Below are 283,378 nucleotides of genomic sequence, written 5' to 3'. Positions count from 1 at the left end.
CCTTACTGTGAAAATCCCCAGAAGGCCCATTCCACAAATCAGCTTTTTTACCAGGACACTTACACTACCAGGACATTTATAACCATCCAGATGCAGAGATTGCTTTGTACTTCTATCCTTTTTTACTTTGATATCATCTTATAAGCTCTAGCATGAAGATAGCTATAAAGCAGCTGGAGAATGGAAAATATCTGTTAAAAATCAAATGTGACATGTTCATCCTGGATAGGAATGTGCTTCTCAGTTATACAACTATCGTTCTGTATTTTAACTGCATTTACAAGACTTGTCTTGTTACCTTCTTGGGAGTTCACACTCCCAAGGTTATTCGACACTCCCTCAGGCTATAAATTATGGGCATTTGCCTACTGAAGTGTGATTTATTATTTTCATAAAATGCCCAACCCTTACATCCCGTGTTTAGCTGGAAAGAAGCTTCTTTGTGCACCAAGACTTTAAATTGTGAGCAGCCATTTACTCACTGCTTTTACTTCTTTGGATCGTGTTGTTCAAGGATCTCGGCTCCCTCCTCTCACCATGAAGAGTTTTGCTCTCCTTTTCCTTGTTGTGATCTGTGGCATGGGAGCGCTGGGACAGAAGCTGAAGCCAAAGAAAAGAAGCAATGGTGAAGAAATCAAATTTCGGACTAAAACCAAAGATGTTTGCACAATAACCACGAGCGGCGATGACGAGGAGATGAAACTTAGAATTGAATGCAAAAGCCAAGGGATGTCCTACTGGTGTGAATTCACTGGCAAGCCATCAGTCTGTCGTGCTTTCAGAAATAATCCAAAGATTTACTGGAATCAGATCGCTGCAGAACTCAGAAAAGTCCCGCATGCTTGCGAATCCATGGAAGTCTTGAAGACCACCATGTGCCAAAAGGCTCCCCCAGAGGCTCTCATGAGGCAAATAGCTGCTGGTATGGAGCCAGAAGATCTAGCAAACCAAGAAAAATCAGTCCAGAAAGCTGCCATTCCTATGAGAGAAGCAGGGCAAAACTCTGACCCAGGCCAGCATGGTCAAGGGTCTGAAAATGAAACTGAAGCAATGAAACTGGCACGGGAACACTGCTGGGAATCTCTGCATGGTGTCTGCTCCTACATCATTGGCATCCTTAGGGGTTAAGGATTTGCTTCAGGTAAAACTAATCTGGAAACATGGCAGAATATACCTAAGAGTAATTGTGTTCTACATTTTTTTTTTTTTTTTGGGGGTCTCCAGGATGCAGACAGGGAGGTGCTAAGCTTTCTTGCTAAAATCTAGTATTACAAGGCTTTTGAGGGGCTGGGCAGCTTAAATTTCCGGTGATCCATGTTAGTTCAGGACTCCTGTGAGGTCTTCAGTACGTACTGAGATGTTTGCCCTATCTGTTGTTAATCTATGGTACTTCAGTTCTAACTGTTTGAATTGAGCTAATTTTTACCTTCTGTCACTCCTTTCCTCTTGTGCTGCCTTCTGGATTTACACCAGGGAAGTACAATAAATAACAAATGCATCAGATCCAGCCAAATGCATCGGTTAGAACAAACTGCATTCAGAGACTGAGGGAATAAAGCTTATTCATCAAAACTGCTGGTTAATAATGAAATATTTTAATCTAAAAAACTAGTTCATAAATCCCTTGCGGAAAACTCAAGTGGACTGTCTTGGTTTGCGAGTCTGTTACTGTAGAGCAGTAGGGGATCACATGCAGGCACTTGTTTGGTAAGTCTCAGGTTTTCAGTCAGCATTTTAAAAGGCAAAGCCCTTTATTGCAGAAGTGATTGGTTTTATATCCACTTCTGTTCCAGCTCAGAGAGAAAGCCAGGAGCTGATAAGTGGACTTGGCAAACTTGAAAGAAATGGGAATATATGCAGTGTGAGCTGGCAAGTGTTTAGGCTGCTAATGATAATTTATGTCTAATACAGCAAAGTGACTAATTTTCTTCTTTTTTGTTTTGTTTTGTTTTGCAGAGCAGTGGTATTACAACTGAAGAAGGGTCCTTGCTGCATTGTAATAATATAGACATAAGAATTTTGGTCAAAAATCAGTAATTTCTATAAATCTTCTAGCTGTTTCCTTTTTAAAGAAAAAATGAAGCTTTTTAACAGCTCTGAAAAATTCACAAAACTGGAGTGACTGTGCTTAAAGTGTTAGGATGAACTAACTGCCCTTAGGCTTGTTACACACCTAGGTGATCTGCATTTATGTAACCTAGGATCTGCTTGACCTTGCATAGGTTTTTGTGTGTACTGACTTGCTTCAGTTTGTTAGAGATGAAAGCTGTTAATGATTATACAGTTAGTGCAAACAATAAAAATAAGATTTTTTGAAAAGGTACTTGGTGTGCTTTCTTGAAATTTTAACTGGTGCTGTTTGTATAAAGTCACAGTATTTGACACTTGTTTCTTAAGAGATTGTTGGTAGAATGTGTAAGAGCAATTAGAGGTCTGAGTCATTGCTTTCCCACTGTGAACAAGTTTGCATGAATATTAGTACTTTCAATGTTGCAAGGTTTATGTTACAATAATGAGTTTCAGTCAGCAGGAAAAAAAAACTGTAGAAATGAGAGAGTAATGTAAGAATATATTTCTGAACATAGCAGATGAAAAGTGTTCACCAGTGATGCATCTGCAGAGTTTGGTGTTACCAGGACCTGTTAGTGGTACTATTAATGTTTGGTTTCAGTAGATATTCTGAAAAGTAACTTACTTGTCAACTTGGGCGCTTGGCTAAATCTCCTCAAAAAACAAAACAAGATCTAATGGCTTGTTGTCATATTACAACACAGTCATGTTCAGATTATTATTTAACAATGATCCCTTTTGTTCCCAAGAGAGTTTCACAGCAGGGATGTAACTGGAAATTCTTCATACTGTAGAATTTAATAGTGCTCTGTGTTTGCCTTCCCATGTTTCTGCAAGGTATTGTTGTCTGAAGTACTTCTGCAGCTTTACTCACAGATTTGTAATTTTCACTACACAATTCCAGACCATGATTGTCCAATCATTAAACTTTATGCCTTGTACCAAAAAACTTGAAATCAATTTCTTTCACCTAACCTCTTGATATATATGGAGAAGAATAGCAAGTCATGAACACAGGATCAGAGCAGGAGGTTGTGTGTACAAGGCAGAAATACCATTTGAATGCAGATAAAATGTGTAAGCTGTATTTTTCTCTGCCATGAACACAATATGGTTAATTTTCACTTGTGATCTCAGTTACCATTGCCAGGCTGTTGTGCTGTGAGTAAAAAATGTAGTAGTACACCTACTCACCTAATTCTGTCATAAAAATTAAATAATTGTCTGATTTGCAAACATGCACAATGCATCAAAGTGATATTAGGAAACTTGGCAATGTTAAGGGGAGGAGAGGGTTTTTCTTGAGGTGTGCTTTAAAATGTTTTTAAACTCCTGTTACATATGATGCAAAATTCACTTTGCAGAGTGAGAATTTCGCAGTAGTATCCACAGTACTAATGACCTCACAAATGAGACAGTAACTTGCATTGGGAGAAATCTGGTACAATCAGTCACCCACCATAGTTTTTGGTGGGAGAAAAGAAGAGGTTTCATCTGTACTCCAAAAGAACATCTTCCCCTTCATGCCATCTTCTCTTTGTGTACACAGTGAGCTCAGGAGGCAGCAGAGTTGTCTGTCACTTTGAAGAACTGTTGATATAGTCTAAAATTTGTGGCCATCACTAATTGTGCTCAGCAGAGGACAAATGTCACACACCAGCATGCTGTTTCCCAGGGAGCTTGTGTCTCATTTCAGTAGAGCAGGGCTCTGCTGCAAAGGGCTCCTGTACTGTGCTGCCTGGAATGACCACCTGAAGTTTCACTGTTGAAAGCAGAAATCCAAGTGTTGCACCAAAGGCCCCCCTTTAACAAAATGCTTTTTGTAACATACTCAGGACCATAGTTAAGCACCACATTTTAGAAAGAGGTGAAGGTGATGCATGCCATGGATTGCATTTCATTGACAATGCTATGTAACCCTCAGCAAGTCACTTAAATATAATGATCTTGCTTTCAAAATGTTTAAAAATTGGATGTTAACTGAAATGCCCCACTTCAGTGTAACAGCACTGTGATTGTATTGTCTACATTACCATTTAATTGTGTTTAGCACCAGAAATGTACAGTCATGACATTTCAGTTTCCTTCTGAGTATGAATGTGCTATTCATTGATGAAAGGATGAATTGAGAAGTGTTTGTGGTGAGTTTAGTGCAATCTTTGGGTACCTCATGAAAGAATGAATGAAACTTGCTGTTTCCTTCCTTTTAGGTGAGCTAGTTAGTCCTGTATATGTAAGTACCTCAGGAAATCCATCCAAGTGGAGGTGGAATTTGTCTTTATATTCCTGACAGAGGAGCAGCAGGTAAAAAAGCTTGTCTGGATTCCTGCAAGTGGGGAGACCATTGATACCCAGGCCTGCTACTTCTGCTGATAATTCAGTGCAGTGTGAGGTATCCACCTGCCTCAGAATCCTCATGTTTAGGTTTCCAGGGAAGCATCCCAAGTACTTGCTACTTTGATAATGGAAGCCTCCAAAAAAAAAAAAAAAGGAAAATCAAGTATTTGGAGAACCTGTGTATGCAAGGATGTGTATTTGGCACACAGTTAAGATCCAAAAAAAGACTGGAGTGAGTCTAATGGAGAGCTATCAAGATGGTCAGGACTGGAGCACCCTCCTGTGAGAAAAGGCCAAGGGAATGGGTTTTGTTCAGCCTGAAGACTTGGTGGGGGGGAACTTAATAGCCAGCCCTCAATCCGTATGAGAAAGCTACAGAGAATACAGAGCCAGGCTCCTCACTGATGTGTGTGATAGGAGAAGAGATGCTGGTCAAAAATTCATAGAGGTGAGGTTCTGATTAAGTGAAAGGGATGACATAAGGAGGAGAAATGCAGGAATGGATTCCTCAGAGCTGCTCTGGAATCTCCATCTGTGGAGCTTTTCAAGACCAACTGGACAAAGTTTAAAGCAGCCTACTCTGAGTTGATGACTGCTATGCAGTAGTGCACTCTGGTGTTTTCTGAGAGAATTGTTTAGGTCTGTTCTCTGGTCATTCCTGCATTGTATGCAGCATTAGGTTTTGCATTCTTGATTCTTCAGTAGATGTCATGGTTGATATGGCATAGATTTAAGGCACAGATACCTCTCACAAAAGGACAAAGGAAAAGCTAAAATTTCCCCAAAGTTTCCCACTGCTGTTCCTACTTCTGTAGAAGCTTTATGCTCGTCTCTTTTTTTCTTTTGTTTCTCTTGCTGTTGCCTTTCCCAGTCTCTGTTTTCTTCTTGGAAGAGGAGTCAGTCACATCACAGGAGATTTTTGTTGGAGTTCCCTGCTTTTCCTCTTAAAATGAGAATTGTTCTAATCAGACTTCACAGATCATTTTACGGTGACAAAAAGTATGTGGTGCATACATAGAAGTGGTATATACAAGAGCAGGAGTAGGAACACAGAGTGGAGGAGGTGCAGTCAGTAGATGACAGGACATTGATTTTATCTCACAGACATGTTGTTTACTTTCCCTTCTTGAATACAAATTAGACTGCTTGAATGACAGGCAGGAGGCCAGGTCTGGATTTCCAGAGCAGCTATGCTGCTGTATGTACAGAGCAAGAATAAATTAGGCAGATGTGTGATGTGGAGCAGAAGTTGGTGCTCCCCTCCCTGCCCTCCTCAGCAGGTTATGGAACTGTTTGTGTAACCCCTGCTCAGCACAGGCCCCCTCCCATGGTGGCTCCTGCTGCCTCAGGGCCCACAATGCTTGTAGTCAGGAAGGGAAACAGAGCTGTCCTTTTAGATTCTGCTGGCTGCAGATGTAAAAAACCCTGCATTGCTCTGGCACTGCTGCTGGGGCCTGTGAAAATTAATGTGCTGGTGGTGACATTGGTTGCCCCTTTATTTGTCTTACTGGTGTAACATGAGGGCACTCCAACAAATGCAGCTGTAATGAAGTGAAGAATGTGCCTAGGCACTAGGCTAGAAGCTCCACAACGAAGGAAATGGTGAGCAAAATTCAAGCTCTGACCTCTCAATTTCCCCTGCCAAACAGGCCAGCAGGAGGGCAGGAATGCTGCCCCCATCCTCCCCTCTCACCCCACTCCAACATGGGTGCTCTCAGAGAGGTACTGAGAGGACCCCCTGTTTCTTACACTCCAGAAATTTACTATGGGTTTAATATAAATCTCCCATCTGAATGCAGCCGTGTGTCTCTGGTTTAGTTAAGTTGATACTTAATTAAAACCATTACTCTTCACTTTTTTCTGTTCATCGCCTTAAATACAATGATTTGGAGAAGGGACAAAAAGCTGATAAGGAGAGAAACAAAAATAATATTTAAAACCTAGTGGTTTTATATTTTAAAAAAGCTTTGTACAAATACTAAGCAGCTAGTCTTGAGTAGCTGGCTCAACAGAGGACACATTGATGGGTTAACAGGAAAGGGCTTTTGATGATGCCAAGGTTTCACTGATTATTCCAAAACTAAAACTTACAAGTGTCTATATGGCAAGAAGACAGCAATGACTAAATTGGCTTTTACCCTTTATGTAATGCTTAAATAAATTATGGTCTAAATTATTTTGTGAGATAATTTCATGAGTTTTGTTGACCTTCAAAAAAATCTCTTTTTGTCTTTTCAGAAGCTGTCCAAATGTTGTAGTTTTTATTCTTGATCCTGTCTGGTGTACCCTGTCTCACCCCAGCAGTGGGTCAGCCATTGAGCCCTGTTCTGGTGTAGACCATAGTCATACAGAACACTTTAGTCCTAGTTCAGAGCAGTTTTAGACTTGTAGTGGTGCTGAAATGAGGCAGGTCTAAGAGTACTTTGCTCAACTCAACTACACTGTAAAATACTGTTGTCAAAACGAATTGGGTAGCTCCATTTATTTTCAGATCTGAGGTCAAATCCTGACCCAGCACCACTGTGTTCACCACTAAACCATATCCCCCAAGTGCCACATCCACATGGCTTTTGAACACTTCCAGGGATGGTGATTCCATCACTTCCCTGGGCAGTCTGTACCTGTCAGTACCTGTCTGTACCTGACCAACATTTCAGTGAAGAAATTTTTCCTAATATCTGATCTAAACCTCTGGCAGAACTTGTGGCTACGACCTCCTGTTCATTTGTTACCTGGAAGCAGAGGCCACCCCCCCCCCCCCCCCAGCTACCACCTCCTTTCAGGTAGTTCTAAAGAGTGATTAGGTCTCCCCTGAGCCTCCTTTCCTCCAGACTAAACACCCCCACCTTCCTCAGCTGCTCCTCATGGAACTTCTGCTCCAGACCCTTCCCCAGCTCTGTTGCCCTTCTCTGGACAGGCTCCAGCCCCTCAGTGCCTTCCTTGCAGTCAGGGGCCCAAAACTGAACACAGGATTTGAGGTGTGGCCTCACCAGTGCCCAGGACAGGGGGACAATCCCTGCCCTGGTCCCACTGGCCACACTATTGCTGGTGCAGGCCAGGTGCCTTGGCCTTCTTGGCCACCTGGGCACAGCTGGCTTGTGTTCAGTCACTGTCAAACAGCATCCCCAGGTCCTTTTCCACCAGGCAGCTTTCCAACCATTCTGCTCCCCGCCTGTGGCACTGCCTGGGATTGTTGTGACCCAAGTGCAGGACCTGGCATTTGGCCCTACTGAACCCCATAAAATTGAGCTCAGCCCCCTGATCCAGCCTGCCCAGATCCCTCGGCAGAACCTGAAGTCATTTGGACTGTGTCATCAATAATACACATATAATACTATCTAGTAATTAAAGATTGTTTTAAACAGTCTAGGACTCAGATTCTGAAGGCTGTGGATGAGCAAAGTGGGAAGTGGTTATGGGAAGGCTGTTCTTTAACACATGCAGCTTTCAGCCCTGTTCCCAACCAGCAGGTTTGTTAACAAGGACTTAGGACCTCTTTACCCACATACAGGAGAAATGTCCCTGAATTCCCTGATGGCATGAAGTAGGACATAGATGTGAGATTCCTCTACACAGAAGAACAAATAGAATTAAAAAATTGGTAAAAGGTTTCTTGGTGCATTCATGTGACATCAGAGGGGAAAGTGGTAATTTGAACTGGAATTGGAATTGCAATGCTGCACTTTTAGCAGTGATATTCTGATGCACTGCTTTTCACCCATTTTCAAAAAAGTTCTGGCTGAAAAGAACTAAATTATTCTAAAAGAAGTCCTAAATATTTAGAATATTGCTAGTTCTCTGCAAAACCATTAAAATGTATTAATACCTAATGTTTAGGATTATTTATTTCTTGTCTGTTGATGGTCTCCACATGGAGGAGCTGTAGAGTTAGAAATGATCCAAGAAAAAACACTTCAGAGATGTCACGTCTTCTCTAAGTTAACTGAGCAACCCCCAAATCTATCATAAATGTTGAGTTATGTGCATCCTTTCAGCTTTTGCTGACCATGACAAGTTGCACTGAAACTCAGAAAGATGGATCAGGAAACTTATTTACTTTTTTCTTTGGCTTCTATTCACTACATACCTGAACCTGCTGAGATCACTAAAATGAGAATGGCAAATAAGATTTTTCCATTTCCTTTGTGCTTTCTCTGCGCCTTCAGAGAAATGTGTCAGATGTGGAAATGCTGGGAGCTGCCAGCCCACAGAGCAGCTGTGAAATGCAGACTCTATGGTCTTTATTCTGCCTTGCTGAGCTTCCAGCAGGAGTTTTCAGAGCCCCTTCCAGATGTGAGCTCTGGAGCCTTACAGCTTATCCTGTGTTTCAAGGATAACCCAAGGATCATGGAGGATAAACTTTATGGCCAATCCCGCCCGTGGTCAGGTCACATTTTGGGGCTGCCATGCCTTGTGGAGGCATAGTTTGTGTTAGTTCACTTTTAGCTGAAATAACTTCTTCAAAAGAAGAATAATCTAACTCAGCCAAATAGTTGTCACAACTGCGACTGCACCTTCTTGTCTTTGCTGGGATAATGCTGGGGTTTAGGAGCCAAGGCAGTGTCAATCAGCTTGGACATCAGCACTTTTAGTGACAGAAAAGCTCTGGGACAGAACCCTGTGTTGGTTCCTTTTCACCTGGAATCCACTGAAATTAAATTTCCTATTATTTATTTGCAGGATTTAGGTCTCTGTGATGGCTGACCCCAGGCACCTGTGAAGCCTCCCACAGCCACTAACTGTCCTTCTCCAGCGGGATGGGAGAGACAACTGGGAGAGAAATAGAGAGGGAGGAATGTGGGTGGAGATAAATACATTATAATAAGTGAAAGGAAAAGGGGAGAAACAACAGCAAGTGATGGAAAGACATTTTCTTTACACCTCCCCCAAGCAGGCTGGTGCCCGCTGAGTCTCCAAGTTGGGTTGCTGTAGAAGGACAAGCCCCAGTTTGACTGCTGTGGGCAGTGTCACACAGCATGGAATATCCCTGGGGTCAGCTCTCCTGGCCCTGCTCCTCCCCTGTCCCTGGCACACCCCCTTGCTGGAAGGGGGCACAGTGGGACACAGAGAAGGCCTTTGTGCTGCTCAGTGACAGCTAAAACATGGGCATGCTGTTAGCACTCTTCTAGTCACTAATTGAATCACAGCACCATATGGGCTGCTATAAAAAGCTACATCCATCCCAGCCAGACCCAGCACAGTCTCCTACACCACAAAGTCCCTGCTTTTCCTTTCCTCTTTCCTGGTTTCCTTTTCTTGGAACAATTTCTTGGTTCCTGTTTCCATTTTCCCACTGTACTTAAAAAGTGTGCATGAAATGAATGTTTATTCCATAGCAAGTGCTACAAACATCTTGCTGTGCTTGGAACCAGTCCTAAAATTATAAAGCCGTGATGAACTCAAGAGAGTTTATGCAGTATAGTTTCTTAGTCAAGGTGGAACCATCCATTCTTCTCTCTCCACACAGAATATGCACCCCAGTCTCTTCAACAAATACACAAATAAAACCACTAATATTAATGACCACAACAGAAAGAAATTATTCAATGCTTATTATGTTTGTTATGTTATGTGCTGTGTATATATGCACATATATATATTTATTGGTACAGCTTAATTTATTTACAGAGCTAAGCTTTGTGGAAAGGGTCATGAGAGTAGATGAAGACCAGAGTTATCACTGATATAATTACCAGACTTTTGAAAGTCCATGTATTGTGACCAGGACTGCATTAGAGAAAAACTAGAAAGGAATCCAAGTGTCTTTGATTTCTGAAAGTAAAATGTTCAGATCACATGTGGTTTACAGATCAGACACAACCTCAGAAGAAGTTGTCAGCAGCTAGGGAAAAATGTCTCTCTATTTTACCACATCTTGGCCTGTACACACTCTGTCTTCAACTCCATTTATGTTGATCCTTGTGTCACTTTGCAACAACTTCACAATGTGGAAGAATTTCATCATTGATCTAGTCAGTATTTGAAATGTTCCATACGTCCTTTGCTGACCTTGGTTCCCTTCACCTAGGCAGGATCAATTAGTATTCCTGCTGTGTCTACACAAAGTAATTCAGTACTGACCAGTGCATACATCAGAAAAAATCCTAAAACAAATACCTAGGTAATTTCAAATTCCCACTAAGAAATATTGATCTCACCTTTATGAGAAGCTGGATTATAACTAGAAGAGGGCTGAATCTCATTTCTTACCTTCATCCTCCTGAAGTAGTTCTGCAAGTATTGCCTTAATGCAAAAATGTTTTTCTGCTTTTCAGCAGGAAGCATATGGGTACCCTTTCACTGCAGTGCTTTACAGAGAGCTCAGGCACTCAAGACAGCTGAAAGAGGTTGCAGCACCAGGCTCAGGGCTTAGGGGGAGCAGGACAATCCCTTGTGTTCTAGTGATACTGCCTGATGATTTCATGCAATGTGTCCATTTCTGCCTTCTCATAATTGCATGACTTGCAATTACCCTGAGCAGACTAAAGGCAGTCAGTAATTTACATTGGCATCTTTTTCTCATTTTACTCAATTTATCTCTCTATAAGAGACCCATCCTTTGTCTGATTGAATTTCTGAAGCTTTTCTGGTCAGACAGAGAGGCTCTTGCATGGCTCTAAGTTGTGGAAGGCTTAGCAGACCAAGACAGCAATCAGTCAATACTTCTTCCCCTGGCTGCCAAACCTGAGCCTGTCCTGAGTATCATGAGTCTTTGCTAATATATCTAGCAGCCAGCCTGCTCAAATAAAACCACAGGACTTGGAAATTACTGTTCTTGGATAATCTTTAGCTGTGCTTAAGGTAGAGAAGTGATTAACTTGTATTAGAGCCAAAAGTAAATGAAAATATACAAATTCAGGTTTTGAGGATAAGTTCTTCCAGATATTGGAAAGATCACTATGAAACACATTTCAGTCTAGTAGCCCTTTATTTCATGTTATTTTTATTCTGAGATTTCTTTCTTTCTATAAAAAATGTATCCCCTGTATTCTGTGAAAGATAAATCCTGCAGAAGAAGAAAAAACAGTTCTGGGTTTTTATCTATCAAATACCATCTCTTATTTGGTTATCCTGCAGCATTACCAGAAACAATCAAATTCTTAGGGTCTGCTTAGATTTGGATATATTTACCACCAACTCTTGTGTCTTGTATACCAACAATCATTCTTATCATGGCGTCAGCATTTAAGGTCCTGTATAGAACAGGATAATCATGTTTATTTAATGGCAAATATTTATACCTCTTTGAATTGTTTCAACGTCAAGACAAACTTTCTTTAAGGTCGGTCTGACATACTTCCACAATAAAATTAATGGAGAGGAGACATCTCAAATTTCCCTTGTTTGAATTCAGAAGGCCTCCTCCTGCCAAGGTGAAACCCATTGTAAACTCCATTTAGCATCAAAATTTTGGGTGTTCTCTTTAATATGCAGGGTTTTTTGCTCTGTATTATCTCATTAAACAAGAGGAATTTCCTCATTATTTCAGAAACATTCCTAATGACCATGCTCCATCACAGGCTTGGATCTGCTTGAATTAGTCAAAACCTGTTGTGTTTTTGTGGAAACCCTGCTGTCCTTGCCTACAGAGACAGAGCAAGGCTCTGCAGGTCTGGAGGTGAGCTCTGCCTGCTCCAGCTGCCCGTGACAGCGTGGGCACAGAGCAGCTCAGTGACAGATCAACCACTGCTGACTGCCGCACAGGAGCTGGAGCCAGGAGGGCTCTGCTGAGCAGAGCCTTGGTGGTAAATTAATGTCAGGATCTTTTAATCAGAATGTTGCCAGGAAAATCCATCACATAAAAAAAGAAACACTATATGTAAAAACTACTCACTTCATAGATGAAGAAGGTAAACAGTAATACTAGACTTAAAAATGATGGATAAAATTATTAAGCTGTTAGTTTCACATAGAGATAACTACCATATGAAGCAGCAGTTTTCCCTCAATTTACTAATGTCTGAGGAATTTAGTTCTGAAATGCAAATGTGAACCTCTGCATGAACTGGAGTTTGCTATAAAATAACCTTACTATTTAATCTTGTAAATTGCTCTTTTTTATTAGCTTAAAATGTAAAGCAGTCAGTCATTTGATTTCTGTTGTTCTTTGATTAAGTCACAGTTAATACTTGTTTGAATTAACTAGTGTTTGTTTCTTTTATTTAGGTTTCATGATATTAGTTTTCATTTGGATGCTGTTCTGCCAAATTCGGTTGTCAGTTTTGGCCAGCTTGTGAAATAATTGGATAGTGTTAAAGTCTCAATGAAGAGAGGCATCTCGATGCCTTTTTTTCATATTTATTTAACTAATATGAATTTAATCCCAGGTCAGAAGTAACTGAAAATTGTTAACTGATGAATTTGCTTCCATTTCTTTCAAATAATTGTGCCTCCATGTAGAATAATTAATTAGCAGAGCTCAGCGCACTGAAACCATCACTACATTTTAAATTAAGCAGCCACTTCCAGAGAAAGGCCAGTAGGCTGTGGAATAATTTTCTGAAGTGTTGGGCACAGGCAGCGAGATGCAGAAGAGCTGGTGAAGGTGTCACTGCCAGTGAGACAGGAATTTTATTGCTGTGTAAAAGGGCTGCAGCACTCAGGGCTGTTACCTTACTGCCTTTTGTCAATCCTCAACTCACACAATCAAGCAGGAAATCAAGTTACAGGTCCTTGCCTGAAGCTTGTTTACCCAGGGACGGGAATGCTGTGCCAGAGAACAGCCCACAGTCCCTGGTACACAGTGATTGTACTGGGAGGCAGAGGTGTGGCTGCCACTTCTGTTCATTGACACACTTGGTCCTTCAGCAGGTGTTCCTGGAGAAATGATGGCACCTACAGCCTGGGCCTCCTTGTATTTTGTTGGTGAACAGCACTGGAACAGGCTACTTGGTTTTAATTACAGCAAGAATTCCATATTGATGATGTGTGTGCCTATACACCACAAATTGCTTGAATGCTGCAGGACAGTACTGATGGACCTTAATTTGAAATGTAGTAAGCAGCTCTTCACACCACTGATGCTGGGTCTGTTTTAATTCACTCTGCCTGAGCGTTTGCACAGAGTAAAACATCTTGTTGCCACGCTTATGACTGACAAATGGCTGATATTCTATGGAACCTTATTTTTAGGTGGTCGAAGGAGTTCAATCAACCATTTTCTATTCATAAATTAAATTAAAGTTTTACTGTTTGCATATAAAACTTAGTTTTTATTCTGTGAGGAAAAAGCTATGAATGAACAGGAGCCTCTTGATGTCACAGAGACAACACCACAAGAAATTGCAGTTTGCAAATAATGCACCACTGCAACCAATAGTACAAATGATAATAATTTCCTATATAAAAATATATATGTGAATAATATTTAAGCAGCAATAAGAACTAACTGAGAAAATACTATGCTTCTTCACACCAATGAATCATAGCTAGGAATAAGCATAAAGCCTCTTCTTCTCTTTGCTTAAACAGCAGAATTGAATTATTTATATAGTTCTGATGAAAAACTAAAGATGCTAATCACCTGTCTGAAGTTTCAGTCAAAAGGCACAGGAGTATTTCTGGACTGAGATTTTCCATACAGAATTTACACTGGGATTTGGGTATCTATGTTTGTTATTCTCAATTTTTACCTTTATTTGCTAGTGTTGACAATTTTTTCCTATGCCTTTTTATTTCAATAACTAAACAGCTCTCCATAAGTTTTACCTTGCCAAATTAGCTGTTCAGGTTTGCCATTTGTTGCATAGATCACATTGTCTGTTGATGAATTGTCTGCACTGTTTGTTCTGGGGCAAATCTGTGCATGCAGTTTACAAGCAAACAGCATTTCAGCTCAGCAAAGGGCACAACTAAGGTGTATTTTAAAATGTGCATGACAGAAAGGAAAAAATGCTTTTTTGGAAATGATATTATAAATAGGTTTTTGCATCAATTTTTTGTTGGCAATTAGGTACTAATTAAGCACCTAAGAAATTGAGCTCATGCTTTAATTTTGTGTACTTTCCTTTAAAGATGAAAATTGAAGGAAGTGGCTGTTCTGATCACCAGATAGCACAGCTCCCAGAAGGATTTCTGAGGTACAGGATGAATATGTACTATATGCCCAGGTAGGTAGGAGACACCCACAAAACATCTGTTCATATCTAATAATAACCAACCAAACAAAACTCTGAGGGCATAGCAATAAAATTCCCTGATGTCCAGACCAACCTCCATAGGCTGAGGCTGGTTTTTATGCACCTGAATATGTAAATCTTGGTTTACTGAGATTTTGAAATCATCTAAGCAGGTCAGGCAAGAGCTCCAGCTGGCTCAAGACAGATTATGTCAAAGATGATAGAGCCCATGTCAGCAAACACCTGACTGCAGAACTCTCTACAGAAGATTCTGCACACTACAGACAGGAGGAGCTGACATGTCCAGCTTCCCACAACCTTGGGGAGGGAGAACCAAAGGAGCAGAAAGCAGATTTTCACTTTTGCAGCCTTTTCTCTGCCTGTCCTCCCCCATTTCTGTGAAGTAGGCTCATATGTCCTCTTGACAATGGAGCAGCTGAACTGGCATTGACATTGAAACTTATTTTGCTTGTCAAGCCATCAAAACAGGGAATTTTGGAAGTGATGAATGGTGGAGTGCTTAAATATTTTCGATATCTTGTGGCTAGTTTCACCAAGAAATGCCATTTTGTAAACGCAGACAAAAAAATCATTGCAACATCATCTACAAGAAAATTTCCCTTTCCAGGTGAAGAACATCTGGCATCTCCTAGTGAATATCTCTGAGAAAGTCTGTGACAGAGCTGGAACAGGCACCCATAACTCCTTCCTGTAAATCAGTGCTTGGTCACATTTCCCATGGCTCTTCAATACTTGTAACCTTCCTCTCTTACCTGTCTGGAGACACAGTTCAGCTGCAGTAGGAAGGTGGTTTGGTGAAGTTTTTGGCTTGGTGAGGTTTTTGGCTTTGGCAGTTCCTTGCCAAAAGAGCAGCTTGCTCAAAGCTTTTATAGCTGAACCTATACCCTCATCTGCCAAAATATTTCAATTTATAGTATGTTTACCCAAGCAATCAGGCACGTTAAAACTGTATCTAAATTAGTACCAGAACATGAGGTTAGCATGGCCCTTTGATTTTATGCTGTCCCCAGGGTAATTAGCCCTGATGAGAGGCTCATTAGCTACAGCACACAGCCACACTAATGAGGCTGCGCAGTTTTGAGGATCCCAGCTAAATACTAAATGCTTCAGATGGTGCTGTGCCTACTGTGTGGTATTAGTTTAGGATTCCTGGGCATGACAATGTCTGCCTTACTTACCTCTTGCATTGTCCTACTTCTCTGATTCCATTCCACACACATTATTATTTATTTCTGATCCCTGAGTCATCCCTGCCCCTAATTCATCATCCCTTGCCAGTGTTAACTACAAATCTTTCACATTTAGTGGACTCTTGCAAATAGTTTCATACATACTCATGCCAATCAAAAGTGCACAGGGCACATCTGATGGCTGAACTCAATCAAAAAGCAGACATATCTTGGGAGAAAATCCTGATATACAAACCAAACCCTTTGGATTTCAAGTAAATGCATCCCATTCTCTGCATTTGTGTCCTTCACACGTTGCAGAATTGCACTCTCTCTTCCTAATTTTTGTTTGTTTTTTTTAACGAAAGTTAACAGCCTCCTCATTGCCAAATCAGCGTAGACAATGCCTTGCCTATGGGCTATGTCTAGCCTTGCTCTGTCCCTTCATATCATTCCATTTACACTGGATGGGAAAGAACCAAAGAGGAATGCCTGTCTATATCTTACACTAGTTTCTGCTTTTCTCTCTTCTTGCATCCTTCTTTTATTCTGTTATTCCCCAAGCATATACAACAAATGCCTCACATTTCTTCAGTAAAACCCCCTGAAGCAATGAAGCAATGAAGCTACAGAGAGCGATGCCTATTCCAGCTCTGAATGTGTTTTTAGATTTATCTAATGCTTTTTCTTTCAATCTGGTCCCATAAAGATGTAACCCACACCTTTACACACACAAAAGTTGGCAGAGAGGGCGGAACATAGATCATTGCTGTGCAGCTGAACCTTAGACCTCTCTGTCACTAATTCTGCAGGAGCTTGAATTTGTTTCTGAGTTTCATGCTTGTGAACACTGTCCTAAATGCAGTCATATAATCAGAGAATCCTAGAATGGTTTGGATTGGAAGGGACCTTTAAATACCATCTGCCTCCAACCCCCTGCCATGGACAGGGAACCATCCCCAGACCAGTTTGCTCAGAGCCCCATCCAGCGTGACCTTGAACATTCCCAGGGATGGGAAGTCCACAACCTCCCAGATTAACCTCTCCAGTGTCTTGCCACCCTTATCATAAAAAACTTCCTTCCTCATATTTTATCTAATCCTAATCTCTTTCAGTTTAAAGCCATCACCCCTTGTCCTATTATCACATGCTCTGTACAAAGTCCCTCTCTGGCTCTCTTGTAGGCCCCCTCTAGGTACTGAAGGGCTGCTGGACAATCCCACTGGAGCCTTCTCTTCCCCAGGCTGACTCTCCTGCCTCAGCCTGTGTTCACAGGAGAGGGGCCCTCTGATAAACTTAGTGGCCCTCCTCTGGACTGGTGTTCCTTACTGCTCAAATAGTTCCTTATTTTGGGTGTTTGAAGTTCTTCAATACCAGTTTTTGTGACACAGGGTAACAAAAAGTTCAAAAGGTTACTTTGAAATGCTTTGTGGAATTGTTTTCACTATCATTATCAAATTCTGCTAAACACAATGATAGTGCAACATGTTGAGGGCATTGCAGGATGCTTCCCTCAATAGTTGGTAAAAGACACTTCACAGAAGCTCGTGATCTGATAAAGTTCTTATCATTGTTCAAGAGCAGGGAAGGACTGGGCTAAAGGAACACCCAAATTACGCAAGCTCACCTTGCCACTCCCATAGCCTGGCACTTTTTCTGTGCTGGGAGTGAGAACTGGCACTTTTCCAGGGAGGTGTGTCAGAGGTAGGTGAACATGGCCCTGGAGTATCCTATTGTGTTGTAACAATCTTTCTGGAGCCCCGAAGGTGTGTCCCTGCCTTTATAAACACCGCGCTGCTCTCGCTGCCAGCTCCGGCTCTTCTGGAGGAGGGAATTGCAGCGGGAGCTGTGTTGGGGTGTCCCCAGCCCTCTGCGAGGTATGCACTTCACTTATCTTCCTTTTGCACTGTCCCACTTGCAGCAGAAGGTTACTGTGAAATCCTTATCCATTTTAATGTTGTTGTTTGCTGTGCTTGCAACAGAACTGTGAGTGCCACATGGGGTTCTCTAAAGAGGGGCTCATGGAAGGAAGATTTGTCTATAGTACAAGGCATGAAGCAAGTCGAGTAAGAACTAAGTGCAGCCTGCTCATAGAAGCTGCTGCCTGTGTATCCTACTTTCTAAATTCACTTACATGAATTTAGATTATTTAGATATTTAGATTATTTCTATATTTGCAGATAACTGAATGTTGAGATAGATTCTTTATTAGCCTGGCTGCACATTAACTTCTGCTTTCTAACACAAAAACTTGGTTAAGAGATAACCGTGATGGTAACATCTAAAAAATACATTTAGGGTTTTGATCATCAAAATGCCAGGTTTAAATCCCTCTTTGATCCTGAAAGCTGCTTTATAAAGGCAAACACCTACAGAAATAAGCATGCTCTGTGCAGATGTAGGGATCACCTTGATAATAATTTGCTAACTAGCTACATTTCAGAACTGAAGTTGCACATTTATCCCTGGAATTTGGTGACTTGAAACACAGCCCAGTACACTGCAGGTTATCTTCAACAGCAAAAAGGTAGTTCTGTTTGTTTAGCGGTCAAGGTGGAAAAAAATACATCTATAGTTACTTTTTGGTGTCTGGAAAGACAACCATAACCAAAAAAGACAACCATTTTTTTCAGAGCAAATTTGAAATACTGGCATAACCAGTGAATTACAAGGATTTTCAGGATACCTACAAAATTGTTTTCCTCAACTTGAACCAAACAGTTTCCTTTGTGTCTGGCATATTTTTGAAGAATAGCCAGAGGTTGGAGTCGAAAATGTTTATGAGTCATTTTACAAAATGGGAGATTGTGGGAACAACTGCTTTATTGTTATAATTTAAGATATCCATCTGAGACTGACAAATCCAAAGTCAAATTTCTTCTCTGACTGCAGAAAAGATTTTAATTAAGCTACCTCAGTCACTGGGCAGTAGCACATCCTGGCAGTGATTCTTCTGCTCCCCATTGCATAGATAACAAAGTAACTGAAAGTTACTCCACAACCTCTTACAAGGGTAATTCATAATGGTATTTAAACCAGGTATTACTTACACAAAGGACAGATCATTTTGCTGATAACATCACTTTAACAGGTACCAAAGTGCAGTGCAATGCCATGTCTGAAAAACTTCAACTGTCAAATGTAATACAGCATTAAGTGAAAAGGTTTTTTATAATTTTGTTTGTTTGTTTGTTTGCTTTGAAGGCAGATACCAAGCAGGACAGAGACCATGAGGATCAAAAGCTTTGGACTCCTTTGTGTGTTGATGCTGGTCACCCAAATGTTCCTAGCCAACTGTGAAAGACAGAAGGAAAGAAAAAAGGGGAGACAAGGCATAGAACATGGTGGAAAAAAACAAAAGGAATCTAAACAAGGAAATGAAAAGGGGCAGAAGTCAAAAGGAGGAAAATCATCTCCTAAAGGCAAGTTTGAAACCAAGGAAAATGCTGAGTGCACCTGGTCAGTGCTGGACACAAATGCTGTTACTGTGCGCGTGCGGTGCAAGCAGGGTGACAGCGAGTTCTGGTGTGAGTTCTCTGGAGACCCTTCCAGCTGTGCACAGTATGCAGCAAACCAGAAATCCTACTGGAAACAAGTCTCCAGATCTCTAAAGAAGCAGAAGCAGATTTGTCAAGACCCCAAAAGTGTATTAAAATCTAAATTATGCAGGAAAGGCCCACGAAGTGCTCACCTCAGGTTGACTCACTCAAGCCTACTAACAGCAGTGGGTCCTGCCAGAGAGAACACAATGCATCACACCAAAGAAGTTGTTCAGACTCCAGCAGATGCTTCTGTGACTGAAAAAAGGCTAGAACAAAGTCCTCAAGACTGTGTGGAAGATGTAGATTACATTGACCAGAAAAAGGTGGCTGAGGAATATTGTCCAGAAGGTTTGCTTTCCTTCTGCAACTTTTTTATCACAATGGTCCAAGACAAACGGTGCTGAGGAGGTGTTTCTAAAGCTCTGAATCATGAAAGTCTGGTCTCTTTTAAGCTACTGCAAACCATTCCAGATTTTATTCTCATGTTTCATAGTGTATATAAGCAAGAAGGAATATATTTTTCTGATTTTGTATATACACAATAGACTACTCTAACACATTTGAAGATGTTATTGATGCTGTGTGCCCACAGATTGCTACCAGTGGATGTGTTACCAGTGGGTGTCACACACTCTGTGCAGAAGTGTATCAGTCATCTCCTTGGCCCTCTTTGAGCTGTGCTAGCCAAAGTCATGAATTCAGTGCCATGCACTTCTTGGTTATGTACCATGCTTTCGACCTAAAAATTATTAAGAAAAATAAACTTCAAAATACATCAAAAGTATTTCCTCTCTCTCTCTGTGTTTACTAGATTTCACTATAAGTGCTAAACCTTTGTCAAAGAATGATCTTTCACAATATCTAGGTGAAATGCTGTTTACAAAGTAGTTTTAAAAATACTTCTGCAGCTTTGCAGAGTTCAGCTTTTGATAGCAAGGTACATTATCATCACATTTGCATCATTGTAGTAATGAAGGGCAACAAAATTTTCCGACTTGTCAATAAGTGTGCAAATCTTCAGTTTTTAGTCTCACCAAAGGATGTCAAAACACTTTGACAACACCAATTCCCTCTTTTCTCCTACAGTCTGAAGCACATTGTAAAAACTTTCTGGTAGGTAAACAGAGGCACAGGCCTAGAATGAGTTATACAGGTTTGTACACAGGCCCAGGACTGCATCCCTTACTCAACAAATAAAGAGCTCATACTCAACACTGCCTGCAGGCTTTTTTGAAATTCCATATTCTTTTATTTTTCTGTATGGAGGACACTAATATTTTTCTGTTCATTAAACTTCATCTGTGTTAAAAAACCCAAACAAACAAACAAAAACCCACAACATAAAAACCCCCCACAAAATTCCAAGAACAAAAGATTTTAGAAAATGTAAAGCTGAATCATGACAACTGATCTTTGCTGATTTTTGAAAATTCAGCTGGAAGAACTGTAAAATACAACTTACACTTTTCTTAAATACAGCTTATATTTTTCTTGTGGATCTGATCACAGAAGTACGGTCTTCTGCTAGTGATTACTTGAGGAAACTTGAAATTTCAAGAAAAACAATTTCCTTGATAATTTTGAGCAAATTAGCATTTCTGTCTCTTGAGAAAATATAGCCTTTTTCCTTCTGTTAATATGTCATTGCTAGAATATTTTTAAGATGGGTAGCTATGAGCTGAATGTGGGATGCTGCTATTAGTCAGACAAACTGTGAGAAGAATTCAGATGTATTTCACCAAGTAAAAATGGCAAAAAAAATGAGATTCTTCTTACTAAACTTGTTGTCTCTGCATGCCCCGTGGAAACACTGGCTGTTGCCAGGCCATGCAGGATAAATTTGGTTGGACTGGTGCCCACAGCAAAGCAAAATTCCAGTAAAAAGGGACATCAACACTAACACCTGTGAGGCTGGAAGACAAAGCCATTTCAGTGCCAAGTAGGGTGGGAAAACAGCTACCAGTTCTTTATTACTAAGGGAGATACATAAATGCTGAAAGGGCAGGCAAATTGCAGCTGCTAGACACACTTTGTGTGCTGGCCTACCCCCCTTCACATTGAGATGATTGAGATAAGAAAGTCAAAAATGCAGAGGAAGTATCAGGAGCTTTATTTGGCTCAAGCAATCACACACTACAGTAATTAATTATTAATGTCTACTCTGGTATCCAGACACCTTTCTATTAGTTCCAGATCATAACCAGAGCACTGGGCAGGCCTGACTTAAGAGACTTACTTGCTCCGGATATTTTGGAAAACATCCAATCCTATCTCCCCTGTAGCTGCTGTTGCTCTGGGCAGCACTGAGGCGAGGACTTTGTTGCCTGAAGCTTGATCTCTCTGCCCTGGGTTGCCAGAAGGCATAGCTCTCCCCGTGGCTGCCAGCCAGCCAGGCACACTGGGCCCCTGACATATCCCAGAGCAAATTCCAGCCAGGGATTCCAGAGCTGTGAGCTCCATCTCCATGCACAGGACTGACAGCACCTGGAGCCACGTGCTGGAGGTGCACATTCCTCTCCAGGGATGCATTACATTTCTTCTGCCTCATCTTCTCGTTTCCATTCAGGGCTGACTTTTATCTCCGTGTGTGGCCCTTTGCAGGAGGAAAACATGCTCATTCTCAGCAGTTCATGGGTGCATTTCACCTTCAATGCAAGCAGTTGTGCAAGGACAGTGTGGAGCACCAGCAGAAAAAGGAGACCTCTGTGCAGCCTTTGTCCTCAGAAGGTGGGCTGTGGTGAGAGTGAACATCTCCAAACTGTCCCAGCCAAAGTATGGAATTGTTTACCTCCACGAGAGTGTGGTTTTGAATGTTTTTCAGAAGGGTGCGTTTCAGAATAGCAGTGTCTGAGGCAAATATATCTGGAGTCTAACTTCATTACAGCCTGTTCTATAACTGTACTGACCACAGCTCTGAGGCTAAGGGGTCTAAGGTCTCATTGCAGCCACCAAGCCCTGTATTTTTTCAGGCAACATCCACAAAGCAATTGCTTGACAGTAATCATATATGAGTCTTTCTTTGGGGCATTTAGAGAGTCACTGAAGTCAGTATGACTTTGGAGATTGTGGAGTCAAGCTAGTTAACATCAATAAAACATTTCCTGGTATTGTTCACCTTAGGACCTCTACTCGTTATGAAAAAGTTCACAGCTGAGCTCAATTCTCTGCCTCTTTGTCCCAGGTGCACCAGTGGTCCTTGTGTCAGAACTTCACGTTTGAAGGACTCGATGGTGGTGACTTTTGTAACACGTTTTCTAGCAGGGCAGGCAGGACTGCAGGGAAGGGGAGCAATGAATGGGCTTGAATTCTGAGAGCGTGGGCCAAGTCCTCATTCTGACCATATTGAAAACCTACAGTCTCAGCCTTCTTATATTAATGTGAGTTATGGAAAAACCATGCCTATTTCACACCTGGGGAAACAAAGTACAGGAAGGCTGGCTGACCTTGACAGTCATGGGAGGAATATCAGAGGCTGGATCAGCTACCAGACAGAGGTCTGGAGTTCCTGTGGTTTCCTTCTCCCACACCTCATGATTAGACCTTTCTGCACAAGAACTGCATGGATTTGTTCTTGAAGAGATCCAGCTAACTTCTACATACTTTAAAATTATTAGGAGTATCTTGGTGAAAAATTAGATTACTTTCTCTGCAATATAGTTTGTTTTCCAGACAACCCTGGGTGTTATAATTTGATTATTTACTTGGGAAGAAAGATAGAGCTTTTGAAGAAAGGAAATTTATTTTAGCTTCATAAATAAAGCTTCAGGGAGTTTCTCTTCTAGATGATGCACGATCTTTTTAGATAGACTCAACCGCCACATACTCCTGCAAATTCTTAAACTCTCCTCAAACGTAGGAGAGTCAAAAGATCAATTTTATTTTAAAAAGAGAAGAGGCAAATTTGGGATTTTTCCAACAGTTATCTCCTATAGTTACCAACCTATATGATGGTTTTATCTGGAAAAATTACATATTTCTTTGTATTCACTAGGAAATGGGAAGACATTGTTAATGCCAAGCAAATAGCTCTGGAAGTGCAGCACTAAAAAATCTGTAAAATTGCAGCTCATTCAAAGTTTTATTCATTACTATTTACTGCAGTGTATTTTATGCCCACTTTCATACACAATTTCATTTGAATGAATTTCTGATCCTTTAGCAACCTCCTTTGTTCATTTACCGCTTAGGCAAGAGGACAGATTGTGTATCTAATCTCCCAAGCTGCCTGACTGCTTGAAGGAGTAGAACTGAGTGACTCATCCTTCCTGCTTCAGGAGTTCCCCACCCTTCTCTTCCCCCAGGGGCCCAATGGGTATTTCCACCTGATCTCACCTCACCTGGAACTGGCCAACCCTAGTGGAGACTGTGCTCAGACAAGACACATTTCACACTGCCATGCTCCCTGTGTAGACAGAGCTGAACCTGGATAATAAATTCCCCTCCCTTTTCCACTTTTGCCTTGTTTTTTTCAGATGCTGCCTTGAGCAAGGCAGCTCAACACTTGTTGGTTGCTGCTGCACCTCCCTTGTACCTTTGCTGGGTTTGCATTCCAATTCAATATTTTATATAGTTTGTTCCTCCAGGCTATTCCAACAATGATACCATAACAGGAATTGATCAAAAGGTAAAATCCAGCTTCAAGGATGGGAAATTCAGCAAGTTCTAGCCTGCAGGGGTTCCTTGCAGTCTTGTCACTTGGATGATGCTCCTGACAAGAGCATGCGTGTCCTCTGCCTGTTATCACATAAATGCTGCAAATCCTAGGGCATTTCTGTGTTCTAAAATCCTGGAACTTTCTGCTCCTTCCTTGACCGAGCAGGGGAACTCTGAACCCTGGCTGCAGTCATCACCTCTCTTCAAAGAGCCAGAGAGGAGAAGGCAGAATGCAAGGCTCCTAGGAGGGTTAGGGTTATCAGGCACTGGACACCTGGAGGGCTCAGGCTGTACCTGTGTGTCTCTCCTGCTCCTTCCATTGCTGTTACTACAGATACACAATATATGGTCAGAGATAAAGAGAGGGGACTGGCCATGCCCTGCAGCTTTTACCTGTTTGCAGAGCTTTGGAGCAGGAAAGCACGCATTAGGGCCCAGCTTATCTCTTAAACAGGGATTCACACATAAGGGATTTCTTTGGAAGCATACTGTTATCCATGTAAAGTATGTGCTTTATTTAGCCACCAGAGTTTCTTCCAAACTTGCTCATCAACCCCGCTGGAAACACCTAGTTTTTAAAGAGGTGATAGTGAGTAAGTGGAAGAACAGTGAAATGCTCCCATCAAGCCAAAGTTACCTGCCTGCCTTGGCCCCAGATCATACCAGGCCCCATGTGGAAATGATAAACTTAAACTTAATTAACCCAAAGCTCCCAGTGGAACTTGTAGGTCTCACACTGATTTCCAGGCAACAAACAGACACATCAAAGGGACTTTGTTATATAATGAGAGCCTGTGACATGTTCAAACCATCCACCAGTGTGCACACACAAGTACTCTGTGCTGTTTTGTGTATGCCAAGGGAGAGAGTTGTTCCAGCCAGCCAGGGCCTTTGATGTTAAAATTAGTCTTAAAATGAAGGAATTACAGTATTATCTGTAACAGGAATGTGTTCTGTACATCCATAATACGTGCACTAATTACATGTAATAGGTGTGCTTAGATAATAGAATGTTATTTAAATAATTTAAGTTACCTTTACATCTTTTGCCTGAGGGTGCTGTGGTCTCTAGAGTCACTCTAGAGGTGGTGTGGTTCCTCAAAGATCTTGCACTGCTTTTGGGCTATTCCACAGCAGCTGAATTCCTACAGATGCACATGCCATGGCAGCTCTGATCCCACTGCTTGCTCAGAGCCTGCACTCCTCAGAGTGTGGCAGGGAGGCCTCCAGGCAAGTGTTAAACTCAGAAATGCAGGATATTCCTCACTTACACGTGCAAATGGCGCAGAAGAGAGCTGAGGAGTAAGCTCAGGGACAGACAGCAGTTGGAACACCAGGGATGCTGGATATTGTGCAGTTCCAGAGGAAATATTGTCTCCAAAGAAACAGTGACACTTGGGCTGCCCGAGGTGGTGCAGATGGGGTGTTGGGGTACACAGCCCCCAGCTGGGCTAGGGATCAGTTTGCTGCCTTTGCAGGGTCTCCAGAGCCCCAAGGCCACTCTCACTGCAGGGGAGGACTCTAGCTGATGATGCCTGGCCAGTGTCCAGAGAGGAATTGCACTCTGCTGCCCAAGCTCTTCTCGGAATTTCAGTCAGATGCAGCTTCCTTCTCTGTCCTAAACTGCTTTGTGCTCTGACTGTTAATGCTCTGGTGTGGCTGATCTCACACAGGCAGGGACTGGAAGAATATTTACAAGTTCCCCAGGTCTGAAGGAGGATCAGTAATTAAGGCAATTTTCAACAGTTATTTACAGAGAAGATATTAAAAAAAATTAAAAGTGATGGTTTAAAAACAAGAGCAGAAAAATTGTTGTTTTCAGGGAGGCAGATTAAATATTAACAATTAGAAACAGTTTTCTTATCCAGTGGTTTTATCTTGAGCATTCTTTCATATAAATGTTTCATTCATGCTACAATCCACAGAATCCTATGAAAATGTGAATATTTTACCCTCACAGTGTGAGTAAGGCTTAAAAACATAAATTAAGTCTGCACCAGCAGTTCAAAAGCCAAATTCCAAATACAAAGAGCTTCCTATTTATTATTACCTTAAAAATTGCTTTCTAATCTAATCTCATGAGGGTGATCCACCACTTCTGAGTGCTTTACAGTGTGAAGAGAGACATACCAGGCAATCAAATGTGAACAGTATTAGAAATTACAGAATTAGCAGACATTTGTAAAATTTACTTTTTCAAAATATAGGAGCAAAAATGTACCTGCAAGAGAAATGTTAAGAAATGATCACATGAGATTCTGTGGGAGTGATTCTTAGTGGAATAAAAGTGTAATTCACAGAAAGCAGAGATTGCTAATGTAGGAAATGTAGGAGTTTGTGATTCCCATCTGCATGGCTCATCTGAATTTGCCCCATACCTGCTCTTGTAGACAGGTCTGGAATACAGCTGACATTTCCATTGTGTGTTGGCTTCACCCTCTGAAAGCATAGAAAGGTATCTGGAGATTAAAGCTCACTTACTTTCCTTATAGCACTGGTCTGCATATCACCCCTCCTATCTCCTGAATGCTGAGTTTGACTTTGTGTTTGTATTCCTTGAGTGGCCTTGTGTTCTCCTGCTGAGCTCCACCAGTGCTTTACCAGAGCACTCTTCTCAAGGACATTTGTATACTCAGTGCTGATGAAGCTCCTCTGGACTTGCATAAGCACAGCTCAGAAGTAACTTTGGCTATCATTAGGATTAATTTTATCTTTTGAAATAGTACTGTAATTTACTATGGATGAGTAAGTCAGAGGAGGCCAAATAATTTGGTGCTTGCAAATAGAATTAATTGAAAAATTGAAAATAGGATCAAAGGAGAAACTAGCAGAGGCACAATCAGTGTCTATCTCTCAACAGCTCTCTTTTCACACTCTCATATGTCATGTATTTTAGGCCATGTCTTTTAGGCTGTTTCATGAATACAAGACACAGCTGCTGCAGGAGCTCAGCACACACTCCAGCCCATATGACCCCACTGGCACCTAGAGGAAATGTACCTGACCTGATGGACAGGGAACCATTGTCTGCCTAAAAGGATCCAGAAGTGCTCATTCTGGCTGCTTTTGTGACTGGGACACCCAGTTATCAGGGAGTGTTATTCCCACTCTTAGGCTGGGGGCTCATGATGTTTCCTGATGATGGGACATTATTGATGCAGGGTGAACCCCAGCTGGGGAATAAAGGGCTTTGACTCTATGATTTCAGAAGGCTGAACAAAAGTTTTATTAAGCTATACTATATTATAATACATCCTATACTATACTAATACTAATACTAAAACTAAAGAAAAACCTGTGACCTCTTCAGACAGTCACGACACAGTTCTGACTTAATTGGTCAATCAATCTAAAATACCTGTCACCAGTGTCTAATTAAGAAACTACTTTTTGGTAAACTATTTTCATAACACATTCCACATGTGCCAAACAACAGATGCAGTAAGTGAAGACAGGAATTGTTTTTCTTCTTCTCTGAGCTTTCTCACTGCTTTCCCCAGGAAAAATCCTGGGGAAGTTGTGCCTGCTGCTCTCTGTGAAGAGAGCTGCAGCCACAGGATGTTCTTAAGGTTTTACTCTCCTGCAGCCCAAAGTTCAATTAATCATTGGTAGTGAGCAGTAGTTTAATCCAGTGGCTGCTGTCACAGTATTCCTCCTAATTTAAATACAGGAGGAAACAAACTTCACTGTTTGCAGCAACACTTGAAATATTTGCTTTCTTTAGGCATGTTCTCACTAGTTTAAATGTTCTTGTTACTGCAACCAACTATGACAAGTTACTGCTCATCAGTCACCTCAGATTTCTTCCACCAATCACAGATGTGCAAGAGACCACAACATATCTGATGTTTGTAAGAAACATCTTTGAGACTAGCCAATGTCATGGTCCTATTTTCTCTCCTTTGTTTGGAGTGCCTCTGGTTCTCAGAAGTCTATCAACATGCCCTAAAACTTGACCTCTGAACTCTTAATGCCATAAGAAAAGATATTTTGATGGAGTCTGGGAGTCTCTGGGTTTGACCCATCAGATGATGAGCTGGAGGGAGCTGTATTATGCTTCAGAGCTCTGATGGAGGCTGTTTAGTTCTCTTTCTGTTTAGTTATATGGTACTAAATCACCAAAGAGACATACTGCTGGTGCACAGCAAACAACAAATAACAGGCACAATGTGGGCAGTGCATCACAGGGCAGACCTTTCAGGAGCTTCAGGGGCTCCTGACTGGAGTTATAAAAGAAATCTCTTTTGAAAATCATTGTAGAAAAACCATTACCAATGCTCCTTTTGTACCCAGTTGATTTATTGTACATTGGATATGCGTCTGTCTAGCAACAAGAGCAATGCTTTCTTTGCTCTTTCCAGAATCCAGTTTGCTTTACTGAGATTTAAGGAGATGTCTCACTGTGAGGCTAATAGGAAGTGAAGTCTGATGAAGATGCCACTACTGATAGGCAAAGTTCTGTTTGGAAAAAGAGTTTGAAAATACCCTTTTTCACCCACTGGGAAATTCATGTGCCTCTTTTGTGGTCAGCATCTCAAAATCCATGACCAGTGGATGCAACAAATGAAATAAGCCAACGATCCCAGTCACTGTGTGCTGACTTCTAAAATGCTCGTGCAAAAACTACAATTTTCTACACAATTAAAAATGTTTCATATCTTCTACATCCACATTTAAATTACTGAAATCTGTATCTTGCAAGGAGTAATGTTCTTGACCTCACTGTTCCTTTGGATTTCTAGACTACACTGATAGCTCTGAAGTATTCATCCTGCCTTGGAGGCAAAACCCCACATTCCAAAGAAGATCCCAGAGATGGAGGTTGATGCCTTTCATACACCTTAGAGCTGAATTTTGCTTGTGCTTCCACTGCACAGAAGACAAGAATTCAAGTTAAATGCTGTTGGAGTACACCACAGTTATCACAATGCTGTACATACAAAATATCGTCCTTCACCCAAATTTTTGAAAATTCAAAGAGCAGTAATAACATAACAATAGAATCAAGCAGTGGTACCTGGTGCTACACATTTCATTTAATGGCCATTCATAGGAAGAGGTGGATCAAATGTGTAATCAAACAGTCACACCTAAGTGTTCAGTTTAGTCAAAAGCCTATAGTTATTCACTGCTCTTTCATTCTTTATCATCTGTTAATGAAGAAAGTTCCTCAGGACATGAGGGACGTGTTTGACTGCGTGTAACCAAATATTTGCTGTGCTTAGTTACCAGCAGCAGTACAGAGTACCCTAAAAGGGCAAGGTGTTGGTGCTTTGGATCAGCAGGAGCAAGACCTGGGAGAGGAATGAGATGGGAAATAATGAGCAGCAGCAGAACAACAGCAATGGTTATGCTGAGCAGTGTTGCAGAAGGCAATGGACAGGTTGCATGGGCTCAGCTCCCCAGCAGCCCTGCACAGGCACTCTCACCCTATCTGAGGATGTCGAATACCTTGTTTGCTAGTAAGAGTAGAAACCTGTTACAATAAAACCCATAAAGATAGGGGGAAAGAGAAACGTGTTGCAGCACGATTTTCCTTTGGGGAAATAAACCATAAGACCAATGTGCAGGGCCTTGCCTGAACTTCACCTGTTTTTCCATCAAGAAAGGTAGTCCTGGATTTCTCCAAGGACTGCAGCATTCACCCAGGGTTCTGGACACCTCATAGCTTAAACATAGCTGAGGGAAACTGCAATGCAAAGTATATGAATGTATTTTGGACAGACTTGTGTCACTTCACATGCAGCCTCCAACCACAGCTGTCACCTTTTCTTAGAGGAAACAGAGAGAGCAGAGACAAACTGCAGCATTTCTAGGAGTGTGTGACACCAGTGCTAATCTTATCTGTGCTTCCTGCAGCTTAGACATGTGCCTTTGATGTGTGCCATTGTCCAAGGTCCTATAGGTCACAGATTGAGTTTCTGTTATTGCTGTGTTATTTCATTGAAAGACTTACCCTAAGTAACCCTATGGCTTGTAAGCAGCATACTCTCCACAGAACCTGCTGATTGCAGAAAATTTAAAAAAATTAAAACTGAACCTGACACGTCAAATCCAATGTTAATCAGCTTTTGCTTGCTTAATTCTATAGCCAGGAAAAGAGCCTTTACCTGAGGCTATCTTACAAATTTTTTAGGCAGGAACATCCCATGAAACAATATTTCTACAGGGAACAGTTTGTTCTGTTTCAGTAGGTAACAAAAGCTGTGGTTTTGTTGAGATCTGTGTTAAGATACTGATACATGACAGGGAAATACATCATCACAAAATAACAAGTTCTTTATGGACTAGCATAAGCTAGTCCACCATCATTATTAGCAATGTGTGTAAGTTACCAATTAATATTCATTCAAGCAATGATTTTTTATTTAAATTTGCTGCATTTTCTGAGCATCACAAAAAATGTGGGTGTTTGGAAGGCTTTGCTGACTGCTGAGTGTGAAAGTGGTCAGAGAAGCTGGCTAATCCCCCTCTCCTCTGGCTGCACTTTCAGCTGCAGGGTGCATGGTGAAACCTCTCAGAGATTACAACATTTTTACCAAGTGCTGACTTTTCTGGGCAATCAAAAATCCTGGCAATCACACAGGGAATGAAAATTCACCACTGCCAATGATGCATCATATTTCTTCCCTTGTCCTACAGCTCTTTTTTCTGGGAAATGCTGGGTCTCCAGTGGCAGGGTCTCCTATCCAACCACTGGGAGCTTTTGCCTGCAGTGGTTCTTGTTTCCTCTTTCCCAGGTTTGAGCTGCTTGAGCAGGCCCAGGGAATGGCTGATGTCCTCCTTCCCTGGCAAGTCTCCCACTGTCAGCACTGCCCTTTGCAGTGGCGTCCATCAGGAATCCTGGCATGCCATGGATTGGGCTGCTGGAGGACAGTCAGGGTGTTCAAGGCTCTGCTCCATCCACGTGCGTGGGGCTGGGCTCTTTCCTGGCTGGACTCAGAACTGGGGACAAAGCAGCACAAAGGGCTGGGTTCTGGCTCAGTAATGATTAACTGGAATACCCCTGTCAACGCTAACCAGGGTTGTAACTGAATGCAGGTAACCACAACATTCTTATCTCTGCGTAGGGATGTTTTGCAACAGACTCTGCCATGGGTTCATTGACCTGCAGGTGCCTGTGAGCTCAGGGGACAGCCCAGGGTTTAATATTCAGTACAACTCACTCCCTGCTGAAAATCACACAGGCAGTGATATGTGAATAATTTCCTATTCATTTTTAATTTACTACATCAGGCTTTATCATGTCAAGTTGCGACCACAGTAACCTTCCCTGAACTAATTGAAGATTATGTCAGTGAAAAAAGTAAAAGGCAATTTTAGAGAAGCACACTGGTATGTTTCTGCCGTGGGACTGTATAATTTTTGACATTGTAATTAAAAAGCAATTACTTTTAAATTGGCATGATTTGTCATGCTGCACATCCCGAGATCAAAATCAGTCATCTCCCAGTAAATTATCTCTGCTCCTTTGAGACAGTATTGGGAGACTGTGACCACAAACAGTCCAAACCAAAAGGACGTCAAATATTAAGTGATTTTGCCCCTTTTCTTTGAAATGTAGATTATCTCTTTTTGGCTTCAAAGTTTGATCATATCCCACAGTCCATGTGCTGTGCTTTCCATTTAGCTTACTCATGGACATCTCTGTTTTACTGGAGAACTAAGTGAAAATGGCATAAACAGGAAAAATGTGTAGAGTTATGGCCAAATGGAACATTTACAAAACACAAGTGTGGCACTTGAGCCGGGTTGGGAAGTTAAAGGTGACTGTAGATCATCATCAGGTCTACAGCTATGTTTCCATGATTTTCTGTGCTTCAACTTAGAATTCAAACCAGGAAATAACTCAGACATTGGTAAAGAGGTCTTTAATTTCCCAGCATTACTGGTTTTCTCCTGGTAAATTGAGACAGAGAAATCTTGATGCTGGTGAAATCTTCTAGGCTCTAAGGAAAACTAATAAGTAAAGCTTGATACATATACTTTGTACTTGCAGGTATATTTCTGTGTAGAATTCTTTTTCTCAAGGAAGATGGAGCAACAAAAGGTCTGGATTAGGAAAAAATATCAACTTGTTATAGATCTCTTAAACTAGAATGTTTGGGCTAATAATTAAAGAGAAAGGTTATTTAGTAATCAATTAACCATGGTCAAATGATAAGAGGGTGCTCTGGTGTAAGTTTGAAAAAAAGAAATCTTGCCTCCTATAATGTGTTCATTGATGCCATGATGTTACATTATGAGCAATAATGTGTGAAAGAGATCAAATGAAAGACATACTTGAAAGAGAGGTTCCCTGAAACATCCCTGCAGCCAAGTATTTTAACTTCAATGTCCACCCACTTCTGCTGGTTATTGTAGCAACGGGTTGGTTTTGCACGGCAGAGAGCCACATAAACTGGGTTGGTTTTACATGGCCTCTCAACTTTGCCCCAGAAAACTTGTGAATACTTTCTGTAATCATTTTATTATAACCCACTACTGATAAACACAGTAAAAGTAGGGAGTGCATTTCAATCCAGCCGTGTCAGTCAACAGGCCACAGGAAATACAAGATAAATCTTTGCACTAAAAGAATAATAAAGAATGGAAGAGGGTGAAGAAAAAAGACACAAATTCTAGCAAATGTATCATCCTGAAATGTTTACAAAGGTTGATCTCTCTAATTCACCAGGAAAAGAGCAGAAGAGGTGCCCGGATTAAGGATTCCTGTCAGGAGGAAAAGCTGCCCTTCCCCACAGAAGAAATTATCTTTAACACAGGATACAAGAGGAAGTTGTTAACACCTGAGTATAATCACAGAATGAATCATGGAATGGCCTGAACTGGAAATGACCTCAATGATCATCAAATTCCAGCTGCCTTGCTATGCACAGGGACACCTTCCACTAGGCCAGAGCTGTGTCCAACCAGGCCAATACAGCAAACTATAAATTAATTTCAGTAATGGTGGAACAGCCTGTGATGAAAAGTGCTCCAATACCTCATGTTATCAGAGAGCATGAGAGCAGAGCTGCTCTGCACAAGTTGTGTTGCCTAGAGCACAATCTGAGGATGAAATAGAGGCGTGACACAGGATGAAACTAAAAAGCTGTAATATTCATAAGAACAGTTTAGACATTATGATAACCCTTAGGATCTTAAAATACTGCAAAATATCAGTTTATCATGCCACCCATTCAGGCAGGAAATCTCAAATTTGAAGATTAAATTGTTTGCCCAGTGTCCCATAATAAGTCCCTAGTAGCCATAGAAATTAATCCCTGGCTACACAGTACATTCAGCACAGCTACAGCTCAAACAAAAATATAGTTGATTAATGAAAAAATATTTAAACATACCAGGACCTGCTTAAACTTCTCAAGACATGTATTATTATTTTACTTCTTCACATGAAGCAGCCCCACATATCACCTATTAACAGTGTCTGACATTACTCAAGAAAATTTGGAACATAAAAAAAATGTGGAGACTGTAACTGTCTTCCTGCTTCCCATTTTTAGTAGCATTTTAACACAGGGAATGAGTAATCTGAATTACAACTGTGTTTATTTCTATAATTTACCTCTGTCTAGACCATTTCTGTATGTTTCCCTGCTGTAACCCAAGCACATAACCACAAACTGATGTTGTTGAAAGGCTGCTGTAGGGAAGAAAAGCTGGCTCCTTCTGGTCACCTGGGGCTGGATGTAGCCTATTAGAGCACCAAGTTCTGCTCTGTGTAGGGTGTCATTAGCAGGAAGTTTATCATCCATCCCAGTGTGGCTCCAAATGAGTCTATCATCCATCCCAGCGCGGCTCCTGTTCAGTGAGTTACACACCCCTGTGTCTGACCCACAGAGATCATAACTTTGCTGATGTCTTCACACAAGAGGCCTCTTGTCCATTCCCTGGAAGTTCAGAACTCAGCTGCAGAGGTCCCAGGTCCAATTGCAATGGAGAGCTGTTGATTTGACTATTATTCCTAGAGGAGTAGGAATGGAAAAATGTTTTCCCCCAGAGTTTCCCAGTCCTCTGCAAACCATTAGTGTCACTGTCTTGTATTGACTAATTTATAGATTCATCAAGAAACACCCCCCATCCCCCATTTTTAAGCTACCCTTTAAGATATTTAAGGTGCAAATATAATTTACACCTGTTGCATTTTTACTCCACTAGGCCATAGGAAAGAAATTTTAAGATTTTTTTCCATGGCAGTTCCATCAGTCAATTTTGGCTGTGCTCCTGTAGCTAAAATGAGAAAAAAAAAAGGCAAAAAATCTAAGCAAGTATGGCATATGCAGAAAAAGAAAACCCTAAAGCAAGCAAATGTGATCTCAGTCTTGGAAATTCAGGCAACAGAAACAAACAGAAAACAAGCTATGACCTGGAGTGAACAGATTAATAACAATTTATTTTTCTCTAGCAGAATGCAGATTTTCTAATTGACTGCATATGATATGCTCAAAAGACTTCACTATCACACAGTCAGTTCCTGAAATCATCAGCAAATTTTACGGCTGTGGCTTTAGATACTCAGAAAATGGATTGTGAAATTATAATTTTTAAATATTTTGCAAAAGCCTTTTATCTGCTGCATTTGAGAGGATCCTTAGATGTCCTTTCCTGCTTTATAATATTTCTCACAGGGAAATACATTTGAGGCAAATTTTATGCAACTTTAACTACCTGGAAGCTAATTCTATGAATTTGAGCTGATAATCTAGGAAACTTTCACAGGGAGTGGAGAGAGATAAGGAACCTGTGTTGGAGTGCACATCATCCCTTCTGTGCTGCCCTCACTGCTGCAGAGCAGGATGAGTGCTCTCAGGCAGTGCCTGGTTTGTCCTTTTGTTTATAGAGGGAGTCTGTGCAATCAGGTGACTAACCTTTAGTGACAGAAATCCTATCTAAAATATTTAGCATGGATTTCAACCCTCTCTGCTCTATTCTCCCTCCATGCACACCCAAATCCCAGTAATTAATTGAACTGGGGGTAAAGCAGCTGTATTGCTGTGGAATATGCTGGTGTGGAGCACATGCTGCTCCATGTTCTCCTGGGTGTTCTGATTTGGGCAATCACTGCCCCACAGGAGAGGAGGAACAGCAAGCAGGCAGCTGCTCTCTACTGCTCCTCAGTGCAGTGCTCAAAATAAACATGCTCTTCAAATTAAACAGCTTTTTTTCCATTAGATAGAAGATGGTTTTTTCTTTTCTAAGCAAGGAAAAGTGTATTATCCCAGACTGTTTGTCTTTCTTGGTTCATCAGGAATTTAATGACATTTCTACTGGCAAAGCAGAGGGATAACCACTCAAACATACTACTTGTTTTCAGTCTTTTCACCAGCCTCCATATTTTACATGCAAAAATTTTTCTTTGGGTCAGCCATTGCTCCTCTCAAGCTAGTGGGAAGGATCAGTTATTTAATAGGAAGGATCACTTAGTCCATTCAAGTGTCATTTTAAGCCTGTAAATGATATTGCTGCTAAGAGAAAGTTTCTGAAATTCAGCCTGTTCACCAGGTTTCCTACCTGAACACTTGCTGATCTCATTTTTCTCTTCTTTCTACCGAGCTCTTTTATGCAAGACAATGCCTGAGGGTCACTGTTTTGAGTATCAGGGAGTCTTCCCAGGTACCTGCATGAAGGGTAGCCCAAAAAACCCCAAAATTTCAGCCTCATACTGATGGACGCTGCAGCGCTGCCACAACATCAGGTTCCATCCAAAACCACTGCCCTGTTGCCAGAGCCCAGGGGGACCCAGACCCACTGCACAATGTGCTGCCAGTACACAGATAAACAAATCAAACCCTTCTCAAAGATATTTCCCCACATTACAGTGCCCAGGCCAGGCTGAATGGGGCTTTGAGCAAGCTGGTCTGGTGGAAGGTGTTCCTGCCCATGGCAGGGGGGTGGAACTATGTGAACTTTAGGGCCCCTCCCAACCAAAACAATTCCATATTATGTGAAATCAAACATAAGGCCAAGTGCTGGTTGCAAAGCAGAACAGATCTTTCTGTATTTCATTTGTTTCCTAGTAAGTTTATTGATTGCTCTGGTCAGGCGAAGTGGATCAAAGACCAGGGAGCAGCAATGCTGTTGTGACAGGGTCACAGAAGTGGCTTTTCCAGCTCTGTGTGGTTCTGGGAGTGATAACATTTGATATCACCCTGTCACACAGTAACTCAGATTCCTCTCATGTTTCTGGGCAGCATCTAGCAGTGTTTGATGTGGGCCTGAGGCACAAGCCAGCCTATTTACCTTGAGCAAATTATGAGAGTTAGCTTTTTCAGACTAAAAACATATTTTCAAAACCCAACCTTTTTCAAACTATATTAAGAAACATTTATTCCAAAGAGTGGGAAAAATGCATGGTTCTTTTTCCTTTTATTATTTTCTGTGGATTTGGAATACTTTGTATTTGTTTGGAAGGGTTTTTTGCTTGATAATTCTTTAGCAAAGCAATAGGATTTGTAAGTATACTTTTCTGGTAGGGCATGTCTGCACAGCATTTCAGATGTGTGATCATGCATGATAAAAGTGTTTGTTGGAGATGAGCTGGCTCATGTTCTGCCATGTATGTGATCCAGGCAGCCCAGACTTGCCAGCCACCTGCATTTCAAAGCCATCACTTACTCCAGCACAGTTGCCCATATTAATTGTGCACCTCAGCTTCCAAAAGCACAGTTGGCTTCTTAGCATCTTACTACATCACCACTGACAAGAACAATCATCTTTATTCACTGTTACGGCCAAGAACAATCTATGCTCAAGATAAGGACTCAGGATGCTTCACTTCCAGCCACCTACAAAGCCAATGACTTCTCTGTATCACATGGAGAACACAGGCTGGGGAGGATGTGCTCTGTTTCTCTGCTCTCCTGGGTGGATGCATATAGTGTTTCGTACCTTGAACAGATTTCTGAGTTGTTTTTAGGAAGTGGCCTGTTTTGGTCTTCTGGGAATCTTTCTTTCTGAACTTTCTGAGGTTCCATACAATGTGAAACTGAATTAAGAACATTTCTCATCAGCAATTTTATTATAGATCTTGATTTTACAGTCAATATATTGCAACAGAAGTACAAAAGTGAGCATGAAGAAAAACTTTTAACTGATAGTCAGAAATAACCTATTTGAAAGTATTGGTTTGTGTCTATGTTGATTCATCTAAGTAGTTACACAACATCTTGCAAATAAAAATACACTTCACTTAATGTAAACATTATGGGTGAGCTCTTGGGTTGGTCCAGCCAGGCTCAGTGCAGGCTTCTATTGCTATTGAAGAGATGAGGTTTATCTAGAGATGCTCAGCATTACACCAGCTTGTGCAGTTCCACAATGAAGCTTTGCACTCTGGGCAGTCACTAAAACTTGTGGCAGTACAACCCTCTCCCTGTGGGACCATGGAAACCCCAGTGTGCCTGAAGGTTTGGCAGCTGCTGCTCACACTGCCACCTCGGCACTAGGAGTGTGTCTGTAGCAAAGGCTGCTCTGCTCTCTTGCTGGCAATGGCACTGACAGAGGCACTGCAGCCGTGGCCACAGGCTGGCCTCAGACACTTGTTTTCCTATAAACACTGCACTTGAGACTGGTAAAATAGTAATCAAAGGAAATCAGTGAAAGCTGCTGTTTCAGTGCACCACAGCACGTCGGTGCTTGTGAATTCTACACCCCAAGGCATCACCTTTCACTGCAGAAACTGAGGTCAGGAGACTCCTTATTGTGGCAACTGTTTGATGTTTGTTTCTATTCCAGTGCATGGCCAAGTTGTGGCCTGAGGGACCTTTTATGAAGGTTGGAAGGCTGCTGTTTACTGCTATATTAAGAACAAAATGTAATCTGACCAGCAATGGTGTATCCAGCAGGATTTTAATGGAGCTATCTGAGTCAGCCTCACTATTTTCCCTCCCAGCTGCATACTAAGCAGTTTTTACAGGTGCAGGCAACCCTCTGAGCAGGTTCTGGTTTTTTCTTAGCTCAGCTCAGCTGTCTTACCTCCAGCTGCTTACTGTGATACCCACTAAAAGGCAAGAACTGCTCTGCCTATTCCTTTGCTTGCTTTACCTGGTCAGAGGTGTCACAGTTCCTGGGAAAGCCATGATTTATACTGGGAAAGCCATGACTTATACTGTGTGCCAAAGGGCAACATCCCCTTCTGGGGAAGTTTGCACTGGGATGCAGGGAAAATGTAGCATGCCCTGCTCAATTCCTGCTTAACCTCTCAGCAGGAAGGAAGATGAGCACTGATCTAGGCAAGTTGTGCCTATCCTGGAAAGTTTCTTCTCTGTGCATGCCCCAGGGAATCCCCGCTCTGCGCCAGTGGCAAGCTGTATAGGAGGGAGCAAACCAGGGCAGAGCATCTGCCTTCAACTGCTGACCACAGCCCCAGTCCCTGTGAAACAGTGTGTGTGTGTGTGTGTGTGTGTGTGTGTGTGTGTGTACAGCATCACAGCTCAGGTATCAGCTCCTGCTATTTGGCTGTTAGTATCACAGCAAGGATTTCTGGTTATGCACTCAGCACACACCAGGCTACTGTTATCACTCTCAGCTATGCAGCCACATCTTCTCCAGCTTTGCATACAAGTCAGGGAATTCTTCAGTGGCACAGAGAACTCTGTTTCATGGAATTGCTGAGCTGTTGGTGCAAAGCCTGCAGTCTGTGTGGTCTGGGTTATGCACACACTGAAGGAGCTGAACAGGCCTGAAATAAGACACAAAAGAAACAAACATTTAATAATTTGCAAGTACAACAGAATGACTTCACAATTACTGAATGCAATGTGAAAATCAAAGTGCATGTCACATCCATGCTTATTAAGCAGATGGGTTTTCTTAGGGTAATTCTTTTTGATCTTGCTGCAGAAAGGTAACTTTGGTGTTTTTAGGGACAAGGGCAAATCAGTACAAACCAAAGTAGCTGACCTCACAGCATGTCAGCTATGCTGCAATATAAAAATAATTACAAAAAAGAAGAAAGAACTCTTGCACAGACTGTGGAATTCCTGCCATGCTGGAAGTTCACCATCTGTCTTACTCACTGGTAAACCCTACTGCTACAACAGAAAGCTGTTGCTGTGAATGTCAGATATGATGAAATTTTTTTTCTAATGCATCCAGTGAATCCAGTTTTAAAGTTACTGTCTGGAAGATACTGTTGAGATGGACAAAAGCCAGAGAAAATGACCAGCAGCAGTTGCTACATGGCATGCAAAGGCAGATGCTCAGCTGATACAGACCCATACAGTTCTGTTTGTGATGACTACAGGGGAGTGAAGCCAACTTACACAGTCTGTCCTGAAGTTTGGCTTTACCTGTAAATTTGTTATTTTATTATTATTCTGCATATAAAATAGCAAAATTAATTGTGTGTGTACTCAACCCAGTTATTTATATATGTGTTAGTTGAACTTTGACAAAAAGCCCTACTTTCACTTCACCTTCAGCCCTGACTTGTGAGACACAGCAATGAGAGTCAGGTTCCTCCCTGTGCTAAGCCACAAGGGGTCTAAGCTGTGCTGTATTTCCCCTTCCTGCCTCTTCCCATAGCTTAATTCATCCTAGGCTGAAATAATCTGAACCTACTACAGGTCCTGGGAGTATTGCTTAAAGGTTCCATCTACCCAAAGAGAAAGTAAGCACATGATTTGGCAGATTTATGCTCCACACCAGTGCTAATTTTTTCACAAAGTGCAGAGCACCCATTAATCAGGTTCAACAATACCCAGACAGAAATATATTGCTCTGCCTTCAGATTTAAAGATCTATCATTTGTCTCCTTTGCAGACCAATTTTTCCATACTTAAACCACTGTCACAAACTCAGAAGTTCATAAAAATCTTTGTTTACTTTGGAAATGTTCTTATCCAAGTATGAGTCCTTGACACTGAAAAGCTGTTCCTGACAGATAAGATATGAGCAATATTGAATGTTTGCCACTTTTCTAATGTCTCTAAAGAAAAATTTTGCTCTGTGTGAAGGTCTCTGAACCCACACATAGGGATAAAGTGTCTCTGGCTTTTGTATTTCCTCAGCAGGAAGATGGAGATTTCAGGCAAGTCAGGACTTGGGCTGCTGTTTCACAGACTCCTGGTTTTTGCTCCTGACAATGGTAAATTACAGTAATTAGTAATGCTTATCATGTCTCATGCCTCACTCTCTGACAAAGCAGCAGGACAGAAAGCATGCTCAAACCATGGTGAGGGAAGTAAGGACCACCCTTGGCACCCTGTGCTATCTGGATGCAGCAGGGAGGAAAGCTGCCTGTTTGGTTCAGAGTGTTTTAGGTAAAAGCCCAGTCAGAAGAAAATCTGGTGGCTGGGTTGCTGGATTGGTCCCTTCCTGAAAGCAACTGAACCTGCTCAATGGCAGGTGTAGGGCAGAGAGCAAGCCCCAGCCCCAGCCAGCCCCAGGGCTGCAGCCTGGCTGGAGCCCCTGAGAAAGACCCAGCCACACTGGAGGGATGTCATGGCAGTGAGAGGAAGTCTGCTCTAGCTTGCTGTAAACCTGCAATATTAGCTTTATATTAGCAAACTCATCACCAATTACAGTGGATAATTACCTGTAATTGTCTTGACAGATGATCTTAAACTTTCGTTCTTCTAAAATGCTTATTAACCTCTGAATGGACTGACCTGAGCAGGATTCACTGTGGAGAGAAGACTTCAGTTACTTGTGTTCCTTGTGTGTTCAAACTGCTCACCTAAATTCCACGCTATGGCACTGCTTTATTATAGGTAAGACTCTTGAAAAGCTTGTTTGCTAATGTGCTGGGAAGCCCATTGGGGCTGTGGAGCTTTGGCTGCCACTGGGCCCTTGCTGGTAGAAGCTCTGTGATGTCCATGTGATGTCCAGCTGCGCATCGTGCATGAGAGCTTTGTGCAGCAGGACATCTGTGGGACATCCGTGGGACATCCCTCAGTCCCATTCCCAGTTCAGGGTGCTCCAGAACTGCTCCACTGCTGCTGGTGCTTCCACCCACAGCAGCACAATGCAAGGCTTGCTGAAATCTGTCCAAGGGCAGAAGGGTCAAGTCCTCTGTGTGATGAGAAAAGGCCAACCATGAAAGCCAGCAGTGAAGTCCCAGGTAGGAAGTGAGATAGGAAGACACTGGCAGAAAGCAGGGGATGAAGCAGGTTCTAAACACCTCCTGTGTGTCTGGGTCAGTTTACAGCTGCTGCTGCTCCTCTGTTTTGGAAAGGGGATGTTTCAACCACTTTTGCATTGGCAGGAGCCCTAACTTGTGTATTTCTTTCCCATCCAGATAAAGGTTTCAAGAAGCATGTAGCACTCTCATACCTTCAAGATCTTTATGTTTAACTTCATTAATTAAACAGCCCAAGGGCCCCAAAGCTGTAGCAAGAGGTTTGACAAATGCCATAAGCACAGACAGAGACACAGCAAAAGCCTGGTTACCTTAAGGTAAAAATCATCTCTTCGTCCATGGTATGGGACTCACTTCTACTACTGGGGACAAATCCAGTTCCCAACATTTGAGATTAGCAGAGAGCACTGCCAGCTCTTTTTTGTTCACTAGACTTGACAAGTTATCAGTGATTCAACATGGAATACAAATCAGAAGATACAAGGAATGCACACTATTTGGTCTACCTGCCACTCACTCCTTAGAAGCAAGTAGAACATAAAAAGGAAATTGCTATGAACTTGTCACAGGAGGAGGAGGATGTGTCCAGCAACAGGGCTGGCAGAGCACTGCCTTGTGTGAGCTGCAGAGGGGGAGCACAGCAAAAATGTCTGATGTTGGGAAATCTCGGGCCAAAGGATCCAGTGCCATGTCAGGGGACACTGATGTGCAGATTACTCAATGTCCTTTTCTCCAGCAAACCTTTATGCAAAGGACCACAAGACTAAGGCTGGCGTGCTGGCCCCAGCACAGAGGCACACCATGAACCATGGCAGGGGTGTCAGCTCCTGTGGACAGGGGACACCTCTGGATGTCTGGGATGAGGGAGGATCTGCAATGCTGGAGCTGGAGCTGTGTCAGAGAGTGAGGCTGGCTGAGCAAGGTCCTCACTCCTTCCTGAGCTGCACTGCACCATCACAGCCTCCCTCCTGATCCATGGCACCAAAGCTGCTGTTTCTGTTGTGGAGATCATTAAGAAAGGGAAAAACTGTGGCAGGGCATTATGGCCACAGAACTGGCTGTGAAAGGAAGGGTTAAAGGCACAGAGCCTCATGTTTAGTGTTTCAAATGTGGTAGATCTGCAAATGAATCTGATTGTGATGAAAAAGATCACTCAGAAAGGCTCAGATGTGATTTGAAGTTGCTGTTCTGGTATCAGTAATTCCATGGTAAACAATTCAACTATAGATTTGTTATTAAAAATCACAGAATTATTTAGGTTAGAGGAGACTGCTTGATATCAAACCAATATGAGCTGGAAAAGGTTGCCCGGGTCCCAGTTAGGTTTTGAGATGCCCTGCCAGAGATGAAGACTCCACAATCTGTTCTGTCATTCAGAAGTGGCTGTGCTCAGCATAATTATATTACTCCTGTGGACAAACATATCCATGTTTGGATGGATACCTGGACATGTTTATCCCTGCAGACATAGCCTGGTCTCTGACTTCAGTGTTGCAACCATAGCAAAGGTCTGCAGACCTCAGTGGAGCTGAAGGAACTTAAAGGTCATGGCACCTCTTGAAAGCCAGGAAAATGTCATTGTGTTTTACCTGTAACTGTTCAGCAGTACTTACAAAAATATTAGAGGAGACAACAATACAAATATTATTTTTTCCTGCAAAGTAAGCACCTAGAAGGTGAGTGTAAAGCAGGTTTCATGAGTTTAAGGCAGTGTTGCTGCCAGACCTGAGCTGTGTCCTGTGCCTTCCCCACAGTGCTCATCACTGGGACATACCTTTGAGGGCCACCAATGTTCTGCATGAGCCAAATGTGCACTTCAGTGACTTTATCTGGATCCAGGTTAAAGATCTCAATACTCCCAAAGATGCTGTAAGAATGGAACATGAAACAGCAAAACACTCTTAGTTATCTCAGAAAGGTGTAGAGAGTATGCTCCCCAAACACCAGTGCTTATTAGTGCTGAGTTACACCCTGTGAGAGAACATTGTCTTGCCAATGGATTGTCACAGACTATTTAATTGCCTTATGGTTAAATGTTGTCTCCCCATTCATATTTCACTTTCAGGGTAACTTTTGAAAGTGCCTGCAAACAGAAACAAGCTGAAGTTTTGGCATCTTTAGTGCCTGTTCAGTTTCCTGGCTGTTGGTGTGGTTTGGTGCCAGGGGAATAACCATGGCTGTTCCCCCAGAAAGAATATTCTTCATCTTTTGATATTATTCAAGACTGCACTTCAGCCAGGTAGCCAAGTCTAGTGAAGTAAAATCAAAGAAACTGCAATAATCAATTGAGCAGTAAGAGCCCCCTGCATACCCCCCACACCCTCTGAAGGATTTCAGGTACAACCTCTGAATAGAAGGAGTGAAAAGAATCAGCTTTACAACATCCAGGGGTGAGTTCACCAAAATCCCTTCTGCACTGGGACTCATAGGCAGACAGGCACATGCAGCCCCACAGGAACATGAATGGTTTTGTGTTGAGTGAGTACCTGCTGCTCCTGAAAGCTCCAGCTTCTACTGATCCATTGAGCATCACTTGAACCACACCACATGCTGCTTCTGCAAACTGAACCAGACCAAGGGACATTACACTCTGACACTACAGGCAGTGCCATGGTTGGCTTGGGGCTGGGAGAATTCATTGATGTCCTCAGAACTGCCTAACACAAGCAGAGGGTCTGGGCAATATTTTTGCAGAATGTTTCAGTGCAAAAAAAAAAAAAGTCTCTAAAGGCTATGGCAAAACTGTGACAAAGCCCCATTAAACAGCTATGAACTGGCAGTCTAAGGCTGCATGGGGCTGGTACAGCAGCTTGTTTGGTTTCAGTTTTTATAGGGCTCTCCAGAGCCCTTGCAGCTGCAGCTGTCTGCAGGAACTCACAGTAATCCTCAGACTGCTTTAGCTCAGAAAGTAAGGACAAGCCAGAGCAGAGGTATCCCCAGTTTAAGGACACACAGACCACCACATACTTGTTTCCTTGTGACTCATGCTCTGTGCTCTTTTGTGGCTTGGGATTTTTCTCTCTTGATATTTTAGTAAAATTATCACTGAGGTTTTTTAGATTTGATTTTTAATATACTGTATCACGTAATCACTGTTTTTTTATTCTTTAAAACCCATGTCCAAATATTTAAAGACTAATAAGGTCTATAAAATACCTGCTCTAGATATATAAGCCATTGTTAAGGCAGAGTTTTTAAGAAGCTTAATGCAGGTGACTGTACTTATCAAATCTTTCATGTCCTCATAAACAATGTGGCTCAAATTCAAATCTTGAGAGCTGCAAAGTTTCAGGAAGTTTCATTATGTGTAACTTTCAAATGTGTTTAGCATAAGTTTAAGTAGATCTTGAATTTATACGGCAAGGAAGCCTGCAGCTGAGCAAACCTGGGTCTGTATGTGGTTCTATCTCACGCACTCTGGAACTGAACCTTTTTCACTCCTAGTTTACTCACAAAACTTTTTTTCTTTTTAAGGTGAGTAGACTTTTTCTTACATATAAGAGAACTGGAGCATACAGGAATGCTTGTTTTCCACCTGGGTAGTCATCTGCTAATAGTGATACCAAGGGTGAAATCTTGAGAGACAGGTAAAATCAAAGTAACACAGGACATCAGGTTTTTCTCTGGCAGTTTGTTCCTGTAAAGTGCTGATTCAACAAAGGCAGGCTAATTGCTTAACTGGGACCAGCAGGATCTCATTCCTGTGATGGGAGTTGGATGTGTCTGTGGGTGGGGACATCACAGGAACCTTGCCAGGCACTGATGTGGGAGGATGTGCTCTTCAGGTTTGTGCTGGGAAGTGCAAGGGGATTCTCAGCCTCTTGGAAAATGTCTGTGCCAATCTGGGTGCTGTTTTCCACACTGGCATGCTAAAATAGACTTTACTGTAGCAATTTATGTTCTGTGATTTAATTAAGGTGATTGCTATAATTATGAGTATTACTTGCAGAGCTCCAGGTCTCTGCCAAGGGTTGTTCCAGACACTGACACTCAGCCTCTGTCCACAAAAAGAATGCCTGAACTACAAGGGCACCAAATGTTGTATATAAAATATGGGACCTTGGATTCCAACACACGATTTTTAACACCTGGACCTAAAGCTTCTGTCAACTTCTACTATTCCATCTTTTAAGTTCAATCTGCAAAATCATATTTTTGACAATGTCAGGAACTTAGTGCCTTTCCTCACTTTTGGATTCAGGGAAATTTAGTCCAGATCTTACCATCTTGGATGCCATTTTCCAGAACACAGAGCCAGGGTTGCTCTCACATTCATTTCGTTTTGGACAAGATTCATAGTTGATTCCTGAGAAAAAATACATTTATAGAAGAGCTAAGGTTAGAGTGAATATTTTTGCAAGGCTTATGTGGCTTTGTGAGCAAAAAGATTTGCCCTCTATCAAAGCAAGAAGGCTAAAAAAGGAGAGGGCTCTAAAAGGAAAAGGAATTTGCATCTGCTCAAAGATCTTCCTGTTTGCTCACAGTATTTTCAGCAAGGCAGTTACAGATCCCATATCTCAAATAATTCTCAGAAAACTGAGAAGGGAAAACACAGAATCCCAAATGTGAGAAACAGGCTGGCTCTTGACAAGTGCTGTCTGATTGCATTGAAAAATTAACCTTTGCCCAACATTTTCAGTAATTCCAGCCGAGTTTAAAGGTTCCTAGCATTAAGCCCCAACCCAGGAGTCACGAGGGCAGTGGTATCCCCAAGGCACCTGCACACTGCCCCAGGACTCTGGTGTGGCCAGGTCCTTCCTGAATGACATTCCTGCTTTGCAGTCTGTCCCATAGGAACCACAGGGTAGAAGCAAGCAAACAAAGCACAGGGGCTGGATGTGGCCATTAGGTCAAGCAACAACTTGGTGTTAAAATAACATCCAAAGCTGTGGTTTTTAATTTAACCTGAGACATAGGTGTTATTTTTAGAATCCCAAAATATTGGACAGTTAAGATTTTAAAGTAAACCACTAGAAAATTATGTGAAAAGGATTGTGTTTAGGTGTAGGTTACCTGGGGCAGAGGGGTCTCCACACCATGAAACTCTGTCAGCCATATAACCCAGCAAGGTGTCCTCCAGGGTAAGGAAATTCTGATTGGATTTTGTATAACGATGAACAAGGTCGTTTGTCTTGCTCCAAAACAGTGACTGTGAAATAAGGTACAATGTCTGGTGAGTGATAGTTGTACTACAGCTGGTTAGAAAATTTTTCTGGAGAAACCCAGAAAGTTAATGATAATGAAGGAGTTTTATTGAAATGCAGCAAGTCCACCTTAGTGGGTCAGTTCTTACTTGAACACTGTCGTTTGCAGAATATTTTGGGGGGTCTTTGGTTTTTTTTGGTGTAAAGGGACATGGTTAGCTTTTAAGGGATTTTGAAAGAAAGGTTTGGCTAGTTTTCATAGGATATTCCCCAAATTTGTTGTTTGCTTTTGAGCTGCACATGGAAGAACAGCTTTCTGGAAGCAGTGTCCCTCTAACAGCATGATGGAATGCTCCTTACAGAGAGCCACATGCTCAGGGAATGGGGACATCCCTGTCACTTCCCTGGCATGACCCTGCTTGAGGCAAGCCTTACACAGGGATGATTCCCAGTGATAGATGGGCAGGGTTACTGGGGCCCAAAGGTGCAGCTGCAGCACTGTTGCAGTAAGTGCAAAAGCGAAATGCCATCCTCCTCAACCTCCAGACCCTCCCAGCTGTTATGGGTGAGATCCCCTTGCCCAGACCTGGCTTCCCACCACAGCCCACCCTGCACTGTGCTGTTACCTTGTTGCAGGGTATAGGGTGACTTGCCAGCTCCATCAAAGGCTGATAATCTTCTGGTGTGATATTACAGGGGTTCTTATATATGAAGGCATCTTTTAATGATTCCCATATTTTTAGACAATCCTTATCTCTGCCAAAAGATTAAAACATAGTTAATAAATATTTATGAGTATTTGTGCCTGTGAAAGGCTCTCCCTCTGTTGCGGTCAAACACTCTGGATCAAATGTTAGAAGAATTCCAGCTATGCTCAGGCACAAAATACATGATCCATTACCAAAGCAGAGTAGCTTCAGCAGATTAAGTATATACCGAGGAAAGAACAGTTCAAAATCATCTCTCTTTCCTGCATTTCAAATTAATTTACTGCAATATCTGAATGTCATCTAGGTTTTTACCCCTTAAAATAGTCAGTTCTGATTTTACATAACCAAAGCATCAAATTTCTTGATTATTCACACCAAATCATAAGAAGCAAATAGTTTCTCAGACTGTAGGTTGTACATTTTAAAATTATGGTCAGAGGACACTGTCCCCTCAGACACAGCAAGCCAAAAATATGGCTTGTCCCTGCAGAGAGTTTGATCCTAGAGAAAAAAATCTGTAATATTATCTAAAACAAAAGCAGAGATTTAACTTTTTGGGACCTGAGATTGTTTTTATTTATGCACTAATCTTCAGCTGTTGACTTGGGTGTATTAAATTTCCTCCTGGAGGACATTTCTCTGTCTGCAAATTGTAAATAACCCAGAGACTGTTCTCCAAACTTTGGTACTTTATTTAGAAGTTAGGAAGTTGTAAATACTCTTGCTGCCACTAAGGATTACAACATGGACACACTGAATCATGCCAGAGAGAGGCTCCTGCTGATAGAGGAGTGACACCAGAGAACAGGCAGCCGTCCCCTTTGCTCTGCACAGTCAATGGTATCATAAAGGCAATTTGTGCAGCTTGGCTGTAAACACAGGCACATCTCATAAACATTTATATGGCTCACACTTCCTAATTTGTTAAATTACTCCAGACAGGCCTTTATTTTTCTTTCTTTTTTTTTTTTTTAAGCTACTTCTGAGATCTGCTTTCTATAAGAGCATAACAGCCCCAGGCGACAGCTGGGTACCCGGTGATCTATCCTTTCACATGAAAAATTTTTTATGCTTGGTCTCAGAAGACAAAATATTTTTCAAGAAACTATTGAAAAAACCCCATGCTTTTTTATTTCCAAAGCAGAGAGGTAGGAGATAGACACAAAATAAAACATTTCTGTTGCTAGACTCAAGCCATGGCCATGAGAGGCACAAAGAAAACATCCAGGTGATTCATGATCATGCCAAGAGAGATTGCTGAGTCACTAACCCAAAGAATCAGTGTTCCATCCTTTGCAGCGCATGATGTGTGTCAACATCTCAGTACCTGAGAGAAGAGTCTGTATCTATAGTCCTGGAGCTGAGCAAAATTTTGCATCTTTAATGCCATAAAAGCTGGTAGGTCTTAGCCTGCAAGAGGGGGAGGCTCTTCTACAGCTGCTGATCACTGTGGAACTGCCAGGTGTGTCACAGGGAGGAATGTAAGTAATGAAGATGGGCTTTTGTGGAAACTAGGCAATTTCAAGCATTGTTTTAGAAATAAAAATACAGATCATCAATGTAAAAAAAGATACATAAAAAGCTAAACAACCTTTTCTTTTTGCTGTCCTCACTTACTAACATGTTTGGTTTTTTTTCTTTTTACAAATGAATAATAATAAATCATTGGTTTGCCACTGGAAAGCTATTTCTTGGATATGAAGCACAAATTTTGTCTCATACCCCAAAGAGATTATCAAGCACATAGAACTGTGATTTGGGTTTACATTTGATAAGCAGTGAGAAGGCTTGAGGAGCTGCAAACCCAGCTCCAGGAAGATGTGCCATTCTTTCCAGTCTCACTGTTGAGGTAGATTCTGTTAATAAACTTTCACCTGACCTTTTTCCAGCACAGAAAGAAAATGCTTGTCTGGTGTGCAGCACTTAACTCACACTGAGCAGAGGTGAGACTTTCTGTAGCTCTGGGCCTTCTGAAACAATATGAGAAGCTTTCTGGCATGTGGTATGCTAAAAATTCCAGCAAGAACAGCTTCAGGTTGAAACAAGAACATAAGCCTTGCCAAAAGAACCCAAAAAACAAATGCCTGAGAAAGAAACTTTTCCCTTAAAGCTGCTACTAAGTCATAGAATGTGTTGATTTAGCATTCCTTCTGGATTTACAGAAGAAAGAAAGGCACAAAAGAGATCCTCACTCTTAAACTCTTTAATTAACTCTTAGTTAATTAAATTTATCTAATTCAGGTAATTCTGAAGTCCATGTGGAATACTCTTATGTCCCACACTGCTGTGGGCCTTGGGCTCTCTCTTTGTGTATTTTGAGTTGCATACAAACTAATTCTGCATCCTATCTGCAAACACCATATAATCTCTTCAGGCATAATGGACTTCTTCCTTTGAGGCTAGCTTTGTTTATGCTGAAATATCTGAAGCATTTTATTCTACTATAGACTCTGAAATATTGAATCCAAATTCAGTGATATGTAACATAAATATATTCTAAATTGTGTTTAATTTTTTCAAGTTTTATTTTTATGAATAGAGTTTGGGCAATACAGGTAAATGTGAAATTATAGCTAACAGAAAACACAGGAAATCTTCTGTGAACTTGAAAACTGCAACATTTCTCTGGAAAACAAGGACTGAAGAACTTGTCTTAAGATCTTTTTGAGCCAGAGATTCTACCCTGAACTCAGTATAGCATGCAATAGGGATTGAGATACAAATAAACTTCTCCTTATTAAATTCAAATGTTATAAATGCTGCAAAGCATATCCTCCATTTGTCCTTACATTGGGGTAGAAGTTGCATTTTCCAATAAATTTGAGCATTTCTATCCATTTGCCTTGTATATGAATATCACATTAATCTGTCAAGTGAATGTTGGGGCCAAGAATATTTCCATTAGCATCTATCCCAGCAGCCAAATTTTAATGTGCATATTAGAAAAATGGAACAGCTTCTGCATCATTATTTCTTGCATATCCATACACTGGTCTGGCTAACCTTGAAAGAGTATCCTTACTCTGAAAGGAATGGGATAGCACTGAATTATCTGGTAAATAACTGTTGCTATAGATTTTTTTTTTTTTTTTTTTTACAATTTTTTTTTTTAATTGGACATGACAGAGCAAATTCATCCCCATTTGAAACTGATTTAATTGGTATAATATCAAGGATAGGTTTCATCTCCTCTGATTTCAGTTACACCATGAACAAAGTCTTGCTTTCAGCTCAGCACTGGATTGACACTGAATGCTGAAAACATCTTAAGAAGGGCAGTGTTCCCTTGGGCTGTGTTGTCTCCAGTATTCTACTCAAAATTCGAGACTGATGCTTAAAGTATGGGAGCCATTTCAAATTTACAAGTAAAGAATTACTTCCAGGTTTTGCTCTGGAGAACTCAATCAACTCTGCCCATGTTTTCAAATCACCCTGCCAGGCAGAGACACTTTGCTGGTGAGACCTGTTCTCCCCTGCAATCAATATCAGGTTTTCTAAGGCCCAGAATTTTATTTCTAAAACATTGCAATGTTTTCAGGCCACCCTGAGTTTTTAATTGTGGCCCTGTGGTGAAGCTCTGAAGTTACAGCTGGGAACAGTCCCCTGAGCCCATGTTCCAAACCTGTGCAGAGATCAAATCTCTGCATTTTGTGTAAGAAAATCCTTCTCATTTGCTGCCATCACCAGCCAGAGCTGTGATGAACCTAAGCACTCAGAAATCTGACTCTTTAAAAAGTCAGCAAGATGTTTGTGGTTGTAACATAGCTCCTTAAAGACATAAAGCCAGTTTTCACTCTTCTGGGGATCTAAGGCATGGGTTTCAGGTGTAAAATCCCAGATATCTCAGAAGGGGAATGTGTATCAAATGAACTAAATGGTGTAGCAACATTTCTGCATCTAACAGACCCATCTTTGCCTGTGTCAATTTATCTGCTGCATTTTGATAAACTGTGATGGCTGCAGACAGCAGGGAAATTTATACATCCACAGTCAATCTATAGTCATGTGTAGCTATGCCTTTATGTCAGAAATTATACAAGGACCAATTATACAAGTGGTATACAATTATATATGTATAAAGTATATATTTATGCCTGTGTTGAGAGGAAGCCCTCTGTAACTCAGAATCCTTTTGCCACCTTTTCTGCCTTAAATATTCCTGGGGATTTATTTCTTCAGCTTTCCCCTCCCTAATTCCAGCCTTGCCGTGTTGTCTTGCTGCTCCTTTGGAGCAGGTTTTTTTGGAGCTGCTGCCAAGGACAGCCCAGGCAGCTGAGGTTCCTGGAGTGAAGCTGCCCTGGGAGTTAAAGCAAGGAGAACAGTGCCATCAGGTGGGAGAAGGAGCTCCTCGGGAGCAGCAACCCCACACACGTGGGGGCTCTTGCAGCACGGCCCATCTGCAGGGCACAGAGCTGGGAATGGAGACGTGCACACAACGGATCAGCTCCCTTCTTGTTATTGCAGCACCCAAACCTAACATCAGGTATCTTTGCCCTAAAAATCAGACAGATATGAATTAAGAGAGGTCAGCCACTGCCTTTGCTGAGGATTTGAGGACACTAACCTGCTAGTTTCAGCATTAGGATAATGGAAAGGGGGAAAATTAGCAAGGAAAAAGATGAAAGAAGAAAATCAGATCTGTCAAGCTCAGTGTCTTCAATAAGCACAAGCCTCTCATTTCCCATTTAGTTTAATTACTGCAAAGTGTCTGCCGCCATACACTTAGGGTAACAGATTTTTTGTCAACATGAAAACGACATGCTTGATTTTTTTGGCAGCCTGATTTGGTAACTATTGCTTTCTGCTAATTACATAGTTCAAAAGTCAGTACACAAAGCACTGGAGGAACTGACTGGGCAGAGAGAGGGAGATCCAGAGCCCTGGCTCATAGGAAGATCACTTCTGGAAAATTTGCCTGTAGGCAGAACAATTAAATTCTGCATGTCAAAGATGGAAAAAATGGAGTCCTGAGTGAGATTGCTGCTGGGTGCACCCCAGGGCTTTGTGTGTTCCTGGACAGTGAACGGCCTGGAGCAAGTGACAGCTCTTCAGCACACCAGTCCTTCACCTTTGGCAGCAACAAGAAGGTTTTAAGGGCAGGAGTATTTGTGGCTTTGGTTTACGGCTCCTGGGGTATTTTATTTATGAGAGGGAAATTGCTGCTGCAGGACAGCACTGAGCCTTGTCCCCCTTCTGGGAAGGGCTGAGCCAGGAGGTGGAAGCTGTAACCAGTGAAGGGCTCATCCACACAAGCAGACTGTTTTGCTGCCTGGATTTCAGCCTCTCTGGGTGAAAAACAAGCTGCTAAAGCAGGTGGTGTTTGCAGAGGTGCCCTGTAAGTGGAACAGAGCCCCCAGAAGGGCAGAAGTCTCACCTGGACTACATTTGGACAGAGGGTCACAGTAGCTCTATAGTTTAAGCCTCTGAGTGAGGCCATGTCATCAACAGATACAGAGGGAATAAATTTTAGCTGGCACGTTACCCTTTGATCAGAAACGGTATTTGTAGTAGAGTTTCAATGTTAATATTAAACTTCTAAGAACACTTCTGTAACAGTGACCTAAATTAAGGTACATACAGGGAAATATTCAATGGCTCAATGCACTTTCACTTTTTCCCACCCATAACATGAACTTGCACTACATTGTTGTGTTTTGTTTTGCTTGTTTGTTTGTTTTTAATAGAACTAAAGCTGCTGGAATGTGGCATAAATGCAATAATTTGGGAGAAGTCCCTGTTTCAAGGGTGGGTGCTATCAGCAGGACACAGACAAGGGAACAGCTTGGAGCTTTAGTACATCTATGAGTGAGCTGCTTGATAATTCCTTATTTTGTGGTCATCCTGGGAAGACAGAATGCATCTTTAGCATTTTTTTCCCTTGGACACTTGAGACTTTCATCTGACCCTAGAGGGAAAAAGGATCTATTGCTCCTACCCCTATGGACAACCAGAGATCATTTCTTCATGGGGCTCTGAGGTGTTAAACTGCTCTTGAGTTTTAACCATACCTTAGCAATGACAGCTGAATTATATCACCTCTGAGTGTGGGGTTTTCTCACTGACATCTCTATAGATGTTACAGAAGAACAGAAGCAGGGAAAAGTGGGATAGAACAGTATTCCCCTTTACAGCAATCAGCTCATAAAAACATTTAATAATTTCAGTCCTAGGGTGGTGCTATAATTTAGGCAGCCACCAGACATTGCCCTGTAGAGTCAATTCTATAAAATCAATAAACAAGAGAAAATGTAAAGAGCAGGCAGATAACTGACTGTGCACAACTAAATAGAGGCAAAGAGTTACAGTGGAAAACTAAGTTGAAAAGTTTTTCATCAGCAAATACTTCTGATTAACATGTAGAAGATCAGCACAGACAGAATAATATTCTCTCTAGCATCTGGGATTAAAACCAAAGGAGATTTTGACTGCAAGGATATTTTAATATAGTGATGCAATATGTGTAAACTAACCTAAACATGAAAAATTATTTGAAATCCTATGGAATCTCACAGTAAGAACCATTAAATATCTATACACTGTCAAATGAATGTAAAAAAATTCTGTGTATGAGAAATATAAAGTAATTTAATAACAATTTTTATATGATAAAAACTCAATATAGAAAACTGCTAGGTGAGTTGACATATGACTGTCAAGTGAGAGATAAATTCAGATCTCAACAACATTTCTGCCCCCTAGCAGTACATTGATGTTGGCCAGGGACAAAAGGCAGAGTAACTTTTGACATCTCCCCATTACCCCTGCTGGACACTCAGACCTTGGGTTTTCTGTGGAGTTACAGCCTGGGAGGGAAGATTTTCAGCACAGAACTGAGCCTGAGCTTTGCACAGAACTGGATGGCTTTCCACAGCCTAGCAGTGGCATTTATACTCCAGAAGAGCAGAAATAAATATGCTGGTGATTAATGATCTCAAGAACAAATACATGATAGCTACCCACTGCCCTATGAACTTGTCTCTTGCTAAAAGAAAGTTAATTCTTTCTAATGAACTTCCTTTAGAAAAAGATGACAACAAACCCAAATAGAGTCCTACCTTATAGCCCAGAGTAGTTATGGAACTAGCTTTAAGCAGCATGAGGACTCTTTAGAAGGATAAACTCCAGAGGCAGTGGCCCCACCTCTATATTCTCAAGTACTAATCACTGTCTATTTGTGCCCACTAAACATTATATTCCAGTTCCCCACTAAAGCTCAGTACAGCCTATTTCAATAGAAGTTCACTTTTAAGTAGAACTCAAACAGCTGTTAATATTTATAGTGATATCTTTGCTACCAATAAACTACAAGAACAGTCAAAGCCACTTATATACAACTTAGGGAAAAACAGTTGTAAAAGAAAACCTTGTTATAAATATTGAAAGCTAGAATAAATAAAAAGCAGAGCAATGCAGGTGTCATATAATAAAGAGAATAATAAAAACACAGAGAAGGTATTAAAATCAGCACACAAGCACATGAAATAGGGAGGGGAACTTTAATGGCATACACAAATGCTGGGACTTGAGTATTTTAAAAAGCAGTGTACTATTATGATGATACAGTGTCCATCTTAATGCTGAGAGACAAACCAGATGTAGGAACAAAATATTAAAACAATTTCCATTAGACATGAGCCAAACCATTTCTTCATTGCTGTTTGTCCTAGTTTGCCAGTGGACTTCTTACATGTCTAAAAACAATTCCTAAGAAATGAAGCAGCATGAGGAAGGAAGGCACTTCTGGTGATCATCTAGTCCAACTGCTGTCTCAGAGAAGGTTTCTCAGGACCAGGATCTGTCTAGTTTTGAATATCTCCAAGGATGGAGCCTCCACAAAGTCTCCAGTCAACCTTTCAAGTTGCAGTCCAGTCAAGTTCTGGTCTTTGATCACCCTCATAGTAAAAAACCTGTTTTTTTCCCCTATGTTTAAATAGGATTTTCTGTACTGTAATTAATGCCCATTGCCTCTTGTCCCGCAACTGAATACCACTGAGAAAAGCTTGACTCTCTCTTTGTTCCCCTCATCTGGTATTTACCACCTTGAGCCTTCCCTTCCCCAGGCTGGGCAGTCTCAGGGCTCTGAACCCCTCTCTGTGTCTCAGACACTTCAATCACCTTCATGGTCCTTCCCCAGATGTGCTCCAGGTGTGTCCCTGTCTCCCTGGTAGTGACAAGAGCAGAACTGGCCCCAGCACTGCAGCCACATCTCCCCAGGGCTGAGCAGAGGGGAAGGTCCCCTCTGTCCCCCTCTGTCCCCATCTGCCAATGCTCCTTCTCAGGCACCCAAGGCACTGCTGGCCCTCGTCACCAGGGCACACTGATGGCTCACATCAGCTTGTCACCAGGCCCCTGTGTCCTGCTCCACAGACAGTGCAAATAAAGCCTTTTGTTTGCTCTGGGACAAAAAAGATGGCACAGCAATGACAACAGATTTTTTTTAGAAAGCTCATTCTTACAAACAAACACTGAGTCCTTTGATGGATATCAAACTAGGGAGCTCTAGAAATCTGCTGAGCCCTCTAAGAGGGTCTAATGCTTTACAACTGGGTAGTAATTTGTACTTTTCAGAAGACTGGTTCAGTAATGGTTTCTCTCATGCAAGGCACATTTTCTCAATGAAAAAACAAACCTTAGGTAAGTTTCACTATATCATGGCTGTAAAATAAAGCTAGGATTTTTGTGACACTGAATCAAATCATGGTTATTTAGTACCATGCTTGATGTGAAAGCATTAACAATCAGTGAACAAACACAAAGAAATTAGATTTAAAATGCCTAGTAAAGCATGAAGGCAAAATACCAAAGTAAGCAAACAACAAACCCCAGATTCCTTTCAGGAGGGAATTATGCTGTGAATGCAATAGTATCTCACACAAAATCATTGTCCATATGTTCTTTTTGACAAAATGTATCTCCATCTCCACAGGCTGCAAAGGAATGGGAAGGCAAAATGCTTTCATGATTATGCAGTCAGGAGACAGAGCTCTTCTGGACATGCACCAATTCTTACTAAACTTAATGGGATTATAGACTGTTAAAATTTGTTACAACAGAACTTGCCACTAACAATAAAAACAATATTGGTTGATCTAATTATATTTAAGGGGGAAACATATTCTGTGTCCATACAAGATTGCATGAAAACTGTATTGAAGTTTTACACTTTAAGCTTCATCATCAGGTTTTTGTGTTGCTTAGTCAAGCACAGTGGCATTTTTTGGCCTGCCATTTGCATGTGTTATTGAAACTGCTCCCTATCTGTGTCCTTGGTTCCCTCTTCTTGTCAGAAGTTGGACAAAAAATAAGCTGGTTTGACTTCAAACAATTTTAAAATTTTCAAATAGTAGGTCCTTGCCAGCTTCCCTGGACACAGCCCTGTAATGTGCTCTAGGGTGTTCCTGCTTGGGCATGGAGGCTGGACCAGCTGACCCTTTATAGTCCCTTCAAATCTGGCCCATCCTGTGATTCTGGGGTTCTGTAGATTAAAGACCAAGAAGTGACTGCAGCTGTCAGGGGGGAGCAGTCACTAGCTGAGAATGAAAATTCTCTCAAGCTGCAAATGTAAAATCAGTTATTTCTAGACGCAAAAAAAGCATCTTTTATGCTTTGGGCATTAGTGACTATGACCTTTTAGATAGCATGGCTTCTCCACTCCTTCCCCAGGTCACCAAGTGCTGCTGGTTCCTGACCTCAGCCTGCAATTCAAATGTGGTGAAGAGGAAACCCAAACCAGCTAACCTAGGGTACAGCTGTTGCTACTTTTTCTGCCCCAACAGGGACAGAGGTGCCAAAGCAGCATCAGAAGCAGCATCTTCGAGCAATGGGTGAGTTATGGTGTCACCATACCCAGCAGGGATCTGCCGAACTCCCTGAGCTGTGCAGGTGAGCCCGCAGCGCTGAGCCCCTGCTGCGCTCCCCGCTCTGCCTGAGCCAGGGATAAATTCTCGGAACCCTGGCGGTGTGTGAGAACGGAGGTGAGACTTGCGAGCGGCTCGCAGCCACAAGAGGGAGTCCCTGTTACTGGGAACGAGAGGAAGAAGTCATTGGAGGTCAAATTGTTGCTTCAGACCAAACTGCTTTTGGCTTATTTCAGCCCAAACTACCATACAGACTGATGGCCACGCGGGATTTTTACAAGACTAGTGAAATCAGAACTTTTAGCTTCGGTTAATGTCGAAAAAAAGGTAAGACTACCAAGCTGTGACAAACTATTGCTTTGGAGCCAGTATTTTCCAGGGAAGTCAAAAGAGAAATACTATTCTTTACTGGCAGTGTGTAGGTGTGTGACTCTGTGTGCAGGGAACAAACCCCCTAAAGCCTGCTGCTATACCATCCACATTTCTTCCTAAAAAAAGGGCTAATACTGAAAGTGCTTTATTGAAATGTTTGGTATTCTTTTTCTCTTCCTCTTCCTCATGAACTTTGCCATGACAAAGTTTATGCAGGAAGACTGAGGAAATTGCATGTGTACAAATATTGAGAGTCAGCCAGCAGCAGAAATAAATCTGAGGATTGTATGGCATGCAAGCAGCTGAACAAAATTATTACCAGCAGATGCTGTAACACAGAATCAGGGAAATGTCTTTTTGCGAGCAATATCAACAGAGAGTTTTGATGAATTTGAAGAATAAACAAACAAACAGGATAAAATCTGAGGTGTTTACAAAACTCAGCTGCAGACAGCAAAAGCCTTCCAGTGGCCTCTGTGGGCTTGGGTTCAGCCCAAAGATTCTGTTGGAAAAGAGAAGAGCACAACAAGAGTGAGCTGGCTGGGCAGGGTACAAGGGCTCCAGTAAGATGAGGGAGAATGCAAAGAGGTATCCTCTAGAATTAAAGAGTTCTGATAGTGAAGGTGTACACTAGCATGTCAGAGGCCTTCTTAAATGATTTACAGCACACAGATGCAAAAGCAGAGCTAAATGGAGGCTGTAGAGCTCTGTTAAAGCCATCTGTGATAGCCAGAAACAGTACAATATCCACAGTCATGTCAACCACCCCCCCCCCTTTTCTTCAAAACCTGCCACATACTCCAAATTGAAATATGGCACTCCAAAATGTAGTAAATGTCACTAACTCCAACAGTGAATAGATTTTATGTTCAGAAAATATCATCAAAGGTGGAACTTAGTGACTCTGACATAAAAAAGTGTAAAAATACATGGAAGTGTCCACGAGTTTACTAAAGGCAGATCTTTCAAAAAATATACACATCAGTGTAAGATTAAAAGGGAAAGAACAAAATATGGACAAATTTATGAGAAAATGAAAAGATTTCTAACCAAGACACTGAAATTCCCATGATGAGAAGTAGTGGCAGCAGAAGTCCTGGCAGAGCACAGGGCACAGCTTGCCCAGCTCAAAAGACTGCCCATGTTTCTGCAGTTCCCTGTTCCACTCTTCTCTATGATTAAGTGCACCACAGATCCCATACAACAGAGGACCCAAGGCCCACATTAATGATGAAAGAGAGAGGGATGAAAGATCCCACTCTCTGATGTGTCCTAAAGGCACCCAGGTCATTATCAGGAAGTGCCAGTGACAGAAGGGGCTGGTTACACAAACTGCACAGAGCTCAGAAATGAACAATCTTGGCTTTGATTTCCAGAAAAGCATCTTCATTTAATTCCCCATTCAGGAAACCTCTGAACATTTCAGATGTACATAAACAAGCATATTTGTCCTTCTTCTTTGCTCTATGCTTCAGAAAAAATTGTCTCTAAAATAAAATAAAATAAAATAAAATAAAACAAAAAAGAGTCCTATTATATGGAAGTAATTTAATCTGAAAGAAAGTGAGCTCACAGCCACAAAGGTATTAAGCACTGTTAGATTATGAATGTGCCAAAATATTGTGCTTTGTACTGACAAACATTTTAGAAAACTTGTGATCATGGATTTGTGATTTTTTTAAAACTGTCCTTAAATTAATTGCCTAAACAAATCATTCCTAGAGATATTTGTGGTCCAGACTCAGACTGTGTTGTCAGTGAAAACAAATGTGACCGCGGCTGAAAGCACATTCACACAAAAGTGGTTTTCACATCTTCAGCGCCCCAATTTGAATGAAACAAGCTCATATAACAAAGGCTGTTAGGCCTGAAGACAATTTCAGATTTAAATATTGAGTGTATAAATATTTAATAAATTAATTTATGCTTTTAGAAACATGTATATGATTTTGCAAGTTTCGGGAGCTTTTTAATTTCATTAACAAAAGAATCCTCCTTTCCCTCACTAAAGCCACTCAAATATTTAACTAAAGAGTGAACAAGTCTCTGTGTGCTCAGGCCATGGTTTTCCACATGACCCTTCAAATACTGCAGATCAGCTTTTTCATACAGTGCAGGATATCCAAAGCCAAAAGAAACCCAAATGCAAGCAAACTATACACAGCTTTGTTCTCATCAGCTCAATGTCATGAAAACAAGAGGTTGCCTTTTTTCGGACAAAGACCAGGATGGTTCTGTCACCTGGCCAAGGTGTGGGGCAGCCCCACAGCACTCAGCCCAGGGTGACGGAAAATTCTGCCAGAGGCTCGCTGCAGAGACAAAGCAGGGCAGCTTTGTGGTGCCATGTGGGAATCTATAAAATTAGAGGCTTTCGGGAAAGCTGCAAAAGGCAGGCCTCAGATACAGCAGAATTGTGAACAATGCTTAAGCAACAGTCATGAAATAGATCAGTAGAAAAATTATTTTAACTGTAGAAAAAGCAAGGGCAGATAGAACAATAGCCAATGTATTAATGCTTGTCTGAATAGCTTTCTAAGCTGCAGAAAGTTTATCTAGCAAGATATTAGGAAGGTTAAAGCTTAATAATGGAGCTCTGTGCGTCGTGTCTTACAAATGGGTATTGTATTCGAAATAAGCAAGCATTGTTTTAACCAAAGGTACGTGTCCTTATAGTGATTGAGTAGAACTACTGTCAATATGCTTTTGCTCTGTGTGATTGGTCAAGAAAGTTATAAAGTATGTTGTAACATTAGCTTTTCTGGCTTGCTGCTTAGATTGTGAGCTGTTTCTATAATCATAATCATGTAATGTATAGCATGTTTCTATTATCATAATCATGTAATGAGACTGATGCTGAAAAAATAAACAGCTCGAGACATTTTCCATAGCAGCCCCGTCTCGTTCGCATCTGTAAATAAACCGCCAGCCGGCGTCAGTGCCACAGAAGGGATGGATGGTTCCCTGCAGAGAGACCCTGGCTGCTCTGGAGCCCATCCTGGGTGTCCCCAGTACCTGCTGGGGGGCCCAGGGCACACCTTATTTCATACTTTGCCTTTCTCTGCACCCAAGGGGATCAGAAAATCAGTTCTCAGCTCTAATACACTGTTGCAGACCTGGGCCCATGGAATTTCTTCTGCAGGAGAGGAGGGATGGGATGCCAGGGGTGTTGCACTACCTGCTGTGATGAGATGAGCAAGGCCACCTCTGGGGGAAGTTGTTTCCAGGGACTGATGAGCTGGTATTGTGATCCACCTCTATTTCTCCATGCAAGCTCTCTGAGCTCATCAAAAAGTCATATCCACATGCTAAAATGAGTTTTGGATAACCCCAAGGTACTTCTGCATGTTTTTCTAACATTTTTGCCTGCTGTATAAGTCTCTGTTGAACCTTGTCCTCTCCCTCCCTCCTGTGTAGTCTCGTTTACAGGACTACAGTGTCACATTACAGACTTTGGCAGATCAGCTTTACAGCAAATTGCTTCACCTCTATGGACTCAAACCTGTTAGAATTCAGCTTTTAGTTCAGCTGGCTTTAGGGAAGTTGTAAAATCCATTTATAATTATGTTTTGATTAGTGTTTTATTTTTTTTGCTTTTATTGCTCCTGCAGGTAGTTTCCTTAAAAAGCCACCACAGGGGCACCGAGTTTGTCTGTACATTTTTCTACAAAACAGGGTTCTGATTTCTCCCTGCCCCTGCAAACCCAGCCAGGTGGAGCCGAGACAGTTCTGCTCACCTGACACCTGACCCAGACCTCTACTCACCCCAGCTCCGGGTGCTGCGCCGTGATGTAGTTGTAGCATCTTCCCAGAATAACTTCTTGCAAGTTCTTCGTGGTCCCCCTGTCCTTCCACTTCAGCATTTGGGGACTGACCTCGTGCCTTCCGTGGGTCAGCAGAGAGGCCAGCACGACGGCGAGGACGAGGGCGGCCAGCAGCACGGCGATGCCCACCAGGAGCACGGTGCGCTGCCGGGCCCGGGCAGAGCCCTGCGGCAGCGGCATCGCGCTGAGCGGCGGCGGCAGCTGCGGGACAGCGGGGACAGAGACACAGCGGGACACAGGGACAGCAGGACAGGGGACAGCGGGACAGCGGGACAGAGGGACAGCTGGACAGCGGGGACAGCGGGACAGAGGGACAGCGGGGACAGCGCTGCAGCCAGCCCGCGCCGCCCCCGCCCCGGCGGATGCCCGGGAGGCCGGGCTGACCCCCGCCCGCCCCGGGTCAGCGGCCGCCCGCAGAGCGCCGGGCTGAACGGGCAGCGCTGCGCCCTCCGGGGATCGCCGGGCTGTGCCGGGATCTCTGGGCTGTGCTGGAATTCCTGTGCTGTGCCGGAATCCCCGGGCTGTGCCGGGATCCTCCCCGAGCTGTGCCGGGATCCCCGGGCTTTGCCGGGACCCCTGGGCTGTCCCTGGATCCCGAGCTGTGCCGGGATCCCCGGAATGTGCCGGGATCCCCGGGCTGACCCTGGATCCCTGCGCTGCGTCGGGATTCCCGGGCTGTCCCTGGATCCCCCGGCTGCTCCTGGATCCCCGGGCTGTCCCGGGACCCCCCGGGCTGACCCAGGGGCCTGGGGCTCTCCAGGAGCCTGGGGCTGCCGCGGAGGGGCAGCTCCGGAGGGGCAGCTCCGGACCTCGGGGCCGCTCGCACCGCCCCCGCCCCGCCGGTCCCGTCCGCTCCGCCGGTTCTGGAGCCGAACGGGAGCTTTTCGGGGCTGCGGCGGGAAGGTGAGAGCCTGGGTGCTGTTTGTGCTCTGTGCCTCACTTTGCCGTGACCTCCTGGAGTTAAACTTCAGGAAGTTATCGGCGGTAACGCACTCAAGTGAACCCCAGGAAATAACTTGTACAATTCTTGGAGTCCTCGTTCAAATAATTGCAGCGACATGCTCCATCTAACGTGTGAGTAAAAGATGAATTCAAACCACCACATGTCTGTTTGCTCTAAATTAATCGTTTTGGGCAGGACAGGTGTTGAATCTGACTTCACCTAAGGCAACTTTGCAGAATAGACTTTGCAGTGGTCATACAAACATAGTTTATCAGCACACAATAGGTTATTTTACTTCTCTCCCTTGCCCATAGGCTTGGATTAGTTGTCACATGAATTTCTAAGACAAGTGTGTAAATTATGGGTGTTTGAGGGTGTGTGAAATCATCTAAGGAAGTATTAAGTGTTCTCTGCAAGAAGGTTAGTTCTTTGCTGTAATCTCCAAAGAGAGCAATTCTGCTTCCTTAATCAAAAAGTCAAAACCAAATAGGACTCAAATCTCTAAATCGTAACAAAAGAAGCGATGCAATTCGGAATGTTAACTATAAATTGTTCATAGATTTTTAATAATTGCTTACCAAGCATCTGTCTGTAACAGATTGAATTTGAAAAAGGGAATTTGTGACAAATCTCAGACAGCCCTAAGCAGTTCTGAAAGACTTGAGAAATGCCTTGCTCTGACCAAAGCCTGCAAGTGGTATTGCTAAGCATATTTTTCTGATTATATTTTCCCAGAAATCATGGGAATTTTGCAGAAGTGAAACCTCAGTTTTTAAGTGACATATCAGGCTTCCAGACCTGAAGTGGTTACAAGGCAGTTACAACAATATCATCTCCTCATAAGAGGGACAGTGGTGTTCTCTCTATGGCACTGGTTGTGGCCCCTGTGGTCCCCACTGCTGAAAGCGCACAAAGTGCAGGAAGGTCTGTAGGAGACAGGTCAGTAAGAATTAACTCATAGAGTAAGGTCTTCCCCATATCCCTTTCAATAAGCATGTGGGTTTTCCTTGGCTGGCTCCATTGATTGTTCTTTATTTTCACTATCCTGTAAATGTGAATGCTAGGTATTCACAGCTGAACTGTGAACTATTTTATTACATACAAATACAAGAAAATTCTTGAATTTAATATTTTTGCTGTGTTGTTTTTTCTTTTTCCTGTGTTTTCTGCTTGTGATTTTAGTTTCTTTAACTAAGAAAATATGTTGGGAAAACCAGCTAGTTATCTTAAGCAGTTTATGCAGTAACATTGCAACATTTGCTCGCTCTGGATATTGAAAATTCATAGCTTCAGTAATGTAAGAGTCATTTTAAGAGTGGAATGATGGAATAGTTAATTTAAAGGCTTAAAATTTTAAAAAATGCTATTTTTCAGTAGCCTGATTTGTGTAAACTTTTCTTCTTTTCAGATATGACAATGATTCACCAAGAATGAATAATTAAATAAGGTGAGTGCAGACTCAGAGGCTCTGGAAGGTGTCCTTGCTGCTGATTTTCTAACACCTCAAACTACATAAGGAGTGTCAAAGACAAGTAAATGTCAAGCCTCTTTTCAGCAAGCCTTGGCAGCCTAATCAGGGTGAATAAATAGGACAAGCAGAGCTGAGCAGGCAGCACTAAAAACCAGTAAAAGCTCATACTCCCAGTGTTTCAGAAGGCGGCAGATTCTTTCCCAGCATGAATGGAAGCATGAACTCACTCCTTGCAAGCTTTCTGGCCCTAGAGTATTTCCATGAGAGGTGTGATTAACATAATAAAAGTGCCTCAGCAAAGAAGAGATGAAATTGTGTCCTGAGTGGGATGGGAAGGAAGAACAGAAGATAAAGTGAAATGAGGAGGGATGAAGGGAGGGGAAAAGCAGTGCAAGGGCCTGGCACTCCCTTAGCTCTGTGGAGTGAGCTGGATTTCACTTCTTCCCTGAGAAGTTTTCCCAATGCCAATGACCTCAAGCTGAATGACTTTATTCCACTGGAATTCAGTTCTGTAAACAGGACCCTACTGTAATCCAAATTTAGGATTTCCCCCATGATTGCAGTTAAGGGCTCATGGATCTCTATTCCTCTTGAACTGTTTTCCTAGTGCTCATTTTTCCATTCTATAAGGAAAATCACAGTTTTTGAAAGCCCTGTATCTCATTAACTGATAGCCAGCTTCTGGAGTCCTCTGAGCTGCGTGAATTCCCAAGATATCAAATCTAAACAGATCTTTTCAAGGTGTATGTATTTTTTGAAAGCCTTTACACTAAATCTTCAGGTGGGATGATTAGAAAGTGTAAAAGATCAGAATACAGAAACACTTCAGGAAACTAATTGCCAGCCTCTGTCTTGACACCATGTATTGCAGCAGGGAACTTAATAAAAATGATTCTGTATTAAATACAATTTATCCAACTGCATAGGAGCATTGTAAGACAAAAGCAGCAGGTTCCCACTGCTACCTGAGAGTTCTGTGGATGATATTTTTGAGGCAACTAGGGATAAAAGACTATCCTCCAGCTATTCCTAAGGCCCAATCACTCAATCTGTTGATTATGCTTTTCTTTTTTTAGATATCAATGTCATATGTAGATAGTTCAGGTACCCAAAGCATGGCTGAGGAGAGAAACCATCCTTCATGGAGGAAATTGCTGATAAAAGGTGGTGTGCAGCAGGTGTGACTGAATCTTTGCAAAACAACCACAATATCCACAGTGCCACTAAACAGTCCCAGTACTGGGGACACCTGTAATTTCTGGATGTCACTTCTCAGCAGAACTTACAAATGAGAGATCTTGTTCTAAAAAGAGCAGAAGCTGTTATAATAAAGAAATTATATCTTTCCTGGATTTTGTTGGAATAGCAGTGACTGTAATCTCAGTGTTTCCCAATTTCACAGTGCTGTCAGAACATTTAGAGAATATTTGAGAGGTACACTGAAAATTAAGTGATAACAGGGCTGGGACAAGAAAACCAGCTAGCAGAAAGAGACAGCTGTGAAAAAATATGTGCCATCTAATCACACACATGTGCTGCAAAAAGAGCCTTTGTAACTTGGTGTCTGGGCATCCAGTTTACTCTTCTTTCTTTCACCTCCTCTGCAGATGCTGCTAAAATGTAAGTTTTCCTGGTGAGCTGTGCTGTGGGCCCAGTGCATGACCTGCAGCATATAGGAGTTATTTAATCTGTAAGTTGCTCTCTGTTTTCCTGGTGGCAGCCCCCACTGGCAGAGAGACAATGGTGCCTTATCTCTGTACCTGTGCTGGTGGCCATCTAAAGCACATGAAAAACACTCCATTTGTGTCTTCTGCAAAGCCACATCTGCTGCTGGGAACACGGGACATGTCATACTCCTGTTCACCAGATGAGCTGCCTGGAGTTGGTCTGAGCACCAGCATTCCCTTCCCAACCCCAAATCCTTTTTGTTCACCTGGTTGATGTTACATGGTTTTCTTCTTCAGTATTGTCACATTGTCTTGATCACTTTATGTTACTCCACACAGATTTTGACTTTATTTACACTTACTTCTCCTGTAAATTCTTTAAGATTACTTCTGATGACAAAATGCTTCATTATATGTTCAACCCTAAGTATCAGATATGGGGGGTTACTCTCTTCAGAACAGGATACTGTGGCTTCCATTCACAGAAATAACAAAAAGAAGGCTTCTGCAGCTCAGTACATAAGATTCTGGTTGAAATTGGCTAATTAGTGCACAAGAATTTGGGAGGAACGAGGCTGACAGAGAGAGGAACAGAGAAACAAACCAAGTGATTGTGTAGGACTCCTTTCTTGTGTAAACCAGGCTCAAGGGAAATTCTCTTCCCACTTGCAAGGCTGCAAACAGCAGTGACAAAAGTTCTGTGCTGTGCTAAATAAGTGACACCACCTGCTGCAGGTGCAATATAAAACCTACCTGATGGATGAGGTAACTGGCTGTCAGACCTTTGCCAGCTAATCTAATACTACAATGTTCCATAGTACAGTGAAAAGTTTTTTAACTTCTTCAGCATTTTCTCAGTTCTTTGAAAGGATATTGCCTCCTTTTATCTCTGTGCCTTGCTGCATAAAGAAGCTGTTTGAAAGTTCATAAGCCTTTTTGTGTTTCCTGTGTGGTTTGTACACAAAGTCCAGGGCTCTGCTAGCACACAACAACTGCCCTGCATCAAATTGTGTGGCAAGGGTAGACATAGACACAGCTTCCTCCAAGCAACTAAAGTGGAGGAAGCTTTGGACTTTATAGCTTTGGACTACTACATTGAATCCCTGTTTCCTTCAAATGGAGATTTAATTTGTACCTGACCTGTGTCTAAGTAGCTCACTGGAGCAATCAGTAATGTAGATATAAAATTGACCATTAAGTTTAAAGACACATAACTGTATTTTTGCTGTTTTATTTTAGACACTGGCAGCTTTTCAAATCTCTAAGATTTCAGTTCTGAACTCTTCTTCTAAGTATCCTGAAAAATTGTAAATAAATTAGTTGTGCACCAGTTCTCAAAAGTAGAAATGCTTTCTGTGTGTGTGAGGGCAGGTACATTGTCTCGCTGCTACTGAATTTTTGTAAGGAGGTGCTCCTGAACTAATTTGTTGGGAAAATTAGTAATTTCTTAATTGCTATCTGCCTCTGAGTGGACACTTGTGGACTTGTTAATGTACTTGTGTTTAGGCACCCAGGACTTTTCAGTGCAAACAGAAACACTATTAGATCTTAGTCATCCTTGTATTTAAGAATTGCTGGGTAGAAAGTGGTGTGAAACTACTTTCCCAAGTCCTCATACCTATGTTAGTCACATATGTGACCAGGCACTCTCTGAGCATTCTCAATATGGCCACTTTATTCTCATTTTTGCTGCAAGTAAGGTCATCCTGATGAGTATTACCCTTCCTTAGGAAGAAGGAGAGGTATGGGGCAGATGATTGCCATTACCTGCAGCTGTACACTACCGCTTGGGCAGGAGAACACCAGCTCTCATCTCTGTTATTGCTGCATCTAGCTGTGGATGCACACACATTGCTCCGTGCTGAGGGTACATTTTGGGGCTGGGACTGAGGGTATGTTCCTGGGTTTGGAGCTGGGAATTCATCCAGGTTGCTCATGCACAAGTTCTCCAAGGAGTGCTGCAGGCAAGAGTAGACCCACCTGAGCTGTTAGGTTAATGGTTGGGCTCAATAAGCTTAGAAGCCTTTCCAACCCAAGTGACTCTGTGATTCCATGACCACAGAGCAACAGGCTCGAGCTGCTGAACCCAGGGCACAGAAATTCATTCTGGAAACTGGTGAGTCATTATTTGTCATTTTCCCACTACAGGCTGCTGGGGCTTTCCATGTCCTTCACCTGCATCCCTTATAAGCAGCCTGTTTCCATGTGGAAGTTGATTTGTTTCATTTTGTGTGCTGCAGAGGGGTTTGGGTGGGGAAATAAGAGTGCTGGATCAGCCTGTGCTGATGAGCACAATGTCTGTGTCCTCTCAATAATGCACTCTGCTGTCCTCTCAATAATGCACTCTGCTGTCTCAACTGGAACCAACTGCTTTTTCCTATGCCTTCTCACACAAAGACAGTGTGGGAGGACCAAATGTCACCACTGTGCCTCGTAGCTTTTGTTGGTGACCTTTTTACTACCCCACATGCAAGCCTGGCTAAACAGGATGTAGTTGCTTATTGAAACTTGGGCAGGAAGTTGAGGGTAAAAGGAAAGAAAGAAGTAGCAATCTAACAAATCAAATCTAACAAATATGATAGTGCTTCTGCTTTCTGTTTTACTAATGTGGAAAAGTACATGCACAAAGAGCTTAATGCTGGACTGCACCCCAAGGCTGATGCACCAGCTTTGAATTGGAGAACCAGAAAGAGCCAGCACAAGAACACGTGACAAAGCAACATCTAAAATGAGAACTCTTGATTTAAGACAAAACCAAACCCTCCTGTATTTGCACAGGCTCACATCAGACTCCTTCCCCCATCCCTTTTCCCTCCTCTTTCTCAAATACAGTACCTGTGCACTGCTGAGGGGTGTGGTGGGGGATGACACAGGGCCACCAGCACAAAGGTGTTTTATTCTTGTGTCAGTCGCTGGATGAGCTGGTCCATCTGCCAATCTGTCAGATCTGCAAATGGGGAAAAGCTTACACAGGGCCCAGTGGACCTGCTTGGGCTGCTCATGAAGGTCCCCCCTCCATGCTTGCAGCTTCTTTTGCCATCTTCTGCATCTCTCTGCCTCAGCCCCACTTCTGCAGTTGCTCTGTGCAAAACCAACCTCTCAGGGCAGATCAGTGCTCTGGTGCTGGCACCAGCTGAGACTGGGTTGTCTTTCAGTGACCTGGTACAGTAGATAAGTTGTGTATGGGGATGAAATGATCTAGTAGTAGTTTTCTCAAAACTGACGGAGTCAGTGACCCATTTCTAGATGTCAATCAGCAGGATGGAAAATTTTGTCATCAGAACAGACTATCAGTCAAAAATTACTGCTTAGGGAATGTTGAAAAGTGGTTTTATGAAGGAGAACAGATACAGAACTGTAAATGCACTGTTTGGTGTGAAACATTTGTGACTGAATGACTGTGGTTTCTCCAGAGACCTGGTGGGTGTGACCCAGGATGTGATGTTCAGGAGCCACTGAACATCAAAGGAGGCCAAGAGAACAAGTTGATTCAAGGACAATCTCAAAGCATGAGAATCACCTATTCCAAAGGGCAGGAAGTCAAACCTGTGGCAGGAGTCCAGCTTGGCCAAATCAGGAATTCCTGACCAAGCTTAAATGCTGGAAAAAAGAATAAGGGGAGAGAAGAAGCAGGGATGGACTATCTGGGAGGAATGTAGAGCATTTCCCAGACTGTTAAATTATGTAGCAAAGCTTATCTGCACACCCACAAGGGACCTTGGGGAAACAATGGCAGAGTGGGGAAACCAAGTAATATTCTTCCTGGGATATATTGTGGGGTGCAGGAGAAAAGCAGTTCATGATCACAGAAGACTTATGCTGAGATGTTTAGGAGGGGAAGCAAAGGCAAGACAAGAGGGATTTGGGTAGATTGTGAGGAACAAGAGTGGTAAAATAGACAAATAAGGGACTTAAAAGGACAACTGCATATGAATAGTTGGCTGGTCAGTTCACTTGGCTGTGCTCTGTGTCTGACTGGGCCAGTCTGTCCTGGCTTCTCCAGCTCCTTCCCAGCTCTTCCCTGGGCGATGGTTTTCCAGTCTGTGTGCCCAGGTGTGTACTGGGGTGTGAGTACAGCAGGAGGTTTGTGTCCCTGGTGCTGGTGGCTGCAGTGAATGTGGGTGTGGGAGTGATGGTGTGAGCTGGTGAGCAGATGGCATGACCTGGGAGAAGGGGCTGAATGTGTCTCTAAGGGTCCATTCTGGATGAAGCAACACTTGGATGTCTCTAAAGTCAGGAGCTATGGGACCAGGGGAGTCCTAGCTGGTCCTGTGTGTGTGACAGACAAGCAGGGAAGAAATTAAGAAAGGTGAACCTAAACCAAAGTTAAAATTGGTGAGGTGTGGGAGAGCACCAGGAATGGCTTCCACAGACAAAGCTGAACAAACACCAAGATGGAGCCACTGCTGAACAGGGTAGGTGGCCCAGTCTCAAAGAACGCTGATAAAGCAGAGGTGACTCAGAAACTTCACAGTTTCTTCACTGGCAAGGTCTGTTCTCATGTCTCATGGGATCTTTGTGTCTACAACACTCACACAGGAGATTGGGGCAGAAAATGACCCCCCATAGCAAAGACTGATTTAAGCACACATGTTGAATCCAAGTCCCATCCAATCCAATCCAAGAGGAGACACATCTGAGGGTCATAAGGATAAGTGGGCTTATGTCATTGCAAAGCTGCTCTTGTCCTTGAGAGGTGCCTCAAGCTGTGACTCTCTGAAGCTATCATTTCCTGATAATGATTTGCAGAATGTTTTCTAATGACTAACTAGTGTAACTAAAGAACTTTATCATCCCAAAAATACTGGGATTTAGGGAATTGAAGACAGATGGAAAACTAGCTAATGTTTCCTTGAAGAAAATAGCTGAAGCCAATTACATGTAAGAGAAACCTCCAGGTAGCTTAAGGTTGACTGTGAATGCAACATGCTGTGGATTATTACTTGTGCTGCCTAAATTAGAATTTTAAGTGTTCTTGATAAAACATGTTAGGCATCAGGTTTTAAAATAAATGCATCCATTATTATTGCTAAAATTCCATGGATGGCTAAGGATGTTATAAAAATAAAGCTGTCTTTCCAGTTAGGCAGTAGTGTCATGAAATAAAAAAGAGGACAATACTATGTGTGACAGGCCGTTCCAGAAAGAAGACATTTAGTCATTGCCATTCTTGGCAAACTTAAAATGATGTAGGGACGTCTGCAGGTTATCTGGCCCCAGCAATCGCTCAAATCATGGCTAACTATAAGGTTAAATTTGGTTACTCAGGATGTTCTTCAGTTCTTCAGGTTTTTTCTTCCACCTCTATGGTTGAAGAGTCAAGAATCTCTTTGGGAAGCCCCTTTCATGTTTAATCAGAATTTCCCTTGCTGCACAGTTTGACCATTGTCCTTTGTCTTTTCACTGTGCACACCTGAAGTATAGCTTCATCCTGAAAATGCTCTCTAGATAGTAGAAGAAATTATCCTTTCTGGATAACTTTCTGATATTCTTTTGGAAGATTTGTTGCTATAGCATACAGAAGTGCCTCATGGAGAGCTGTGGTGTTCAGGCTTTCACAAGGTTCTGACTCCCACCCACATGATTTTGTAAAGATTTTAAAGAAATGCTTCCTCTTAGATCAGTATTTTTGGAAGAAATTGATAAGATTAAGGGAGGCTGGGTAAAGAGTTTCAACATGGCTGTATCAGGAGCAATTAGGGTTTTTTTTCCCCAAAAATTATTTCCATTAGGGATTTGGTAAAGCAGAAGTTGTGGACTCTGAGTCCTTGAGTCCTAAAATACAATCTCCATCCCACCTAATTTGTGTCCTTCCAAATGTGTTTACTTTCATACGGGAGATCACAACTAAAAGAAGATAGGAAGAAAACTATCTTTTCCTCTCTTCAAACACTGTGTTATGGCATTGAGAAGAAAGATTTTATCAGTAAGTGCTAACTTTTCCTGTGGTCAGTAAATTAACTTACAAAATCTTTCTGACTGCCTGGTAAGGTATGTTTATCTTCATATAGATGGTTACTCCTGTTTGCCTGTCTTCCTATGAAGTTCTTCTTCAATTAATGGTTCAGGGATGTTTTGAAAAGCTTTTTAAATTTTGTGTTTATATATATTAATTTCTCTATAAATCTTCCCAATCAGGAAAGTTCTACCAGACATATCATAGAAAACTACCTCCAATTTTTTATATGACATTGTTTCACACCAGGCTATGGAAACAGTATAAGAAATAAGAGCTTTTCAAGGCCAGTAACAGAGCTTAAGATTCCTGAATTAATTGCCTGCTTTTTCCATTGGTGTTGTGCTCTGCTGAAATGGCACTGGAATTACACATTTTAAATTGTTTCCTTCTAGGATGTGATGTATGAACAGTCATATTATTTCAGCAGAATCAAGCAACTGGTGGGATGCACTGACATGAACAGAGACATACCCTGAGCAGTCTCAGAAGTGGTGACATCTGTCCTTCAGCTGTGATGTTTCAAATTGCACTCCAGCTTTGACTGCCCTGAAAATTAATACAATATGACTGGATGTGCATTCAAAGCTCATGTCCAGGGCAGGGCTGTTTGGAAACAGCTAGTCCTTGATCATTCTCCATGCAGACATGCAGAGCCTGGTTCCTGTCCCCTGTCTGTCTGAGCAGCTCTGCCTCTCTGTGTGTTGGCTGTGTGAGCTCCCTTGCTGCCAGCTGGAGCCCTGACAGCACTGATGGTGCTGGTCTCTGTCAGACAGGGTAACACACACCAATTACTGGTTTTTTTTCTTTGTTCATTGTAAAGAAAGATCCCAAAAGGTCCAAAAAATTCTCCCTCTTTGGACTAAGTGCCTTCCTCCCATTTCTGTGCTTGTTTCCTCTGCTGGCTCTCTTCAGAGTCATCCCATCTGCTCCTTCCCCTTCTCTGGGAGAGCCTGGCAATTCTATAGGTGCATCCTGAGCTTTGCTGTTCCTGAAGAATTTCCTGCTGCCACCAGTGATGCTTCTTGTATTTTGCAATTCCCAATTCCTTTTTTCTTTAGCCAAAGTGCTGGGTTTGTAACAAAACAAAGCCATAGCTGGGGTTTGCACATTGATTTTGTCAAGGAACGAGGCAACGTGCCAAGAGATCTCCTACACACCAACACTGCTCTGGTGGGGAGGGATGTGGAGTAGCTCCAGAACAGTTTGGGGAAACAGGTTGCTTCATTCTTTTGTATCACCTTCACCACTTTTTGTTATGCCTTTCTATTATATATGGCAGAAAACTATGCCCTTGGCAAGCTAGAAAAACACATTCCAAAGTATTGTTTAAAGCCCAGCTCTGAAGAGTGGGAGGCCTATGTTTAATGACTCATTAATTCTACTTGAATCAGGATATGAAAAAAGCATTTTTTACTCAAGACATATTTCATTTATAAAAAAAAAATTAAACAGCTATGATAGTTGAGTTTGCAAGTGAGAGCTGTACCAAAGCTACATCCTTTCACTGAGGGATTTAACCATGATTTCTGATGAGGTTGCTGAACTTTTCTTGGGCAAAGCATTTTTCAAGGTTTAATTTAGTGCAGGGGAGAAGCACATGCAGTAATCCTACCAACTTTCATGAAACTGAGTGCTTGTTTTCTAGCCAGTACTAATTGTTAGGCTGCTCACACATTCTGAAGAGAAATACCCATAAGGCTCCCATCCCACTGAGGCAGCCAAGGAAACAAAGTTGATACAGAATTAGGCTCTTCAACTCCAGGAGGGCATAAATGGCACAATTACTCCTAAAAGAACTTTACAGGGTAGGTAGGCCACTTGTAAAGGCTTTGTGTGATGGCTCAAAGGTCAAAACCCAAAAAACTTGACAAAGATCTTGTCTAGTTGACAGCTATGTAAAATATGCATTTTGTACATGTGTAGCAATATTTGTCTGGGATTTGATGCTGCATTTTACAAGACTATTGGTTATGCTTACTGTCCTTAACTGCTTTTGAAGTGATATATGTCAAGTGATATATGTCATCTAACCCCATGCTAATGTGCAGTGGTGACAGAAAGTTCTGGGTGAAAGCCCAGAGCATACATTCTAAGCTGTGGAAATACCAGCTCTGGATCTTCTGGTACCTTTCATCAAAGCAAAGGGATAAGTAAAAATGAACTCAGGCCAGCATTTCCTACAGTGGGAACTTGGTATCAGAAGATCAAAATTTCCATGGGATACTTATTTCTACTCATTTCCTTCTTTGCTTGCTGCTATTCAGAACGGCACAAAGTGACCTAGGATCTTTTCCACATCTGTACCTTGACACAGTGTAGCAGACAGAATGCCTGTCATTTCTTTAGCACTCTTGACTTTACCAGCTGCAAATAGGAAAAAATAAAAAATCTTCCTGCAGAATTCACCACAGTCTTGACTTATAATTCTGGTTTCTGCCTGTGGTACTTAGATTCTTTGTTAATTATTTATTAAGTAACTAAGGGCATAAGACACTCCAAGCATACTGGAGGAATTCTGGAGGATCTTTGTCTGCACTTATGGAATTTACCACATTTACTGCCTCCACAGCCCACAGGAATTTCTAGTCAAATGGCCACAAGTGAGAGACCACTTACATCACTTCCACAGCACTGCCTGCTGCTAGGAGGAAATGTACACTATAATTCCCACCTCTGTTTTCCTCTTACAGGAACAGCATCATTTTCTGCTCACATATTCTGCTAAAAATACAAAGTAGCTCATCTGAATGGAGATCAGGTTCACCTTAGCTGCAGAGACAGGGAGAAGGTAGGAGGAGGGGGGCTGCCAGCAGCACGGGCCCTCTGGCACAGGGTGAGGGGACATTCGTGCCACCCTCCCAGGCTCCAATTTCCTGCACCAGCCTCCCTGCCAGCCTGACTGGAACTGTGCTGCTGCTGTAAGGGAGTGAGGATCTCTGAGCTTGCCTTCATAATTCTCAGGAAGCTAGGAAATCAAATGGCTGCAGATTGTAAACAAAATCTGACAGATTATATTTTTGCCTCTTACATAAAATTGCATGTAAATTTAGACTGGGCAGAAGCTGGAATTAGGAAAAACCTGAAAATCAAAAAGAACTTGTGAAGTGTTTGAGCCACCCTGACATTTGGCTAAATTTAGATACTGTGCCTCCCCATACTGAGCTATTTTAAACCAAACTTCTTGGCTCTGCTAAAAGCCCTCTTCTTCCACTTCACACTATTGTTGAAGCAAAATACATCAGAATTATTTCTAGGTAAATCAGTTGAGAAGAACACTATAAAAAGAGTTAGCTTTCATGGAACAAAAAGTATTATTCAAATTCTTGAGGTTTCAGGTCACATTTCACTATACTTAAGATTGTTGATTGAAAACATAGTCATGTCAGCTGAATATCACATCGAGACCAATATGACAAAAATAAACACCGGCAGTATAAAAAGGGCAGAGAGGTGATCAAGTTGTCCTCGCTTTATTCTCATAACTTTTTACTCCAGAGCACTCAGGACTTTGCATTTAAAAACAGGCAGAGCAGGTGTGAGCAGATGTATATGTGTGCATGCATATACATGCTGGAAAAAGGAACTACTCTGAATTAGAGTTCAGCTTCTGTCAGATACAATGACTGAAATGCATGTAGCAAAAAGAAAAAGTAGGTTAGTAGGAGGGGAGAGTATATTAACTTCTATACAGGAATGAAGAATGCAAGATAATAGAGTTCTTATGTAGTCCACAAAATGGGCACAGCAGGAAATACTGCCTTAGTCTCAGTAGCTTCCACAGGTCTGTCTGCAGAAATGCAGAAAACCTTGTAATGCTCCTGTACCTGATGTTTTAAAATTTGCCACAAGTAGTTGGATATTAATAGATTTACACAGGATTTCGGCATCCAACAGGACTCAAAATTAAGTGATATACATATTGTTTTCATCTGAAACATTTTCTCCCTCAAATTCACATCTGGAGACAGCTGTTTTTGTTGTACTGCTAGTACAAATATGAATGGTTGAAACTTTTTGAATTTATATTTGTGAACTTCCCCAGGCTTGAATGAGTTTAAGGAAAAGGGCAGATGCCTTTTGGGCAGTATGATTTCTCCAGATTTGGCACAGCTCTTACATTAGACATTGCTAATCAGAGCATTTTCTGAATGTTCAAGACATAGCACAGGCTCACCTGGCTGACAGTCACCACTTCAGTGTAACATGTATCTGTAAATAGTGCTATTCACACCCTTATAGACATAGAAATAAAAGTCATGTTCACGTCTCTCTCTCTCTCTGGGAGTAACAAATGACCTTATTGTTTCTGGCTTTGCTGACACTCCTGCCCCTCAGCCTCTGAGACACCAGTCACACTGCTCTTTGCAGAGATTAAAACCATTATGTTAAACTCAGAACAAAGGATTCACACTCACCTTGAAATTTGCTGCCTCTAAAAGTCTCAGGAAACCTGTGTCTAGAAGTTCTCCTTGTTGCTTTTTTTTTACTAGCTATATTAGTTGGTTAGCTAAAAATCTTAACACATATTCCAAAAATTTTTAAGCAAGTTTGAGACACTTTATTGAACAGGTAGTAGAAAAGAAATTGCTGTCATTGCTACTGAGTTGAAGTAATGGGGAAAGAGGAAAGAACACTAGAAATAAGAAAACACTGCAAGAGGTTCGGAGTGTGTTGTTTTTGACATAAGGCTATGCATTAAATAATTGTTTAAACTTCAGTGATCCTACTTAATATTTTAATTTTTTTTCCAAAACGGAATTATTTCGCACTTTCTACCAGTGTTTGGTACCATGTGCAAATGCCAGCACTGACTGTGCTGCTGGAGTCAATTACATGCAGAGGCTGGAAAGCTTTCATAAGCTGGAAAGCCAAAGTTGGCCAGCTAGGATGCTTGGCTTGTGCTGGAAGTTGCCTAAGAGGCACATGGCTGGTTAATGGGATTAAGCTGTTCTCTGGATCTCACACACAGGTCAGCAGGTAGCACATACCAGCCCTGATGATGGCTGGGACACCTGGGAGCCCCAAACACACAATCTCTACAGCCTGTGGCCCAATATGTGTCTGATATGATCTGCTGTGGGCAAACAGAACTGATTTTATCTGCTGTGGGCAAATAGAAGATTGATCAGAATTGTTTGGCTTTAGCTATCTGAGGTGTGACTCAGATACTTTAGCTATATGAGGTGTTACAGATACCTTTCTTACTACTCTGGTGGCTGCTGTAAACAACAAAACATGAAACAAATAAATAAAAAATGAACAGGATGTTCAAAAAACTAATCAAAGAACTAAAGTTACAGCACAGACAGGGAACAATTTTGAGGCATAATACAGCCCAGATTATAAAGGTCTGTAACTTCTGATTTCAATACTACTTTCAGTACTTTTTTGTGTCTGAAACAGATACAAAAATCCTTCAGGCTGGAGCCTAAACCCACCTGTGACGTAGGCAAACCCAAATATGTGTGCAATGTAAAGAGATTTGCATTAAAACCAAATTAAAGATTATTACAGTCAGGGAAGCAAGACAAATAAGCAACTACAACATATTTTAAATACTTTATCTTTCAAACATACAACATGATACAATTGCATCAGGGATTGAAAGGATGTAAATCTACTATGGACCCTTAAATCAGATTCACTGAGATAAGAGGAACATCTTCTCCAAGTTTCCTGGCAACCAGTCAATACAAACACAAATAAATAATACAGAAGCTAACACAAAATCTGCAAAAAATAGCTACATACAATTATTCTCTGTAGAATGACTATTTTTTTTCTGAAGATTTATGGGTCATCTTGGTAGCTGGATGTCCTGGTGGTTTAGAGGAGCCTCTAGCTGAAGCATTGGAATTCACACAAGTAACCCAAGAAACCTCCAGGATGGCATCTGCTCCTTCCTGAGTGTGTTCTGAATCCTGTATCCGAGTTCACTGCAAGCAGGCCAATGTCTGACTTGGCAGGTTCTTACCTGAATTTGATATACCATAAATCACATTGTGCTGGAAAAACTGTGGAACTTTCTAGATCTGGTATTTCTGACTATTTGCTATCCAGGGGCCAGGAAACAGCCAGCTGAGGAACAGCTGTGCAGATGATGAAGCAATTGACATTATGTGGTAAATTACTGCATGCAAGTATGCACCCAGAATCTTGCTGTACCCCCGTTTTTAAGTTTGGTCCAATGAAAATGAGTTTTTGCATTGTCTTACCTATTGCATCTTTATCAAGTGAGCAATCTAAGATCTCTCCCACTTGAACTTTTCACCTTTCATGCTCTCCCACTTTGAATGTTTCACCTTCCCAAAACATGATAATAGTCACTTAGTTTCCAAGGTCGGATGCTAGGATGGTTTTACAAACAAGCAATCTCTGTGGGTGATGCATGCATAGTATAATTTTTCTTTCTGAAATATGTGAACAGGAAGTATTAGTCTTGGTTTAATTCTGGAGAATAAAGATAAGAGGAAATAGCAATGAACTTCTTCTAGAAAAAGAAATTGAAGGGTGAGGCTTTTTAGTAGCAGTGGGATAATTTTTGATATGGAAACAAGCCAGTATCTAGTATGCAAGGTTTTAATATGCAGGTTTTGCAGTCCCAAAAGTAGGATGAAACTGCAGTTAGAAATCAGCTGAAGCAAAATTTATAGCCAAGGCAAAGCTAAGGCAAACAGAGGATATGGGTTCAGTTGATTAACTCAATACACTAAAGCAAATCTGAACAAAAAGCCTGCAAAGGAAACAAACATGAGCTTGTTCCAGCTGCCTCCTCTGTCTGAAGATACAGGTCCTCTTTGTGCTGCTGGTGCAGATCTGAAGAAGAGAAAACAAACAGGATGTTCACAGCACAGAGCTGAGTTAGGATTCTTTTAAATATCAGGGGTTTGTTGCCAAGGGTGAAGTTTGTGGCCCAAGTGCTAAGCTAGAAGTTTCTTTATATGAGCCTGCCAACAGATTCCCTTTGGCTGTCATGATTCTATAAACAGAATATCTTTGCAAAACCCTGGGAACTCTTCTTTCTACCTTCACACAAGTGCCTCCTTCTCTCTCCACATCCATTTGCTGTCTCTGGCCTTATGCTTGTGATTTTATAGTGCTCTTCTAGACAGCAGTGCTCCTGGAGGACTGCATTTTCAGAGCACTTGGTGCAGTAGTACCCAGATCCACTTCTATGTCTCCCTGACATTGCAATAATGCAAGTAATCCCTGCCACCACTAACAGCTTGCATCTGGCTTCCCTCCTGCTTGCATTTGTAAGCCATCTCTGCCATCTAGTGGGTGTTTTTTACTCACAAGTTTTTTTCTAACGTCAGGGTGTCACCTTAACAAGCCAAATGTGACTCAGCAGGAACATCGTTCAAGTCTGGAGAGGAGGTAAGGGGCACCACCACCAGGCAAGAAGCCCCAGGTACATTACAGCACCTCCTGGGCCATCCCTCTGCTACCCTGACCCAGCTCTCTCCTTTGCTATGCCCATGTAACAGGAGTTGTGGTGACATAAAAAGTCACTTGTCCAACTCTGAAGTTTTTTGCCTCAGGACATTATTCTCTGGAGGTTGAGAGGGAAGCTATCAGCCTTGTAACAGCAACCAGCCCTGGTGAAAGGGGATGCATGAGCCCCTGCCTGCCTGTCCCACTGTTTACTGTGGAAGTATGAACAGAGAGCACCTGCTCTGCAAAGGAAACTTTCCCTAACAGACACCCTCTCCAATTAGTGACACACCCACTGACCAGCCCCCAGCCAGTGAACGGACCATCAGAGAGCGCAGCAAACGTGCCTAAGAAGGTAATCAATCATCAAATCATTTATATGCGTCTGCTTAAGGCTCGTTCTGAAAAGGCAGCTAGTTTCTATAGAGGTGGTGTTATTTACTGCAGAGAATTGAGTGATTCTGGGAAGAATGTAAGTATTAATTGGCTTGTAGCATTTAAATTACTTAAACTTCAGGGAGAGGAAATGATAGTTTTGCATTCAGATTGGGAAGCTCTGTTGTGATTTGGGATAGATAAGAAATTAATCAAATTTATTACAGTGTCATGCATAGAGGATGGAATACAGTGCTCATGAAGGAAACAAGCAAGGAAACTTTCCCTAACGAGGATGAGAACAGCTGAGTTGCTCAGGAGTTACCCCAGGAGAGGGTGAGCTGGTGTTTTAAGTTCACCAGGGATTATGTGAGTACCGACAAGGGTGGGAGGGAAGGGGCGGCTGCTCCCCTGCTTGCACACTGCAAACGCCATGTGGCAATACTGCAGAACTGCATGCTCACCCTTAGCTGAAAGGAAAAACACGTTAATGGTTTCCAAAAACCTTCTCATCCAGGCTTCCTCAGCTGAGTAGCACACACACATCACAAAACTTTGAAGAAAATTATTTAAAACCTGGGCGAGGAGAAAAATCTTCTGTCAAGACTTCAATAAAATATTGTATTTTTCAAAGTCCTGTGCTCTTTCTTCCAGTTTGTTAATATTGTCACTTATTATTTTGAAGGGGAGAACTGTATTTTCATTTGACATGTTGTCCTGGGGTGACCATTCAGTTGCAGAACAAGGAAACCCTATTTTAATCTAAAAATGGCATTTTGTAACCAATCAAAGCCCTAACATGAATTCTGTTCTATGATCTACTGCCTATAGAGGTCTGGAGCTATCAGTGGGATTCATAAACCCACCATTTTCATACCATTTATATGCTGGTGCTAAGATATAAATTGCATGCAGGAATACATGTTGCATTGCAAGGTGAGTAAACGTTTTCAGTGACCAGCAAGAACAGGGAATACTCACTTTCTCTGTGTGTACCAAGAACTGGGCATATGTTACAGAAGGTGCTGTCCACCTCTTTTTCTGTACTGCATGAAGCACTACAGCCCCTCTCAGAGGCAGGCAAGCTGGAGTTGCACCTCTGCTGCCATAACCAGGGACAGTAAATCAGGACTTTCACAGCAGAAGTTGTCATTGCAACATCACACAGGTATTAACCAACAAAAATTTGCATGTGCTTGAATAGGGAAGAAAGGACACTAAGAAATAAAGCATGGATTATCCATAAAAAATTTAATCACAAATCAGTGTTACAACATTCCAAACAGTGAGGAAGTTCTCATTCAGATGTTCAAATATCTCATGTGTACCATATAGATCTCATGCCATAGCATATAGATTATGAAATATAGTCAGAATTGAAAACAGTAATCTTTACTGTAAATTCACTGAAATTCATAATAAATTAATTTAATGCTCCTCATATAATATAGATAAGTAGGGAGTTTGGGAGCAATGCTTGCTAATTAAGAAGTTATATCTTGGATGTAATCTGCATTCTTTGTAGATAACTCACTGGCCCAAGGTAAATACATCAAAATATAGAGATTAAGTCTCACACAAAATGGAAGATAAAAAGAAAACTTCCTCAAAATTTAGAACTGAAAATTCCAGTAGTTGGAGAAATGTATTTTAGACCTGTTGCCATTTGATCTATACTTTGATTATTCAAGAAATTATATTAATGAAAACAACTTCAAATTTGTAATAGATTTTATATCAGAAGAGTAATATGTATAAACTTCACATCATCAATGATATACAGTGTTACTGTGTGATCAATGAGAACCCATTAACACCTAATTTTGAACAGCAGGTGCTCACAGACAGCTGTGCACAATTTGTGAATAGAAACTGCTAATTCAATCCACAGCAACTAACACATTCAAGACCACTGTATATTGCATATGGAGAATATATAACAGGTGGTAGAAGTGGGATCTGTTGACTTCTGCCTAATTTATTCAGTTGTAATGACACTGAGATAGGCTGAACTTCTTTTACTTACGATGCAAGGGCACACTTAGAATGATCAGGATTATCCAGGCAGAGTAAGAACATTACAGACCTGTGAAAATACCATTTTATTTAGCACCTTCCAGGCAGACAACTGAGAAAAAAAAAATGAAAAAATGAAACAAATTCACAGTACTATCATGTTTAAATCTTCTCTTCTTTAAATTTATCTTACAATCAATGGGAATGACTAGAGCTGTGAAATCTATTGTGAGTAACTGGTAATTCTGGAGACATTCAATAGTGTTTTTAATTATTGTTTAGATTTTAAATCCAAGTACATGAGGCCATTTTCTGTGTCTGACATTGAGTAAGTACAGTGTTCCACTCAATCATACAGTAAGATGTAATGTTTTGCTCAATTAACAACCAAAAAATGCTAAGTCTGAAAAATGTGACATCATCCCTCCAACATATCAGTCCTTCCTGAAGACATGACATGAATGGCACTTCAGTATTGCACAGTAAGAATCAAAATAGATAAGGTGCTTCTGCAAATACAGCATAATAATAAAAGGTTTTCACTTACTTGTAATTGTCAGTGCAAGTGACATTAAATCCAAGAGTTTTCAGCCTGGTTTCTAATGTCTTTACACTATTAGTTCCACAGGAATCTCTGTGAGGAAGGATTTCAATATTATTGCAAATCTTTTGTTATATAATTTTTTTCACTGAACTTGATGGAATTAGTAAAGTAAATTCCCATTACTTTGCCTCTTCTGTATTCCATAACACCAGTAGAAGAATGGTGTACATTGCTCTTTATGCTTCATTTTCTTACATTACTTTTGTTTCACAATTTATCCTTTTCACAGTTTACAGAGTCTGGAAGATTAGCTTCAGCCAGTGTAGCATTTTCACATTCTATTCACTAATAATCCCATGTTTAATATTTGACTAGACAGAAAAAGACCTAAATAATTTTGTAAAATAGTGTTTTGTTTATAATATTGTTTGGCAACTATTTAGGTAGTGATAAAGTTGATGCTATCTGTCTTTACAGAATAAGTTTGTTATAATAAATGAGAATTATACTTTTTGTTAGAAGCTTGTTCTCTCTCTTGAATACTGAATAATAGAAAAATACAGAGAGAAAAAAACCCAGAAACAATCCTAAACACAGCTCCTGTTTCTTGCACTGACTTTTTAATTTGTAGTCCAATTAGTATAAGAAAGTTTACAGAACCTACTGAGACCTCTAAACTTGCACCAACATAAAGTATTAAGGCCAGTGCTACTTATCTGCTGGTCCGTAAATACCCATGACTAAAGAAAGCATATGGAGACCAACAAAGTAATTGTAGAAAACAATTAATAAAAATATACAATTACTCCCATGCATCCATTTACTCAAATATAAACTAAATTCAGTGCTTGTCTTAGCTTTTCTTTGTAAAAAGGGCAATTTTTGCAAAGATTAGCTGTATGTTGTTTCCCTCACAGAGGGTGTGATTCTTTGATTTAGAGATGGGCTGAAAAATGCTAATCTGAACTATGTTATGTAGACCCCACAGCACTGTGGTAAAATACACAACAGACCGCACAAACTGTTAGGACTGATCAGTTTTGTTATAGTTGTTTCTTACTTGTTTACTTTATTTAAATTACCAAAATTAGCAAAATTAGACACTTTTAAAGCCTACATTTTATTACTGCATTAATTATTGAGAGAAAAAGAGCCAGAGTTGGTATTCGCCTGCTTCTACAGATTTTCAAACCATTGAGATAGGTGAAAATGGAAAGAATGCATATGGCAAGGTGAAAGAAATATCACTAATCAGCACTTAATCTGAAATTCAGATTGACAGTAAAACTGTTCATGCTCTGTCTTCATTCAGGGTCTGAGATCCACACACACATCTAACCAAGAGTTGTCTCCAGATCTAATATTAGACTTTATTTTTATTTTTTCTAATTCTGGTATTTCTCTACTTTCTGAGAATGGCAGGTTGTGTCTCCTGTGTTCATGAAAGCATCTAAAATACTTTAAGTAGTATGCAAATACAACCAAACAGAAAGATAAGGTGAAATTTTAAAGACAGGTCCAAAAAGGAAAAACTAATTTTAATTTTGAAGACATAACTTACCTATCTGGTCCTTCAATATCATCCACAACCCAAATGACAACTTGTGAGATTTTGTCTTTCTGGAAATTAGGTATTTCATAATCTGCAAAAAAACTGATTCAAGAAAAAAAATTGAACTATAAAGACCATGAAAATTAAACAGCCCTTTTCCTCCTCTGTATTAATGAATTCACCTAAAAGTGAACAAGAATGAACTTTTAAAAATGCAAAAACAAATCAAAAAGCCTTTGATGCTTCCTCATAATATCTAATCTAAGAAGATATGAAATCCAAAGGTTGATTTAAATGTCTCTAGATTGATTTTTTTTTGTGAGATGCTGGCATTTCAAAGCCATAGATTTCTAACCCTTTTAGCAAGATACAGTGTAATGATTTCCTATCTTTTAGGGTTTTTTTTTCACTCAGAAAGTTTGTAAGGGCTGAATGCCTGGTCCAAGTCTGGGCCTAGGTCTCTCCTCTAATTTGCTATTTGCCTACCATGTGTCTTCTTAAATGTCTATATCAGCACCACAGTGTCTCTGAGCCCATTTCAATGTTCTGAGACCTCCACAGAGAAGAAGGGACCATCAGCTGCCACTTCCTGGGTGGGACCAGCAGTGACAATGTGGGTCTGTCCTCCCAGGCCTTCAGGCTCTGCCATGCAAGCACAGGACATGTGCTGCTTGCCAGTGGCTGGTGGCTCATGAAGTCAGCAAATTATTTCAAATTTCTGGAGAAGTGGAACAGGAGGACAGATAGCAAGAGCTGCTTTCTCTGGTCCAGTCTGGCATGGTGGTAGCTGACCAGAGACCAGCAGCAGCAACAGCACGTTTGCCTTTCTGTCCAAGGTGTCTAAGCCTGTCCAACACATAGTGAAAATATAACAAAAAATATAAAGGCTCCAACTCATTTACTCAGTCATGCATAGGCTATTACCAGAAAAAAAGAAGCTTGCTCCCAAATTTGGAGAAATCTTTAACTAGAGGTGTCAGAAACCATGGAGGAACAATGTACAACTGACTTCAGCAGAACCAATTTTTGAACTGGCTTCTATTATTAAAGAAATATGCCAACTAAATTCATACTGTGTGAATGAGCGAAGTTATTTTGCTATGAAATGAAAAATAAGTCTTTACTGAAATGATCTCAGGTGACTTAATGGTGATTTAAGTGTGCAAACTTTAAAACTGAATAAACTTTGAAAGGGGCTTTGAAATACTTGAAAACAGACCAGAGAGATGGTCAGGAAGACAGGCAGATCTTTCAGATTAATTTCTGCTATTAATATTCAACTTCCAGCTTTTTTTAAACATGATCTCTTAAACAAATTCAGTCCTAAATGGACCAGAAGATACAGAGCAAAGAAAACAGATGGAGTGACTGGCTTTGTTTTCTCCTTGGCAGGCTGAGTTCCAGGGGTGATTTCACTGGCTAAAATATCACCAGGCTGGCAACCCAGGGAGCTGGTGGAATTAATGTGTGTGAGAGATGTTTTTTGAAATAAGGAATTTGTAAATTAACAGAAATAAGGAATCAATTTCTAAAATATTAATCTAGAATAGATTCTGGGTATTGGCCTGCAGGCAGGTACTACCATCTGCAGAAGATTTGACCCCAGCTGCTCATCTGACCAACCCAAGAAAACTGTTTAAATCTTTGTGATTAGCTGAAAGTTGTGTACAGAGATGGATGTTTTGGGGGACAGAGGTAAGTAGTTAGGAGGTGTTTTGGAAAAGATGGTTCTTCTTTCTCTCCTATCCAGAGATAAAATTGTCTTTTCAATGGTTATCTTTAGTCCTCATGAATACACAGGAGGAGACTCTCTCCTATGGGTTTTTAAAAGATGTAATTTTTTGATCTGCTTTGGACAGGACGGTAGCTGAGGTAATGAAGGATGCATTTCTTACCACAGGTAAGCAGTCACTACAGACACATAGTAAAAGTTCTAAAGGGTGTACTTTTAAAAAAATTCTGAATACAAGTTTAGATAAGCTTCTGCGTGGTGGTACACCTCTGAATCAGGAAAAATACACCTGTCCTTAACATAAAAGGAACTAAGAAGAAGAAAAAGAAGCTCATCTTTGCTATTCTCCTCCTCTACAAATTTTTTTTGTTTTCTCAAACAATAATAGACTTCAAACTACATCCATTCTTGGTCATGGGGAAATAAACACTTTCCCTTTGGAATTTACCAAGTTTGCTGGTAGGCCTGACAAAAGCTACATGCCTTGTAACAATATCCTCTATTTGGACATGTCTCTGAAGAGAAATTTCATTAACACTCACCTTTTTGAAGACATACACATTTTGCCACAGTATATTGGCTGACTCTAGGGCAGCCTTTAGAGCATTCACCATGATTGCCACAGCAGTTTGTAAAATGCAGGAGTTGAAAGGATTGCTCCCATCCAGTATGTATTAATCCTTCAGCTAGGGACAATTAACAGCTGTCCCCACAACTCAGCAGCCTTTGATGCAACAGGTTCTTTCAGCTGCACTTCCCATGCTTTGTGCAGCAGAAGACCCAAATAATTGGTTGACTTTTCTTTTTTGTAGTCATCCAAACTCTACACAGAAAATCACACTACACAGACTCCAGACAGAATCAGTCAGTTCTCTTACCCTGGCTGTGGATAAGCTCCTCCCTCTGCAGAACCATTCAGCAAGACCTGTATCACTCCAGAGCTGTGCTTTGCATACTGCAATAGATAACAATGCTTTTCAGACCTCACAGATTTGTCACGTAACGTTATTACAAACAACAGTAACCAAGGAAAGAATTTTACCATGAAGACTATCAGAACTGCAAAAATAATACTAGACTAGCTAGCAGGTCACTGAAGCGAAAAGGATAGGAACCAAACAGGCCATGGTTTAAGTCAATGATTTTTCTCAAGCTATTTTCTCACATTTATAAGTATTCTTCAGCACAAGAAGAAAGCATTTTGGCATTCTCTGTTGAGTTTGATATGTAAGTAAATGGTTTCAGCAAGGCTGTCAAATTAGGACCTGTAATCAGTAGACAGTCAGTGTGCTTACTGTGCTTAGTATATGGTTTTTATTAACAAAGCTAACAGAATTTTAACACATTATCTAGCTAAGGTGAATGTTAAGTTCTCCTTGCTAAAACGCTTGCAGCTAGTTGTTGAAGATTGCATGCAAGATGTTTTCCATTACCATCTGTATGGCTGATTACCTTGTCAAGTGAGCAGTTTGCCTTCTCTCTCTCTTTGAGTGACCACATTCACACCTTCCTCGGGAGGGGACCTCTGCTGATAACAGACTATTGAATATCAGTGCATGACTGATAAGAACTGTAACATCCCATTGGGAGATGCTCTGCCCAGAGGGAGGAGCCAAGCATTGCTACCCCGATGTATTCTGAGATTCTGAAACTCCACCAGAGCTTCTCTCCACGGGATTCCCCAGAGGAACAGCTGCCTTTTCCTCCACTGGATCTCCAGAGGAAGACTACATCCTTCTCTACAGATCCTCCTTGCTCCAACAGAACCACATCTGATACTTCAGAGGACTGCAGCCACATCTTCAATCGGACTACCACCAACACCCTGACCAACAGGGTGTCAGGTTGGGTTCTGACTCTGTCAGTGTTGTTCTAGTGGACTGCATTGTTTATTTTATTCTTTGTTTTCTTCCCTATTAAAGAACTGTTATTTCCTGCTCCCATATTTTTGCCTGAGAGCCCCTTAATTTAAAATTATAGCAATTCGGAGGGGTGGGGAGGGTTTACATTCTCCATTTCACGGGAGGCTCCTGCCTTCCTTAGCAGACTCCTGTCTTCCCAAACCAAGACACTAGTCTAAAACAGTGTATTTGTATCAGGGGGAATAATCCAGTAGAGTTACAGGTTTAAATCTGCTGTGAACTAGCAATGTTTTCCTGAACCACCCTGGACACACTCACAGATGTATGAAGTCAGCACTAATAAAATATTTACAGTGACTGAGGCAATCCTCCAGAAAGAATCCACCGCGTTGTTTTCACATTCCGCCATGGTAGGGCAGGATTCATAGTCCAGGCCTGTAGGAAGGCATGTGATTTGTACTATTAGAGTAATATATAGATAATCTATAGATAATGACTATAAAATTGACTTTAGCAAGCAACTAAATATATTTGTGCATTACTCACTGAACCCACAAACTATGTTTGACATAGCACTGAAAGCTGTTGTATTTTTTCAGTAATTATCCATTCTTTGTAGTTTACACAAACAGTGACATTCTGAGGATTCAGTAATTTGGCTGAAATGGCTCTAACTCTGTTCCTGGGATGCAGGGAGCTCCAGGTTCAGAAGACTGAAGAGAGCTTTATCCCCACTGCAGGACCATTTAGATTTCGCTGTGTGCTCCCCTGACTGCAGTGTTAAATATTCACATGATACAAGAGAGAACAAGACAGTGAAGCTATCCCTGATTTTTCATGGGGTAAGAGCAAATTTAGTTTCTCCAGGATACAGCAGTTGGTCTCCATTATGGTTTTACAGATAAACGTTTAACATAGCCCTCATTGTCTTACCAGGGCTGTCTGCCTGCCCACACCAGTTCAGAAAATCTCCAAGGAAGCCAAAGAGAGTATCACCCACAGACATGTAGCGACGTCCTCTGGCAGCAAAGCTAAGGACTAGTAGCTGATTATTTTCCCAGAAAAGAGACTAGAAAAAAAAAAACCATAGAGAAGAAATGTACCAACACTTGGGTGCAGACACAGTGAGATTAGGGGGTATTGAAAACAGTTGAAAACATGTTTTTGATATTTCTTTCAAAATCAAGGTAATAACCAGAAATGTTAGCTATCTCTTTAAAGGAATGAAGTTTTTTAATTTTCCAGAGGTGTAAATTCTGATCACAAGTGACTTGAGGAACAGTAGTAGTTTGATGAGAAGGGACATAGTCCCATTTTAAATATAGTTAGGCCCAGCTTTGCCTGCCTCAGCAGACAGATTTAGGGGAAGAAGAAAAAAGGAAGATATTTATAAACCAGATATATGTCACCAGAAATCTCTCAACATTGCTATGTTGGCTTATGGTGTGAAAAAAACCCCATATGTCTAGATGTTACTTCTGTGTTTGCAGAACTCCTCATGAATTAAGCCATGTTGACAGTAGTATTTGTTGGTTTAGCTTGTATCATTTAGAAATGAGGAATAATTGTGCCAGAGGCACAACACATCTTTTGCACCTCCACGGTTTTTGCAACTGCCAGCACATCAAACCTTTACTGTTCTCTGGCACAGAACAACGTCCTCTCTCATTTCTGCTTTTGCTTGTTCAGTGTGTCAGTGTTTAACATGGCACTGTCATGAGACTTAGCTGTGAGGAGTAAAAGCAAAAGGTGATAGCAGGCACAGCATTTGCAGCCAGAGCACCTAACTTAAGGAAAAGCAGAAGTTCAGGGACTATGGCAGAGCTCCCAGCCCAACAGGGCAAAAGGGGGGATCTCTGTAGTATGAAAAGAGAGACATTGCTGAGAAGCTACTGCACAAAATAAATGGAGCCAAACACACTGAAACATGGTATCAAGTCTGAGTCTAGTTTATAAACTACAGAGTCTGGTTTATAAACTACAGACTGGTCAAAAAGAGTGACTCACAAATCAGTTACAGAATGACTTGTCAATCTTGAACTGTGTCACGTAAAATCTGTTGTATAAACATAAAAAACATAAAAAATTATTATAAACATAAACATTTATTATAAACATAAAAAATTATTACCTTGTTAGGTGGAATTGTGTGGAATGTGAGGTTGATAAATAATTCATAATCCTTAGGTAGAATGCTGCAAGGATCCTTGTTAACAAATGCATTTTTAAATGCTTCCCATATCTGTGAACAATTCTTCTCACTGTAATCATTAAAAAAAAAAACAAATAGCAAAATTGTTTTTTCAAAGCTGAGCAAGAAAGATACTTGTTCTCAACTCTTTCAAATACCCCAATTCAAATTTGTATAAGGTTAAGGCAGAAAACTGAAGTCAGGGTGGTAAAAAACTTGTAGCTCAGGAAGAGCATAGAGATCTTGTCTTCTGAGTCATAACTGCAGCAGATAAGGAAGAAGTAGCAAGGAAAATATTAGCATTTACAGTGTGGAATATGAAACACATTATGATTCAACAAAAACCTTAGTAGGTATGGTATACACAGCGAGTTTGCTGTCTAACACTGTAGAAATACTGAAGGAATAGCTTTCTTTGAATTTTCCAGATTCAAAAAGCCATTTCAAATAAACCATAGCTAAATATGCAATGCTGCTGGAATGCAATACTACTCTTAAAATGTCAGATTCAAATGGAGGACAAGTTGCTAAAAAGCTTTGATGGTAATGATGGTAATGATGGTGACAGATGCCTTCAGCTTCTAGGCCCTGGGACTGTGCAGTTTTCTCTTGCTGGAATGAGAACAGTGACCAGGGACTGTGTGACAGGGACACACACTGTCACTATGCAGTAGCTACAAGAAGTACAAGTATGTTGTCAGCATTCAACACTTCGAGTGCTGAAATAAGATGCTAGGCTGTGCACTCCAACATTTCCCTTCTGCCAGCTCTGTCTTGGGGACAATAACCTCCATGGAGGGACAAGACAGGCTGTCTACAGATGAAAGTGTCCTATCTCTTTGGACTTTCAGGATCTCACCTGTCACAGCTCTGAGCCTGCCTGGAGTAATTAGGAAGGGAATTTCTGTTTTCACCACTTTTCCACAGTACCTTCCCCACATAATGCTGTGACAATGTCTATGCCAGAACACTGCACAACAGAATAATTACATTATGTGCATACAGCCTTCCTAACATGAATAGCTGTCACTGCAAAGCTCTAGCTTGAACAACAATAGTCCTGATAAGTAAACCAAACTTTGCCATTACAGTGTTTTGCTCATTTAGTATTATCCATATACAGCAAGGTTTCTGCTGGTGCAGGTTCTTTAGGGTGCTGCTTTGTGACACTGAAAGTCACAGACACTTTAATGAAGCCCTTGTGATGAGCTATGCAGGAAACAGATCACAGATTTTCTTACAGAAATCTCTTGTCATGCTTCCAACAACTATATAAAAATTCCCTATATACTGCAAGCAGATAAGGATTTTGACCTGAAAATTTTCAGTGATGCAATATGATCCTTGATCACTAGTTTCAAGGTTTAAACAGATTTACTTAATAAAAGAATTTGGACCCTATTTCTGATTTCAAGCTATTATACTTTGGCTTCTGACAATTGTATATACTTAGGTCTCATTTTGCTAAAGAGCTTTCTACTCAAAGCACTTACGTTAATCCTTGTGGGTTATGATCAACTGAACTTTTAAGATCTTTCTTGACAGGTGCATCCATCAGTAATTTGCTGGTTAACTCACGTATTGCTTTTTTTTTCATGACTTCTCACCCAGTTTTGAACAGCTTGCAAATCAAAAGGATTATACTGCTCTGATACTCAAAACTTCTTAGCTGGCAAAAACACTTCGAAACTACTGGGTTGGGGAGGCCTGCTGTTCAGGACTGCAGGACAATTCCCACTAATCTTACTAGACACTAATAAGTCAGATTAATTTCACATTATTTCGTTAAAACATTGTTTTCAAAGCTTTCATGGTATACTATAAATGAACAAATATGGACGAAAAGCATTATAGGAACCTTTGTGTTATTTAGCGTACTCCTAACTCCTAGCATTAGGAAATGTCAAATATGATCTTAATTCAAATTCCTCACTTCTGCATGGCCACAGCACTTTGTAAAATGCCTCTTTTGATTGCCATTTTGCACATTCTGTTTTAACATGTGGGAAAATTTTTCTTTCTTTCTTCCTATAAACATTTTTGTGTTTTAACAATCTTGCAGTGTAAAGACATGTTTTGCTAGCTTCCTTTAAGTTAGCAAAGAATTTTTAGAAAATTTGCACATAAATTCAGAAGCAAAACCTATCCAGGTGGTCATGTCTCTGTAAAACCTAGCTGAGGGCAACTAAGAAACAGACAATGAACAGAAAGGGCTATTAATAATCATAATATCTATTTTGCACCTGTTCAATATGAAATTTCCATTTTGTTTGGATTACATTATTTGCTCGTAGACCTAAGGGAAAGAGAAAAATCCCCACATTATAAGAAATCAGTTGCATAGCTCTTCTTTTAATGCCATTTTTGGTCTAAATTCAGGAAAGTAGTCCTAATGTCCTGCCTGGCTTTATGTTATCCTGAGCAAGAATACTTTGATGAACATGTTCAAACTTCTCAATTTTAAAATCATGTTGTTAAAATGTAACCAGAATTCAGTAAATCACAAAACTATCATAAACATGAGACACACACAGAAATGTTCTCCAGAATATTGCATTTATATCTCTAAAAGTCCAAATCAATTAACAATACGGTTCAAATTTCTACAGCAACTATTCTTTATGTTGCTTGTGTTAGCATATTCTGTATTATTATTCATGCCCTGCTTCAGATATAAATGAAGTGGCATCTGTTAAGTCCCGCAGAAGCTCTACCTATCTAGAGCCCACTGCATGACCAGATTACCTACACAATTGTAAACTAAGTTCACATATTTTGTAGTATGTAATATATTGTAGGAATGTAGAAATCTACAATTAAAGTTTACTTCCACTTTCCATTGTGACATGTTTATAAATCTGGCAAGCTTGAACTGTTCCACTGAAATTCATGCACTGTATTATTTGCATTAGGATGATCTTTTTCCTGCATAAAAAACTTGAAAGAAAACACTTCTGATAGGTTAAGAGTAGTATTGTGCAGAAGTATATTGTTTTGCCTTTGTTAAAAGCAAAAAATTGTTTGAAGTCCTTTATCTTCCTCTTTTGCAACAGGAACCGAAAATGGGAGGTTAGGGAGTGGAGGTGATATTTGCAATATCATCTAATCCTGTTTTAAGACAGCAATTCAATGCCACTGGAACCCAGATAGGGCCCCTCTGCAAATACTTATTCCCACTTTTAGGTCAACGTTTGAGTGGCAGAATAAAGGGCTGAACTCCAGGAGATTGTCCTGCTTATTTTCTTCCTTTTTACCGAAGCCCTTACAATGCAAGGAAGACAGGAAAGTGCTCATTTCAGCAAAGAGTGTGATTTACCTCCAGTTCTGTATAATTAGTACAACCAATAGAAGCTCACAGATAATCCCAACTGGAGCAGTTGATTAGTACTTGATTTTTCAGGTGGATGGGCTAAACAGGTTCCTTCAGTACCACAGGACAGCTGTAAAGTGAAGTGCTCCCCTTTGTACATGACCTGACACACAGACATGCAAAGCAAAGCTGGTCTTCCCAGGACTGCTGTCAGATTTGGTACTTCCAAAACACCATCCCTGTCATTTCTGTGTGTTGTTCTCCTTACAGAAAGAAAGGTGGGGTGCAGTGGGCAAAAAAAGTGAAATAAAGAATTGAAGAATTAAAAGTCTTGCCTCAATTACTCTACTTAAAATATGACATCCATCAAAGTAATTTTGTTGTTTCCAGACAGCTACAAGCATGTTGGCTTCAAAAGGATCGCTAGCATGGCTAGAAGCATAACATCAAGCTTCTGATTAACAACCATTTTGTACAGAACATAAAAAACTAATCCAGAAACAAGCAAAACTTACCCAACAGCAGGGTTCACAATTCTAATATACTCATAGCATCTTCCAATGATAATACTTTCCAGGTTTTGAGTAGTACCTTCACCTTTCCATTTCTTTCCCTGCACTCCTGAGAAGCTGTTCATACACAGAACAGAGACAAATAAAAGAGGGGGAAAAAGGCTCATCATAATGAATTCTTGGCAATCCAAATTCTTAACAGAAAAAAAAAAAGAAATAAAAAAGGAGAGTTCAATGATACAATTTAAATGGAAACCTGCAGTCTGAACGTTTAATATTTTCAGTACTAACTACAGCTCAGTACACAAGACAAAGGCAGAAAAAAAACCCTTGCTGGAAACTATAACCTAACTATTTCCTGGAACGATTGCAGCATAGGGATACATCACTTCCTCGTGTCTAAACTATTCCCCACTTCTGAAAAACGAGAAACTTTGAAGGCCACCTGGTGATAACTGAAGAGAATTGCAGTACATCTCTGTAAAGGGAGGAAAAATCCCCTTACCGCTTGAATACTTAGGATGCCTTTGGGTTGCTTAATATTCGTTGCTGTGCTACACTTTCCTAAACCATCAAAAAACGCTTGCAAGCAAAACAAACAAACAAGCAAACAAACAAATCCCACAAAAAACCCCAAACTAGAATATGCAGTTACAGCAAGGACAGTGTAAATATCCAAGTCCTTGAGTTATCTTGTATCACACCCAGGGGTAACATTAGTCAGCTCATTTTCCATCTCTCCCCTGGGCAGTGACAGTGGCATTTTGGTGTGATGATATGTGCATCATGTGTTCGTGAAAAAAACCTGCCTTGCAGTCATGAATCAATCCAAACAAGAAACATAAGGGTTACAACTTATATCCTGTGCACTGAACAAATGTCTTCAGCTTCTGTTGTCATTCTCCTCCAGGTTCTTTCCCCTAAGTACTTTGTCAGAACATCAAAAGGCACATCAATCTAATCTCCAGAATATTCTCTGGTACACACTACTGCAAATACCCAATACATTGGGTTTTTTTCCTTTAAAAAATAAATTCAATCTCCAAGTATTTTTGCACTCACATTTCTGAGGACCATGCTCTTTCTTTCTTTTTTCTTTCTTTCTTTCTTTCTTTCTTTCTTTCTTTCTTTCTTTCTTTCTTTCTTTCTTTCTTTCTTTCTTTCTTTCTTTCTTTCTTTCTTTCTTTCTTTCTTTCTTTCTTTCTTTCTTTCTTTCTTTCTTTCTTTCTTTCTTTCTTTCTTTCTTTCTTTCTTTCTTTTCTTTCTTTCTTTCTTTCTTTCTTTCTTTCTTTCTTTTCTTTTCTTTCTTTCTTTCTTTCTTTCTTTCTTTCTTTCTTTCTTTCTTTCTCTCTCTCTTTCTTTCTCTCTCTCTCTTTCTTTCTTTCTTTCTTTCTCTCTCTCTCTTTCTTTCTTTCTTTCTCTCTCTCTTTCTTTCTTTCTCTCTCTCTTTCTCTCTCTCTCTTTCTTTCTTTCTTTCTCTCTTTCTTTCTTTCTCTCTCTCTCTCTTTCTTTCTTTCTTTCTTTCTTTCTCTCTCTCTCTCTCTCTCTCTTTCTTTCTTTTTCTTCTTCCTTTCTTCCTTTCTCTCTGTGCCTCAGTGAATACATACCTTTATTTTTTGTGTACTTATTTATGTAATGTCACACTTCTGTTGATGCACTGGTACTCAGCTGGTGGATTTTGCTGAGGGAAAAATCTTCCTAATCATTGAGTAAATTCCTGATGATGGATTTCTGCTATAAAAGTGATAAAAGATAGCCAATTGGTTGCTACCTGCAGCAGTCTTCAGGAAAGCCAGATTTACTCAGAAATGGATGTGCAATGTTTTGCTTAATATGGTGGAGACACAGGAAATTATGTACTTTACTCCTGTTGCTTCTCTAATGCTTTTTCTTCCTATTTCCCTTTCCTAACCTCTCTATGTCCATGCTGATAGGGCACCAGAGCAATAATCAAATGGTTTCAAGCCAACAGTCTGGATTCAGGATTAGAGAGTGTAATAGTCATGGAAGTCACTGAATATTTTCTTTTATTATTGACTTTGCTGCAATCAAATTTTGCTCAGTAATTTCAGAATCTAACAGAAAGCAGAGTGTGATGTGATCTCCTATACAGAAATGTGCAGAAATTGTCACTGATTTTTGCATCAAGGCTAGAACTTTTGCTTAAAGTATGCAGTGTAAGTTAAGAAGTCACACAGACGGATACTGAACATTTCTCCAAGTACACACTAGGTTAGGACACAGCACCTTGGGGAAGAAGATGTGGGTTCCCTAACATATCAACAACCTGCCAAAACATCCCAGAGGAACTGGACCCAAGAGTTGTTGGAATCCCCATTTCAACCCCTGTCAAGCTTCCTTTCCTCACTGGCAACGTCTAGAACCACATCATCAGGCCAGGAGGGCCTCTGATCTGACTCAGCACAGCCATTTTAAATTTGTGTTCCTAGTTTTATTCTAAATACTTCACATGAGGGCTAAATTAACAACATCCAGGGTTACAGGGTTACAGTTTGATAGCCTTGAGAGTAAAACCTTAGCTCTGGCTTGAACTTGTCTACTTCTAGCTTCCAGTCACCGAATCTCATGATATCTTTTTCTATTACATTAATGGAGAATCCCTCCTCAGAATCATCTCTCCATGTAAATTCTTGTAAAAAATTAACAAGTCTACCCTTGAACTAGTCCATGAAAATTCAGTATTTTAATAACTTTATCAGGTAATTTTTCTTGTAGTATTGTAATTCACTGCCATGAACTGGCTGCCCATCTTGCCTCCTGAGGTCTGGCAATTCATGGTGGATGCAGATCACTGTTCCTTCCTCTCTGTCCCTCTCTCCTAGAAGATGTTATTGCTCATGAAGAAAACTCAGAAAATTGGCAGCATATCTGTTTTGGAGATACTGTAGTTCACAAACCGAATATTAACCCAAACAACCATGAAATTCAGCATATATTTACATTCTGAACCCCAGAAGATAGGAACCAACATGTTCTCTCCTGTTATTTCTATCAGGTGGGAGTGGTAAGTTCCAGCAATGGGAAGGTGTAACAGATGGTAACGTTAATCCTCTGCTACTACTCAAGCATGAATTTCTGAACAGCCTCAATTCTGTATGGCCACATGCTCTAGGCCTGGAAATAGGACCTCATATTCACAAGCTCCTCCATAAGCGATGAACTTCAAACATTTTTTCTTAAGGGTTTGTGTCTTCAGTGCATCAGCCACCTACAGCAGTAACACAAGGTCCCACCGACTCCTTTGTATGCCAGGGCACACTCTCTGTGAAAGACATGCTCAAGCCCAAACCCAGAGCTCTGCTCACTTGCCAAGCAGTAAACACAGCTGTGTGCTGGCCAGCCAGCTGTGTAACACCTGTGCTTTGCCTTCCTTTCTTCCCTCCTGTGTAACTGCTTCTTTTCCCACTCCGAAGTTGTAAGAATTTAACCTTCTGAGGTTTGCACGTATTTGCAAATATGGCTAAGTATGCCAGTGTGTTCAAAAGTTCTTCGAGGAGGAAAAGATTCATGGAAAAGGAAATGCTTAGCACTGCAATTGCTTAAGACTAATTTCCTTAGATAAAGAGATAAAAAGATTATTGTGCACAGTGTCAGCTAAGTAACACTCATGAGCTCTTCTGCTTAGTTCGCTATTTACTGCTTTTACCAGCATTTTATTCCCAGCATTAGTATGTTGAGAAATGCCAGACTAAAAACTCACGTGACTTTGCTGAAAATATTTCAACATATTTACAATGAATTGCTTACACCTATGACCTCGCTAGCTCTAATACATTTAATATCTGCAACATAGAGCTTGTACAGTTTTCAGTCAGAAGGGCCTGCTGCATCTATTGTGTGTTTGACAAAGTATTTTGGTGACATTTACTGAACATTGCAATGCTGCTCAACAGTTTTACAACACTGCATGTTGGTTGACAGTTACAGCTTTTGTCAAACTGATGTTCAATCTCAACTTGGCCCAGTGTTCCTGTTTACTTTGAAACGTTGCACAAGCAGATCAGTATGACAGGCAGGTGTTTCTGGTCCATTTGCCTCGGATGTTAAGCAAACACACTTAACTTTACTTGTTTGGCACAAATGCTGCAAAGGGTTGGGTGCAGATTCCGTGCTACAGCATGCACAAATAGCTTTCCTAGGACCTTTCTTGGTGAGGTCACACAACAAATCCTGCATCCAGTTCTGTGCCCCTCAGTTCAGGAAGGACACTGAGGTGCTGGAGCCTGTCCAGAGCAGGGCAACACAGCACAAGGGCTGTGAGGAGCAGCTGGGGGTGTTCAGCCTGGAGGAGACCAAGGGGAACCCCACTGCTCTCTAAAACACCTGGGAGGAGGCTGTAGCAGGTGAGGGTCGATCGTTTCCCCCAGGGAAATAGCAATAGGACAGGACAGTCTAAACAGCTCCGGGGAAGGCTCTAGTTTGGACATTAGGAAGATTTCTTCACAGGAAGGGTGGTTAGACATCGGAACGGGCTGCCCAGGCAGGTGACTGAGTCATCGTCCCCGGAGGTGTTTAAGGAAAGACGACGTGGCGCTCAGTGCCGTGGTCTAGCAGACAAGGTCCTCAGTCACGGGCTGGTGTCCATGACCTCAGAGCTCTTTTCCAGCCTAACTGATTCTGTACATGTTTTTTACATCCGCAAGCTGCTACCTTGGCGTTGCCAAGGCATGGGATCACCAGTCGTGCAGTACTGCAGCTCACTTGGACGGGCCTAGGGCTGTGCGGCCGACCAAGAGCGCAACCCGCACCGGGAGCCGCCCGGGCCGACGCAGGCCCGGCTCGGCCGCTCCCGGCGGGAAGGGGCGGGGCCAGCCGCGCACGCGCGGGGCGGCGGGCGCGGTCACGCGGGGCGGGCGCACGCGCGGTGCGGATGCTCGCGCCGCCGTTCGCGCCGCCGTTCGCGGCGCGGCTCCATGGGGAGAACATGGCTCCGTTCCCCGAGGAGGTGGACGTGTTCTCCGCCCCGCACTGGCGCATGAAGCAGCTCGTGGGGCTCTACTGCGACAAGGTAGCGGGCCGGGGCGGCCCCCGCGGCGCTGCCCCGGGGCGGGCGGGAGGGTTTGGGGAGTGCGCAGCTGTCAGCGCCCCGGCCCCGCCGGTAACTTCTGCCCTGCGCTGCCGCGGGGCTCCTGAGCCCCTCACGGGCTGCCGGTGCCGCTCCCCCGGCCGCGCACGGCTGGGGCTGCCCTCGCTGCCCTGCCGGGAGCCGTGTCCCGCTGGGCCCGGCGCGGAGGGGCGGCGGTGCCGCGCAGGGGCGCCCCCCCGCCCGGGCAGCCCGGCAGAGCCCCGCGGGCCTGGCGCTCCCTGCGCGGGCAGCGCGGCCCGGCCGTGCTTGCCGTGCTTGCACTCAGGAAGGGCACGGGATTGGGGTCTGTACACAGCGTTCTGCTGGTCAGTGGCGTAAAGGTACCCTAGGTATGTGCTTTTATTTTAAATAGATGTAATTTTGCTCGTGGACAAAGATGATTTTTATTCTTGCATCAGGGTAGTTAAGTAATCAAGGCTGGTGTGTCACCTGAAAGGCAAACTTCCCTGCAGCAGCTTTGAGTCTTGTGGGAGGGTTTTGGGCGAATACCTCACAGCCAGCACTCCTACTGCAAGAAGTTTTGCCTCCCATCTCCGGGCATAAATGGCTGTTTGGGAGAACCAGATTGGCTAGAGAGATTTAAAAGAACGGTGAAGTTATATGAGAGGCAGTTACAATAGCTTACTGCTGCCAGCAGCATGGGGGAGTTCATGCTTCCCGATTTCCTCATGGCACCTTGCTCTGGGATTCACCAGATCCTTTCGTGTGCCTCTTCCATTTGCTAACAGGTTAAAGAAAACCTGCAGCTGTTTTTTTGCAGGATTTGCTAAATGGACAGGCTGACCACAGGGTCTGGGGGGAGGAGAAGGGGAGACCTTGTGTAGTTTCTTTCACTTTGTTTTTTTATTTGAGAGTACATTTGCAATTAACTTAATCTGTGGCGGCAGAAAAATTTGTGCTATCATAACAGAGTGGATTTTATTGGAATGGAAACAAACACCCCCACTGACTCCTGGTAGCTGTTTCAGTTGTTGACGGAAGCTGAACAGGTTTCATTTAAGCATCCTGATCTTGTAATCATTTGGGTTTTGTTCCTAGAGAGGCATTTTTGTCACTTTTATTGAGCCTCCTACAAAGTTTTGACCAAATTTACCATGCCTGATAAAGCTTCCTGGGGAGCAATTACTGGTTTTCCTGAGTATTGAAAATTTTTATTAAAGCTATCCAGTTTGTAATGTTCATAACCTTTCATTTTCTAACAGTTTTTATACAAGAATTTTCTTGCTCCCCTTTTCTTTTGAATAAGGGCAAGCATGAAGGAATGGCACTTTTTAGAAAAAGTGTTCCATTTTATGTCCTTTAACCCTGTTGCAGAACTTGGGGTGTGTGACTTGCCTGTGACTTTTTATAATCAGCTTTGCCCCAGAAAAGCTCCCAGTATTTGAATTTCTTTCTTGTGTGATTGAGATGCTGCAATTAGGTAAGTCTGTAGTTGTGCTTACATGGCAAGTGTAATCTCCAAAGCCATGCTCTTGATAAGTTTAGTTTGACCTTGAGGGTTCTTTAATTTTGTGAATTACATGTTTCCTGTGTTCATCGGGTTCCCTGTACACTGTAATATAGTTGCTGCTAGTGTCTGAATTTAGTAAATTCCACCAGATGTTAGTGAGGGTGAAATGGGCCTGTCCATTTTTGCTTCCCAGGAGAACAATTACATTGTTTCTGATGGATAAAGTATGTAGGCACTTAAATAATCCTTTGGGACAGAGATACACAGTTCATTTTGTTCTCCCTGGACTTCATGTGAGACAGAACAGTAAATTGGACATTTAAGCTGTTTAGTGCTTTAGGAAAGTTATCCTACTTTTTTTATCTGTTGATAGTGAAGATCTCCCTGTACCTTTGCTGCATTCCTGAATGACATTTTTACCTGTGCTGTATACACTGCCCTGGACTTGGATAATATGAGTAATTAGAATTATGTTTAATAAGGAGATCCACACTGTTGCTAAACCTATCTCCTACTCTAATGATGAGAAAATTTGTTAAGTGCTCTGAGCATGTCCCCCCTGTAGGCAGTGGAGTGCTACAGCAGACAGTCTTTATAACTGAAATGCTTGTCCTAATGCCTGACGTCATCTTTGCTACAAATAGAGCACATTCTGTTTTCCCATCTCTAGTGAACCGTTCTCCGTTTTCAGAAGGATCTTGTGTTGATCTGCAGTTGTAACCCTGTCCTCCATCTTAGCTATGTGTTCTCTGGCTTAAGCAAACGGATTCATTCTCCTCCATCACGTGGATCATGCTTGCTGTACCTCAGTGTACTTGTTGCTTTTGTCAGAACTAAGCTGCCATTCTCTAACAGTTTAAGCTATTTGACTGCTGCTGTTATGATTGCCTGCCTCTCTGGCTCCCATCAGTGCTTGAGGTGACTCAGGCTCCAAACTAGCAGAAAACATTTTTTTTCTGAAGCGGGGTAGGTTTTCTGTTGATGTAGTGCTGCCAGCAAGCCCTGGTCAGATCGGTACTGAAGCCAGTGGGAGGCAGGGAGTGGGACTGTGACAGCCAGCAGCTAGATTGACTGAAGCTACTGTGAAACCTCAGCCTAATTATGTCTGTGTTTTCCTGAAATCTTGTGCAGAACGGGACAGCACTGGTGTCAAGTAGAGCAGATTTGTTGTTCTGCAGTTCTTTTTTTAACAGCAGCATACTTGCTTTGTGCTCCTCTAATCTCATGCTTCTCTAAGGATTGATACTCAAATTCCCTTTCATTTTTGTCATTAGGCTCCTGTCCTGTATGGAGCACTATGCACTCGTCCAAGTCAGCAGTGCTGATGTCCAGTGAGGCAGTCTCTGTTGTCGCATTATGGTCTTGTGTTTTCTGCACTTGAGAGTGTGCCACTTGTGTAATACCAGCTTTCATAGCTGTGTCTGAAAGCATTGTATCTGTCACAAATGAAGCAACATAGATTTCAGCTGATAATGAAAGTCCCATTTTGGTTTGGATGGAGACTGGTAGGTTGGGCTTGAGAGCACTCTTTGCAAGTGTTTGAGCTGCCGTGTGATTTCCTGCCGGCTCAGTTACTTTGCTGTAAGGCAAAACAATACCGAAAACCTTAGAGAGATCATGATCTGTAACATGTATAATTTTCCTTTTAGGTGGTTTGGTTATCTTATCAAAAGGAAGTCAGATTCTTTTTTCTAAACAAATCTGTGCTGGCCAATTGTTACTTCTTATAGCTTCAAGATTGGGACTACTAAAGTAGCAGACTCTGGTCTGTGTACAGACTGCAATTAAATTTTGGGTAGGCCTTCCCCAGAAACAAGACACCATGTCTTCCAGGATGGGATTTCAAACTTCCTGCTCGCTTGTGGAGTTACTGCAGCCAGAGCATGTTTTCAAATCTTTGTGATACAGAATTGCCCCGCAAGTTTAGGGTGCTTTAGGAGTAGGAAAAATGGTTGCACTCTTAAATGCTGTAATGAAGATCCCAGTGTTTGCTTGTTCTCATGTCCTTGTGTCTGCCTCTCAAAACTGGTGTGGGACTATACTGTGACTGAGTGGCTGTAATAACTGGCTGCTGCTGGAAGGGTTAATTGCTGATGATATCCTTTATGCTTGTCTGGCTGCTTGATGAGCAGCTAGTTCATCTGGGGAACTGAAGCGAAAGGTGATTCAGTAAAACTGGCTCAGTAAGAGGTCAAACAAGCTCCAGAACCAGGTTGTCAGTATGGGAGGGAAGGGGATGAAGCATGGCAGGAAGGAACAGCTGCTTTAATAGCTCAGCTTTATTGTAAAACCTTTGGGTGCTCGAGCAAAAGCATCTAAGGACCTTCTTTTGTTTGCCTGACTTCAGTCTCCCATGATCTCATCTTTGTACAAAAGACCTCTGCAGTTATTTCTCATGGTTCAGTAATTGCTTTGGTTAGTTCTTCCTGGAAATTTAGATCAATTTTGTCATATTCTGGTGACTTGAATGCATTGAACTTGCATAAATATTTAACTATATTTTTCTTTTCTAGTCTACACTTCTGACTCTTTGCTAAAAATTAATTGCTGTAAATATTTTTCCTAGTTAATTTTTTCATGCAGATTTGAGCAAAGAAGACATTAATTTTTTTCTGTTGTCATCTGTTTTTGCTGTTAAATAGTTGACTTAAAGTATTGCTTTTCTTATAATCTGTGTTCTCTGTCCTCCTAATTTGAAGTCTAAATGCTGTTCTGTTCAAGTTACCTGCACTTACCTTTGGCTTCTGCTGAAGAGAGTGAAAAGTTTTCATATGTTAAATTCGTGATTTTTTTGTGTCATCTGTAGTATGATGAACCATTTAGAAGTGAAAAATACTCTGAATTGGGTGGATTTGGCATCGTAAAGCATTGGGCAGGGCATTATATGAGTACATCAAGATCATACTTTTTCTGACAGCCAGAGGGACTGAAATCTGAAAAACTGGACCAATTAACATAGGACTTACTGTTTCAAAGTGAAATGTTTTTCCCTTGATGGCCTTGAGAGTAGAAAATGCATGTTCCAAGAAGATAAGTGTATCTGTGTTTCTAATAAAAAAAGTTGGCAAAGCTTTCTTCTTTTGAAATCCCCTTTCAATATTTCAGTACACTGCCATTCATTTTCCACTATTGCTTCAAATAAGTGTGTGTTGGTTTAGAAATTCATAGTTTTTGGTTATTCTCAGTTAATGTGCTGTAGCACTGAGCATCTGCCTTCACCTATTTTTAGGAAGAAAGAGCTGCTTGAGATGTTTAGTCCTAGTAAGTCTGCAAACTTAGGTGGGCTATGCTTTCACTGCAGGCAAAAGATGGAAGGAAATTCCTTCGCTGATAGAAGGAAATCAAATCTCCTCATTAGCATCCAGTAATCGAGGGGCAATTTGTTGTCTGTCTATTCCATCAGGAGCTGTACCAGTTATCTTTCTTGAGGTTTTTCAGAGCTGTATAGCAATTTCACTTTTTTTCAGGACACTTCCAGCACTTGTTGCTACCTTCTCATAGTTTCTTTAATTTTATCTATCAAAACACCTATTTTTCCTTACTTACCAGATTCTTTTGTATCTTTTTTTGCCTGCCAGACATGGTAGCAGGTTTTTCTCTCAAGTAATTGCTTATTAACTATTTTTGCTGCAGCATTATATGAAAAAGGTTTTCTGGTCACCTTTCACACACTGCTCTGATTTTTCATCCTCTCTCCCAGTCTGCTCTGGAGAGCAGTAACAACCCACCTTTGTCCTTTTTGCAACAAATTATTCTCTCGTATTCTGTGTTACAAAAAAGAAATGCTCTAGCTGATTAAATGCTGCAAGTTGTAATTCTTGAGACTTACTTGGCTTTTTGCTTTTGCAGTTAGTGCCCAAGATGGATTAACCTGGAGTGGAGAATTTTTCCAGTGTCCACCTTTGTGTTAGGAACTTATAGTCAGACTGATGCAGAGGTGCAAAGACATTTTTGCTCTGGTTCTGTGAGTTACTGCAGTGGGAGATTTCACTCCTGGGACTTCAGGTATGACCTTGCAGAGGGCCAGAAGACCAGGTCTTAGTAGGAACCTGTATCCTTGAGGGTATAAACCAGGAAAGAAATCTTCCATGGCATGTAGAATAGTGTGACACAGGTAGATAAATAACAGCATAGTTGCAAGTGTTCATCATGTTTTCATTCAAGATCCTTGTAGCTCATATGTTTAGTAGCTTTTTAATTGGTTTTAAATTTTTTTATTCTTTTTGGTTCTTCTCTACAGATGTGGTGATATCCTTTTTTCTTCCAGCCTTGGTAAGCTTCTGCCTGTGGAAATCACATGGTGAAAGAGGCTTAGCTGATTTTATCAGTGCATCTTGAGCTGTGCTTTCTACTGTGAACCCCAAGAGGATCTGACATTTGTAGTAATTGCATCACTGAAAATCTTGGTTGAGTTAGTCCCATGTTGTTATTCATATCTCATTGTGAAATGCTCTTCATGATTCAAAACCTGATCTATAGGTGTTCATTAGACAAAACTGATTGTGGATATCGTACAGGACACTGGTATGGAGGACACCAATGAAAATGGAAATACAGGAGGTTTTTTCACTGTTCTCTTATGTTTGGCATTTATCAGCTTGATCTTAGCCTTTGAAAATAGAATATGAGGTTTCACCTTCCCTGTTGTCAGTGTTCTTCGAAAACAAAATAATTCTGTAATTTTGTGTGCCTGAATCTTCTGTGCTGTTTGTTGGTTGGTTTTGGTTTGTGGGGCTTTTTGTCTGTTTTGTTTGGTTTGGGTTTTTTTTTATTTGAGTAGTTGGGTTTTTTAAAAAGCAGTTTCAAGACTTTCGTGATGCTGCAAAACAACTAGAAGATTACACAGAGGATGGGGTTGCATTGAGAAGACAACATCAGAAAAAAGGGCTTTTGAAAGCTTTGGATTTCTTGTTGGCTTCTGCCACATTCTGTCCTTCTTGCTTAAATAATTGCTATTATTTGGGTTGACCCATTGCCAAGAAGAGTGCCCAGGCTGGAAAACTGATTTCTCCCCTGATTTAATGCTTCATACACATAAACAGGTGGGAGTGTGAAGCAGTTTAGCTAATTCTCTTACTGTTCACCTCAAATACTTTTACATAAAGAGCAAGCCAAGGAGAGAAGGAGAGGTAACACTGAGGACAGTCATTCTCTTGGCTTGGCTGCCTCAGCACCTGAGTTCTTCCTTGGGGGCAGTATCAGCTGAACTTCTTGGGGATTCCTAAGTAAGTCATGACTTGTAACTGGGTGTTACTAGTGCTCCAGCCAGGTGAAAAATGAACCCAGTAAAAGGCAGAGCTCCTCCCTGGATTAGTACACCAGAGGGATTAATCTTGCAGCTGCATGGTTGCCAGCGCATCTTGCAGGAAGCAGCAGGAATGTGCAGTTAGAGGCAGGGCTACTCCCTCGGTGTGTTTCCTCCTCCATGCCCGCGCCCTCATTTCCAGCAGATTAAGTATAACATGAAACCACATGCTCTTGCTGTTGACACAGGCACACCTTGTTATGGATTTTGTTCCTCCATTTTCTTGTGCGTGAAATTGAGATAAATGCCTTTACAGAGTCCAGGGTTGTCCTTTGAATTTTAGTGCTACTGCATATGCAGAGTGCTAATACCTAGGAATGTAACAGTGAAAAGATACAGCTGACTAGTAATGCCTGCTCCTTTTTTCTTCTGGTGCTATTCTATTATAAAAATCAGTTGGTTTTTTTCATAGAATCGTAGAATAGGATAATAGAATATTCTGAGTTGGAAGGGACCCATCAGGATCATTGAGCCTAATTCTTGGCCTTGTGCAAGAATCCCAACCCCAAGAGTCACACCATGTGCCTGACAGCGTTGTCCAAAAGCTTCTTGAATTCTGTCAGGTTTGGTGTTGTGACCACTTCCTTGTGGAGCCTGTTTCAGTTCCCAGCCACCTTGTGGGTGAAAAACTTCCCTGATATTTATCCTGATATCTTTTTTCTTTTAATCAGAATGGTCTACCAGCTCCATAATGAAAAATATTTTACTATTTCTTAAATTAGGTTTAAATCTAATGAGTTAACTAGTGGTAGAAGTCTAGTCTGCATTGATTGTCAGGAATATTATGTCTTTTATTTCATATCCTATGGCTATCAGCTGATTGTCTTGATGTGGTTATACATAGAAAACAGAATATAGAGGAATGACCTCTCAAAAATGTAACTTGGGATGACACATGACAAAGAACAACAATTGATCAGAAGACCAGGAAGAAAAAAAAGTCTTCAATTTTTTTAGCTTCCAGACTGAATTTTTAAGGTTAGTGGTTGTTCAGAATTCACATGCTTATAGGGAAAACTTTCATTTGAAATAAAGCGGCTTGTGAATTTGTACCCACATTAAACTTCTTAACCTTGAGAAATTATTCCATTTTAAATTTGTGAAATCTGTAGGGAGAGTGAAAAAATAATTTTTTCTGCTCCTATTCTCCTTCCGCAAATATTTGTTGTTTTCCAGCTTGTAGTTGGGAATAGAGATACTTGTAACTGGGAACGTTAGCGTGCAGCATAGACTTTGCTTATGGCTGTGCTAGTCTGCTAAGAGTAGTGTACTTTTTCTTTATTCCTCTTTGCTGCTTTCTTCTTGTTGGTTCATAGTATGCTTGGGAGGAAGAAGCAAACATATTTCACTCCTTAAATGTATTTTTGGCATAGTTAGTAGGAAAAAACTGTTTCAGTTTACTCTCTGTAAACTAACATTGCTGGAAAATTAATTTGTTTCTTCTAAGAAGACATTTTTCCATACTGGCACATGTATAAAACACTTCCAGAAACCAAGTTAAATACTGTGTTTTGTTTGGTTATTTAATTAGCAGTTTTGAGCTTCCTTATTTATTCACAACAATTTGGATAGAAATGTCTATGTCTTCATCAGATGGAAAGTTTCATTTTTTTTTTTATGAAAGCTCTAAAGCCATGAGGGAGCTGCAAGAGTTGAGGGTAGAGTTATTTCAGTTGAGTGTTGTGAGCGTGAAGCACTGTCTAAAGAGCAATTGCTGTTAATATTGCCAGGATTGGTATCTTGTTCTTTAAGCACAAAGATTAAACAGTGTGTTTTAGTAAGGAAAGATGTGTGTTTGCTACAAGTCTGTACATTCATCTTGACTGTGTTGATTGCTCTGTTATAGTCCAATAAGGGGGACACTCACCTAAAGCTGGCATATACTTGTCTGAGCTACAAAGATTTTACAAGTATGGCTATGCTTTAATTGCATCATTCTTTTTCTTTCTCCTGGCTACTTCTAAACGATGCCTGCATCAGCCATAAGTCTCTGAAATGTTTCAAACAGACATTGCAATCCAAAGGACTGACTGTTGTTTAGACAGTTGCTGAGGCTGTTTGGATTATGAATAATTCTTAAATTTCAGGAGCCACTGAAACTGTTGCTCTTGTGGTACTGCTCCTCAATTAGAATTTGCTTTCCAAACACAAAACCAGTTGTGCTGCAATGTACAGCTGTTTAAATGTAATGTCTTCAGAAGCCCAGAAAGCTCCCAAGTTTCTTGAGCACTGATGGCTGTGGTTTAGTGCAGTGTGTTTTAAGCCTGTTCAGGGTTCTCACATGTACCGTGCTTTATATTTTTGATGAGTCAAAAAAAATCCATTATACAGTCCATTTCCTCTTCCTTGCCATTCTCTCTTTGAATTTGGCGGTGTGTGATTTTTCTCCTTGCCCTACTAAACTCCTGCACTAGTTTTCCTTGTTAGAGCTGGTGAAAAGTGGACCTTGGAATGGAGTAGCTGCTGTCTGTTAATAGTCTTGGTCCCCTATCATGAGACTTCATCAATCCTGGTAACGAAATTACAGGTCTGACCGAGTGACTTTGTTGCTAGGCTACATGTCCTCTGAAAAGCCAGTTGTTCTCCACTTTAGCTGACCTTTTTAATACAGTGATTTCTGATTCAAGTATAGTTACTGAACTTCAATATCCTCTCCATAGGTCCTAATCTGTTGGATATCTGCTGGAAGCCTCAGTAGCAGAGGTGAATATACAAGTGCTTCATGCTACAGTGGTTTCTATAACAATCCATTTCTAACGGATGTTCTTAAATTGCATGCACATCGATTATTTATTTATTCCTGATTTGTGGGTGATCATCAGTAGATGCAACAGAACATTTTGAGTCTTGAAAAGGCTTTGAGTCAAGATGATGAGAAGATGCTAGTTTTTTATCAGAACCGTTTTCATGATTTGTTTTTAAAGCCAACAGCAGAATACAGTAGATTTGTGGAACCTTCCTGTTACTCGCTTCAGCAGTGTTGTTTACATTTTTTAAGTCAATCAAAATGCTAAGCATTTGGGAGCATGTGGGATTCTTGGAGGGAAACGGGTCTTTGGAGACTGCCTTCAGTCACTTTGTGGATCCTTGTGGGTAGGATGAAGTGTATCAACACTGTCCTTAATTAATCAAAGGAAATGCCACCTGAGAAACCCCAGTTAGTTATTGAGATGTGACTCAGAGGTGCTGGGAGGTGAGGAGGCTGTCCTGAGGAGTTGCTTCTGTGCCCTTTGACTGTGCTGGCTCAGCCTTCTTCTTTTCAGTGCAGAAAGTCAAGCCCTCAGTTTCATGTAGTGCCACTGCTTCTGGTGCTGCATTCTCTGGGTGTAGTGGGAGATTGAAATGGCCTTTGAAGCCAAAATCTTTCCCCATTAGGAATACAGGACAATATATGCTTCAAATCCTAGCAGTGTGTTACAGACATCAAGTTTTTCTGACTTCTGTCAGTACTTGGTCTAAAGCATATTGGAAAAAAAAGAGAAAAACCAAAAACCCTTCTTAGACCTCAGTGTGTTTTCTCTGACTTCTGGGGCTAAGTAACTTTCTCTTTCCATAGTGAGAGTCATTTTGCTCATATGTACAGCATGTAATGTACAGTATGCACAGCTGACTTGGAGTTGCATAAGGATTTGGCAGGTGTCCAGCGTGTTTCAGTTGCATTTTGCTGGTGCCTGCCAGGAAGTGGCAATGCAATGTCACAATGAGTAAGTACATTTGGGGGTTTTTAATGAAAAAAAGTTTTGCGTATCTCAGTTTGTAGTTGTTTTTGATGTAAGTATGTCTCAGATTCCCATTTCTTGTAAAACTCATAGATTCCAGAGTCTTCGTAGGTAAGCTACTTTTGAATATTGTGGTAGCATGTTTTCTGAATTGGAGTCTACTTTTAGAGTGCTTGGTCTTGTAGCCTACTCCTGCTGTAGGCTATGATTCTTGAAGCTGCACTTGAAATAAAACATAAGAATGGAAAAGTCTCTGGTTTTCTACACTCATTGAAGGAAAATGCAGTTTTAAAATATATTGTTGCTGATGATAACTGTACACATGTAAAAATGGCACTGCTGAATTACCTAGAATTTTGATCTGTTTTGATTTGTTGGATTTTGCTCCATTGGAAACCTTCTCCAACAGCTAATGTAGTTTATATTCACTGGTAGGACTCAATATTCCTTATGGGTAATAAATCCCTAAGGATGGGCTCAGGGGCCTATATTCATGGCTTTTTGGTATGGACAAAAATGTGGATTGGGAAAGGTCCTGTCAGTAATCTGCTGGGCTGGGGAGATTGCATTGACTTCCACCAGGAAATCTTTCTACATTTGTTTACCTCAGTGTTTCACAAGATCTGGTTTATGTTGCTTAAACGCAACTTTGATTTTAATGGCTTTGTTTTGTGTTAAAAACTGAAAGTGTTTACCTTTTATAAGTAAGGGGAGCAATGAATTCCTTGGATCTGATGTCTATTCTAAGGATTTAACTTGAGTTTGACATGATTTTCATTGTTTTTTTTTTTTTAACTTTTCTTTTTCCTAGCTTTCCAAGACCAACTTCTCCAACAACAATGATTTTCGGGCTCTGCTGCAATCTCTTTATGCTACATTCAAGGAATTTAAGATGCACGAACAGATCGAAAATGAGTGTATCATTGGTTTGCTTCAGCAGCGTAGCCGGACAGTGTACAATGTGCACTCGGACAACAAACTCTCCGAGATGCTTAGCCTTTTTGAGAAAGGGCTAAAGAATGTCAAGGTAAGTAGACTGTGAGAGATTTGTGACCTGAGGAAAACATGCTGTGATTACATATTAGTTTGCCTTGGCTCTTCATATTCTTTATGAATGAAACTAACAAAGAAGAGGAAACTTTTATTTCTAGTCCAAAACACAAATTCTTTTGCCATTCGCCACAAGTACTAAGTTTCTAGTAAAAAGTCGTTTCAGAGATGTGTTTTGTGACAGAAGTCTTCACTGTATAATTTGAGGTGTTTTGGAGAGATAGCAGGAAAGTTTTAAATACAAAGACTGTTTGGCTAACTGTTCAGAAGTTCCTGGCTATAGAAGTAATGGGGTTTTATTAATTAGTTAGGAAACCTTGAGGATCTTTTTTCTTGTGATTGTTGTCACAAATGGAGGCGATTCCCACACTTACCAAAAAAAGCAGCATTATTTTATTCTGTGGCTCATGTACTCCTCCAGTAATCTGTGGCTCAGCAGTCCTGTTAGTAATCCACTCGTCAAAGAACTCTAAATATTATTTCTGCATCTGGCTTTTTTGACAGCGACTTATCTCTAAGTTCTTCTCCAGTAGAATTCTTCTTGAATTCTGCCATGTCTTTCTCTTGGGGTACCCAACTCAGTTTCTCCTTCCTGCCCTGTAAGAACTATAGTCTCCAGTTTGACATCCCATATTACATTTCTAGTATGTGTGGTACAGATTTTCAGTAAGAAAATACTAAATATGCAGTTGATTGACTCAGTTTTACCATCTAAGCCTCATTTTGACTTGGGAACCCTGCAATGATTTTTCCCTATGCATAATAAACCTTAAATTTTGTTTTGTGTCCATTAACAAATCAGGAAATGAAGGAAAGAAGGAAATTTAACACTTGGCTTTGTGTTACACCTTCTCTGATAGGATGCTAGTGTTATTCTGTTACTTGATTTCCTAAGTGTGCAAAACCAGATTTCTTTAGTGGTTAGTTTAATTTAAACTGATGACTTAATCTTGTCTCTGTAATAGTCAGGGTTTCTTGATGTTGTAGAAGATTGAAAAGAAAAACAACATTCACAGTAAGAGTTAGGATGAACTTCGGTATGTTGCAATTACTGGGGAGATTTCAGAACCGGCTTCTTACTAGTGACTCAGAGAGTAATCCTAACTAATTTATACATGAGATTGGATGAACTTGAACGTTTACAAGTCAGTTACATCTTTATTTAAGAATTCTTTCCATTTCCAAGGTAAAAATCTATACAGCAAGCCTGACTGTAAATTTTGATTATAATTTGGAAGTTCGAATTTTAGAATAACTAAGGTAAAATGTATTCAGTTAAAAGATCAAGTAGAGCTGTTTTATCATAGAACACTTTTTATACAAACCATGCAAATACTTAAATTACTCTGCTACTACTTTGAACTTTGAGATTATAGATTGGCAGATTTCAGTCTTTGCTCCAAAGTAAAAATAGGATTAGAGAAATGAATTCATATATGCTAAGACAATAAATGGGACCTTCGCTCTGCCTGTTAAAGGCCCGTATGCAGTGTCAGTGTCATTGAGTAAACACATTCTCACCATGACATAGAGCAAACCTGCTGCATGCATGGGAAGGGCATAATGGGCTTTCCTTTGAACCACTGCTTTATTGGACAGTTCAATCCTTGGATGACTGGATGAGATTGGGTAACCATTAAGTCTTTGCTTTCTTCTCAGAATGAATATGAACAGCTCAACTATGCGAAACAGCTGAAGGAGAGATTGGAAGCCTTTACCAGAGATTTCCTTCCTCATATGAAAGAGGAAGAGGAGGTAGGTAAAGATTTTCTTCAAATGTGATGAAGATCTTTCTTGGTGTTTGGAATAACTGAATAGGGACAACTGGCTCAGAGGTTCATTGTTTTTTCAGTTCTCTGTTTTTATTGCTATGCTAATTCACATTCAAGACTGTGGTGTCATTGTTCAGTACTCTGACTGGAAAGTGACATGTTCTGAAACTGAGAATATAGCAAGTTTATGCTGAAATTCTGATTCTTAAAAAAATTGATAACAGAAGTCCATTTGGGCTAGGATTGTTTGCAGCAAGTAGTTTAAATGGATATGTAGCAAAACTTAAATGAGAAAAGAGATGTCCTGTAAACCAGTGCTTCATGACTCAAACTGACACTCCCAAACAGCTTCTGACCTATATTTGAAACAGAGACTAGTACTGCCAGTCTGATGATTTATGGGTATCCAAAAACTGGGAAGCATCTTCTCAAGTCTGTCCATGGGAAGTCTTCTCATGTTTTTCTTCTTTACTACTTTGCCTTCCATGTGAGTACCTTGATAAGTTATATAGGTTAAGCAGCTTTAATCCCTTCCTTATTCTGGTGGGGAAAACAATTAAAACAGCTTGCCTGATACTGTGCTATGTTCTGTCAGAAAGCAGGGAGTTAGAATTTAAAACTTCCACGGTCCTGTCCTTAGGTTCATTTAATGCATTCCATGTTTTACTTTGAGAGAATTGAAACAGGAAATTCTGTAGATCTGTGTAGTGTTACTGACTATTTCTATCAGCACCAGATTTTTCCCCCCTTTTTCCTTTGTGTTAGGTTTTTCAGCCAATGTTGATGGAATACTTCACTTACGAAGAGCTGAAAGATATTAAGAAGAAAGTAATTGCACAGCACTGCTCACAGAAAGAGGCTGCAGAATTCAGAGGTCTCAGTAAGTGGAATCAAGCAGAAGAGCTTCAGAAGGTCTTTAAGTATTCTGTGGATGAGAAGACAGATCAAGGTGAAGTATCTAATTAAAGGAACTTTCAAACTGCAGTTTTTATCTAAAAAACACGCCTAGTGAGGTACCTAGTTATGTACAGGCAGAAAGAGTAGTCCTTATAAAATGAGCACATCTGCAAACCAGTTTTGAAACTTCAGAAACTTAATTGTTTGATATGGGCATCTTGGCAGTTTGCAATGCAGATAGTACTTCACTATTTACCTGTTCTCAGCAGTCTTTTCTCTTCCCTCCCATGTTAATATTTGATACAATAAACAGATGGAAAATGTAATTAACTTCTAATTTCATGCTTCCATTGAAATTATATTTTCTATTTCCAGACTCTGCATTTCATTCTTGGTTTTTAGGACAGCTTTGTAAGCTTTTTCTGTTGAAGTTTTAATAACACAGAATAGTTATCCAAGTGACAATATTTCAGATTAAAAGCATTCACCTTCCCAACTCCTCTACCTAACTTTCCTGGGCCTCTCAGGAATGAGAAAGGATCTGTGAGTAATGCAAGTGAATGAAACTCTGCAGCATGTGAATAAGTCAGAGGAAATGTGTGTTCTGAAAGTGGGTACTTAGTTTGCATTTATCTCCAATTACCTTTTCTGGTGAAACTTAGAATAAATAACTACTAAAGTAGACTTCAGGCTTGTTTTATGATTGCTGAATCAGCCTAAATTGTCCGTATTTACAGTTTTCTCTCTTAACAAAAAAGAATTGATGCCCCAAGGAAGGGGAGTTAATGTACCAAAAGTGTAAGGCTGGTGTGAGTCTGATATGTGGAATGAGCTCTCAAGGACTGAGTTTGTGATGTTGATAAGATGTGCTCCTCTCATTAGAAAAACTTGACTAATTACTCTGTATCAGATTTTTTTGATAAAACTTGACTTCTCTGAACTACTCAACTGGTCGTTTTCTGCCCTCCAGGTGAAGCCTTCAGAAAAGATCATGGTCCATTCTGTGAAATACTATTGAGTCTTAACAGATGAATGTGACAGACGTAGCTTTGTGGCATTACTTGCTCTTAAATCTAGCTGGAATAGCAGTTTTTGGGACAAGAGTAATTCTGCAATCATTGCGTTTCAGGCTTTGGAAGAGGAGAATATGTGGTTTTTGTTAATTTTTAAGAAAGAGAAGAAAGTAAAATAGCTTGCAGTCCTGTGCAGGCTTAAGTGCATTTTCCTGCAAAATTCTCTGTAATTCATGCAGCAACATGCTAGTTGTACAAATAAATAAATTGATTCATAAGTGAAACTGTATTTAATTATATTTTTGAAGTAGCAATAGCTTATGACGTGGTAAAGTTTACATTATGCTCACTTTTGAAGCTTCTTTGCAAAACAAAAATCTAATGCTTCTCTCTCTGTAAAAGTTCTAGGCACTTTAGAAGTAAAACCCCACTATTAGTAAAGCCTGCTGTTTCGAAGGACTCCTGAAAACTCCTTTAGAAATACTTTTTTCAAGCAAATTTTTCTGAAAAAAGCCATTAAAAAATCTCTTAAAACAGTGAAAGGCCTCACTAGCCAAAGCTCTGAATTTGTTATTTTATATAATTTGCAGCTCTCTTTGCAGTATGGTGATCAGGGAGAGCTGTTGGAAATAGTTCCTACTGCTGTCCATTGAAGTATTAATTACAGTGGTCAAATTTTAGTCTCTCACCTAGTACTTAGTATTATCTCATCTTAGTACTTAGCATTTATTACTTTACAGCCTGAATGGCTCATCACCATTCAGAAGTTAAAATTGTCAATGCTAGCAGCTAAAGCTAGAAATAAAATTCAAGACAGGTGCCAAGAGTTGAGCATGAACTTTTCTGTGTCCCAGTCAAGAGGCTGAGTGCTTCCATCGAGAGTGGTCCCAGCTGGTAGGTTCTGCGTGCTAGTACTGTTTCCTGGGAATGTGGCAGACCAGGTACAGATACCATCTGCAACAGAAGGCATTTTTCTTAAAGCATTTCATTTATAGCAGGTATGGCTTTCATCTTTCTGTGGTTGAGTACATTAATTTACTTTTTTTTTTGAGTGAATGAGCCAGATGAGAAAGTGGCAAACAGAAAACTGAGCTGGTTTGTTGTTGTTGTTCAAGGTGTTTTCATTACAGTGAAAGCTTTTTAAAGCCAAACCAATACCTATCTTTAACAGTTGTTAAAATTTTTTCAGACATATTTTTTGATATTTCAAGTCAAAATGTGAGTTGCACTGCTGTTGTTAAAGCTATGAGGCTGTGCTTCACTTAACACGTGCTTTCTGTATTTCAGAAACCGAAGTAACAGGGCACACCACAAATATTACTAATCTCCCTCCTGAAGTAATGGTGACCATTTTCAGTTACCTTAATCCCCAAGAGTTATGTCAGTGTAGTCAAGTAAGCGCTGAATGGTCACAGTTGGCTAAAACTGGATCTCTGTGGAAACATCTTTACCCTGTTCGCTGGGCCAGAGGTAAGTTCCATTTAGCTCCTTTGAAAGCACATCAATTATCAGAATTTTTGGGCTTGTAAAAAAGAGTGTTTTAGTATAGCCTGAGCCTGACAGCTGAGCATGTGAGGTGTACCTTTCTGACAGGGATAGTGTCCTGAAACTTGATTGTTAAAAATCCCCAGAACATACATCAATCTTGTAGAACTAAGAAACTAGAAGTTGTCTTGATTGAAACTCCTGAGCACATTTTGTATCCAGCTAACCTAGTTTTACTGAGATAAACCCCCCCCTTTTTTTGCTTGTATGAATGCTGATAATATGTTCACTAATACAACTGCTGGATTATTAAATAATCTAAGGAGTTTTGAATTATAAATGCTGCTGTTACACTTACATCAGTAAAATTATTTTCTTAGGTTACTAGTCAAAAATGAAATGCATAACCGCAGAAAGGAAGTTCAAAATAAGTGGAGTTCTAGTGTTTCTTCACAATCTAGTTAAGCTTCAAAGAAAACGGAATGAATGTTTAGTTTTGTATTGATTCCTTAGGTATATTACTTCAGTAATTTCTACTGCAGTAAGTGGTTTTTTTAAAACTTTTTTTCCCTCAAACTCTTCTGTTAATTAGAATTTCCTATTGAGAAGTGTGACCTTTGCAAAAGTACCTGTTCAAATAGACAAAAAACTCTGTATTGCAGTGAGGCCACTTACAAGTCATGAGAATGTATTTGTAGCCTTATATCCATATTTATGTGAGTATTAAAGAATCACTGGAATATGGAACTGCAGGCTTCACAGTGCTGTCACGGCAGTGTAGTTCAGGAAAAGGAGAAAGTCTGCACTGTTTAATAAGTCTTTCATATGCTTTTAATATTTTAAGAGAAAAAGCTGTGTTTATAAAACCTAACATAAAAAGTAAATTCTTTATGGCTTCTAAAATTTGTACAAGGCAGAGAGGAATTAAATAACTTCTTGGTCTGAATTTTTTTTTTTATTTGGGTAAATCTTCCTGAAAGCAATACTTTGCTTCCTGAGCTTCCAAAGACTGAGTAGAGAGGCTCCAAAATTCAAATTCTTAAATTTGCATTTGCAGCACAGTTGTCTTGATAATTCAGTGCTGCACACACACACGACAAAAAAAAGATAATAGGCAACTGCTTAAAATGAGTGCTTCTAAACCTGGCTGTCATGGCATACTGTTTGTACTACTACAGTTGTTTGTACAGAAGTGCTCTAACTGGCAGGAAGCTTCTCAGATGGGATTTACTGCCACAGAGAGGGGAAAAGAATTGTGGTTTTATGTAGACTTAGTTAAATTTTTTACTTTTTTCCCCTCCTAGTACACAGAAGGCCTCTGAGGTTTATTATGCAATATGAAGATGGATTAAAGATGATGAGAAATGTTACCAAGATTCATGGTTGACAGTCAATTAGGATTTCATTGTCACTGTGTTATTCGTAGAAGAAACATTGTTCTTTTGGCTATGACTCAACAGGAGTTGCTCTTGCTTTAGGAAGAGTAGGGTTCCCCGTCCCCCCCATCGTGAGACAGTTCAATAAGGTGGTTTGTTTTTCAGTATGTGCACATCAAGGCAGGCAGCAGAGCTGCTTATCCTGAGCCCAGTGCTGCCATATATCCAAACTAGAAGTAAATTAATGCCTGTGGAGTAACCTCAGGGGGGAAGGGGTGCTCTGCCAGCTAAAACAGCAGAGCTGTTGCTGATCTTCATGTTCATCCAGATGTTCTAAAAAAATGATTGTGTATTGATTTGAGTCATATGTATGTGACAAGTATTCTGTAGCTGTTTTAAGTAGGATACTTTCAGAATTTGTTTTTTTGTGATCTTCAAGTTCTTGCGTACGGGGACTAAAACCAGACTGGTTAACTGTATATTTGTGATATTTCAGAGGAAAAGATCTCTTCAACCAAGTGGTAAACTAAAAGCTGATTAATAATTTATTTACCAGAAGGAACTTGAGCACCTAGACAGTCCACATATTCCATGATTGTTTTTGTTATTTTTGTGATCATATTGGTCCCTACTAAGCAAGTGAGGACAGCAGGAGTGTCTCAGACAGGCCGAATAAGCTGTGAGTTCTGGGATGGTACTGAAACTGTTCTAAGACTCTTTTGAAGCTTAAGGATAAAGATCAAACATAGAATTATTTTAAGGTTTAGTCCAGTCTTAGTTGAGATGAATTTGAAATTAATTTGTCTCTTAAATCAGGTCACAGTATACTGAAAAGCTTTCAGTGAGGATTTCTGCTGCAGTGATAAATTATTATTTACTTTTTTTTCCTTCTTCTTTTTGGGGGGTGGGGCTGAGTAGGGGATTGGTACAGTGGTCCTGCAGCAGATACTGAGACTGAACCTGATGAGGAATGGGTGAAAAACAGAAAAGATGAAAGTCGTGCTTTCCAGGAATGGGATGAAGATGCTGACATAGATGAATCTGGTAGGTAAAATTGATTTTGGTGAAAACGACATAGCTGTAAGAAACAAGCTGAGTGGAAAAAAAGGGAGATGGAGTTGGTAGGAGACAAGCAGGCATCTGATTTTAATGACTGGAATTAATTTGTCTAGGAAGGAGCAAACATGAGAAGAGGTAGAAGAGTTATGGAGATGTGTCTGAAGGTACAGGCTAGGCTTCATCTCTTCAGAAAGTTTTGATGAATCATCTTGCATCCTGATGCACTCTAGGCTTGATTTAAAATTTGTCCTAAGCTGTTAAATTACAGCTATAGATATATATACATAGATAGATAGATGAAATGCCCTGTGAGATAGAATTTTGATATCTAAGCAAGTTGTTGGAAACAGCTGCCCCGGGCTGCCCTGAGCAGTACATAACCTTAGTAAATATTTCCCCAAGTCCTTTAATGATTTTAATTCTTTCTCTCTGGGTTTATTTTGCAGAAGAAGCAGCTGAAGAGTCACTTGCCATTAATATAGCACAAATGGAAAAACGTTTACTTCATGGCCTAATTCATCATGTCCTCCCGCTTGTAGGCTCCTCAGTGAAGACACTGGTATTGGCCTACAGTTCTGCAGTGTCCAGCAAAATGGTGTGTGATTTGAAACTTTTAATTGTGCAATAATAATAATTGTGGCTATGCAGTCTTTTAATTAATAACTGACGTGTTTGGGGAGTGTAAGTGGGTTGCAGTCCAAAACAATGCTAATTTGTAAGCTGTCTCTAGACACTGTGTGCAGCCTTAGTGGCTTGTATCTTTACTGATTATTTTCCTTTCTTTTTTCAGGTTAGACAGATCTTGGAGCTTTGCCCCAACTTGGAATATTTGGATCTCACTCAAACCGATATTTCAGACTCTGTATTTGAAAGGTTAGATAATTGTTGTTTCCTTTAAAAAAAACTTACAGTCCAGGTTTTTGAGTGTGGGGCAGAAACATTCGAACATTTCTTAGTCCATTGCCAAGAATGAAAGAAATAAAGAGAAATCAAATTAGTAACTCCCATGTGACTTTTGACTAAGAACTAAACCAGGGTAGCAAATCACTAAAATATCAAGTAAAACATGTAACTTTGTAGTGGCCATTTAAAATTCTCTGTCTTCACTATTGGATGCTTTTTACCTATCAGTGTGTACCTACCCATAACAATAGTTGTGGTTTTGCTCTAGTATTAAGAACTTGTCCATAGATTTTTATGGAGTTGCTCAGTTAAGGAAATTCTCTTGGCCTGCTACAGCTGCTAGGGTGTGGAATACTGCTATTTCAGACACTCCAATCAAATGATAGGCAAAGCTCTAAGGCTTAGGTGTGTTGTCTGTGGATTCCTGAGTGTTACTGAGGCCTGCAGAAATGTCATTGATGTCAGTGGGATGGTGTATGGATGCAGAACCTTGCACCAGTGGGTCTTACTGTGGTATTGAAACTCAGCAGGTATTTCAGTGTTCTGCATTTACATCATATAGTGCTCTCAGGTAGTGTGAACACCACACAAAATCTTACCAGCATGGTAGCAACACCCTGCAGCTTGTGTAAGAAGTTTTATTTGAAATAAAAGCTTCATAGAATTTTCAGGGCTCAGAAGTCAATATTTAGTGAAATTTACCTTATTTGCCACTCATCATATATCTGTATTTACAACACTCCACTTTGTAACTCAGAAAATGAGTTTGGGCTTGCTCTAAATATAAATAATCACTTGTAGAAATAAATTTAGAGTAAAATCAGATAAAATATTTATATAAATTAAAATTGAATATAAATTTATCTATACTTATATATACTTAAAGAAGTAAATGATAGTAACATTAACTATGGATAGGTAAAGGTCAGTTAAATCACATACTTTTATAGCTAATAGTGTAAAAATATTACTGTAGATAAAATTTCTATTCCACTTGAAAAAGGTAAGACTAAGGGAGTAAGCTTTTGTTAAAATGAAAAAGTCTGATTTTTAATTAATGATGGAATAATTAGAAACACAGGTTCTGTTTCAGGAATCCACCTAGTATTCCTAGGAGAAATGGGAAAGGACAGGAGTATGTATGATCTAGGTATGCTGGCATTTCAGCCAAGCTTGAGAAACTCAAAGTTCTAGAAATTGCAACTGTTACAATACTTCAGACTGAGTTTGGAATCTCAGATGTATTTTTGAGGGGTGAAATTTTGGGGGTGAAATTTGCTAGTTCAGTATTATCAGCCTTTTGAGAAGTAACTTTGCTGTTTAGTAACTCAGATGTCTCTTGGTAGCTTCTGGTGAGTATAATGCAGTTTTTTTTTAAATTGTTGTGTGTGTATTTGGTGCTTGCAGTCTGATCTATTATTCAAACATTTATTCAGTATATAGCAACTTTGGACTTCTTTTAAGTCTCAGTACATGGAGAAATATAAGTTGTTACTGATTCATGAATGATTTCATGTTTCTCTAGACATAATTTTTCTGGGCATATACAGAGCACTTGGAGTATCAAATCTAATCTGTCTGGGATAGCTTCTTTGTGTATTATAATGTGAATATATATATATATATATATATATATATATATATATATATATAATGTGAATTAATAAAAGTACTTTACTTGTGAAGGGTTTTTTCAACTTTTAGCCTTAACAGCTATTTCTGAGCAAAACTTCAAAAAACTCAACCATCACCTCTCTTTTTCCCCCCCGCCCCGATTTCAGTTGGTCTTCAGTTGGGTATTGTCAAAATCTACGCCACCTTGATCTGTCTGGATGTGAAAAAATTACAGATGTGGCTATAGAGAGGATTTCCAGAGCACTGGGTATCATATCAACTCATCATACCAGAGGTGTTCTGAAAAGCTGCAGAAACAGGAACTCTAAGACTTTGTGGAAAAACAGAGAGATTACACTGCAGTCCAACGAGAAATATAATGGTTTGCATGAAATCAGCAATGAAAATCTCATTCAGGGAGGAAATGGTGAGCAGCACTGGACTAAACCTGACGGCTCAGAAAACTTCAGTTCTGCTTATGTGTGGATGCTAGATGCAGATGATTTAGCTGACATTGAAGATGCTGCAGAGTGGAGACACAGGAACGTTGAAGGATTTTGTCTTATGGAACCAACATCCCATATTAATTGTTCTGCATTGTGCTACAATAGAGACATTTATGGGTTAAGGACTAGAGGGTGGCAGCAGCACTGTGCTTCTACTGACTTGATTTACTGCGGTCACTCGTTTTGTTGTGCTGGGACAGCACTAAGAACTATTCGAGCACTTCCAGAGTCCTCTGCACTGTGTAGAAAACCAATAAGGACTAAGCAGTCAGAGAAAAAAGACTCTGCATACTCTGGGAGTGAAAAAACAGAGGAAGAGACTGCACGAGTTCTTCAGTTCCTCAGTCTGTCAGGCTGTTACCAGATAACAGACCGTGCTCTCAGGTGAGGAGATGTTTTCAAACTATTTTGCTGCAGGATATTTTTTCTGATTTTATTTGTTGGGCCATTCTGGGATGAATCTGCATCATTTCAGTAGAAACATTTTTACTGGAGAAACTGCTAAGTTTTAAGTGGTCTTTCCCTCTTAAATAGTTACAGTGTTAGACTTGAAAACTTTTTCCAGCTTTTCTTTTGGAGATAACAGTAAAATCTTCTATATCTGTCTTCTGAAGTCAAGTATTTTTGTGAATTTGTTTTTCTAGACAGTATTAATGCTTTTAGATTTGTTAGTGATTTATTATTAAGAAATTGTGTTGATTCACTAATTTTTTTCATTATGCCTGCAGTATGCTTGAAATTCTGTAAAACTGGAGTAACATCCTGATTAACCTGTCTGGATAACAATATAATTTAGGGACAGGCTGAATCAATGGGCTGAGGCCAGTTGTTTGTTCAATGAGATGAAGTACCAGGTCCTCCCCTTGGTCACAACAACTCCAGGCAGTGCTACAGGCTGGGGCAGAGTGGCTGGAGAGCAGCCTGGTAGGAAAGGACCTGGGGGTGCTGTTTGACAGTGAGTGAACAGGAGCCAGCTGTGCCCAGATGGTAACTGGCCTGTGTCAGCAATAGTGTGCCCAGGACAGTGACTGTCCCTTTGTTCTTGGCACTGGTGAGGCCACACCTCAAATCCTGTGCTCACTTTTGGGCCCCTCAGCGCAAGGAAGGCATTGAGGGGCTGGACTATACCCAGAGAAAGGCAGTGGAGCTGGGGAAGAGTCTGGAACACAGGTATGCTAAAGAGTGGCTGGGCTCAGCCTGGAGAAAAGGAGGCTCGGGGTGATCTTCCTGCTCTTCACAATCACCTGAAAGGAGGCTGTAGCCAGGTGGGGTCTCTTCTCTCAAGTAACAAGAGAAAATGGCCTCAGGTTGCACTGGAGGATGTTTAGATTGGTCATTAGGAAAAAATTCTTCACTGAGAGGGTTTTCAAGCATTCGAAGAGGCTGCTGTGGGAAGTGGCATACCTGGAGGTATTCAAAGGATGTGACACTTGGTACTGTTAGTGGTGGATTGGCAGTACTGGGTTAACAGTTGGATGTGATTATCCCAAGAGTCTTTTCCAACCCAAATGATTCTTTGATAATTCTGTATGTGCAGAACAACATGTTCAATACAGCCTCATATAACAGTTAAAGGAGGAGAAAAAGTGTTTGACTTGAACATAAGATGGCTTCATGAGTTACAGAATTTTGTTTGCTATTTGCCAGTGATACTTTGTATTGTCAGAAAAATGTAGTTACTGCTTTGTATGAAAATGGGATGAGGCTGGGGTACTTGCAGCCTCCTGCTCAGGTGTGGTGCAGCACTTAGGGCTAATTAAAGCTTCTTGGAGTGGGAAGACTTCGTGCATTTCTGTGCTGTTTGCTCTAGTAAACTGAGGAGTAGTGTGAGGTGCTGCTGGCACCAATTTGTCTCTCCTGAGATTTTGTCCCCATTTGATGTTCACAAGTACCAGCTATTCAGATGTCTCTTGTGATTCTTCTGACACTCACTCACCAGTGTTACCCTTACCCAGAGTATGTTTCAGATATCTGGGCTTTGTGTTGTAGCTTGTTTCCCTTCAAGTGTTACAGCGGACTTGTCCTGACAGATTTTGTTAGGTGCTGATTAGGTTGTGCTGTGTGTATTTTACGGGTTACTTGTCTGGTTTTTCATGACTCAGTAGTGTGGGAGCAAAGGGAGATTTGGTCACTGAGTCACAGCAAGGGTTTAATTGCATTGCTGGTTTCCCATTGGTGCTTTTTGGGTAAAAGTATTTAGGAGCTGAGAGTGTGTTGCAACAAGTGCTTCTTGTAGTCTCAAGAGTACTTGGAGTCCCTGGGGGAAGAGAGTGAAACCCCCTAATACAAACACATGCTAGTCCAATTACTTCATGTAAGTTGTTGCCTCATAGCTGATTTTGTGGCCTGCAGTTCTGCTTCTCCCTGCTGACAGGAGAAGCTTGTACAGTGATGCTCTGAAGGCATCTTCAGTTTTAAATCCTGGCTTGAATCTGCAGTTTGGTGATTCAAGCCTGGTGGGTTGAGTGAGCTTGTTTCTGCTTGAGCTTGGGCGGGCTGCTCTGTGGGCTCAGAGGGAAGAGAGCAGGTTCAATGGAGTAATTGCTCGGGTGTGGTACATCTGTGTGCCTGTTGCATCAGCAGCCAAATTCTCTTGCACTCAGAGAAAGCTAGAGAGCTACATTTGAACAATAAGATGGTGTGTTGGCAGAGAGAAGCTTTGCTGTCAGCCCTAGGAAAACACAAATTTGGATTCCAAAATAAGTCTTAACAAAAAAAAAGGTCAAACTTCAGGAAGCATAATGCACCAAACTTGGGAGTATCATGTTTTAGTGTGAGATGAGGAGTATACATCACCTTGGAAGAGCTGACAAAATAATTGGTATTTTGAAGAGGAATGGCTTTGTAGTTCTTTGAAATAATGGGTCATCTCTGGCGTCATCCATAAAAAAGTGGTTTCCCACTAGTCTTGCTTCTGTAGAAATCTGTTCAGGTCTGTTGTGTGGCTCAGGAGTGATCCCCGTTTAAAAGAGAGTACAGAAGTGCCAGGTTTAAAGCTCAGTGGTTCCTTGGGGCTGTGTCTGTAGCAGGAGGTGCAGCAGCTCTGTGATGGGGTGGTGCAGGGGGCCCTTGTCAGTGCTTGCAGTGCGGGCTCCTAACGCTCTCTTGTGTGTGTCCACAGGGCACTGACTCTGGGAGGAGGACTGCCGCATCTGGAGCACCTGAACCTCTCGGGCTGTCTCACTGTAACTGGGGCAGGCCTGCAGGAGCTGGTTTCTGCATGCCCCTCTCTAAAAGATGAACACTTTTACTACTGTGACAACATTAACGGTAATGTCTTTCTAGGAAGATGTGATGCTTTTCTGGGGGAGTCATGCTTGGTGTAGGGACTTTTTAAAAGAAAAAGAACCACCAAAACTCACCTGTTTTTAATGTCTGTGTAGCTCCGGGTTTCACAGATTATTACAAAATTTTGACTGTTAAATCAGTTTTGCCCTTTTTTTTGTTTGATTGGGTTTTTTTGTAACACTAGTACAGTTCTGTATTATATAGGAAATAAATTTTAGTGCCTGTATCTCTTAACATAACTAATAGCAGTAGAAAGTAAGTCTCCATATAGCTACTATTACACACTTGCCCTGTCCATATTTCCACTGTAAACCATGCAGTTATATGTTTTCTGTATGGTCATAACCTCAGACAGAGGCTTCATTAGGTTGGTCCCAAAGCAGGGATTTTTAGGAAACCAATGATCTGTGTTTTGCCATGCAAACCTCCCATATTGCACTAGTTTTGGTATAGGATATTTTTGATTCTACCATCACATTTCACGTATGGAAAATGTATTTCAGTTTTTTTTTCTGGTTTTGCATGAGTCACTTACTTAGGGATGGATCTGGAGAAGGATCTGTATAAATGCAGAAAGTCTGTTCATGGTGCAAGTCTTTTCAGTGTTTACCACACTGGAATTCAGTCTATTAAGTCCAGTAAGCATTCCTAGCATTAGAGATTGGAGCCATGGTGTGACTGGTATTCCATGTGTGAATTTAAAACAGGTAAGTGCAACAGAAGGCAAGGGAAAAAAAAGATGATAACCAAGTTCACAGGCCTGTATGTCTAATTGTGTGGAAACCAAAATTGTATTACCTGGTAGTTCATGGTGTCCAGCTCAATAATTTGCATCTGTATTGAGATGCAGCCCCAGCCTAGGTACCAGATGTCAAAACTTTGGTATTGCAAGTAAATCTGTACTGATATTTGGATATTCAATCCATTGAAATCGATAGAAGATGATGCCCTTGGATTGGATCAAAATATTAGAAATGAAAGTATTAAAGGTTATCTTGTTTCCATAATTTTTGTTTCCATAATTTTTGCACTTTATGCACTTTTTTGACACTGCTTTTTTTTTGAGACACTTGCTTTTTGCTACTTCCTTGCATTCTGTCTAGACTACAGCATTTAAAAATCTATTTTCTGTTGTCTTTCATTTCCACCTTAAAATTTTAAGGTTCTTTTTTTAAAAAAAATCCTTCACTGACTCTCTTTCCTGCATTATGTTGAGTTTAAAGATGTCTTCAAAGACCAGTTAGAATCCTGTCCCTTTTACATCTGATTGCTTGCTACTTTTCCTCTCTTTATACTTCTGTCAGTAAGACCAGACATAATTTGTCCTCAGACATTTCTGTTTTTCATTTTGTCGCTATAAAATACACCATAACATCTTTGTATTAGTTCACAATGCCAAAATCTGTGTGTGAGTCCACCACTTTAAAGCTTGGCTGTTTCATAGTATCCTCAAGAAATTATTTAAATTTAAACAATATTTTTGAATCATTCTGTAAAGTTGTCTGATCCTCTTCCTGTTTATTTCCTTCCTTTTACTGCCTGATGGAATCTGTGAGCCTATAAGCTCTGTTTAGTTCTCTAAAGCATCATGCATGCCTTTGGGTCAACAGTTATTCCTGTAGAGAGGAGTGCACAGGACAGTGAGGCTGTAAGGGTCTGACTTCTTACATCTGTTGAGGAATAATGTCCTCTCAGAAGTTTATGGCTTTATGGAAAGTAGCCTTTATAAATGAATTCCCTGCAGTTTTGTCTGGGTTTTGTTCCTTGCATTTTCAATCAAACTTCATTGTGATAGGGCTGTTCAGTGTGAAACTGATGGATTGTTCCATTCTGTGGGCAGCAGGATTCCTACAGCAGCTGTTTCTGTATCATTTGGCATTTCTAAAGTAACTAGGGAAAGCAGTAGCTGTTTCATTTAAATCAATCCATACCTGAAGCTGTTTGTCTGCACATTTTCAGATTGTATTACTAACTGCTGCATAAAGTTTATTGATCTGTAAGCATGTACAGAATAATTTCATAATTTTCTTTGCCCACCAGCCTATCAGTGATTGTTTTTGGGGATGGAGGTGTACCCTGGGATCAGAGATTGGAAAACCTGTCGATCTTGCAGAAAAAAAAAGTGGAGCCAACAGCATGGAATTTAGCGATCTATGAATAATAAAGATACAACTTTGTCATCTGCTGATGAATAAGGGCTTTACCTTTACCTGGAGCTTATTTTCAGATTTTTTTTTCCTATCAACACTAAGCCTAATGGGACCCCTTAGAAACAACCCCCCTTCATTGGAATGTCTTTGTGGAGGGCTTGTTTGGTAGGCACATTGGTAGCAATTTTTGTATTTTCAGCAGGTGCTGTTCTACCTTTTTAGTAGAGCAAGACTAGAAAAGTAGAGCAGCTATGGTGAAGTAGTTGGGTTTAAGTCTGACTGCTGTTGCACACCAGTAACATGGTACAGTTTTTATGACTAGAAACCATGAATTTGCATATACTTCCAGATCTATTTTGTGTTTGTTTACTGTTAGCTTCACTTCAGTTTTTGGTTTGCATACTAATATTTAGGATCTCTTATGTTTTTCACAGTGCTGGAACCCTCAGCTGCAGCTGAAAACAAATCTGTCAATGTACATCTCTTCTAATGGCTGATTTCATTTGTCTAAAACAAATTTGGTTGTGGATCACACTGAACTCAGCAAGAAGAGTTTAGTGTTTGAGTTACATCTTGCCACTGAGTTCATATGGTCCTAAGGCTGTTTTGTCCAGCTGTGTCTATTCTTCTGACTCGTTTGTCCATTTCAAAGCCTGGAGTGCTTTCAGCTTGGCATTAGAAAAATGGGGCTCCCTAATTTCTAAAGCAGTAGCTCTTTGCAGCATTTAAGCATGATTCAGTTTCTAGAGGTTTTTTTTTTAATTATGTAGTCCTCAGGTTCTGTAATTAAAGAAATAGGGCATTAATGAAATAAAGTTTGATTCTAATTATTCACTCTTCCAGCATTTAAAAGTCACTGGTCATAGTTGCTCTGTCTTTCAGCAGTCAAGCCAAGACTTTGCAAGTTCTTTTAAGGACCGTGGACCACTGTGTGCAGACTTCTGTGGGAACACAGTGTTCCAAGTGTAGGTCTCAATCTAAATTCTACAGATTACCAGTGTACTCACAAATCTCTGAAAGGATATTATATGCTGGTGGCAGCCAGTTGCCCTGGCAGGAGAGGTTCTTTTACTATGGTATTGATCCATGTTGTCATGTGTTCTTGGTGGAATGGCAAACTTCATTCTAGGGAATTCTGACTAATTTTTGTTCTACTAGTACATGTAACAAAATGGAGTAATCAAATAGATCTGCTCCTCTCTTGCATTACCAAATGTGTTTATTATGTTCACCACAAGTAAACAGCCCTCACCTCTATTCTGAGTCCCCTAAGCATCTGAGTAATCAGATGTGCATGTAAAGAGCATTACAGTAATCCAGTTTAGAAGTAACTAAACCAGTAATGTAGATTGTGGCAGGTTAGATGCGAATCTGATTAACTTTGCTTTCCCAGGTGAACCCAAAACACATTTAATTTAGCACTTCACTGCTAGCACTTATTAAGCTTTCACAGAGGGACCCTTCACAGAGGGAAATACGCTTCTCCTTATGATCCACTGGATGTACTGTTCCTTCCCTACACCTCCATCACATGTTTTAAAAGACTACATTTAGGGCTCCTTGTTAAGTCCAGCAGTGATGGTATCTGGCTCATCCCTGTCAAGATGTTCTATTACATGAGCCAGAACCTGACACTGCAGACACCCAGTGGTTGCTTGCTATACCTGCCCATCAAAACTGTCAAAGTTCATTCAAATCATCAGCTGGTCCTCAAAGTATGCAGTGTGTGAAATTGCTGTATGGAGCAGTGTCCTCCTAGATACCCAGTGCATTGCTAACTGGGCTGTGCTGAAAGCAATAATGGGCAAATGAAGATGGGAGATAGTGGAACAGGTGCCCAGAAAGGTGGTGCAAGACTCATCCCTGGACACATTTGGGTTTAGGCTGAAAGGGCTTTCTGAGCAACCTTATCTAGTTGAAGATGTGCCTGATTATTTCAAGGCGGTTGGAACTAGATGGCTTTTAAAGGTCCCTTCCAACCCAGATTATCCTGTGATTCTATGGAAGTGATTCATCTCCACTGTTAGGTTGAAATGACCATCACACTGGACAATATGAAAGGAATATACACAGTTACCATATTGCTTAACCTAATGCATCCCTGAGGTGAGAGGAGTTGGAGACCTCATATACAGAGTCCAGAGCAAACAGAAGACTGTTCTTTTGGCGAGATTAAAGAGGCCATTTGAATTTAAACAGAGAGAATTCTAAAAGTCTAGTCCAAATGAGGTCAGTAGCAAAGACTGGGGAAGTCAGAGGTTACGAAGCCAAAGAGATGTAGCCAAAGGTCAGTGGTGGTAAATAAAGCCAGGGAAACAAACCCAATGTCTGTAGCTATCAAAAGTAAAGGCATTTGAATTTTGCTGTCTGTACCAAATGTAAAAGAGAGCAAACTAAGCACTAGGGATTTTATAGAGGAGGTAAATGACTTATGATGGAGGAAATCAATTGACATGTCAAACCATAAATAACTCAAACCCAGATAGTCTTACTGTTAAAACAACCATTAATGATACTTACTGCCTTGTTATAACAAGAACATAGAATACCCTCCAAGTGATGGGAATTGCCCATATATGATAAGAAAGAGTAGAGGGAGGGCAGATTCCAGAAGATGTGGTTGGACCCTGAGTGTTTCATTTTATCTAAATTCTTTGTTACAGGCTATAAAGGAAAGTTAGTGGTGGTATTAGACATGGGGCAAGAAATGCAGTGTGGGAAGAAGGGTGAAATTTCACTGTGATATGCTTAATGTAATTTGTAAGTCAGTGCCTAATAAATTGGGAAATGAACATAAAAGCATTTCAGGTGGTCCAATTTACTTAGAAGGATCAAAGTTTTTCAGATCTTAAGTTGCTGTTAGAGTGGCTTAAATTTGAAAACTGAAAGCTAACTAAAGGCTAGGAAGAAAGAACCTGGGAGATGACAACTTTCTCCCTGTTCCCTTCCCAAGAGTTCTGTGCTGAGATCAGTCTTACCCAGCATTCCCTTGTGTTGTGGTGTGAGAAATGCACACAGTAATTTCCACATTTTGAGTGGTGCTCTGTGGTCTTCAGGTAATGATACTGATGCTGATGATTTCTAGAAGCTTCACTGTAGCTGTATGTGTGGCTGAAGGTCTGGGTGGCTGGGAGTAATCAAACTGTAACTGCATGAAACAGAATTCAGAGCTGGCAGGTGCAGTGTGCAGATAATGATTTCAGAGAGCTGTTGGTGCTAATTCTGAGATCTTTCCTATTTGCAGCAGCAGCCAAAAAGCCACCAATGTTACCATCATCAGGGTGGTGAGAACAAGATAGAGGGTTCTGTGCATGGTCCTGGAAGCCTTGAGGCACTCACATGTGGAGCACTGCATGATGGGCTTGGTCTCCCCATCCTGAGGAGAGAGAGTATACACTGGAGTTACAGAAGATACAGAAGATGCCTTCTAAAAAGTTAGGGAACTGAACACTCAAAAGGCTGGATGTTTCAATCTGGGAATAAGGTGGCTGAAAAGGGAGCATGACTGTTACAGAACTGGGAAAGCAGTAGATGAGGTGAATGTGCAGTAGTAATTCTCCAAATTTTGCAGTGTTAGAGCTCAGGGGCACTAGGTGAATTTTACACAGATGCACAGTGTAGTGAACTTTTGGAACTTGGTCCTGTGGAGAATTTTGGAAGGAGGTTTAAAAAGAGGTTAAAAACCCGCATGCACAACTGAGCCATAAACAAGTACTGAAGGAAATGGACTTCAGTGTCCCTGATGCAACAGTTAGGGTTGCTGGGAAAGCACAAAAGGTGTGCATGATAGGCTTATATCACGTCCCTACCATTTGCTCTTGCCAGTGGTGGAGGTAGTGTTAGATGGAGCATTGGTCACACCTAGAAGTTGGTATGTTCCAGTTAGGAGCATGAGGAATAACAAAATGAGTAAGAAAGGGATGGAAAACAATATTAAATTATACTTAGAATTCCCTTTCTTGGGATGTTGTGGGTCTGTACGTTTTATCAACAAGCATTTTGCTAGCAGTGTGACAGTTGCTCCAGAATCACTGCTGTGCTGTGTAGCTGTGGCAGTGCTGGGAAGGTCAGCCACGGCTTGGAAAATGCTGCTGCACAGAACATGCTCTGCCAAAGCGGCTGCTCAGGAGCACCGAGTCTTCTTTCTAAAGGACTTACGAAGACGCTTTCAAACTCTAGCTCGTAAGTGACGTGGAGAATCAAAATTTAGTTCAGGTGAATAAAAAGATTTGAAAAGGAAAATGAGTTTATTGACCAATGAAAAGTTCAGTATACTGCAACTGTAGTCTTTCATTACAGTTTCAGGTTTTATTCAGTCTCATGTATCTTAACTTATTTACAGTGTAGAGTATTGCTTATTGGTCTGTGGCATGAAGTAGGAAACTGTTTTCAAGACCCCAGATTCTTGGAAATTAATTGAATTATGGCTTTGCTGTTGAAGGAGGTAAAAAAAAAGCCAGATATGGCATGGTGCCTTAGTTCATTAAAATATTTTGTTAGAATTTCTAAATACATTAAAAACAGCTGAAATATTTGTTGATTTGTTTCTCATACAAATGGAGAAAATTTGTGTTGTCCTGGTTAGGTCTTCACCAGCTTGTTTGAGTTGGCTCAGCAACCCACTTCTGTGTTTGTTGGGTGCCAGAGTTCAGGCAGCCTGAGTGTAAATGCGTCTCAAAGCAGACATATGGCTGCAGGAAACAAAATCCTGTTTGAATAAATACAATAATTTCTTATCTCATGGTCACTTTAACATTTTACATGAAAGGAGTAAGTGAAGGTAAGTGGAGGTGGGTAGAGTTACAGTGTTGGTTTGTGCTTTCTGTGCTTGCAACTCATTCTTTTTTCTGAATGGCTCATTTTTAGCCTTATGGCTTCTGATGACTGCAGCGATGCTAAGGTGATTCTGTTTATAGTTTTTGAATTTCCAGTCAAGAGTATTTGAGAGTCTGGCCAACCATGAAGTTTCATGGAACAAAAAAAAAAAAAATTCCAGGCTAAAAAACTATTTTTTGGTTTCCATTACCAGAGACATAGTTTTGGAGATTATGGTTTCTTTGGTGATGATCATCTGAATCTGAAAAATGGGAATTAAAAGTACTTTGTCAAAACTACTCCGTTCTGAAGCTCTGGCATCTTGCATAAAGTTGCTCATTTAGTGTTGCTTATGGTACTTCTGTGTAATTTGGGATGTGTTATCTTCATGGGACTAAGCTATGGAGCAAAAATCTCTTGAAAAATACGTGTTCCAGGTGAGGATTTTTACATTGTGATAGTACCAGCAGCATTTCGGACTTCACGGTACTGAATGAAGTGTAGTGCATTGTAAAAAATGAGATGTTTTCTGAATCACCAGTTCATCAGATTTATGAATCTAAATGAGTGGCCTTTCCTTCTTTTCACGTTGCTGTTGTTTTTGTGCAGGTCCTCATGCTGAAACCGCCAGTGGATGCCAGAATTTGCAGTGTGGTTTTCGGGCCTGCTGCCGCTCTGGCGAGTGACCGCTGACGTCTGATCCTCTACTCCATTTAGCTGAGCAGGCTTCCTCTCATGCACTTTACTTACAGCTTGCATCTTGTGTTAACAATCCTTGGAGTGAGACTTGTTATACTAGCCTGACCCTGCCCACAACTTCAGAATCTTAATTATGAGTGTACTGTACAGTGTTGTAACAATTTCACAACCTCATTTGGCTTGAAGGGTGTTGGGTTTCATTTTACATAATTTGGGAAAGATGGGAAACTCTTCAGTTCTTTTTTTTTAATGCCACTTTCTTCCAATTTTGGCACTTAACTGTACTTTACTGAATTATTTTGTGTTAGGTGATTTTCTTTTTTTAATTTTGAATCCGTAAGTACCATATAAAGCTCCGCAGAGAATTTGAATTTTACTGTTTTCATTTGGGTAACAATTATACATCTTTAGGAGCCTGGTTTCTTCCCCTTTCCTCTCATCCTGAAGTTGTTCTTTTTATTGCAAAATTAGGGAAATTGCCATCTTCCTTTTGCATTTGGTTTTGTATTTGGGCTTGAAAGACATAAATAAAACATTCCCACCAATAAAAAAATGTGTGCAGCAGTTGAATATCTGTGCTTTTAGAGTGCCATGCCAGAAGGCTGCAGAGGTTGGGCAGGTGAGTGGGTGTTGTCATGGTTGCAGAGCTGTCAACTGTACCGTATGTAGGGGGGTTTTGGTTTGCTTTTATGGTTCCCATGACTCTGCTAAGTTGCATTTTTGAAATAGCTTCCAAGGAAGTCAGTTTTCATTAATCCGAACTCTGTGAAAGACAGCAATGCATTTTTCCCCTTGCTTTGATAGCTAAAAAGATTCCTCTCTGGACAGTAGAGACTAGCAGGGAGCAGAAATTCTGCTGTGATTAGTGAAATATGTGCTAGGAAGAGATGAGTAGTGCATGAGTGTGTGTGTGTGTGGTGGTATGAGGGAGAGCCCACTGTGTGAGGGATGAGTACTGTTGCCCATGGCAAGCTGTAAGCTTCAATGGCTACCTGCTCATGGTTGGCACAGTTGCAGGCTGGTTTTTTCTACAGCAGAGGAGGGGCAGGTGCCTGCTTTTGTAGAAGGCAAACAGGGCGTTTTCTTTCTCCTATCCTGCCTAATTTTTAGGACTGACAATACAAGCTAGTAATTTTTACCTGTTTTCCTAATTGGATAAATTCTTTTGAGTAGTATTTATTTAGAACACCAGTCATGGTGACGTAGTAGCTTTCAAGATTCTAAGGAAAAATGTCTGGGAAGTTGGTGTGCAGGCAGAGCTGGAGGTTACTGGAGGAAACTGCAAGTTTCCATCTTGGTCATGCTAAACTGAAGAATAAGGTAAGAAAAACACTAGTAAGTGTAAAGCACAGCTGAGGACAGAATGAGCTGCAGATACACCGTGGAATAAAGCCGGGAGATGCCGTCAGTGTTCAGCACAGCATCATGTGATGACATTGTACTTTCTAGTGGGGCCTGTAGAAGGGTGGCAACAGCCCCTGAATCTGAGCTAGTCTATGAGTGCTGAGAGAGCTGGCAGACACTGAAGTAACACCACTCATGATCATCTTTGAAAGGTCATGGAGATCAGGAGAGGTGGCTGAGGATTGCAAGAAAGCAAATTCACCCTGGCCTTCACAAAGGACAAGAAGGAGGACCCAAGGACCAACTGTCCAGTCAGCATGACCTCTGTCCCTGGAAAGGTAATGGAGTGTCTCATTCTGGAGGCCATCTCTTTGCATAGATGACAGGAAGGTGATCAGCAATAGTCAGCATGGATTCACTGTCTGACCAACCCACTTTCTCTCTATGATGAAACAACTCTCAGGCTGGATGAAGGGAAAGCAGTGGACTGAGAAGAACCCTGACTTCAGCAAGGCTTTTAATACTGTCTCCCACAACCTCCTCACAGGGTCAGGAACTGGACTGGATGAGTGGACAGTGAGCTGAACTGGGACCTGGCTGAACAGAAGATCCCAGAGGTTTGTAATCAGTGGCACAGGATGTAGTTGGAGGCCTGCCACTGGTGGTGTCCCCCAAGGCTGAATACTGGGCTAACTTACTCATCATTGACTGGAATGAAGGTCCAGCTGCCTCCTCAGCAAGTTCATAGACAACACAAAGCTGGAGGAGCTTTGGGCTGGTCCCCCTGAGTGCTGTGCAGCCCTTCAGAAGGCCCTGGGCAGGTTGGAGAGATGGGCAGAAAGGAATCATCTGGAATTCAACAAAGGCAAGTTCAGGGTCCTGCTGACCTCTCTTCCTAAGCTCAGCCCACTGTCATTTTTACTTGAAGGGCTTGATTAGCAAGACAACAGCAGGAAAAGGATATCAGTGTTAACAGCACAACTACTTACATAGTAGTAAGTGAATTTGGTTTTTGATTAACTAATCTTTTGATAATCTACTTGCAGGTTTGCTAACTTGCAGACAAGGAATTCATACTCATAAGTAATTTAATCAAATTCTTGTATAAGAGGAATCAGCTTCTGCTTAAGGTTTAGTAAAAATATTTATTAAATCCTTCATCTTTAACTTCTTAAGAAAATGTCTTCCACCTTTAAATGATGCTGGCATTATACAGATATAAAATACAGAGTAGGATATAAAGCAGCCTCAAAAATTGAAGTATGGTCTCTTCACTGATGGCTCTTAGGTATATGAAATTTAGTCATAGCTAAAAATTCAAGAACTGTTTTTTATTTACAAGTGTCTTTTGAAGAGGAAGAACATCTATAGATAAACTGACTAGCTACAGGGATACCAAGGAAACATTTTACTCTGTACTCTCACTTATGTGGAGACGTATAATGCTTAAAGAGTGTGAGGTTCCACAGGGAGCTATAAAAGACTATACAAAAATCACCTATTAGTACTGGAAATTTATGCTGTCAGTCTCTTCCTTAGCAGGAATTAGTATTTTAAGGGCAAATAACACTACTAAAAATCATGTTCTCATTTGATTTTTAAAATACTTGGAATAGTTCAGCAGTGAGAGAAATCATATATTTACACCTATATAAGCAAATTTCTTGCAGTATTCAGACTGGTCTATACTACCTATTTCGCACAAGTGAAGCAACATAAATCCATATAGAGAGAACATTTTGGGGATAAGCATGAATATACACAGCCAGAGCAAATTCAACATTGGAAACATCAATGGTGTGAACTCTTGTGCTGTGTACAGCTTCTATTAAAGGTCTTACTTCAGAATATGGCATATGAATAGGAAATCCAGAGACCTGGAAAAAGAAAGAAAAGAAAACATGTAAGAAGAAAAGATGAATAAATACATAGTTAAAAAAAATTACATGCTGAATAAAACAAATTATCTTCTTTATTGCCAGCCTGAGATGACACAGGTGATGCATAGAAGAACGTATGTTTGCATTTTGGTAACACCTCCCTTTTTCACATACTCCAGGCAAGCTTCTGCCATTTTTCCTCTCTAATTTCATTTAAATTCAAAGTGAAGTTCTTTAGAATCCACTAGAATAAAGTTATATTAATGAACACGTATATAAGAGCTTCATTGCTTTTTAGCCTTGTGGCTGGTTTTATATCACTCTGTTCTCCTGGCTTGGGATTTGAGTGCAAATGTCTCCTGTTCAACAGGAACTGAAACCTTAACTCATTTTGGAGCTGGCCAGAGCTGCCAGCTGTCACAGGTGTTCCATGTGGAAAGCAGAAGGCCTTTCCAACAGCCTGGAGGAATAATGCATAGGCACACCAGTGGCTGCAGTGAACACATCAGTCAGTTTTCTTCTGTCTTTAGAGAGTGAAGCAAAGACTAGAAAACTGAAGAAAAGCATGTTGTGTGGGCTCCTGCATCTGAGTAGACTGTGTGTAGCACTACTGAGCACCAGCAAGCAGGTTTCTACTGACCCTGAGAGCAGCTGCACCCATCAGCCCCAGAGCAGCACTGGTGTTGATGTACTGGCTGTAGTGGCTGTTGTGCAGCAACACGTTTCTGCTGAACGTAAGAATATAAAGTTAATTGGGTGCACTGTTGTTTTAGCTTCAACATTGCAAATGAAATAAACCAGATCATCACTCCTTCACTCTCTGAATATTATAATGGTTTCTCTTTGGTGTAAAATCTCTTGTGAATTTTGGCAGGAGAAGAAATAACTAGCCTAGAACACTCTTCTATACCATAGAATGGTGATACTAAAACCTAGGGATTTAACTTCTTCCTTCTATGCACAGGGCATTTATGTTCACAGCGTACCCTGTAATCTCCCAGCTGTTTTTGCAGCTCTGCCTGGTGGTCATCTTCTACATCTTTGCCTTGATTTTGTTCCAGCAGCGGCAAAAAGTTGCGGAGGGTGGAGGTGCAGTATCTGTTCCAACGTGTTGGGCGCGTTGGTCTCCATTCCATAATCTTATCCTTTAATATTTTTTCAATCCTGCAGTAAGATAGACTGATTATTACAATTCTAGTATTGGACATTTGAACTGATCTCCCTTGGACAGATTCTGAGAACCACACATGACGTCAGTTAAACTTACTGCTCACTAAAAGTGCAGAAAAGCCAACGCAGCTGTGTAGTAATGTCTGCACTGTCAGTGTCTGCATGGAAAGCCATGGAATTACAACCCCTTTTAGTTTACACCCTTTCCTCTTACCCCCCCACAGCATTTTGTTCTTTGTGAAATGGTAGAGCAATGACCAATTAGTTCTTTCTACCTGGCAATCTCTACTGAAGAAAGAAAATTTTAAAAAGCCTTGAAACAATAGCTTCTGATTTTTTAAGCCATTCTCCTGGCACTGATTTTTAGGAGCTAGGCATGACTACCTAGGAATGCTCTGGTACTAGCACTGATGGCACTTGTTCTGGAGGTAGCATTACCTGCTCTGCAGTTCCCGTGCAGCAGCCTTATCCGATTGCTCATAAGTTAGCTCTTCAGGCTAGCGAAAAATAAATAAATATTAAAACATGCAACCTCTTCTAAACATAAAACAATGTAACTTCAGGAGCTTCTGCCTTGATGATGCTCACAGAAGTTTACAATTATGCAAAAAGAATCTATCCTTTAACAGAGACATGATAAAAATTTAACTAGATATTTGTGTGTAATTCTAGGGTAATTTCAGTAAATTTCAACTGCTTACACCTTTCATAACTGTACAGAAATTTCTGGCTTTTTACTAGTGATGGTCATACAGCTTGAAAAAAAATGCCTTCTTAGTCATGAGACAAAAGTTGACTTTTTCTTCATAATACTGAGCTACTACTTTAGATATGTTTGTGTTAAAGATTTATTCCATTTACTTCACTGTTGCCCTGAGATCTTACATAGAGGGCAAAACCATTAATTCTGTATAAAATCAACTTTTTTCAATATTCCTGCTTTCATTTTTTAAAGGAGTAACTAGGAAATCCTTTTAAAAACCAATGCTATTACACAGATATACTTAACCAAAGAAGTCCAAAGAATTTAGTATGTGCTTCTTTATACCAAGTCTGTGATGTCTCAACCCCTCTTTTGGAGCTGGCAATAGATCCATCAATACCTGAATGCTGCGGAGACCAGGGAATGGCAAACTTCTTGAAAAGAAAGGCTTCCAAAGTTTTGGTTTGCTGATATCAAAATATATCCTTCCTGGGGAATCATATTCCTGCATATTAAACCAAATCTGTAGGAAAGCAATTTTGGTTTAGATTTTAGCATATAATCAACACTTATGGAACACATTTCACTTGCATAGCAATAAAATACTATATAATGTTGACCTCGTGTAGCAATTTTTTCTGCTGTTCTGAGCTGCATTTTCACCCCTCTGGACTGCTGCACAATTTTTTTCTGAATTCTGATTAAATTCCTCCAAGAGCCCACCCCAGTGCTGCTGTGGCTGTGATGCCTGGTAGCTGCTGCACCCCAACAGTACTGCTTTTTTAAGTGTACCTTACAGAATACAAGCATAGACTGCAGACACACAAGTCACAGCTTCTGTGCACATTTTGTCAGCAAGTGGAACCCATATCTTGCACTCCCTTTCTTTACAGACATTTATTTTGGCCTCTGTGCCTGGTCTGGAGCATGCAGGCACTGTAGGATTCTTGTTCTAACGACCTTGAAATAAGTGTTTCATGTATAGAAATGTGACAAGACTGGCCACACTTACATTATCACAGCTGATCAGACAGTACACATTTTGTAATGGGCAGAAAGTATCATACTGCCCATAAAAACATCCAGTACTGGGGTTCCAAATTACATACTGACTTTGTTCCAAAGTTAATACATATGCAGTTGGTCCCTAAGAAGGAAAAAAAAAAGTATGAGAAAGATGTTTGAAAACTGGCTACAAGGACAGTATGCTTTGTATTCTTTGTAATACTAAATTTTTACTATTGAGGTTGATAGTGCTTTTTAGGGCAAACTGGAAGAATTTACAGGTACATTACAATTCAACACTTATATAATAATGTGGGAGAGAAATGTCAGACATGCAGAGCTCCAAGCCATTTTTTATGTATAGAATCTGAAAGCTCTTGTCTCAGCTACAAACAGATGTGAAATTCCACATACAGGAATGATTATCAGATGCCACTTCAGTAACAACACATCCTGCTTGGCTACTGCCCCAGCTCCCATCCATGGGCAACTTCTGAGCTGAAGGACTCCCATCCAGGCAGCACACTCTGTGTCTCAGCCATCAGCCTCCCTCTCAGGCATGTAAGGAATTTCCCAGCTCTCTCTATATTCTGTATCAGGAATCCCTAAACTGCTTCCTGTGTTCTTGTCATCCCTTATATTTTCCAGGTATCTTGAAATACCTGGAGTAAATTCCATCCTTACAAAATGCTTTATTAGTGACTAGTGTCTCCATCAGATTTTGTGGGGGAGGAATGTATCTGAGTACCTGTTCCTGTCACTGCAGTATCTCAGAATGTACTTAAGAAAGGAGCTTAGACAGAAATTTTTACCAAACAAACCTTTCATATGTATGTTAAATTTGCAATATAAACAGTTATCACCTTTTTGAAAAGAGCAATATTGGTTAGTTGAAATCTGAGTGCTTCCCTGAGAACAAAGGCATCGCCCAAGCAGCAAAACAAGCTCAGTGTTTCAGTTCTGGGCCAGTCTGAGCCCAGCTGCTGCCAGTGGCTCCCAGCCTAAGGCAGAGCAGACACCTCACCTGCCTGATTACAGTGGGCAGAGGGAGAGGCCCTTGTCCAGCCTGAACCAATCTATCTGTACCATTGCTGCAGCTCTGCCATCAGCCTGAGAGAGAACCAGCAGATGTGTGTGACCACTAAGAATCCCTGGCATGCCCCTAGCCCTCTCCTGTCACCTCTGAACCTGTACCAAATCCCACACTAACTCAGACTCTGTGTATCCATGACTGAGAGGCTGTCAAGGGACTGTCTCCAGCAATTTGCCTGGATACACCATTTATACAAGCTAAAGTCAAATCAAGGGTTACAGATGCTTGGTGCTGTATTGTGATGACAACTACTACCAGTTTAAGCATGGGAACCAAGGTCCAGGAAAAGAACCCCAGACATATACTAACATATATTTTCAATTTTTTATTTACTTCTCTGAAAAGAATCAGTGCCCAGCACCAATCTTTAGATAATATCCTGGAAAAACATCCCAGCAAGAAACAATTATCTATTGTTGGGGGCCAAAGACTTCACAAAATAAAAGTTAATACTTAGGCCAAATGAAAGAATGCTCTTACCTCAGGAATGGCATTTCCAATGATAAGCCAGGCTTTTTTCCCCATACCAAGAAAATAATTACACAAGAGCACGGCGTGTTCTTCCTCATCTCCCGCCAGAAGATAAAGAAATTGCTAATTGAGGTGTTAAAAAAAAAAAAAGGTTTTTCTAAGTAGTTTTCAACTTACAATATTTGATAATGTTTCTTAACACATCTGAAGCAAGGAGTCCTCTCAGATCTTTGCCACTGATCCTTACTGTTTATTGGTCACTGCTTCAACACACAGGATGAAGAGTGAATGGTGTGAGAATACATGAGATCTGAGATCCTATCACAACAACCAGGGTGTTTGTCTTTTTTAGAAAGACCCTTTTTCAGAAAAGCTCTGAGGTGATAAAAACTTCATCTATGATAAACAATGTCTGCTGTTATTCTCTAAATTACAGGATTTGTGTGGCAGAACACTAAATACCCCATTATTGCTTACACTACATGCAATGTCTTTTCTGTAGTTCCTTGAAATGACAGTGATCCGTTTTAAGTCTAGCAGTAAAGTCTCCATCAGTCAGCATCCCTTCACAGTGTTTGTGACATTATGGACTGGTTTGTAACTGAGAAAAAATGGGAGATGCTTTGAAGCCCTAACATATTCTTATCTTATTGCAACGTATTAAAGATAAAACTTTTGGCTCAGATCAGAATAAGCAACTTCTTTCAAGCTTTGGTCCTTATCCTTTAAAATAAATGGCTTAAATAAAAAATATTCCTTACAATAACAGAATCACAGAATAATTCAGGTCTGAAGGGACCACAAGAGCTAATCTAGCACAACCTCCCTCCACAAACATGGCCACTAGGATGTTCTATCACACTCAAGAGGATAAAGAACTTTTTAATACATTGCTTACATCTGATGTGCTCCATAAATCACAAATTCCAGCAAATGACACACTATCTGGCAAAAAAGGAATCAAAGCAACATATCGAGCCACCAGTTCCTGCAAGAAAACAGAACAGAGCAGGTCACCCCTTTAATTCAAAATGCTCTAGTGTTATTATACCAGATGTGAAGAATATTGCTGCTTCCACTCAATGATGAAACACTGAGTAACCTCAGTACAGTAGCAGCTAGCTCATATTACAATTTGTATCAAAGACTGATATGATTTACTGCCATTGAGGTTTGACATAATTCTTTGTCTTTTAAAGGACAATACTCGTTAATACACTTATTTTTTTCCCCAGAAAAAACAAATATTATTTTACAGTATCATTATAGTTGGATTTACTGTGTATTACACATAGTCATTACTCCTTTTATTTTGTATCTGTAGTTTTTCCTTTGCAAAAGGTGCAGCTGTACAGCAGAGACACAAAAGCTTATGTACATCTGCATGTGCATATGCATCTTGACATCTGTATCAAACATCTCGCAATCTGTATCCCAGAGACTTCACCATCTTTTCTAAGTACTTACTGCGGCTGTTTGAGATCTATTTGGGACAGTATCAAGAAGCTCCTGTGGTGGATTCAGAGGTTTGATATATCTGGTAATAAAAACTGTTTTTCCATCAAGGTCAATTACAGTTGTTAGGCACTGGCGGCTTGGAAACTTTGATGTACATTCAGCTTCATATTTTTCTGCTGCCTGGAGCAGTTTCTCATCTTCTTGGGTATCAAACTTCAAAAGACAGTAGAATTTATACAAAATCAGTTTTATTTGTGGTTTGGACTTAAGTCTTTACTATATTTGGCCATATTTCACCATTTGGAGGACAATAAAAAGACTGTTAAATTCTTTTCTAATAGCACTTTGAACTTGCCTTGTAGTACAAAGTTTTACTTACAGACATAAAAGGAAGGTCAAGGCAACGGAAGATCAGGTAATTTGCACTTACTTATGAATGCCCATAATGACCTATACATACAAGCTGGCTTTACTGAAGCACTGAAAAATGTAGTGAAATTTATGGCCAAGTAACACTGGGGGCATGAGAATGTAACACCACATATTAAGTAAAAAATAAACAATTGTAGTTAGGTACTAATCCTATGTGCTATTCCCACAGCACTCCATTAAAACTACAACTGACATTAAGCATAAAATCTCAATAATTTTTATATAAAGAATACTGCAACAACACTGCTCAATGCCAAAATATTTGCAGAGAAGGTTCAAGTGATTTTTAGATGGATCCTTATAATTCAGAGGTGTTTAGAATTTCCACATTTTTAAATGAGGTTTTTCAGAAGAAAATGTAGAACTCAAAAGCGCATAATAATTATATAACAATGACAATTATTTCATGATGATACCTAAGATGTCATCTTTTAAAGGTATTAAGATTGGTCAAAATGATCTATTTAGAATTCCATAAATACTTCTAGTGGTGCTGAGTATTAAAGTTTATCCTTTATTTTTGTTTAAAATGAGCCACTTTTGTAATTTGTTACTCTTAAACTAACCTGAGGTGGAACAGCTGGGCACTGCCCTGCAGCTAGAACTCCAAGTTAGAAGAGAAGGCACACAGTGGTGATTCTTCTCAACCATAATTAAGAGCAGAAAAGTAGAGCCTCTGGCATGTTGTAAATGTAAATGTAGCAATTTATTGCAAATATTACTGGCAAATAAACAATTATTATGTCACAGTCAAGTAACACAAACTGCAAAAAGGTTGCTGAATGGCACAAACTCAAGCTAAATCTTAAACTGGGAACAACAGGAGTATCTCAGCTGATTTATTAACGTTGTACCTTCTTAAGCATTTCATTCATCTAATAGATGTTCAGGAAGGACAGCAGGAAAGAGAGGAAAAATAAGTAAAGAAACAAAAAAGGTATCATAAAATTAAACTAAAATTATGCTCAGCATCCTAAAGCACTACACAGGCATTTCAAATTAACTGCAGGTCAGGAAGAGGAAGAAAGTATGGCAAATTATTTAGGTTTTTTTTCCATAATATGCCAAATTCTTTCTATAATAGGTGTATGTGTTGCAGCTGGAGAGTTGCAGCAAAGAATTGTAATGACTATTGTTAGTCTAAGACACTTCTGGTTTACTAATGAAACTGAAAAAAACAGCAGCTGCTGTTTAGGAATTATTATCTTCAAGATCTCAAGGCATGCATGAAGCCATAAATAATAAATGCTCATTTGAACAGCATAAAAACAGAAGCAAGAAAATACTCTTTGCACCTGCCACCTCCTTTTTGTCCGCTAAATCCTTTTGTTCACAAATACTCACACGAATGCTTTATTGTTTACACAAGTACATGGAAAAACTACAGGCTCACAGACAGGAATGCCAATTTGCTTTCCCTGAGGACTAAAATTAGATACCTGGGCCAAGTTATTTCTCATGCATCAAGCGCACACCTCACTTAATGGTGCATCTAATTAAACTGAACTGAGATAAAAAAATTGAAATAAACCACTCCAAATTTGTATGAATGTCCTTCTGCACTCACATTCATGTCCTTTGGTACACTAAGGAGAGCTATTAATATGCATCTCAAGAACTGCACCACTGGAAACAAAGAGCAAGAGAATGATGAATTAGTGATTAGTTACCTTCTCTCTGACAGACTCTCCAGGGATGAGCTGTGGTTCAATGGTAATGAACAGAGTTATATATGAGCCCTCACTCAGATTTCGCACAGAATCAAAACCTCTCTCCATGCCCATGTTCTTTTCTTTGCTGTAGCCAAGGAGGACTGGAGGAATATTGACCTTAAATGTACCATCAATCTACAAGAGATACAGAGAAATACTTCTCATTAAAAGCAAAAAAGCAAAAGTTCCCTCTCACATAAATTTGCTACTTGTGTCTGCATATTTTCTTCTTTTGGTTATTAAAGTTACAAAATAACAAAATAAGAGAATATGACATTTATGTTGATTAACTGTGGGGAAAACACAAAGTATCTCATTGTTAAATATATTAATCATAACTCGATTTCAGCCTCTCTTGCATATTATGAACACTAATATTTAATGAAATGGAAATCATACACACTAGTTCACAAAGAAAGAAAGAGTGCTGGCCTTTCACTGCTTTTCTTTCAAACAGCAAACTCTACATGGCTCTGTTTATCTGGAAAAATGAAAAAATGGCAAAATACAGGTTGCATGACTATTCTTCTCAAGGCAGCAGCAGACCAATAGGCCTTTGCCTATGAGTGTTGTGGGAAGGATGCTCCAGCATCTCAGATGGACCCTCTTCATGCACAACCTACTGATGCTTCTTGGGTGGAACTGGGCCCTTTTATCCAGCTTCTGTATGGAAGTGCTCTGCCAGACCCAGCAGCCCTTGCAGCTCCCCCTGCTACTCCAAACAGAGAATGAAGTCTTTCTGAAGGGCTGGCTGAGACAAGAGATGGCAGGCTGACTTGTCTGGGCAGGTTTCGGTAGTGGAAGTACCCAGCTTTAAAAGAAAAGCAAAACCAGTAAGCTCCTGATTTGGAACAATTGAGGTGACTGTCACCAGGAGAGTATCTTCAGTGGATGAGGGAAATGAACAGATGACTCACTGGCATGGCTCATCAAACATTTAAGAAGAAAATTAAGTTTTGATGAGGAGAAAACTAAATATATCACTCAAAATTTCTGCTCCAGTGTATTAGAACAGGATGATGAAATGCTGCATTTGCTACTGAAATTTAGTTGCTAGATGCACCTTGATATAACCACTGTGCTGATCAGGTTTTTTAAAATTCCTCATGAAATCCTATTCAAATGCAAAGAATTTCTACTGCTGGGAAGATCAATACAAGCACACACTCTGCTTAGGCAATCAGAAACTCCAACACCTCATCAAAGAGACTCAGAAGTGTATCTGACAGGAATTCTGGAGCTACTCTGCTTCTACAGCAGAAAGACCAAGAAGGTGAAGAACAGAAGTTGACATCAGTATGGGAAATCCTTAAAGATGGATTGGGGATGGTGGCTGCATTGGTAAGCAGTCTGTTAAAATGTCAAGTCTGCCCATTAGGTCTCTCTGTGAGTAGACACACTTCTCAGGTGGATTTCCTCCATTCAGCATGGAACAATTCCCTAAATGAGCACTGAGTCATGTTGTTTCTTGTTTGTTGACCTACAGCAATGGTGATCACATTATGTGACATTTTCTGCACAGGATGGCCAAAGACTCATGAAAAGAAAGTCAGATCTTCTTACTACTTACATCTTCTTTAAAATCAATGAAAGCTTCATGGTACAGGGCACCACGGCTCTCAAAGAGAAAAATTAACTGATTAACCTCTGAAGTTGAAGAGCACATATTATTAATGATCTAGCAGAAACAAGAGGACTAAGCCTGGTTAGACATATACTGTCCAAGATTTCTCAGCAATGAAAAGGGCTTTCATGCTTTCCTGAATCCCACGACAATCACATTCTGTTATGCTTTGCAGATAGCCCAGGAAAACCACTTTGATCATCAAGCACTGCACTCAAATCAAATGAGACTCCTATAGACTTTCCCTCCACCCAAAGAATCTGGGAGGCTCAGAGTATGCCTTGAAGTCCTTAAGGTTCTGAGAAGTCCCCCACATGGCCACAGAATAGCAAATGAACGTTTCATTAGGAATTTAACTGATGTCTCAGTTTATTACTTCATGAAGATTCTTTTGTGATCAGATGACTTGATCTACACCAAAAAGCAACTGCCATGCAGAAGAAGTCCTACAGCTGTGTTACAATATGACAGGACTATCAATGAAATAAATAGTTTCCTTAAACTAAGTCCAGGATGAATGGCTGGACAAAAAAAGTATTTCCTCTGAAGAAGTGTTTTATTTCCTCTGAAGAAGTGTTTTACTACTACTCCCATGACTAAGTGTGGCTATTTCTTGAAGAAAGCCTCTCTTGAAAAGTTCTAGAAATGGAAGAAAGAAGGGATTGGGAGAGGCAAAGATCAAAATCTTGTGATTCATGGAAAGTGCAAAAAAAAGTTCAAATTTCCTCTCGTATCTGGGTGATTCTATTCCTAGTTCATCTATCCAGGCTGTGCAACACCACAGCCCTCAAATGCCACTGAGAAAACCACCTAAAAAAATCTGTGCTTCTAATGTTGCTGCTGAAGGAAGTCAGGCTGCATTGTCACTATTGAGTATATTTTATCTCTTCTCCCTTCAAAACCTTGAACTTACTGGGAAAATACTCACCAAATCTGTCAAAAAAATCCCAGTGGTTTCAAAGACATCTTCAAACAATTCCATAAAAATAAACTAACAATTACAATGAATATAATTAAATCTGACATTCCATTTCCAGCCCTTTTGCATTCTCAGTTCTGTATTTTACTTCAAATAAAATCACTTACCCTTGCTTGAAAATATATGGTAGTAAATGGAATCTTAACACATCCCAGCCAGTGTCTCTCAATACGAGTGTGGATTCCACTTCCTCTCTCACGATCATCCTATTAAAAAGTTGCCCAACATAACATTTTGTAAGACAGCTTCATTTCCTTTGATTCAGTCAACAACTGAATCCAGGCATTAATAAAAATTCTGTATTAATTTCCTGTAAGTATCAGCTCCATTACTTGTGCAGCAGTAATTATTCTGCACAGCCTTCTAGCACACCAGATACTGAAAACATTAAGAACATCACAGTCCATGATACAATGTGCTTGCACTTTAGGGTTTAAGTCCTGTATAACCTGTGATGGAGAACTTAAAGCTCTGACAAGGAGTCCACAACACTCTTCTCAGACAAAGTAAATGAAACTCTGGTTTAGAAAAGCTTTTTGAAGTTACAGTTGTAGGAAAATCTAAGTAAATCCTGTGAAATGGAAAAACTGTTTTCATGTGTACTGCCTATCAGATTTCCCAATCTTTTATGATCAGCCTCGAATTATTAAAAAAAAAAACTCTGGCATGACATCCAAGTTTCAAGTGTGTAGCTTTCTTCCTTCTGCTTCATCGAGTATCATTTTAGTTTTGAGGAGAGAATTCTGTTCCCAGTGAAGTGTGTGCATTATTTATTTCTGGGCTATGTTTTCAAGAATGTTGAGTGCTGCTATTTTTGTGTCTGCTGAATTGACTAGGAAAGCTTTCACTGGATTCAACAGGGGAAGGAGTTTTGCCAACACTGAGAGCTTACAAAAATTTCTTGTTACTAGTACTTGCAATTCTTGTCTCATTCAAAAAAATTAATACAAACAACAAATAGGTGGTTTGGGCTTTTTTTTACTGTTTCACCAAAGAGCTTGTAAAATAAGATGCAATAAAGCATAATAAGATAGTTAGCAAAAAATACAAGAACTGGGATCACTCATCTGGAATGAAGTAAAAAGCTCTGATTGAGGTTAAGAACAGAATTCAGATTACAATTCATGATGCCTCTCAATTTTAGGATCTTCAGCTTCATTAAGTATCAGTAAAACATATTACACACATGTGTTCAACTCTAGCAGCATTTTATGTAGCACAAGCTGAATCTGTAGAAAGGTTAACACTGTAAAGATTGTCCTCTCTGATAACCTTGCAGTATTGACTAGATATAAAATCATAAGGAATGACAAAATAGAGAAAAGAGAGGCACAGGATGGTGGAAATTGTTACATGGAAAAGTCTTTCTGACAACTTCAAAAAGCTCACTATGTTCTCTACTGTACAATGTCCTTCAATTTTGAACTCACCTCTACAGCATCATGAAGTACTTCATCAAAAACATTAATGAAGACTTCATCTTTTACTGACTGCAAACTGTGGGTGCTGTAGTCACCATTAGGAGCTCTGAAGAGGTTAAATAAATCAAAAAAGTGATTTGAACAATACAGGAAAAAAAGGATAAATTTGCATGCTCTAATTAAACTATTATAATGCAGAAATAATTTAGTTTTGTTTTGCCATACCTAAATGGAAGCTCAAGTTCCTCATTCCAGCAGGGGCTTGGACCTTCTGCTGTTGTTGTCCTGCAGACTGTTCGCTGAAAAGAAACTTCTACAAAAGGACGGACCAAAACCTATAAATAGAAATCAAAACAAAGGAAACACACCTCTGTGGAAATTCATCAGAGCACATTAAATTACACATTTCATGCATTTAGAAAAACATATGTTGTGGCAATCAGGATGGTTCAGCCCAGATATAACTTTAATACACCTTAAATATTGCACTTCATGGGTTTCTAAGCATTTATGAAGAATTCATAAATTCAAGAATTCATATTCTTTTAATAATATTTTATACACTAGCATTTCCAAAAATTTATGTGTATTCAAAATACTTGATGTATTTATATACACTGGAAAACCACATTTTCTCCTGAGAATGGAAAAGGTACAGGCTATCTAATCAAGGAAAGTAACTGAAACAGAATATGTGATCCAGACACCAGTGGAAAAAAGTGCACTTGTATCCTCTTATCTGTAATCCAAGAAGCCTACAGCTACAATCCCAGCTGCCACTGAAACTGGCTCCTATGACAGATAAGCAACTTCATCTAGACAAAACAAACCCCTAATGTGATTAAAAATGCCTTATTTAACATTCAAATGCATATGGCAGAAGCTTTTCTACATTTCAAAAAGCTGTAATTTTGAAGGAAAATCACAAGGAAATCAGTAAAAACCCTGAAGGTCTTTCATCTTCATTCGGAAGGATGCTGAATTTAGTTTTAAATAGCAAGAAATTGTAATTTCAATGTCAGCCATAAGAATGGCTGTGCTGGTTTAGACTAGGAGTGTACTGGACCCAAAGTGCAGCCTGTGAAAAAAGCCAGCAGCCAACACACACAGAAAAGTAAGAACTGAGCAGGCATAGATGGTATTTTCTCCTATTACTCTTCCAGACTTCAAACATTTTCAGATGAAAGACTTTCCTAAGTCTATAATGATTTTTCTATTAAGTAACTCCCAATGGATCACTCTTCACATACTTGTCCAATACCCAGTTCAGCACAAACCAACCTCTTTCATCCACTATGCAAGCAACTTCTCTGGGCACTGGCCAACTGCTGAATGCAGAATCACAACTTTCTTTTGAACCTAACTCCTACCAGCTTCATTTGCCCATCACTCACATTTGTACTTACAGTGCCAGGAAACAGTCAATCCTTATCCAGTGTCTATGACTCGTGAATTTGTGCCTTTCTACCATACTTCTCCTCCTCTACTTGCAGTTATGGCTGTTCTGGCTCAAAGTCCCACCATTTTTCACTGGGCAGGAGCCATTCTGTATATTGTTCTCTGAACCTTTTGCAGACTTACTCTCAGAGATAGAGGAGTGGGCAAGGAAACCTTGCCAATAAAGTATGTTTCTGAGGGTGAATGCTACTGTCTGTGGAAAATGCTCACAGCTTCCCTGAAGATGTCAGTTTTGTACCATACCTGGTTGAATGCCCAGTCTGGGCTGTTGGGTGGGTTCTGAGCTGATGGAGAGGCTGCAAACATCTCGTTAAAGGACCTTGAAGATTTCGATGGCTGCTGAAGTTTGCTACAAGAGGAAACAGACAACAACAACCAGGGAAGACAGAGAATTCATTACAAAATATAAATCCCTCACAGTCTGTTAGCCATACAGAATTCTGGAAATACTGATGGTTTTGGTTACAATTTTAAACTTGGGAACATATTTATTAGATCAAAGAACACAAATAAAATGCCAGAAAAGGCTATTGAGTGTATGCTTCCTACAAGCCTCATTGCAAAAGAGTACTTTGCGCCTGGAGGCTCTCTTGTCTGAAGAGTTTATTAACTGCAGACTTTTTTGTTGCCTACCCCACACAATCTCTTTGAGCTACAAGCTTTCAAGTTCAAGTAATTGAATCCCTGCAGAATTCATGAACAGCGTAGATCTCGTGGTATTCAGGCAAGGCCTCTATGGCACAAAATAATTCATATGAATATTACAGATTTGTGTGTGAAGTAAAAGACAATATATGTTATATATGTTAAAACATTTATTTTTACAGCACTTCCATATAACTTTTTTTTTTGTGGTAAGACCACATTATAGACCATAAAAGAGTAACTGTTCACATATAAACAGCTCAAAATAAGATATCATATAATGCAAAACGACTGGATGGGTTTTAATTATTTTTGTAATTCTTGTAATGAACTGAATTTTCCATCTTTTTCCTGTCAATGAATTGCTTTTCTCAGTATCAATTTATTTACAGAGTACAGCAGAACCTCTAATACAGCAAGAGAAAGCACAGCTGACAATGTTGAATTCTGTAACTGGTCAGCTTGGAAATACCTCTGAGTTAAAAGCAAGGTATATTAATTTTGGGGGGGAGAGAGTGAACAGTACATTAATACACTGCTTCTGGAGCTGAAGCAGACTGCTCAGTGTCTCTACATGACACACCATCATGCAGGGCAGGCATTGTCTTAATGTGCCTGAGTGTAAAGGTCACCTTTAGAATTAGAGCCACATTAGGCTCAGTCTATTAACTTAAATGGTTCATCAAGGAGAAGATCAACATGCTGCACTCAGGAGACAAATATAGTATCCCACAGCGAAGAACTGGGGTTTTTAATATTTGGTTTTGGTATTTAATTAAGATATTGTGAATTAAAATTTCCCTGAGTATTATCAACAGACTTCCTTAAGAGATAATTCATCTGGTATTACCAGAGCTATAATGCTGTCAAAGCTGTAACTGATCTTTCTGACAGTTTCTGGTAAAACATGTCTTGAATTTCACAGCTACTAAAAAATTATTATATTAATCTACAAACTTACAAAGTATCAGTCCTTTATCATCCTTTGTAAAAAGATAAATGTATATACGTATGTTTTTATCATAAGAATCAAAACAACACACATGGCTGAATTGTAACATCTGTTGCTTCATCTGTCCTCAAAACAGAAGAAGCCAGAAAATGAATCTGTACTGGAAACAAGCTTTTAAACATACCTCATCACTGGTTTTCTCACTGGAATATCATAGGCTCTGATGATGTTCACTAACAGTTTTATGTCTCCATCTGATAAATTCTGTGCTGTGACCTTCTTCCTCTCTTTTCTTCTTGGCCTTAATGGTCGTTTTGGCTCTGCCAGTTTAAAGAGGCCGAGTCCCAAAATGCTAATAATCATAAACCAGGTATTTAGTCAGTTTTGCACAGAATCCAGCATTCCAGTGTTACCATGACACACATGAAAATTATGCACTAACACAAAAAGGAAATATTTGCTCCTGCCAGTGCCAAGAAAAACTCTCTGAATTGTCAAAATGTTGCAATTGTTAGTGCTGCGCTAATCCAGTTCTAATATATTTCAGGAATTATAACTTCAATGTGCAAAAAAGTTTGGTTGTTTGGTTTTTTTTTTCCCAAAACTATATAAGGTGCAAAAAAGACAATTACACAGCTTCAAGACAGATCTAAACTACAGTGCTATAAACAAGGGATCTAGCAGATGATGATAAGCACTGTACAGAAAAGGGAAAGCACCTATCTACACAGCTATGTACACTGAATAACAGGCTACAGAGAGGAAGCAGAATCAATACACCACAACATACCCTGGACCCTCAGAACTTATAACCCAAGGCAAAGCAGAACCAAAGGAAAAAAGAAAAACAGGAAAACAATAAAATGAAAATGTGTGTTTCATTTATGCAGATGTATGTAATGTTTACATCATTGATATCAACTGCAGACATTCAAAAACACATTTAAAACTGATAGCTAATGGCATTTCTTCCTTATATGTAATCAAGTCCCCACAGTAATTACTGTTAAAATAACACAAAATCATGAGTTACTGAAATATCTCACTAAGTGAATATTAAACAAGCCACAGTGTATTTTAAATTCAGTAACCATAAATCTTTGCAAATAGAATACAATATGAACAGGATGCATGATGGGAAAACATAAATGAAGCATTTGATTCTAAACAAAAAGCTAACTGTAGTCTTGTTCAGATTTTTGTCTATTGTGATGTGAAAACATCACCTAAAACCAAACTCGAAGTCTTTTGTAAGAGAGCAAGTCTCTGTGTCTCCAGCAGATGGGACTGTTTAGATTTATACAGCTGGTTGAAAAACACTTAGACTGTATAAGGGTGTTTAGAGTGAATAGAAGCAACTCCTAGATGAAAGAAAAAAATAAGTTTTGCAACTTGTTTACTTACACAGATTTTAAGTGAACAACACTAAGAGCCATCTATGCTGAGATGACTGATATATGTTAAAATTGATAGGTATGGGATTTGAAAGAAAAATTCAAAAAAAGTGCTCAAGTAATAAAAGAAACAATTATCTTAGAAGAGAAAAGCAGTAATTTCCAAACTCAGTATATTTTTTGAACATAAACCGCATATGACAACATTCAGCATCAGAAGTATATGGGAAGTAAAACAAAGAAAATTACAGTTAAAAATCTATTGCACATTATTTACAGGGCATAGGCCCTGACTGTAAGGAGGCATCACCTACAGAACCAGTCAGTAATAGTGTTACAAACTCTGATACTTGCCTGAAAATTGGAAATATTCAGTCTGGCACCAGCTGGACTATGCTCAGCTCATCAGAAATGCATCATATCCTGTTATATCTTATTTATATGCAGTCATTTTATTTCTGTCAAAACCAGGCTTTTTCTTAAAAAAAGCTTTTACTACACTTTGTTTATCAATACATTGTACTGGCAGAGGTGTACACAGAGGTGTTTATCAATAAACTGTACTGGCAGAGGTGTACACAGTGATTGTGAGTTATCTATTATACTAAACACAACGTCACATCAGTTAGTCACATCAACACACTTTGTAAAATAGAAATAAGAAAAGCAGGTGGTTTTACAATACTTTTTTTATTTGAAACAAATAAAGGTAGGTCTCTCACCCCAGGCCTGGAATCTCCTCTTCATTGACAAGGTCAGAGAGAATGAAATGGTGTTTTGCTATGAGGAAACGTTTGATTACTGATTCTCGAACCTGTGAACAGGGAGGGAGAAGGGACAGAAGTGCATTTCTAATCCAAATCCATTGCCAATATTTGCATTCTAATTGTTAAACACAAACAAAATATGCACATACATATTCTTCATTTTTTCAGAATTTTATGACGGTCACAGTTGAAAGAAAAATTTCTTTCCTCCAGCTATTTCTTTAGAATGTAAGAGCAGCTCATTTTACCAATACAATGCTTCTCTAGAAACAGACTGGCTAGACTGACAGAAGAATATATGAAAACATATATTCATGTATATTGAAAAATTATGCCTTTATCTGCTTACAGCTCACCATGAGAAACAATTACAAAAACAAATGACACCAACAGACATCTAATTTCCACATCTAAATGAAGTTGCAAAAAAGGCTGTAGAGAAATCTTTATAGTACCAGTTATGTGGATCAAAAGAAATACTTTGGACTACAGAACTGGTGAAACCTGTATTAAATTCCTGTGATTTCAAATAAATGTTTAAAATTCTTAGTTCCTTACATATCTTTGCTGAGGTCATAGAGTGAAGCACAGAGATAAAAGTCTTCCCTCATCTCCTAACAACTATGTGGAAGCAGTCTGAAAGGATATTGCCTTTGTCCTTTTATCTTAGCACTAATGCTAGTAGTGGCTTTATACTCTGTGCCAGTACAACATCAGAAGTGATACACGTATAAAGATCACATTTTGGAGTGAATTGAATTTCAGTTCTGATACAAGAAATATAATTTTCTGCCCATCTGACAATTTACAGAAGTGTAAAGTATCCAACTATTGTTTTAAAAAAGGCTACTTGTATTTAATCTAAGAAAGAGGCAAACAAAAGTACTATAATGAATGCTATTCTGTACTACTCCATTACTATTCAGTGTGCTGCAAAACCCATATGTTCAATGCCATGCAAAACATATGGGGCTGACACAGACATGACAGCTTTGTCAAAAATAATTTTTATACTCATATTGAATCTGGACTTTGGCACTTGCCTGGAAGATTTAAACACTTTTTTCCCTACGCTTCTTTCATGAAGCATTCTTCCTAACCAATAATTTGTTTTGTCCTACTTTAATTCAACCTTATCATCATATTTCATGTTTTGCTGGAAGGCTAGGATTTGATACACTTTTTGATATTTACACAACTGGTAAGAAACTGGTAGCCATGATTCACACTTGCTTTTTTGCCAGTCTGAAATTGTAAACTTTTCTTGGTTAGATGATCAATGTTTTCCTTCTTTTTCCCTAAGGATTAAAGGGAATGTCATCTTAATATAATGAAAACTAGAAAAATTAATTAAATCAATATAAGAGGAAGAAGTTACTGTAATACCACAATGAAGGTAAATGTGATGGAAGATATGCCCTCTGCCTTAGGCTGCAGAACAAGACATTGTGTATTATATTAAATGATTTTTAGAAGTGATTAGGGCCACTTTCATGAGCTAATTAAGTTCTCAGCATCACAGCCTACAACAAGAAAACAGGGAGGAGGGAAATCACTGAATTCCTGGGACTCAACAGTACAAAACTCTGGGGCACTAGAGCAAAGAAGAATTTACAGAACTGACAGAAATATCCAGAATGGCTTGTCATTTTGTATATTGCATCATTCTCAACTGCATTATATAACACAGACCTCCATTTGTTCAATTACACCAGTGTCAGGCCTAACTTGGAATTTTAAAGATGTCTGTAGGTCACATTTAGAGATGAATCAGGTTTTAGTATTCATGGAAATAAAGTACCCAAGTACAGAAGCAACATACGGCCTACAGGAATTTGGTGAAGGACATATTTAGCATCTTACCTTCTGTAGATAGTTGGCAACAACTGCTCTGTGTGCATCTAGGTAGTTTTTGCTGTCAATCACATCCCTCTCTTGCATTCTCTTCTCATAGTCCTAAAGATATTTATTACAGTTTGTGCTTCAATATATATTCAGTACTTTGTCAAATATAAGAAAAAATGCTAAGTATTTCATTAATAATAATGTATGGACCACAGTAAACCACAGCAGATGTGAGAAGTTTGTAAAGCTATTTTTAATGCTAGTGTAGACAATATATGCTGAATTTTCATGAACAGAGACAAGAATACCATTCAGTTACAAGATTCATGTGGTTTAAATTACAATGAATAACTTGACAATTTCCCTCTCTTCTTCGAAAGCTGAACTTTGACCTGCTGTTATAAACTGAAATTCCATTTGAACTGGAAGTGGCTTCACTTATTGCAGCTTTAACAGGAAGAGTCCTTCTCAAGCAGAAATGATGCAGGATTCTTGGAAGATGGTCAAAAATCTGAACTGTGTTTTAATACTAGTAAGTACCTTTCCAAATAATTAGTAATTACTTTTCATAGAGTGTAAAACTCACTTGGTGAGTAGAACTGCACTTGGTTCTTAGGGAGAAGTATGCTGATGGGATATCTCTCAGGGCTGTGAGAGATAGATGGACTACAGTGAAAGCTCTACTGAGAGATGCAGCTTCTATTCACAAGTTTAGGAAAATGTCTCATAAATTAAGAAAAGGCTAGAGGCAACACTCAACTTTCAAGCAAAAACCAGAGCTTACAAGTCAAGAGGCTCTCCCAGGATCTGAGAATCACAGTGGCTTCAGAACCACAGCTCGTTATGTAAAAGTACTCAGCAAAATTAAGCTTCAGGTCTGAGCTCTAACAGTAAGGACAAACAGCTCAACATCTAATTAGTGTCCTCTAAAAAGCAAATGGCCCCTGGGATTGATTATATTCAGTTTCTTCACAAGTGACCTGGATGAGGAAACTCAATGCATTAACAGCAATTTAGCCAAGGATACTTGATTAGGAAGAGGGGTTAATATGAGTGACTGAACCATAGTTCAGAGGGCTCTTTATGACTTAAAACGATGACAACTGAAGCCTCAATTATAAAAAGGGAAAATTCTGTATTGAGGGTCAAAAAATTTCATGCACTGACACAGACTGGAAATCAACCAGAAGAATAACAGCCATACTGAAATAAGCGTGGGTTTAATGCCAACCAGTGACATGTTCTTTTGGCAAAAGGCAAACCACAGGATACATAAGGATCAGCACGTCCTACAGACAAAGGGAAACTACCACCCTCTCCAGCCTGACACTGCAGGGGGCATGCCTGAAATACTGCAGCCAGTTTGCAGCTGCCAATTCAAGAGGCATGTGGAGACACTGGATGGAATTCACTGAAGGGCTGCTAAGACAGCAAGAGGCCTACAGGCCATGACCTACAAGCAGAGGTCAGAATCTCAGATTAATGTAGATTTGAAGAGACTTCTGGCGGCCATCTGATCCAAACTCTCAGAATCAGAACAACTTGAATCAGAATGCTCAGGGCCTTGGACAGTCAGATTTTCAGTATCTCTGGAGATGGCAGATTTACAAACTTGATGGACAATGAGCTCAAGAACTTGAACATGTTCTTTGTGAAAAATATTTTCATTATATTTAACTGCAACATCTCTGGGAGTAACTTGTGTCTATCACCATCTCACCTCAAAGATAAGTCTCTGTTTTCCCTGCATCACTGGGTACCTGAAGGATGCAGTAAGAAACCCCCTCAAGCTTTGCCCCCTCAGGCAAAACAACCTCAGTCCTTTCTGCCTCTCCTTGTAGGACATGACTTCAGCACTGCACATATTCTGGTAGCTCTCTACTGGACTTACTCCAGTGTTTCAGAGTCTTTCTTGCACTGGGCGAGGTGATCAAATTCATCAGTCCGGTGAGGAAGAGATTAATGAGCAATGCAGTATCTGCCCACAACTCTTTGAGGGGCACAAGGACAGGGTGCCAAAATCATCTCTCTAGTTCCAGACAGTACAACATTAAACACAACCTGGAAGGCTCAGGTTGGATGTGACTTTTTCTCTTTTTTGAACAGTCTCTGGAAGGATAGTGAAGCACTGGAACAGGTTACCCAAAAAGGCAGTGGAGTCTCCCATTTAGAGGTTTTCAAGACTTGGCTAGACAAATAAACAGCTGACCTCATCTAGTGCTGGCAACAGTACCACCACTTCAGTGGAAAGCAGGACCAGATGATCTCCAGAGAATATTTTACAAATAGTATTTCCATGATTCTACGAACTTCCAGACCTTTTTGCCAAATAGCTAGTAAATCAACTGGGAACAAATCACTTGAAACTTAGTTTTGAAGATCACAGCATATAAAATAAACTTGGAATGGGCAATCGTGGGTTTATCCAATTTATCCTTAATGGAAAAAACCAACAACCCTCCATCAAAATAATTCTTAAACTATGGTTTTCAAATTTTAAATGATAACATAAAATGAATGAAAACAGCCCATAAAATGAACTGGATCAGAAATGTGCAGCAAACATGTGGTACATCTTTAAATAAAAGCTACAAGACTAACCTAAAATTTAAAAAATAATAATATTTATTGCAAAGTAAAGAGACAGATATGTCTGAATTAATAAATATCTTTTAGAAAAATTTAACATTCAATAGAAAGGAAAAAAAAAGAATTTTTCAAATAAATCTATGTCAGAAGAAGTAGGGATGAAACAGCATTTGCCAGAATCTGAGATGACTCTGACCCTCCTAAGCCAATGAACACACTAAAATGCTCCATAGCTACATGAATTGCTAAGAACAAAAAAAAAATGCATGACTTAACACTAATAAAAGAGTTGAGATAAAAATAATTGAAGTGTAACCCAAATAAAAAAAAATTGCACACATTGCATTTCAATAAGGAAATTAACAGACAGGCAAGAGCAAGGTAAGCTAATCGGAGCAATGTACTAAAACAGAACTATCTGTAACACAGGCTCTAATAAAACAAAAAAAGGTTTTAATTCTTGTTAGAGTCATTGCTTCTAACAGTCCCCCTCAAAAAAGGGCCCAAAAGCTAATAGGCCTAAACCTGAATTACCTCTTTATATCTAAAATCACTTTTTCAAAAATTATCTCAACTTTAACCAAAACTAATAACTTATAACATTTTTGCCTACAGCAGTTTTTCTGTTTTATTTAACTCTGAATAAAGTATGGCTGTGGAAATGTTGCCTTGGAAGGAAGCTATTTTAATTAGATGAAAATACAACTAGAAAAGACGGAAGGAATAAAATTCTTATTTTTTCATGTCAGCATAGCTTTACATTCTTTAACAACCACTTGACTTAACTGCAAGTCAAACATTATAAGCACTTAAACTAGAAAAGAAGTATTTCAGAAAACATCCTACCTGGAAGATTTTCTCACTGATTTCTCGTTCATGTAAAGGGACTTGCTTGTAATTTCTGAACTCTGCCACCTCCTCATTTCTGAGCTGCAACAGTCGGAATCTCTTTGATCTACTAAACTCCTCATCAGAAACAAAATTAAATTCTTGCTGCAACTGCTCCAATCTGAAGAAATCAGGAACGTGTGCCTCTCCACTTGTAGTAATCTAAATTAGTAACAAAAAATATGAACTTTTTCATAAAACGTGACAAAAATCTATAAAATAGCTTTTATAAGTTTTACATGCATATTGCAAGGATGTTCATTTTAAGCAAAAGCAATAAAGATGGATCACACAGACTGAAACACCAAGTAGTTTATAGCAGTGTTTTGCTGAGCAAAGCATATGAGATCATACATTACAGAATAGAATAAAATTCTATTTCCTTGTATCATAAACATAAGATCAGAGAGCATGAAAACTATAACATGTCAGAGTAACCTAGGAAACTGTACAGTAAAGGAGATCCATTTACAGAACTTCAGCTTTGTAAATAGCTATGTAAATTAAACAGCTATGTAAATAAACAGCCATGTAAATTAAACAGCTATATAAACAGCTCCTCAATTTGTTGTGTAGAAAAGCTGAAGCCTCTACAAAACCCGAGATCTCTGTGCAACCCTCATTAACGAGCAGCTTCTTATTCAGTACCACACAAGTACATTGGAAATTCCCTTGTACTTTAAGGAAACAACAAACTCAAAATCCATATTTTGTTTTTAATTTATTAACTGATCTGTATGCACATTCCCTTACATCTATTTTTTGCCACTACTGAATGGATTAATAAATCATATTCATTACTATGTAAACAACCCACTACTAAATGCATTAATCATATTTTTAGTAGATATTTTGCTTCTTAACATTCACACAAATATGTGTGAATCACAAATTCAAATGCTGCTACCTCCCTGGATGCATGCAGATTGCCTGGGGAGGGTCTGGTGACTAGGAGTTCCACAGCTCCAGCAGCCCTTCAGCTCTGAAAACATTACTTACCATGATCAGCTGCATCAGAGCTGCATTGTTTGGGTCATTTGGATCAAGCTTTGCTTCAGCTGCCCACTTAGCTAGCTTCTTCATATCAGTCAGGCCTGATGTGCCGATGGATGCAATAGCATCAATATTTTTCAAAGCACTAAAAAGACAGAATTGACACAACTTACACCTAAAGCACATTTGATTTAGCAACATAAAAAAAGCATTTAAAACAATCTTAGAAAAACCCAAAAAGCTCCCCACAACCAGAATAGTAAATTCCAGTTCACAGTTCTTAGTTGTAGCTATGGAACTGAGGGAATGATCAATTGCAAAGCAAAATAAATGGGAAATATGAAGGAAAAGATGGAAGACAACTTTTATACAGCTAATAAGGTGCTTTTTGATATATTCCTGATATACCTATGCTATTCCATGTTGCTGCAAGTAAGAAGATAAATTGCCTCACACTGTGAAAGGTAACGTGGAAGTTTTGACAACTTCTCAGACATACAGTCCTTGCTTGTGTTGTATCTTAGCTCCTGCCTCTGACCTCTCCTCCTGGATGGTGCTTTCAGCTCTGCATTTCAGCCCTCATCTCTGCCCCCTCCTTGCTGTTTCTGCATAGACCCTGGGGCCTGAATCATTCCCAAGTCTTTATCCTCCTACTCACTTTCTTGTATCCACAGTAGGCAGGGAAGTGTGGTAGGTAGTCTGGAGGCCATTTGTACACTGCCCTGCTTGCCATCTGAATCTTCTCACAGGAGCCACCTCTGAAGGCCCACTGCTACTCAAACCTTGACACATAAGGCCAAGACACCAGGATATGTGTGTTATTTATTAGCCAAATACCACTGAAGTGGTATTAGCCAAATACCACTGGATGTTGCCCCTTCTCATGTTAGGGGTGCTAGTTCAGTTTTTGATCTCTACTTACTTGAGTATTTTCAGGAAAACTTTAAAACTTACAGGTCTGTCTTGTGTTTGGTTAGAATCAGCCAAATATCCAGCAGTTACTGGAGCAGCAGATAAAGCAGGAACATAAAGTTTATCTTTAGGCATCAGTCTTGAACAAATGCCAGCTGAATCACAATTGTGCTAAAAAGCTCATGGGCAGCAAAAGCTAACGTTAGTCATGAAAATCTTGTCTCTGACTTTCCCAACAGACAATGCAAAGTCACAGAGAGCTGTTCATCTCCACAAGGTGTTTCGAAAAAGAGTGTTTCACAGTAAACTTCCTTCTGAAATTCTTCGGTTTTCCGTTTAATACAGTGATTAGTCTCCAGAGTTAAAGTTAGCTGTTGGGAATCCATCTTTACATTTTAATCTCATCTACTCTGCTCTCACTGAAGTCAGCAGATGCTGATGTACTGATCAGGAAAGTACTTGAATGGCTGTAGCTTGGTTAACAATAGTAACAGGATGATTTGTAAGTCAATGTCTAGCCTCTAAGTAAATAAAAACCTGACAACTGAATCAGCTGGAAGAAGTATTCATACTTGCTCAGTATTAATAACTATGGGAAAAGTTTTAAGGGTTTATAGTGAAGGTGCCTAAGGATGTTACAAAAGCAGCCTTTATGTATAATCTCTTTGACTTTATGGAATTAAATAAAAGCAACAGAATGGACAAATAACCTAAAATAACCAACTTGCAGCCTCAGGGCAAATTAGACATAGCCTCTCCAAATGCACTTCAGATAAGAAAGATCTGGAGTTTCTGCTCTTAGCAAAGTAATTACAGGAAAGTTCCTTGACAATATATTCACTCTCTATTAGAAAAATCATAAAATTTAATTAATTAGCTTGAATTTTCTAGAAATCATATGCTAAAAGGGAAAATTTCTAACTAAAATACATTTACCAAATACATGTACCCTAAGATATCTGCAGAGGGTTACAGCACAAAGTAAAATATCTAAATATGAGGAAAAAGATTATGAGAAGTCTTGATCATGAATTTTTTTTAAATACTAGTACAATCAGTTTCCCGTGAATCAGTGAAACTTTGTGTCTTATTACCTTGGAATGCCTGTGTTTTGCTGAGATACTGGAGGAATTAAGGGGATTCCTTTTTCTCCAACTGCCCAAGAGACACTACTGGATATTTTTCCAGAGGTCATGAAAGTCATTTTGTTGCTACCATCAGCTTCAAATGAAAAGGATACACCTATCAAAGGGGAAAAATCCAAAGTAGTGTATTTATGCATTTAAACACAATATCTTAACATTTTTAAAAGTACTTCCAGAAAATGAGTAGTCAAATAACCCGTGCCTTTATCTAAAAAGGTTAATGTGAAACAATGATTCTGCTGTGTGCTGTGGGGAAGAACTCTGTTCTACAATAATGAGTGAAAGATTCCATTACACCTACAGAAAGGCCTTCCATTTGAGCTGGAAGGAAAGGCTATGCCAAAGGCTCATTGTTTTCCTCCACAGATGCACACCATTTAATATTTCTGGTACTTTTCAGATTCAGCATACTGATATCAACAAAACAGAAATTCAGAGTCAAAAGAATTATGTATGATTGAAGTCAGTCCTAAAGCTTTTGACACACAATTGTACATATGGTCATCATAGTCAGTGACATTTACTGTAATGATTTTTTTTTACCCTATTTTTTCCCTCCTCATTTTTTAATCTATTCTGCTCTAACTTTATCTGTATTTATATATGGCAAATTTATGCAAGTCAGTCATCTCACAATGCTGTTCAAATTCATTATACACACTTGCAAGTTCCATATGCTGCTATGTATTCTTTGTTTCCCCTTTTCTTATCTCTCCCTTGTTTTATCTTTAGCCTAAAGCCCCAGGGAAAAGGGGAAAAGGTGTGTGCAGGTTGCCAACAAAGCAAATGGGGGGACAAAAAAATTACTCTGCATATACACTTCTACAGACAGTTTTTCAGTGGTTTAAAACATTAAAATCACTGGAGCTATAATGATTGATGTCTGCTTGCTCTGCAGTGTCAAAGGCCTGATTACTCAAATGCTCAAAAAATTCCAAACATCTTCTACAGCTTGTAAAGCTCCACTAATACAATACAACAAATAAGAAACAGACACATTTTTATTATGCAGAGTTAAAATTAGTAAGAGACAAAAATTCTGCAGCGAGCTTCAGTAATAAGAATTATGACAATTATGGAAGACTCAGTTACAGAAGCTGTGAAGGCTCTTAGCAGGATTTATTCTGAAACCCACTCCAGCCTCTTACTGCTACATGGCTCCAGCAAAACAAGAAGCAGTGAGCTAAGGAAAACAAGAGTCCTCACCACTCCCAACTCCTTCATGATCCAACATCACACGCTGATCACTGCTGAACTCTATTTCTTCCAGAGGAGCACTGCCTGTCAGAACTGCAGTCTCAGGAACAGGTAAGAACACTTCAGCTAACAGGGTGGTACTGCTGATACCTGTAGTTTCATATATCTAGGAAAAATATATGATAGGGGACAGAAGAAAAAATTTACATGTGCATTCTTGAGAAGCTGAAAATATATTTCAACTTAGAGAAAAGGTTTCACCTTAGAGAAAAGATTTCACTATGGCTTAAGCATGAAATAAAAAATTTAGGGCAACTGTATTAATTCACTTCCTAAAATATCCAATTAGAAGACATTTCAGCAGCTATCAGCAGCTTACTTGATGTGAATTCTTCCTACAAGTCCATCTTCTTCACTTTTCTAATGCACCTGAGACAAGTATGACAAATCCAGGCTTTTAAGAGCATCACTGTACAATATGCAACTGCTTGTGACATTCCCTTGGATCAGCTGAAGATTTTGGAGGGATTCTGCCTGGCTCATTCTCCCTTGACATGAAGGCAGAGTGTGGCACACAGTCCCCATTCTGGCAGCACTGCAGGTTGCTTCTCTCTTTCCTAGGCAGCTGCAGGCTCAAAGTGATCTCAGTGGTTTCTCCATTCAATTGTTTTGAATCCAGAAAAATGGTCTTCCTTCTCCTTTTCAATTTATGTGTTAAATAAATAAGCAGACAAGGGGTTTTTACATCATTCCCTGAACTACCTGTTTTACCTAACCAGAGGAGTCTTCTAAAGGGAGAAGTAGGATCCTGATCTTGTCTCATATTAACTCTGATTTATGTGAACTACTTATTAATTCATACTTGGAATTCGGGGTGGCAGTACGTTGATTTAACTACCCTGCTGCACTCAAGTCAAGTGCAGTTATGGACATTACTAGAAATTATTTTTCTTATTCCCATCCAATAAACATTATGAGGGTTTTACTGTGTGGAAAATAACATTTTAAGATGACCATGTTAGCAATTTGATCTGCAACACAAATCAGTTTTTCCAAAATCAAGAGGCTGATCCACGAACATATTTAATCACAAATCCCAATTATTTAATTTCTCCCATCCAAACTATAGCTTTTTCTATATATTTCTAGAAAGCATAAGCATCAAAAAGATAACAGCAAAGTTAAAAGTTAAAGACTGGAGAAGCAAGAAAGGAGTGTAAGATTGATGATTTACAAAAGGTCTTTCATAGGTTTTTCAGCCTTTATGACACTATCATATAGTGAAACACAAGCATTGCAGGAGTAATTACATTTTATATCATCTTTTAAAAGTTATTGCAATAAATCAACATCTACCTGTAGTTTCAAACTCTCTGGCCAATTGATTATTTGTAAATTGAAAATCTGTCCAAAGTGAACTCTAAAATCGGAACTTATCGGTCGGGTAACAGTCCTTGACACTTCCTTGGAGTTGAAAAGGACTTTAATAAATGCTGAGCGTTTCTTCACATCCTCTCGTCGCAAAACTTCTGCTCTGTAAATATGTGAAACAAGCTATCATATAATTTTTAATAACATTTTTATTATCTATTTTTAATGAAAATCTGATTTCTCATGGGGAGACAGAAACCACCTAAAAATAGACGGTATTCCTCCAAAAAAGTCACTATACAGGAATGACTTTAGAACACTTACTTAACAAGTGGTTTATCTTCTTGTCAATATAAATGATTTTAAAATGGTCAAGTTAAATTTTGGATCCACAAAAGCTAACTCCATATAAAAGAAGTTATCTAGGAAAAAAAATTTTCTTCCACCCTCTTCCTTCAAAGCACAAAAATGATATTGAGCTAATGATATTTCAGTCATTGGGAGTACAACAGCCAAGCAGCATTCCCTGATGAGGCTATTTGTGAACCAAGCACAAAACAAAGCAGTATTTAAATTACTGAAATACAGCAGATGTATGTTAAATTGTGTGTGCAAATATGGAAAGTAACAGAAAACAAGTGCATTTATTTCTTTTATCCACAGTGCAATCTCTGGTTTAGTACACAATTCCTTTATTTTCGCTTTGTTGAGTACAGCACAGACCCTGTGCAAAAAACTAGCTAGTGACAGTGGTACTGCCAGCAGTGACCCAGATTCTACAGTGAAACCAGCTTCTTTGTATCTGCACTCTGTTCTGTGCAGATGATCAAGGAATAGCAGAGGGTTCAAAGGGATTGTGCAGACATGCATTTTTTAAGTGCACTATGTACAAGGTTATATGTGACTCGAAAATGAATTAAGTTATATCACCTTCAAAAGCAGAGGTTTCATCACTAGGCTAAACAGAATGGTGAGCTCATGCATCTGAAGTTGTATAAACAAGCAATTAATAAATTATAGAAATTCACAAATAAGGTAATTTGCTGGCCAACATTTATCTTACCGAGGACACTGCTCAGTTGGAGTTATGCTTCCTGAGAGGGTCAGCTCAGGAACTAGAATAGGCTCTCCAGGTTTCCTTCGGCAGCTGTCAGCTTTTCCTCTAACCTGCTGCTCTATTTCCAAGCTATTGGCCATTTTAGGTGGGATGGGTTTTATACGTTCCTCACCAAAATCATGGTCTTCTGATTCTTCATCTACAAGAGTATCTTTTTTCTTTTTCTTCTTGGACTTCTGCATATAAAAAAAAATTACATTCTTTCTGAATGTGTTTCAATCTCTGCAATTTTTTCTCTTGTTCTCTTGATTCACAAGTCCTAAACACAGATGGTGTATGTACAGTAAAATGACAGTACAATTTTAGTATTACACACAAACACATAAAAGATTTCTCTCATTGTAAAGGACTGCATCAGTTTCAGAGTTCAGCAATACATTCCATTCACATGCTTCAAAATAATAATGTGCTCCAAGCAAAACATTTACTTAATCTTCTCTACCAACTTTCAAAATCAGCCTGTTTCTTGAACATTCTGGCTAGATGCTGCCTTCTCATTTGCCTGAGCTACCACGAACATTCTGTTAGGATTGAAGGGAGGTTACTCTGCCAGTAGACACAGTTGTTTGAGATGCACTGTCTGCACATACACTGACAAAACAAATGCACATGTGCCACAAACTCTGGAGCACAAGAGGTTTTGGCTTAGCATAGTATCTTTAGCATGAACAGAATGATCCTTTCCCTTCCTCCTGCCAAACAAGAATAAACAAACAGAACAACACAGGCCTTTCAGCATCTCCTGAGCTACAAAACTCCAGTGTTTACATGCATGCCCAGCTTTACATAACTGCAAAACAATTCCTCCTTCCACAGACTTTTAGATTACTTGGAAGTACAGCTTGCTTAGAAGCACCACTTCACAACAACACGTCATAAGCAAAAGGAAAGAGAGCAAACAGATTCTGCTCAGTAACTAAAATGGTAAGCCAAACAACTTGTTCACATATTGTTCTTAAAAAATACTCTTTGCTGTATTTTGTGTTATCCTTCTTGCTCCTGTATTTGCTTTTAAATTTATTTAGTCTCACTTAGCTCTAGTGTGTTTGATTCATGTGATCTGTACTAGGAAGAAATCAACAGGAGTGATTAAGTTAAAAAGTAGTTTGAGTAAAATAAAATAAGGCATTTATGGGTAAGAAAGAAAGGTAATTTCATTCCAAAAGGAAAGAACCACAATCCTCTCAGTCTCAAGACAGTTTGTGACTAGCACAATAAAAAGATGCCACAATGGTATTTGTGAAGGCATGGATGAACAGTTTGCATTAGGATCAATGTACATGACTACCTGCCTTCATTTCAAGGTTTACACTTATTCATTTTATCCCACAAGTGAACCTACATGATGCTAATGAGTCATGTGCCCACTTGTGTTCTGATAACAGGAATTTCCAACTCCTGCATATTGGCTTCTTCTCAAATATTTTATATGCCTTCCTTAGAGGCTGTATGTACATGAAAAGACTCTCCATTAAAGTATCAGCAGACACACTAGATTCTTGAAAACAGTATTTGAAGCATTTTCTTAAGCTTTATTTTTTTTTGGTATTCAAAAACCCAGGGTGCTGAAGCTGGGCAATAATTATATTAGAGTATAATCACCATTACCCTGAGTAATCCTGTATACTGCCAGATAACTGTGAAAGCAAACCTGATTTTGCCACAGCTGATTTCAAAGATCATCTTGTTGCAGGGTGCTGCTGCAGCACCTGTACTTCCCAATATCCCAGTGAAGCACAAGTGAGACCTTAACTACAGCACAGATTGCTAGCAATAAAGCTTTTCAAAGGTGAAAGGCTAGAACATTAATTAAATCTTTCAGTCAGACATTCCTGAACATAGTGAGACATTCCCAAACATATATTTACATGAGATGATATCAACTGCTAGCTCATTAGAAACATCCCCAATTATTCTGCTTCATCACTCATAGGCACAAAGTTCACCCATGTTTTTTCTTTGCAAGAAAGAAATTAATTTAACAGAAATGCTCCAAAATTACCAAACTGAAAGAAAGAACTGAAGTGCTGAAAATCAGTAGCAGAAAAACAGTGCCTCACAAAAACCTAATACATTCTAATTTTTTAATTAACAACTACCTGACTAACAAATTCTAAGTAGACAGAATGCATTTGAACATAAAATATATACATAACTCTGAATTTTTTCTGTATTAGAAGGAGAAATTTTTGACACATTTGCTAGTAATTTTTTTTTCTGTGAAATTGAATGATTTAAACAAACCTGAGTCTTCTTCCAGGATTTCCAGTCATGTAGCTCAGTTTTATACTCCTCCATTTTCTTTTCATATTCTTCCATACATTCTTCTAGCAATTCCTTTATCTCAGCCTGAATTTCTGCTTCATATGCTTTTTCATCTGATTTCTGATCAACCTCTTCCCTTCAAAACAACAATTAGCAGCATGTTACATAAAATTACATTAGGGTTACAATTAAGCCTGTAACATATAACAGAAATCTACTTCTCCATGAATTAACTTCATTATATCAGAAGTATGTTTTATTTTAAAAGACTAGCATAGATACTCTTAAATGTTGATAGCAGACAATTACATTAATTCCAGATAGTAACTTTCATTACTCCTTAGTCTGTAGACATTCCTTTCTGCTACAGTTATTGCTTATTTAAACCTTCCCTCTTCCCCAAACTCAAAAGGAATAGTGGCAGGCTCAAAGTGCCAGCACCGCTCAAAGTCTTACTTCTGCATATCAAAATGCTAAGTTTCTAAATTAACTAATCTTATTACAACTCCACTGCTAGCAAATAAAGTACAAAAAGCGTTATCAAGACATACTTCCTCAAATAAAGTTTCATGGGTGTGTTAGTAAACTTCTGAAAGTCCCGGAGGGATTTAATTTGTTTCCAAACTTTGATAATGGTCTTAAGCAACGTTCTGTCTTTTTCTTGTTCAGCATCACGAAGTCTTCTGGTTTGTCTAGAAATACACATACACAGCACAAGATCAATCAGAATTGTCTCACGCAGTGGAACAGATTGAAAACTTGGGATACCAAAAGCCATGTGACAGGGGTTTCAGGCTGATTGATGGCTGCAGTGGTTTAAATCCAAGGAACATAAAACCCAGACTTGAAGACTGCAGGATTTGATTTCCTCCTATTTTCCAGTCTCTTTCATTTGGAACAATCTGACTTCCATTAAGTCTGTTCTTTAGAGATCTCACAGTTTTCGGAAATGCTTATTACAGCTATACATAATTAAAAATATTTTAAAGTAAATTCATGTAAACAACAGCCTAGAAAACCTACACTGCTGCTGTGAAGTAATGCTTATTACATGTGTACATTACAAAAGATGTTTAAAACTTCACGTCTCTAGCTCCAGTAAGAAGGACCTGAAGAGATGAAGTAATATAGTATGTCCTTTGACAGACATACAAGATTCTTACTACAAACAAAATTAACACAGTCTTTTTTGTGTCTCAGAATTGATATTTCACATTTCAACCCTCTAATTTATTTGTAAAAGAGCTATTCATTAGCACTTTTAATAACCATCACACACTTCCAATGTAAATGTCCATACAGCACAAGCACAGGCTGTTTCCACTATTATCCTGGTACAAAACCAAGTCTGTGATTAAAAAAAAAAAACAATGTAAACTAACACACTGCTACTTGTAATATTCAGAGAATGTGGAAAGCAGAGACAGAGTTAGAGCTGAAAGAAGAAAGACATCATACATCATTTAACAGCACAAGCCAATTTAGGGAAAACAATAAACAAAGAAGAAATGCAGACTTCAGAAAGCCCTATGAGTAACTTGTCCACTTCATTAGCTAGCAGTTTGCACATTACTTATCCATGTAGCAATCTTTTCTTTTTTGTCTACCAGATGACGCCAGAAGATGAAACACGAGGAACACAGAGATCAGTAACCACACTTATCTAATGTATGGGATTTAGAAGCAGGACCTTTCAGCAGAGTATCATCTCTGCTAAAATACATTACCCACAAGAACCTGAATCACAGAATCCACAGCATACGTTGGCTCCCTACTTCAGGAAGTGAAGATGAATTTCCTAATCTGCAAAAGTTTTCTGTATTCAGATGACATTTCTTCCTCAAGCCAATGGAAAATTATAGCTTTGATCTTCAGAAAGCAAAGGGTATACATCTGTTATGTTATTGCAGGGTGGAGGAAACAATTAGATTATTTTCCATGCTACATGTCTGTAACTTCTCACGAGTGTTCTACATTGACCATCAGGGAAATGCAATGTTAAAAGAGAGACAAGGCAGGTCAGATGATTTTACCAACCTAAGTGGTCCAAGTTAGTACTGAATACCATGACAGCAAAAATTCCTGAGCCCATCTGAGCTTCACATGTGTAACAACTTCCAATAACAGAGCTGTAGCCAAAAGGAATTACAGATATGAAAAGCTCTAGAGTAATACTAGCCAAACTCATCTCGTGTTACTTAAGCAACACTAATCTCACTGATTTCAGCTGAGTTTCTCCAGATTCATAATAGCATGAAACTAAACTAAAGCACTCAAGATATAGAAAAACACATCAGATGCACAGAAGATGTATTCTTTCTTACTGGAGTTCACCATCAAGCAAGCCTCAGGTGCCAAAACCCAAGAATCTCATTCCCACAGTGACTCTTCCCAGCTGCATTCTCATGTCTCCCTAGTGAGAGCTCCTGTCTCCGAGGTACAGTACAGTAACTGCACACCTCCTGCTCCTTGTCCTCTAGAAGATATGTTAATAAGATACTGATAAAAGCTATTCCATTTTCAATTGAAGGAATTCTTTTTCCTTCAGAATAAAATAATAAATTATAGACTGCTTTATGTTCTGTCTAAGAGGAGTGTGTGGATGCATAAGTTTAGCAGATGTAAATTTCAAGGCTGAAAGTAGAATTGTTATTAAAAACATTTTTCTTCTTCATATTGTGTGTGTATAATGTGACCCATTACATCACTTTATAGTTCTGTTTCTTCAAATGAATACATTACCGCCTACTCTTAGATTGCAAAAAACTTTCAGACTTTTTTTATCTGCTAGTTAAAAGACTGTTCAGCATGGATATCCAAAATAACTTCTTTTTTATCATACTGCTAACACTTACAGTTCATCACTGTCCATCTGCCAAAAATAATACAAACTGTCACTACAGAGCCAAAAACTGTAGCACATTTTTACAACTCAGCTTTTCTCCAAGAACAATAACTGTGATCTTATAAAACAAAATTCTACCACTTTATTTGTATTAACCCATTGGCAAAAACATGGCCAAAATACCTTAGAATGGGAAGGAAATCAAGAACATTTGTGTAATGAGGAAGAGGATGGAAAAAACTAGGGGTTTTGTCTGTTCAAAAAATTATCTTATTGTATTGTAAAAGCTTTGTGCATCCAGCTGAAGTCTACTGAAACTTTAATTAAATTTAATTATACAAAACATACCAGTAAATAGCTACTGAGAAATTAATAACCATAATCAAATTAGACCACTTTTGAATGAAAATTTCAGCCTAAACTGTATTTTCTTCATAATGTTTTATGCAACTTATCAGCGAGAACTCTTAAATCTTCAAAATTCTTCTAGAGTTATTTATAGTAGAATTTAAAAGTCTGACATGAATCATATTCTGTACCAACACTTAAAGGAAAAAAGGAATACAATTTTAAAAGCCAACAATGCAATGAATTCATACCCACCTGATCTCCATTTTGTATTCAGGTATGCTTTGCTGAGCCACAGGAACACCATCACCACCAGCACCTTCCATACTGTATTGCACTGCACTCCTCAAAGCATGCAGCTTGAACAAACAAACAAAAAAGGCAATTAACAGGTGGCTTAACAAGGTATCCAGTGTGCTGCACTTTGAAAGGAAAGAATTAATTACTAGTGACAGAAAACCCTGAACTATCCTGATTCTGCATTTACAGGGTTTTGCCATGGCTGTGAGGTGATTCCTCAGCATGACATTTTCATTAGGATCCCTGGATATAGGAGGGAGATTTACTAACTTTTATCACTGCAGCAGATCTAATCAAGGGGAAGACTGATTTAGGGAGTATTCTGAAAGCTCCGGAATCAAAGGTGTAAGTGGAAAAAGACCTGAAGTCAGCAAAAACCCCCAACTTTCACAAAAGCCTTTCTTGGGAGTAGGAAGGGCTACTAAAGGTAATCCTTAGTGAATTAGAAAATCATAGAATAGAATCACAGAATCATTAAGGTTGAAAAAGACCTCCCAGATATAAACTAAACCACAGCAGTAAGTGCCACATCCAGTCATTTCCTGAACACTTCCAGAGATGGTGACTCCACTTCTTCCCTGGCCAGTGCATTCCAATATCTAATCACCACTTCACTGAAGAAATTCTTCCTGATGTACAATTTAACCTTCCCTGGCACAGCTTCTGGCCAGTCAATCCTCCTGACTTGCCTCTGGTTGTCTGGGCTAAGAGACTGACCCCTCACCTGGCTACAGCCTCCTTTCAGGCAGTAGAGAACAATAAGGGTCCCTCATGAGCAACTCCAGGTAAACCATCCCTGAAAGGAGGCTGTAGACAGATATTGGTCTCTTCTGTCAAGTAACAAGTGATAGAACAAGAGGAAATGGCTTCAAGTTCCAGGCAGGTTAGATTGGATCTTGGGAAAATAATTTCTTCACTGAAAGCTGTGTCAAGCACTGGAACAGGCTGTGCAGGGACAGTCACCATGCCTGGAGGAATTTAAAAAATGTGCAGACTGGTACTTGGGGGTTAGTGATGGATGTGGTAGTGCTGAGTTAATGGCTGAACTTGATGGTATTAGAGGTCTTTTCCAACCTCAATGATTCTATGGCTTTATAGGTTCCTGTAATGAAGACATGGATAACCCAAATGTTCTGTTTCGGACAACTAAGCAAATCTTCAAAATATAAAAATTACCAAGAATATTTTGAGACACTGTATGAAATGTCTGTCCATCATTAAAACTATAACCTAATGCTTTATAAAAATTCAGAAATATCTATACACCACCTACTGACTCTCATTACACTAATATAAAAATGAGCTTGTATACAATGACTATAAATAGTTTAGTAAAATATGGCTTAGTATGAAATTGAATGTATATGTACTATTCACTAAGTTTGACAGAAGTGTTTTTGTGCCCAGATGACATCAGAACTGTGTTGACAATGCCAAATGTTCCTGTACACACTTAAATCAAAGAAGACCACTGCCATTACTTCCAATGTACAGAGAGAGGAAGAGGTGGTACACAGAGAATAAGCAGCCCTGTCAGCTCACTGAAGTCTACATCCCTTGTCCATGTAATCACATAAGTGACAGTTTTTATAATCTATTTTTGTACAATCTGGTGAAATTAAACTGCTTTCTTTGATTTGATAACTGAAACTAAACTTCACTAACTTCCCTTCATCATTGAATAATGTCTTTTGCTGTCTCCCTGTCAGTGCTGCTGTACACAATCCTGTAATGTCTAATCTGTCACTCACTGGGAAACATTTTGGGTACTCTAAGGAATACTATGCAAATGTTATCGTATTCCTTTTACTTCAGAGTTCATTCAAATTCAAAGATCAAAGAAATTCCTAATCTTAAAAATGTAATTCTGCACTGAACACAAGCAACTCAGTCAAATATTTAGGTTTTTAACTTCTGACAAGTTCAGTTTTTACCTTAAATTGTCATGTCATTGTCTCAACAAGTATGAAGACAGAATAGAAATACCTTGTCCGTGAGAAATTTGGTAAGATTCTTCTGTTTTCTTGCTAAATACTGATCATATAACTGAGCCAGTTTAGCTGCCAACACATGCTCACGGCTAAAACAGGGATGATGGGTGAATATCAGTCCAGAAATATCAATATCCAATTGAAACATCCCCTGAAAATCTCCAGGTCCAACAAAATACTGATTGGTAGATGTCATTTTTATTGCCTGAAAGAAAAAAAGAATAAAATGGATTTACAGACTCTGACAACAGTATTTTTCAAGAATTTTTTTTGTCAGCCCATGTGAGGCTGAAATATACTGAATATAAAATAATATCTTCCTATACTGGAGGTTTTGCTGAGCAGTGAAGAGAACGACACTGGATTAGAAAAAGCAGAGCCTGCTAGCTCTCTTTTGACACATTTGTTTAGTATTGTTTTGTTTCCCCTTAGAACTGAGCTCTAGGATAGGGTCCAGCTCTCCTTGTAGATTAGGAAGACAAGGAGCTCTCCTTGCAGATTGTGTAGATTAGGAAATATATTACTTGCTTCCCCATTCAAACACCAGGGAAATTCAGACCAAGGAAGGCAAATGAAAGTTTTCAGCAACAAAGCTTAAAAAGCCTACTTCAATCCACTGCAACAAAAAGACATCCATGGCTTACATCCTCAAGCTACTGAAATCAGAAGAGAATTAACACTGCTTCCAGCCTGACTACTCCTGCTCCCTTATTAAGATCCTCCAGAAGACATGCACCAGAGGTATTGCGGTGCTGTAAAAGATTGTTAGGTATGTAGTGTTTGTTGTAGTCCCTTCCTGAGAACAGGAAAAAGAAGGATTTGGAAGGAAATTAAGCTGTTGCATAGGACTTATATAGCTCTTTTATAGGACTGATATAAATGGCCATGAAACACTTGAGTCCCCCTCATCCTTCCACATTCAGTTTCTCATCAAAAGATACCATGTGTCATAGGAATGACAACTTTGAATTCCTTATGCTTTAACTGTTTTTCTGCCCATAAAGGACCCTTAAGCTCAGTGTCTTACCACTGCGACTTAGATATTTCTATGTCACTGTTCAAGTCAACATGGTGCTCCTGAAACATGAGCTCCTTTGGCCTATCTTTACAGGATCTAAACAGAAAATTTTTCCTGCCTGCAGAAGCACCCTGCACAGATCTGTGCTACTGGATGCAGCCTGTGGGTTGCATATTTACCATCAGCATCAACTGAAGGGCCACATTTAAATCTCTGTCAACAACAGTCAGAAACACTTACGTGTCCCAAATGAGCACTCTATTTTAAAGTCTTAAAAGTCAGCTTTTCCAAAGGGTAATAGAGTTCTAACAAGTAGAACAAGTAAAGCTTGCTTCAAGATTGCTGAATGGTTTTAATTGAAACTTATTTTGATTTGTACTGATTGCACATTGAGATTGCTGTTTACTAGGGTAGGTATGCTGTGACTAGAAAAGACCAACCACAAAAACCCCTGCAAACAAAACAAAACAAACATGAAAAACAACAAAGAAAAAACTCCACAACCTCCCCAAAATATATGAATTGATGCTATATAACTCAAAATTAGTCTACATCAGCAAACTCTATATATACACTAATATAGGAACTACTCTACCTTGGCATGAGAATATCCAAGGGAGCCTCACAATGATCTTAGTGGCTCACAGACTTTAAGGTGATTGTTATGAGCTGACACTTTACTGCTTCAACCAGCACTAACTAAACTCTTCATCTTTTGTATGCATTTTTAAAGGAAAAAACAGATATTTACTTAATAAAGTAGAACTGATTTAAAGAACAGACGTGAAATCACAAAAACCAATCAATAGTCATGGTTCTTAGCACAAAACCCTTCAGGATTTCTGGTGCAGAACTGGGACAGTGAGTCTCAGGAATCACATATATGAAATATGCTTACCTTTCTATACACTGTTTCAAGTTCTGGTGCAAGGTCTTCTTCAAGTGAGAATATTGGAGGCCTAGTACAAGACTGTTTAATTGGATTAGGCAGTGCTAAGATTTTGCCATCATCACCAAACCATTCTTTCCCCTACAAAGGAAAACAAAATGATATATTGTTTCTTACTTTATAAAGGAATTACTTGCAAAATCATAATTCTTGTAAAAATACAGAATAAAAGGTGACTATGGATTGATTGTGACTGAAATAACCAAAACTTTCTTAATACACTAAAATGAAATCTTAAAATATACTACAGGTAAGTTTTGAAATTAAAAGACCAAGATGTTGCTCAAACTTTGATTATACTGATTTATTTTTCCTTCAATATTCAGGGTGATAGATTTGAAAGAAAAAAAAATCAACATGTCACTTATTTAAATGTCATTTTCTTAAATCACTAAAATGGAAAGAATTTTAAGTCTTGTTTTACACAAGAGCTAAATGGCAGCTCAGATGATTTATCAAAGTACCTCTCAAATCTTCTAATCCAAAACCTGAACTACTTAAACAGCATCTGTGAAAGCCAACCAGGTATGTATTTTACACAGCAAATTGCTATCCATGGCTTTGCCTGTTCAACGTTGTCCTAATTCATCCCTCTGCTCTCTTTACCTGGATTCAAATACAGCTTAAACCAGTGCAGCTGTCCAAGGATGCTGCCCTACCCTGTTAGTTTCATACCTGTTCTATATACCTTTTATTTATATTTATTATTATTTTCAATACCTGACCATTGAGTCAAATGTTGATGTGGTAACACCATGAAGCCAAGCAGAAAACCAACTGGGTTCAAACTGCCCATTCAAAAATTTTAGATCCAAATGTTCCCAATCTGATTAGCAAAAGCACAAGAAGAATGACACAGAATGACAAAAAAAAATATAAAAGGCAGCTACTGCTCAGGAGTTTAAGTCTATACTGAATACACACCTTACCATGTATAGGATGATAATATAGGAGGACAAAATATATCCAAGCTACTTTCCCCAGTCTTTCCCAAGTCTTCAAGACATACTTAAAAATCTGAAAGGATTCTAAAACCTCTCTGATAAGCTATACCAATATTTAATTGGCCTTACAGTCTGATCAGTGGTCTGTTCCCCAGTAGGCTACAAGCAGAGCCAAGAAAATACATCAGTTTTGTAATACCAAGTCTGATGTTCTAACAGTGGGGTTACACTAAAAACAGGCTCCTACAAAAATATCTATTTCCCAATATCTGATGCTGCTAAACATTTTGAAAATGAAAGCCCTATATTAGCATGACCATCCACTTACTTAACTATAACAAAAATAAGATACTTATAAAGATAAATAAAATACTGATAAAAGTTACAACTAAAAAGGTAGTAGTGACTTACTTGGTCCTGCCTGAGTATTCGGTTTTCTAAAATGTTTTGATTAGACTGTGTTACAAAGGGCCTTTCTCCAGTGTAAAGACCTTCATCCTCAAGGTACCTGGGCTGCATATTTCTAGGCATCTTCTCAGAAGCAGGCACTAATGAGACATTAAGAAGAAAATAATGTAAAATATCTTGCAACTGTAGTTTTAGTTTGCTAATTCTTAAAATGATTGGCACTGTATATTAAGTATGCTGTCAGAAGTATTTTACTACAAAGGTAAGAAAGAAATACGGAATTTAAACAGGTCCTTATCTTAATCAAGACAGATATCTCATACTAGTACACAAAGCATCACAATTCTAATAAACCAATAACTAAAAATTTCCTTATCAAAATTACTTCCAAGTTACTTAGTGGAGTTTAGTGTTAACGGCTGCTCGCAGAACAGTGTAAAAAACCTGGAGCAGCAACTGACTAGAGAAGATTTCTAAGCCCTTCCAATGGAAAATGAAACATTCAGACTAATCAGACCTACAGTTAATAAATAGTGTGCTTAAGCTAGTCTCATACAAAATACAAAACATGCATAAAAGAGTTATGTTAGCCAAATAACAGCAGGTGGAATTCGTTTTGAAGACCTGCTTGCAAGGCTGTTTCACTGTGTGTATGGATTCAGTATTTTTCAGGAAGCAATCTCAAAACAGGGAAGGATTGTACTGAGGGTTACAATAAAAGTTCTCCCCTAAATCAGAACACAGTGGATCACACAGGAAGTAGTCAGAACTAAATTACAAGACATGAACAAACAGAGGCACACAATGTCAAATATTATAACATTGCACTGCAAGCTGCACTGGTACCATTCCAGTACATACTGGGAGACTTGCTTCTATTTCTTCCAGTTCAAATATCAAATAGCAAGTGATAGTATAAAGCAATATTTTAGGACTTTGAAGTTCTGTGCGAATAAAGCAAAAAAGTCAGAGATATGATCAACACTGCATACATTAAATAACAGCAGAAGAGGGGCTAGCACCTTGCACTTCCTACAGGCAGCAGTGAGGAAATTACCCCCAAGCAACTGAGGTGCCCTGAGTACACCTGCCAGTGCAGCAGGTGATGACCTGCTGAGGTGTGCATGCTCCCAGCTAATCCACCTGCCAGACTTTTTCACACTCGACTGGATGAGCAGTGTCAGAGAGCTGCAATGAAACATCTCTCTCTGCTGCCTGATAGTCAATACAAGATTTATTCAGCAGAACAGAGTGTCATCAGTGCCATGCTATGCAAAAATCCAGGATAAGCACAATCTTCATACCTGCTAGCATGCTGGGAATGAAGAGAAATTCTTTTTCCCTTTTTAGTTGCTCAGTGTAGCTTTCACAATCAACGGGTTTCACGACTACAAGGTCTTCATCTGTCTGCCCTATGAATAAATCATCATCTTTCACCAGACGTACATCTTCATCCTATTGGTTAAGTGCAAACATCTCTGTTAGTTTTTCTTTAGAAAATTTCTTGAGAAAGTACACTTTGAGAATTTTTAAGGAAACCAAAGATGCTGTTTTATATAGAGTAATAAAATTAATAGAAGTCTGAATAAAGAATATAAACATTTATCCTACAGTTCTCACCATTTCATCCTCCTCTTGTTCATCTTCATAAGTTTCGACACATTCTTCTTCCACCTCTTCCTCTTCACTTAATCCATTCTTTTTCCTGGCTCCAGCTTTCATTTTCTCTGCTACAGCATCAAAATTGAAGGTAAAGAAATTATATGCTTCTTCCTCAGAAGGAAAATCATTCTGGAACTAGAAAAAGAAGACAAAGATACTTTATTATGGTATTCTTAAGAAAATTAGGGCAAGTGAATAAATCGAATAAATCTTTCCATTAATAATATGAAACAGCAGCAAGATAATTATTTTATCTCAAACAGAGCTCACTCAAATCCCGAAGCTAACTAAAATTGTATGAAACTTTCTCTATTTCTATATATTCATTCAATATTTCTTGCAAAGTTTTGTTTAAAAAGTTACCTGGTCTAATTTAACATTCTTGTTGTTTTAAATATAAATCATTTGTGAATCAGAACACCAAAGTTTAAGTTCTGGCCACAATGCAGATACCCAGATAAATGGTACGAAGAGAAATTTCTAATGGCCTTTTGCCTTTGAAGGTTCCAGGACCCTTCAGCTTTAGGATGAATCCTCTAAGAAAAGAATTAGCATTAGTACTTTGTGGCTAATAAATATCAATATACTAGTCTGTAAAATGCTTTAACTGCCAACTGGTGGCATTAAATGAAAAGGATTTAAACAAAAGACACATTTTTCCTGCAAATTCCAGTAGTGTCCAGATGGATTTACTAGAGCTTTTCGGGTTTTTTAATCAAATGACCCAAAGCCATTCTTGTATTTGATGAAGGTTCCTTTTATGTACTTCAATTGCTGGCATATACTGCTTATGAATTTTTAAATTAAATAAAATCTTTGCCACTGCTTAAGACTGAATTCTGTCTCCTTCTCCAAACAGACTCATGAAGCCATATAAAGGTTAAATTAAATTAATATTCATTATTGAAATGGAGGAATTGGTACTTACTGTTGACTTTTGCTTAAGCTTTTTTACAGAATCCCGAAACTTTACTTTTGATGATAAGTGTGATTCACTCTCTGGCATCTCCCTGAATTTATCATTAGCAGACTGTATAGAAACATATACATAAGTTTTAGCATACATTTAGTGAACATAAAAGAAATACAAACAAATGACTACAGTTACTAGATACTGCATTTTTACAGAAAAAAAATAACAAAAGAGAAACATCACCACTGTGGTAACAAAGAGATTCCGTATTTATTTTACAAGGGTACATCTAACTGTTAGTTAATTCCTATGGGTCAAGAAATAGACTGTAGGACATGAAGAAATGGTTCATTGCCTAAATGACAGTAGCTGTCTTTACTGCTGCTGGGATCATTGTTGCTGCACTCCTGAACACAAGCAATCACAGGCTGATGTTCAAAGGGAGAGCAGGGAGGCAGCAATGGGGAGACAGCCCCAGCAGCAGGGCCAGGGGTGCTGCTGGCAGGGGCTGCAGCCCAGGGAAGGGAATCAGTGCACTCCTCAGACAACCCTGCTGCAATCAGGAAAACCCTCCTTGGTACTGTTTAAAAAAGGTGGTGTTGATTGTTTGGTTGCTGAAATACATGCTTGATTATTTATTTTATTCTGTCAAACATTATTGCTAGGCTACTCTGACTCCATGGGTGACACACCCCTGCCTTTTCTTGAAAAGAGGTATCATGTTTATCCACTTGCAGTCAAGATCACTGTAAAGGTCACTGGTTCTGAGGTTGCTTCAGCAACTTCATGTAACTGCTTGAAAGATTTTGAAGCGATCAGGCTTAACCAAGAAAAACACATCTACCATTCTATCTGTTCTTCCATTTTATCTGTTTTTCTTCTTTACGGCCCGAATTGTTAGATTAAAGGAAGACAATTCTTGAGTTTACCTCTATTACAACTACATTTCGAAATAATAATATCAAAAAGAAAATGTCAGACTCTGTCAATCTGATGGCCACTTGTTTAGAAACAAAACAGTACCTTGTGCATAAATAAGTACAAGAAACAAAACCAACATGCAGAAGGTTTCACATATACTTGACATAAAATTAATAAACAACTTTAATAAGGACATAACTTCTGCATTTTCCTAATACAAATATATTTAAACAGTACTACTTAACTGAAAGCTGTAATAATTACTTATTATAAGACAACATTGCCAAGAATCTTCCCACAACATACATGAAATGGCAATTTTCCCCTAGACAGGTGATTTAGCCAGGCTAAATCAGGTTGTTTGGAATTCCATATAAAGGTGTTACTGCTATACGCTGTTATTTCCTGGGCATAACACATTCTTTGGAACACATTTTCTACAGGCAGGCAATCTTTTTGTGAATTCTGAAGAATATGAGTGCCAGTTCTGCACAGGCAAAGCCTTTGTTGTTTTTTTAAATACAAAATTCATTTTCTAACAAAGAACATGCTTATACAAAAAAACCTCAATATAAAATGGTAACAAGGAAATACAATAAAATACAATGACAAAGTTAATATCCATCATTTAGCAATTGCACTGTTCAAATTTATTTAAAGCTCTATTACAGTGGGAGCTTTGTTTATATAAAGCTCCTGTTACAGTAAATTTTAAATACTTCAAGGCATAAGCAACAGAAGCCAAGAACCTCTAAATGACACAAGTTTCACATGATGTCCATACTACAATGTAAGCAATTTATTACTGTTAAATATATACTATAAAAATAATAACCAGAATGGTTCCTTTCTGGTTACTAATTCAAACAGCAGCATAATTCTGTTAAATGAAATTGATCTTCAAGAGTGTGTAGACTTTGATTTTTTTCATGTTTCACACTCAATTTCTTATGATAAGAACAGCAAGACAGAATGCACATTTTTACCCTTTTCTCCAGTCCGACTCCTGGTTTTCTTTCTCTGATGCCTTTTAAGCGCCTTGGCTGTGAGCTGGGGTCTTCTTGTGATAAAGTAATTTCAGCTTTTGTCTAAGCAAACAAATGACAAAAATGTTTAGCTGTAATAGAAACAGGAATAGATCAAAGCCTCAATGATTCCCAGGAACTCAACACTTACTTATATTTGTGTTAGGGACAGAATCTATAATTATAAAATCAGCTTAAGTGGTTTTTCAGATCCATATATTAATGCACCTCATTAAATTGTACAGCAAACACACAAAGAAATCCATTGCTTTCAAAATAGTGTAAGAAATTTTTTGGCAAAGAACACAGAAGGAACTTGTAATGATTGTATCATCTGAATTACAAAATGATACCTTTTAGGTTACTATCAACAAATTAAATATTAACTTTAGAAAAGAAAAAAGCAATACAGAATGTAACTGTACTGATGAACTGAGTAATCTTTCAGCTTCAGAAATAAAAAAGCAGATATTCCAACTCAAATCCACATAGCACAAAGCAAGCAAAATCAAGTGGGTGTTCCTTATAGGACTGAGGTCAATCAAACAGGATTTCTGAAGGATTCTTACCCTTGCTGCTTTTAGTTTCTCTCTCATTCGCTGCCTAACAGAAAGCTCTGCAGAGCTTGTCCTTGATGTAGAAGGAACAGGTGGCAACTCTGAAACAGAAAAAATGGAAATGTGTTTAAATTAAGTATTTTCTGAAATAAATGTATGGAAAATAAAACCATTTATACCAGAATCCCATGCTGCAGCAGAAAGAACTTGCATGAGAAAATATGAATGAATGAAACATTTTTTTTTTGGAATCCAGTCCTTACAATTTAAATGCCTTTAAACTACAACAGATCTACCTTTCATTATATACTATGAACCACTGTAAGAAATGCTTAAGCACACTTTTAGTTCACCAACATTTAAAAAAGAAAAATACATTAAGATAAACATCACCACTACTGATTCTACTCAGAATCATCAAGAGATTTGGGAGAATTCTAATATTTCCAAATTATACAATTTATTGCTTATATTTCTAGAAAAGAAACATTTGTTGCATTTGGAAACTTTCAAATGAACGAACAAGGTGCAAAGTGCTAACCCCCTATTTTGCAGGAATTTTCAGCATCTGTCCTTCCTCAATCTAACACCTTTAGAAGATTTATTAATTATTTGAATGGTGCAATAGTGTTTATCTGTGTACAGAAAACACAAGCAAGAATTTTCAGGAAGTCACATTTTCTCACAGATGGCCTTTGAAAAGTTTTTGGAATTGAGAAAAAACTTTAGCAATTTTTGAAACTTCAGGCTCACTAAAGATTATGGCACACAGAAAAAAGGCTATGTCTGCTGGAGATGGATATGATGAACTTTAACTGCAGTTTGAAAGGTGGGTACACGCTGGAAAAAAATATAACTTTTTATTCTAGCACTGGAACTGAGTCCCTTAAACAGTTATGGAACCCTCACTAGTGCAAGCTTTTAAGTTAAAAAACAAAATCAAACAAACAGATAAACACCAACCCTCAAAGAAACTCGGTCAACCAAAAAAACCCATCAAACACAGGTATCAAGACAGAAAAAAATATTTCAAGGAAGAAGCTGGTCTAGAGTTACCTTTAGATTTTCCTCTTGTGAATTTTTCTACTGTTTTATTCTGTTCAGTTAGCATTCAAAAACATATTCTATTTCATTGCAGCAAATCTGTCATTCAATTCCATTCTGATAAATGCAAACTAGAAAGCAACAGATTAGATGATGTGAAATCCTTTACAATTGTCTGTAAACATTTCCAGACAAGCTAGGTGAACAGTGTAAACATACAAAATTAGGGCAGAAAAAATCTGCTGCTACTTCAAGCACTCATATAGCATCAGAACTTATGCTCTGTATGCAGAATTCTTTATTAATTAATCTGTTCCTTGAGACAACAGGATCATTATCTTTTCTATATATAATGAAAACCATTTTAAGGCTTCGGCAGTTGCATCAAATGCTGTGAGAGATACTGTAGCTTTTTGAAAAAAATGGCCACATTAAAAAAAAGGTTTTGTTACTTTATTTCTCTGGACAAACACTTTTGCTCTGCTTATGTGAATGGGCTCTACAGCCAACTAAGTTGTGCTCAACTTCAAAATACATCTTTGAAGTGAAGGAAGTAAAACTGATATCCACGAACATATTACTTTGCAGGATCACCATTAGAAGGCTTAAAAATATCCACACAATGTTTTGGCTCCTGCAGTGGCTCTGTATTTTATGTCAGGCAGATCTAACAAGTTTGCTGGATAGTCAAACTGAAATTAAACCTGAGAACCTGAAAATGTCATGTAGTGTTTTCCTTTGATTTCATCTGCACTCAGAGGGGGCCAAAGCCATTGGATCTCAGAGTGGCTTCAAAGCTCTCTGCACTGACACTGACTCAGAATTTCTGCAAGTAGCTCAAAGGATGCAGAAACCAGGCACAAGACAGATGTTAATGCTGTGACCAAGCATCAGTTACCTGAATGAAAACAGGGAATGGTAACTTCCAGCACAGATCCTAGAAAAACTGCTGTATTTTTCATGGATCCAACTGCATAAATGCACAGTAAGACACAAACCCAACAATGAAGAAAAATTTACAGCAACACAGCAGTTGTGCTGGCTTCACAAGGCAATAACTACCAGACACAGGCTTTTTATTTAAAGCAATTCTTCTTTTGAAATTCTTATTTACTAGTCTGATTAGTGGACTGACACATAGCCATGTCATTCCATTTAAGGAAGATATAAAGGTATTAAGTGGACATATAATTGGATTAGAGTAAAATACTGAATTTCTGCAAACAGATTGCATTAAAAACAGTAGAGACTGACTGAATGTTTGAAAGACTAGTACAGAAATTATGCTGAATATTAAGTGAAGAAGTAGCTGATGGACATGTTTCAAGAAAAGCTTGCCATAGTGGGCCAAGAACGATAATCATTCCATGCTAGAAGAAAATAAACCACCTATTTGAGGGATGTGACAAATTGATGATTCCAGAAAAATTATCTACTTCCCACTTGTTTTAAAATACAGTTCCCTTTTCCTGAAAAAAGCAGTGTGGGGGTGTGTATATTTTTAACACCACAGATGTAACATAATATGGTGACAACTATGACAAACTAAAAAGGCCTCAGAATAGAGGTGATGTATTATCACAGGCATTAAAATAAAAGCAAAACCAGATAGTAGAGCAAACAGACAATGCAGAACTTTTCAATGGCACCTGGAAAACTGCAGGGGGGAATTATTATTATTTTTTTTAAATAGTTAGCTATCACTTGGCAAGAAAATGATAAAAAGAAATTCATACACAGATCATCACTCTGTGTATGAACAGAGTGATGATCAACAAAGGAGTGAGAAACTTAAATCTACTCTTACTTGATAACTGGGCTACACAATAGCTAACAGCAGTTGTCATCATATTCAAAACTATAACATATAGAACATGGAAATTTAAATTATTTATAAATCTGTGAAACTGAATCCTGGAGACATAGGGGGAATTGAAATAAGTTTTGAATAGATACATGAAGGCTTCAGCTCAAGGTTTAGTCTTTCTCAAAATGTGAGATGCAATTTCAAAAAACTCAACCAAATAGATGGATAAATTATACTGCAATTAAGTAAACCAATGCTACAGTCTATCCAGAATATCACATATTGTACTTTTCACTTAATCATACAAAGTTTGCAAAATTACAGGTATTTTGGAAGCAGAAGTAACAGAGCAAAATACTCAGGAAAACAAAACATTTATCACATATGAAAACTAGGGACTAGTTTTCTTCGTGAGAGTACTGCTGAGATATTCTGTTTATTCTTGGAAAATAAGCTTCTGTAAAAGAAAATAACCATCACTAGAGGGTGCCTCAATTTTCCCATGCAGTCAACTCTTAAAATTGTTTGGACTCTATCTGTCAACAACATAGCACTTCCTAGCACAAGCTGGTACAGTGAGACTCAAAAAACTTACAGAAGAAATGTATGCAGACACTGAAGAGCTGGAAACATCCCTAAACTGTAAATGTCTTTAAAAATTTGTCTGTACCATATTTTGTTAAAATGTGCTTAAGGACAGTACATACATTTTATTTTGGTAAAACTTGACATTGATGAAAAACCAAGTATGTTTATACTTCACTAGATTTTCATTCTACTGATTTTTTAAAATTCTGCTCTTAATTAGATCTTTTACACATCCTATTTAGGTAAACCATAAATCCATGCAGAAAGATTAGACATCTAGTTCTAGCAGTTTCCCACCACCACATCACTCTCTTACACTGTAGGAGTATTTAATGTGTGACATTAAAATAGCATGCCAATAAATCTACACATCTTCATACCATGAGAAACACTTCAAGCACAAATTATGAGGTTTACAGTACGATTAGGGTTGGAAGGCACCTCTGGAGGTGATCCAATCCATGGAGATCATCCAGTCCAACCCCCATGGCAAGGCAGTCACCTAGAGCAGCTTACACAGGAATGTGTCCTGGTGGGTTCTGAATATCTCCAGAGCGGGAGACTCCATGACCTCCCTAGGCAGCATTCTCCAGTGTTCTGCCACCCTCTATATAAAAAATTCCTTTTCATGTTGAAGTGAAACTTTTAAGTTTATGACTGTGGCTGCATGCGCTGTCGCTAGGCACCACTGAAAAGCTTGGCACCCTCCTCTTGGCACCTGCCCTAACGAGATCCCTTCTCAGCCCTCTCCAGACTAAACAGGCACAGCTCCCACACTCTCTTTCCATAAGAGAAATAGCCCAGACCCCTCAGCATCTTCATTGCCCTCCACGGGGCCCTCTTCAGTAGCTCCATGTCCTTCTTAGTCCTGAGGATCCCATAGTTGGACATGGCTCTCCAGAACTGGCCTCACTAGGGCTGAGTGGAGGGAGAAGATCACCCCCCTGGACCTGCTGGCCACACTATTCCTGATGCACCCCAGGATACCATAGGCCTCCTGGCACAAGGACACTGCTGGCTCATGGACAGTTTGTCATCCACGAGTCCCAGGTCATTTTCAGCAGAGCTGCTCTTTAGCAGGTCAGCCCCCAGCCTGTGCTGGTACTTGGGGTCATCCCTCCCCAAGTGCAGGACCCCACACTTGCCCTTCTTGAACCTCACTAAGTTTCCCTCTGCCCAGCTCCAGCCTATCAAGGTCCCACTGAACAGCAGCACAGCCCTCAGGTGTAGCAGCCACTCCCCAGTCTGTACCGCCAGGAAACTTGCTGAGGGCACATTCTGTCCCATCGTCCAGGTCATTGATAAACAAATTGAGTAAGACTGACATTAACTCACTATTAATTCCCAGGGAATGCCATGGACTACTCTGCTGAATAAGATCCTCTGAGCTCTACTGTCACCTCACTGTCCACTCATCTAACTCACATTTCCTGAGCTTACCCGCACGGATATCGTGGGAGACAGTGCAAAAGCCTTGTGAAGTCCAGACAGACAACACCCATTCTGTCCCCTCATTGATCCATCCTGCCGTGCCATGGCAGGCAGCTATCAGACTGATTTCACTGATCCATCCCGCCGTGCCATGGCAGGCAGCTATCAGACTGATTTCACTGATCCATCCCGCCGTGCCATGGCAGGCAGCTATCAGACTGATTTCACTGATCCATCCTGCCGTGCCATGGCAGGCAGCTATCAGACTGATTTCACTGATCCATCCCGCCGTGCCATGGCAGGCAGCTATCAGACTTGATTTCCCCATGCCAGAGCCAGGCTGACTACTCCAGATGACCTTATTCTACACGCTTGGTGATGACCTCGGGAATGATCTGCTCCATCGCCTTCCCAGGAATGGAGACAAGGCTGACTGGCCAGTCCAGTTACATAAATACCGCACATCTTCATAAATATATCTAAAAACGAAGGGTTTTTCATAATCTAACCATATTTAAACGCGACAGGAGCACGTCGTTGGAGCGCCGCGCTGCCTGTCCGCTCGAAGCCGGAGCTGACCCGGTGGTGACAAGCACAGACCCCCGCCCACCCCTCGGATGCCAGCAGGAAGCAGACAGGAGGAGCGAGGAGCAGACCGGGAGCGCCCCACGCTCCTCCCGCAGCAGCGCTGCCGTCTGTGGCCGCGGGGAACCCCGGAGCGGGGCCGGGTCCCGCGCATGAGCGCCGGGACTGACACCGGAGCCCGCCGGAGCCGCGCCGGCCGCTGGGAGTCACTCACCGCGCACTGCCTCTGCCTCGGCGGCGGCGCTGGACCGTGCTGCCGACATGGTGCCGCCGCGCTCCGCCCGCGGCCCGGCGGGACCCGCAGCCCCCGGCGGCGGCAGAGGGGAGGGAAAGGCGATGGCGGCGGCGGCGCGGCCTGGCCGGGAGCGGGGCCCGGAGCGGGGCCCGGAGCGGGACCCGGCCCGGCCCGGGGCAGAGCGAGCGCGCCTGCGCGGGAGTGCGCGTGCGCGGGGACCGGGAGCGCGCGGCAGGGACCCCGCCGGGACAGGCGGACAGAGGGACGGACAGATGGACGACGGACGCCCCTCCGCTGTGGCTTCACACCAATATATTTTATGTATACAGTTATAGACATGTGCCTTATCCTTACAGTTAATCTCCTCACACCATAGGGGTTTGGGCATTCTTTTCCCCTCGCTGACATTTTACCGTTTAAACATGATTACCTCAAAAGCTGCTCTGCAGGTGAGCTAACGGAATAACTTCGTGGTTTTGCGACCTACCCAAGGCTAAATATATTCAGCAATAATTTGAACATAATTTAATCCGCACTTTTCACAGAGTGTGGATCAATACGAAATAGAATTTTAAAAAACCAGAAATCCAAAACACATTAAGGGTGCCTATTTCCAGCAGTGGTACTTAAAAGTTGCAGTATATTTGCACAGAAATTAGTAATGCAGATCTGAAAGAACTAGAATGGTACTGACAGGTGAGAAGAACTTAAAAAGAGAGTCTTGGCTTACTTATTTCACTTGTCTGTATCTATATATATGACAGATTCCTATTATTCTCGGTGAAAAATGATCATAAAACATGTTTGTCTCAGTGAACTGGACACTAACCTCCATGATTATCATGGGGATTCTTCACTGCAGTTCTCCTGGGCAGTGGCTGATACCTGTCACAAACAACACAGAAATTACTCATAACAGATATGCTTCAAAATGCATAATGATCATGAGAGATGTTCCACCTGATGTTTTTCCCCCAAACACTTAAATTACACTATTTAACATACAGTCTTAGTATATTAAAAAACCTTTATTTTTTTAATAAAGGAATGATTAAAAATATATGGATCCATTTCCATATAATAGTGAATTCCATATAATTCCATATAATAGTGAATAATGTGAGCCAGTACCTGCTGTATGAACATTTTGGTTTTGATTTTTTTTTTTTTTACATAAACAACCCATCTTTGATCCATAAAGCCCACTGCAATATTCAGATCACAGGGATGTGTTCAATCCCCTTTCTCCCTGCTTTCAGCCTTGGGCTGAAATCACTTCTACTCCCCAAATTACTTCAGTTTTGTTTCCACTAGAAAGTGGCTGTATTTGTTTACAAGCACTGGGGAAAGTTTTACCTTTATATCTACACAACTCAATTTGTTGCTACTCTCCATGCAGGTTCCTGTCCTGCTTTACCTTTCCCAGATGGCAAAGCAGCCATGGCTGTAACTTGTTCCTGGCACAAAGCTTGTGCCAGCCTGGCTGCACCTGTGCCAAACCCAAGGGCTGATGTGCTGTGCTCACAGATGACGTAAATCACAACAGCATTGTTTATTCTGGATATTAAAATCCCCATGAAACAACTTGTAGGAGTGAAATGTGGGCCCTGGCTAAATCTTCTTGGGTGAGAGGGCTAACTGAGGCTGACACAGGTCGCCTGTGGTTTTCCTTGTCACTTCTTTGTACTGGGTGTGTACAGGCTCATGCATACTTGCTTAAAAAAGCTCTTCCAGCCAAGCCTAGAAGATGCAGAGTGATCTTCATATCCCTCCTTATCTCTTAGGAGGTGCCAAATGAAAAATGAGAAGTTATCTCCTGCCTGAGGCTTAGCTTTAGCAACTGCTGGCCTCAAGTATAATCAGATTTCTTGATATGTCTCAACCAGCACAGGGAGCTGAACTCACCCTGAGCAAGTGGCTTTCCTAGACAAATGTAACTCCCTCCCAAACCACCTGTGCATTTGCCTCAGCACCACTTCCCTCAGTATCTCTCACCAGGCTGAGGGTTATGCACCTAAAAATGGCCACATTTCCTTGCTGCTGGCAAGTCTCATTAAATCCCCTCTTCACAGCACAAAAAGTACAGCACTGCAAGGAGCAGCAGCCTTTTTATCACTTGGCACATAAATCTCTTTTTCATATCAAGCTTTTTGTATCAAATTTAAGTAGTCTTTCCTAAAGGCACATGTAAATGTAGAACACTGACAACATTGAAGAAGTGCTTTATGGCAGCTTTCTTTAACAATTTGGTAGCATTTCTTGAAGTTAAGTACTATAACAGACACTTTAAAATGTAATAAACAACTGGATGCAAGAACTATAAAGCTCTCCACTAGCTCAGAGGTGGTTTCCAAGCACTGAAAACTAACAACAGAAACACAGGGAAGTTTCTTACACTGCTCTTTAAAAAAATTATTGCATCAAAAGTACCTAGAAAATAATTTTGAGGATTTTGTGTTACTTAAATGTCTCACTCTTGAAAGTACACTAAATGCAGTGACACTGAAACAGAGCTTAAGGAAAATGTTTGCTTCCTACCTGGGTTTTCTTGTAGAGCAGCTCTTGGATCACACGCAAGAGCCAAACACCTCACTCCCCCTAAAAGCAGCACCCCAGCTGTGCTTTTAAAGAGAAAGAGTCAGATTGCCTGCATAAACCACTAAAACACTTCTGGCAAACTTCTTTTCATAAACAATTTCATCTATGATAAAAGGGAAATCATAAATAAAATATGGAGAGGATGCAGTTCCAGCAGACCTTTTCAGTTGCTGCAGTGATTTTAAAAAGCAAATATCCACAGTGTATTTTTACGGGGTCAAGGATGGTTATTTCAGGCTGGAATACAATAAAATAGTCACTCATCCTAACTTTGAGTATCTAACTTTATTAAATTATCTGACTTAATTTCTATGTGCTGCTTCTAAAGTGCAAGAGCAGCACAGACCTTGGGATTTGTGTGAACCAGAGCAGTGATTCCTAAATACCAAACATTTATGGAAGAGACTGGTTTACTCTGTTGACTAAAGAGATGTGCTAAACCTCTAATTCAGACTATATGACAACATTCCAGCAAGTAAATATTTTTTTTAGGTTTGTTGAGAAACCTTTAATTTCACTCTGAAAAAAATCCCTGGAAGCTTCATGTAAAGGTAAATCCTTGAAGCTGATGGTTGGTAGCCAGTGGTTTTCCTGGTGCTCTCTGTGTTCCAATGCATTGAAGGACTTGGAGTAACTACTGGAGATGCATCAAGGGAACAAGACTGCGTTATTCTTTACACGGGACCTTTACAAATCAGCATCATCCTCAGCAAAATTCTTAGCTTGTCATCTGGGGGAAAAATTCCAGGAAACATAGCACAGTTCAAAAAGATATCATCTCTCACAAGCTGTTATTGGCTAACAGGCTTTTTGCCACCCCAGGATTAAAAAATGTATTAGTAAATGCTCAGAGTAAGAAGACAAATCATAACTTCCTAGAGTTATCAATATACTTTAATATTTCTGTAGCAGAAAAACAAAGGATATGAAGTCTGTGATAGTTGTTGTAGTGCCTGCTTAAAAGGAATCACACTCTTGAAGCCCTTGTTGGAGAAACAGGGGAGAGAGTTTATCTGCTTGTTAAATGCTCACAACCAGCTTATGTTGATACTAGGAACGGCAGAAATGTCAGCACTGTGAAATGGTTTGTAGAAATGTGGATTGTTTTATATACCATCCCTAATTCTTGTATCTATAAAGGAATTTATAACTTTCCTGTCATGTCTGGAGGGGAGTATTTTCTGCTGCACTGAATTATTAATAAAATACTTTCTTATGTTAACATGTGTATTAATATCTCTAGTATGATCAGAGTAAACAAAATTGAGAGTACTAAATGACCTATTTATAATTGTCTGTATGTAAACAGTGCCTGTAACATCTGAAGGTCTATTACTGCAAAGTTTTAGTAGTTGGAATCACATGAAAAGAGATGGATAAATAGCTTCTCCTTTCTGAGTACTATACTAAGAAGGGAACCATGGGAAGATGTAAACATAGCAGTTAAAAGAGATTAGGGGTATATATTTTTACTGGTAGAAAGAGGAACTGTCATAGCTAGAAACTTCTGATATGACAAAAGCCTTCAGAAAAGGGAAAGATATGCAATAGGGGGACAGGTTTCTTAGGGTAACATGCACAGCACACATCTCTTTTATCTGCTAAGAATCACTGCGTGTGGGACTGTGGAAATGATTCAGTGGGTGAAACTTCATACAAAATTTTGGCAAGAACTCAGGTTCAAGATCTTGTTTTGCTAATAAGTCTGTGTCCCAACAATACACTCCAGTGTCAGAAACAGTTGTACAAACAGTTTAAATTATGGACAAATATGAACAGCATTTATGTAAGGAACATTACTATGAGACCCTAAAGGAGTAGTCAGTCCTTTGCTTAACAGGATGGAAAGCTGCTTAGAAACACATGTCAGTACAATGACTCTGCTCACAGGAGACATCCACAATCTGAACCACATGTGTTTCCTGGGTGGAGAACAAGTCATTTATCTTGGTCAGCTTTATGAAAAATGGCCAGCCTAATGCCATTGATCACTGAGTGCTGCACATAAGGTGGTGGTGTGAGCTGTTAGCTGTGGCACTGGCACACTGGGACATTTATTGCTGTTCTGTCAATGATGTCCAAGGCTGGCTTTTAGAACAGGCAGAGTACATTGCAGCTTGGGGTGCCCATGGTGCAGGATGGCCCAGAGTGGGCAGTGGCATCATAGGCCCCCAGTTCAGAGTTAAAACATTTTAAAACTCAGCAGGGGACAATGAGCACTGGAGTTATTTCTCTGGCTTTGATGACAATGTAAAGTTTGCTTTGCCATATACACCTCTTATTGCCTGCCTAGAATCAAAGTCAAAATTTGTAAAATCAACAGAAAGGAAAAAGCAAATGTTACCAGCCACATACATCATTTACAGAATAAGAGTACATGTTGCTGTGTTCTTAGAGTAGGAATTTAGGTATTACATGCAACTCTACAGTGATCCCAGTTTCAGGGAGGTTACAAACAAGAAAGAACAAACTCTGCTCATCTTCATTATTTTTAAACTGATCACACTTACTCCAACATGACAGAAATCTCAAATAACATTTTTTTAACTTAACATTTTTTGTAATTTGTCACACGCAGTTTAGAAGTCTGTGTTCACACATCAGAATGTCTGACAAAATGTGCATGAAGGCAGGTGGTACATGGAAGGGAAATCAGCATCACCGTAGGAAAGTTGTCAGATGATGAAAGAGATTGTTGTTCAGCTCAAAAGTTTTAAGTCCTTTTCACTTTCTTCTGAGCCTAGAGATAACACTTCATTGAAAGTAGTGAAAGAAAAATCACTGCTGGTACATTTCCTTCATGCAATTCACTAATTTCTAAAAATCCCACCTTCTTCTTGCAAAAAATTCACTTAAGAGCCCACTGAGAACCCTGATTCATTTGTATTTTTCAAGAAGTCAGTGTTTTTGTCCCTTTGTTAAGATGTCATAAACAAGGTTATTCTACCATAGAGATGATTTTACAAATTCTACCTTATATTTTTTATTTTATTTAGGATTTAGTACAGGTTCTTTAAAGCTAAAAAGAAACAAATTTATTAATTTTTGCTTTGGTGTAAGTAGAATCACTCCAGGATTCACTTAAGTATCCTTAAAAATGTCAATATTTTTATATACTTAAGTGTATTGAATTTGGAGGCATGAGAGGATGGCTAGCCCATCTCAATATATTGCAAAATTCCCTGGGGACCAGCCAGGTTACTTCAGTTGAAGTTGTCCCAGGGGGAACCTGAGCAATACTTTATGGAAGATCTGCCAAGAGGACACTTCCATCATTATCAGGGTACTTCTCTGTTCTCAGCAATCTACATCTTCTTTCTAATTTTGAGACATATAAATTGCCAAATTATATTATGCCCCTTTTTCCACTTAGCAGATTGTTCTTGAAGAGCAGACATCTTATTTAACTGTTGCCATCTCAAAGCTAAAGGCTACCCTAAGTTAGGAACTTAGGTGGAGGTGATGTGAAGACAGGGGTACCTCCTGATTCCTTCTTTCTTAATATAAATCTCTAATATGGGTCACCCAAACAGAGATTTACCCCACCTATTTCTTTGCACTGGTAACAGGAGAGCCAACAAATAATTTAGCACACACAGTGTTCTTTGAACTTTTAGAAACTGAAGTCAGGTAAGAGAAATTTTACGCTAATACTTGTTGCTGCAAGAACAATCTGCATGGAGGAAAAATCTCCTTACACCTCTTCCAGCCGGTAGCTGCCAAAATTATACTCAAAATTGAGGAATATGAGCCAAATAATCCAAGACACCTTTCTCTTTGTGAGTATTTGCTATTAAATGATACATGTATAATATGTCTAATTCATTTTTCTTTTCCCTTAGGCAGTAACTTTCATTAATTGATCTGATGTATGCAGCTAGGACAAAACCAGGTATCAGTAACCAAAGATCTTGTGACAGTATTTTGAAATTTCTTCCTGTGGATGGGAGGAAGAATTATGCCTGTGAAATTCAGAAATGCTGATATAATCTCAGTTAGGAGTGCTGACCTAGGGAGTAACAGAAAAATGTATATGACCTTTAAATGCTCTCTGAGCTTAAGTCTAGATAGTTTATACTGAAAGGACTAATTTGCTTCTTGAAAGCATTACTCATTGGTAAAGACAGTGGTGTATTGCTTTTTCAACTCCATTTTTTCCTGTTTACTTTCATGTATTATGTCTTGGGTGGGGCTCATCAGCTACTGAATGACATATCCAAAGCAAGCCCCATTTCCACATACAACTGAAGTTCCTGCTGACCAAACTGCTTAGTGCAGCATTAGTATAATTATTCTAAATATTAATTACCTGCCAATGGGTAAATAAATCAATAAATAAACCAATCAGTGAACACTAATTTATTCAGTAAATGTCTTGGTGTATGAACAGAACCTAGTGGGTGAGCTGTGGAAGGTAAATTGAGTATTAAAAGAACTGCAGCAACTGATGTAACATACTTGGTAGGAAATGAAATAAATTGTTTCCAGTTTTGTATATTTTTGCCTATCCTAATAGTACCTAAATGACGTTAGGTAGATCTAAAAAGATTTGAAGAATGTAGATAATGTTCTCAGCGCTGATGTTCATTAGTAATTATTTCCTCTATATTGTCTCAGCATTGTAGAACATTGAGGATCTATTGCTCCTGAAGAAATTGTATAACCATATGAACATGAATACCAGTAGTCAAAAAACTGAAAGTATTTATTCTATGTGACATACTCAGAAAAATTTGAAAATGTAGATAAATGTTTAAATAATTATCTAGGCTAAAAATATTCAGCAGTGGAACATGTGACTAACTTCTTCCTTAATGTCACTCCACCAAGTATAAAGAAAGTCTGAAAGAGTAGAAGGTTGTAGAGAGCTGTTTTGTTTCAAGTAACTTTATTTTTACTTATCTTTAAATACATATATCCCAAGTAAATATATATATACTTTTACTTAAGAATCTCAGGAATACTGATGTTCTTAATGTTGTTTGATGGTTTCCTGGTGGTTTGAAGTTTGTACAAGTTCTTGCAGCTTTGAAGCCCAAGAGTTGGTACTGCAGTAAAGACATGCTTCCTCCTGGCAGTTCCTCCTGGTGACACTTATTTCTCTCTGTGGACCCTAGGCAGAGACTAGATGACTAATTTGGTCTGGATGCCTAATTTTATATGCCATTATGGCATGTGTAGAATGACCAATATATTCTGTAGAAATCATTGATTAATTTCAAATTTGATAATGTAGAAATTTTGCTCTTTTGCTCCTACAATGTTTTGAAACCAGCAGACCTCCCCGTGTACTGGTGTGAATTGTGGGAAGACATCAGCCCAAGATATTTTCCATATAAATTCAAATTTAGACAGATAAATACCCCAAATGCAATATTGTGTCATCAAAATTGATATATTTTCAAATAATATACTAGCAATAGCAATGATTTACTTTAGGATAATGTCTTGAGACCCTTAATGAGGGCAGGGACACATGGTACTTGTATACATATGTCGTCCATATGTGTAGTAGAAGTATTCTTCTTGCCAAAACCTATAGAAATAATCCAACAGAATGACTTATTTTTAATTCTTCATGCCAAAATATTAAAGTGTTCAAAAAAGTGTAGAATCCAAATGGGAAAACTTTGGGAAATTAATGTTACTTTTCTATAATTGTACAAACATAAATCTAAAATTGCTAAGAAAAGGAAAGCAGTAACTCTTGGTTTACTTATTCCCATGGTGTCATTTCCAACATGGGTGTGGTTGAAATATCTCTTTTATATTGGATTCATTTTTACAGATTTTTACATGGGAGCACTTTGCTTATAGCTAGGATTGCAACCAGCAATATTTCACTATAAAGCTGTATATTTTCTCTGTTTAATTGAGAAAAATTAGTTTTGTCTGAAAATTTCCAGATGTATTATAACTACAGTACATTCCTGTGGAGTCTGGAGAAAATCAGTCATTCTCTTTCCTTAAGGCTGGGCTTATCAGATTTTCTAATTCTAGTAAAACTAATATGTTACTCCTAACATAAACTTCATACTGATTCAAATGTCATAAACCTACTTCCATATTTTGTAAGATAATCATCGAATTAAAAATTTATTTTAGTTGCTTTTGCTGCATATATATATATATATATTCTGGTTCCAGTCCTGCATCTATTGAATTATGCTTCCTGGAAGTCATGGGCTGGATATGATCCTTATTTTGTCCTGTGGAATTCAGTGCAGGCAGCACTGGGCAATGCTGATGGTCTTTGTGCCTCAGATAGGCACTGATGACTGTGAGGCATCACCATCAATCATAATTGTAAATTATGATTGGACTGCATTTTGCTCTCATATTGTCCTTAATTTGCAGATGTATAAATGATTGTACAGCAGGGTGATAAACTGAATCTCCAGGTGTTCTTTTCCATATTTTTCACAGAAAGCAGCCCTTGTGTGACACTAATAAATTAGGTGTCTGGTTAGAAAAATAATCTACTATTGTCTTCTATCAGACATCTCTCACTGTCAAATAAAATAATGGTTGTACAAGCATTGCCAGTTTGATTTGTGGTCAGGGCTTTGCACCTGTTCACTGCAGAGCAGCAGTCCTGCACTCACAGCCATGAATGCTGATGTGGGAGGAAGTGAGGGCGCGGGTACAGAGTGCGCAGGCTGATGTTCCATACATAACCATCCTGCTGGTTCTGCAACCTCAGCAGCATCTTCGTGTCATTTTGTCTGCTTGTAACTTTCTTAATCTGTTGTAACTTTCTTAATCCATCAAATACACAGAAAAAAACCTAGAAATTTCTATCTGCCTTGGTCATAAAGTGGGTTCAAGAGTTGTGCAACACAGATCACTAACATTTAACATGATCTGAATAACTGTTAGAAATAGCAGGTCTCTGCAAATCTGGGATGAATAAAAGAGTGTAAATTCTGGAAAGTAAGAGAACCCAATGAAAGATTACCAGTCTTGACTGGTGTTGAATGCTGGAGAACTCTTGATGTTCCTAGATATTTTTACAATGATTGGTTGCTGCCGCTGGTAAAATGGATTCCTCATTTCCAGTGTGGATTGATATGGTTTTTCACCCATGGACCTTGCTGTGCTCCTATCTGATAGAGGGAAGTGCCAGGTACTACCGGATATTTTATCTCCAGATGGGTGCAGGTGGTGATTAAATCACCTCTTAACCACATTGACAAGAAAAGTAAATTGACCTTGTTACATGTCTTGTGTAAGTCCCATGAATAGAAGTGCAAACATTTTTTGCAACTTTCAAGTAAGTTTTTGAAATACTGACAGAATTAGTTTCTTCCTAGGTAACCACTATTCATCTCTACTTTTAATTCAATTTATCATACATCCAAAGGGTGGTAGCAACAGCCTACTTTTATTACTTCTATTTAGCTGATAATCCATGAGGTCCCATGTACCTTTTCCAAGTTCATTGATTTGCTGAATGCACTTTTCATCTTGTGTGTGACCTACATTTATTTCATTGTATTTGGCCATATTGAAATATAACTTCTACTTTAATGGTGTGACTCAGTTTCATATAATTTACTCTGATTAGTGATTACTGTCCTGTCATTTTTGGGCACCCACAATTATCTTCAGCAAAAAGTTTATACTTTTTTTCCACATTTCTCATAAAGATAATAGGTAGCATTTAAAGAATAGCAAAGACACTTGGCATTACACTGAAAATACCTACTGAATACTGACTATCTCCAAGTTTCCAGATTTTCCAGTATTTAATTTCTTTATATGTTTGATAGCTTTGTTCTAGACTTTTATGGCTGCAACTGAGTAGTCCTCAGCTAGTACAAATCTTCCTGTACTTACTGCAAAGTTGGTTAGCTATGAATGCTGTTTGTTGGTGTAAATATTAGATGGGACTCTTCTTGTGACCTGTGCAGTGGCATCCTGAAACTGTCATTCTTATTTTATTCCTCTCCTATCTGTGTTTAATGTATTGCCTGTCTTAAAATGACCAAGATTGCAGTGAATTGTTCAATTTTACTTTAATGTAATATACAAAATAGCCATTCTAAATTGCAAATTAATACATTTTATATAAAATCCAATGTACAGTATCTTAAATTTGTTTAAATAGTATTATAAATGTAATTTTAGGGAAGAGTCAGTCCTGGAGTAATGCAGTCTTATGTTAATTACAGTTCATTTTGGTATCCCTGCTGTTTGTTAAAAAATCCATCCTAGATTCTAGAAACATCCTTATGAGCTCAGATTTGGTTCCAATCAAAACAAGAATGAACTCCCAGATTTTTTTTTGTTTTTTCATTTCAACTTTGTTTTCCCCACGCAGATGAATAAAATCCTATGCTGGGCCCTCCAGTTTGAATTCGCCATCCGCTTCAGAGCTCGTCTTCATCTGATAAAGCATCAAGGTAATCTGTATCAACATATAGGAGAAATCCAGAAAACAAACTGTCTGCCCACGTTGGATCAGAAAAGAGACCATTTTGGTCAGTGTAGAAGATTTCAAGCCATACTTCATCCTCTGGCTGAAGGTAGATCACCGTGGATCCAGAAGCGACGTCGTGGTTGCCGGTGTTCGCGTCAAAAGTCTTGATCCGGTACTTGCCATTATGAACCAGCCCAATGGCAAGGTGCTTGTTTGCTAAGGTGATATCATAAGAAAAATAATAAATCCCCGGGATGGCACAAATGAACTTCCCTGTGGATGGGTTGTAATGCTCCCCCTCGTTGAAGAGGACTTTATTGAATACAATTGGTAGTCTTTCCTCTGGGTAGCTCGTGGTGATGCCAACAGAAAAGGCAGATTTCAGCACTATCTTTCCACACTTGCAGACCCCTGGTGCTCCTGGCTCTCCTCGGTCTCCTTTATCTCCCTTAGGTCCAGGGGGTCCAGCTGGACCTACGTCACCTTTGGCACCAGTCAATCCTCCAGGTCCTTTCTTACCAGACTCACCTTGGTCTCCTTTCTCTCCAGCTGGTCCTAATGGCCCAGTTTTTCCTCTTAAACCTTCAAAAACATTTTGAGTTAGTTAATCATTGCACATATCACCTCAGTAAATGATTGTGTGGGCTACTGTGTGTGCCTGAACAAACAAGAAAAACAGGTCAGAATTTAAAAATACTCTAGAAATACCTGCAAAATTTTCTAGTAAGTATGCAAAAGGAATGCCAGTAATTCCTACTTGTCTTCATGTGTCTTGATTACACATTAAAGAATGTTATATGTAATCAATCTATTGCTGCCTGAATTACCAGGCACTACTGATAGCAGGGACAGCAGCATGACTACCTATGTAGTGATACTTGTGCACTAAATATTTCCTAAAAATAGAGTATTTTTAGTGCATACCTAAGCACCTGCTAATCTTTTAAGCGTGGCTAATGGCACAGGTGGGACTATTTATTTGAGACCATGCATACTTCATTCTTTCCAATCTTTTTCTTAGCATCTCTGTGAAGAAAGGTTGTGTATTTACATTTCTTTACACTGATATATGTGCATACTCTCACTATATTTATATATGTACACACTTAAACCCACACAGGCACATACACACACCCATCATGTATAAATAAATAAATATATATATACACACACACCTATATATACATATATATAGATATAGATGTATAACAGTGATGATGACAGGTCCTGCTTTCTTGTACTACTATGTTAGTTTACACAAATATTCAATACCTGCACTCCCTTTTTCACCTTTTTCTCCCTTCCTGCCATCTCTACCATCTCTTCCTGGAAGACCAATGCGTCCGTGTGGCCCTGGGGATCCGCTGGCTCCAGGGGGGCCAGCAGGGCCTGGCAAACCCGGGATGCTGCAGATATATCTGGTGTAGTAATTTTCTCCTTTGGTCTGGCTTTGAAGAGGTTGTTCGCTTGTGTAGATGGCAAAACTTGTAATGTACAGGAGCACAAACATTCTCAGATCTGGAAAAAAAAATTAGTAAGACACTCTAGTCACATGGAAATGGCTCTGAATATGCAAATAAGTGTGACACTGTGATGCATTATGCACAAGTAGAGGTGCAGACCTCAACCTGGAACTTCTGCGTTACCAAAACCCATGTAGGAGGCAAGGAGGAAAGTCTGTAAGGTTGGAGATTTTTATAGGCACTGTACAAGTTGCTGTATGACTTTCAAATAAGTAGCTGTAGACGGACACTGTGTAACTGGTGAATATCATCTTTTTGGGGCCAAACGTTGACATGTGAAAAAATAATCTGGATTTTTCAATGCAAAGACCATTTTGTCTTTGGTCCCTTTACAGCTAAAAGCCCTCTTGCTGGAGGAGTTAGTCTGTGCTAGAGGCATGTCCCTATAGTGAGAATAAAGCTTACGCCTTCATTTCATTTTGAAATTTGCCCTTATGGTGGCAAATGAATCTCCAGCTTAAACAACTGCAGCAGAAACTTGCTGAAGCTGCAGAAGGGATAGGAGGAGGCAGTTAGAGAGCTCCAGCTTCAGTGCCCCTTGGAAACAGCACAAATAAACACTTCACCCTAGTCGGTCAGGTGGAACCAGGCAGCTGCCCTGCCCTGCAGGGGATGGCAGGGTGTGAATGGGCTGCTAACAGGCTGAGTTTTTTAAGCCTGGCTTGTGCTGTCATATACAATGAACTGTGTCACAGTATCTTGCAAGAAAATTGGTTAAATCCTTATATATGGTATTTGGGTGTTTTCATAAATGATTGGGTGGAAATTAGATTTCTCTGTCCCACTGTATACTGGGATACTAAAGAAAAGTAACTGGAGAAACAGTGACATGCTGAGTAATTGCAGTACCTGATATACAAAGGTGTCTTAAATTTAGTGTTGCATTAGCAGAGAGTCAATCATGGGTCAGGTGAGAACCTACAAGGCAAGCTGTTTTTTCTAGTTCCTTTGCTGTCTTCTCAGAAAATTTGTGTAGGTTTTTTTGTTGGAGCTGTCCATTCTGTCAGAGCTAATTTACAGCATTCAAGGAAATCAGAATCCACAGGTTTCTGTGGGGAGAAAAAGAAAAATGGAATGGGCGATTGAGAAAAACAGCTGTGAAATGCAGTCCATTTTTTTTTTTACAGTGAATCATAGACTCAGAACCATTAGGGTTGGAAAAGACCTTTATGATAAGATTATCAAGTCCAGCCATCCACCTAACATCATCACCATGTTCATCACTAAACAATGTAAAATCCACACGTTTCTTGAACACTTCCAGAGATGGTGACTCCACTGCTTTCCTGGGCAGCCTGTTCCAATGCTAGTCAACCCTTTCTGTGAAGCCAGATTTCCTGCTACCCAATCTAACCCTCCAGTGCCGCAATTTGACATTATTTCCTTTTACCCTGTCACTTGTTCCCTGGCAGAAGAGACTGATCCCCACCTGGCTACCACCTCCTTTCAAGGAGCTGTAGAATGTGATAAGGTCTCCCCCAAATCTCCAGACTAAACACTCCCAGCTCCCTCAGCTGCTCCTCACAGGACCTGTGTTCCAGGCCCTTCATCAGCTCTGCTGCCCTTCCCTGGACATGCTCCAGCACCTCAGTGTCTTTCTTGAAGTGGGATTCCAAGGCTGAACACAGGATTCAAGGTGTGTCCTTGCCAGTGCTCAGTACAGAGGGACAATCACTGCCCTGGTCCCACTGGCCACACTATTGCTGGTACAGGCCAGGTGCCTTTGGCCTTTTTGGCCACCTGGGCACAGCTGGCTCATGTTCAGTCACTGTCACCAGCACCCCCAGGTCCTTTTCCACTGGGCAGCTTTCCAGCCACCCTGCCCCCAGCCTGTGGCACTGCCTGGAGTTGCAGGACCTGGCACCTGGCCTTGTTAAATCTCACACAACCAGCCTCATCCCACTGGTCCAGCCTGTCCAGATTCCTCTGCAGAACCTTTTAATCTATAAATTGTTGTTCTCATTCTCCCCTCTGTGATACTGATTGGCATTAACTGATTTAAAACCCCCAAGCCATTACATTTATTTGCAGTTCATGATATTTCAACTGGTATATGGATGGCACAGTCAGATCTATTCAGCAAAGAAAAATCAGCATATATGTATATACCTGCATGTACACATACACAGCCTTTATAAAGATTCTTTTATTTTACAGAGTGGAAAATTAGAAAATGTTATGGTTATCAGTTATAATGCAGAAAGAAATAAGAAAATATTATATTTGGAGAGAAATAAACAATGCTCCAAAATTCTCTTTGGTGATAAACATTTTGCTTTTCATTTTAGACATCTTGCATCAAATTGGCAGAAACCAAACTATTAATTTTGCTGTTATTTGATAAAGCCTTACCATACAGGCATAGCAGTCTCCACAAATGGATTAGCATATGAATGCTGAACATTACAGCAGAGCAGTGAATGATAACTCCAAGGCAGTTGTTAGCTACAAGACAAACTCCATAGTGCGATTTGCTCTGATGTACTACTGAGCAAACTCAAATAAAGCTCTTGGATTTTCATGGGACTTAAATCAGGGACAAAAATCTCTGTGCAGAGGAGAAAAACTTTAAACACTTAGCCAGGAGGGAACAGCTTGGAGGGACTTCATGCTTAAAGCTGCATATGCATTTTACACAAAGCTGATGGATAAGAAGCAGACATGACCTAAGGATCAAGGACTGGAAAAAAATCCTGCCCTTTGCCAGATGAAAGTCTGAATCAGTAGGCTGGATATTCCCAGACTGTGTTGCATGTAAGCCAGGCAAAAACTATCGCAACAATTTCTAGTTTTGCCTGTGTCAAGGCTATCTTACAAATCAGAGTGAAAACCTTCACACAGCTGTTCCTGTCACTGGCTGGCCAGTACCTTATTGATGTGTGAAGCTGTCTCCAGCTCCCAGACCTCCCCTGCTGTTCTTCTCATGTGCCTGCAGGAAATTAATTGGTCTGGGACATGTATTTATGAATAGACCATGGGAAAAATGTCATTTGGGGAAGGTGAGGGAAATGGGGTTGTTGAGATAGGGATGTGCCTTAGATGGCTGGGGCATTGTGTTTGGAGAACCAGTTTAGGATGGAGAAGGGATAGAGAACAATATACAGAGATTTCATCTACCTGTTGAGGGTCTTAAGGAGTGACAGGGCTGTGTAGCTGAATGGTGGGAATGCAATTAGGCAAACAGAGCTGGGCTTGGGAGAAAATCATGATAATGGTTCAGGTGATGATGTTTGCAGACCTGAATTTGTTTTGGGGGGAATACAGAAAGCTGCTTCCAACAGTGGTAGCCAAAAAATGACATTTGGGAAACCATGCGTTAAGCCAGAGAATCAGGAATTCTCCTGCCCTTTGAATTCAGACTCTTGCATTTCTTTGTGCATAACAGTAGTTATTTTATACGGAGGGGGGATGCCTGTCTGTTATTGCAATCTCTTGGAAAGAGACTCAAAACGAAATCTCCTCAGACCAAGGAAAGAAGGACAGTGTTGAATCCATGCACCCTGTTTCCCAGTGAGCGCCCTTAAAAGCACCACTGAACATTAAAGGTGAAAAAGAACATATGATCCTGGCTTTTGAAATTTCAGGTTGACTTAGGAGGCCAAAATCAGAGATTTCAGTTCACAGGGTTTTAAGAAGTTAGAGGGTATAATAGACTTTCCAGATCACTTTCTCAGGAGTCACCTATTGTTGTAGTTTTATTGTTGTAGTTAAATATTTGTTCACAGAGAGTTAAGTGGGAGGCAGAGCGTGAATCATAAATAACACTTTGTTCTTGGCTTCTGGTTGTTGTTTCAAAGATAAAAAACTTTTGTCCATAAACTGGGGTAGGAAACAAAGTCCTTTATATATGCCAAGTGATTTGTCTCTAGAGAAAAACAACATTTGAGGAGTTCAATGTATTTTTCCAAAAGCTGAAAGCCAGAATAAGCACATGGTATTCTTCAGAACAATAACAGACATCCTCATCATAGCCATCACCAAAAATAATAATGAAAATTATATAAACTCAGAGTTAGAATAATGTTATTCCACATTTAGGAAATGGCATTTCAATAAGTTTCAAATCCACTAGGTAGAGGAAGAATGCACATCAAGGCATTTACTTGACGATGATGGACGTGCTGATCAGTTCTAGCCATAGAATCATAGGATGGTCTGTGTTGGAAGAGACCTTTAAGATCATCTAGTTCCAGCCTCCCTGCCGCGGGCAGGCACACTTTTCACTATACAAATTTTCTCAGAATGGTCTCTGAAACAGATTTTCCAAGTGAGTTCTTTAAGTTATCTCATTCATTTAATACTGGAAAAACATTCAAAAAGCTTTTCTGGACCTTTTTGCAGTCTGTTAAGGTGGCAGATCCAAAGAATCAAAAGCAGGTAGCCGGCAGGTCAAGGGAGGTGCTTATGCCTCTACTCCACTCTTGTGAGATCCCACCTGGAATGCTGTGCCCAAATCTCTGGTCTTCAGCAAGGAAAGACATGGACATGCTGGAGCAGGTTCAGAGGAGACCACAAAGACAATCAAAGGTCTGGAGCACCTCTCCATGGACTCCCACTGAGAGTCCCACCACTTAAAGGTGGTACTTGTGAGAAAGGTGGAGACAGACTGTTTAGTAGGGCCTGTTGCAATAGGACAAGGGAATATGGCTTTAAACTAAAATCGGGTAGATTTAAAATAGACAGAAGGAAGACATTTTTTATCCTGATGATGGCAAAACACTGGAACAGGTTGTCCAGAGAGGTGGTCAATGCCCCATCCCTGGAAACGTTCAAGGCCAGGTTGAACAGGGCTCTAAGCAGAGTGATCTAGTTGAAGATGTGCCTGATGATTGCAGGGGGGTTGGACTAAATGACTTAAAGGTCTCTTCCAACACAAACTGTTCTATAATTCTATGATCTCTCTTGAGAACATACTCTGTAAGTTAGATCCCCACTGAAGCCAGGGCTCAGCAGAGGCTTTTCATCAAGACATTAGGAAATCTCATTTCATTACTTGTATACTCAGACTATGTCACTAACATTTTTTTAAACTTAGAAATTCAGGGATTGTAAGAAATCCCCAGTTTTGAGACTTGCTGGTATATGATCTAATCTTTCTCACTTGTTCAACTATGTAGGGCTAATTCTAAAATTTATTAATTGGCATTGTTTTGAAACAAGCCTAGAAGATTTCCCATGAATCTGTTGTAAATAAAAACTGGGTCAGGTGCCAGTAGCTATTAGTCACAAGCTACCCTGGCTATGTTCTTACTTTTGTCTTGCCTTGCTAGCTTTGAATTCACTTCCAATACATACACAGAGCTGTTTAGGCAGTAGAAGATGTGTTTTAACTTCCTTGTGCACAAAGACATAGATGAGAAATTGTGATACTCGTGGGCCCTTCCTGTCTGCAGCCCTGGCAGTGGATTAGTGGTAAAGAGCAAGATACTCTATATATCCTTTGGCTTTCCATATGCAAAGGCCCCAAATTCCCCACATAGCTACCAGGAATCCTCGATGTGAGATGCACAGACCATCGCCAACTCTCCCATCCAGGAGCTGTAGGTGAGACATGGTAAAAACCCCCCCAGAGTAAAAAGAGGTTAAAAGTGCTTTTCTGTGTAAAGCCAAGGCCAAAGGGAAAAGCTGCTTCAGTAAAAGACATGAAGATAAACAGGAGACAGCGAAACAAGAGATAAAGAGACTGAGATGCTGTGGAACAGGGCAAGGGCACAAGAAATTCCTTCTGATAAAAGAATCTAACAGCAAAAGTCACTGCGAAACTCGTAAAATCAATATGTATGAGCCTATTGTGAAATTGTATGCATATGCATTTGAACGGGAGATAAAAAGAAGGACTGAACTTCACAGGGGTTGCGCATGCCCTTTTAAAGAGAGCAGTCTTTGCATGCGTCCAGCGTCCAGCGCTGTAAGTAAACATACTGGGCTTTTACAACTATTGTAAAAGTTGTGGAGTTTTTTGTTTCTCTTTCTCCACGCAACATAGGGTAGGAGAAACAAAGTGAATAAGAGGTAATAAGTCAGGATGAGAGGTAGAGAGGCGTCTTCAGCAATTCATTTGAAATCTCACTGGCTATGCCAGTCTTTTCCCTCTCAAAACATGATCCACAAAAGTCAGCTGTGTCCCCGTGCCTGACGGGTTCAAACCTGCCATTCAATCTGCCACCACCACTTACCTTTCTACAAGGCCTTAGAAACAGGTGCTTATGGTTTGGCATGCCACACTCAGCAGTTTCTTTGCTCTGTATGATTTTAATGCCATTAAAATGTGAGTCTTAATGAAGGAATTTTTTTCCCCTCATGGATTTTATAGTGATCATCCACCTTCAGTTGGCCACAGCTTTATACATCTCCCAGCTTTTTTTGTGTTATTGGGGGCTATGCTGGACTTCCAGAGCTCCACCTGTAACACCACACCTTACTCTATGAATCAAGACCACAGCTGCCCATTACCACACTGCTTGGGTTACCTACACAATCCAGCAATTTCACATGGCTTTGCCTGTTTTGTTTCCCTTGTGTAAGAAGGGGAAAGTGACCCAACAGTTTTTGAGCAGTCTGAACTTCTGACTTGCAGCACCAGAACAGCTGATGGTGCCCAAAGGAATCATTGAGCCAGTGGGAAGGACCATTAGGTAAATATTTCTGAGAAAAAATCCTCAAAGGCCTCATTAGCAGTGCTGACATTTAACAGTCTCATGCATTTAAGTTTGCAGTCAGTCATGCTTGAACAATCTTCTTCATAACTATGTTGAATGCAGTCAGATTCTTCAACATGTGTCAAGCCTCCATTAAAAATCAAGTGCTTGTAATCAAGGTCAGAAGTTTAGTATGTTTGGTTTTCAAAGTATCAGAAGAGTGGGAGCAATTTTATTTCTCAATGTCTGTCTTTAGACATAGTGTCGCCAGGTATTCCCATTATTTGGAAGGTTGTTTTTCTGAAAAATGCCAGACAGCCTGGTCAAGGTGTGTATTGGTGAGATAGCTTGACTCAGCTGGTGGGAATTTTAACAAGAATGCTGGCAAGCAAAGCAGTTTCACTGCCAGCTGTACCAGAGCACACAAATAAATACAACCTGACAGAATTTGTTTTGGCAGAAAGTTGCTTACAGTTGGCAAGTGACATGGAGACAATAACATGTTTGCTTGCAGTGTAGAGAAAAATGGCCAGGATTTAACACTGGGAAACTCAGGATATGAGTGTACCTACACCTCAGGTGCAGGATTATTTGAAATATGTTCTCTATTTCCTTAAAATAAAATAGGAGAAAGAGACAGGAGCCATAAATGAGAAGCTGTCTTCAGGGATGACCTAGAATTTGAAGGGTTGGTTGTGAATCTGTACTGGAATACAGCATATGGAAGCACATAGGCATCTAAAGATGTGGATAGATGCCTAGAGCAGTGTGCCCATCTCCTGTGAAAAGTCTTTCAATTCAAGCAGGCTTCCTTCTCTTGGTTCCTCTCCAGCCCTTACCAGGAAAATTTCCATCTCCTGTCTTAGATCATTCTGCCTTGCCAACCTTGTGATGATAGAAAAGAAATAAAAAACAGGCTGGGTACACCATTTTGGATGGTCTGGAAAGAGGAAAAACAGGGCGCAAAAATAAAATGCCAAACTGCAAGGCACATGGGGACAAATAAGAAGAAAAGTCACAAATTCTTGCCACAAGTCATGGGGACAGACTTGCCCTGCCTCATACCTTGTGCTCACTTGTGTTCCCACCTGGGCTTTGTGAGCAGAAGTCCATAGAGAGCTCCCCTTGTGACAGCAGTCACTTTGCACAGGAGTGACTGATGGGGGACAGCCAGCAAAGCAAGAACTACTTTGGGAACTTCGCTGGATATATAGCTGAATATGCTGTAGTCCCTGGGCATGGCTTAATTCTCATGCCCTCAAGGTAAATGTTGTTTATTAGATCATGGACACCTCTGGAGATGGATTCTCCTTCGCCCAGTTGCTCCAATGGTAGAGCACATGGCACCAAAGAACAATGTTCATTCACCATGTGAGAAGAAAAATGTGAAGAGAAGAAAGCCTCCAGACCCTCAAAAGGACACTCCTCCCTCAGAATATTGTTTTCTTCTGGAAGTTCATCAAATGATATCACCCTGGCACTGTGCCTTTCTGGGAACTGTGTGGAAAAGTAGGCATCCAGTCAGGGACTGCATTCTACAATGAACTAGGCAGAGACCAGAGGAGCAGTTTAAAGGCTCAGACTGCACTAAGCTGGTTGATTTTTCTGAAGCAAGCTGGGGAAGGTGCCCATAAACTTCTCTGACAGGGGAGCAGTGGAGGCTGTGCCCTGGGGCAGGGAGCAGCCCTGTTCAGCTGAGTGTCAGTCTCTTGTCCCTGTTCTGCTGTAAATGGAAGAGGATATCTGTCCATGGCTTGACATGAGTAAATTTTTTCAAAAACCGTCATCGTTAAGCTTTTAGGCGTACACTTGCAACAAACCAAGCTGATTGCTTTTCCATGAGGAAAACTGGAAGTTTTTCCTACCTGGGCTGCACAGATGCTCAGGACAGCAGTGTGAGACCCAGGCTGTGCACACCTCGCAGTGTTAGCAGCCTGAGGACATACCAATGCTGCAGCTTTCTTGCAGGACTACATCCACAGGGCACTGCAGTGTTCACTGCAAGGTCTCCATCTTCTGACCTTTACTGTAATGTTGGCTTGGTCAGAGCAGCAAAGATAGAGCTTCAAGAAACTGAAGCCAAACATGAGAGACGTGATGGTGAATCTGAATCTCACAGAGGTGTGAGTGGCTGTGTCTCAGCACAAATGATAAATGTGTTTAAAAGCTGAGGTTTTACTGTAATCTAATGGTGCTTGAACTTCTGAAAGCCCAAGGCATTTTGAAATGGCATGAGAGCTTTGAAGCCTCCTGTGCTTTTAGAATGCCACCAACATCGGCTTGAGTCCCCAGCCTCTGGTACTGACAGGCTCTCATGTCAACCCTGGTGGTCTCCACTTTACTGCTCTGACATGTCAGTAAAAACCTGGCTTGAAAATCAGCATACTTTCCTGACTCTGGCTGTTCTGAGAAAAGTCCTGTTCTCGTGGAGGGAGTCTACCTCAAAGCTATTACTTCAACAGTATCACTTCCATATTTATATTGGAACAGAAAAAGGAGAATTTGGCCTGGTTTAGTCACATGTGCAATTGTTATGGTTAATGTCAGATTCAGGAGATTGGAGCCAGGAAGATATAAAAATAGAATAAAATTTATGTAATGTCTGCTTTTGGGTAATAACAGGTTTTTAAAGTATGCTTCTTCCTGATTAAATCAAACCTTTTACTTTCAGAGAGGATGACCTCATTGTGAGACAGAAGGGCATGCACATTAGAATGTTAGCTCTAAACAGTTTGGAGCCATGAAATAAAATTCCATTTAAATTCTGTATGGTTTGATATTTTCTTACTGAAACAAAGGTTTCTGTTTCCATAGCAAGGCAGAAGGGACAGTGCATCCTTGCTCCCAGCAGACTTGCCAGGGGTGCTGTCTGCACCCAAGCCTACCCTTGGTGTCTCCAACACCCAACTGTACCCAGCCCACTCAGGACCTGCACTTCTGCTTCACGAGGCTGATGTTCTACAGCTTCATATCTTGTGCAGGTTATTGTGCTGGGTGAGGGCTGGCTGTTCCCTGGGGCCAGGAGAGATGGAACTCACAGGGAACAGGGTGGCAAGGCAGGATCTCACCAGTTACAGCCCATCCCCAGCTGGAACCATGGCATCTGAGGCCAGACCAGAATATCAGCTTGTGGATGGGGGTCAGCTGGGCTGAAATGGGGTCCTTGACATTGGGCAGGGTAATGGGACACCCCAAGAGAGGCTGGCAGGGGTTTCAGGGATGTCAGTGCCCACAGGGCTCTGGGAGGTTGTAGGTTGTACTTATTCAAAGAGGAAGAAAGCATTGTGTTCAGTCTACACATATGGAATTAAGAGTTTTCAGCACAAGGCATTCCAGTGTTTGTTTAATTCCATATGGATCTTTATGCCTCTCCCCACTGAAGCATTCACTGAGCCACGTAGACAACCTGTGCCCTTCAGAATTTTGTCTTGCTCTCATCTGTCTCCTAATGAGAACCATTTCTATGTTGGACTGTTTGGATTTGTAGAGTCTCAGTCCAGCTTGTTTAGAGTTTGTATAGTACATGAATTGCCATATACTGAGAAGTGTCAAACCTGCTTTTTTGAAAAAAAATTTTGGATTGCTCTTATAACACATTGTAAAAATCTAAAGTCTGTTTTAAGAGCTCTTTCATGTTGAAATAACACTGACAATTTTTTTTCTCTGTATTTCTGATTTGGATTATTCAGGCAGGAAGTTTTAAATTTTCAAGTAAAAAGTTTATGAAGAAAATGGAAGTATTATCTCATTTATTTGTTTTCTAATTTGTACTAACCTTGAAAGTGAAAAATTCATGCTGTTATATAGAACTCTGGAGGATCCATCCACCTGTTTGGCTAACTACTATAGAGTACTTTATATCCTAGTCACAGTCTGGCCTGACACGTCTTTTTTAAAGAGGAGAGGAGAGGAGAGGAGAGGAGAGGAGAGGAGAGGAGAGGAGAGGAGAGGAGAGGAGAGGAGAGGAGAGGAGAGGAGAGGAGAGGAGAGGAGAGGAGAGGAGAGGAGAGGAGAGGAGAGGAGAGGAGAGGAGAGGAGAGGAGAGGAGAGGAGAGGAGAGGAGAGGAGAGGAGAGGAGAGGAGAGGAGAGGAGGGGAGAGGAGAGAGGTTTGTCTTCTTTTGTTTGACACAAATTTGTCTGACACATATTCTCTTAGAAGAATGACAGTTTTTCTTATGATATAATAACTTCAGTTTGATACACATAATTATTTGTCAGCCTGCTTCTGTATGTACTGAAATCAAATGCAAATCTCTCTTTTATTAATGGCATTTGGTCGAATTCACAGAGAGGAAGAAAGAAAACAGAGCACAGAGTTTTCTTTCAGGAGATCTAATTTCTGTTCCTCGATCAGAAATGTCTATTCCATAGCAATTATTTAATCTTACATGACTCTATTTCTTCACCAGTAAAACACCAATATCAAAAACATCAGGAGTAATATTGCTCTGTTGATGTAAAGCAGGTAATTCCAAGAGCACTTTCCAGATTTTGCTTTTCTTAAGTAAGTGCCATTTTGTATTTCAAATCAATTCTCTCGTGGGATATTAAAATGGATGAAGTCAGCATAATTCTTTCAGTTTTTTTCATTACAGTGCAGAGGAGGTCTAGCATCTGATAACCAGTCATTTCTGACAGAAGGTGTTTTCTCACTTAAGTTCTTGCAACAATAATTGGTCTGGTTTCTTTTGAAATCCATCCTGCCTCGGAAGTGTTTGTTTCCTTGGGTTCCTCCAGGGAATAGCACAAAAAGCTGCAGCTGTCAGTCAACATGCCACTCTTCAGTAGGAAAGTCTGGCCTTTGTCTGGTGAGGAGCAGGCTTTACTTTGCATGTGGTGGGATGTGATTTCAGCACAGTCTCCATGGGACATAAGTGGGCATTCCCAGATGGTCTGAAGGTCACAGAGTGTTTAGCAACCAGTCAAATCTCATTTTCACTTTTATTTCCCCTGATCTCAGTCTGTCAACAAGTTCCACCTAACCCTGAATCACAGAATGTTGGAGTCACCTCAGGATGTCCCCAGCCCAGCTGTTCTGCCCCTCACTGATTGAGCTGCCAGTGGCTATAGCCCAGCTGGAGCCATCTGACCCCCAGAGCGGCACTGGTGTGCACAGCCAGGAGGGCTCCGGGGGTGCCCCCAGTCTGAGGATGCCCTGTGCCTGGGGGTGCCAGCTGGCAGGTCCTGACACAGCCTCACAGGGCTTCCTTGGGCACGGAGCACACAGGACACACAGGTAGCACACAGTCACACCCAGGCTGTGCAGCTGCAGTGCAAACACAACCCCAGGCACTGGTATGTGCTGGGCTGTGCCAAAATACATGTATTTGTTACAAAGGGAAGTGATTGTAGAGAATCCTCTCCACAATTCCATAATCAGTGAATAAAATTCTCTGTTATTGTCGTGTCCGGAGTTGTGCTCGAGTTTCTCTCAAGTGTCTCCAGATATAGTTTCCAATGATGACAATAAATTCAGTGTTATTTTGCAGTTGCAACTCCATGGCAGCAGATTGCCATGAGGCTTTTTCCATTTCAAACAGTGACCTTGATTTAAATTTATTTCTTAAGAAATTCTGGCAGGTTTGAGACAAACAGTATGCCAGAATCACTTCTAATGATCTGTCCCCCAGAAGTGTCCTTACATAATTGTTAATACAAATAAAATATATATTAAAAAGAGGAGTCATGTAGGGCTTAGAGCATATCAGCTTCAAATTTCCATCAGGGTAAAGGGTTTTGCAATTTCCACTTTAATGGAAACCTACAGAGATTCAGAACATATTGACTTGCAAATAAAGTTGAAATACATAAAACATGGAGAAGCTTTCTCTTGCCTTGGTTAAAATGACCTTTCTTTCTTTCTATTTAAGTTTATGGCATGGAATCAAGAAGTAAAACTGAAAAAAATTATTACAATTTAAAATCTTTCAGATCAGTTCAGGCAGTCACTTTTCCCTCAGCTGGGACGTATTTTCATCACAGAAAAACATGTTTGTGTACATGTGTGTATGCACACACATATCCTTACATTTACCAGCCAAAGGAGTCCTGTTTTCACTTAGCTTTTCTTCAATGCCCTGGAGCATGGTGGACACATTTTATGTAAAATATCTTATTAAAGATTTTTTTCTATTTGACTTTGACTGATAGAATTAATTTTATTTAATTCAGATCTATTCTCTGATGGCCTAAATTGCAATGTACATAGATTTGTTTCTAGCTGATAAACAGTAAGCTGACATGCAAAAAGAGTTTTGTTTTATCTTTGTTTTCGTTATCTTCAATGGGCTCTGCAAAAAGTTCTAGTTTGATATTTGTGATTTTGTTTATTGCTTAAATTACCCTGTCTTGGACAGGTATTTGCAATTGAAAACTCTCTTATGCTCAAAGTTCATGTCTTTCTGGCTTAGAATTCTCCTTTTCTACCTGTAAGATGCTGTGATTTCTTATGAGTCTTCTTTTTATCCTCTGTCTTTGGAAAAGTTTGAATGTATGTCTGCTCAAATATCTATATATTTGTATGCACACTGTAAAGTTAAAAAATATAGGTCTCATTAATTTATCAGCTCATGGGAAAGAATATCAAAACACTTCATTTTGAGATTATTTTCTTGGCATAGCTGCTCTTTTATGTTTTTTTATCTATTGTGCTTATTTTAATGCTTATGTTAATGCAGGAAACTGGGTCTCTGCAGAAGTTCATAAGCCACTGCTGTTCCTTCTCAATAAAATTAATTGGCGTCCCAACTTCTTCTCTTGGGGCAATTATGAGATCAGCTGTAACAGTCATTTCATTCTGTCTCTGGTTTGGGATGAATGTCACCTCTGAAGGACTCTGGCCAATATGATCTGAAGCCCTTCTGGCCCTGCTCTCTGTCTGGGGCAGTGTCCTGCTGCAGGCTCTTGCACCATGCCCCGGGATGTGAGCAGCACAGAGATACTTGCACGAGGTTATCTGCCTGTTCCCCTCCAGCTGAGGGCTTCCAAACTGAGATACTTTCTGAGTCCTTGCTTTCTTGTCAGCCTGTTGAACCTTTTATCCATAAACTTGGAAGGAGCTTAAACTCTGGCTTTTCACAACATTTCTCATAACTGGTAAATTTGTTATGCACAGAATACGTTTATTTCTCTTAAACCTTTCTGCCCTCATTAAATTGTTTTAACGAATAATTTCATTTGGTTCCTCACGAGCAGCCAGCTGTACACAGTGTGTGACTGGTGGCTGCATGTCACAGCCACAGTGCTGGCTGGGTTACAGGGTGGTGACACTGCCATTGCCTGCCAGGGTGGCCTTTCCTCTCCTTTTCCTCCTCCTCCTCCTCCTGTGCCTGCCAGCACAGAGCTCCCCTCTGTGCTGAGCCCCTGGCACTGCTGAGCTCTCCTACCAGGAGCCCAAAGGTCAAAATCTGTCCTGCTCCCAGCAGGCATGTGGGGAAAAGACCCTTTGCCCCTTTTCCCTATCTATTGGGATGTGGATTCCCCTGTGTTTTTTGCTTTAATTGCTGGATATGAGGCTGAAGGTGAGGGGAAAGGACAGATACAGCAGCATGTGAAGGAAGCCCAGGAGCAGCCAGGGCCACCTTGGTGCACTTCTGTTCCTCCAGAACTTCTGTTCCTCCATGCCATTATGGGACAGAAAAAGGCACCTGTCCAAAAAGTTGGAATGTTAGCAGGAAGGTGACAATGAGAAGGCTTCTTTCCTCTGTGGGATGCTGTAGCTGGCTGAGTTAAAAGATGGTTGGGAAAAGTCCTTAAATGGAAATCTCAGACATGGAACTTGCTTTTCCTGCCAGAAATCTGGCTGAAGTAGAGTGTTTGTTGTGGAGAATGTTGAAGTTGTGGTGAGCCCAGATGTCACAGTCACTTCTCCCTGTTTGGAGTCTGTCTTCAGCCCCTGGCAGGGATGCAGTGGGCCAGCAGCTACAGAGGAAGAACCTGTTGGAAGGCCACAGGATGCAGGGCATAGTCCCAAGCCTCATGCACTGTCACTGCCTTCCCTTCAGCTGTGGCTTCTGAAGACCAGTTCTCTCTTCTAAGCCTGGAAACTGAGCTGCTGTGCAGATGGTACCACTTGTACAGAAGAAATCACAGCCAAAGCAGCCTCCTCTCCAGAGACCCTTGGCTGTGGAGAGGGCAGCAATGACTCACCCTTGACTATTAGCAAATACTGTGGGTTTGGCAAAAAAAGGGATCCCATTACCCACAGGGGTTGTTCTGGTTTGGAGTTTGATCTTGAAGCTGTGGGCTTTCTTTTTTTCTACAATTTTTTAAACCCTCCATGTTTCTGCGTTGTTGGTGTGTGCTGCAGGCTCAGAAGCACAAAGAGCTGGGAGCTGCTGGGGCAGCCAAGATCTGTGTGCAGAGGGTGGCAGACACAACACTGCTGCTGCTGTTCCCTGAGTGCACAGGGTCAGCAGCTCAGCTTGCCTTTGGAATCTGAGAGGGAAAAGTCAGTGTAGGTTGTGCACGTGTCCCTGGGGTGAGCAAACAGGGAATTTGTGCTCTTGCCTGGAGGAATGTCTGTGTTCCAAGAGTGAGCAGCAGACAGGCTCATCCCAGGAGCAGCAGGACCTGGCTGAGGCTCCTCACCCTCCTCACCTGCAGTGGCAGCTAAAATCACAGTGGGCAGGGGCCTGATGGAGGCTTTGTGCTGCATCCCTCTTGCCCATGAGGTTGCACCATGTCCCAGACACAGCGGACAGCTCAGGAATGCTGGGGTCTCTGTCTGACTGTGTGCATGCCTGTTTACCATCCTGGTCTAGTCTGAATAGCAGGAAAAGGCCAAGGGCACATGAAGTCTGATAAAACCATGTGATGAGTTACCAATGCTATTCTCTCCATGAAAACAACAGACATTTTTTGAAGGGCATCTGTTCCCTTCATTGCTTGCCTCTTGCTATGGCCTGTCTGGTCTTTATCCTGCTGGATAACACAGCTCCAGTGTAACAGGGGATTTCATTGCTCATGGTCTTCCCTCATTCTGATTTACTTTTATCACAGGCTAAAGCTTGTAAACCTTTGACTCCTGTTTACAAATAGACAGACTGGATAATATTAGCAAACATAAATAGTCCTCTCCATGAAAATCCTATTTTAAACACAGATTTTGTAAAGACCAATTTTATCTCTACCATCTGTAGCTAGTTAAAATTCCAATTATTTTTTCTTAAAAAGGATTTGGCTAGTAAGCACGAGATACATTAAAACCAGCATAAACTGTAGCTTTTATTAGGAGTTTAGAAAAGACTCTAACAGAGACATGGGTTATCTGCAGCCTTGAAATAGTGCTGAAAAAGCAGTGGTGCTTTCAGTTCTCATAGGTGATATTTTTCCTCTTCTTTTAAACTCCACGATATATTTTTCTAATGTTTATGCTCAAACTTGCATTTGTTTATCTTCAAATAATTTGTTAGATGAATGCCAGATCCTTGGTTGACATTTTAATTAATCTAGAATCAGTCAGTTTATTTTTATTTGGCCCAAGCTGGACTAAGGACTTATATAAACTAAGGATACAGTCAGGCTGTCACTGCAAAAACCTGTGTACCAGTTTACAATGCAACTGTCCCTCTTCAGTTTGTTGCTGCCATTCTGTCTGTCTGCTGGGGCTCCCTTAATTTGTGGATTTGCCACTTCCATGAGCTGTTTAACCCATGTGGCACTGCATTAAGTCATCAGCATTCTTTGCTATCCAGTACTGCTGTGTAGGGGAAAGTGAGAGCCAGAAAGGTAAGGGAAGGGTAAGGGAAGGGTAAGGGAAGGGTAAGGGAAGGCTTCCCTGTGGTAGATGACTGACCAAGGCACAGTGCAATGTAATTCCTGTAATTCCTGAGCTCCTTGGCGCCAGCACGATCAGTGTTTGAGCTCTGGGCTTTGCCCAGCTGCAGGCTCACATTCATTCCCCCACTGCCCCTTGAGCTGGAGATCGCAGGTGGCAACTTCACAAAGCACCTCATCAGGATTCACCTGGTGTATTTGTCAGAAGTTTAGGATTCTGGCATGGCTGATGCATCCTCCTTTCCTTTTGACCACTTTGCAACTGGGGCAGGTGAAAACGATTTTTATCCATTGCCATTGTCTGCTGGGTGAATGGGAGCCAAAGAGCTAAAAGCATCCAGATGGGTGCTTGTGCTGGTCTAATTAAATCAGTTTTGAAACATCTCTTTAGGCTGTGGACAGATGTTCTGTTTGTAGAGAGCTGTGCCAGATGAAGATTACAAGCCACACTGCTGGAGGCTGCTGCCCTCACAGCTCTGCTGGCACAGCCACCCCAGATCCTCCTCAGCTTCCACAGGGTGCAGACATGCACTCAGGGCTGGGGACAGGAGAGGTCACTGCCTGCCTGCCCCCGCTGGCCTCCTGGGCACACTCAGCTCTGCTGGGTGCTCCAAATGCATCTCCTGGCCTCTTTCAGTCAAAATTAGTCCAGTGGGAACAACAAAGCTCTTGTGGCTCTTGTTCATTGTGTCTGTCAGGGAGTGGGGAGCCCTGACCAGCCAGGGGACAGTGTGGGAGCACAGGGGACAGGCTGGGCTTGGCACAGCTGGATCTGGAGAATCTATTTGCAGCTTTCCTGTGCTGGGGTGGGAGCAGGAACCTGTCCCACTGCTGGCCATGGTCTCTGGGTGAGGAGCTTTGGAGAATGGCAGGGACTCAGTGTCTTTGGACTGCTCATTTACCAAGGTCTTGGCATTGGCTTGAGCCAGAGCTGTGGGGATGCTGAAGGATTGTCAAGGGCAGTCCAATCCAAACACGGAAGCTTTTCTCATCAAGCTGTTTTATTTTTACCAAATGTGTTAATGTGTGTACAGACAAAGTATGAAACAATGTTGACCAAGTCTGGTGAGCTGCTTAGCTTCACTGGGCCAAAACTATCTCAGCAGATAGTATTGGACTTTCTGTGTAACACAAAGGTCAACTGTGAGAAATAAACACATTCTGTTTATTGCTTTTTGTATCTTAAACTCTATCTGCATTAAGAACTATCATATTTCTTCTAATGACTATTCTCAGTTAGAATGTGTTAGGTTAAAAGCAACTTGAATCCCTTACAAAAGGCATCTTCCACTAAAATGTAGGAAAAATGTCACTATTGCTTATGGTGCTGTCCTTATGTCTTTCCTTAACACTGAGAGGCACCTTTTAATTAAGCATATATGGTGCAGTTCTTCCCCACTGCCCTTGCTAGAGAATTATTTCTTTTGATCATGCTTTTAAAGATCATGGCTATATGTAGAAATCAGTCCCTATCCCCTTTTTTGAGAAGTTAATCAAAAAGATGGCTGAAAATAACTCCAGATCTAAGTCCCATCCCTGAGGTGCTCTCTGAGAGTTGCTTGTCCTCCCTGAAGGTGTCCAGCTCAGTGGAGCAGCCACCTCCCTTCTCCAAGGCACCTTGCTTGTGTCCTTCTCGTCAGGAAACAAATTAGTAATATTCTGTGTATACTGGCTGTTTCCTCAGTCCCCACAGTTTCCTTCCCACTCTCTAAGCAGTGAAGAAAATGTTCCCTATTCCACAGAAACACAGCATATAGATAAACTGAGAGCAGTCCTGAGAATACCCATTTACTTATCTCTTTTTTCAGACCACTTCTTACTGCAGCTTTCCAGAGTTTTACCAGCTCCCAGCCATCCAAGTGAAACAGCAGCCACAGGAGCAGCAAAAGAAAAAGAGGCACAAGCAGCCCTGAGAGGGGCAGGGGCTGTCAGAGCAGGAGCAGGATTTGCTGTGGCACTGGAGCTGGCTGGCACACTGGGGCACAGCCTGGCATTTGATTTTCTGCAACCACTAGATGGCACAAAAAATGCTGCTGTAGCATCAGCTTGTTCCTGGAAAATTACTTCAGTGTCAGGCTCATGCTGCGGCTAAAGGGGATTCTTATGTTCCTTCAATTCAGAGGCACATTTTAATGTTTCTCTTAGATGCCAGAATGTATTGGTTGGAGTCACCCTGTCGAGTGGAAATTAATCTTAACAGCAAAATCCAGCTTCAAATATCGGGCACTGCTGGAGTCAGTGCCATTCACAGGTGGAGAGTAACACAGCAGAGGATGAGGGGAAGGGAGGTTGCTCTGCTAATTGCATTACAGGGCCAGGCACTAAGAAAAATCATCAGTTCTTGTCCTAGGGCTGATAACAATTATCTTTTTAGCTTTAGGAAAATCACATAATCCTCTTAATTTCTCTATTTCCATATGGCGGGCAATGATTTCCTGCCCTGCAGTGACACCAGAGGAGTTAATTAATACTCATAAAGCACAAACAGAGAGAAGAAAAGCACTTACAACTATTGAAAACTATTTGCAAGGGAGAGATGTCCTGGTCTGTCCATCCTGCACCATCCTGCCGTTGCTGAGACATGGTGATGGTTATAATATGATGATAGAGTGTGGATAAATATGAAACATAATGAAAGAAACACTTAGTTTTTATTGTTCTTGTATTTGCAGTGTAATTCATAATGGAAATTTCATGTTGAGTGAAAACAGCCTTGCTGCTGCTCTCCAAAGCCCTCTGAGACAAAGAAGGAGCCTGATGCTGAGGGATGGTGACTTGCATGGCCTGGTCCCCACCCACAGTCCAGCTTGCCTCCAGCTGAGGGGAGGAATCTTTGGTGCAGTCTGTGGTTCAGTTGTTAATTGGTAATTAAAGCTCCTGGTCACTCAAAGTGCTTTGCAGCCACTGTGCAAGGTGACCAGCTCTGTGAAAGGAGCTGCTGCTACACTTCTCACTACAAGAGACACATGCAGCTCCTGAAACAGGTCCAGAGGAAGGAAACAAAAATGATTAAGGGATTGGAGCATCTCTCTTCTGAGGACAGGCTGAGGGAGCTGGGCCTGTTCACCTTGAGAAGAGACAACTGGGAGGGGAGATCATCAGTGTCTGTCAGTGTGAGAAGGGAGGGTGGCAGGAGGATGGAGCCAGGCTCTGCTCAGTGCTGCCAAGCAATAGGAGAAGATGCAGCGAGCAGAATTTGATGCCCAGGAAGTTCCATCTGAATATGAGGAAGAATTTCTGTACTGTGCAAGTGATCAAGTGCCAGAACAGATTGCCCAGAGAGGTTGTGGAGTCTCCTTCTCAAAGTAGTCTGGACACAATCCTGAGTAATGTGCTCTGGGGAATCCTGGTTAAGCAGAGGAGTTGGACTGGAGGACCTTCCTTCCAGCCTTGCCCATTCTGTGATTCTGTAACATCTCTTGTACATCCTCAGGATCAAGAACTTTGGTGATTTTACCACTGAAATATGCAATCCATGCATAATGCATATGCAAAATGACTTCTGATAGCCCAGAACATAAACTAAGACATTTCTGAACACTATTAGGAGCTAAGTGAAAAGCATAAGGATTCCATTGCAAATCATTAGCAACTGGGAAAATCTCACCACAGCAGTTGGTATGACTGTTGTGCTCATGAGGTAACATATTTCCTTTTCTCTTTATTGAGTGTAATGGATATGGATCTAGGAGAGACAAAGGATTTTACAGGGTATGCAGGGAACTACTTTTCATGATTTACAAAGAAAGGGTTTAAAGGTTCAGATAAGGACAGTACTGAAAAAAGGGAATTTGGCATGATGTCTCTGAGAAAACAAAGAACAATTATATTCAAGCATACTTCATGCACTGATTTCACTGCCAATGAAAAGAGACTGACCGTGTCTTCCCATAATCACAGAGGGTATTTATGGCATAAATGTAATTTTTGGTTTATCTGAAACTGAGCTTTATCAGCTGTCCTTTAGCAAACTGAGAAATCAGGCTGTGAATGAGAGAGACATGAAAACTGTCAGACCAATAAAAACCCAACAAAACAAATGATTACTGATTAGGCTTGAAGAAAGCTGAGAAAAACTATTTTTATATATAAAAAAAAGAAGACACTGAAGGGCTGTAACTGCAGTGCTAAACTGATTTCTAATCACTCACAAGAGTATTGTCTTTGTTTTTCCAGTGATAAATTTAGTTTTTCCGCTTGTCCCAACTGCACATTTTAGTGATGGTCTTGGAGATTTTTCAGTTTCCATTAAAGATTTTAAACAGTAAATAAAGTGATCTTGGCAACCTGTGGGACAGCTAATGCAGCAGATAGAAGATGTTTTAGATAGAAGGGGTTTATCTCTTTTCTCTCTGAAGCCATGCTGTGCCCAGGTGATGCAAGCACCGAACAGCCTCAGGAGTATCCAGGAGTCCTTCGCATGGAGCAGCAGATCCAGAGATATTTCATTAGCTTGTTTCCTTGCTGTTCTCCTGCTGTGGTGCCCCTGTGCCTGGGTGTCCCTGGCTGAGGTTCATTACCCTTTAAAGCAGGGGTTGTATGGCAGCCCCTGTCCCCTGTAGTGCCGAGCCTGCTGTGTATGTGTGGGGTCAGCAGACGCAGCACGTGCTGTACAATCTGCCAGCCCAAGGCAGGGCAGATCTGCAGTGCTCATACACCAGGGGAGTGCTGAGAAGGCCCCTGGGTCTCCTGTAGGAGCCTGCTGTGGTAGAGGAGATGTGGCAGGAGGGAGGCAAAGAGCAAGAACAGGCTGGTGCTGCCTCGAGGGCTATTGCATGGTCCCTTTGGCAGTGGACTGAGTCAGGCCGATGCAGGCATTTAATTATGCTGCCACTTAATTATCCCCAGAGCTGAATACCCTGCTGTGGAAAAAAGTATCTTGAGTTCCAGCTCTGAGTGTTAGCATTATAATCATAATCCTTTGGGACCCATGGCTTTCCCTCCCTCAGAGCCAGGTCTTCTCCCACTCACCAAGTGAGTACAGAGCTCTCCTTCTGGCCAGAGACTGCTTGAGGCAGTTAGCCATCATGGGGACCTGCAGAAAGTGTTTTATTGTCCTAAAAAAACCCCTTTAATATAGGAAATACAGTAACAAATCCAGCAACAGTACCGACTTCTAGCTCTTAGCAGCATTTCCTTCCAAATAACTAGCCTTCAGATACTGGGAGTTTTTTATATACTGAAACCTTGGTATGTTGCTACTCCTCTAAATGGATCAAGATGTATCTCAAACAATAATAAAGCAATAGTAAATTATAGATCATTTTAGTTAAAAAAAATTATCAAGATGGGATTGAAAGTTAGAGAAATTAAATGAAAGGGAAGAAAGACACCATAAAGAAGCACAAGCACTTGACAAACAGCTATTAGACTTGAGAGATGCCTTTATTCTTGCTGCTCAGGGAATGGACTTATTTTTCCCACGAAGAACATTCACAATACCTTATTTAGTAATATTTCAAGAAGCTTTTTTAGCATCTGGCATTGAGTGCAGTTGTTGCAATGCTCTGGCAGCTTGCTACACTGTAAAGCTAACACATTAGCATATTACAGAGATGAAAATAAATTGGAGAAGACTCATGAAATCTTCAGTGCAAGGTGCAGCTCCTGTTACATCCAGATCCGTAGAGGATTCATAGCTGTAATGCTGTTCTTCTGCTTTCTACTCCTGTGAAAGCACAGGCAGTTTTTCAATTTTTTTTCTTTTAAGGTGAAAGGGTTATCAACTTCAAGTACATCGTACATTTTGCAATGCATCACTAAGTGGGGGCAGTGATGGGAATCAAGTGACACATGGGCACTGGTGTGGTTTATAGGATTATGCAAGCTATAAGGACAGAATCTGGCTTGGATCAGATGTACAGTATTTTATGAATCATCTTTAATGGCATGAGTAGAATTGGATAGAGCCTAATAATAGACCTAGAACATTTTTCTATTTGAGTTTGCTACAAAAATTGCTATGCAACTGATCTTTAAGTGAAACAGTTTTCCTTAACAGTTTTTAAATACCATCCTGGATGGTGTTAACAAGGTCAATGCAGAGATCCAATAATTACTATCAACATTTCTTATAACAGGCTAAAATATCTTTTTTATAAAGGAGATGGATAAAATAAATTTGGTTCATGGCATAATTTTTGGATGTTATAAATTATTTTTCCTTCAAAACTCTACATGAAATGAAAACTCTACATGTTTTCAAATACAATAATGCATTCTGGAGTTAAAAAGGCAAGACTCAGAAAATCTAAGCTGACAGCAAAATACTATGACAAATAAAATGAGAAGTGTGGAATACTTCACAAAGTTCACTACAGACTTTGCAATTTCTTCCCATTTTTATGGCCAAGGTATACAATGAATACAGCAATAATCACAGAAGACCCAAAGAGAGTGCATGGAAGTAGTGAAGCAAGAAAATGCATTTTTAAATAATCCTCAGTAAATGGCATTGTTATTGAACTCTTAATCAGCATTCAGATAGATTTTAACACACTGCATATATTGTCCATGTCCATTGGGATGTGATTTAAAATCAGTGGACTCAACTATGTTCTCATTAGCACTGGTGTAAATCCAGAGGAAATCATCAGACTATATCATGGTCATTTCCAGTTTTTCAAGGAGTAACCAAATAGAAATTGGTAAATGTTCCTTGATTCTCTCTTATACGCCTTTGTCTAAGAACCACTCATAAATAAATCAACAAAAATATCACGCCCACTGCATTTTCTCCACTTTTTAACAGGACAAAGAAAACCACCACAATGTTTTTCCCTTATGTACCCTCTTAGTAGACCACCTGTCAGTGTGAGAATTACAGAGTCTTACCAGCCTCAAGGATCCTAGGAAAAATTAAGCTGGTGGGTCTGGGGAGCAGAGGAAGAATAATTCTGAAATCTGAAGATGTCTGCAACCCAAAGGAATGCCGGGTGGTGTGGAAAGTGACACGAAAATGTTTGATCATGGTCAGCTTGAAAGTAAGGAGAGTGAAAGAAGCAAAATGAGAAGCAACTCTCATTGGAGGCCTCCAAGGGCCAGAAACTGGGGTAAATGAAGTGGCAGAAGCAGGAACTATTGTTCATAATTACAAAAACCAAGTCCTATCCTGGCCAAGCCCCATTTGTCTGCCTCCAAGTTCTGCTGTCCAACTTGCACCTTGCTGCATTTTAGTGTGACAATGCATGCAAAGAGAGCAGGCTGGGGATAGCTAAACTCTCCTTCTCCCCACCAGTGAAAGTCTTGGGCATCTGATGTACAAGTAGTTAACTTATCTTCTTTCACAGAAAACACTCAGGCTTCATTGAGCATCTATGGAGCAGACTCACCATTGCCCTGCTGCATGGGTGGCCATGCAGTGGTGCCTAGGAAGAGTGTGGTGGGTGAGACACACAGGAGGGAAAGCACAGTCCAGATGTGAACCAGACCCTACAGGAGCAGCCTGACTGAGCAGCTGCAGGCAGTCATGGGGCTTTTTACCATGGATTTAATTTCTGTGGGTCTGCTCCACTGTCAGCAACTGGTAATGGCAAAGCAAAGATGCTGTTAAAGCCCAGACCTGATAGAAGAGCTTTGCATTCCTAAATGATTGAATCAAAAAGCAGAACATAAGCCCCATAGGCAACAAGCCTGGCACAAGGCTTATTTTTACTCTGTGAATTAAAGCCCTGGAATGTCCTGAATTAATTCCAGAAGAGTTAACACTCTCACACCTCGCAGCCTGGCCAGACACCCAGTGCCGTGGGTACAGGCTGTATCCTCCTTTTCCTTATATTTCAGTTACCAAAAGAGCCATCTCTTTCTAGTCTTTTTTAGCTGAGCATTCCTTTGGAGCCTTCTTCAATTATTGTTCCCATATCTCTTACTTCTCCTTCCCCTTCCTTGTCTATTCCTGTTCCTAGAAACTTTCCTTTCTCCACTGCCACCCAGATCATGGCACTGACTGGGCCCCCAGCCTGCTGCAAGTGGGTCCGTGTGAGCCCAGATGAACAATTTCTTCTTCCAGTCTTCATTACCTGGTTGTTCACTTGGGGAAGCATTGCCTTGCACTACCTTCAGAGACAGAGACACTGTTTTTGCTGCTCAGAGCAGAGCTAAGCAGCTGGCAGACACGAGAGAAGACATCGTACTGACAAAAGGCAGCACTGCTGGCAGCTTCCTGCTTATGAGCTCCCTGGAAGAGTTCAGAGAAAGTGGGAAATGTTTGTAGGAACAAAACTTATTTACTACAATCTGCTTTTAGCTTATCTTCAAAAAAATGTGCTCTTTAACCAAGATCCCACTGCTGAGCAACCACAGGCACCTCTTCTCATGCAGCTTTTGAAACTTTTGCAAGATAGTAGGACAGACGACAGAGCATGTTGTATTTTATGCTGGGTTTTCTTATGCTCCTTTCTGATGAAAAAACTAAGAGGCCACTACTGGAAAACTCCTCAAGTTTTATGACTTTTCCAAGACCTGCTGTCACAGCATTCATTTTTTTCCAGTCAACACCACTTTGGCAAGTGAACAGATTAAGACAAATCCTGCTGCCCTGTAGACATCCACATTTCTTCTTTATCCCATATGTTTTCTCCAAAATGTTCCAGTTCTTTTTCTAAAATTGATTTTGTATCTCCAGCCTAGTCAGGGACTTTTAACAACTTCTATTTGATGAGACAAGATGGTTGAAGAAGGAATGTAGTATTTGTTCAGGAACCAAGACAAAAACTGAAACAGCTGACTCAAGGGCACAGAGGAGCTTCCTGACAATGAAAAGCTTGAAAATGGGTACTCACTCTGTAGCTGTACCATAAAACATTTCCTTTGTTCAGAAAAGCAATAAAGCATCACAACCATGAACTCATCATAACCTCAGTTTAAATTTTAAATGTATATCTTTTAAAGGAAAAAACACCACACAAGCATCTTCCTTAACCCCTCACTAACCATGGGCACAGTTTGCCTCTCATAAGTAAGCAAGAATTGACATTTCTGTAGTTTTTCTGAGCACCCATTACTCAGCTGCATAAACCCATCTCAGCCACCACCACAGATCTGCATCAAGCAGGCAAATTTATTCATTAGATTTATCCTATGTTTATTAACAGCCCAGCTCAGAAAAAGAGTCAGTGACAAAAACCATCTGGAATAAACATAATGGAAAACAAACAATGTAATATATTCCGTCACTCCAGCCTAATTGCACTGTTTGGTGCAAATGCAAGTGACAATTTACAAGCCAAACTCTTATTAAAGGGAAAAATGAGCTGTGCAGGGAAGCACAAATCAAAGTAACTAATCAACACAGGCAACACATTCAGGGATTTAAGAGCCAAGGTACGGCAGTCTTTTATTCCTCTTTGTTTTCAATTTGGGAAGCCTGCTGTGATGTTGCAGTACATTATACATTATATATCTACTTATGCAACACTGGGGAGAAGCTTGCCTCTGACTGTTGTCAGAGGCACCAGCTACATGCTGTCATTTTTCACCGCTACAGCCAGTGACTTTTGAGTTTAAATAGTCCTTTTCCTATCACTTAAGCTGAGAGCAACCACACTGTCCGAGGCACCAGTTTTCTTTTAACGTATTTTAGCATATAATAAAAAATTGGAATTAAAGATGAGGTTAGAAAAGGTTTGAGTTAGCTAAAAGCAATGCCAGTTTGATCTAAAACAAGTTCTTATTGAGTGAATTGGTCCAGCAAGAGAAAAAGGAAATTCCCTTCCATGCAAGAATCTGAACAACATATGGCTGCTGTCCATGACCCGTTTCAGCTCCGAAGCTGGAACTGACTCATTAGATGCATCTGGCGTCCCCAGGGAAGCAAGAGAAAACCCTGGCAGCAAGAAAGAAAAGATGGTAAAAGCCATCTGAGGCAGAAATCAGCCAAACATCCTGTCTGCACTGGAGCATCATCTTCAAGAATGACTTTAGGCACCTGCATGAAAACTGAGCCCTCAAAGACATAACACTGCTACGATATGTAAAACACTTGGGGAAAGTACTCCCATGGCCTGGAAAATACCAGCTCAGAGCAACAGGGAAAATGTTTGCGACCTCATTACAACAAGGGGCAGCCATCTAGCATTATAGTGAAATCAGTACGAGTAAATATGCCCACAGCCCTGACTGCAGAAGTGTGGGTCATAAGTTCCATAAATATAGCAAGATATGATTTATAAAATCCTGCATGGAACAATTCTCTCAGTGATGAGATGCGAAGAAGGTTTTTTTTCAGTCTTTTTGTGAGAAAAAAAAGTGAGGAAGGGCTTCCTTGAAGGCAAAGGATGTCAAAAGACCCACATGCTTCTTTATCTGCCACAAGGAGAGCACCACAGTCATCACCACCCCATGCACAGAGGTGCCTTTCTGGGCTTTCACATCCTTCCTTTTTCTGTAAGGAGTCAGGATCCTTTCACAATTTGGAAATGGCCCTGTAGCTCAAAGAGAGATTGTCTTGGAAACAACATTTATCAATGAGAAGGCATTTCATATTTCTCCCTGAACGGATATTTTTCTGGAACAGGGTCTGGTGCTCTGTTTCAGAGTCCAGCAGGCCCTGAAACACAGCTTGTTCTCAACCATAAGGTAGCCTTATTCTGAACAAGAAGGCTGATAATGTGCAAACTTTTGTCATAGCTCATGTCTATGAAAAAACGTCCATATATTAGTTTCTGCACGTGCTGTTTTCCGAAAGAAATGTGTGACATTTGAAGAGGTGAGGTGGTATCTTAGATCTGTCCACAGTGGGGTGTTTATTTAAGTGCAAAGTCAGAGAAATACACCCCTGAGAATTCTAAAATTTCAGCACTTCAGAAAAGTAAGAAATTTTATTGCCAGCTAGCTGTACATCCATCTCTCCAGAGCATCATTTCATCATCTTATTAGCATGCAAATCAAGATGACATAGCTGTTGCTGACTAATTTCAAATATGATATTTACAGCATAAATGCACTCTTGGGATCATCTTTGGCAACACCTTCCAGGCATCTCTGCATGCTGTTGACCTGAAACTGCAATTTTTTTCAACCAGGAAGATAATCATGAGGATGACTTTTCTACTCATACACTGAGTTAATGTTCTTAAAAAATATTGTATTTGACCAGTCAAACCCCACAGGTATTGTGTTCATTTATGTGTCTCATCTTCTAGCTTCTATAATTTAGCAGAAATCCCCTAAAGTTGTGGTTGTTTTTTCTCTCATTTCCACTTAAGTGACAGGAATTGAACTAATGTTCAAAAGTGGGTATAAATAAAAGAAGGATGACTCCACATATGTAGATTAAAAAATTCGAGGTGTATGTGGTGTCTGGAAATAATTATAATGATAAAATATTTTAATTATCAGGTAATACAGATTCTTACTTTTTCTATGACCACTGGTGGCCAGTCTGACCAGAGGACAGTTCCTGAACATTTTCCTTCCTGAACAAGAAATGGCCATGGACAGAGAGCATTTTCTCTAAGGAGAAGAACACAGCAGCCTTGGTATGGTCAACACAATGGTCATATAAATTTCCAAATATTCAGCTTTGTAAGTGGGGGTTATTCTGCCCACCTGGGATGCTCAGACATTCATTTTGTTGCTCTCTTGTACCCTGAAGGATTTTTGTAATCCTCCAGTGTCACATTCACATTTTCTGAAAAATCCCTTTGCCCAGGATTTTTCTCCTGGGAAGCTGAGAAGCCCCCTGAGAAAAAGGAAAACAATAATTGTCTCATTTGCTTCTCCTGTGTTTTGCTCACATGTGGAATGTGTTGGGAGATTGTTCATCCAACAGGTGATTGTCTCATTGGTTTCTGGTGTGGGTTGTTTTCACTCATTGGCCAATCAGTGCCAAGCTGTGTCGAGACTCTGGAAAGAGTCACCAGTTTTCATTATTATCTTTTTAGCATTCTGTAAGTATCCTTTCTGTATTCTTTAGTTAGTATAGTTTATTATAGCATTCTTTAATATAAAATAGTATCATAAAATACTAAATTAGCCTTCTGAGAACATGGAAGCAGATTCATCATTCCTCCCCGCCATGGGGCACTCCGCAAATACAATCCTCCAGGATTCCCTTTTTCCTCTGAGGGAGGTGGTTCAGAGGCCACGCTGGTGACTGTGCACTTAGGTGGGAGGTTGTTCATGCACTGAGGCAGTGATCTGAGCATGCTGGCAGTGCCTTGTTGCTGCAACCATGTGAAACTGAATCTGGTCCTGATTGTCACCAAAAACCCCCAAACAGTCCCAATGCTTTCTTTTGATTCCCTGCACTTTCACCTTTGCCCACATGCTCCACCACATGCCTTTGGTGCTGTCAAAGATCTGAACTACCAAGTTCCAAAATCAATTTGTGGTGAACACTGGAATTTTTCTCAGTATTTCAAAAGGACTTCAGAGGGACAAGGTACCTGAGATACTGAGCTATCCCAGGGAACCATCTGTCAACAGCCCCTCAAGGCAGAAACTACTTGCTACAGCATCAGCTGATAAACAAAAACAGAGATGACATTCAAAGAAAAAAATTGTTTACTTATCACTTGTTCTGCTTCAGCATTGTTTTAGAAAAAGCTGGATGCAGATCTTGCATGAATGTAATTGCAGATTTCAGGAACTAACTTGAAAGCCACAGAGGAAACCTTACAAATAAAACAGAATTAATTCTCTCTGGAATATGAATGCTAGCAGATTTCCCTCCCCTTCCCCCTTTCTCCTTCACTCTTTTCCCCTAGCTACATTTAAGATATCAAGCTTATAAGTTACTTCACTGAAGTTCAGAAATGGGCAGTCACTCATAAAAAAGTTGCATGAGCAAACATCAGTTGACAACAAAGGATGATGGTATTTGTTCCTGCAGAGTCACAGCAAAAAGTCCACATTCCCATTGCACCCCTCCATTGCAGCAGCTCTCTCAGAGCAGCTTCCTGACATGTTTTCCATCTACACACTGGAATGTCACTGCACTGCTTCCTGCCCTTCCAAGGGCTTTTCCACCACAGGCACCACAGTACTGGTCACTGCTCTCAGCTCTCCACACTGCTCATCTGGAGATATTTTTGCTACTTATGGTCCTTTGTGGTCAGTTTTGCTGATTATCTGGTACGACACCTAGATTGAGAGCTTTCTAGCAGGTTTGCAGGGTTTTTATTTACCTCTGAACCTATGGCAAAGCTGCAGGCACACAGCACCATGGGAAGGATTAAAAGCTGTTTTCTCTCCTTCTTTACAAAGAACTGTTTATCTATGGGTGGGCATGGATGGACACATATTTCCAGAATTCAGGAAAACTACTCTTAGTTTGCTGCATCTTCACAGACTTTTAGTAAGATCTCAGTTCTACAGTCATTGAGTCATGCCCCAGGTCTGTAAGCCTGAGAGGCGGTTGGCAAAATAAATATATATGAGCTGAAGTGTTGTACCAGAACAGTAATGGATAGTAGGGCTTCACAGAGAGAAAAAGGACTTGAGATAGACACCAGAGAAGTCTAAGTGCATCACACATCTGGTTGTGACCTCTTTATATTGCAAGGATTTATTTGGGAGAGCCACTCTCTTGAGTTATGCTGCTGTCAAGTAGCAAAATACTGCCTCTGGTTTTTGAAGTATTTGAACATTTCCAATCCTTAAATAATTAGAATTGTCAGAAAGAAAGACAGTCCATCAATCAGAAGCTTTCACAACTCCTTCTCATTTGTATGTAGATTCCTAAACCTGGAGAACTGATATTGTCAAATAATATAATAAAATAGAACAGTTCAATAATTTTCTTTTTTCTCCATTTTTTTTTTTTAACTCTACAGTATTGGATAGAAAAGAGATCTTAAAACTTTCAAAATGGAACTGGAGGAAATGTTCTCTTTTGTCAAGGTACCAGATTTGTCAGTCTTTTGTTGTTTTGGGTAATGATCTGTCCCAGAAGATGTCTGGCTCTGGAAACCACCAGGAAATTCATAACATTAGGCAGTAATTAAGTGCAAGGCAGTAATTAAAACATCCCTTAGCCCTGAACATCGGATTTCAAGGGTAAAAAGCCTTCCTGCTTTGCTCACATGTAGGTGACTTCACTTGTACCTGCAGAGATGGGGATTAGCCCTGCAATCCAAGCACGAGGACAGCTGGGCTCAGCAGCTGTGCTGGGGCATTCTGCCCCCACCAGGCCCCTTCTCCATCCCAAACCTTCTCTACCCCACAGAGCCTGAACAGCAGCCAAGGTGCTGTGGAGTGAGGAGAGGCTGATTTGAGGAAAGAGCCTGATTTGGAAGAGCCTGGCATTAGGACATTCTGTATCCTGAAAAAGGGAGAAAGGAAAAGGTTTCAAGAAGACTTGAAGAAAAAAGGAAAAAAGAGAGGGAAAGAGCATGTCCTGCATCACCACTGAGACCTTCTAGCACCCCCTCAGCACCAGGAACCCTTCAACAGTCCCATTCCTTCTCAGAGAGGGAGGCAAAAGCTCCAAAGCTTGGTTGAAATGAGGCATTTCTCTTTTTCTAAATCAGGCTGGTGCACTAGGTATGAGCACTGATAACATCTCTTATGTCATTACAACCTTTGACAATATATGCAATAATCCATTCTTGAGATCAATTAAGTAAAGTTTAAATAGTTTGCATGTCACAGATTGTCTCAGGTGATTTCTTTAAAAAACAAACTCTTCAGCACTGAAAATCAGGCAGAGAGGGAGAAAAGAACTTTTTAGAGCAGTAAAATAAGATCCAATAGCAAACCATTTGGATGAAATCTGTTTGTATGGTTTCTTTTCCTTGAAAGAAAATGAGTTATTTTCTTATTTCAGATCTCTTCTTTCTATTTGTGTTCCCAAATTTATTCCTGATTTAAGATCTTATATTCTTAGATTCTTATGTTAGACTCATCAAATTTCATAGCTGTACCACCTGAAAATGAAAGTTTAGAGTAAGAAAGATCAAAAGATTTTGTTCAGTTGTTTCCATAGGCACTGCATTATTTCCTCTGGGAAACTGTGCAAGAGGAAGCTTTCAGCCTGCTCACAGGATACAGCAGAGTGAAAATGCAATTCACAACTGGGGCAGCTCCTTTGGCTCTTTTTGTTGCTTGTTCTCTTTGAGCTCACATCAGATTAGAGCATTTCACAGTTTGTTTCAAGCTTGAAAACACAAGCTGAATAATTAGATGAAAATATCTCATAACAAATAATCCTGGAAAATATGTGGTTTATTATTTATCGGTTTGTGAGCTAGGAAGCGACATCAAGCACCCAGACATGGATACTTTTCATTAAGTGCATCAGTTCTGCATAGTAAGATAGAGTGCATTCCTCACCATAAAATATACACAAAGTATTTAAAGATGTTCAAATTCAAAGCTAGAACCATCTGCTTCTTGCTGACATCTGTTGCTTGAAAGCAAAGGATTATATGAAAGGTTCAGAAAGCTTTAGAACTCAAAAGATGCATTTGCTAAGAGAACACATTAATATACATAAATTCAAAAACTGTAATATAAACTGCTGTTTTCTCCCTGGAGTGTGGTTGCACCAGCTAGGTATAACTGAGTTTTGTATTGCAAAGAAAACAGCTCCTGTTTTCTTTTTTCAGCACATCTCTGTGCTGAAAATTAAACTTTTTCTCATTCTCCAAATACTCTTGAAAGGCAACATGTTCTTCTTCCATCATTGGAGAAGTTTGACTTTCACACCATTCACCTCTGACTTGCTCTTGCCAGTGCACCTTCAAGGTGTGATCCTCATTATTCTGAAAACTTCTTTCTGCAGAGCCTTTCCCTGTGCTTGCTTAGGGAGGTGGCTCCCCAGCATTCCTGGAAGCAGCAAACTGCATCCCCCAGCCCAGCAGGTCAATTCATTCCCTTGCTGTTTTTGCAGCCAGGTCTGACTGCCTGGCTGACAGCAGGGAGGGACTTCCCATGGCCTTCAAAGACTTGTGGGCATCTCCCTTAATGGGCAGTACCCCTCTCCCCGTGCAGATCCTGCACTGCCCTGGAAATGAAGGGCAAGAGAAGGGCTGGGAGATGTGGCAGAGGTTTTATTTAGGGCAACATCCATGTTCCTCTGAGCACCTGATGCAAGAGATGATTGGGGTGGTATATCTGCAATAAATCCAGTTGGGCTGAGTACCTGTGGGTGTGTGACAGGGTTGAAGGGCTGGAGGGAAGGGTTTGCACTGGGAGGGTTGGAGAGCAGGGTTTGCACATTTCACACATGTGGACATGGGGGAAAGGGCCTATTAAAAGACATTGGGAACTGGGAAAATGTGTGAGCCAAATAGAATGTGCAAAGTCATAGGGATCAGATGCTTTCTGGATAAGGAATGCAAAGGAACTAGAGACTCTCTGAACAGGAAGACACTGAGAATTCTGAGTGAAATTTCTGTCTCAGGGTACTACCACCTGTACCTAGTCAGTGAATGTAATATAGCTTCCATTTATTTATCACTATGTCTACATTTTGGCAGCAATCAAAATGTAGGCAGGGAGGACTTCACAGAGAAGAAGAGAAATTTGGCATTTCAACAGCTCTCTGCCAGGCCTATTGATGCCAAAAAGTATAGGAACTACATAGAAGACAAGGAAATATTTCATGACTTTAGGTTACATTGTGAAGCTCAGAGAAGGGTGATCCATTGCCTGCCATAAGCTCCAGATAGCCACAGAGAAAGTGACAAATTTAAATATGAGCATGAATATAAAGTAACATTTTATAAAACAATCATAATATTTTTTCTGTTATTTAATGTTCCTCTTAGTCACATAATCTGTGACTCCTTGAACGTCACTATAAAGCACATAAAATTTCACAAGACCTCAAGTTCAATGTGAGGGTTACACACCACTTTCGGGTTCACTGACAACACTTTATAAACTACTTTTATGCTCTTTGTTTTCACAGCCTTTTCATTTCCCTGCCAGCTTCTCATTGTCCTTGAAACAAAAGAAATCAGAGAAATCAGAAAGGTCTCTGTGCTGATCACAAACAGAGAACAGCAATGATTCAGAAACAGAATGAAAAAGCGATCAGAAAAGCAAACAGAGCCTGCCTGAAGTGCTACAGATTCTGCTCCTTACAAGACTCACCAGCAAAACAAGGTAAGATATTTAATTATTGTGCTGACATACATGCATTATTCAAAGAGACAGCAGGATAACAACATTACTAGTATTAGGAAATTCATCTAAAATTTATATTATCTCAGTGTTTTTATGAGGCAAGAGAATATACAAAGTTTGTTTCAGCAAAATAAAGCCCTTTACTTACATGGCTTGCAGAAGTTTGCAGCAGCTGGAGCCTCTGGCTTGCACTTTGTGCAATATCATCCCTTGTTGAAAGCCTCCTAACTCTGACACTGGAGACAGCACATAGCTCCCCAGTGCTTTGGATGGATAAATCCTTTAAAAACGCTCTCAGATGTGTTTTATCTGCGGCACGCACTGACAGTAGGCTGCGAAGCAGAGAGCCTGTGTGGTGCTACGAGGAAAGAGTTCCCTCTCTGCTGAATCCAAAGCAGAGGAGTCCTCGACCTCAAGAGCTAGAATAAATCTCCTGTATCTGCTGGCTCTGTGCTGGGTGCATACTTGAGCAGTAACATAAGAGCAGGAGCTGTGGCATGTGTGCTCCGCGCCGGGGCACGGGAGCAGGGCTGCTAGCACAGCCACAGCAGGACCAAGCACAGGGCTGCCTTCTGGCTTTTCATTTGTTCACATGTCTTAAAAATAAAGCAAAGATGACAGCTTCTCTATTTCAGCTCGTGGGTCCCGAAGTGGCAGCACTCTCAAGCTGTGTCCCCTCTGCTGAGGTTCCTTGTGTTCCAGATGAGGCTGCTGCTGGCTTTCTATTTCAAACCTTGATTTTCTGAGAATCTCTCTGTATCCCAGCCAGGAAATGTAACCCATACTGAAGTTTAGCATTTTGGATATCATAAATTCAGTTAATTACCTGAAAGCAAAATGAGTGCTTTCCAGATTTTTTTTCTCCTTCAGAAGAAAGATTTGTTTACTATATTTTTTCCCTTTATTTCTTCCCTTTCTACTTAAACTTACTAAATTTCATAAAACCAAGCACAGCTTTTGCAACAAGTCCTTGGTGGAGCAACTAGTGAGACAAAGAAGAAAAGTAAAAAGATATTGTAACTGAAAATAGGTAAATTTAAGGTTTCCAGGAAAAAAATTCCCTGTTCCATTTTCAAATTACATCTTCAAGACTAAAGACAATAGTTTAAGCATTGTCATATAATTCTCAGGCACTAAGGACAGGGGTTTTATGGAGAAGATGAAAAAAAGCTATATTAAGAGCAGCAAAGATAAGAAAGGAAATCAAAGTCCTCATTCATTCAATTGTATTCAGTTTCAAAAGAGGAAAAAAAGAGAAATAAGCTTACAGTCCAGAATCAAACTTTAAAATATTGTAAATTCAATTTTTGTGGCTTTATGAAATCTAAAGATAAAAGAAACAAACAAAAAAAACCCTCAAAACTTTTAACAAGCATTTCTAGCTTAAGGAAATAATAGTTTTTAATGAAGAATGATCAAATGATCTCTTTTTTTTTATTCTCTTGTGTGAACAATGGACTTGAAAAAATTCCCTACACATTTTGTGTGTGTGTTATCAATGTTTTTCTTGAAGCTGAAGACTTGAGTTCAGCTTTTATTGTTTTGGGTTTTTTTTCAGCTTTATTACGACAGTAAAACACAAGTATAACTTCAAAGTTGTTTATTAGTAATTAAATTGTCTTTCTGCATTGTAGCTGACTAGTAGCAGTGATGTATTTTGTTGAATGAGAGAGACCTCAGTTTCAATTTAGTTTCCATTTATATCCATTTCCTTTGTTGAAAACTGAAACAATAAGCCCACAGTAAATTACTTTTGGCTCCTTTCAGCTCTTCCTGTTGTTTTCACTTTTCCTTTCTCCACTAACAGTTTCAAAATACAAGGCACTATCGAAACACAGATCTTGATTTTTAAAATATTTGCTGGTTTGTTTTCTTTTTTTAAATTTAAATACATGTTTGAAATCTGTTGCTCTACTGCTCAGCCATGCTGGGGTGAGCTGTTGTCAGCTGCTGCACTGGACCTCTTCCCCCACTGCTAAACCATCAGCGAGGATGCATCTTCTCCCTCTGTGCCGGCTCATCTTTTCTATTTTTAGAAAATAGCTGGCATTTTTGACTTTCAGTCCTGTTTTATGATGTTGGAGGCCCTGTGACCTGGTGTGTAGGAGCAAGGCTTGGCAGGGAGCCTGCTCACACACGCCCAGGCTGCAGGCAGCAATCCCACGAGTGGGGTGTATCGGGATCCTCTCCAGCTTTCTGTCCATCCACAAGAGGCTAAACTTCAAAAACTGCCTGGGACCTGTGACCTGCTGCTCTCTGAAGTGTTTTGAGACAAGCAGAATATATACCTAACTTGTGAGGGCTGGACTGAGTTGAATTCAGTAGGGACATCTGAACCAGAGTACTAATTTGAGCGCCATTTAATTGCTCCCAGGCATGACTTGGTTTCTGCCCCAGGGATCTGGCTTTTGACTAAGGAAGCAACAAGCCATTGGACAGTGCAGTTACAGCCACCAGGACTGGATGATGTCATTTATCCCCAGCCCAATTCAGCCACACCACAACTGTGTAAGCCCTGCAAGCCTCTGGGTGCTTCATTCTACAGTGGCCCTGTGCAATGTTGCCTCACAACTGGAGGCAGCTGGTCACTGCAAATGTCATTTGCCTTGCTGGATATTATTGTATGTGCATTCACAGATGTTCATGCAGAGTTAAGAAAGCAGTTCCTAACATAAGAGTCACAGTTACAACTGCAACTGTGAATGTGACTATGGAAGCCTGGCCAGGGCCCCATGAGCTGTAACACAGACAGAAAAGCACAAGACTTGTAGGGTGAAGTCTGTGTCATAGTCAACCACATCAAAAACATGAGAATATTTTTTCTTTCTTTTTTTTCCCCCCCAAGGAAGTGTAGATCCTTATATATAAATTAATGTCCTATGTTTCTCATTTATCTTTCCACCCAAGAGATGGGTTGGGCTGTCCTGCCTGCAGGCTGGGAGCACTGATTAGACTTTGAAAATTGTCTCATTTTACTCACTGCTTTAAAAAAACCCAACTGTATAAACTGGATATATATATATGTATATATATGGTGTTATTTCCAATGTCAGGGTATAGGGCTTTTACAAAGCCCACACTTTATTACTTCATGAGAGATGACACATAGAGAATCCATAGGAACCACAAGGCTTAATTTTGCTATGTCATGTAAAGGCTGAGCAAGAAGGACTGAAACACTGATGCAGGGGTGATGTAAGATGAAATGGCAGGTCAATGTGAACTAGAGAGCATATTCCCCAATGTGGTAGACCTTAATTACCTTTAGGTAGCTGATCTGGAGATGAACCTGCCATTGCTTGGCTCCATGGAGACCCAGTTCTACCTAAGGCCACCTATACTCTTTCTAGGATGAGCCTGGGGCCACAAGTACCAAAGTGCTTTTGGTGGAGGCATCAATCTGCCCTGAATTGGTTCAGTCCATGGCTTGATCAGTCCCTGATGGAGGCAGGCTGTGTTCTGCAGCACTGCTTTGTCCATGTGCACTCTGCTCCCCAGCAGCCCAAGGAGATGTGTTTGCAGAGATGCAGCATTAGAACAGAGTCACAGGGGTAATTTGGAATGGAAGGGACATTTTGAGTTCATCTCATTCAACCTCTGCTAAAAGCAGGTCTAATCTAGCTATCTCTTCAGTGGCCACTCTATTATTCAGAGGTTTCCATTACATAGAGCACACCTGATCCCCATTACCTCCAAGAGCAAGATGTGATTATGATCCAGAGGGATTTTGCATCTTTTATCCCAGGTAATTACACACTTCTGGTTATTGCCATAGCTGATCACCCAGTTATTTGGTTATACTTATTTGGCATGGAAGCCAAAGCATTGTATCTCATTTTACAGATGTGGACCTAGGGCACAAGGATGATATTTGCTAGAGATTACAATCTGTGCAGAGTAAGAAACTGAGTGGTCATCTCTCAGGGCTGCCATCCTCTTTGCTGTCAGCTCTCTGTGCATTCCTGCTATTAGTTATTAATAGCCACCTTGCTATTACACATCATTTTTTGAAGTAAGGGTCAAAGTAACACAGCACTTATGAGATGCCAGCCATGTAATGGGTTCCAGTGCTGAGGCTGAAAGGGGGGGGAAATGAAAAATGCCAACACTGCTGCTGGACATGTGGTAGGCAGCTGTACTAGGGATCATCAAATGAATGATTCTCCTCAGAAAACAGCCCTTCTGACAGTCTAAAATAGGATCCAAATTAAAAAAATCTGGTTCTGGAAATGAGGAAAGGTCCCCATGGTCTTTATTGCTGTCAGTGAGAATTCATATCATAATGATCAAAAACTGTATGAAGGTGAGTATTGCTGTAACTTGTTTAAATTGAAGGCCTAGAAAAATATACTTAAGACACCTGCAATCAATTTCAATTTTGAAATTCAGTTTATACATAAGGAAGGCTTGGGAAGAATTGAAAGGCATGATAATATTTTCTTGAAAGACAAGAATATTTATATTTAAATGAGTGGCTCATAAACATAAGCATGGCCCTCACATTTTGATCTCACATCTAGATTTTGGTGAGTAATGCTATTTTCTACCTGGTCCCACCATGGTTAAATATACATAGATATAGATATATATATATAGATAGGTATATGGCATGTAGCTGGGAAATAATGTATCACTTTTGCAAAATAAAAAAAAAATTAGTATGGGCCACAGATGTATGCTAGACTAGTTCTGCTTCCTGGAGGGATCCAGTTAAGCTCCTTTGCAATCCTTATGTGGATGTCCCACATTGCCAGCCCCCACTCTAGACACTCTGCTGCATTCCTGCTGGGGCCTGCCAGGCCAGCCAAATTAGGATTGCAGCAATTTCTCACTTGAGGCAAGGCGCTAATGACACTAACTCATGTGGTCTCAGCTAGTGTGAGAACCAGGGAAAAATGGGCAAGGCCTCAGGATCTGCAAATGCCTGTTGATGCTTCAAACTGCACATTAAAAAAGGGAAGAATTCTGACTTTTTAGTTTGTAATTTATTTTAATATGTCATTAAAATGTAAAAGGCAAATCTCCTTTTTAAACCTGCAATGTGTAATACCTTGCCCATATAACTTCTGTCTTGAGATGTGACCGGCCAGTCCTTGAGCTGACATGCACCCATACTGCTGCACTGATTGCAAAGGCAGCGTAATCAGTTTGCAGCAGCAGAAGTTGAAGTTCTGGCTCAAAACTGTGTGAAAGCATATATATTCCCTTGCTGGTCACAGTGGTGCCACTGGAAAATAACTGAGGATCTGACAGCCATCATGGCTTTATATCCGCATCAAAGCTTATCCTTAGGCCTTGAACCTACCCCAGGGGGGCTGAACATTTGTTTTGGAATGCTTCACTGAGCTGTATAATTTAGGAACATCGACAACATATAACTTTAAAACCCATCACAAGAAACTCTCACGCTCAGATATAAATGTCCTGAGCCTGCACTCATGTGATCTTCCATCTGAGGGTCAGAAAGGATTTTTTATTAAATTGCCTTTCCTCTCAGAGGTCAGACAACATGGATGGATCCTGGAGATATTTTAAGTCAAGGATATTCTTCCATTGTGGAATGTATCTTCAGCCAAAAGCAAAACCTATTTCAAGTACTGCTACTTCATCAGAGGTAGGAAGGCAAAATAAACTCCTCAGGAATTAGAGAGCAGGCTTTCCATCAGTAGCTTGTGTCACTTTCCCATCAAAAATCTGCTGCTCATGTACCTTGAACATGATTGCAAAACATTATGTTTGATCTTCTGACAATTTAAGAAAATGGTGCTTTATGCACGCATCAAGTCTCCCATAAGTTAAATCTATATCCCTTTCTTCTCTATAACCTTGGAAAAAAACAAGCAGAAATAAAAATTAGGGCCTCAGAATATCATGTACAAGATATATCTGGAAATTTGAAACAACTTTGCTCATTCAAATTCATCACTTTTCATCAGGTCTGGAGTGAGGTTGAGGCTACTTCAGACCAAGCTAAGGAAAACATCAAAGTAAAATGTTCTTTTCTTGCAATGAGCTGCAATTACTTTCCTTCCTGCAAGCACAAAGCTTTCAGACATGAGGATATCTCTGACCATCCCTTATGGGTGCAGAATGAGGGAAGGCACGTCTTTAACGAGGTAGAGGAGAAGCCACTTACAGTGTATATCACCATTTGAAGCACAGCCCAGCTCTCAAGTAAAGAGCTGTATCACTGGGGAAAATGAATTGAATGCCATCTCTTCATTTGGGAAAAGGCTTCATGACTGAAAAGCAGACTGCACCATTGCAGAATAAATTGTTTATGGTGCTCCCATTACATGTAGCTTAAAACTCTTAAAAGTGCTACAGGCTTGTCTGGATTGAATTACAAAAAAGATTGATTTCTTTTGTTTGACAAAAACTAGAATTGCTTCAGCTCTTTTCAAGATCAGTGTTGTTCCAGGTGTCTTCATTCTTCTCAAACCCATTATTTTCCAGCTTGCTTTACACATTTCTGTATAGGAGGAATGGGAATGCAGGAGCTGTAGCAGAGCACTAAGGGTTCTGACTCCTCCTCCCACTGCTGCTGCTTTCCTCCTGGTTTTCTTCTATTCTCCTTTTCGCTCTTCCCTTTAGCCTACCTGATATTTGCACTTGAAGAGAAGCTCAGTGACATCCTGGTACATTGTCTAATGCTACCACTTAATAGAAATAATGGAGGAGAAGGATTTCCTGACTGCTCCAACCCCAGGAGATCCTGCTTACAGCTGAAGAGACTGCTAAGGAGAGGGGCACTGGTCCCTCAACAGCATTCCACAGCCTTATCACCATTGCAGTGACCCCATGTGAGGCCATTTTGTATTTTCTTACAACCCACTCAGCTACTGCAATCCAACCTGAAAGTCCAAATGTCCAAAAGCTGTGTGCTCTGCCATGGCTGCAGTACAGGTGCCCACACCCCTGGGTTGAAGGGCCTCATTCTTGTGTATGACATCCAGGGGTCAGCCTGTGCCACTGGGTCCCTCTCTGCAGCAGGGGCACTGGCTTGTGAGGAATGAGGAGCACTGCAATGCCTACCAGGCAAGGACACCTAATGAAATCCTTATTTTCAGAGGTGTAGCTGAACAAATCAGTACAGCTGTTCCTTTCCCATGTAACCAGGTTTAGCGTGCTAATTTGTGCTCCTGGTGTTCCCAGCCTGGCCACCACAGAGTGGGGGTCTCTGGGCTGCCCTCCCATTCCTGCACCAGGTATTTTCTGTTTTCTGGATGCCCAGCTGCTTTGACAATCCTGCTGCTGGCTGGGGCTGCCTTTCCCCCTCACCTTTCACAGGCACACAAGGCAGATGCTGTTAAGGTCTTTTTAAGGCTGCTGCATTGCTAGAACTTCAGTGCTGCTGTGCCTGGCAGCTGAGTGCCAGCTGCTTGGAGAAGAGCCCTTTTCCATGAACAGCAGCACAAGCTATGAGCAGTAGGAACTGGTGGTCTGAGGTGGGTGTCAGCAGAAGCAGGACATGTGTATTGGTTGTAGGAGCAGGGGGTGTGTACTGTTGGTAGCTGGATGGATCAATAGCTATGCATGTGCTGAAACTCAGATGATCTAAGGCTGGCCATGACCTCCAGGATCAATAAACATAGGGAAACCCAATAATTTTCTCAGTGTAATCTGAAATGGATTTGGACTCAGGACCCTTCCCGTCAGGGCCTTCATGCATGTTGTGAAGATGCAGTTTTTGTCAAGCCCTGAGCGCAGTCCCCACTGCCAGGGGCTCTCAGCACAGGATTCTCTGGTGCCAGGCTGCCCTCCAGCCACCACTGCCAGGCAGCCAAGGGCCAATAACTCCCCAAAAACAAGAAGGTGTATGCCAGGGTTGCTGCTGAGGCCTGCCTCTGGCACCCATACCACAGAGGGCTGCAGCATCTGTTACACCCAAATAATGTTCTGAAGGGCTAAATAGATAAATATTGGAGTTGTTGATGAAAGGAAAGAGTGCCAGATGCTTTTGGCCAGCAGAACAGGAATGCGTCCCATTGCCTCAGGTTGAAAAGGCTTTGGATGTTTGGGACTCGCAAAAATTAGAGGGAGGAAGCATTAGTAACAATATCTGACACAAATTTGCCTCATTCATAGACAAATTAACCTTAATCATCCAATTTATAAATCAGCTTTAAGTGAAAGCCCACCCTCCCCCCCCCCCCACTGCTGCATATTTGGTGGATTAAGTTGTTTGGTTTCAGTGATAAATTAGAAACATCTGCTTCAGCTGACAGCCTGGAATGGAGGCGTGCACAGAACATGGCTGGCTGGGCTGCTCTCTCTGGTGGGGGATTCTGTGCCAGGCCATTCCTGCCCACCCTGGCCATAGGGCTGAAAGGATCAGGGTCAGGGTCCCCCTCTGCCCTGGGGCTCAGCGGGCAGGGGATGCCCACGCCTGCCCCTGGGCTGGCTCAGGATGGTTCCTGGGGAGGTGGGAGCAGTATTGAGCATCTCCAGCAGTGTACTCTTGGCAGAACCTTCCTTTTAAGGGTGTCTTGGCAGCTCTTCCATGCAAACAAAATTGTTTCTGCTATGGGATCATCATGTCTTAATGACAAGGAATCCAAAGCTCGTGCCAGAGTCAATGCAGAGGCTGCTCAAGCATTAGCACTGATGGCAGTGGGTGTCCCAGCCATCCCTTCTGACGAAGAAAATGGTCCTAACCAAGGGACAGAGAGGTTTTACAGCCCTGGCCTATCCTTGCAGAGGTGATACAACTTCTGATTGCTGAGTCAGGTTGGACATGGCCAAGAGACACATCTCATCAAGGTGCTTCACATGGGTGTTTAACTTGTTCAGGAGGTATGAAAACAATCCTCCTGGCTACAAGTCCTTATCTGCAGGAGGGGAAATCTAGGGCTAAATCCTGCCAGATACAGCAAGCCAGATATGTCCTGGGGCATCCCTGGAGCTGCACTCACAGCAGACCCAGCCTGTGCATGTCCTTGTGTAACACACGCAAAAGGAACTGTGAGGACTGATCTGACCTCAGCTGTGACCTGACTCTCGCTACAGGGATTTAATACATGCCCTGTTGGGCTGCAGAAACACATGTTTTACACACACCATTCAGACATTTTTTTCCCAGCCTTTGGCAATCAAAAGTCTCAGACAGAAGCCCTGACTCTCAAGGACAGAGCACGTCTGCAGAAAGGGAGAATACAAGATAAGCAGTAGTTTCTAACAGCTCCTGTTCCCAGGATGCCCTTTTATTTTTTCCTGGGTATTTTCTCCTGGTGAGTTTAAGGATTATCTGCATTTGATAACAAATTGGGTATATCTGTCAGAGGCAGGCACTCCAGGCAGGCTCAGAGCAGACTCTCACTGTACAGAACAGATCCTAAAATTTAGGCACCTCCTGGTAGTGCAGGAGGCACTGTTCAGGTGTGACACAGTGCAGAGGGATGTGTTTCTGTCTGTGAAATTCCATGAACAGGAATTTTGAATCAGGACTGAGGTGTGTGGCCTGTCAGCATGGAGATAGCCATCCTAGGCAGCTCTGCAGAGGAAATTCTCAATTCTCCTTAAAAAGCTGAGGGCAGTCTCCAATGCAGCTCCCAAAAACCCTGGTCCAATGTGAGGCTGTGTAACCCATCTGTAAATCTTAAAATGCAGAGAAATACAGCCCCTTCTCTAGAGAATCAAATAATAATCACTGCACAGCCATGGAGGTCCATGGAGGCTATGCAGCAGAGCCCCTCTGAGACCCCAGGGGCCAAGCCAGGACAGGGAGTACCTGCTCCCTCTGGGGCTGCAGTGAGGAGGGGAGAGGGCATAGGATAACCTGTTTTACAGTTAGCCAGGACTACTGGTCCTGCTCATCCTGCCTAAACTGTTCCCATATGTCTGACTATTGATGTTACTTGATCTTTGCATTCCCATTTTGGACTTTCAGACACATGGAGAAATTAACGATGATGAAGTTGAGTCAGTAAGAGAACATTTTTTCTTTATTTTCCTTTCCCTTTTCCCAAGATAGGGAAAGAAATGAAAATTCCCTTATTCAAGGAGAGGAGCAGGAGCTGTGATCCAGACACCAGGACACACAGCTTTATGCAAGCTGTTTTGCTGGAGTGTAGGCCATCCTATCCCCACTCCCAAAATTGCTGCCTCTCCCTGTAATAGTTTCTTGCTACCCCACATCAAAGCTGGTGCTCAGAGGTCATCTGCAGACACCTACCACCACTTTCTAGCAGGAATATGAATGGCACAAACAATAACTCAGGAAAGGACAAAGCAGCCTTGGTCTTTCCACTGGGAAATCAGCTGTCCAGAAGCTGGAGAGTGCCTTCCCTGGTCATTTGAGCAGGCTACAGCATGGCCCATCATCCACTGTAGTTTTGGGAGGAAGGGCTGCCCCCCTCAGGAGCCTCCTGTGAGGAAGCAGCAAAGGGGTTTACCCTGGGTGAACACACAGACACACCAGGGAAATGGAAGGTCTGTAGAAGGAGGCTGCCAGGTTGGTAGTTCACAGAAGGAGACAAGCAAAGATGAGTGGGACTGTGGGTTGCCAATGCAGGGCTATGATCTCAGGTTTAGGGGCCAAAACAGGACAGACTCTGAGAGATAACTGTCAGAGCATGCCTGTGCAGAGCTGGAACTTACAGAGACTCAAAGGAGCCAATTGCTCTGCAAAACAAATACCAACATGGTGTCTAGAATAAAGAATGGATGCAAAGAGTAATCTACATGCTTCTCTGCATTTCCACTGCTAAGTGATAGCGAATAAGGGTTGGAAGTAGCAGACTGGGGTGTGCTGGGGAAGTAGGTTGAATCCCCAGGTGCATTGAGAAGCAGCAGGCTGGCGCTGTGCAGGAACATCAGTGCAGGCCTAGCAAGGCTGGCATAACATCAAGTTTTTATAGACTCCTGAAAAGGAAAAAGACTTTTGGTCTTGAGTCGTAACTGCTAGTGAGAATAGCAGATGTATGTTCCAGCACCAAGAGAGTCCTCCTCCAAGAAAAGGGAGAGTTTTCCTGGACAAATCCAGAAGAAAACCAAGCTTCTCTGTTTTTTTCCAAGGGGTAAAAAACCCAGGGGAGGTCTCTCTCTCAGCAGCTCACAAATCACTTTTCCCTGTGCTGCAGTGATGGGGCTCCTACGCTGGCCTGGCTCCAGTCACGAGGCCATCACAGCAATGGGAAGAGGTGGGGTGAGCAGGCCGGACACTCATCTCTTCAGCTCTGCCTGTCCAGCTCTCCTTGCTTTTATAGCAAGTCACTCCCTGTTTTTATTGCACATTTTTTAAACTACATTTCAGGTCCCACCTCAGCTATTAATGCTCTCCCCACTCTCATTTTTTCCTGAAGGAAAAATATCTTTATTGCAGAATGTAGGGAGAAAAAAAATAAGAGAGGGAGAAATAAAACAAAGTTTATTAATTACAATACATCCAAAAACCCCATTCCCTTAACTAAACAGTTCCTTATCCATTCCCTTAGCTTCAACCTTGGACTCCTGCCAAGGAGATGTTCCTGTTTCTTGCAGGATGTCTGATTTTGGGTTTGGGGTCTCTCCAAATGAGAAAGGGAGAACGTGAGTTGAAAATAGGATGGGTGGCCTGATGGTGTCCAAACATAATCAACTGTCTCCATTAAATTTTTGAGATCTGGCCCCATTTGGGTCTGAGAGACGTGATAGTCACATGGATGAGGAAGACAAATACAGTAGATAGACTGAAGATGAGCCAATACATTTAAGCCAGCACAACATATGGACTATCACATCTCTCAGCCTAGGAATGATTGCTCCCCACAGATTTCTACTAAGTTTGCCCAGAGTAAGTGAAACATCCCAGCCAGTGAGACTTTTCCCTTCTTTCCCTCTGGATTATTTTATAACTGTATATCTCTCACTGCCAGGATGTGTTTTGGCATTATTCATACCTTATTCTCCCCCTTTAAAAGTGGTCATCATTATCCTCTGTGATAAGAATTAATTTTATACCAGAGAGTTCTGTTCTTCCCAACACCTAAACCTCACAGAAATGTGTGAACTCCTTGGTCATGTGGCCCATCCCAGCTCAAAGGTGTAACGAAACTGTAAAGTATCTTTTAAGACTTGAATCAGGTGCTTTGCTGTTCTGCTTTCATCACTTTGGGCTTTCCCATCTGCATCCAACATCAGGTGAGTCTCAGACAAACAAGAACAGTTTCACACTGCTTTTCAAAAAATGAAAGCTGAATCCTAATTAATGAAGAACACAAACTGTTTATTTCAGCTTTGGGAAATCAGAGTAGTCTAGATTCCTTCTTCAGCCCAACAGAGAAATGCAGAGAGGTGATGTGCACCTTTTACTTTAGAGAGACTGGGAGCAGACATAAATACCCTTTGCTGACAGTTGCAGCCCTATATCTGTAACCAAAATACAAATCTGCCCAGTGGTTATTTCATTTGCAGCCTTTGTTTTCCAGGTAGGACCATGAAGATGAGCCTGAAAAGACTCTAGATTTCTCTGCCAAGGCAATCACATAATCACTTTGGTGTCCTTTTTGCTAACAGAGAATCCACTTCAGCAGTGAAAATGGAGTTTAACTGTCTTGTATCTGTGACAAGCAACGTCTCTGAATCAGAAACACTTTTTAAATGACCATTACTTGTGTAAAAGGTTGAAACCTTAGGATTTTTGCTTCCCTGTGAGGTTACGTTTTTCTGGTGAATCTAAATTTTAGTTTCATCACTTCAAGGTGATCCTTTGGTAACAGGAATGTTATTTGATCATGCAATGACAGTAAAGGTAATGTTCATACAGCATCTGTTTAAGGGCTCTGAAATCAGGCTTACCAGTGCATGGGGTAGACTTGTGAATGGGCATGTCACAGAGAATTAAGGATATAAGTTTGCTATGTGAATGGGACAGAAGAACTTCTCCTGCAGGCACTCAACCCAGCCCTCAGAAATGTGGATTTTCATCTACCTCCTCACCTTGCCACTGTGACTGAACCACAGATAAGTGCAACAGTGGAGATGATGAAGGGGATGAAATAACAAAATCCTACCTTTGTTTGTATCCTTCCCTGTCACTGCTGCTGAGCCAGAAGCAGTCCCTATGGCTGAGATATTCAGCTTCAGAAACCCTCCTGTCTCCAGTATCAATAAGCAACACAGAGCAGTTTTTACCACCTTTACTCCCACCTACTCACCAGATTGTTGGGGTATTGTAGAGGAAAGACAAGGAATAGGCAAGCACTGAGAGAGTCAATACACTTCCCAGTCCCTACACTGCGTAGTTCTCTCCCAGGAGACACCTGATAGAAATGTTCCTAGCCCTACCCTTCCAGAGTTCAGCAAAGATGGAAGCCCCAAAAATGTGCTTCCCATTTGGCACAAACAACACAGGGGCTTCAAAGTCAACAGGATTTTAGCATTTCTTCCAAGACAGTGGGCCTATCAGCTCCTTCACTTCCACTTTTGATTTTCTGCACTCCTTTCCCTGCCCTCCCTGCTCTGTGTTTCTCTGCTTTTAAATACATTTCTTACAGTGTGATCCATGGGAGCACAACATTAGGGGCATTGACAGCCCTCCATTCTCACCAGGGTAAATCTGCTCCAGTAGCACAGCTGAAGTTGTCCCAAGTCAGGCAAAACAGGGGACAGGCACTACAGGAAGGGATTTTCTGCTTCTCAAACACAGCATGCTATAGAACACAATAGTTGTGTGATTTCTGAAGCAGGTTCCTGTTTTTAAATTTCCATAGCTTGTACAGCTCCAGGGGCTGTGGGTAATGCTGTGCTCACACCCATATTTTCCTAAAACTTCAGCCCGAAAAGCTTCATCATTTCCTTGCAAATGAGTGGGATGGAGGAATTAGCCCCCACTGTGACTATCAGGTTTTGGGGAGCAGGCAATGCTTGCCTCAGCTTTGCCTGGGTAATGGTAACCAGAGATCCAGCAGAAAAAAGGGAGCTGGAAACTGCTAATCCACTTATACTCTCACCCACCCACCCCAAGGTTGTGATTAATCACTTACACTCAGCATTTCATCTGTATTTAACAACACACAGTCTCTCACCAGCCTACTCTTAGGCATAAAGCACACTGCTGGTAGCGGTGGAAACACAGAAAGTAAAATGATCTGGAAAAAAACCCAACCAAGCAGAAGAAACACAGCAGCAAAATAACAAATGGATATATTTTTGAGAGTTTAATAAGGTAAATGCAGGAGCTTAACTTTGCAATAGTGCAAGTCTGAAGCAAAACTGTTTATTTGGTATAGATTTTTTTTTTGCAAAATGAGTTTCTATGAAACCATAGCAACTGCAGTTAGAGTGAAGATTTGGAATGATGATGGAATCATTCATGAGCAAAAAAACCCAAATAATCTCTGGTCTGGGCTGGTGGAATGTAAGATTTATTCTAGATAGAGAGGAATAATTTAAAAATGTTTTAGGTAATTTAATCACCCTAAACCCTGTAAAAGGTAGAAATTTAAAATTTTTTTTTTGGCCAGAATATTACATCCTTGATTTTTTAAACAATTTGTCTGCTAACTTTCTGATGGGGATGTTTTGTGCAATAAATGTCCAAGTTTATTACTCATCTCTTACAAGAGAAGATACATAGGCAAATTTCACCGAGACCCCACAACAATCTATTTCTAACAAAATTACATGTATCTCAGAAAAAATATGCATTTTTCTGAAAGATCTTTCTATTGCATTCCTTTCTCCAAATGCATTTCAGAGAAGTCAGTTCAGGAAAGTAGAATCAGTTACAACTTACCTTCACAGCTGAGTAGATGACATCTGATTTTTCAGGAAAAGCAACATGCTCTGTTTGGGTAGTGTAAGAGTTGTAGATTCAAGCCAGCAGGTAATTTTTGGCAATTCAAAATCCTTTAAAAGAAATTCAAATGCTGAGATGACAAAAAAAAGATACTTTGTGAAAACCTAAGGCTTGATGCTCTCACTGAGTTTTCTGTCTCAGCTGAACAAGCTCCTGCTCCTTTCCTTGGCCACCTGCCAACTTTTCTAATTTAAAGCAACTGTGAGCTTGCTGTAAAACTCTTGCTGGAAGGAACTTGTTTTATACTGTGGAGCAAGGAGCAAGCCTGTGCTCCAGACTGATGTGGTATGACAGAGTCCTAACAAGACTGGGGGCACAGCCGCCCTGAGGTAATGTTATATCATCTTTGGACAGCATCATAGGCTAAGCTGTCTCCTTCTTGGTAAAAGCACAGGAAAGAGGAAAAAACCAAGCTGCTTTTGGCATATAGTCCCCTCAGCATGGGATTTGGGAGGAGCAGCATCTGCCTCAAAATGCAGGAAGTGTCAGCCTCAAATACATAAAGTGCTCAGAGCTCCCAAAGGAACCTGGTCCTCACACTGGCCACAAGTCACCAGTCCTTGGCTTCGAGGCTTTGGGCACAGGTCCAGGGCCTCCTCCACAGTGCAATGCAGGGTGCCCCCAGCACAGGGTGGCTGGGACACCAAGCTGAGGGTCATGGCCAAGCAAAACCATAAATGTCTTGATTTTGAAGAGTTTCCAACTTGGTGCTTTGGATACTTTCAAAATACACTCCTGACAATGCTCCTTCCTTCTGAGACAGTGTCAATGACAGAGGCAGACACTTTAAGAGACTCAGAAGATAGAGGCATGGTTTTCAAAGGCATCCACTTACTGGGCATGGCTCTGTCCTGCTTTGTTCAAATTAAGATAGGGAAGCATGTAAAGTGTTGTTCATAGAGGAGAGTTGCCTATGCCCGTTTTGACTTTGCTTCTCTTTGCAAAGAATTTATTTCAACCAGTTATGGTTGACACACATGGTGTGCATTTAGGAACTTAGGGAAAAGGTCCCCTTTTGCAAATGTGACTTTTCTCTGCAGAATAGCTAAAAGCAAGCAAACTAATAAACAAATTATAAAATATTATGATTTGGAGAATTTGAGACTCTGAGTTTCTCCATGGGTACCATGACAAACTTTTGTTTAAGCAATGAGGGTCCTGAAAATCCTGTCTTAGGCTGTGCTCCAAATTTTCCAGCACCTTTGGAAATGCATCCAACTGTCCTGTGGATGCTGAGGTGGCCTGAGGCTGATGCAGTTGTTAGTAAGTGACTTCAGTTCTGTAAGCCATATTTTCTTGTGAAACTAATGGAAGTGAAGATGGAAACATTAGACTGAAATTTTCAAAGGTGTTTTATGCCACTGAAAGAGGAAATTAATCTTCTGTGAAAAATCAAGTCAACATTGGAATGCCACGTGTGACATAGTTAAGAAAGATCTTGTTTGTTTGAATGTTCTTTTTTATATTTTGAATAGACAATTCAAAAAGAGTCCTGTGCATTTAAAAATGTGGATAAAATGATGCCCAGTTCTGGGATAAAGGGTTTAAGGAAAGCCAAACCTTTTTTTTTTCCTTTCTTTTCATTCCAGTGCTAGATGGCAATAACCAGGATATAGAAAAGGCTGTTACAAAATCATATGGTGCTGCAAAAACTTCAATATATGATTTTACAAATCTCAATTTTCCCCCAAAGTATTTCTATCAGATTATTTTTATTTTCCTCTATGGATCTGCTGGTGAACTTAGTTACTGGTGAACAATAGTGAAAATAGAAATAACATCCTATTATGTCACTTCAATATTCCTTCTTTGTATCTTAACTTTCACTTAGTGATCCTGCATTAAGCGTGTCTTTTTAGGTACTGGCACCTCTGGAAACTTGGCCCTGCATCCTTGTAAGAACCAAACAGAAGTCTTAAAGATTACCCAAAGATTATTGTCCTCATTCCCTCAGTTGATCTCTTTCTGATTCTGTTGAGTGAAGCATGAAGTGGTGCTTCCTCTTCCTGATGAGTCTTTCTGGGGGAAGCAAGGGATGTTGCCCACCACATTGGAAAAAAACCTCAAGTTTTCTAATGGTCTCTGGAGAATTCTGGTGGGAATTATGAACTTAGGCTTTGCCACTGATTCATACCTAGATCTGGGCTGGGAATACTCCTCAATGCCACTTATTTACGTGCCTCATATGAATGTGACTAAGGCTAAATAGCCATTGGTGAAGTGGCTATTTTGTGGATAAGATTAGGTGGATGAGATTAATCACACTAATTTTATAGCAGCAATAATTAAAATCAAATATTTATTTTAATATGTTAACATTTTATGCCCACTAAGTCTACCTGAATAGTTTTCTGTGGTCCACAATGCCAAGTTAAAGAACCAGCTGGAAGTTCCACTCTTAGGTTACCTCTTCCCTCTTCTTAAGGGGGAAGATGCAGGTAAAGCTTTGTCAGAGGGATGGGGACTTGAGCTCCAACACAGAAAAAGTCTGAAAAGGGAGAAGCTGAATCCATTTCATTTGCTTACCAGACTTTCCAGACCAGAGGAAGGAGACAAGGGTAAGAGTGAAGGAGAAATTGCAAAAAGCTCTGCAAGCCCTGGATGATTAAATGTTCAACAGAAAACACAGGTTCAATTTTTTTGGAAGAAAGATTTTATTTTTATAGGGTTGTTCACTGGTGGTTGTGATAGGCTCATTTTTAATCCCTCTAAAGTTACAATTCTTGGCAGCTATTTCACATTTTAGCGCTTCACCAGAACACTGATTTTCTGGCTTTTGGCTTTGTTTAGACACAGCTGAGGTAGGATTGAGCTGCTGCAGCAGCTGAACCAGGAAGGTAACTTGGCATTCATGTCCTCACAGGTACAATGGAACACCCAACAGAGGGGTTAGGAAAAAGGGAATCAGTCATCTTGGGGAAATTTCAATGGGAAAGAAAATGCCCCCTGGCTCACCTGTGGGTGCAAGTCTTCATATGGTCCTGTGTGTGTGGACATTTGTTGCATAACAGATTGTTGCATCCTGAAGACAAACCATATGAATGAATGTAAGAGTTGCATGAGATTACATGTGCTCTAAGGAATAGAGTTGTCACACCCTTGACAAATTGTGGTCCTTAATCCTCTCATGTGGCAAGCAGCTGATAATTTTTCCTGGTTACATCTTTAAGTCCCTTCTCTGAACAAAATGTTTCAAGATGCAGCAGGCTTTAATAAATATAAAGGATGTTTCCAACACAAGTATCTGAACCAACAATCAAACAACATCCTTCATCTGTGAACCCCTAAGAAGTTGTTTTGTTGGCAGGAAGGAATTATGATGTTGTGGCATTAAAAATAGAAGTATCCTTTGATGCTGGGATTTGGGATTTTCCTGTGCTATGGCTGAATGCATTCACATCCATTTAGTGCTGAGTTCAGCTGCCAAGATGTGGGTGCGAGGGCTCAGGATTCATCCTGCCCCTGTGCTGAGACAATGAGCAGGTATAAATGGCACAGTGCACTCCAGGAGGTCACAAAGCTGCTAAAACCCAGAAGCCTAATTGTCCCCTCATACAGAAGATTGGCTTCATCCAGGTAAACAAAAATATGTCATTGTCCAGTGGTGAGAAAGAGAAGAAGAATTGGTTATTAAATAGAAATAAGATCTCAAAGAACATGGAAGTTTTTGCTTAGTTTGATGGGTGAGCACTGGGAGATTTTTTATTGTTGTTGTTTGTTTCTTTCAGTTTGGTTGGAGTTTCCTGGCCTTTACAGCTTCATGGAAGAGGAAGGGATGGGAACACTGCTTTTAAGGGGTTCTCCTTTTGTGATGAGTCCCGGCACATTTTAAGGGACGCTGCTTTTGGATTGATGAGAAGCTCAGTATGGCCTGGCAATGTGCCTTTGCAGAAATCAGCATGCCCAGCAGGTCAAGGGAGCTGATTCTGTCTGTCTCTCTCTCTCTACTCTTGTGAAACCCCACCTGGAACTCTGCATCCAGCTCCAGGGCCCATGACCTAGGAAGGAGATGGACCGGCTGGAGTGAGTCCAGAAGAGGCTACAAAGCTGATCAGAGGGATGGAGCATCTCTACTATGAAGGCAGTCAGAGAGCTGAGGTTGTTCAGCCTGTAGAAGAGTCCAGGGAAACCATATAGTGCCTTCCAGTACATAAAGAGGCCTACAAGAGAGCTGGGGAGGGACTGTCTACAAGATATGTCATGATAAGACAAGAGAGAATGGCTTTAAACTGAGAGGAGGTTCAGATATGATATTAAGGAGAAATCTTTAACTGGAAGGATGTTGAGGCACTGGCACAGCTTGCCCAGAGAAGTTGTGGATGCCTCCTCCCTGGAGGAGTTCAAAACCAGGCTGGATGTGATCTGAGCAATCCTGTCCAGTGGGTGGCACCCCTGCCCATGGCAGGGGATTTGAATTAGATGATCTTTAAAGTCCTTTCCAAGCCAGACCATTCTATGATTCTATGATTTCCAGTTGGTGCATCCATCTGGAGATCCAGTGAATGGCTGAAGGATGGGGACGGATCCATGGGAACAGCTCATGTCCAGATGGCTGCAGGTACTGGGGCTGTGCACCTCAGGGAGGCAGCTAGGTACTAATGGATTAACTACACATGCATTTTTTACCTATGTAAGATGCAAAGTGCAATTCCAACAGGGCCTGTAATTTTTCAAAACAGTGTAATTTATTCTAAGACTGAATTTGCTAGAAAACACAGTCCAAATCTCATTTACCCAGTGAGATTGCCTACCTAAAGATACCTCTGCTCTGCACCTCCATTCAATCATTAGTCACCAATGTAAAGCTAGCATGCTGGGTTTAAATCTTATCTGCTTGGAACAGCTTGGAACACCTCTGGTATTCTTACTGTTTTGAAATCAAATGTTGCTTGTGGTGAGCAGTACAGCACATTAAATTTCTCACCCTCCAGTGAGTCAGATCACCCCACTGTTAGGGCTTGGAGTCCTAATGGGGCAGAGCATTACAGCTCCATTTCCTCCACTACACATTTGCAATTAAAATTGTAGTTGGAGTTTCACTTCACATGCCTACACCTCCACATGAGGGTTTTTCCACCCCATCTCCCCCTCCCTTGTGCCTTCAACCACACTTTTCCAGCAGGAGTCTTAAATACCAGAGCCCAGACTCGCAAAAGTGTTTTGACACCTCAGTCCATCACTGAAAGCCAGTGACATTTAAAAGGCTCCTGAAATGAGGGGGGCTATTGTAAACTGACAATATCTGCAAAAAGCAATGCCTTGTATAGAACTTCTAGTTAATTTTCTGTTCGTTAGTCTGTTTTCCCAAAGCAGAGAGAGTGGCTTTTGTATTAAATGCAGATGCAAGTGTTTCTTCTCCCAAAGCTGGACATCTGTGTTTCTCAGAAAGTGCCAGGGTAATATCACTGGGCACAGGTTCTTCTTGAAAGTTACAACAAGGTCTACCTCCATATTACTTGGGTGGGAGTTAGGATGTCACATGGGCTGAGGTGAAGCTCCTTCACAAGATTAGAGATGTTCCATTAAATATCCAGGGTTTTATTTCTCCTGAATCCCCACAAACTGTTCATGATAAAAACAGAAATAAAATACACATCTGTCACTCATGTCCCTTTCAGAGCAGTATTATTGTCTTTATCTCATATGTGGTTGTACAGATGTACCCTCCAGAGCCACTGCTTCCTCTGCATGAGGTCTCCACTTATCACTGTCTTTTGTTTTGGTACATAAAGAGGGAATAAGCTGCCAGTTTATCTTCTACTCATGTTAGCTAGATGGAATGAAAAAATGCTTGGTATTCAAGATACTGCAGCACTAATGGCTTGTATTTATTTCTCTCCTGCCAAGTGCAGTAGAGCAGCAGCTAAAGATAAGCCTGAAACTAACAGAAACCCATTAAAAATTAGCACACATACTGACTTGGCAACCAAATACTTCCTCTGATCATTCTGACCAGTTTTCCCTTCCCAGGTGCACTGGGTTTGTCCAAGTGAGAAGGCAGGTTCTGCTGGCCCTGGGATGCCAGCAGCCAGGCACCTTTGCCATTATGGGGGTTCTCATCTTGCTCTGCTGACACCAGTGGAGTTCCCATGGCCCTGCTGATTCCCCCAGCACTATCCACCAAAATATTAAATCTTGGGCTTCAATTCAGTTGTTGCAAGGTAGAGCTGTTGGCACTGGAGACCACAAAGAGAGACCATGGCAGGCCTCCTGTACTCCTTTTGCTCAGCTGTGTCCACTGCCAGGAGCTAAGGACACACAGAGGTCGTGTTTCTACAAGCCTCTCATTTAAAACCCTTACAAAGAAGGAAGCTGTAACCATACACAAAAAAGTTAGCAATATCTCTCTGCTTGCACACATCAGTCGTAATTTACTTAAAATGTTGACACAAATCCATTCATCATTGCAAATGCAAACTATTTAGTTTTGTTCTCTTCTATTTCAACAGGATAGATCAGGCAAGGAATTTTATCCTATTTTGTACTCCACAGTGCTATGCATGGTGGTCATAAAGAAAACATTACTGCATTGAACTACTTCTAGTTTCCTTATTTTGCTTGTTCTAAAAGAAACTTATCTGACTCATTATGCTTGAGCTATCTGGAAGCAGTCTGCAGTGTGCTTGCTGAGTGCTTTGACCTTTTCATATTCTGGAGTTGATTGGTTTGGCCATCCATCTTCTTCACTTGTTGAAACCCTCACTTAGCAAAGAAAGGCCAACAGCCAAGTGTGTGTGAAAAATGTGGTGCAAAAGGAATCAATTAAGAACAGGACATATTTCATTGTATTTCCCATAGATATTGATGATTATGTGAAATTTGAAAAGTTGGCTGAGGTGCCTAGGCTTCACAATTGCTGACAAATTATGAGGATATTACAATACTTTGATAAATCTTTTTGGGGAAAAAATAATCTTATGTGATCCCATCACCCCTGTACAAAGCAGTTAATATTCCTGTTTCTCACAATGATCTAACTTCTAATGTTGGTCTCTACACTTTTTAACTATCTTGCTAATTCCTTTAATTTAATATGGCTAAAACCAAACTCCATATTTTTTTTTCTCTAACCTATCATTTTTTACTCCTCTAATCCATTATTTTTTCCCCAGGAATATGAATAGGGGAAAAAAGATAGAGATAAACTGTTGTCATTATAGTGCAAGGATTCTATTGTCATTATATTGTAAGGGTTCCGTATTACTAGAGTTTCATACCTCCTTGATGTTTCTTATAGGCAGCTCCTCTAGGCACTGACTCTTCCTTGTCCTCACAGCAGCCAACTCCAGTTCCCCTCCACCAACCAATCCACTCTTTTATAACACTCTTCTGATTGGCTACAGGTGTGGCCTGTTAATCCTTAATAATTGGCTCAGCTGCAACTCTTTAGGGGGTAAGATTACATTCTATACCACCTTCATTTACCCAGACTGTATCCCCCTACAATCTCCCCTTTTTCTTTTAATTGCAGAGTTGCAGCATTTCTAGACATACATATTTAAATAAGTTAACATTATGACACATTCATATATTTCATTCAGAACTAATAGTTATACAAATGCTCAGACAACATGTTATAGTAAGAACATATATATATTTCTGAGTGTTGGTTCAGTTTTGCAGCTTTTTTTCAGTTTACAAAGTACTTTTCTTCAAAATCTTTTATACTCATATTTAACAAATACTAATAGCTGCAATTGATACATTTTACCGATAGTTTAATATTCAAGTACTGTTTCCCCGAATCCATGGGGTTATATAGTTTAGTCCCAAATCCACGGGGTCATATAGTTTAGTGTTTGAGTCCTTTTTTTCCAAATCACATCGGGGTCACCACTTGTTGTCATTATAGTGCAAGAGTTCTATTGTCATTACACTGCAAGGGTTCCATGTTGCTACAGTTTCATACCTCCTTGATGTTTCTTGTAGGCAACTCCTCTAGGCACTGACTCATCCTCACAGCAGCCAACTGACTCCAGTTCCCCTCCACCAACCAATCCACTCTTTTATAACACTCTTCTGATTGGCTACTGCTGTGGCCTGTTAAAATCAGGCCTGCTCCTAATCCTTAATAATTTGGCTCAACTGCAACTCTTTAGGGGGTGAGATTACATTCTATACCACCTTCACTTACCCATGCTTTATCCCCCTACAATAAACAAGCTGATACAGAGTTAGGAATTTAATCACAGCTGTCAGGCAAGGTTCTCCAGAGTATGCCCACTCTGCTGTGCCATGTGCCTGTTCAGATCTCCCACATTTCCAGCTCCAAACTCCTAAACAAATGCAGGGGGCAGCACCATGTTTGTTTTAACACTAACATTGCTAGTGCTAGGGATGGGTACCAAAGCACATGTGGGAATGAAGATATGCCTTTTCCAAACAAGGACACTGAACACAGGGCTAAAGAGAAAATAAAGCTTCCATTCACTCAGTGACCCTTGGATCCACAAATTCTCCACTGCAGTGTGACACAGATGGGTAGAGAATGTCCTTTGGGCATAGCCTGATGGCCAGGCACTTTCCTGAGCAGTAAGAGGTGTAGACCTGGATGCTCTCATGCTCACCTGCACATAAAACTCCCCTGGACAAATGCTATTTAAAAAAGAAGCAGGTCCATGGATGTGAAGGTATGCATCTATGCTAGAAATATTTTACAAGGAGAGAGTCCTTCAAAAGTAAAGGAAGTGCAGAGAACATCAACATCTCAAAACTCTGAAAAATATATTTATGAAAGGGAAACTCTATTGGCCTTGAGCATTTGTGAAAAAACTCACTGTAAAAGAAATTCAAACAACAAAAAAGTGAATTTTTTAGTGTACATGCAAAACAGTTTATGCTGAAATGTTGGCAGACCTGTCCAGACAGAAATGCAGCATTTTGATGAGTCTCAGCACAGTTACCCAGTCTCAAAACTCATGATTAAATTCTATCACTTAGACATCACAGAAAAAAAATGGATAAGAAAAGGGTGCATACCTCCAAGAAGCACAGGAATTATACTGAATTAATGAACTGTGTAACCAGAAATACAAAAGCATTAAAAAATTACACATTTACTTTATCTGTTGTGCGTGGTTTGTATGAATGGCAAAACTGAAAAAAATCTCCTCCTTGGAGAGGGACAGCTTTTCTACAAAATTCAGAAAATGTCCTCCCTTCCAACCCTTCCAATGAGTCCCTTGATCCATGAGTCTCCCAGGCAGAAAGGGCAGCTGCCAAGCGCAGCTCAGGGCTCGTGCCATGAGACAGACTTTAGAACTATCTTCAGAACCCAGCAAATATCAGCCTTGCACACGAGGCACCATATGGCTCTCCCTGACTGCACATACAGCTGGCTTGGGTTTGAGGAAAGCATTATCTGACACCCTCCTGCAAGTGATTCAAGGGTTACTCCAGGATAAAATGGCAATTGCTCAAGAAAACCGAGTACTACATATGGATGCGCATGTATATTCATTTCTGCTGTTCCTTCTCTGGCTGCCTGATAGACGATCCTCCTGGCTGCTAAACTGCTATCAGAGGGTGGCATTTCTTTTTTTAAATGCTCTTTAATTTAATGGAAAGTGGGTTCTTTTAATTTTTAATCGACACCTTCCTCCAAAGCTTAGACAAAACTAATGCAGGAAGGTTGAGGGTTCATTAATTACAGATGGCCCCATTGTACAGAATGGCCTCATTGTACAGCAGTGGAGAAGGATGCAGACTGTGCTACCAGCAGATACTTAACTAAAAGGATTCAGCATTAAAAATCATTTATGTTTAGCCTCTTTGGAAAGTCTGGAAAGATCCATGCCATTAAACTTCTGTTCATAAAACTTTATTGTCTACAGATACCTTTCCAAGTGAGTAGACTGCTGGCTCTACGCATTTCCTGACTTATACAAGTTCTCTGACACTAATGGTAACAAAATATAGCCAGTAACTTTCTGTAATGAAACTTCTGATTCAGAACAAACAAATCACTGCTGTCACAATTAGCTTGACTACTTAAAGCTGTTGAGGTAGCATAGCAGCAGTGACCAGAATGAGCAATTTATCTTTAAAAGCTGGAACATTTATTTTTGGTTAGCAGAAAAATCTGTCTATCATGCATTCAGAGATGTACCAGAAAGGCCAGAAATTTAAGTTAGCAGCTTCAACAGGCACAGCTGAAGGTTTTAATGCCTATCTTAAATCCTCAGGATGTTCTGCCCATGGTGGAGATTTACTGCTACCTCTGTGCAACTGGGTGTTGTTACTAACAGGAGATGGGGGATCAGATCATGATGGGCCATGCATGTATGGTTTCAAACACACAGCCATTGGGGAACCAGCTATCACTGGGTACAATCCAAAAGACAGACTGACCTTATCTGGCAGATCCCTGCTGCCAAGAACAGGGTGTCTGTCCCTCAGCACCCTGTTCTGCTCCGCTGTGTGCTCCTGCTGCTGATCCTCCCACTTGCTGGACACCTTGCTGGTGGGAGCCCATTAACCTGGCACTCCCAGCACGAAGTTAGATCTTCCACCTGCCTAATTAACAAGTTGAAAGAGTCACTGGAGGACTCAGAGTGCATCAGAGATGGTGAATGGGCTGTGACAGAGCAGGGATGGAGTGATGAAGTGATCCCTGCAGCAGGATGCTGTAGGGATGTGCCCACCCATATCAGGCAGCAGGCTAGACCTGGGTGGCTGAATATGTTGCCACCCCCTGGAATCACCACCCTCTTCTCTGCAGGCTGCCCAGCCCAGAGCAAATGATAGTGGCCTGTCTATGCTGGGTTGTACAAGATACTGCAGCTCATATTTCAGTCCACTTCAGGTCCAGTTTTCAGGAATGTGGCTGGAGACAGTGATACTGCAACCACTTGCTGAGACAGGGAGAGCACAAACTTCCCTGGGTAATGGGGTTTGATTTAGGTTTGAAGGATATATTTCATTGAATTAAAGGAACAGAGACTAGAATCTACCAGTCTCCATTCTAGGTTTTTATTGGAGTGCCTCAAGCAGAAGATGCATCAATCTTACAGCCACCTCCCATGGTTCTGTGGCTCAGCATCCCTCTCTGTGGGAGAGATGGAGGCTGCCCAGCCTGGCTGCTGGAGCACTGAATTGGGAGAAAAGTCTTGGAAACTCTGCTCCTTCCTACCCCACTGCTCTCACAGCAAAGCTTGGTGCTTGGGTAAAGCAAAGCATGGTGCAGATGGAGGGAAGGTGCTGAAGCAGCAGTGAGGGGCGGCCCAAAACTGACTGGTGGAGTGATGTGGTTCCAGCCAGGCCAAGGGTCCAACAGTCCATAGGTGTGGTCAAATGGTGTTCGTGGAAAAAGGAGCAAAGGGGAGCAGAGGAGTGCTAATGCTTTCCTTGCTGCTGCCAGGAACAAGGGCCTCTGCAGCTTTACTGCCCAGGGATGGGACACTGCCAGAGGCTGGGTCCGCCCCCTCTGTCCTTACCCAGCCCCCAGCTCAGCCGTCACCACTTGGAAATGAAGGTACAAATGTAATATGAAGAGCAGCAAGGAATTTGGGAAACCATGGAACGCAGCAGAAGTTGGAGTGGTAACAAGGCCAGAAAGCTGCAAAGACCATTGCAGCCATGCCCTGTTCCCATCTAAGGCTGGGAGCTGTTAAACTATCTCACTCCAGCAAAGAGAAGAACATGCATCATTAGATTAAAAACTTGTCTGCACTTGGATATGTAAGTCTAAAAGGAAAAACCCAGTCTTATGTACCCTTATTTTGTTATCCTTCTGCGTCTGTGTTTCCTAACCCATTGCTAATTCAGACCATCTATAGTGAATAAACAGATCAGTATTCTGGAATGTGTTTTTAATTACAGTCTTGTTTCTTTCTAATGATGAAAAATGAGGATATCCTTTCTGTGTCCCAGGTGACCTGTTTTCTAAAGGATTTCTATTTTAAATGTTTCCAAATATCTTTTTTCTCTTGTTCCAAAATGTCCCCATTCTCCACCCCTTATATTTTCTGGACATGATTTTAACTCCAGAGCAATTAATTTTGCTGTGAATATATTATCCCCACAGATATGAGAGAAACCTCCAATTTCCGCAGCGCTGTTTTCCAAAGTTTCTTGAAGTTTCCTAAGTGATTCCAGCCAAACAACCCAGGAGTGTTAGTGCTGCAAAGCAAAAGAATTACATCATTAGGAATTGCTAAGAAATCATGGACTTGATCTCTTTTTTCACTAATGTGTCTTTGTGCCTCTTTGTGGCATTTAAAAGGGCTCATTAAGGGTTGCTCTGCGAGCACAGAAGGACCTGAGTGGACTCCCATGTAATCTTTGAGAGACACAAGTGCTTTGGCTCCCAAATGGCCCCAGTGCAGAAGGAGCGACTGTGGCTTTAATGATCGTTCTTTGATGCCCTCTCTGCCACTAAAAGCCTGTCCTTCCAGTGAGAATGGAACACCTGAAAACTGGAACCACTTCTATAGGGCATTTTTGCTATTTTTAGCAGATCTTATAAACAGCAACCCCCACCTGGACAGGATGCTACCCTGACCATGTCAAGCTGCTGCTGAAGCCAGAAGGGAGAATCCCACTGGCATCAGGGACAGTGAGCTGGGAGGGGGGAGAGCATCCCACTGTGCCCATGTGTGCACTTCCCTGGACTTGCTCAGCCATCCAGACCTGGCACCACAGCAAGTGGCACCAGGGCCAGAGGCCATCACGCTGAGGGACAGGCTGTTCCCAGCCCCAGGTCCCCTCCTGATACCAGTTCAGTGCAAGGAGAAACAGTAAATTACTTATTTTTTCACCTCCAACATAGCACAAGGTCTCAGTGCACCAAGGAACTTTATACATATTCCACAGGAAGGGAGTATGGCTTGACCTTTCCACTTGTATCACCACATACACAAAGAGCTAATTCTCTTTCTGACCACTTCCCTCTATTTTCTACATAAGCTAAACTACTCTTTCCACCTCTATGCTAGAATTTGTGTGTGTATGGTTTTTACCCACAAACAAGGAATCCTCTATTTTCAAACATCCTTGTTTGATACCTTTCAGTATGGGGTTAAAAAGTCTAGATAATGGTTTTTCAGCTCATGGATTGTTTTGATTGAGCTGCCAATTGAGAGAAAAATTTGGCTAAGCTGCTTCCAAATACTTCATTTGCTTTTCTCCTTTTTTTTTTTTAAGCAAAAGCAAAATTAAAAATGGAGGAGAATGGAAGAGCTGCTTTGAGTTCTAGAGAAATATTAATTTTTTGAATACTGATATTAAAAGCAATGAAATAAAAAAAATGTGACTGTTATGAAGCATGGGAGACAACTTGTTCCTCTGCTTCAGAATATTTGAATCTGTCCCTCCCTCCAGGAAAATATCCTGATGATCAGCTGTGATAATATTTTTGGGTGGATCCTCTGAGTCTTGCTGACATAAGCTCAGCTTTACAGACTAGGTAACAAGATTATTTTATCATTGAGAGGGTGAGGACACTCCCCAGTGAGTGGGGAGGCTCCAGATCCCAGTCTTCCCATGATTCAGAGAAAATCTCCACATGACTTCACAAATTCACATCTGCTGCTTCTAAATTATTTTATTTAAAGAGTAAGTTATTTGTTTTCCTCCCTCCTCCTCAAGGAAAAGGTGTAGGAAATAGAATAGTCCTCTTAGTTGTACTCCAGAAAACCCACCTCTTGGTTTATTTGCTACTTTTAAACTTTTAGGAAGAGAGAGAAAAAAAGGTGATGTAAAAGCAACATTTGCTATGGTCACAGTTGGATTCCATGGTGAGAAATGATCGAATGTCTGCTCCCAAGTCACTCATTGAGGGCAGTGTCCAGAGGGGAAAGCCCCTCTGGAGCAGATGTGCTGCATCAGGGAAGGGCAGGGCTGCTGGGCTGGGGCAGGGCTGTGTGGGGATGTGAAGATGAGGAGGATGCAGGGATGGGAGCAGGTGATGGCCTCCTGACGTGGAACATCCTCACAGCTCCACAGCTCCACAGACACATCAGCCCTGTGTGCCTGAGCCTGAGTCTGGTTCCCTCTGCAGCCTCACTCCCCACATCAGCCATCCGACCAGCTTTTCCTGGGAATGAATTAAACCCAACCCCATTAGAAAACAAACAAACAAAAAAACAAAAAATAATGAAAGAAACGAAACCAGCAGAAAACTGGTTGTGCTCGTTGCAGCCCGTGTGTTGCTGCCCCAGACGAGGCGGGTTTGGGGACGTGCTCCGTCCTTAGGGATGCGGAGCTGCGGGCACAGCGCGGGGCCGGGGGGCTCTGCGGAACCTGCGCTCCGCTCACTGCCCGGACACACGGAAACCTTCACCAAGGGCTGAATTGTAAAGTCCTCCCACATTCCCATTCAGGGTGCGCAAGGTAAATCACAGGTAAGACTTCTTTCTCTAGGACAAGTCCAAGGACCTTCCATGCCCGGAGGCGAGAGCTGCCCAGCCCCAGAGAGCCCGAGGTTCTCTCGTTTTCTGCCTCTTATTGCCCTCTGGTGGCACTTGTGAAAATGCCATCGTGGTTCTCTGTCCTGGGGACCGCCGTCCAGCCCCCATTGCCTCAGTTCTTGGTGTTCCTCTTTCACAGTTTGTCTCCAACGTGTTTCACTGCCAGCTTGAGCAGCCTCAGGCTGGTGATGCTAAGACATAATTGCTTGGTTGCCAAGCTCTGCTAAAAGCTCCTCCTTCATCAGTAGGGATTTTGGTACTGATGTTTTACCCAACCTAACCTGCTCAGGGTGACCCTCCTGCAAAGGCACTGAATTGGGTCAGGTCAGACACAATGTTCCCTTCTTGGTTTAACACACCCCTTAGGGCAGTCTTTGGGCAGCATGTCCCAGTGGGCTGCCTTCAATATTCACCCCAATATTCAAATTAATTGTTCTGTCTAAGAAAGGTTTCAAGTTTTTTTTTTTTTTTTTTCTGGATGGAGCTGATCTGCCCTAAAACAAGCTTAGTATTACAGTTTCTCAGAATAACTTCTGTGCATTTGGAAGGACCAAGACTTGAAGTCAACGCCACCAAAAAAAGAGGCAAGCGTCTTTAGCATCTTTTAATAGGAGTATAATTTAAAGCTTAGACATCTTTCATATAAAACAAAAGAATGAACACTCCTCACCTACAAGTCATCGAATTTTGGAAAACACCCACTTTTTTAGTGAACTTGACTGAATATGGGAAATATCCCTCCAAAACCAGACTGTCCACACAGGTGGTAGGAGGGTTTGCTGTGGGAGGGAAGGATGCAGGGTGTCAGGGTGAGGCTGCAGACCCACTGTGTGGGACAGCAATGGCTGGCTGTAAAAGAGGAGACCCAGAGCCTCCCCTCCATGGCAAAAGGAGTCTGAGCTCTTTGGTCTCCTGTTCCAAAAGGTATCTTGGCTGTCAAATATTTCTCTCACCAGTTGTGCCCTGAGGCCATGTCTTGGCCAGCTTCACTCTGAGTGCAGTATTGCCTTCAGTCCCTCTGTGCATGTCTTGCCCCTGCTGGAGAGGCTGCAGAGCCCCCAGCAAGTGATTTTGGTGAGACTTTGATTCTACAGCAGAGGGAATGTCAATTCTAACTGCACTAAAGACCATGAAAAGCAGTGACCTCAGTAAACCATTTGGCATGGGGTCCTTTCTTTTCTGCAGCTGGCGGCCAAACCACCTTGATGCACCAACACTATCTTCCACTTTCATGGCGGAGTAGCAGACCTGGTCTGTAAATAACACAAGATAAGATAACATAAAAATTATGATTTACGTCTGGATTTCCACTCTGAGCCATTGAACCCAGCTGTTCCCAAAACCAGAGAAGCTCTTTCACAGAGGTTTAAAAAGAATTGTTGCAGCCTTTGAATGAGAATTTAGACCTAAAAACAAGCTGAGAAACAACCAACAAACCCAAAATAAACACAGAGCTCTGATCTGAACCCTGCTTTATGCCAGGACAGAAATGAGATGAGCAAAGCCAAACTGGCATTTCAGAGTCTGCTGCTGCTGGCAAAATCATCTACACTTAGAGGCCTTAGGGAGTGCCTCAGGTCAGAGTGAGGAAAGAACATTAATGTGCCCTTCTGGTGGGAAGACTTCAGCCCCTGGGGCTGTGCAAAGGAAAAAGAAAGGACCAGGGAGCTCACAAATGCCTGCAAGGATCAAGAGGCATCTGCTGGGCTGGGAGAAGGAAGCAAGTAAAAGTTGCAGAGAAAGGAAAAGAGAAATCATAAAAAGGATTTAATGTGCAGGGAAGGCAGCAGAGCTAAACCCAGGCACTGAATCTTCTGATGCAGTAAGAAACAGGAAAGTACATCCATCCACAGTGCTTAACATTGCAAACTAGTCTGGTAAATTAATTCCTCATTATGGAAATGGATATGACAACAGAATGAGCTTTGACTAAGAAAAAAAGACAGCAACACTGCTGAAGTGGCTGGAGGATGGTTCTGAGCATGCCCTTGGCCTTGGATGCTGGCTGTATCATGTTGCCTTGCATGCGGGTAAAAGGACAAGATCTTTGTCTTTTTGGCATCTGCCTGGGAATTTGCTTTGGTCTTATCTGGTGATCCAAAGGGCCAGATTTGAAGTGTGGAACTGGAAAATTTTATACAGCATAATCTAGAAGATGCCTTTTTTATAAAACAAGGTAAGAAGAAAGCCAGGGTCTTTGGTGTGTGCTTTTTGTTTTGTTTTGTTGTTTGTTTTGTTTGCTTTGTTTATTTTGTGTTTGGGGTTTGTTTGTTTGTTTCTTTGCTTTTCAAAGCCCTTGAATTCAAGGGAATACATTCCTCTCTCATTTTGTTAAGATCTTCCTTTTTTTCAGAGCTCTGAGATACTTATCTCCTGCGATATTTCCAATAGCAGCTGCATGACACACCTCTGTCCTGATGCTGAAGGCGACAATGTAATTTGGCTTGTTGTTTCACTCCAAGAATTGTTTCACTTTGAGATTTTCAATGTTTCACTATTTCTTTTTGGATCTACAATTATGACAATCCAGTACCTGTTCAATCACCTGCCAGCACCTGAAAAATCTCCTGAGCAGGATCAAATACACATTTTACTTCAGCAATATCAAGCTCCCAGAACTCTGTTGCAGTTTCTTCTTACAAAAAAAAAAAAGATTATTAACATAATATAGAAAATTCAATAATTAACTTCTTTTTGGAAGTGGAATTTCAGGTTGCTATTATAGCTAATTATTGGGAAAAAGCACAACAATTTGACATCAGGACATATAATTTAAAAATTAAATCACTAAATGCAGAACAAGAATGTTATCTGCCTTTTGGGATGAAAGTAGTAAGATGGAAAAACCAATGTGGTTGTCAATTTACTGACCATTTGCAATAACTGAAATGCCGTTTTTAAACTAAAAAAATGCTACTGTTGTAAAGCAGCACTTTCTTCACACTATAAATGGAGTGAATGGGGTGCTGCTGAGGTTATTTCCATACAGACTTAGCTCATGGGCAGGCACAAGCAGAGGGGACACAAAGGCTTGGGGAGGGAAGCTGGGATTGGGCTGCAGAGGAAGGAGACAGGAAACAGATGCAGAAGAGACTTGTTTCCACTGGTGTGCAGGACTAAAGCAGCCTTAGGCAGGCTGGGGAGTTGGGTGCTGCTGTGCCCATCACAGCACCCAAACACTTCATGGCCTTTCATCTGTTTTTCCTCAGGACATCTCCTGTGGGAGCACAGCGCTGCTACCCTTGACTCTATTATTTTACAAATGAGCAACAGAGGGAAGAAGCTTCACCTGCAGGGTCAGTCTGCTCCTCATTGCTCCCCCCATGGCCCCTTCACTGCTGGGCTGCTGGGGAAGGGCTGGTATGATGTCCTACCACCCCTGGGAAGAGAACAGGGATGTGAGGGGGGATGAGCACAAGACCTGATGGGCATAGCAGTCATCTAACAGTCTGAAGCATCCAGAAAACAATCTGGGACAGCAGGACAACAATTCTCCTTAGGGTTGAGCCACCCTGCACTGCTGGGGGATCTGTAGGATCACCAAGTGGGTGACACAATTCTCACAGCTCTGAGCCTGAACTGTGATTATGTTCAGATCTATACCGGTTTCTTTCTTTCTTTGTTTTGGTCTGTTGATGGGGTTTTCTGAAGCTCCACAATAGTATGATATTTGTCTGAGACAATGATGAAAAATGTAGCATTTGTGAGCATGCAACTATTTTAGCATTTAGCTTAAAACAGTGATGGAATTAATTAGCATATATAAAAGCCATTCAGTGAAAACCTATAAAGAAGTACACTCGAAACACATCCTCTATAGATCCTTGAAGGGTTTTTTATTAATGTTGTGAAAGCAGTGTTCCAATACCCTTAATTTTTGCAACTGACAGGCTATTTTATGTTCAAAATAAATAAATCAAAACTAGAGAAGTGTTGTGTAGAGGTGAAAGCTCAGGTTTTACAGCAACAGCCTGAGGTGTGTGGCATGATTGCAGACACCCTGCATCTGCAGAGCTAAACACAGCTCAGAGCCGTGGAAAATTTAAGGATGTTGTTTTTCTTTTGAATAATTCTTTTGTTTACCCTTTGAAGTGAACATTACTCCAAAAAAAGGCAGGCATTTATCAAAGGAGGTGTCTGATTTTCAGTAGGAGATGTGCAGACCTGTGCTGTACATTTCATTTTTGTATCGAGGGTTTATAGTAGCTGCTTTGGTAGGACATGCCTGGAATATATGATCAAACCACTTGCAGATCCAATTTAAAAGTGTTTTGCAGCATTCTTTTGTCTCTCTCACTCATCTAGTCATTTGGAAAGCTTTCATTTGCACATTTACAAGTAATATAAGTTTTTTTTTATTTTCTGTGATCTCCCCAAACTAGATCTGATTATTGTTACTTACATTTGATTTAGGCTATGATTATAACAACAGCACTTCCCAACATGCAAAATTCATGAATTCAGCTATTCTCAACTCCAAATGATAAAATGTTAAATACAATATATGTGAGTCTTCATTTCCTTCTAGCTTTTGAATATTTCAGATGAAATCAGCCCATATTTTCAAGCTTTTCTGTATAGCCAAGAGTGCTAAAGGCTTTCTATCCTCCAGGCCGATTTGTTCTCAGTTTTTCAAGCACAAATGCACACAGTAAAGAATAGGCCACTCAAAAAGTTGCCAAAAATCTTTGTGAACTGTCTGCAGTCTCCAAGTAGTGCAGGAAAATAACACTATAAAAACTGTTACTAAATAACAGCAGATTAGAAGCTGTGTAAAAATATTCACATCCCAAAGCCAAACACACTAAACTCACTGTTTGGGCAGAGAAATTTTTGGCATCATTACTGAAAAGCACCAAAAAAAGAAAGAGAGAAAAAGGAAACTAATTTCCCTATTGGATTCTTTCCTGCTTGTTGGAAAATCATATGAGGATGTGCTTTGCAGGTGTAGCAGCTAAAGCTTTGGTAAATTAAACAAACTGTTGGCTTGAAGGAAATTCATTCTGCAAAAACAGGAACTGCAGTGGTTTCTGTTTCTGTCTCACAAACCCAAAATGGGAGCACAAAAAATATTGTCTCAGAAACCCAAAATGGGAGTACAATGTGTTCTCACATGAAAGCCTGGAAATGCTGCATCCCTCTGAAAGATGTGAGTGCAGTGTAAGGCTGGGGTATGGAACAAGGACAGGGACACACACATACATTAAATATCCCAATTTATTTTTTGCTGCTCCAAGCTGGCCTTTAATTCAAACATAATTTATGGGGACTGAGGATAAGGTTTAAAACTGACAGGCTGTTGAATCCTGAGATATTTCTACCCACTCTGTTTCCACTGCATAAATCAAAGCCTGCCTTTGTTCAGCAGCAGTGTTGTAGCAATGTCTATGAGTTCAGAGCAGTGATTGAGTTATCTTTGAGGTAGCTGCCCTGAAAAAATAAAAAAAGAGTAAAATCCTCTGGAGTGGGAAGTTCATGTGCCATGTGCCTGGTTCAACAGGCACCATGCAGAGCTGCAGGCATGGCTGAAGTCTCTGTTATACCAAAACTGGTCCATCTGAAGCTCGAGCTAGGGAAGGATCAGGCAACAAACAGGACACTCATCAGCCTGCTGTAGTGGCTATACATAATCTGTAGATAAAAAAGTCTATGGTAAAAAAATGGGAATCTATGCACAGCACAGAATAGCACTAAAGTGAGGTCTCTGCAAAATATGAAGCAAGATTCTTGGCTTGCAACTGGCTGTTTGGACACCTGGCACATCTCAGGGACCAGTGCAGCAGCATCAAGGTTTGTGAGGCAGGCAAAGGATCAGCCATGTGGCAATGATGGAGGGGCCCTTTCTCCTTTTCTTCCTGAACAGGAGATGCTGCCTGGGGAAAATATGAGCATGTTTGAGAGAGAGAAAGGGACAGCAAGTGATAAGGAAGGTCAGCGTTGCTGGAGGGCCAAGGGCTGGGCTTGGTGCTGCAAGGGGGTCACTGCAGGGAGGGCGACTGAGCCTGTCTGCACTGAGAGGGACACAGTGGTTCTGCAGGGCCCTCCTGCCACTCTGGAGATGCAGGTTTATCTGGGGATAAACCAGATCTCTGAGGGAGGGCAAGTAATCCAATAACTGTAAGATGAATTACATGATGAACTGCGACAGTTATTATGTTTGTAGTGTATGTACTTCCATTATAGCTAAATTAATTGAGGTAGCTGTATGATAAGAGCAGGGGTCTCAGGAATTAACCTAATCATTCAGATGTGACCTCTCTCTCTAATGCTCAGAAATTAGCAATACATCATTTGTTCTTCTAAGATCTGTGGTATCTTAATCTCTGTCAGTGCTTACAGAAGCAATTGTAATTGTGCAAAATAAGCAAAAGGAATGGATTACACTATTCAGACCAGAACTGTGGTGGAAGCATTTGACTCTCAACAGATTTTGGTTTAAAGAGCTGAAAGGTTTTTCTCTTTTTCTCTTTCCTCCTTTCTATAACTCCTCAGCTTCTCAGACCTGCTAGCACAACTCATGTGTGAGCTTGTTTTCAAAACGACACGCATTAGAAAAGCTCTTGGTGTGATTCTTGTGTTGTCCTTTGCAGGGCCAGGAGCTGGACCCAAGCCTGATGGGTCCCTTCCTACTCAGCATGTTCTGTGATCCTGTGATTCTAGTGCTGAAAGGCAGACAGTCGCATCCTCTTGTTGGGAGGTCTGAGGATGATGAGTCACCCTGCACTGGCCTTGGCCCAGCCTGGGCACCATCTCTCGTTTTTGGGAGCCCCAGGCACAGCCCAGCTGCTCTGCATGGCACAGGGCCTGGCACAGGCCCTCCAGCAGCAGTGGAGCTGGGACCAAGCTGTGTCTCTGGGAGTGCATGTGCCTCCTGCAGGCACAGCCATGTGCCTGGGCGGTGGCTGGGGAGAAAATCCATGTTGGTCTGGGCTGGGGACAAATCCATGTGGCTGGGGAGAAAATCCATGTTGGTCTGGGCTGGGGACATCATCTGGTGATAGCCAGCAGGGTGGACACAGAAGATCAGGAGTTCTAGAATCAAAACACACCAAATTGCATTTGCTCTCCAGGAAAACCAGCACAGTCAAAACCAGAGATTTCCCAAGTAGCCTGCTCACTAGCAGGGCTCCTGGAGCAGCTCTCTGGGGAAGCCAGGCTGCATGAGTGGTATTCAGCTGTCCCCAGAGAGTGTGGAGGGAAGAGTCATTACAGGATGAGCTTCAGGTGTCAGGTTATGTGTGTGGGCACAGCTGCAGGTGAGCACCACCCATTCTCCAGCACAGCTCAGTGTGAGACACTTGTCTGTACAAACCTCTCATGGTGCCAGTGCTGATGCAAAAAGGAGAGGTTAAAATATCGAGAATCCTGAGGAATGCTCCTGTCCTGTCTAGGAATGGAGATGCACCCTACCTATGTCAGCAAGCCAAAAGAAATCTGCTTTTCTATTGTCGTGGGTTTACAGGAAGCAGGTTTTCTGGGAATGGAGTGGCCAGAGGCCAATAGGTGTTCAGATTTTAAATTGACACCAGGCTTGGCCACTGAGGGTGGATGCGCCTCTGAGAACACAGGGGTTAGAAGCAGAGCACTCCCTTGGGCTCCCTCTTTGATTTCCGGCCAGCAAAGAGGCAAGGCCTCCCCTGCCCGGCTTCGAGCTGGGCAGGGGAGGGGAAAATCTGCGGCCCGGCAGAGGTAGGCCTGACCCCTCAGGATGGAAGGGTGGTGGGGGGACCAGGAGGCGTTGGGCAGCCCCCCAGGAAAGACAGAGGGAGAGAGGCCCCGAGAAGATTTGGGCAGCCCCCAGCCAGAAGACAAGAGAGAGAAAACTGGTACAGGCCTGTGGCCTTGAAGTGATATCAGCCTGTGAAGAAGGAGGGGGAAGGGGGGAGTGCAGCAAGGAAGGAGCCTGGCCGAGTGCAGGAGTTTGTTAACCCCTTTCTGGACAATGAAGACCTCACAGAGCATTTGGACCTTTCCCGGAGGGGAGATGGAGTGGATGATAAAGAAGAAATGAGCAAATGAATGACAGTCAGAGCAGTGAGTGAGGCTGGGAGAGTAAAGAAGAGGCCGGAAAGAGATGATGGAGTAGCTGGTTGCTGGACTCTTTTTGGTACAGCCATGGACAGAACCATGCTTCCTCGCGACACAGAGGCTGCATGCAGGGGGGAGGCGATGGCTCAGAACTGAGAGGGTTCAGTTTTGGAGACCCCCCGGCCCCAGGGGGTAGACAAGTATGGGGGGGACAAGAGGTCCCAAGATGAGAGAAAACTGTGCTTTTTTGGAACTGGTCAAAGCACCCTTAAAAGGATAACCCTTGAAGCAGCTCTGTTCCTTGTCCAGTGGTGAGAGCGCTGGGCATGCAAGGAAGAGGTCACCATGGCCCCAAGAAGGACTCCTCTCCTCTTGATGGACTGGAATTGAGTATTTACAGGGTGATGGATGGAGAGTTGAAATTTGGAAGATGTATTGGAAATGTGGTGGGGGGGAGGAGGAAATGCTTTTTGTGGAGTTTTCATTTTCCAGGTGTGTGTGTGTGTGTGTGTGTGTGTGTGTGTGTGGTTTGTTTTCCTTTTGTAGTTTAGTTAATAAACTTTTTTTTTCCTAATGTAGAGGCCTGCTTTGCTTATTTCCTGGTCACATCTCACAGCAAACACCAGGGAAGTATATTTTCATGGGGCACTGGCATTGTGCCAGTGTCAAACCATGACATCTATGCACTGGAATTTTCCTGAGCTAGATATCTCAGTTTGGTTTTATAACAAGGCAGATATCAGTAACCTACATCTCACTAAAGAAAGGATTTATCTTCTCTTTTAAAAGGTTCTCTATATTTTTATCCAGGGGCTGAAGTAGGCAGAATGAAAACACTGAAAACAGCAAGAGAGAAAAAAGGCAATTCTGGAAAAGTGCTACAAGAACTTTTCCTCAGTGCAAGCCTGCTTTTTTCCCCCCTTTTGCTTCTGCACCCAGTTGCCTGACTCTGCCTCTCTTCAGTGTATTTCAGAAATAAAATCTGTCACAATATTTCCTCTCCAAGTGCCACTGTGTGTTAGGTTTCAGCTCCTGACAGGTGTATGAAATACCAGCTCCACCAGATGCACGCAAACGTGGAAGCTTTAAAATGGCTCCACAGGCCACAGGCCCACTTCACCAGGCTGTGTCGCTGGGGACAGGTGTCCTGTCAAAGGTTTACTTTTAAAAACAGAGACTGATCCTGGTGGTGACATACTTAAAATTGCTGAGTGATATTTCAGGAGCCAGGCAGGGAATGCTGCCTGAAACCTGCATCTTCAGGGCAGGGAAAGGGACTGAAGCTTCTCCTGCAAAAAACTGTGTCTAATCACAGGTATCTTAGCTGAACTTCATTTTCAAATACTTTAATCCCTTTCTTGGAGGCAAAGTCAAATCCTCCCTCCATGGCTTTGATCTCGGCTGCTTTTCTGGAGTGTTGGCTGTGAAACCTAAGCAAAGATGGGGGGAGATGCTGTCCCTGCAGTGGAGCAGTCTGGATTTTCTCCCAGTCATATGCCCTGCAGCCCTGTAATGCATTTCCTGTTTTCTATGTATCCATAAAATCTTTTTACTCTTGCATGAAAAGTAATGTTAAAAAGGATGGCTCCTTTTTGTTTAGCATGAACCCACCAAATTTTGGCTGTTTTTCTGGCAATGGTAGTATGGCGATCTGCTCATACCACAATTTACCCATCTTGGTCCATTTAATTTTCTGTTTTAACCTTTTCTGTGGTTTGATTGCACCTGAGGATTTTTCTAAGTAAAAAAAATTATATTTAAAGGCTGAAATGCTTACTGAAAGGCCTGTAATTCTACCTAATACATCATTCCTGCCACAGAGGAGCTGTGAGAGACATATCATAAATGTTGATGGCCAACATTGGGATGGACCCAGCTCCCACCACAGGTTGGGGAACTTTGTCCTTGGTTTCAGCAAACCACGCTTATCTGGATGCTCTTCTGCTTTTAGCATGCAGCACAGTAGCAAAATACACCTTTTTTGGGGCCTTTTGTCAGGGCCTTTTCCTGACGCTGCCATTGTCCTTCAGTGAGGGAAGATGCTGTAACACAAGGGCAGCCGGAAGGGCAGGGCAGGACGGGGCTCTCTGTCCACCAGGAGATGGCAGTGCATATACTGAGTTAGGGGCTTTTCCCCTTTATTTATCTTTTACAGTCTTCCTGAAAGAAAATGGGTCTTTTGAGGACAACAGACCTGTAACACTTTCTTTTCTATTTAGTTTTCTTTCTTTTTTTTTTTTTTTTCTTTTTTCTTTTTTTTTTTTTTTTTTTTTTTTTTTTTCTTTTTCTTTTTTCTTTTTTCTTTTTTATTGCTTGCATTTACATCCTTCCCGCGCCTCCCTCTGCAGCACAATGCCCCCACCCCCTGCACCTACTGGTCACCTTCCCAGTCACAGCGGCTCAGCCCTACAGACAGGCACAAAGCAGTGCCACAGACACTGAACACCAGTACTGGAGGAAGAAAAAGAAGAGAGGGTGACCCGTTTTGAAGTTAGCAAGCAGCGTGTGCAGAGGCTGCTGTGCACCCAGTGCACAGGCTTGATCTCAGTGGTTTCTGCCCCTGCTTTTCTTAAAGAAAAATATGTTCTTGTAGGAAAATTGAATTGACATTTAGCTTCTAGACTTTATCCTTGACATTCTCAGCTGTCCAGAGGATGGCAGGAGACACAGCTCCTTGCCTGTGTCAAGCCTGTGTGCCTTTGGGCCATATAACTCACAGCACTGGAGTCTCCTGCTAAGGACTCTGACATTTCTGCTGCAATGTCTTCCATCAGAGAGCTTCCAAAAAGGGTACATTAACATATGAAGTCCCATAGATTTTGGGAGGACAGAATGAGACAATAGCTCAGAAAGGGACAGTTTTCTGCACCTGCCCTGCCAGCAATGCTCATGGAGCAAAGTCCTTGTGTTCTCCCTTCCCTCACCATTTTGGAGCAGACCCTCAGGAGTTTTGTGCCTTCTGCACTTAGTGATGAGAGGCTGTTCAATGAATTGCAAATGCCACAGCTGAAAAGGTGGACACTTTTGGAGGTAGTGCCGTAAATAGAGAGACTCCAAGTCCCTGTTTCACATAATACTCCAAGAACTTTCTCCTGAACCTGAAATGCCCCAGTTTTCCACTTCTCCTATCAAAACATTTTTCTAAATAATTACAGAGTGTTAAAAATGGATTGCTGTACCCAGGAGAATTTGCTCTTTGTTTGCCAGGAACAAATAGGCCAAGAGAATGTGCGCTCAGCATCACGAGTGGTGTTTGAAGGAAAGAGCAAAGTCAAAAGCCTGTAGACATCACCAGAGATGCTCTTTTTTCAAAGTGAATTTTTATTGCACATTGTCAGGGTTTCAGGAGACACACCTGCACATTGTGCTCCTAGGGGCTGGGGCAAAAGGAGGAATCTCCTCATCCCAGAGCAGTGCACATGCTGCTGTTGACACAAAGGAATTTCTATTAATCTTTCTGGCAGTGACCTCTTCAAAAATATTTTCTTTCTTCTTAAGATGCCACTTCCAAACAAGTACTGGGTTTTGATTACAATAGTCAGGTTCACAACCGTTTGCACTTCAATGACATTACTGTGCCTTCTCTGATAATCCCTGAGCCCTGAACAAACACAAACCTGGAAATGTTCAAAGTATCCTGCTGTCATCAGTATTTCTGCAAATTGTTTTTCACTTTAAGAGAATCCTTTTTGCAGTTGGTGTGCCTGAACAATCTGTTTCCTACTGTAATATGATGCCAGGTGGTAGGAAGATGAAAGATGGACTAAGCACACCCAGCTTCCCCTAGGAAAAAGGAAAAACTGTCCTAAGCCCACAGCCCCCAGGAGAAGTTCAGGACATGCTGATTTCCCTGTGGGTTTGCCAGGTTGAACCTCCTCACCCACACGTCTGATAAGGGCTTGCCCGGGAAGTGGCTGGGGGCTCCACAAGAAGTAAGGCCATGCAGTTGTTCAGCAATATTTAAATTAGAAATACTTAAGCAATACACAAAAAGATCCCTTTGATGTGAATTTTGCTGAATTTATTTGCTTCCCAGCTCGATTACAGTCATGTCCCAGGCAACAAAGAGCACATGCCTGCAAGACAACCCCCCTAGACTTTATATCAGAGCCAATTTGCACAGACCTCTTATTTCTCCTGCTTCCCAGACCAAGGCTGTGAGATCAAATGTATGTACTATGTACACTGAGAAACAAGAGAGATTTCAATCATACAATCATAGAACTGTCAAGGTTGGGCAAGACCTTTGAGATCACTGAGTCCAGTCAGGAGCGTGACTGCTGCCTATGGACTCCAAAGTTGCTCGTGGTATGAAAAAAGCCGAGTCAAACCCAACTGTGCACATTGCATCCTCAGCAAAAAGCAAGGCAGGTCTCTCCCATCCTCCAGCACTTTACCCTACGTGTAGATTTCTTTTATAAATTATTTCTGGATGCCTTATATTCAGGTTAAGTGGCTTCTGAAATATCTGTGCACACATTAATCTGTATCTAGTATGTGTGTGTACAGATATAGGGACTCCAGGGACAAAAGCTTTCCACCATTTCCATCAACCCTCTCCCTTCTAGTCTCTCTGGTTGTTTGTTACTTGTTTGTTACTTTCACTTGCTGTTCCTTGTCTTAAATTAAACTGCAAGCCTGTCCTCATAGGGATGTCTTTTATTGTGGGTTGTTGGAAGGGGTTTTGCAGAGAAACTGGAGCAGCAGATAGAGCTCTCCAGGCACTACTGAAATAATAATGAAGTAGTTTCACCAAGGTTGGATGAGAGAGCGTTGTCGGCTGCATCTGAATTCTGCTTGTCCCTGAAAATTGCTTAGGTAATAAGATAGCTGCTTTAAAATTGCTGGGGGTATCCCACAGGATTCTGCTTTGACTCTGATTTCCATTTGCAGCACATGTTCTGCCATTTGGCCAGCACCATCCACCCGTGTGAGCTAAATTAAGGTTGCTAAACAGATGACACAGAACATACATCTTTTATATTTGATCTCTGCACTGGTGAGTTATCTGACTGACGGTTAATCTCAACTTGTAATAGGATTTGCCTACACTTCTTGAGAGTGAGATATTGGTCTTCTTTGAACAGCATCTTGGGGGAAGCATGCCTGGGAGAAAGGTGGGAGTGTTAATTCGTGCTTTTTTAGCTCCTTGTTTTTGTAGGTTGGATCTGGTGCTGTGTGCCTCTGTGAGGAACAACAGGGTCATCAACACCAGGAGCTCACCTGTCAGAAGGGACAGCATCTTCCAGCTCTAGGGTCATCCCTGCACACCAGCAGGGTCAGGAGCGGGCTGCCTGCAGCTGGTGTGGGGCTGGCTGGGCTCAGCTCCTGTCCGGGCTGGTGAGTGCTCCGCACCTGTGCTGAGCACAGTGCTGAGCTCAGTGGCTGCCCAGCCCTGTGCTTCACTCTCTGCCTTCCTTTGTACACATCAGAGTGTTGACTTGGTGACTGTCTTCATGGTGGGGGGCTTTTCTGTGCCTCTATCCACTTCATCAGTACTCAGACTTTGGGTATTGCTATGTTCTGCTCTTAGGGCAAGTCCCCATTCCCAACACCATGTGCCCTCTCTGTCCCCTAATCTGCCAGCTATGCTGCTGCATTTTCTCCCCTTAGTCCCTTCATGTCTGCCTAGCCTCTCTCAGAGGTACAGCAGAAACGGCCTGGGGACCACAGTCTGCAAGGAGCACACTCAGAGCATCCCAACTTTACCTGCTGTAAAGTGGGAAAAGGTGTCTGCCAGCACCCAGAAGAAGAAAGGCTTCTGGCACTTAATCCTGCCAGAGTGGGCAAAGCAGGGAGCTGGCAAGAACGGGCTGCACTCCCTGAGCTCCTCCCAGCATACCCAGGGGGAGAGAAAATTGTACTACAAGAACATGAAGATCATGAAAACTCAATCCTTCTGATTGTGTGACAACTTGTATTGACACTTCAGTTGCTATGATCACATAGTCCTCGACTGACATCTGCAAGTGAAGGACAACAAAAAGAAGCCTGAACATGGATGTCCACAGAAAAAATCTTGCTCACACAGACAAAACCTTCTACACATCCTGCAGCAGCAGAAAATCTCACAGATTGCACTGAATGGTGCCCTGGAATGATGCTGTGTGTTCTAGGTGAGGTGGGTTTGAGGCTGGTGCTAATTGCAAGTTTAGAAGGTTTGTCCAAATTTTCAACAGTGTAATACCACGACAGCATGAAAATCTGTTGTTTATTTCTGGTGCAGGTCAGCAAGTAACTTCTGATGTGTTGGGTGAGGGCAAGACAGTGCCAGTAAGAGGCGCAGTGAGGTCTGTGTCCCTCCCACCTCTCCTGAAGTGCTCCCCACCTTGGTCAAAAGCCAAGGCGCCAGGCGTGGTCGGGGTTCTTGTCCTGACTCCTCGCCATGGCACCTGCCAGGGGCTGGATGCCTGTTGTACATTAACTAACCTGTACTATGGAAGAAAGGTCATGTGTGCAACCTGAAGAAAAAACAGAACACCAAAAAAAAAACCAAAAAAAACCACTGAGTCATCTGTGCTAAGTGTTTCAGACCTGAGCTGACCCAGTTTTCTGTGGAATTATGTTCCTGCACAGGGCAGGGTCACCCCGTGGGGTGAAATGCTGGTTCACAAGATGCCGTTGTGCTACACACAAGAGATTTATCAGCAAGATCCATATTACAAGGCCTTGAATTGTCTGTCATCTGATCCTTTCTGAGTATGCTGTCAAGGCAGTTGATTTCAAAATAATCTCTGTATTGTTTGGGTCTGCTTTAGTATAGCATGACATTCAGGATTCCTTTACAGGCAACTGTGCAGAGCAGGAAAATCTATGTGAAATGCTTCCTACTGGAGTCACCATCTGGCCAATATTCATCTTGTTTAGTGAAATACCAAGATATCCATAGAACGCAGGTGTTAATGCAGATCATAAGGCACAAGTGACCGCAGTAATAAACCAACATGCAATGAAATGTAATTAATGCACCTGGTGCTTGGGTTTGAAAAGAATTTCAGTGCCTTTTTATTTTCCCTGCACACTGAGTGCATCTTAATAGTTGGAACTTCAATCATCACTTCTCAACCAACCCTTTAATCATATTAATTCTCTTAAAAAGTGAACTATAATGTTTTTTAGTAAATAATATTTCATAATTCAGTCAGGAGGGGCAAAGTGCAAACACACATGAAACTGTATTCTGCTTAGTAACATTTTTGTGTCATAAGAAAACTCTTGTCCTGTTTCTGTCAGTCTGGTTCTGCTGCTGGCAAAGGTTTGTTTTCAGTCATGTAAGCCTTGTTGATCCGTTCCAAGTGTTTTTGAACCAGCTGGAACAAGTGAAAAGATCCCAGGCAAAAAATAAATTATTAAAATTTCTATCACTGGATTTCACAGTGTGTTTTTTATCTCACCTCTGTCCTGCATTAGTAATGAATGCATTTTTGTAAGGTTAAAAACCCCCAGGATGACATTTGTTCCAAGCAGACCAAAAAACACAACTCCACACTGGAAATGTAGATTATATGTCTGTGTTTCTGAGTTCCAGAAAATCGCATTATTTTCAAATGTCCTCTCAGAGCAGAGATCAGACCCAATCTCATCAGTCAGCTGGCAAATCCTGCGCAGACAGGGTATTTGTGGAGAAAGGGAGAGGTCAAAAAGTCAAAGAGAGGGGTCATGGGCAATTTTTATTTTTGCATGGATATTTCTCAAGGGTGGTCTGAGGATTGTGAGGAACATAAATCTGTGGGTATACTTGTACACTGACAGAGAGGGATGGTCACACCAAGTGACTTCCCAATCCAGTGTTATTTAGTAGGGACTCAGAGTGTGCTGCCTCCCCAGAGAGATGTCTGCTGCTGACAGTGGCACTGCTCAATTCCTCTCCCCAGGCTTGACACAGGTGCAGATCACACTGTGTTCTGCCACCAATGGTCGCTGCTAAGCCACAGGGAATGACCTGCTGGCAAGCCAGGGCCGTGGGCAAGGGTCAGCCACCACTGGCCATTCATGAAAGGGTTACTCCACCACCTTTGTGGATGTTGGCTACACTTTCACCTTCATCACTGGACGATCCTTGTAAAGCAGACTTTGGTTCCCAGTCACAAAGACAGGCTGCTGAGGGACACTGCCAAGTGTCAGAACACCCTGTTGCCACATAGCTGAGGGTACAGCCAGGACCCCTGCAGTGTCCCCATCTTCCACAAGAGAAGAAAACTGGGAGAAGGATGGTCTGTGTTGCTGCATGCTGCTGAATTTTCTTGTGCTCAGAGAGAGACAAAGAAATTAAGGGAGGCCTGCTGACCCCAGCTTCTCTTGCTGCCTCCCTGCAAAGTTGCTTTCCTGGCAAGCCCTGTGAGAAGGGCACAGGCAGCACTGGGGTGGGAGCATGGCGAGTGACAATGAGTGTCAATGTTCACCTGGTGGGGCAGGGCTGCAGAAGGGCTGATGGGGATGTTCCCTTCTGTGCTCACCTGTTGCAGCATCTCTGCAATCCCTTCAATGACCTGGGTCAGTTTTAGGAAACAAACTACTTAGGGCTGTCCTTGACACTTCCCGACCTTTTTTTACAGCCACCAAAGCCTACTAACTGTTCTGCTTGGGCACCTGCCTTTACACTTGGGTTAATAAACTCATAATGGAGTGCCAGCCGCAGACAAGACACATGCAATGCCCAAAGCAAACCCTTGCTGACAGAATGGGGCACTGCAGGCAGTGCTAACCAGGCTTTCCTGAACCCCAGCATTCATAAGGACTAGGACAAAATCACCAATCTGTTTTTTTACTTCTTGACCTAAGTCAGCTTTTGAGCCCAGGACTGCAGAGGTGAAAGGTTAATGTATTAAGCTGTCTGCTCTTCAATTAATCCCTAAATCCTGGGCAGATTTACAAACTCTTGGAAGATTTTAAATCTCACCTGATTTATGAGATGCCTTTTTTAAGTTCAGATTGCCTTTACAGACGGTCACCATAAAGGGCAATAAGGATAATTGCTATACAGATTTATTATCAGGATGGAAATTCTAATTTCCAAAATAATGTACACCTGTCTATCCTGACACTGTGGCAAAGCTGAGCATCTGAAATGTTAAACTCTGGTGTCCTTTTATTTTCTCCATGCCTTATTGAAGAAACCAGTTGTGCTGAGGACAGGCTATGACCCTGACAGACAGAGGAACTGAAGTCCTTCTGCCATTACAGCAATGCAAATAACTTGTTGAAAATAAAGCTATACACTGTTGCAGCATCAAGAATTTCTCTCAGATAATACTGTAAAAATATACCTTTTGGAGGAAGCTAATTTTCTTTTAAGGAAGACCTTGACACTGGAGAGTTATGAGAATGTGTGCCAGAAGCTAAGGGAGTTGGCAGGCTAGTATATTTGCATATGGACTTTATGCATCAATTAAAAACCTGGAGCCTTGAATACACAGATGTTTTAAAATTCATTCTAGTGCATTCTCTGGTGCCCTGAGATCCCCCTGAAGCCAGGGAGAGCATAACTAACATCCAGGCCCAGTCGTCCAAGAAAAGCCTCAGTGCCATCACCACAAACGCTGAAGAAAAGGCCAGGGAAGCTCTTTTGTTCCAAGGTAAGTAATCATAGAATCATAGAATTGTTTAGGTTGGAAAAGATCTTTAACATCAAGTCCAACCCTTATCCCAGCACAGACAAGTCCACCACTAAACCATGTACCTATGTGCCACATTTACAGATCTTTTGAATACTTACAGGGATGGTGACCCTATAATTTCCTTGGGCAGGCTATTCCAGTGTTTGACAACCATTCTGTTGTAGAAAATTTTCCTAATGACCAATTTAAACTCTCCCTGGCACAACTGGACTTAGCTACTAATCAATCTGCTCAGCTAAAAGAAAGGACTGGATTGTGGGCTGAAGGTTGACACCCCAGTCAGTAAAGGGAATCCAAACACTCCATGTTATCCTGTGACTAAGAGCGCCACTTGCCAATAAAGGACTCAATCTCCAAGAGGGTTTACTGGTAGGAAGCCAGTTACCTGGCTGTCAGACAATGGGCATGAATCACACCCAGTGCTCATGATTCATGGCTGCTCACTAGGCTGAGCCTCCTCAGGTATTTCCATATCAAACAGAAGCAGGAATTTTCAATGGCTTCCCACTCAGGTGGGATTGAACCAGTGGTGCAGAAGAAAAGAGCCTGTGAGCAGCCCTGGCCCCTGGCTCCTCAGAGCAGCTGCACGCTGTTGCAGAGGAGACCTGTTCCAAAAGATGTCAGACAAACTTTGCTCATGCAGCCTTTGCAGACATCTATGGGCTCAGTTGTTATTGTTGAATATGCTCTTTGTTTAAAAAAGTGTAATGTCTGGGGAGGACTTTCATCCACCACAGTTTGAAGAACAAGGGATAGCTCATTCCTTTCTCTTCTGAGCAGACACAGTCCTCTATGCAGAAATATTGTATTATAGGTATTTGGAAGAGAGAGGGTGAGGAGCAGGAAGGAGAAAATGCCAGGATCCCAGCCCCATCAATTGTTGTCAGCTCTGCTCTGGGAATAGAGCGTAGCTGTTAATTGCTGCTGCAGATCCAGCAGATGGTGGGTAAGACATTGTATTTAATGGAGCCCCTCAAAAAAGAGTGGCATCTGTTTGTTTAATTTCTTGGCAACTGAACGGCAGATTTAAAAAACAAACAAACCAAATTGGACATTTAGCTATGAACATCCCCCTAACAGATTATAAATGTTTTAAGATAAATAGGTCAAATTAAGCAAAATATCAATTGACACATTTGAGAAGTAAGCCAAACTTTTAGATATTTTCTCTTTTAAAGATTAGATTTTCAACATATGGCAATGAAACTCCTTAAAGAGGCTTTTAAATTAAATGTTGATACTATCCTTTTGACTATGAATTTGTCTAAGTGTTCATAGAATTTATACAAGAATTAATTCAGAAACTAATCTATTCTGCCTCTCTCTAACACACATCCTGGGATTAAAATATGATTTCCAGATCTAGACACTTTAATCATATGCATCTCCTACATTTATAAACAGCAGCAGAAAAACGAGACAAAAAGAATTCCTCTCTGTAACAGTTGGGACAAACAACTCTGAGGAGCTATTGCCGTGGCTATTGCTGCCACAGCTCCAGTATTAATGCACCCCCTGTATTTCTGGAAATTCACTGCAACAGAAGTTGCAGTGGAGGATCCATCTGTAATAGGGAGTATGAAATTGTCTCTAGCAATGGATTCTTTGCACAAGAATGTAAATGCCCTTGATCTTTACTGCCTATGCAGGGCTGCACCATGTGAAATCCACCCTAGCCCCACTCATTGAGCACACAACCTTCCAAAAGTGTAAGAGTGGATGACTCTCCAAATATCTCCTCCAGGTACTTTTTCTGGGAAGCCTTCTGCACCATTTGTCAGATTTTAGGCATGCTTTGTATTTCCTCTTTTAGAGCAGAGTTCAGCTAGGATGCTTAAGCTGAGAAACAGCACACGTGGCCTCTCCTGTTTCCAGCTGCTGATCCAAAAAATGCTGCTGCTCACTTTTTCCTACCAGCTAACTCCCATCCATGTTCATTGCTGCAGGCTAGGCAGAGGCTTCCATCCGAGCAGAAAGCCATTCCCTGGGACGTGTTTCTGGCTGGCAGCTGCGTCAGGGCTGTGCCACCCAGGCCCTGTGTGCTGGGCCGCGCCAGGGCCTGGCGCTGGCAGGGCCGCAGCAGGAGCCCCAGCCATGGCTGCCAGCACTGCTGGGCTGCCCAAATGTGTCCTCCCTGGCACGTTGTGCTGCTGGCTGCACGCTGGCGGAAGCTGTGCTCTGTTTTATTCCAGGGCTTTCCTTTCATCCTGGATGTGCATGTGCTGTCCCCTGCCCGCAGGCCTGGGTGCGGGGGCACAGGGCTGGGCGTCCCTCAGAGGCGCTTTCTCAGGCACGTGCCAGATGAGTGCTGCTGGAATTCTTGCAGGTGAAAAATTCAGTTTAATCTCTGAGAGTCTGTATTGCCAGAGCAGGACAACCTTGGGCCACAGGGGGTAACTCACTTCTCACAAAATTTCCTTGGGTGGGGGAGTATCTCACACCTTCTTGCTGACACAAGCTCCCTCCTCAGCCTATCCCCAACTCTCTTCTCCCAAGTGCTCATTTGTCCTATTCCACATGGACATGAATGAGGAAATAAATGGGAAATATCAACACCATAAACCAACTGTCAGTATTTTACCCTGGTGATTGAATTCTTCAGGGAAACATATGTCTAAATACAGTCATAGGCTGTAGTCAGCCAATATTTTTACAGCTCTTTATTAAGGACACTTCAGATATATATCTTTCACTTTTGTTTTTATTTTTATCATTCAGATCATGGCTTTGTGAATATTCCAGCTTTTAACTTAAAGGGGGGCTGAGTTGTTCACGTGGTGCATACACCTTGATAATGTCTTGTCAGTTGTAGTGAAACAAAGCTTCTACCTCAGCTCCCCCGTCTGTGAATAGGGCATAACAACATGCAGATGATAATAACAGACAATTTTTCTCACTCACAGAAATAAAAACAAGAGCTATCCAATCTTACAATTATGATTTCAGCATCAGCAATTTCTGTTGATTTCACATCAACAGAAGCCTAAGACTGTTAACAATACCATAGTGCTCTTATTTCAGATACGACCTTTTTCTGATTAAAATTTTTATCAGGTGAATGGAAAATTAAATGTCTGTGTGATATGAGAGTCCATAAGGTTTGTTCTTTTTTTGCCCTTGGCTTACTCTTAATAGAACTTGTATTAAGCCACTCTTTAAAAAAAAAAATTATTAGAAGCTTCACTAGGAAGACACTTCCCCATACACTGAGTTGATACTTGATTTCACAAATGAGGTCGCTACCATCTTGATCACACAGAGCCACTCCTCCAACAAGAAAAGCATCCTGTAGTGAATCAGGACATATGGAGAAGACCCAATTCTATTTGAACTAAAATAGGCATGAAAAGGTCTCAAAAGAGATAATTTAAATGCCTCTCATGGCTCTTACCACATATCACATGCCTATAAAAGGTTAGACTGGAAAAATCTGCTACAATACCTATCTTGCAAAAAAGAAAAAAAAAAACAACTCACTTCTGTAACACTCTTAATTAAAAGATAAGGAAATATTCCTCCTAAATACTCACACCTTGCACTTATCTATGACATTTCTGCTAAGGAGCTGAAAAGAGCAGAGGAGGACTGTTATCTCCAGTGGCTCAGCCTGTGCCAGGATGAGGAACTAACCCAGCTGTCTGTGCAAAGCTCCTCTCAGCACCCCAGGCACCAATGGGGCATGCAGGGACTGCTCCCGCACACCCAGCTCCTGCAGCAGCTTCGCCCCTGCCTGCCAGGGCTGCTTGTCCTCCTGGCTGTTCTCATCATTGCAGGGAAATGCTAAATACTGCCAATCCTCCCATCACCCTTTGTTTTCCATAGCTCCTCTTCATAAGCAATACAGCCATTGGGAGCTGAATTGTAGAGTTAGCTTAGAAAATAACGGCAGTAAATATTTAAAGAAAGACTTGGGCATGTCTGTCCCTTTCTGTCCATTCTGCAGCACTGCTTTCCAGCATGACTGCTTGACCTTGTGATATAAATACAGGTTCTTGCAGGCAAACACCCATTGGAGTGAGAATGACAAAATCTCCAGTACCAAATATAACCCATGCATCTCCACGGAGATGGGAACAGGTAGGCAATTTTGCCTGACAAGCTGTCAAAGATCTGCATTTTCCTAGTCAGCCTCCCTTCTATTTTCTACCTCAGCTTCAGTAGACTCATCTGCTAATTTTTCCCTGATGATGCCCTCCACATAATTTGCCTTCCTCATGCTGGCAGCCATCCCTTTATAGAGCTCTCTGCACTCATTCACAAAAGTCAACTGAGTAAAGAGGCCCCATTTCCTATTTTAGGGCACATTCCTTGTTTTAATGATTTTGGTGAGGCTTGTGCTTTTATCCAGAATAAGACACCATTGCTTCATGCTTTTTTTTAAATTTTAGTCATTCTTTATTGTCCTACTGTAAGAGAAAACCAGGCCCCAGGACTTTCTATTGTTCTTGATGATGTTTCTAATATGTGGTCATTTATTGCCTTCTGTCAGGTAATTATTTCCTTCTATAGACAAGATAATTTTATATTTAATTCCTCTCAAGGGAAGAAGATTAAACAAATATTACTGTGCTTTCTACAAAAGACAGTTGATTTTCTCCAAACTGACTTGAATTATTTTCAGGGCAGGTTAAAATTAATGGTGAATGCTTGCTTCTTTTTGTTTTTGTATCACTCTGGGATTATTTTCTCCCATGACTTCTCACTTACTTACTTTTCTGCTTTTGAAGTGCTCCATACAGGAGAATCATGACATGGTGCAGTGCAGGAGCAAAGAACAGCATTATGTTTTTCCCCAAGGCTGGCAAGGCCATGCCATGGTGGAGCAGCCTGCTGGGCTCCAGGGCTGACCTCCTGTACTGGCTGCAGCATCACTTGGAGATGTTTTCAGGCAAAAGGGATCTGTTTCCTAAAACATCCAGCCTGACCTGCACCTTGGCAGCTACAACTTTGGGGCCTGTGGCTGCACTGGGAAGGATGTAGCCAAGAAATTGCAGCCAGAGGAAAGCCTGTGAGTGTCACACATGGTGCCAGAGACTGGCACATGGTTAGCAACCAGGCCTGATTTAAAACCTGTTAAAATGTTTTATAAATATGTTTGTGTTATGAGGAAGAACAAAAGAAACTTAGGGGATCAAAGCATGTGTTTGGTCATATGCAGGAAAATAAAGTAACTTCCAAGGGGATTAGTGTTTCTGTACACACAAAGTTTCAGACTCATTGAAATAAATATCCTCTAAGCTCTTTGCCATCTCTGAAGTGCAAGTCTTCAAATTAGTTTGACACACTTTGTCAGACAGCAAAAAGCCCAGTCAGCCAAAGAAACCGCAACCACCTGAGCCCACTGTTCAAAGTAGTTTGTCAGCACTTCATACAAGCACTACTGAAATGAGGTTCAGGAGTCTTGAGCTTTGCAATCTTTTCAAAAACCCATTTTTTTATT

The 283,378-nt window shown here is 40.8% G+C and overlaps 7 protein-coding genes across 8 annotated transcripts; 3 read left to right on the top strand and 4 right to left on the bottom strand.

The window, feature by feature from the left end:
• Positions 1 to 460: 460 nt before the first annotated feature.
• FGFBP2 (fibroblast growth factor binding protein 2) lies at positions 461 to 2,372 on the top strand. Its single transcript, XM_030948071.1, has 2 exons — positions 461 to 1,141; positions 1,957 to 2,372. Exon 1 carries the CDS (start codon positions 538 to 540, stop codon positions 1,126 to 1,128), a length of 591 nt encoding a protein of 196 aa, XP_030803931.1. The 5' UTR covers positions 461 to 537; the 3' UTR covers positions 1,129 to 1,141; positions 1,957 to 2,372.
• A 15,157-nt stretch (positions 2,373 to 17,529) lies between these two features.
• Positions 17,530 to 19,661, top strand: FGFBP1 (fibroblast growth factor binding protein 1). The gene is made up of 2 exons (XM_030948195.1): positions 17,530 to 17,592; positions 18,920 to 19,661. Exon 2 carries the CDS (start codon positions 18,945 to 18,947, stop codon positions 19,659 to 19,661), a length of 717 nt encoding a protein of 238 aa, XP_030804055.1. The 5' UTR covers positions 17,530 to 17,592; positions 18,920 to 18,944.
• An 18,629-nt stretch (positions 19,662 to 38,290) lies between these two features.
• On the bottom strand, positions 38,291 to 61,077 carry LOC115903538 (ADP-ribosyl cyclase/cyclic ADP-ribose hydrolase 1-like). The gene is made up of 8 exons (XM_030948100.1): positions 60,839 to 61,077; positions 46,764 to 46,893; positions 46,007 to 46,142; positions 45,217 to 45,299; positions 43,480 to 43,556; positions 42,768 to 42,860; positions 40,451 to 40,537; positions 38,291 to 38,593 (listed from the first exon to the last, which is right to left on the bottom strand). Exons 1-8 carry the CDS (start codon positions 61,075 to 61,077, stop codon positions 38,512 to 38,514), a joined length of 927 nt encoding a protein of 308 aa, XP_030803960.1. The 3' UTR covers positions 38,291 to 38,511.
• Positions 61,078 to 76,413: 15,336 nt separating this feature from the next.
• BST1 (bone marrow stromal cell antigen 1) lies at positions 76,414 to 92,876 on the bottom strand. Its single transcript, XM_030948403.1, has 9 exons — positions 92,469 to 92,876; positions 88,584 to 88,713; positions 87,386 to 87,521; positions 86,805 to 86,887; positions 85,469 to 85,545; positions 82,868 to 82,960; positions 81,310 to 81,396; positions 80,773 to 80,832; positions 76,414 to 77,753 (listed from the first exon to the last, which is right to left on the bottom strand). The coding sequence occupies exons 1-9, from the start codon at positions 92,633 to 92,635 to the stop codon at positions 77,639 to 77,641; spliced, it is 948 nt and encodes a 315-aa protein (XP_030804263.1). The 5' UTR covers positions 92,636 to 92,876; the 3' UTR covers positions 76,414 to 77,638.
• Positions 92,877 to 97,335: 4,459 nt separating this feature from the next.
• Positions 97,336 to 131,226, top strand: FBXL5 (F-box and leucine rich repeat protein 5). The gene is made up of 11 exons (XM_030947213.1): positions 97,336 to 97,494; positions 108,858 to 109,073; positions 110,756 to 110,851; positions 111,634 to 111,817; positions 114,066 to 114,248; positions 116,558 to 116,683; positions 117,145 to 117,293; positions 117,489 to 117,571; positions 119,383 to 120,105; positions 122,843 to 122,991; positions 130,584 to 131,226. The coding sequence occupies exons 1-11, from the start codon at positions 97,357 to 97,359 to the stop codon at positions 130,658 to 130,660; spliced, it is 2,124 nt and encodes a 707-aa protein (XP_030803073.1). The 5' UTR covers positions 97,336 to 97,356; the 3' UTR covers positions 130,661 to 131,226.
• Positions 131,227 to 133,152: 1,926 nt separating this feature from the next.
• On the bottom strand, positions 133,153 to 185,191 carry CC2D2A (coiled-coil and C2 domain containing 2A). Its single transcript, XM_030947485.1, has 34 exons — positions 185,054 to 185,191; positions 179,397 to 179,485; positions 178,789 to 178,890; positions 176,897 to 176,998; positions 175,927 to 176,103; positions 175,611 to 175,761; positions 174,310 to 174,446; positions 172,904 to 173,035; positions 170,983 to 171,192; positions 168,952 to 169,055; positions 166,055 to 166,195; positions 165,483 to 165,639; positions 163,185 to 163,414; positions 162,107 to 162,284; positions 160,760 to 160,916; positions 159,503 to 159,650; positions 157,503 to 157,641; positions 156,462 to 156,665; positions 153,045 to 153,137; positions 151,137 to 151,228; positions 149,205 to 149,372; positions 147,667 to 147,772; positions 146,191 to 146,300; positions 145,975 to 146,071; positions 144,652 to 144,750; positions 141,900 to 142,076; positions 139,807 to 140,010; positions 139,238 to 139,327; positions 138,349 to 138,462; positions 136,783 to 136,917; positions 136,171 to 136,293; positions 135,506 to 135,564; positions 134,884 to 135,061; positions 133,153 to 133,894 (listed from the first exon to the last, which is right to left on the bottom strand). The coding sequence occupies exons 1-34, from the start codon at positions 185,100 to 185,102 to the stop codon at positions 133,706 to 133,708; spliced, it is 4,641 nt and encodes a 1,546-aa protein (XP_030803345.1). The 5' UTR covers positions 185,103 to 185,191; the 3' UTR covers positions 133,153 to 133,705.
• Positions 185,192 to 195,736: 10,545 nt separating this feature from the next.
• Positions 195,737 to 246,018, bottom strand: C1QTNF7 (C1q and TNF related 7). Of its 2 annotated transcripts, none has more exons than XM_030947558.1 (4): positions 245,823 to 246,018; positions 198,467 to 198,666; positions 197,367 to 197,612; positions 195,737 to 196,676 (listed from the first exon to the last, which is right to left on the bottom strand). In XM_030947558.1, exons 3-4 carry the CDS (start codon positions 197,602 to 197,604, stop codon positions 196,045 to 196,047), a joined length of 870 nt encoding a protein of 289 aa, XP_030803418.1. In that variant the 5' UTR covers positions 197,605 to 197,612; positions 198,467 to 198,666; positions 245,823 to 246,018; the 3' UTR covers positions 195,737 to 196,044. The 2 variants fall into 2 exon arrangements, with proteins under 2 accessions (XP_030803418.1, XP_030803417.1); XM_030947557.1 differs by lacking the exon at positions 245,823 to 246,018 and adding an exon at positions 231,255 to 231,855.
• Positions 246,019 to 283,378: the final 37,360 nt, after the last annotated feature.

The sequence above is a fragment of the Camarhynchus parvulus genome, chromosome 4 (genome assembly GCF_901933205.1).
Source record: "Camarhynchus parvulus chromosome 4, STF_HiC, whole genome shotgun sequence".
NCBI classification, from domain to species: Eukaryota; Metazoa; Chordata; class Aves; order Passeriformes; family Thraupidae; genus Camarhynchus; species Camarhynchus parvulus.
This window is presented reverse-complemented; position numbering and strand designations above follow the sequence as displayed.

Bases quoted from the DNA above. Each gene is read 5' to 3' on its own strand.
- CC2D2A (XM_030947485.1), bottom strand. From the start codon at position 185,102: ATGTCGGCAGCACGGTCCAGCGCCGCCGCCGAGGCAGAGGCAGTGCGC. The intron at 176,104-176,896 runs GTAAGTACCAAT...TTCTTTTTCTAG, and splicing joins AGCTTAAGCAAAAGTCAACA to TTCCAGAATGATTTTCCTTC. The intron at 151,229-153,044 runs GTAAGATGCTAA...CCCTGTTCACAG, and splicing joins TTGCCAACTATCTACAGAAG to GTTCGAGAATCAGTAATCAA.
- FGFBP2 (XM_030948071.1), top strand. From the start codon at position 538: ATGAAGAGTTTTGCTCTCCTTTTCCTTGTTGTGATCTGTGGCATGGGA.
- C1QTNF7 (XM_030947558.1), bottom strand. From the start codon at position 197,604: ATGTTTGTGCTCCTGTACATTACAAGTTTTGCCATCTACACAAGCGAA. The intron at 196,677-197,366 runs GTATTGAATATT...ATGTTTTTGAAG, and splicing joins AGGTGAAAAAGGGAGTGCAG to GTTTAAGAGGAAAAACTGGG.
- FBXL5 (XM_030947213.1), top strand. From the start codon at position 97,357: ATGCTCGCGCCGCCGTTCGCGCCGCCGTTCGCGGCGCGGCTCCATGGG. The intron at 110,852-111,633 runs GTAGGTAAAGAT...CCTTTGTGTTAG, and splicing joins ATATGAAAGAGGAAGAGGAG to GTTTTTCAGCCAATGTTGAT. The intron at 111,818-114,065 runs GTGAAGTATCTA...TCTGTATTTCAG, and splicing joins GGATGAGAAGACAGATCAAG to AAACCGAAGTAACAGGGCAC.
- LOC115903538 (XM_030948100.1), bottom strand. From the start codon at position 61,077: ATGCCGCTGCCGCAGGGCTCTGCCCGGGCCCGGCAGCGCACCGTGCTC. The intron at 46,143-46,763 runs GTAACAGCACAG...CTTATTTCACAG, and splicing joins ACCCTATACCCTGCAACAAG to TCACTGTTTTGGAGCAAGAC. The intron at 42,861-43,479 runs GTACTCACTCAA...CCATTCTTACAG, and splicing joins GGAGCTTTCAGGAGCAGCAG to CATCTTTGGGAGTATTGAGA.
- BST1 (XM_030948403.1), bottom strand. From the start codon at position 92,635: ATGATGAGCCTTTTTCCCCCTCTTTTATTTGTCTCTGTTCTGTGTATG. The intron at 85,546-86,804 runs GTAAATATTTTA...TATCTATTGCAG, and splicing joins GGAGGATTGCCTCAGTCACT to TATGCAAAGCACAGCTCTGG. The intron at 81,397-82,867 runs GTAAGTTATGTC...CCTTCCTCACAG, and splicing joins GATATTGAAGGACCAGATAG to AGATTCCTGTGGAACTAATA.
- FGFBP1 (XM_030948195.1), top strand. From the start codon at position 18,945: ATGAGGATCAAAAGCTTTGGACTCCTTTGTGTGTTGATGCTGGTCACC.